This window comes from Myotis myotis, unplaced genomic scaffold (genome assembly GCF_014108235.1).
Source record: "Myotis myotis isolate mMyoMyo1 unplaced genomic scaffold, mMyoMyo1.p scaffold_m19_p_19, whole genome shotgun sequence".
NCBI classification, from domain to species: domain Eukaryota; kingdom Metazoa; phylum Chordata; class Mammalia; order Chiroptera; family Vespertilionidae; genus Myotis; species Myotis myotis.
Genome location: NW_023416323.1, coordinates 29,197,776 through 29,486,133, shown reverse-complemented (window position 1 = coordinate 29,486,133; position 288,358 = coordinate 29,197,776). Strand labels below are relative to the sequence as shown.

General features: G+C 41.8%; 4 protein-coding genes and 2 long non-coding RNA genes across 26 annotated transcripts in view; 2 read left to right on the top strand and 4 right to left on the bottom strand.

The window, feature by feature from the left end:
• NFAT5 (nuclear factor of activated T cells 5) overlaps positions 1-120,902 on the top strand; it is a 121,505-nt gene extending 603 nt beyond the window's left edge. The window contains exons 2-16 of one of the 18 annotated variants that reach the window (XR_004973629.1): positions 1,814-1,867; positions 52,732-52,857; positions 67,337-67,895; positions 74,552-74,744; positions 76,656-76,846; positions 79,953-80,125; positions 96,928-97,062; positions 97,190-97,242; positions 99,945-100,077; positions 100,849-100,932; positions 107,234-107,379; positions 109,078-111,586; positions 112,203-112,446; positions 113,105-117,920; positions 118,358-120,902. Coding sequence is in view for 17 of the 18 variants with exons in the window: in XM_036346125.1 (XP_036202018.1) it covers positions 1,814-1,867; positions 52,732-52,857; positions 67,337-67,895; positions 74,552-74,744; positions 76,656-76,846; positions 79,953-80,125; positions 96,928-97,062; positions 97,190-97,242; positions 99,945-100,077; positions 100,849-100,932; positions 107,234-107,379; positions 109,078-111,586; positions 112,203-112,438 (4,592 nt within the window). In the remaining variant the exon portion in view is untranslated. Of the gene's footprint in view, positions 1-1,813; positions 1,868-49,663; positions 49,683-52,727; positions 52,858-55,130; positions 55,210-55,493; positions 56,217-60,001; positions 61,418-66,825; positions 66,888-67,336; positions 67,896-74,551; positions 74,745-76,655; positions 76,847-79,952; positions 80,126-96,927; positions 97,063-97,189; positions 97,243-99,944; positions 100,078-100,848; positions 100,933-107,233; positions 107,380-109,077; positions 111,587-112,202; positions 112,447-113,104 lie in introns of those variants that run through there. The other 17 variants (XM_036346135.1, XM_036346137.1, XM_036346134.1 and 14 more) reach the window with 17 other exon arrangements.
• Positions 120,903-127,992: 7,090 nt separating this feature from the next.
• On the bottom strand, positions 127,993-138,973 carry NQO1 (NAD(P)H quinone dehydrogenase 1). Its single transcript, XM_036346086.1, has 6 exons — positions 138,583-138,973; positions 134,903-135,067; positions 134,660-134,790; positions 131,122-131,235; positions 129,994-130,095; positions 127,993-129,116 (listed from the first exon to the last, which is right to left on the bottom strand). The coding sequence occupies exons 1-6, from the start codon at positions 138,587-138,589 to the stop codon at positions 128,811-128,813; spliced, it is 825 nt and encodes a 274-aa protein (XP_036201979.1). The 5' UTR covers positions 138,590-138,973; the 3' UTR covers positions 127,993-128,810.
• Positions 138,974-145,311: 6,338 nt separating this feature from the next.
• Positions 145,312-155,756, bottom strand: NOB1 (NIN1 (RPN12) binding protein 1 homolog). 2 transcript variants are annotated; one of them, XM_036346083.1, is made up of 9 exons: positions 155,603-155,756; positions 155,387-155,519; positions 152,793-152,923; positions 150,503-150,574; positions 150,164-150,292; positions 149,873-150,064; positions 149,088-149,185; positions 147,730-147,874; positions 145,312-146,042 (listed from the first exon to the last, which is right to left on the bottom strand). In XM_036346083.1, exons 1-9 carry the CDS (start codon positions 155,663-155,665, stop codon positions 145,773-145,775), a joined length of 1,233 nt encoding a protein of 410 aa, XP_036201976.1. In that variant the 5' UTR covers positions 155,666-155,756; the 3' UTR covers positions 145,312-145,772. The 2 variants fall into 2 exon arrangements, with proteins under 2 accessions (XP_036201976.1, XP_036201977.1); XM_036346084.1 differs by lacking the exon at positions 145,312-146,042 and adding an exon at positions 146,049-146,497.
• A 3,069-nt stretch (positions 155,757-158,825) lies between these two features.
• Positions 158,826-277,992, top strand: WWP2 (WW domain containing E3 ubiquitin protein ligase 2). Of its 3 annotated transcripts, XM_036346082.1 has the most exons (25): positions 158,871-158,939; positions 173,091-173,212; positions 173,589-173,673; positions 178,122-178,269; positions 178,624-178,745; positions 207,340-207,477; positions 209,482-209,578; positions 225,321-225,448; positions 236,009-236,222; positions 249,323-249,412; positions 257,186-257,360; positions 263,673-263,727; positions 267,282-267,363; positions 267,911-268,039; positions 268,393-268,468; positions 268,753-268,824; positions 269,290-269,378; positions 271,225-271,384; positions 272,683-272,816; positions 273,136-273,276; positions 273,849-273,969; positions 274,306-274,410; positions 275,265-275,361; positions 275,575-275,647; positions 276,166-277,992. In XM_036346082.1, the coding sequence occupies exons 2-25, from the start codon at positions 173,174-173,176 to the stop codon at positions 276,263-276,265; spliced, it is 2,670 nt and encodes an 889-aa protein (XP_036201975.1). In that variant the 5' UTR covers positions 158,871-158,939; positions 173,091-173,173; the 3' UTR covers positions 276,266-277,992. The 3 variants fall into 3 exon arrangements, with proteins under 3 accessions (XP_036201974.1, XP_036201973.1, XP_036201975.1); XM_036346081.1 differs by lacking the exon at positions 173,091-173,212 and having other exon boundaries at positions 158,826-158,939; positions 272,737-272,816; XM_036346080.1 differs by lacking the exon at positions 173,091-173,212 and having other exon boundaries at positions 158,826-158,939.
• Positions 204,912-207,420, bottom strand: LOC118674376. The gene is made up of 3 exons (XR_004973624.1): positions 207,272-207,420; positions 206,945-207,055; positions 204,912-205,367 (listed from the first exon to the last, which is right to left on the bottom strand). It is a non-coding gene; the product is annotated as an uncharacterized LOC118674376 (long non-coding RNA).
• On the bottom strand, positions 261,756-272,685 carry LOC118674377. Its single transcript, XR_004973625.1, has 3 exons — positions 272,235-272,685; positions 270,050-271,963; positions 261,756-262,638 (listed from the first exon to the last, which is right to left on the bottom strand). It is a non-coding gene; the product is annotated as an uncharacterized LOC118674377 (long non-coding RNA).
• Positions 277,993-288,358: the final 10,366 nt, after the last annotated feature.

The following is a 288,358-nucleotide window of genomic DNA, read 5'->3' as shown; positions in this document are numbered from 1 at the left end:
CCTCCCCCGCGGAGCCGCCGGCCGCTCCGGGCCCCAAAGCCGTCGGCCCCCCGGTCTCCGCTGCATCGGTCGCTCCGAGCGTCCGTCCCCCGCTGTCCGTCCGGCCCGGCCCCGCTCCTCGAGCGGCCAGCGCCGGCCTCTTCCCCCCCCAACCCCCCCGGTCGGGGCTCACCCCGGCCTGGGCCCCGCGCTGGGGCCGCCGCGATGCGTGGGGCCGCGGCTCCCCTCCCGGCACCATCCTCCCCAGCAAAGTTGCCCCCAGACAGGCGGCGGGGCCTGGGGCCGGCCCGGGCAGGGGCACCATCCTCCTCCCCCTCCAGGTTGTTTGTGCCTCGCCGTCTGGCCCCCTCTCCCTCCGGCCTAGTCCGCTCCCTCCCCTCGCTGGGACGGCCCCCCTCGACCAGGCGTCCTGCCTTTCCTCGTCATCTCGCTGGAAGGGGCCCGGCTTGTCGCTCTCCTCTCTCGCTCCCTGCCTCTGTGGCCTTCTCATGACTGACTTCTCCCCTCCTTTTGCACAAATAGGGGTTCCCTCTCTCTTTCTCTCTCTCTATTAGTTTGATTCCTCTCCCTCCTGTCCCAGAGGTGCCACAGCTCAGGCATAGGCGCTGCTGTCCTTTGAGAATTTTCTATTTCGTTGCTGTTCAAGGGCTCGGTGCGGGGCCGGAAGGGGGGCCATTGGACTGACATTTCCATTTAAAAACTCTTCTGGCTAAAGCCTGAAAGGGGGGGGGGTTCGGGTGTCACAGACAGCGGTTCTCAACCTGTGGGTCGCGACCCCTGAAGATACATCCTGCGTATCAGATATTTACATGACGATTCGTAACAGTAGCAACACTACAGTTACGAAGTAGCAACGAAAATAGTCTTATGGTTGGGGGTCACCACCACATGAGGAGCTGTGGTAAAGGGTCGCGGCATTAGGAAGGTTGAGAACCGCTGAAAGCTATTCATACTGTAGCTGATCTCGGCTGGGGTTAAATTCCTACACTGGGCACCGCAAGAATGTGTTAGAACAGGTTCCCTGTACAGGAGGCATCAAACCAAAATGCTCCCCCTGCTCTCTTCACCCCCTTTGAAACCACTGGGAGGGGGCAAAAGACATAACTGGGTGGTTCACTATGGATTTCACCATATTTAAAAAAAAAAAATTGCGTGCCGTTATGAACCCCCTTCCTGAGAAATCCCGTGTTTCTCCCACTTCAGTCTTGGTCTGGTGTATCCATCTGCTGGTTTCACCCCTTGCAGGGAGCGGGGCCTGAGCTGCGCATTGGGGTGTTTACCGTGTTTAAGTGAAGCGGAGTGAGGTGGGGTGCCCCGGAAGGCACTGGACTCGAGAGACTGACGATTGACTTTGTACACAGAGTCCTACTTAGTAACTGGAACCATTGTCTGTTGCTGCGATGACTTGAGTTGGCGGTTACCATCCTGTAAGATGTTTTGTGGGCAGTGTTACCTGAAGTAGTTTGAAAAGTGTAGCTGAGTGTCAGAAGGTGTTATCAAGAGATGATGATGCTTAGAGGAGGGCACATGTGGTACAATTGGGTACTAAATACAGTCAAGACATTAACACCATTTGTGCAGTAATCATCAGATAATTTTCTATGAAACATGTTTTATGAAAATCTAAGTTTAGCATAGAGACCATTGTAGAGACAATTCAGCCTTCTTTCATAGGCAATAAGTTCACAAATATGGGCTTTAGCTCTTAAAAGTACATGGCAGTTATATAAGAGATGTATGCTATCCTTGGCTTTTTTTTTTTTTTTTAAATCATTCAGCATAAAAAGTACTTAATGCTTTTTGTGTTTTTCAGATTCTCTGAAGTTACACCCATCCCAGAATTTTCATAGAGCTGGACTATTGGAAGGTCAGCACAATGCCTTTTTAAAGCATATTGTGTGAGTATGCAAAGGCTTTCTCTGAAATGGAGTTTAAACGAGAAAGTGTGAAACTTTGCAAACTCATACAATGTAGTTTTCTCTTAAAGAGCCTGATCCTTCTTTTAGAGCAGCTGAATGTTTCAGTGGGTTTTGTTTCTGTGTTTGATGTGATTGTTAGCTGTTGTATCTGCTTTGAGAAGCCTCGAACTCCTCTTTATCCCCCCCAAAATCATTAAAAATTATGTGTTGGGTGATCTACCTTAGAATTCCAGATATTAATAAATAGCTTTTTACAAACAAACTGAATATGAAAAAGCTCAAACAAGATCATGAAACTAAGAGTGACACCAAACACATATTTAGTTTGAAAATTCACAACTTTTATATGCTAAGTATTTCAAAATGATATATTAATTATTTATTACAAAAGCATTGATGTCATTACTATTGCATTATTTTTAAAGATGAGGAAAGCCAAGTAATAGAGATGATGATTAAACTATGCTTAGAAGAAAGGGTTTTAGAACATTCTGGAAACACTAATATACTATGTAGAATAATTAAAACAACTGACCGATTACTTCAGAAAACTTTATTTGGTGTTGTTTTTAGCAATTTAAGACAAAAAAGGTTCTAGTTGTGTTGTGTTTGTAGTTTTTGAAGCGATTTCACATATATTATCTTTGACTCTTATAATCCTAGAATTGGACTTGCAAGGATATTCATTTCCCCATTGTAAAGATGAGTAACCTAAGGCTGAAATTAAGAGACTTGGTGGGGAGGGGGGGAGAGTCATACAGTAGCAGAAACCATGCTTTTTGTATTTTAGTTGGTGCTCTTTACCTAAAGCCAAGCTGCCATTATACAATATATATGTAACCCGTGCCCTTTGTAGCCCACTTAAAAAGGCCTAAATATTTAAGTTTGACTTAAGTGTAGGTGTTTGCTTTCTAAATGGTAGTCTGGTATAATGGAGAAAAATGTGAGTTTTGTAATTGAGCTTAAATTTGAATACCAGATTTGACTATTGATTAGCTCTGTGACCTTGGCAAATAATTTTACCTCTAAAAACTTGAATAGTCTATCCATAAAAATGTACATAATCACTTAAATTTAGTGAGCTAATGTGTACGAAAATGCTTATTGCATATAAAAGATTCTCAAATTATTGATTATACTTATAAGAAGCCCATAGATAAATATTAGTATGAAAATCGAACCTGGGACCCTTCAGTTTGCAGGCGTAGGCTCTATCCACTGAGCTAAACCAGCCAGGGCAATGCTGATCTTTCTTGCTGCTACCTTTTTTTCCTTAAAGATAGGAAATTAATATTTTTTTAAATTGAGTTATGGTTTGATATATAACATTGAATTGGTTTAAGATGTACAATGTAATGATTAGATATTTGTATATGTTGGGAAATGATCACCACAATGTCTAGTTAACTAGGTCGCCATGCATAATCATGCTTCTGCTTTTTCAATTTAATTTGGTGATTGCCTGACAGTGGGAAAGGGAAAGTCTAGCTATTTTTTAAAATATGTTTTTTATTGATTTTTAGGGAGAGAGGAAGGGAGAGGAATAGAGAGATAGAAATATCTATTCTATTTTTGCATTTTCCCTACCTTTAAAGAAGATAGTTTGTACATATTTTTTAAAAAAGATGATTTACAGTTATGGTGTTCAGATTTGAAGGCTAGGATTCTTCTTTGGAGTGCCTAGACAAAAAGTTCAACTACAGAGAAGAAGGTACCATTTCTTACACCTTCTGTATTGAAAAATATTTATTATGGCATGTATTGTTTGTCATATAAAAAAAGATAAAAATTAAACTAAGTGGAAGTATACAAATAAGATTAAGTAAGAGGTCATTCTAGAAATATAGAGATGTAAGATACCATGGTAGAAAATCAGATAAAACAAGAAAAATAAGCAAATTGGAAAAATCAAGTAATAAAAATGGGTTAAAAATTAAAGATGTTTTTAATAGCATGAATTTGATTATATGATGGATCTTAACTGGTTAAAGAAGAACTAAACACCAATATGATACATCCTAGTATGAATTATACATTTAATATTGGAAAATTTAAAAAGAAAATATGAAATATTACAGTGACTTAGGGGAAAATAAACTACTTTTTAAAAATATTTTTACTACCCATTACCTCTTTGATATAGTATAATGCATAATTATGCTTTATAGTTCACAAATGGAAATACTTGTTTTTTTTTAAACATTTTTAAAAAAATATATTTTCAGAGAAGACGGGAGAGGAAGAGAAAGATAAAAACATTAACGATGAGAGGGAACCATTGATTGGCTGCCTCCTGCACGTTGGACCGAGCCTGCAATAGTAGCAGTGTCTTACTGACTTTATGGAATATTTCTGAATTGCCATTAGGCCTGATTTATTTCTTTTCCTTGGGTCTGTGTTAGTAAGGTAGTTAGGCCAATAACTTTTTTACATGTGAATGTATGATGATATCTTATTGGAAAGGATTAAAAAAAATATTTAACATTAAAAATAATCTGTTGGATTCTTTTCTTGTTTAGTATCTATTAATCCATTGATATATACCTAATAAACTAAAAGTATCATTATCGAGATAATTATGAAAATGAAATTCAAACATGTGACAAAAATCATACCTCGTTCATCCGAACATGCAGAATTTTGGATATATGGCTGCAGAACTGGGCTTTTTTCTTTTTCTTTTTAAAATATGATTATATTAATTTTTGGAAAGAAAGGAAGGAAGAGGGAGAGAGATGAACACTGATGTGGCTGCCTTTTGCATGCCCCCTACTGGGTACTGAGCCTACAAGCTGGGCCTGTGCCCTGACTGGGAATTGAATCAGTGACCTCTCTGTGCAGAGGTGCTCAACCAACTGAGCCACACCGGCCAGGACTTTCCCAACTTCTTGCTTCTAGGATCTGTCTCTCTGATTTCCTACTATTTGTTTTTGTGCTTCTTTCTACTAGTAAACTCTGCTTTCATGATTTCTCTTCTATCCTAGAATTCTATTTTTTATTACATTAAGAGGATAGAAATTCATGTTTAATCAGATGGTTCTTGGCCTGCTCTTAATTGATTCTTGACTATACTGTAATTATTCCAGGAGTCCCCTAAAATTTGAAAATGGTAGTACAGAAAAACATTTTTTATTATAATTAATATAATATACAGGGTGGGGCAAAAGTAGGTTTATAATTGTTCATATGGAGAATAATACAATGACAAATAATAATACAATAATAAACTGTTTATTTGCCCCACCTTGTATAAATGCCACTTTTATTAGAAAAAGTTAACTCATCAGGTTGTTTTCTATTAAGAATTAACAGGTAGTTAGAAAAAAGAAAAGATCGAATTGATAGATCAGTTGGGCCCGATTAATGTAGTGACAGAGGATAGTCTTGTTTGCATTAGCACTCAGATAAAAGGCATTCTCCAATAGAAATGTTGCCTATTAAACTTATTGCCTTGTTGTTAAGATTTTATTTCAGGTTACATAAAGGAGATTCATGTCTCTCTTATTTGCTGTTTTAATAAAAATCAAGGTTATAAAAGGTATAATAAAAGGTATAACAAGGGTATAATACACTAATTATAAACCTATACTTGAATGAAAAGGTAGACATTTTCTTTATGGGTTGACTACAGATAATGATTTCTGCTTCCAAATATAAATAAAACCTGGTGTTGTGTTAAAGGATCTATATTTTTGATTATTTGAACTGAAAATGTGATTTTCAGGTACTTTTATTTATAATAACTATTGAAAAATAGACTTTTTTCTCTTCTTTTTTTAAAAATAATTTTTTATTGTTGAAAGTATTATATGTGCCCCCTTTTTTCCCCCATTGACCTCCTCCAGCCCACCCCAGACCCTCACCGCCCCATTGTCTGTGTCCATGGGCCATGCATATATGTATATAAGGTCCTTGGTTGATTACCTCCCACCCACCCACCCTCCCCCGCCTTCCCTCCGAGATTTCACACCCTATTCTATGCTTCCATATCTCTGGATCTACTCCGTTCATCAGTTTATTTTCTTACTTAGATTCCACATATGAGTGAGATCATGCGATACTTGTCTTTCTCTGACTGACTTATTTCACTTTCTTGCTTCTGTTTTTAATATAGTAGTCCCACCTTGTCCATGGTTTCGCTTTCTGGGTTTAGTTACCTGTAGTCAGCCACAGTCTGAAAATATTAAATGGGAAATTATATATGATAATTTATATACAATATATAAATTCTTTACTTAATATATTTTGAAAGAGATCATGTCCACATAACTTTTATTACAATATATTGTTATAATCATTCTATTTTATTTTAGTTATTGTGGTTGATCTCTTATTGTCCCTAACTTATAAATTAAACTTTCTCATAAGTAAGCATGTATAGGAAAAAAACATAGTAATGGATAGGGTTTGTTATTATCTGAGGTCTCAGGCATCCACTTAGGGGTCTTGGAACATAATCCCTCTTGGATAAGGGAGGAATACTGTATTTACTTGATACATCGGTGATGATTATTACTTCTGGCCAGCCACGAACCAGGATTGTGTCTTTCTCATTCAGAAACGTTACAGTTAGTCTTTTAGTACATTTGGTACTTGGTTTTGAAGGTAAGGAAAGAACAGAAAAGTTTCTAATGGTGAGCTAAGTTATTGATTATTCTTATCTTTATAGATTTACCTTTAGTTTAAAAAATCTGCTTAAAGCAACCTTTGTAGGACATGTTAAAAGAAGCAGTGTTAGTAGTTAAAGAGAAGAAAGAGTAATAAATCAGTGTTGTTATAATTGAAAACATTTTTGAGCAGGTATGAGTATCAGCATTTTATAGATGTTTTTCATGTTTTATTTTCAGAAAAATATTATGAGATAGTATTGATATCCCTACTTCATAAATGAGCAAACAGGAGATTTACTTCCCAAGGTCATATAGCTAGTGGAGAAAGCTGGAATTTGAAACCTGACAATTTTATCCTAGAATTTTTAGCTTATCCTGACTTTCTTACATAAAATTTATAATTAGTACTTTAAATAGGATTCTTTAGCTTCTATAAAGTAATGTGAGAAATTCTATAAGCCACAGTAAAAACCAGTGAAGAATATGATGATGACCCTTTGGGAGAATATTTTAACACTCAAAATTAGCAAATCATTGCCTAGCTTGATGGATGTCTTTAAGATTTAACTGAAGCACATCACTGGTTGAACCATCTCTGTCTTGGCTGATGATGGTACTCAGAAATAAAAAATAGGGCAAGGGTAAGCCATAACCTAAGGAGAATTACTTTAGAAATGGAGGATGCCATGGGGCTCTGATTTATTTTTATTTTTTAAAACATTTTTATTGATTTCAGAGAGGAAGAGAGAGAGAGAAGCATCAAATGCCTCCTGCATGCCCTGCACTGACTGGGAATCAAACCATGATCTCCTGGTTCATAGGTCAACGTTCAACCATTGAGCCACGCCAGCTGGGCAGAGCTCTGATTTTTTTTGGTAGTAATTTTATGGAAGCATAATAATCATTTTAACCTATTTCTGCTGGTATATTTCAGCGCTTAAGTTTGAGAAGAAATGAGCAGCAGAAAAAACATTAATAATAGAGCAGCGGTTCTCAACCTTTGGGTTGCCACCCCTTTGGCGGTCGAACGACCCTTTCACAGGGGTCGCCTAAGACCATCGGAAAACACATATATAATTACATATTGTTTTTGTGATTAATCACTATGCTTTAATTATGTTCAATTTGTAACAATGAAAATACATCCTGCATATCAGATATTTACATTACGATTCATCACAGTAGCAAAATTACAGTTATGAAGTAGCAACGAAAATAATTTTATGGTTGGGGGTCACCACAATATGAGGAACTGTATTAAAGGGTCGTGGCATTAGGAAGGTTGAGAACCACAGTAAGAGCCTTAAGAGTTGGTTTTATTTCTTGATATGGTTGGTCTTTGCTTCTGAACTTTCTGGAAATACTGTGTTAGGTATTTAAAAAAAAAGAATTTTAGTTCTAGTTTGACCTTGAGACCTTGTAGAAATTTGTGTAAGCATTCCTTTTCTTTGTCAGAGACATTATCTGTCTTGCTTAACTTAAGAGTTTTGAGGAAGAACAACTGAAATAATGTTAAAGGACTTTGAAAACTATGAAATACTATATGAATAGCAATATTTCGCATAGGCCCTTATTAATTTGCTTTGGTTTTTCTTTTCATTGTCTTCTCTCTTCCTCAGACCCGCACCCCCACCTTTTTTTTTTAATCTTCTCCTATGCATGTCTTGATTTTCTCATGGTATTCTACCTGTTGCTTGTTGGTTTTGCTGTTACTACTTCTGTCTTCTCTTTATCTCCTTTTTTTCAAAACAAACAAACAAACAAACAAACCATCTTTATACAGGTAGAGAATTACACCTATTTTAAGTGATCCTTGAATTTTTAACAAGTACATACATTTGTGTAATTACCATACACAAGGTACAGAACATTTCAGTTACCCCATAAAGCTGCCTCTTGTTTTTTTGTAATCAATTCTGCCCACTCCAGCCCCTCAGGCAAGTACTGATCTGTTTTTCTTATCATAGATTAGTTTTGCCTTTTTAAGAATCCTACATAATAAAAGGGTAATATGCAAATCAACTGAATAGCAGAATGACCAGTCGCTGTGACGTGCACTGACCACCAGGGGGCAGATGCTCAATGCAGGAGCTGCCCCCTGGTGGTCAGTGTGCTCCCACAGGGGGAGCGCCACTCAGCCAGAATCCCTGAGCCAGGCTCACAGCTGGGGAGCGCAGCAGCGGTGGCAGGAGCCTCTCCCTGGGGAGCAGGCCTAACCCATCAGTAAGACATCCCCCTAGGGCTCCCAGACTGCGCGAGGGTGCAGGCAGGGCTGAGAGACACCCCCCCCACCAGTGCACAAATGTTGTGCACTGGGCCTCTAGTTTCATATAAATGGATTTATACAGTGGATACTCTTTATTTTCATTGTTCAAGTACTATAACTTTCAAAAAAGGAAAGCTATTTTATAAAGGACAAAAGGTAACAAGACCTTTTTTAAAAAAAATATATTTATTGGTTTCAGAGAGGAAGAGAGAAGGAGAAAGAGATAGAAACATCAATGATGAGAGAGAATCATTGATCAGCTGCCTCCTTCATGCCCCCTACTGGGAATTGAGCCCGCAACCCAGGCATGTTCCCTTGACCAGAATCGAACCTGGGACCCTTCAGTCCGCAGGCTGACGCTTTATCCACTGAGCCAAGTCGGCTAGGGCACAAGACCTTTTTTATTACCATATATTTTTATATTCTACAATGTAGCCAAATGTCTATTTAAGATTTTTGCCCATTTTTAAATTGAATTATTTGTCTTTTTATTGTTGAGTTGTATGAGTTCTTTATTTATTCTATATACAAGTCCCTTATCAGATATATGACTTGCAGAAATTTTCTCCAAATATGTGGATTGTCCTTTCACTTTCTTGGTATTGTTTTTTTTTTTTTTTAAATTTATCTTTATTGTTGAAAGTATTACAGATGTCCCTTTTGTTTCCCCCATTGATCCCTTCCATCCCGTCTTGGTATTGTCTTGATGCACACTTTTTTAATTTTGTTGAAATCCACGTTTTCTATTTTTGTTGTTGTGTTGCTCATGCTTTGTGTCATATTTAAGAAACCATTGCTTAATCTGAGGTCGTGAAGATTTATATATGTAGGGTGTTTTTTTGGTTTTGTTTTGTTAATCCTCACCCTAGGATATTTTTCCATTAATTTTTACGGAGAGTGGAAGAGAGAGGAAAAGACAGAAACATGGATGTGAGAGAAACACATGATTGGTTGCCTCCTGCACAAGCTCTGACCAGGGACAGGCCAGGGAGGAGCCTGCAACTAAGGTACATGCCCTTGACCAGAATTGAATCTAGGACCCTTTGGTTCACAGGCCAACACTCTATCCATTGAACAAACTGACTAGGGCTGTATGTTTTCTTCAAAAAGTTTTACAGTCTTGGCTCTTACACTTAGGTCTTTGATCATTTTGAATTAATTTTTGTATACGGTGTGACGTAGGGGCTCCAACTTAATTCTTTTGCATGTGGATATCCATTTGCCCTAACACTATTTGTTGAAAATACTTGTTTCCCATTTAATAGTCTTGGTACCCTTGTTGAAAAATCAATTGACCATAGATATATGGGTTTATTTATGGATTCTAAATTCTTTTCCATTCATCTTTATGCTCATCCTTATAGCAGTATCATATGTCTTAATTACTATAACTTTGAAATAAGTTTTAAAATTGGGAAGGATGAGTCCTCTAACTTTGTTCTTCACTTAAAAGATTGTTGTGGCATTGGGGGAGGCTGGGGAGATGTGAGTGGGGGAAAAAGGAGACATATAATACGTTAAACAATAAAGAATTTAAATTAAAAGAAAATATTGTGGCTATTCAGAGTCCCTTGAATTTCCATTTGAATTTAGTATCAGCTTCTCAATTTCTTCAAACAAAAAATGAGCTGTGATTTTTAGTAGGGATTGCATTGACTTGATGTATCAGTTTGAGGAGTATTACCATCTTAATAATACTAAATATTCCTGTCTATGAACATGAGATGTCTTCCTTTTATTTGGGTCTTCTTTAATTTCTTTCAAACATGTTTTATAGTTTTCAGACTATAAATGTTACACTTGTTTTTAAAATATTTATTGTAAAGTATTTTATTCTTTTTAATCATTGTTTTAAGTGGTAATAAAGTTATGGAAATAATTTGAGGATAGGTCTATCAAAACTTAGGAGAGCTTTAATTTTGAAGTCGTAGATTATGCATGTATACAGGAAAAGAGACCCAAATCATGCTAAGGTAATTAACTACAAAATAGCCACAGAATTAAAGCTGCAATTAACCATAAGAAACATTTAGTGAAATCAGTTTTGTTTTAAAAGTTATACTGGATGGGGATTTTCTCAATGGCAGCGACTATACCTTGCATTCTCATAGCATCTGGCACACACGTGCTCGATACCTGAAATGGGCTTAATATTTATTAAGTAAATGAATAAATGAATGACTATCACATCCAAAAAAGAAGGAAGGAATGGTATTGGAGGTCTGAGAGAATTGTGCTCTAGTTACTAGGTGTACCGGTTAATAATGCGAATTTTGTAATCAAAGAAAACACGATAATTTCAAGAGAAACATCAAAAGTGCTTTATTCAAAGTAATGTCCATCACTAGCTACACATTTCCCCATCTTTCAGGTAATTTGTGGATACCGTTCCAATAGAACTTTCCTTGTTTTGAGGCAAATCATTCAGAGACCCAATTTTCCACTTCGTAAGTTTTGAAGTGCTGCTCAGAAAGTGCATGTGCCATCCATAGGAACAAGTTGTAATCTGAAGGAGCAAGGTCTGGTGAATACAGCGGGTGGGTTAATACTTCCCAGGCAAGATCTTTTAATGTGTCTTTAACAGGTTTTGAAGTGTGTGATGGTGCGTCATCATGAAGCAAAATTACTTTGCTGTGTCTTCTGGCCCATTCTGGTCATTTCACGATCAAAGCGTGGTTCAAATTGATTATTTGTTGTCGGTAGCAATCAGTATTAACGGTTTCACCTGGTTTTAGAAGCGCATAATACACCATACCTTCCTGATCCCACCAAACGCAGAGCATTGTTTTCTTTCCGAAGCGATTTGTCCTTACAATCAATGTTGATGGTTGACCTGGATCAACCCATGATTTTGTGCCTTTGGGATTCTCAAAAGAAATCCACTTTTCATCGCCAGTCACAATTCGATGCAAAAAAGACTTCTTTCGTGCCGTGAAGCAACATTTTACTGATGACTTTTCGGTTTTCCAATTTGTCTTTCGTTCATTTGATGTGGCACCCATTTTCTTTCCTTTAAAATCTTTTCCAATGCTTGTAAACAATTGGAAATTGTTTGCTGAGCAATATTTAATCTTTCTGCAAGTTGTTTTTGAGTTTGACACTCATCTTAATCCAATAATGCTTGTAATTGTTGGTCTTTAAACTTTTCGGTTTACCTGGACATTCTTTGTCTTTCACATTGAAATCATTGCTTTTAAAGCATTTAAACCAGCGTTCACAAATATCTTGAGATGGAGCATGTTCACCATAAGCTTCCTGAAGTATTCAGCAGCTTTCTTCAAAATAAAGTTGAAGTATTCAACTTTTCTTCAAAATAAAGTAATGAATTAAAACTTACCACAAATGCTCTTTTTTTGGCACAAAATTCAACATTTTTAAGTGTAAAAATATCTTTGATGTTAACACCTTCAGCAAATTTGACATATGAAGTTTTGAAGCTTGTTGTCAATACAACAAAATAGCATACATATCAAATTGCATATAAACATGTGTAACTCCATCTATTGAAAAAAATCCGTCTTATTTACTGGTACACCTAGCATATACAACCATGTAGAAAGCTTCATTTGATATAATAATTGTATTAAAAGAACTATCGGTGGGAATCTAGGCCTTTAAAGAACTGGAGCTACTTAGTTTGTAAAGATAAAAATCTAAGTAATTAAGATGAGAATGGAGGTGGATTTGTTCACTAATCCATATAATAAAAGCCTAATATGCAAATTGTCCCCTCCACCTGGAGTTCGACCATGGGACGGGGATGACTGCCCATGGCCCCTCCCCCTGGCCAGCCCCTGCTGGCAGCCAGCAGCCGCTAGGGACCCTACCCATGTACAAATTCCATGCACTGGGCCTCTAGAATTCAAATAAGAATGTTCTCTTGAAGCATGAAAGTGGCAGCTTAGGACAAAATATATGACTATGTAATATAGAGAGCAAAAGTTCTCTTAAGAGAACTTATATTACAGACTGGAAAAAAAGAGACTCTAGAATGGTTAGTTAAATTAATAGTAATAATACCACCAAGGGTAATTGAGAAAGCTAGAGATGTGACCTTAGTTTTGTAGCATAAAAAAATGTCTGGCACCTTTATCAGAAAATATAAATTTTCCCAACAGGACTTTTTTTCATCTATATTTGGGAGGATTTTTAGGGAGAGGTGGGTCTTAATTTTAAAAAGGGTTTTCAAAAGTCTGTGCCCCACAGAACAGAATAATCAATTAATAGGTGATTATGAAATTGGACATAGAACTATTTGCTCAATACCATCTCAAGTCTTTTACTAGGATACTTTTCCCAAGATTTTTAGTAGAGTGAAGTGGGGTATATGTGTGGGTATATGTGAGGATCACTCCTGTCAAATCCCAACCCACAACAACTATTAAATTAATCTTGTAATTTTTAACTGTCATATTCTAGGAACAAACTTCACTTTAGAAACATAAGTCAATGGGAAGTAGGACTTAACAGTATTATTTATAGGTAGATTTTTAAATACATATATCTATCTATTTCATGCAGAAACACTACATGAAAATTTTTTAGCTTTTAATTTCTGCACAGTTCTAAGAGTAGTGAGTGTAGCATTTAAAACATTGATTAGGGACTATCAAGCTTGTGTTTTCCACTACTTTTGGAATAATTGTGTTGAGAGTTAATTTTAAACATTTTATTTTTATGCTAGGAATTAATCTTTGAATTGTGTAATTTTAAATTAATTAATTAATTATTTAATTCTCACCCAAGGATATGTTTCTTGATTTTTAGAGAGAGGAAGGGGTCGGGGTTGGGGGGGAGACATTAACGTGAGAGATAAACATCTATGGGTTGCCTCCCATATGTACCTGACGGGGATCCGCAACCTATATATGTGTACTGCATGGGAATTGAACCCGCCATTTGGTGTAGGGACAATGCTCCAACTAACTGAGCCACCAGGCCAGGGCTTGCATGAGGAGATTTTTAAGTCCAGAAGAGTTGGGGGGTGTTTGTTTGGAGTTTTGTTTTTTTGGTATTTTTTTTGTCATTTTACTCCTATGGTTGATACATTTTTTATAATTGAAGAAATATCTTTGAGATATAATTGATATATTAACATGTGTTAGTTTTAGATATATAACATAATGATTTGATATATGTATATATTGGGAATGATTACCACAGTAACTTTAATTAACATCCATCACCACATATACTAGTAGTTACAATATTTTTTCTTGTGACAAGAACTTTAAACATATATTTCCTTGGCAATTTTTAAATATACAATGCAGTATTGATAACTATAGTCACCATGCTGTACATTACAGTCCCAGAACTTATTTCTCTTATAACTGGAAGTTTGTACCATTGATCACCTTCGCCCATTTTGCCCACCCTCTTCTGCCCCAGCCCCCTGCTTCTGGCAACCATCAATCTGTTCTCTGTATTTGTGAGTTCAGTTCTTTACTTTTTGTTTTTTTTAGATTACATATATAAGTGAGATCATACAGTATTTGTCTTTGCCTGATATTTCTTATGTGACACACCCATTTAATAGAAGAATATTTGACCATAAAAAGGAATTAATTACTAATACATGCTACAACATGAATGTGAAAGCATGCTAAGTGAAAGAAGCTGATCATAACTATGTATTGTATGATTCCATTTATATGAAATGTACAGAGTAGGCAAATCTATAGAGGCATAAAGTAGATAAGTGGTTCCTAGGGGTAGGTTGAGGGTTGGGGAGAGGTCATATTTAAGGGGCTTGGTTTTTTCTGAGTGGGGGTGGTGATACAAAAGTTCTAAAATTTATTGTTGTGATTCTTTCACAACTCTGGGAGTATACTAAAGCCAAGTACCATATCAACAGAGTGTATAAATAAAATGTGGTATATACACAAGTATTCCGCCTTAAAAAAGGAATGAAATTCTGATACATCTTAAAACATGGATGAACCTTGAAAACATGCTAAATAAAATAAACCAGACCAAAAAAAAAAAAAGGGGGGGGGTGGAAATATTGTATGATTCCATGAGGTATCTAGAATAGAGATAGAAAGCAGAACAGTGGTCACCAGTGAAAAATGTGAAGAGGGCAATGCGGAGTTATTGTTTAATGGGGCAGAGTTTGTTTTAGATGATGAAGTTCTGGAAATGGAAAATAGTGATGGTTGCACACAACATTGTGAATGAAGCTAATGCCATTGAATTGTATACTTTCAAAAATGGATACAATGGTGAATTTTATGTAATGCATATTTTTACATTTGTTAAAAACAGGCAGAATTAATTTTTTAAATTGGAGATAATTGTGTGGAAAGGAGGCTATTTTCATTTTTCCTTTTAACAGAGTATATTTTAGTTGTTTTAGTCCTTTATGGTTTTCTTCTATTTTTATAAAGTGTGAATTTGTCTTGTTTTCTACATGGGACCCAAAATCTTTTTTTTTTAAATATATTTTATTGATTTTTTACAGCGAGGAAGGGAGAGGGATAGAGAGTTAGAAACATCGATGAGAGAGAAACACCGATCAGCTGCCTCTTGCACACCCCCTACTGGGGATATGCCCACAACCAAGGTACGTACCCTTGACCGGAATCGAACCTGGGACTCTTCAGTCCACAGGCCAACAACGCTCTATCCACTGAGCCAAACCGGTCTGGGTGGGACCCAAAATCTTTAGCTTTAAATGTAAGTGTGATGACTTAAACTCCACTGAGTGTCCAACATCTTGGATAATCAAAACAAATTTTTGTTGAGCCAGACTAGACTACAAATGACTTTGTGAAAAATTCATGAAGTAGTCACATTAACCTCATTTAGATTGGAAAATTTTTTACTGTTAATATGCATGTTGATTCATTTTGTTGATTTCTGGAAAGCAGATGTTTATATGGCATTTAATAGGAGCAAGAGGATTGCAGTTTTCTGATAAATGTCACAGAATTGTGGCAGTGAGCCAGGAAGAAGAAAAGCTGCATTAGTGAAATCAGACACACTTCTGTAGCTATGGAAACTATAAACCTTACTAAGTCTAAAAAATGTATTCTCATTGTATTTGTATTATTAATTAGACATTAGTAGAGATTAATGAGGACCCGGGGTAACTGCTAGACTAACGGTAGGGATAATTGTATTCATCACAAGGCCTGGGTAGTAAAAGGCATTGTTGGATAGTATTTGTTTTGTCTGAACATTAAAATACTTAATTTATTTATCTTTAATTTGATTTATTATGGTCATCAACTACTAGAATGTTTTCTGTATAAAGGATTTTTCCTAGATTATTGCCACAGCTCAAGTTTTAAGTTTATCTGAGAATAAATGAGAGAACATAATTCAATTTTGTAAAAATTAAATTCATGTTGGCTGATACTTACATGTTTATTGGTAAATGCATATTAATTTGTGCACAAGTAAATATTATTAATAAATAATGTCTTAGGTATAAATTGGCACATTGGTAATTTACAATTTTTGTAAAACGACTAGTGATTTTACCAAGTAATAATTTCCTGATATATACCCTGACTGACCTATAAGCTTAATGTTTCTCCTAATTATAGAAACTAACTTACTCCTAAGAATACTTAAGATTAGGTAGGTAATCAGGGTTGCCTGTACTCATTTGGTGGAATTATAATGGCTGTTTGAAGTGGCAAGCTTCAGAAGAGAGATGGTAGCTAATTCTAAAAATAGAAAGGTACCCCAGAGCTGAAAGATAGCCATTAAGTAATTGTTCTCACCATATTTGTTTGCTTATTTGTGTGTAAATCCAAAAGTGCATTTTTTCTTGAATTCTATTGTGTTTTGTTCTGTTAAACCTACACTAGGAAGTATTGCTTCAATTTGCTAGGCCTTTTTAGAAACATCAACTGTCAACAAACATAGAAGGGGGGAAAATGGGGACAGAAAGAGACTTTTCTTGGGGCGATGGGCTCACAGTGCAGTGTGCAGATGATGTTTTGTTGATTGTACACTTGAAACTTGTATGATTTTGTGAGCCAATGTCACCCCAATAAATCCAATTAAAAATTGTACTTTGGAATCTCCCAAATGAAATACATTCAGAAGTGAAATTTAGCAGCCCTTTAGTGTATGAGGAAAATTAAACAGAAAAGTGGATTATGAGAGGTAAGCTCTTTTGGAAAAATCATTTAAGGTTGAACCCTATAATATTGCCAAGAAAAGAGAACCCCATCCACTTGGAAATGCCATATTGGTGAAGTAAGGGGTCTAGGACTTCTTCCATTAAGAACTATTTTATTTTTCACCACTCTACTTCTGGAATAAAGATAGACCAGAGCATTGAAGAATCCTTCTTAGTGTGTGAGACCTTTCCTTTTCCTACTTCTTTTTAGTAGGACTTTGTTCATCTACTTGTCCATTAATTGCATATTGAAGAAATCATGGATTGTAGTAAACATAACTCTTCATAAAGAGACTGGATGGTAGGTCCTTTGAGAAAAGGACCATTTTAGTAATCCAAATGTGGATGTACTATATACTAGGAAAGATGAGCACTCCTCATTTGGATTGCTAAAATCCTTAAAGGTAGATCAAACTTCAACTCAAAAACTCAAAGGATAAAATTTGATAAAAATAAGAGTGAAAAATAGTTTCAACCTTAGCCAGTTTGGCTCCGTAGACAGAGCATCAGCCTGTGGACCAAAGGATCCCGGGTTCGATTCCAGTCAAGGATATGTACCTCTGTTTGGTTGCAGGCTCCTCCCTGGCCCAAATCCTGGTCAGGGCATGTGCAGGAGGCAACCAATCTATGTGTTTCTCTCACATCGATATTTCTCTCTGTCTTTCCGTCTCTCTTCCACTATGTCTAAAAATCAATGGAAATATATCGTAGGGTGAGGATTAAAAAAAAATAAGTTTCATCAGTTAAAACAGCTGAGAATAGACAAAGTAAAAAGCAATATCCCTAATTTGGTATTTAATTAAGGTTGAATAGAAACTTTAGGTTGTGGGGTCTGTACCTCAGCATGATTCAAATCACCCCTTTGAGTTTTTAGGGTAAGGCTTTTGAATTCCAAACCCAGGAAATAAGAGAAGTCTTTTTTTAAAAATCAGGAGCAGGAAGTTATTTTTCATGATATTTTGTTCCTTTGGTTTTCATTATAGCTTCACTGTGTATTCCTGTCTTCCATCATAAGCGACACTGTCACCCCAGGTTATCTAAAGAGCTCCTTACTTTGGCATTTGTAGGACTTCTCAGTACAGTTTTTAATGAATGCTCAGTACCAGGTGCCTAAATACAAGTATTGTGAATGAATCAATAAATTAACAAGTCTTGTTTTAGACAGTTGGGCTATGGTATACAACTGTTTCCTAATAATTTAGATTTGAGCATTTATTAAAAAAAACTAACAAAATTTAGGATTTTTCAGGGAATGGTGTTTTACAATACAGAATAACACTTAAAATCATTAAAATAAAACTTAGTTGCATTGTATTGGTAGAATGAATTTTCTTTTAGTTGTAAATAATTTCGTATATATGGCCATTTCATATTTATTTATTTTTTCTGAAACAGGATCATGTGAATTTTGTAACCTGCTTTTTTCTTAGTATATTTGAATACTCTAGAAATAAATAACTATATATATATATATATATATATATATACATATATATATATACACACACTGTTTATAGCCTTTTTCCTTCATTCAACAATGTTCTGTTTTCTAGGATCCAAGTAGATCTATGTATTTATTTTTAAACAATCTCTTGCCTCTCCATAATGGTATTGAGTTCTTAATTTTAAGCATAAATTTAAGTCATTAATACATTGACTATTAAGATATTTGGGAAGGTGGCCACTTATTCCTTTATTCAATATATTTTGTGCCCAGTGCTTAAAGTATAAAAAGGCTCAGCATTGTTAATAGGGCAGACAGACACAATTTCAACATAATTTGGTAAGTGCTACTTTAAAATAATTGTTTCATGCTAAAAATAAGGCAATAGAAGATAATGATTTCAGTTTTGGGTATGTTGAAATTAAGATGCTTGTGGGATGGTGAGGATCTGCTATGCACCAAGCACTAATCTAGATCCTAGAGATTCAGAAGTATCAAAGTCTCTGCCCTCACCAGTTTATATTCTGATGGTTGGAAACAAACAAATAATTATCAAAAGTCAGAGGGTGAAAATAGCTAATCCATGGAGACAGAAAGTAATTTAGTGGTTGCCAGGGACTCGAGGGATGAGGGGATTGGGGGAATGACTGCTAATGGGTATGGTTTTTTTGGGAGGGTGGTTATAAAAATGTTCTGGAATTAGGTAGTGGTGATGACTGCAAAACTTGGTGAATGTACTCAAACCTCTGAATTGTACAGTTTAAAAGAATGGACTTTATGATATGTGACTTCTATCTCAGTAAAAAAAATTTCAGGAAGTGAAAAAAACAAAGCAGGGTTAGGAAAAGGTAAGAAAGTGATAAGGGATGCTATTTTATATAGGGTAGTGAGAGTGCCTCAAAAAGTAGTGCCTCATTTGTACAGAGACCTGAAGGAATTGTGGGAGTAAGCTATGGAGTTATCTAGGGAAAGAATTTTCCAGATGGAGGAATGTCAGGTAAAGAGAATTTGAGATTGGTAAGTTGTTCCACATGTTCAAGAGACAATAAGGAGGCCAGTGTGGCTAGAGCGGAGTGGGTAAGGAGGACAGTTATCCTATCTAATAAAAGAGAAACATGGTAATTAGTGTACGACTGCTACCCTTCCCATTGGCTAATCAGGGCAATATGCAAATTAACTGCCAGCCAAGATGGCGGCCAGCAGCCAGGCAGCTTGAAACTAACATGAGGCTTGCTTGCTTCAGTGACGGAGGAAACCAACGTTCTCTGCCTGTCTTGCCGGCCTCTGAGCTTGCAGTTTGAAACATAGTTACAAATATAGAAGCTAAACAAAACCCCAGAAACCTGCTTTCAGCGAGCCGGGATCTCAGAGCTGGAGTTGATACAGTGTTTTGATTAGAGAACACAAACAAGCCAGATACCTGCTTTCAGCAGCAGAGGCCTCAGAGCTGGAGTCAGAGCTAAAGCTGGCCCAGAATAAAAACAAAAAGAAAAAAAGAAACAGTTGGGAGCTTCCGTCACCCGCCAGCCTGAAAACAGCCCTCAGCCCCTCACCCAGACTGGCCAGGCACCGCAGTGGGGATCCCCACCCTGAAGGGTGTGTGACCAGCTGCAAACAGCCATCATCCCCTCATCCAGGCTGGCCAGGCACCCCAGTGGGGACCCCCACCCTGATCCAGGACACCCTTCAGGGCAAACCAGCGGCCCCCACCCATGCACGAGGCCTCTATCCTATATAGTAAAAGGGTAATATGCCTCCCGGCACCGGGATCAGTGTGACAGGGGGCAGCGCCCAAACTCCCTGATCGCCCTGCGGCTCTGTGTGTGACAGGGGGCGGGGCCACAACCTCCCTATCCGCCCTGCTCTGTTTGTGACAGGGTGCGGCGCCCCAACCCCCTGATCAGCCCTGCTCTGTGCCTGATGGGGGGAGCTCCCCAACCCCCTGATCGCCCTGCGGCTCTGTGTGTGACATGGTGCGGCGCCCCAACCCCCCCCCCCCCACGGGCCCTGCTCTGTGTGTGACAGGGGGCAGCGCCCCAGCCCCTGATCCGCCCTGCTCTGTGTGTGACAGGGGGCGGTGCCCCAACTCCCCTATCGGCCCTACTCTGTGAGTGACGGGGGGAGCTCCCCAACCCCCTGATTGACCCTGCTCTGTGCGTGACAGGGTACAGAGCCCCAACCCCCCTCATGGGCCCTGCTCTGTGCGTGACAGGGGGCAGCGCCCCAACCCCCTGATTAGCCCTGTTCTGTGCCTGACGGGGTGGCGCCGCAACCTCCCCATTGACCCTGCCTTGAGTGTGACAGGGGGCGGTGCCCCAACCCCCCAATCGGCCCTACCCTGAGCGTGACTGAGGGTGGCATCACAACCTCCCAATCCGCCCTGCTCTGTGCATGACAGGGGGCGGCGCCCCAACTCCCCAGTCGGCCCTGCTCTGAGCCTGACCAGGGGCTGCACCTAGGGATTGGGCCTGCCCTCTGCCACCCGGGAGCAGGCCTAAGCCAGCAAGTCGTTATCTCCCCAGGGGTCCCAGACTGCGAGAGGGCGCAGGCCGGGCTGAGGGACCCCCCCTCCCCAGTGCACAAATTTTTGTGCACCGGGCCTCTAGTCTATATATATAAAAGCCCAGCGACTGGAATGGCAGAACAACTGGAACGACTAGTGGCTATGATGCACAGCCAACCAGCCTGATCCGGGCCCAATCGGCCCCCAACACCCTGATCTGGGGCAGGACCAGCTGGCCAACTGCCCGGGACCCCTCCCTCCTGCCAGCCCAGCCTGATGGGACCCCATTGTGCGGGCCAGCCAGATCCCACCCTTGCACGAATTCGTCTACCGGGCCTCTAGTAGAAGATAAAGTGAGAGAGATATTAGAGTGCTTAAATCATGTAAGGACTTTGGGTTTTACTCTGAGGTGGGAGCTCAGGAGTGATGTCATATTAATTAAGTTTTAAATGGATTATTCGGGTTATAGCATAGATAATAAACTGTAAAAATGAAATAGTAAATCAGTTAAGAGGTATTAGTCCAAGTGAGACAGACCAGGATGGTAGTAGTGAAAGTAGCAAAAAGTGATGGAATTCTGGATATGTTTTGTAGGAAGAACAGGCAGGATATTTTTATGGTTTGAATGTGAAGTATGAAAAATGATACCAAAATCTTTGAATTGAGCAACTGGAAGAATGGAGTTCTCATTTAATGAGATGGCAAAGACTGATGGGTGGACAGGTGAGGGGGAAGTAAATCAAGAGATTGGTTTTGAACATATTAAGGATGAAATGTCTATACAAGTAAATGGAGATATTGAGTGGGTATTCTATAAATCTGGAAGCAGAGGCAAACATTGATTGTCATCAACTTATGAATATCATTGGAGTTATGTTTGAAGTTGAAATGAACAATTAGGAGAGAAGAATGAGAAAGAAGGTTAAGGATTCATTTCCCGAGGGTGAGGGAAACCAAAATATTTAAGGGGCATGCAAAAAGGAGTAGGCTAAAAAGGAGTCAATGGAGGAAGAAAAAAACAAACAAGATAGTGGGAAGAGGAGTTTCCAGAAAGCAGTACCCACTAGTGTCAAGTAGGAGTTTATTGGTAATAGGGAAATTATAATGGAGTAGTGGAACAGGAGCCAAGTAGTAGTTGGTTGGGTAATGTGAATAGAGGAAGTGGAGGCAGCTAGCAAAGGCAACTTCTGTTGTACTAAGTGTGGTTGTGAAGGGAACAGAAGGTGGAAGCTAGAAAGATAGAATGAGAATCTTATGGAGTGAGGGAGTTGAAGATAAAGAACAGGAAATTAAGTTTTGGAGGAGCAAGGAAGAAAAGGGTATCTAGTACACAGGGTTGCTTCTTTTCTTGAGTCTAAAGAGACACAGGTAAGGATAATTTGTATCAGGGAAAGGACGTATGGGAAATTCATACCCTATAGTCTGTGTTCTCTTTGGAGAAATAAACAAGCATTTGTCAAGAATGATAGATAGCCCTAGCTGGCTTGGCTCAGTGGATAGAGCATCAGCCTGCGGACTGAAGGGTCCCAGGTTCAATTCCGGCCAAGGACACATGCCTGGGTTGCGGGCTCGATCCCCAGTAGGGGGTGTGCAGGAGGCAGCCGATCAATGATTCTCGCTCATCATTGATGTTTCTATCCCTCTTTCCTCTTCCCTTCCTCTCTGAAATCAATAAAGAAATATATTTTTAAAAAAAGAATGATAGATATATGGTGGTCATTGTAAGACAATCGTTGTGAGGAATGGGGAGGGAGGTTGAGGAAGAATACCTTTAAAAAAAGGTTCCCTGAGTTCCTTTGAGGAAGATCATGAATTCATAGTGGTACTCATCTGTGTGTTTTTCTTCAACAAACCTTAGAATTGATGCTATGTATGATGCCAGGTAGGTACTGGAAATATTTGGGTGGAATACTTTGTAAAGTATATGTTTGTTTAACCACTGTGTTATACACCTGAAACTAATACCAAATAATATTGAATGTAAACTATAATTGAAAGTAAACAAAAAAAGAGTAGAAGTTATGTTTCAGGAACGTTGAAGGTGAGTGGTTAGGGTCTTTGAGTTGCTGTTCTTTCTTATCCTTAAAAACCTGTTAGGCCTTCCTGACTATCTTCTCTTACTAGTAAAGTTATTCCCACATTCTTCTTTTTTTAAAAAAAATATATTTTTATTGATGTCAGAGAGGAAGAGTGGAGAGAGAAATGATGAGAGAGAACCATCGATTGGCTGCCTTCTGCACACCCCCGATTGGGGATCGAGCCCGGGCATGTGCCCTTGACTGGAATTAAACCTGGGACCCTTCAGTCTGCAGGCTGATGCTGTATCCATTGAGCCAAACTGGCAAGGGCAGTATAGATATTTTTAGAGTCATAAAACCTCAAGGATAGAGGGCAAGATAACAGGAAAATTCTTGAATCAAAAGCAAAGGGCCCAATTAATTTGGAAAAGCTAAATTTTAAACCAGCAGTGACCAAAGCCGATAAGCAACCCTATTTACATCACAGGACCCCTGAAAAAACTCAGAAACTGGCCTCTGGAAGGAGGGTAACTAAAAGGATATATCCTTATAGCACTACCCATCACCCTTGCAGCCTAATTCTGAAGGCCATTTTGTTGTTCAAGAGAGGGTAACAGGGGGGCCTTTGTATTGGAGGACCGTAAACACAATAGGAGAATTTAGTGAACATTTTTATACTTAATTCTGAGAGTCTCCCCACCTCCAGTCCTTTTCTCTCATTTGATATTCAAACTTGTCTCATGGGAGCTTCCAATCAGCTTTTATTTTTAAAAAAATGTAATTTAATTTAAATTTATTTTTATTTTTTAAAAATCTTTATTGTTCAGATTATTACAAATGTTCCTCTCCCCCCCCCCCCCAATAGCTCCCCTCCATCTGGTTTCCACCCCATTTCAGGCCTTCCCCTCCCTCACTGACCTCATCCATAGGTGTAAGCTCTTTGTTCAGTCTCTTCCTGCACCCCCCACAACCCCTTCCCCCCGAGAATTGTCAGTCTGCTCCCTTTCCATGCCCCTGATTCTATTACATTCACCAGTCTGTTCTGTTCATCAGGTTTTTTATTCACTTGATTTTTAGGTTCACTTGCTGATAGATATGTATTTGTTGTCACTTTGTTGTTCATAATTTTTATCTTTACCTTTTCTCCTCCTCCTCCTCCTCCTCCTCCTCCTCCTCCTCCTCCTCCTCCTCCTCCTCCTCCTCCTCCTCCTCCTCCTCTTCTTCCTCTCCTCCTCCTCTTCCTCTTCTTCTTCTTCTTCTTCTTCTTCTTCTTCTTCTTCTTCTTCTTCTTCTTCTTCTTCTTCTTCTTCTTCTTCTTCTTCCTCTTCTTCCTCTTCTTCCTCTTCTTCTTCCTCTTCTTCTTCTTCAATACCCTTTAGCATTTCATATAATACTGGTTTGGTGGTGATGAACTCCTTTAGCTTTTTCTTGTCGGTGAAGCTCTTTATCTGACCTTCAATTCTAAATGATAGCTTTGCTGGGTAGAGTAATCTTGGTTGTAGGTTCTTGCTATTCATCACTTTGTCTATTTCTTGCCGCTCCCTTCTGGCCTGCAGTTTCTGTTGAGAAATCAGCTGACAGTCATATGGGTACTCCCTTGTAGGCAACTGTTTTTCTCTTGCTGCTTTGAAGATTCTCTCTTTGTCTTTTGCCCTTGGCATTGTAATTATGGTGTGTCTTGATGTGGTCCTCTTTGGATTTGGGGTTTTCTGCACTTCCTGGACTTGTAAGTCTATTTCTTTCACCAGGTAGGGGAAGTTTTCTGTCATTATTTCTTCAAATTGGTTTTCAATATCTTGCTCTCTCTCTTCTTCTGGCACCCCCATAATTTGGATGTTGGTACACTTGAAGTTGTCCCAGAGGCTCCTTACACTATCTTCATATTTTTGGATTCTTTTTTCATTTTGCTTTTCCGGTTGGGTGTTTTTTGCTTCTTTGTATTTCAAATCTTTGACTTGATTCTTGCCATCCCCTAGTCTGCTGTTGGATCTCTGCATATTATTCTTTATTTCAGTCAGTGTATGCTTACTTTCTGATTGGTCCTTTTTCATATCCTTGAGGATCTCACTAAATTTCTCGGAGGTTACTAGAAGATTCTTGAGTAACCTTATAACCATGGCTTTGAACTCTATATCCAGTATTTTGCTTTCGTCCATTTCTTTCATTTGTGACTTGTTTCTTTGTCTCTGCATTTTGGCTGTTTCCCTGTGTTTGTTTCTATGTACTGGGTAGCTGCTAAGTCTCCTTGAGTTGATAGAGTGGCCTTGTGTGGTAAGTGTCCTATAGGTCCCAGTGGCTCAGCCTCCCCAGTCACCTGAGGTGGACGCTCTTGGTGCACCCCTTTGTGGGCTGTTTGCACAGTCTTGTTGTAGTTAACCCTTGATTGCTGTTGGTATCACTGGGAGGAATTGACCTCCAGGCCAATTGGCTGTGATGACCAGCTGTGTCTACACTGAAAGATCTGTTGCGCAGGAGACACCCTTATGGGGCAGGACTTGCTTCAGTGGGGCTTTGGTGCTCACTGAGTCTGCCCCTTGAGTGTGTCTTTCATGGATGTGAAGAGTTGTAATCCGGTATGGTCTCACTCTGACCATGGTACACTGGCTCTTGAGTATCCAAGGAGGTGCAAGGTCAGCCAATGTCTGGGGTCACCCAGCAGTAGCTACAGAGATATCTGCAGATTTCTCCTCTTTGTATGGGGTTTGGAAGTGCCCAGACGAGGCACAGCTGTGAAGCAAGGCAGGCTACTGCTGCTGGGCCTTGGGCTTTCTTTTGGAAGCTCTGGGGCTCTCTGACCCAGCTGCAGTTTGACAGGTTTTAGGCGGAGAAAGGACAGGCCATTCATATACAAAAGCCAATGCCCACAGCTTGGCTGGGGCAGGGTTTCTGGGAATCACCAGGGTGGAGCAAACAGCAATGGCTGCCAGTTGGCCCTGCATCGGAGAGGTCTCCGGGTCTCTGTGTCCCGTGCCCCCATGCAGGAACAATGATCGCTGCGAGCACTTCTGAAAGAAAGCCGCCCTCGTGTTCCTGTCCTGGTGCCAGACAGTCCAGTGTTTCCCCGTATGTGTCTGGGTCCCCCCGAGTCTCACCCTGAACTAGAGTTCAGAGCAAGCGGGAGCTTGTATCTCCCTCACGATTAAAAGAGCATCACATCCAGGTGCCAGCACTTTCTGCACCTCCACATCTCTTACCAGTCTCAGTGCACTTTCTTCACTTCTCTAGTTGTGGAACTTCCACTCAGCCAGCTTTCCCGCAGTTCTGGGTGGTAGTTGTTCTGCCTTTTAGTTGTAATTTTGATGTGGTTGTGAGAGGCAGCAAGTATAGGTGTTTAGCTATGCTGCCATCTTGGTTCTCCCCTCCACATTATTCTTTATTACAAATTTCTGTTTGTTTTCTTCATAGCATTCATCCTATGTTGAATTTTTAAAAATTATTGTTTTTCTGTTTCTGTCATTACAGAAACACTCATTAAGAACAGCAACCATTTTTGTCTTAAATAATTTTGTATCTTTGGCTTTTGAATGAATTAGTCATCAGCATAATAATCATAGTGTATGCCTGGAGTATGCTGCACAGTGCATTCTAGGTGTATTGTATATTTTATTGCTAGCACTCACAACTCTCCAAGGTAGATAGATAATACTGTCATGTTATAAATGATACAACCAAGGAAGGCTTAGTGTGGTAAGTAACTAGCCCAAAGTCAAACAGAAAATAAGTGATAGAACTAAAATGAAAGCCCAGTTCTCACTCCCTTTGCTCTTTTATTATGACATGCTACCTACTTCTTATTGTAAACAATAGTGGTATCCTGACACAAGGGTCATTCGCTTTGTATAGTGATTGTAGACATTTCTAAGGAACCTGTGGTTCTCTCCTTACTCCCTTATCCTCCTTCATGCAAAAAGATCACAGTAATATTTGAAATCATCTGCTATATAGTATGTCCTGATTTTGACTATCTGATCAAGCCAAATGAGAATTCCTGTACTTTTGTTTAATAATAATATTGATGCTTTCTAGTACTATAACTTTTATCCCAGTCATAATTCTTCTGTATGATATAGTTGACTCTTTAAATATTATTAGGTATAGAAGAGTTTCTTATCTGCCTCTTAATTCTCTACTTCTAGAGTATGGTCACAGGCCAATAGAAATAATTTAATTCTCTTCTAGAGCACTTTGAAGCCATCTCACTGAAGCCCCTCATTTTTTTACCTCTTCATCCAAAAAATGTGTGTGTTCTCACTTTCTATTTTCTACTTTTCTCATGTCAGTGAAGAAATGCCCAGTCTTTTTCTAAGGCACCCTCAATCTCCTGGACTTGATTCCATGAAATACTTTATCGCACCTAAATATTTTCTAACTCTCTTTTTTCATTATTTTCTTTCATGTTTTTGTTTCCTAATAGCAGTAGTTGTCAAACTGTGTTTAGCTAGGATTTTTTGAAGGTCCCTTTGCATATGATATCATTTAAAAGAAATTATACTTAAAAAGAAACTTAGAAAATTAATTCCTTATAGTCTACTATAATTCTACTAGAGGCCTGGTGCACAAATTCATGCACGTGGGGGGGGGGAGAGGGGGGAGGTCCCTCAGCCCGGCCTGCACCCTCTCCAATCCAGGATCCCTTGGGGGATGTCCAACTGCTTCTCTCAATCTGGTACCACTGGCTCCTACCTGCTCACCTGCCTGCCTGCCTGATTGCCCCTAACCACCTCTGCCTGCCTGCCTGATCGCCCCTAACTGCTCCCCTGCTGGACTGAGCACCCCTAACTGCCTCTGCCTCGCCCCGCACCCCGGACCCGGGCTTCCCTCTCTCTGGCCGGCCGCAGGCACCCAGGACCTGGGCCGGCTTCGCCTGGGCCGGCTGCAGCCACAGGGGACCATGGGCGGGCAGCTTGTCCCTCTCCCGGGCTGCAGGTGCAGCCATTGGGACTACGGGGACCATCGGGCGTGCGGATTGTCCCTCTTCCAGGCCACAGGCGCAGGCGCAGCCACTGGCGCCCGGACCACGGGGCAGGCGGCTTGTCCCTCTCCTGGGCTGCAGCCTGGCTGGTCCCCATTCCTCTCTCATGAGCTCATTTGTGCCTGGCTGGTCCCCATTCCTCTCTCATGAGCTCATTTGTGCCTGGCTGGTCCCCATTTCTCTCTCCCCAGTGTTGAGTGACTGAGCCATTAAGGTGTGATGGCGTGAGGGCGTGACAACCATTTGCATATTAGTTATTTATTATATAGGATGACAGTGCACTAGAACATTATTGTATTACTAGAGGCCCGTTGCAGGAAGATTCCTGCAAGAATAGGGCTTCCTTGGGCCGATCGCGCTGCCAAGCCCCGCCTCCCAGGGCCGCACACAGGGCTCCCGCCGCCCAGGGCTGCAAACGGGAGTCCCGCTTGCCCAGGGCCGCACATGGGGGTCCCGGCTAGCGGCGGGGCTTAGGGGGCACACGGGGGTCCCGGCTGGCGGCAGGGCCGCACACGGGGGCCCAAATGGTGGCTCGCACTGACCTGCCCTGCCTGCAGTATGCAAATTAACCACCATCTTTGTTGGCAGTTAATTTGCATATCGCTCTGATCGGCTGATGGGCATAGCGAGGATACGGTTAATTAGCATCTTTGTCTTTTATTAGATAGGATATTCATTACTATACTAATCTCAAATTCTTCACCCAATTGTCCTTTAACCCTTTTTTTAGCATGCAAGCATTCTCTAGGAAGTTCATTTGTGATTTCACAGTTGCCAAATTTGATGGTGTTTTCTTAATTAAATCTATTCTTATGTTCTCTCTTGGATCTTCAAGTGTTTTTTCATTACTGGATATTTTCCTTATTCTGTCAAGTATACACAATTTCTTCTTCCACACAATAAGATAAAATGATTTTTTAATTGGTCCTGTCTCCTTAGGTATGTTTCCTTCTCTTTGGATGGACTTTGTAAAATAGTGGCCTATATTTCTGCTTACAATGCATTTACTTTCACACTTCTGTTTGGTCTTCAACTTTGTGCCTCTGGCTCTGTCTTCATCACTCCCTTGATATTTCTTTGGCAAAAGTATCAAGAAATACCTTTTGCCGCATCAAATCCATTCTTTCCAGTTTTTCCTTATTTGAACTAAATGAGGCATTTTCACTTTTTGCAGTCCACTCCCAAGACTTATTTTTTTGACACTGTACTCTTCAGGCTTTCCTCTGACTCTTCTCTAGTTTCTTTCCTGGCTTCTTTTCTCATTCTGTCTGACTTTCTGCCTCTTCATTCTTTATACAGTCTTTCAGCAGTCTATGTATTTGCACAGTTCTGTTTTCTTGCTTATTCATGCATTCATTAAGCGAATGCCTTTTTGTGCTAGGCACTGTGCTATGGCTGAGAAGACACAGTGAATGAGATTGACACAGCCACTACCTTCATGATGTGTGTAGTCTAATAGGAAATACAGATAGATAAACTGGCAATTGTAAACAGTGTGTGACAAGTATTCTGGTAGAGGAAATAAATAAGAGGGATAACTAACTAAGAGTGGAGTGGTCAGGAAGTGTTTCTTGGAAAGAAGTAACAATTGAAAGGGGCTGTGGGAAGAAGGTCAGTATGTCAGGTAAAAACCATTAGATTTCCAAAGAAATAAAGGTAAGGGAGTAAATACATGGCTGAAGAAAGTCATTGTCTTGAGAGTGTGGAGGGAAAGAGGAGAATGGAGAGGGATAAGGCTGCAGGGTCATAAAATAGACACACAAAATTCAACAAACACTTAATTAGTGCTCTGTAGTTTAATAGCTCTACTGCCACATAATTATACAATTTAATAGCCTAGTTTGCCCTCTTGGCTGCAATGAAAGATAGTCAAACTAGGTTTTATAAGATATCTGAGTTTATAATAATTGCTTATAGCTATAAACTGGTGTTTGATAGGTTTATACTGGTTATATTACTAGATCTGACTCAAAAGATTCAAAGACTCTTTTATTAATTAGTCAAAACCTTAGCCTCTGCCTCTGGTCTTTAATTATAATCATTATCAATAATGTATAATCTATTCTTATTCTCAAAAGGTTTAATATATATTCCCTTATTCTAACAAGTTTTTCATTTCTTTGAGGGCATAGACTATTGTCTTCTTTAAAAATATATTTTTATTGATTTTAGAGAGAGAAAAACATAAATGTGAGAGAGAAACATCCATCGGCTTCCTCCTACATGTCTACCACTGGGGATTGAGCCCGCAACCTGGACATGTGCCCTGACTAGCAATTGAACCGGCAATCTTTTGGTGCATGAGCCACACCAGCCAGAGCGTGGGCAATTGTGTCTTTAGTTTACATCTTTGTGCCTAGAGTACAAAGGGTACACTTGTATGTGTCTTTGTATATACATTATTTTTGGTAATTTACAAGATTAAGACTCATTTTTTAATCCTCAAAAGACTTGAGTATCTTTTACATAGGGCACATAAAATATTTATTGACTAATTAAGTAACCTGAAAAATCTTCAAATCTATTGAAGGATGTGAAGAAGAACATGTGATAATAGTTCTTCATCCTCTCTGAGCGTAGAACCAATTGACATGGGTTAAAGTTACAATAGCATAACTTCTGTTTTTAGCCAAGATAGAGTAACGGGATAGATTTACCCTCCTGTCTAAAACATTTTAAAAGCCAGATAAAATACATGAAATAATGGTTATCTTTACATTTAACATTAGGCAGTGAAGGACAAAGATACCTGAGGAAAAAAGAAACAAATGAGATGAGCCCTATTAAGTGTCATGTCGTACTCCCTGGCGAACATTTACAGACTGTGATGCAAAAATGTGGAATCCAAGTAGAGCCCAGTGGTCTCCCTGAGTTTTGGAGGTAGAATGAGGCGTGTTGGGAAGCCAAGATAGCGGAAGTTCTTAGGGTCTAAGAGTACAGGGAAAGATAGAAGTGTATACAGAGAACTGTGGAGATCTACTGAGGATCTCCTTTGAGTATTCAGTTGAATGGTGATCATGCATGCAGGAAAACGCAAGACAGGAAAAAAAAACTACCTGAAAGGATTGGAGGAAAGTTTCAGAGGACTGGGTATGATGCCTGTTTGCACCAGCCAGAGTAGAAAACCTTGTGATTCAGGGATATTGGGTAGTGTTAAGAAAGTTCTTGCCTCAGTAATAAGGAAAAATTAACCCCGGATTAAACATGCTTTGGGTTATACCTAAGAAAGCTTTAAAAAGCAAGAACCACAAAGATTAAACTATTTCCAAGTAACGTAACCATATGCCAAAACAAAACTCAAGAATTTTTATAGGGCCCTAACGGGTTTGGCTCAGTGGATAGAGCGTCAGCCTACAGACTGAAAGTTCCCAGGTTCAATTCTGGTCAAGGGCATGTACCTTGATTGCGGGCACATCCCCAGTGGGGGGTGTGCAGGAGGCAGCTGATCGATGTTTCCAACTCTCTATCCCTCTCCCTTCCTCTCTGTAAAAAAATCAAGGAAATATATATTAAAAAAAAGGAATTTTTATAGGAATATGAAAATACCAGCACACAACAAGGTAAAATTCTCAATGTCTGGCATCTAATCAAAAATCATCAGTCATGGAAAGAGGTAGAAAATTATGAGAATTTTCTCACATAATGAGAAAAATCAGTAACTCACAATAAATCTAGTAATGAGTTGTGGTAGTGGTGGTTTTTGTGTGTGTGTGTTTTTTTCGTTTGTATCCATTAGCATTTTTCAGATTATTGCCTCTCTGATACCTCATCTAGGAAATATGAGGCAAAAAGAAAATCCAGGAAACTCACTACTGTATCGTTCCTGGGGTCCCAACACCCCAGCTGGTCTACCTTCTTTTCCCTACCTTCCAGTCTTCTTATGTGTATGTGTTTTTTAAAATGTATGTAATGGCCAAGGTTTTCAGCTGAACTTAGTGTGAGGAATAGGGAAAAGTACACCTCCATTTTTCCAAAAGTGAATGTCTCTGAGCCATATTTTTGGAGTGAAAACAAACATTCCTTGATAGATCAGTTGGCTATTCATGTGACAAGCAATCAACTTTGACTTCAGCTTCTTTATTACAAAACCAATTTCAGATGGATCATAGATATAAATATGAAAGGTAAAGCAAAAAGAATCCTAGAAGAAAGCATGGTAAAATATCTTTGTGTTTGGTGCATGCAAAGATTCCGTTAATGACACAGACATCACTAACCATAAATGAAAAGATTCTTAGATTAAACTTCATTAAACTTAAGAATTCCTGTTTATTACAGATATCATTAAGGGTTAGAAAGGTGAGCCACATATGGAAGAAGACATTTATAATATGTATATTTGACATAGGATTTACATCTGGAATATATAAATGAATCCTGACAAATAATTTTTTGTAAAGAATACAAAAGACTTGAGGAAAGCCTGATGGGCATGGCTCAGTGATTGAGCATTGACCTATGAACCAGGTGGTCACAGTTCGATTCCCGGTCAGAGCACATGTCCGGTTGCGAGCCCCATCCCCAGTATGGGACGTGCAGGAAGCAGCCAATCAATGATTCTCTCTCATCATTGGTGTTTCTAGCTCTCTCTCCCTTTCCCTTCCTCTCTGAAATCAATAAAAATATATTTTAAAAAATAGACTTAAAGAAAACCATATGATCAATCAGTATATGAAAAGTTGCTCAAAATAATTAGTTATCAGGGAAATGCCCATTAAAATAAAAATGTAATATCACTCCACCTCCACCAGATATCTTGTAAAAACATTTATTTATGACTGAGCTGGTGGAGTAGCCAGAACTTTCATACAGATGATGACAGTGTATATTGGTACAGCCATTTGAGAAAACTGCTTAGCAGTATCTACCAAAGTTGAATATACACATACCTTGTGACCCAGCATTTTCATCTCTAGGTATATACAGGAGTGGGCAAAATAAGGTTTACAGTTGTGAGTACACAAAATAGAGTTTATTCTTGTATTATTACTTATTATTGTAATATTTTCCATCCAAAGAATGGCAAACCTACTTTTGCCCACCCCTGTATATCCAAGGGAAGTACATATATGCACATTTCAGAATGTTCATCACAGTATTTGTGTAATAGATAAAAACTGTAAACAATTCAGTCATTTGACAGGATGGATTAATTGTAAAATATTCATACGACAGAATAATATATAGCAGTGAAAAAGAATGAGCTACTGTAAACAACATTGATAAACTGAACAAACATGTTGAATGAAAGATGCTAGGCACAAAAGAGTATATCCTTTATGATTCCTTTAAGGTTCAGAAACAGGTAAAACTATAATCTATTTTGATAGAACTTAAAGTTTGGTTACTTCTAGGGGTGGCACCTGGGAGGAAGCATGAAGAAGGATGCTTAATCAGTTAGCTGGTGGTGATGTGTGTGTTCACTTTTTAAATTCAAGCTCAAGACTTAATATATTTATACTTTACGTTATGCTTTAATAAGTTAAAACACTAAAAAATCTGTTCTGAAATTATGACCTATAAGATTAGTAAAAAATTACCCATTTTCATTTTTAGGTACTTTATAGTCAAAGCACTTTTCACATATATCAATACTGTGTTTATAAATATAAAAATACTTTTGTAAACTCTGAATTATAATATTATCAGATTTATTTTTAGAATAATTTTCAATTTTCTAGAGCTGTTTCTCTAACTTCTTGTTTATGGATCACATCTTGGCACAAAGGATTGCATAAACTACCTTTCATTTGCTATTGTAAAATGACAACTGGAAATCATTATCAGAATTAATAAAAAAAGTGGCCTTGTTGATCATTAAAATGACATCTCATTAATATATTACAATCAAGCTATTCTTTTTTTTACAAGAAGCAAAATATTAAACTTTCATATAACAAACTTTTTTTTTAATTTTAATTTTTTTATTTTTATTGATTTCAGAGAGGAAAGGAGAGGGAGAGAGAGATAGAAACATTAATGATGAGAAAGAATCATTGATCGGCTGCCTCCTGCACATCCCCTACTGGGGATCAAGCCTACACCCCAGGGATGTGCCCTTGGCCGGAATCGAACCTGGGATCCCTCAGTCCGCAGGTCGACGCTGTATCCACTGAGCCAAACCAGCTAGAGCAACATTTTTATAAGAGAACAGCCAGAGGATGATCTGGAGCAGCGGTTCTCAACCTGTGGGTCAGGACCCCTTTGGCGGTCGAACGACCCTTTCGCAGGGGTTGCCTGAGACCATCCTGCATATCAGATATTTACATTACGATTCACAACAGTAGCAAAATTACAGTTATGAAGTAGTAACAAAAATAATTTTATGGTTGGGTCACAACATGATGAACTATATTTAAAGGGCCAGAAGGTTGAGAACCATAAAGTAATAGCTTTTAGCCAGAATCACCTGTGGAGCTTTATAAAAATACTAGAGGCCCGGTGCACAAAAATTTGTGCATTCGGGGGGGAAGGGGAGGTCCCTCAGCCTGGCCTGTGCCCTCTCGCAGTCTGGGACCCCTCGGGAGATAACGACCTGCTGGCTTAGGCCTGCTCCCGGGTGGCAGAGGGCAGGCCCAGTCCCTAGGTGCAGCCCCTGGTCGGGCTCAGAGCAGGGCTGATTGGGGAGTTGGGGCGCCACCCCCGTCATACACAGAGCAGGGCGGATCGGGGAGGTTGCGATGCCACCCTCAGTCACGCTTGGGGTAGGGCCAATTGGGGGATTGAGGCACCGCCCCCTGTCACACTCAAGGCAGGGTCGATGGGGAGGTTGCAGCGCCACCCCCTGTCATGCACAGAGCAGGGCCAGTCAGGGGGTTGGGGCGCTGCCCCTGTCACACACAGAGCAGGGCCCATCAGGGGGGTTGGGGCTCCTTACCCTGTCACGCACAGAGCAGGGTTGATCAGGGCGTTGGGGAGCTCCCCCCTGTCACGCACAGAGCAGGGCCCATCAGGGGGTTGGGGAGCTCCCCCCTGTCACACACAGAGCAGGGCCCATCGGGGTTGAGGAGCTCCCCCCGTCACTCACAGAGTAGGGCCGATAGGGGAGTTGAGGCACCGCCCCCTGTCACACACACAGCAGGGCCGATCAGGGGGTTGGGGCACTGCCCTCTATCACCCACAGAGCAGGGCCGATCAGGGGGTTGGTGCGCTGCCCTCTATCACCCACAGAGCAGGGCCGATCAGGGGGTTGGGGCGCTGCCACTGTCACACTCAGGGCAGGGCCGATGGGGAGGTTATGGCTCTACCCTGTCACACACAGAGCAGGGCCCGTAGGGGGGGAGGTGTTGGGGCACCGCCCTCTATCACCCACAGAGCAGGGCCAATCGGGGTTGGGGCGCCGCCACTCTCACACTCAGGGCAGGGCCGATGGGAAGGTTATGGCTCTACCCTGTCACACACAGAGCCGCAGGGCGATCAGGGGGTTGGGGAGCTCCCCCGTATCAGGCACAGAGCTGGGCTGATCAGGAGGTTGGGGCGCGTTCCCCTGTCACGAACAGAGCAGGGCGGATAGGGAGGCTGTGGCCCAGCCCCCTGTCACACACAGAGCCGCAGGGCGATCAGGGGGTTTGGGTGCTGCTCCCTGTCACACTGATCCCGGTGCTAGGAGGCCTCTCAGCTCCCCTGATCCCGGTGCTGGGAGGCATATTACCCTTTTACTATATAGGATAGAGGCCTGGTGCATGGGTGGGGCCGGCTGGTTTGCACTGAAGGGTGTCCTGGATCAGGGTGGGGGTCCCACTGGGGTGCCTGGCCAGCCTGGGTGAGGGGATGATGGCTGTTTGCAGCTGGCCACACACCCTTCAGGGTGGGGGTCCCTACTGGGGTGCCTGGCCAGTCTGGGTTAGGGGCTGAGGGCTGTTTTCAGGCTGGCAGTTGACGGAAGCTCCCAACCGCTCCTTTTTTTCTTTTTTTTTTTTATTATGGGCCAGCTTTAGCTCTGAGGCTCCAGCTCTTAGGCCTCCGCTGCTGAAAGCAGGTATCTGGTTTGTTTGGGTTCTATAATCGAAACGATGTATAACTTCAGTTCTCAGATCCGGGCCTCGCTGAAAGCAGGTTTCTGGGGTTTTGTTTAGCTTCTATATTTGTTACAATGTTTCAAACTGTAGGCTCAGAGGCCGGCAAGGCAGGCAGGGAACGTTGGTTTCCTCTGTCACTGAAGCAAGCAAGCCTCATGTTAGTTTCAAGCTGCCTGGCTGCTGGCCGCCATCTTGGCTGGCAGTTAATTTGCATATTGCCCTGATTAGCCAATGGGAAGGGTAGCAGTCGTACGCTAATTACCATGTTTCTCTTTTATTAGATAGAATACATTCTATGATTCTGTTTAATGTAAACCCATATTCAGTAGGTCAGTGGTGGAATCCCAGGCATCTTTATTCAAGAAAAAACTACATATGTTAGTCCTTCTTGGTTACCACTTTCTTAAAATTAAGGGGCAGGATAATGAACTTATTCATTTGTTTATTGTCACTTAAGTAGACTGTGGAGAGAGGCTACAGTGTTTGGACAGGTTCAAGCTTCTGACTAATGAGAGGGCACAGTCCTCTCATTGCCACGTGCAAGTCCCAGCTTGGAGGGCAGAGCCCTCCCAGCACAATTATATCCAAAAGCTATAGTTGTAAGCTTGAACCTATAGTCCGAACATGTGGCCCTATGTGTCTGAGTAATACAGTGGGGCCTTGACTTACGAGTGTCCCGACTAACGAGTTTTTCGAGATACGAGCCGTCTCTGCCGATTTTTTGCTTTGAGTTGCGAGCTAAAATTCGGGTTACGAGCCAGCTTCACATACCCCACCGCTAGTTGGCGCAGTGAACATCACAGTGAACGCCACAACATCAGCCCAGCATCACGTGTCTCACTTGTTCACTGTTGATTTGACATATGAGTAATTAAACTCGTAAGTCAAGGCCCCACTGCATGGGCTTGATAGAGTTCAGGTGCATGTAATTGAGTAGGATCGAAACCCAGGAGAATGTTGTAAACATCTTGACCATGCCCTTACTTTGCCTCATGGAACATGGCTATAAAATAAAGGCACGTCTTGTAGTCCGTGGCGCTGTCTCTCCATCTGGGAGCAGTGTCCCACCAGACCCAGCTTTTTTCTCTTGTCTGTCTTTTCTCCATCCTTCACCACCCACTCTCAGGTTCAGCCTTGGCCGTGCTGGCGTGGCACAGTAGACAAATATTTTTGATTTCTGTAAACAATTATGTTATGAGGCTTGCAATTTCTTCTGTTTATTGTTGATAATATCACCTTGTGTAGAGTAGAAAAGACAAAGTGAGCCTTGCTCATTTCCTCAATATTGAAGGAGGGAAAATATCCATGTTACGTGAATATTAAAAGAAGAAATTTTATAGGAAATAACTTTAAAAATCACTGAAAATTAAGATGCTAAAACAGGGGTGGGCAAACTTTTTGACTCGAGGGCCACAATGGATTCTTAAACTGGACTGGAGGGCCAGAACAAAAGCATGGATGGAGTGTTTGTGTGAACTAATATAAATTCAAAGTAAACATCATTACATAAAAGGGTACAGTCTTTTTTTTTTTAGTTTTATTCATTTCAAACTGGCTGGATCTGGCCTGCGGGCCGTAGTTTGCCCACAGCTGTGCTAAAACATAAAAAGTAATTTTTGTTCATTATGAAAATGGTGGTTTAGGTGATAGTGACATAGAAGTTGAAAGGTGGGACATGGGGAAATAGGGTATCTATATATATAGAAGGCTAATATGCTAAATGTCCGACTGTCCGACCAGTCGCTATGACATGCACTGACCACCAGGGGGCAGATGCTCAATGCAGGAGCTGCAGTGACGCACACTGGCCATTTACTGAGAAACGGCACCATGAACCTGTCACCCACAAAGCAACACTCGGCTTACCCCAGTGGGACACAGGCCCCGCCACCACCCCGGAGCCACAGCCCACCAAATCGCAGCTGATGCTGCCAAGATCCCATGGCACAAAATGCAGCCCACAGTCCAGCCCAGCCAGGAAACAGTGGCTGTGGGCACTGGGTAATGATGTTATGTAGTAACACCCAGCTTCCTCTCCCTAGCGACTAGCCTCCTTGGAGTTTCTTCAGCCCAGAAACACGACTTGCTTTATAGCCAGGTGGAAACATTTTACACTTTAACTAAATGTCTGAAGTGTTTTCCCATGCCTCATCTCATTTGATCCTCACAGAAGTCCTGGAGTAGGTAGATAGGAGACTTGGTGGAATCCTATTTTCTTTTCATTAGCTGGAAAATGGAGATTTAGAAAGCTTAGAAACTTGACCTGACTGAAAAGAAGTAAGAAATGGTGGACCGTGAAAATGACTTTGGATTTTCTCACTGCACTTATAGTCAAGCACTGCTGTAGTTAAATATTTTACCCCTTGTTCTCCCTGTGTGATCTACAATAATAATCTGCTTCATGTTGATATTTACTGCTGTGTTGCTGACAATTACCTGAAAGAGAAGTTGGAGTGCTTCACTGGGCTGGAAAAAGTTTAGCTAAATCAGAAAGCAGGTCAAATTAAGCAAGTTTATATACATAAAGCTCTTGCTGGTGCCAATCACACACGTCATTATTGATCGTGAATTTGGTTGACACTTGTATCATAGAGAAAGAGCGAATAGCGATATTAAGATATTTCTTCTAATTAATTTCCTTTCAATTTACATGAATTTGTGCACCGGGCCTCTAGTGTAAGATAAAAAATGCTGTAAAATTATTACACTTTTAGTTGAGGTAGTAGGACATTTTGGTAATGATAACAAGGAAAACAGTGGATTTTTGTTTGTTTTGTTTTCCCTCACTAAGATTATGGGTATAAAAACAAGAATTAATGTTTTAGAGCCCTAGCTAGTTTGGCTCAGTGGATAGAGCATTGGCCTGCAGACTGAAGGGTCCCAGGTTCGATTCCCGTCAAGGGCATGTACCTTGGTTGTGAGTTCCCTGGCCCTGATCAGGAGGCAACCAATTGATGTGTTTCTCACATAGATGTTTCTCTGTCTCTCCCTCTTCCTTCCACTCTCTCTAAAAACCAATGGAAAAATATCCTCGGGTGAGGATTAACAACAACAACATTTTTTTTTAAAGAAATGACTGTTAAGTATATGGTTTTATAATGTAGGTAATTGTTAAGCAATGGAAAAGAGCTCTATCCAGTATTGGTTTTGTAAACATTCAGCTACATTATAAGTGTGTATTCATTACATTAGTGCGTACAATAAAGGTTTAAAGTAAACATACATTGAGAATTTTCTACTGCTTATGTTCCAGAAATGAACTTATTTTAGTGATACTACAATTAAATGTGAGTTCAGTAAGGGTAGGAAACTGTAGAACACTGGAGCCTCCTTCTCTCTTTAGCAAGCAAACAATCAGTCACACTCATTTAAGCCCATTAAATGGAAGGTCCATGACTCAGAATTTTGTCTCTTTTGTTACTAATATATACCCAGAACCTAGCACAGTGCTTGGCATACATTAGGCAGTCAGTATACATTTAAATGACTAAGTACATGAATAAATAAATGAGGATATTTATTGAACTGTGCTTCATTCTATAGCAGGTACAGTGGTATCACCTTACCACTGATACATTATTTATTATTTTTTATATTAATTAGCAGTGTTTCTGAAATAATAGGAAAATTTCCTGAAGCTTAATTCACAGTTTAGAATTATTACCCAGTAGCTTTCCTTAGTGTTTGATAACCTCATCAGCAAACATTGAGTGCCTATCATAAGGTACTGCTAAACTTTAGTTATTCAGAGAAGACATACCGTAGTTTATGCCCTTGAAGAATTTTCAACTACTAATTGAAGAGATAGAAAACAGATGTAAAGATAATGCATAGCAATATGCATAGCAATCAAAGATATAGTACATATGAAAAATGGTTATTTTCAATGAAGTTTCTTTTAAATTTATGTGCATTATTATTCAACTTTAAAACTATGAATAGAAAAATATGGAAAGGAAACAAATATACTAGTGTTTTAATATATATCTTTGGATAGTGAGGTCATGGGGAAATTTAATTTTTATTTCTTGCGTATCTATATTTTTAAAAGCTAGCAATACTTTAAATAATATTTTATCCCAGTTCTAGGACAGATTTTTTTATTTTTTCTTTATTGATTAAGGTATTACATATGTGTCCTCATTCCCCCATCCCCCCAACCCCCTTCCTCCCGCTCATGCCTTCACCCCCCTAGTGCTTGTGTCCATTGGTTATGCTTATATGCATGCATACAAGTCCTTTGGTTGTTCTCTCCCCTTTTCCCCCACCCTTTCAAAACACATTTAAATTCATATTCTATTTGCCATTCTCTCTACACTACCAAAGTATCTGATTTTGTTTGTTTCATTGATTTTAGACAAATAGCAGCAAAAGTGAGAGTGAGCACAATGTAGATCATTTTTTGATGGTCACATACCCAAATATGAAGACTTGAAATAAGCTTGTTTCCCTTGATATGTTCATTTCTTTGGAAATTGCCGGAGTCCAACCCCAGCAGGTCCAGGGGTCCCCAAAGGTGTGGATGGAGTCGGCGAAGAAGGAATGACACGGAGACAGCGTTCAGTTGATCAGCAGCCTAGCCAGGATCTCTAGCCAGGATCTCCAGCCAAGTTCTGGTCAAGGTCTCCAGTGAGGTTCTGGTTAGGATCTCCAGCCAGGTTCTTTGTCCATGTTGTCTTGCTAGGTTCTCCAGCCAGGTTCTCCAGGTTCTCCAGCCAGGTTCTGTAGCCAAGTTCCCTCACTAGGTTCTCCAGCCAGGTTCTGTCCAGGTTCTCCAGCCAGGTTCAGTCACCAGGTTCTAGTCAGGTTCTCTTGCCAATTTCTGTAGTCAGGTTCAGTCCAGGATCTTTTGCCATGTTCTCTCCAGCGAAGTTCTTCTGTCTCTAGAGAACGTTCTGTGTAGGTTCTGTGCCTAGGTTCTGTCTCTCTTTTTTCTGTCTTCTTACATCTGTATTTATACCAGTTGATTCCAATTCTATCAATCTCTATTCCAAAGGTTAGGGCGTTTCTTATCTCCATTCCAGGAAGTAAAGATTATGTAGCTTAAGCATGATTGTTCATAGTTAAAGTGATTAATTACCCGCCTGTCACTTAGTTAGGAGGTTTTATTCCCTCCCTAACTTCAGGGGAAAATCCCTACCTGGGGAAACAACCTTTCTCAGAGACCTTGGTTAAAAAACATAGTGCCAAGAAGGTGAGCAGACATATTAAGAACAGTATGCCATATATGCCAGGTCCCTTGAAACAGCAAGCATGGACCGGCTCCCAGCAGGAAATTGCAATTAAAAAAATAAAACTAGTAGGTACAGAGCTGAATTTTTGGATTATGTAGTAATTAACTATTACATTTTTAGTGAAATGTGCACATGTGCCTCTATGTACTTTTGGAACATTCTCCAACTTATGAAACAGTTGTAAGTATAGTGCAAAGATTTCCTAAATTATCTTAGAAGAAGTTGCTGACATGATGTCCCATCACCTCTGAATACTTTACTATGTATTTCTAACAAACAAGGAAATTATCCAACATAATCACAATATAACCACCAAATTTTAAAAAATAACATCAATACATTTTCCCCCCATCTAATCCTCAGACCCCATTTAGGATTCTTCAGTTGCTCTGGTAATGTCTTGTCTTACCTGATAATAGAGAAACATGTAAATTGACCATCCCTCTGCTACGCTCACCAGCCAATCAGGAGAGTATGCAAATTATCCCAACAAATATGGTGGTTAATTTGAATACATAGGTGCGAAGTGGCTGAGCGAAGACTGAAGGCTCCGGCCGGAGCAGTGAAAGCCTGGGTGTCGGGTGCCGGAGGAAAACCGGTGCTGGCAGCCAGGGGAAGGGAAGGCTTATTGCACAAATCTCTTCATGTAATGGGCCTCTAGTATAGTATAAGGGTCCAGTTTAGAATTACATGTCTATTTAATTGTCATGCTTTATTAGTTTCCTTCAGTCTGAAGGAGTTCCTTGGTCTTTTCTGGACTTTCATGGTTCAGATATTTTTGAAGATTAGAAGTTAGTTACTTTGTGGAATATTTTTTAACATTTGGGATTGTATGCTTCCTCATGATTACATTCAAATGATGCATCTTTGACCAAAATACCACAGAAATAATAATGTATTCTTATTGCATTCTCTTAGATGGCATACGATTTTGATTTGTGTCATTATTGATGATGCTCACTTTGATCACTTGGGTAAGGTGGTATCTGTCAGACTTCTTCCTGATTCTCCTTTGTTATTAGTAAGCATTTTGTGGAGTTGTACTTTGAAACCACATGAATATCTCATTCCTCATCACAATTTTTACCCTTCTTACCCCATTAGGCTTCTAACACTCAGCCCTGGGGCCTCTTCACCCCTTTTGGACTCTGTCTGAACTCTATAGTTCTCACAGCCCTATTGTAAAAGTATTATTATAACATCTTTGAAAATTACAAATAAGCCATAAATGTTTTACTCAGTGATTTATGTCATAGATCTGATTTTGAAAGTCTTTTCCCTTCTAGAACAGTGTTAAGTAATTCTTCAGAAAATAATATAAATTAAGGATGTAGATAATCAGAATGGTTACTTCAGTAGTATACTCAGTTCGGCATTTTATCAGTGTTAATAAGTTACTTAGAAAATAATTGTGAGGTTTTTTTTAAGTGTAAAGTAATACCTACTTGGAAAAATATATGATGTGCCCAGCTGGGCATGGCTCAGTGGCTAAGCGTTGACCTATGAAGTAGGAGGTCAGGGTTCGATTTCTAGTCAGGGCACATACCCAAGTTGCGGGCTGGCTCCCCAGTGGAAGGTGTGCAGGAAGCACAGCCAATTGATGATTCTCTCTCATTGATGTTTCTATCTCTTTATCCCTCTCCCTGTCCTCTCTGAAATAAATAAAAAGATATTTTTAAAAAAGAAATATATGATGTATATATTAAAATGATTGTGGAGCTAAGTTAGTTTTCTTTTTTAAAAAATATAATACTTTATGTTATTGCAAAATAGTGTAGTAGACTAGCATCTTCACATGATGACTTTTTTTATTTCAAATAACATCTTTTCTTATTTTATTTTTTCCATCACCATTTTTAAAATAATATTTTACTTTTGATAGTGACTCATTTCTGACAGTCTCAGAGATACAACATGTTCCTGTAAATAATTATATGTTATAATTATAAACACAAATAGTTGTATAAGTTGCTTTTCTTATTCCCCAAGTTGATACAATTTATGCTGTTGTATATTATTTATAATTATCTTAGGATACTAGATTGTTTTAGGAAAACAATAAAAATATACATTCAGTAAGAAGTGATATGATTAAATAAATACAGTATGTGATAGCTAACAAATGAATTGACTTAAACTTAGAAAATTTTGTTAAAACAGAGCATCACCTACCAGTTATTCTTGGACTTTATAACCTTTTCGAAACCAAATATCCAGTAGACCTGCAGCCAGTACATTTTTCCAGTGGAGATGCCAAGTATGATGACTGTCAAGCCTGAAGTGTTTTTAACAGAGTGAATGCTGCCTCTCTTCAGTGCAGAACTATGTTGGCACAGTGGAGGTGCCAGACATTTTGTTTTAGAATGTCTAATGTGAAACCATAGCCTTTGGATTCACCAGCTTATTTAGAGAGTTAATAAGAGATGGAAGAGTAAGGCAATTAGTTCCCAAACCATTTGCAAAGACTCTTTGAAAGTTTTAAAAAACACACACACACACACACACACACAAAAACACTCTTGTGTTCTAAAGTAGCTTTGCATTTAAAGTAAAAAAAAAAAAAAAAGCTAGATCCCATTTAAAAATTAATATACAAATATTCATAAATGGATTTTTAGTATTATAGTGTTTGCATATTATATCAGGGAGCATTCATTATTTGAATAACACCTGTGCTGAGCATTAATTCACTTTCTGTTAAGATTTTAAGCATTCCCAACACAAAGTATCATCTTTATACCACGATATTTCCATTTAGCTACTTGCTTGACAATTGAACAGAAACATCGTATTTACAGAGCCTCTCTCTGTTTTCATTGTTCATCTCCACATGGAGTTAAGTCTGTAGTACAGGTGTGTACAACTTTTATTTATTTTGTTACCTGAAAGTAAATAAAATAGTCTTCTGAGAAGTCATAAAGTAAATGGGCTCTCTCACAATTTTGGTCTTTACTTTTGAACATTGAATACTGTCAGGTCAACAATGGTGAGTGTGGAGGGGCGGGGGGAATATAATTTACAGAGTTCTTTTTAATATCATTTTATTTAAGCCTTATACTAACTCTGTAAGGTTATGTACCATCCATGTATAACTTTAATTTTTATTGCATTTATTGATTTGATTTGATTTTCCCCCCAAATATTTTTATTGATTTCAGAGAGGAATGGAGAGAGAGAGTCAGAATCAATACTGAGAGAGAATCATTGATTGGCTGCCTCCTGCACAATCCCCACTGGGGATTCAGCCTACAACCCCAGGCCTGTGCTCTGACCAGGAATCAAACCATGATATCTCCTGGTTCATAGGTCGATTATCAACCACTGAGCCATTCTGGCCACGCTAGATTATATATTTTAGTGAAAAGAATATTCCTAAAACTATTGTCAGGCCAACTTATTTCTGCTCCTCTGTCTTATCTCCATATCTCCCCATCAAAGGAAACCACTATTCTAAACTTTATGTTTATCATTACCTTGTTTTATCCCATTTGTTTTTCATTTTTTACTATTATTCGAACCTCAAATTCTTTTTTTTTCATTTTCATTTTTTTTAAATTTTTATTGTTCAGATTATTACAGTTGTTCCTCTTTTTCCCCCCCCATAGATCCCCTCCACCCAGTTCCCACCGCACCTTCTGCCCTTACCCCCCCCCCACTGTCCTCATCCATAGGTGTATGATTTTTGTCCTGTCTCTTCCCGCACCCCCCACACCCCTTACCCCCCCCCCGCTCCGAGAATAGTCAGTCCACTCCCTTTCTATGCCCCTAATTCTATTATATTCACCAGTTTATTCTGTTCATCAGATTATTTATTCACTTGATTTTTAGATTCACTTGTTGATAGATGTGTATTTGTTGTTCATAATTTGTATCTTTACCTTTTTCTTCTTCTTTCTCTTCTTAAAGGATACCTTTCAGCATTTTATGTAATACTGGTTTGGTGGTGATGAACTCCTTTAGCTTTTCCTTATCTGTGAAGCTCTTTATCTGACCTTCAGTTCTGAATGATAGCTTTGCTGGGTAAAGTAATCTTTGTTGTAGGTTCTTGGCATTCATCACTTTGAATATTTCTTGCCACTCCCTTCTGGCCTGCAAAGTTTCTGTTGAGAAATCAGCTGACAGTCGTATGGGTACTGCCTTGTAGGTAACTGACTGTTTTTCTCTTGCTGCTTTTAAGATCCTTTCTTTGTCTTTTGCTCTTGGCATTGTAATTATGATGTGTCTTGGTGTGGTCCTCTTTGGATTCCTTTTGTTTGGGGTTCTCTGCGCTTCCTGGACTTGTAAGTCTATTTCTTTCACCAGGTAGGGGAAGTTTTCTGTCATTATTTCTTCAAATAGGTTTTCAATATCTTGCTCTCTCTCTTCTTCTGGCACCCCTATAATTTGGATGTTGGTTCGCTTGAAGCTGTCCCAGAGGCTCCTTACACTATCTTCGTATTTTTGGATTCTTTTTTCATTTTGCTTTTCTGGTTGGGTGTTTTTTGCTTCTTCGTATTTCAAATCATTGACTTGATTCTTGCAATCCTCTAGTCTGTTGTTGGGAGTCTGTATAATATTCTTTATTTCAGTCAGTGTATGCTTAAGTTCTAGTTGGTCCTTTTTCATAACCTCGAGGGTCTCACTGGATTTCTTGAGGGTCTCACTAAATTTATCGGCGGTTTCTAGAAAATTCTTGAAAAACCTTATAACTGTGGTTTTGAACTCGATATCCAGTCGTTTGCTTTCCTCCATTTCTGTCATTTGCGACCTGTTTCTTTGTCTCCGCATTTTTTATGCTTCCCTGTGTTGATAGGGTGGCTTTCTGTGCTAGGTGTCCTATAGGGCCCAGTGGCTCAGCCTCCCCAAATACCTGAAGTGGACACTCTTGGTGCATCCCTTTGTGGGCTTTGTGCATAGTCTTATTGTAGTTAAGCCTTGATTGTTGTAGGTATCACTGGGAGGAGTTGATCTCCAGGCCAATTGGCTGTACTTGTTTCAGTGGGGCTTTGGTGCTCACTGAGTCTTCCCCCTGAGTGTGTCCCTTATGGATCTGAGGAATTGTAATCTGGATGGTCCCTCTCTGACCACTGGGAACATTGGCTCTTGGATCCCTAAGGAGGTGCTAATTTAGCCTCTGCCTGAGGCTATCCAGCAGGAGCTATGGAGAGATCTGCAGATTCCTCTTCTTTGTTTGGGGTTTGGAGGTGCCCAGATGAGGCCCAGCTGTGAAGCAATGCAAGCTGCTGTGGGGCCTTGGGCCTTCTTTTGGATGTTCTGGGTCTCTCTGACCCAGCTGCAGTTTGTTGGGTAATTTTAGATTGCAGAGGGCCAGGCCATTCATATGCAAAAGCCTCTGCACACAACTTGGGTGGGGCGGGGTCTCAGGGAATCAACAGGGCAGAGCAAACAGCTATGGCTGATCCTCAGCCCTTCCCTAAGAGGCTCCGGGCCTCAGTGTCCTGCGGTAATCGCTGCAAGCACCTCTGAGAGAAAGCCGCCCTCGAGTTCCACCTGCTGCCAGACAGTCCAGTTTCTCCCTGTATGAGTCTGGGTCCCCAGAGACTTGCCCAGAACTGGAGTCCAGGGCTGTCGGGAGCTTGTGTCTCCCTCCTGATTGAAAAAGACAACCGTGTCCTCAGTTGCCAGTCCTTTCCACGTGCACCTCCGTACCTCTGCACTTTACTTCCGCACCTCCTCTGAGTCTTAGTGTGCTTTTCTCTTTCCTTCTAGTTGTAGAATTTCCACTCAGCCAGCCTTCCTGTGGTTCTGGATGATGTCCGTTTTGTCTTTTCGTTGTATTTTTGAAGTGGTTGTGCGAGGCAGCAATTTCTGATGTTTACCTATGCTGCCATCTTGGTTTCCTCTCAAATTCTTTTTTTTTTTTTTTAATATATTTTATTGATTTTTTTACAGAGAGGAAGGGAGAGAGATAGAGAGTCAGAAACATCGATGAGAGAGAAACATCTATCAGCCGCCTCCTGCACATCCCCCACTGGGGATTGCCCGCAACCCAAGTACATGCCCTTGACCGGAATCGAACCTGGGACCTTTCAGTCCACAGGACAATGCTCTATCCACTGAGCCAAACCGGTTTCGGCTCCTCTCAAATTCTTTATTGGTAAAATCTACCTCACAGAATTATCTTGAGATTGACTTAATGAACTTTGCATAAATGCCTGCCACCTGACCCCAAATGCTTAATAAATGGCAGTTGTAATTATATTTATTAATGTTGTTACTTTTATGAGAACATGAAAAGCATGCATTTCTTCCTTCAATTTTTTTGTTGTTTTATCTCCCTGACTCTTCTGGGGGAAAGTGAGGGAACATGCATGGCATGGGGGTTTGAAGTCTTTTTCTCTTTTCCTGGAACTGAACAATATGTAGCATGAAGCAGTAGAGAATGGGAATTGGGTGATCAGCAATTAGGGAACAGAGTTCCCTAATGAGAAGTGGGGGTGGAAATCTGTACTATTAAGTTACCTATTTTTTCCTTCTTTTTCACTGCCTTGTGCCCTCAAAGTTCTGTTAACTTTGAGCTTGATGCAGCATAGTGAGACTCTCACCCCCTCATAACCAGCGTTGACGAATAAAGGACCAAGTTGACCCAGAAATAATAAGTGACATAAATTAATCAATTAGAGCTTACTGATGAGCAAACAAATAAGCCAGCCAGTCAGCCCATTTTTACACTGTTCACCTTCCCACCCAACACTGGTATTAAGTTTGCTTTCAATATCTGAAAATGGTTTCATTCCTCCATTTTTTCCTTCTCCCTAATTGCCCTGGGCTCTGCATTATTGTCCCAACATTAGGCAAATTCTTGTTCTTCTGAGTTATTCCCCCTTTTTGCCTAATTTATTTTATCGTACACTTATGTTAATAACTTATGTAAGAGTTGTTTATTATAGCACACTTGCCTTGATTCTACTATATGCATACTTAAGCAGTTGTATTGGGATTTTGGTCAACTAAAATGCATGATGAACCATTAAGTTAATTGAACATTATTATTGCACAAATTATTAGCAACATTAATAGAAAAAAATATATAAGACAAAAGTTAATCAGTCCTGGCAAACTGATGACAGAGTTCCTTAGAAAACAAAAGTAAAATCATTTCTAAATTTTTAAAAAATTTATTTTATTGTTGAAAGTATTACAGATATCCCCCTTTTCCCCCATTTCACCCCTCTACCCTACTGTCCCCCCTCCCCCAGGCCTTCACCGCACTATTTTCTGTTTCCATGGGTTATGCATGTAAGTTCTTTGGTTGATCTCTCCCCACCCACCCCGCCTTCTCTCTGAGATTCATCAGTCTGTTCCTTGCCTCTGTGTCTCTGGATCTATTTTGTTCATCAGTTTGTTTTGTTCATTAGATTCCACATATGACACTTGTCTTTCTCTGACTGGCTTATTTGCTTAGCATAATACTCTCCAGGCCCCTCCATGCTGTCTCAAAGGGTAAGAGATCCTTCTTTTCTACTGTTGCATAGTATTCCATGATGCAGATGCACCACAGCTTTTTTTACCCACTCATGTACTAATGGACACTTGGGCTGTTTCTAGATCTTAGCTATTGTAAATTGATCTGCTATGAACATATGGGTGCATACATTCTTTCTGACTGGTGTTTTGGGATTCTTAGGATATATTCCTAGAAGTGGGATCACTAGGTCAAATGGCAGTTCCTTTTTTTTTTTTTTTTTTTTTGAGGAAACTCCATACTGTTTTCCATAGTGGCTGTACCTGTCTGCATTCCCACTAGCAGTGTACTAGGGTTCCCTTTTCTCCGCATCCTCTCCAGACATCCTTGCCAGCACTTGTCATTTGTTGATTTGTTGATAGTAGCCATTCTGACAGATATGAGGTGATACCTCATTGTTGTTTTAATTTGCATACTCTGTAATGATCAGTAACTTTGAGCATTTTTTTTTTTATATGTGTCTTGGCCATCTGTATGCTGACTTTGGAGAAGTGTCTATTTAGGTCCTTTGCCCATTCTTTTAAATTGGATTGTTTGTCCTTTTGTTAGGTTGTATGAGTTCCTTATATATTTTGGAAATTAACCCCTTATCAGATGCATCATTGGCAAATATGTCCTCCTCTACAGTGAGCTCCCTTTTCGTATTTTTAAAAATATTTTTATTGATTTCAGGGAGGGAGGGAGGGGGGGGGGGAGAGAGAGAGAGAGAGGGAGAGAGAGAGAGAGAGAGAGAGAGAGAGAGAGAGAGAGAGAAACATCGATGAGAGAGAATCATTGATCGGTTGCCTCCTGCAAGCTCCACACTGGGGATCAAGCCCGCAACCCGGACATGTGCCCTTGACTGGAATCGAACCTGGGACCCTTTAGTGTGCAGGCTGACGCTCTATCCATTGAGCCAAACTGGCTAGAGCCTCCCTTTTCATTTTGTTGTTGGTTTCTTTTGCTGTGCAGAAGCTTTTTATTTTGATGTAGTTCCATTTTCTCCTTAGTTTCCTTTGCCCTAGGAGATGTATTGGCGAACATATTGCTATGAGAGATGTCTGAGATTTTGCTGCCTGTGGTTTCTTCTCGGATTTTTATGGCTTCATGACTTACAGTTAAGTCTTTTATCCATTTTGAATTTATTCTTGTGTATGGTATAAGTTGGTGGCCTAGTTTCATTTTCTTTTGCATGTACCTGTTCAGTTTTCCCAACACCATTTATTGAAGAGACTGTCTTTACTCCATTGTATGCTCTTGCTTCCTTTGTCAAATATTAGTTGAGCATAATGGCTTGGTTGATTTCTGAGTTCTCTGTTCTGTTTCATTGATCTATATGCCTGTTCTTGTGCCAGTACTAGGCTGTTTTGATTACAGTGGCTTAGTAGTATAACTTGATATCTACTATTATCTTGGTTTTCTTTCTCAAGATTGCTGCAACTACTTGGGGTCTTTTTTGATTCCATATACATTTTTGTAGATTTTGTTTTAGATCTGTAAATGGCCAGTGCACGTCACGGCAGCTCCTGCATTGAGTGTCTGCTCCCTGGTGGTCAGTGTGCGTCATTTCTACCAGTCAGATGGACACTTAGCATATTAGCCTTTTATATATATTGAAGATAGAAGATAGATAAGATTATACATACTCCACATCCTTTCCAGCACTTGCCGTTGGGTGAATTGTTGATGGCAACCATTCTGACAGGTATAAGGTGATGCCTATATTTGAAAGATAGAAATAATTTACTTAAGGCTTTTAGCAACATTTTAACAAACTGAAACTTTTCAGTTAGAGCATATTATAGTTAGGCAGATGTCGAATTTGCCAAATGTTTTAAAGATGTAAATTACAAGTTATGTAATAGAGTTTTTCAAAAGAAACTTTTAAATTGATTCTTTCTTTAATCCTTTTGTTTAAAAGAATATGTTTTTATTAATTTGAGAGAGAGAGAGAAAAAAAAAAAAAAGAGAGAGAGAGAGAAAGGGATATCAATTGGTTGCATCCTTTACGTACCCCTACCAGTGATGGAACCTGCAAACTAGGTATGTGCTCTGATCAGGAATAGAACCCTCAGCCTTTTCGGTCTATGGGACGATGCTCCAAACGAGCCACTAGTGAGGGCTAAATAGATTCCTTACTGTAAATGAAGATCATTTAATAGTATAACTTCTAATTTTAGCTTCCTTCACAACATTCTTCCTTATCCCTATCCACATCAAAGTTAACATATATACTTTAATGGTTAACTGGCAGGATCAAAGTATTTATGAATTCAGTAATCAGTTAACGAAAAGTATTGTTTGTTACCAAGGCCAAAATGTCTTATTTGGTTACCTGTGGTATTTTAATCACTGATATAAATAATTAATAAATAACTAATAACCTTCTTTAATTGTTGGAATGTTAGGTTTCATGGAATATTAGATAAGTCCCTTTACCTCTGTGCCTTGGTTCTTTGGAAACTGGGTATATGATTCTAATTGTTTTTTTGAGGTTCTTCCAACATTGATTCTACTATCTTTAGAGGATATGTTGGGATATCTTTCTGTCCCAAAATGATATAATAATAATTATAAAGTAATTTATTAAATAGTAGATATAAATTTAATTTTATTAATAATTATAGTATTATTAAATACATTGTAAAGAAATAATATTCTTGCCTGGCCGGTGTGGCTCAGTTGGTTGAGTATCATCCTATGCACCTAGAGGTCATTGGTTTGATTCCCAGTCAGGGCACATGCCCAGGTTGCTAACTCGATCCCCAGTAGGGGGTGTGCAGGAGGCAGCTTATGGTTCTCTCTCATCGATTTTCCTCTCTCTCCTTCTCCCTTCCCCTCTTTCTTCTCTCACTCTCTAAAATAAATAGAAACAGGGGGCGGGGTGGGTTAGAAGAAGTAAATGGAGGGGGAACGGGGGACAGATATAATAATTTCAATAATAAGGATTAAAAAAATAAAATCAATAAAAACATCTTTAAAAAAAATACGTTTGGCTCAGTGCAAGAACATCGGCCCATGAACTGAAAGGTCGTGGGTTTGATTCCTGGCAAGGGCACATACCTCTGTTGCAGGCTCGATCCCTGGCCCGGAGCATGTGTGGGAGGCAACCAATTGATATGTCTGTCTCACATCGATGTTTCTCTCTTTCTGTGTCTCCCCCTCCCTTCCACTCTCTCTAAAAATCAATGGGAAACTATCCTCAGGTGAGGATTAAAAAAAAAGGAAAAAAAAGAGAATATTCTTTAATCTTGGATATAAAAGCAATCATAATCTAATATAGGCAATATTGCTTTCTGTTTTAAGAGTATTATATATTTATACCTTTCTAAAGTTGGAGATTTCTCAGAGTAAGAATTATTTCCTTGAGCCATGTCATTCATTTTTTTTAGCTTCATTAGGAAAGAAAAATGCATTATGATAGCAAATTAAAATATTTGCTAAAGCCCTAACCAGTTTGGCTCAGTGGATAGAGCATCAGCCTACGGACTGAAGGGTCCCAGGTTCGATTCCGGTCAAGAGCATGTACCTTGGTTGTGGGCACATCCTCAGTAGGGAGTGTGCAGGAGGCAGCTGATCGATGTTTCTCTCTCATTGATGTTTTTAACTCTCTATCCCTCTCCCTTCCTCTCTGTAAAAAATGAATAAAATATATTTTTTAAAAAATATTTGCTAAAAAGTGCTATGTAAAAGAGCAGCACTAGACTAATGGTCTAATTGGAGAAGGCATCTTAAAACCAATATACTATCTAATATAGCTATCTCAATATATGAAAGATGGTAGTTACACTCATTATTATACAAAGAGATATTGGAACATCTTGAGTTATTTGACCTTCTATTCTCTCTAGTTTTATGCAGCTTTAAAATTTCATAACTTTTCTCAAGATCAGCTTTAGCATAAAGGATAAAACCAAGAAGAAAACAGGTGGTAGAACTAATGGAAAAATTATTCTTCTGTTCAATAATATTATATAATAAAAGAAAAATATTTGCTAGTAATTTTTTACAACAGTAATTTTATGGAGTTGTGTGTGTTTGTATGTGTATGTAAATATTAGTATGTAAATAATACAGTTCTCATGTGTAAAAGACATATTTGTGCTTAGTTATTAGGTTGACTTATACTCTTTTCAAAATATTTTCTCCCCCCCTCCCCCCCACAGAATCTGTCTATGATCTTCTCCCAAAGGAGTTACAGTTACCTCCATCTAGAGAAACAACTGTAGCATCAATGAGTCAAACAAGTGGTGGTGAGGCAGGCTCGCCTCCTCCAGCTGTAGTTGCTGCTGGTATGCATTTCATTTTACTTTATTAAAGAAAACTAGGGTATAATCTGGCCAACATGAACAGTGCTGGTAAAGTTTATATAAAAAAGAGTGTGATTTGAGGCTTTCTTTTAGAAGGTTTTAAAATATGTACTTTAAAATTTTTCAATATAATTTTATTGATATAATTATTATTTCTTAAAATTTCACATTGGCACATTTATTAGTGCCATCTCCTAGAATGGACCTTGTGTTCAATTATGGAAATGAGTTTTGTTGACTGCACATAGGTTAAATACCAAGCCATGAATGGAACATTACATTTGTTAAATTATATTTTAAAATTATTTTTTTAATTTGCTTTAAAAAAAGGAAAAAATACTTTACTTTGTATAATTTGAAAAGGACTCAAGCACTCAAGTCTCTTTTCTGTTTGTAACACATTACTGTAACCTGTTCCCTACATTTGAAAACATGTGGCTTTATTTTAAATTCTGTTGAAAGTAATGGAAGATTTGAATGTAATATTTATATAAAGTCATTTTTATATCAATTTAAAATGTGGAAATTAGTGTTTAAAAGTTTATCAAACCTATTTTTACTCAGCTCTCAAATCATACACTTTATAATTATATAATCAGATTATATAAAGCTGGTTCAAATTTTGATCAAATTAGAATTAAAAAAAGACAAGCTAACAGAAAAAAGTCTTGATTAGTCATAAATTAATATGAATGCTTTAAAAAAATTAGATTGCCCAACTGTGTTTTTCTTTTAGTTGGGTTTATAGACTGCTAAGTGTGGTTTGTTTAAAAAAAGGGAAAATATTACAGACTCTGAAGTTTTATCTGTCCTACTCGTTAGAGGTTTCTTGTCTAATATGGTACCTCTCGCCTTTTCAAGTGGTTCTTAAAGTCCATCAGAACATTATTTTCAGTAAATTCTTTTTGTTTCAAAAGAACAGTGAAGCGAAAGGTTGTTATTTAAATGAGGGTATTGGTACTATAGTAGAACTTCAGATATTTTTCTTGTATGTGTTAACTTATGTACCATTAGCCTTGTGTATCAATCTTTCCCCTTAGCTGTACAGTGCAGTTTGCTGCTTTCCTAGTTGAGGGCCGGAAAACATTAAACATGGCAAATTTATCAGCTCTGCTCACTGTTCATGTGTTGCCAGACATTTCTAACAGATACTGTGGATTTAATTGTGAACGTTTTAGTAATGAAATTGGTGAGATGACCTGGTTTCACTTTATATCCACTGGGTTCTAAAATGTCCCTGAATATCTTTTCTGGAATTTAAAGTTTAAACTAGTTTAAAATTTATATAAGACAATGAAATATGAAAAAAGAGTTTTTAATGAAATATTTCACTTTAAGTCCACAGGTAGATATTGACTAACTGATTTCTTTTGTATCTTTTGAGGTTGTTTTTTAAAGATATGTTGAATCTGAATAGAACTAAAAGTCTGTTTCTTCTGTGCTTTTAAACATGAGTTGACAGTAGATCCAGTTCCTTTTAAAAGCTGAAAAAATGTTAATTAGGATTTGGAAAAGAACAACATTGCCTTTTAAACAATATCAAACTGAATTTCAGAAGTTTTATATATAAATATTGAAAGTTCTTGAATTTGGGTCACTAATGGAATGTTGATCTTTTCTTCCCCCCCTGTCCCTCTCTCCACATATTTGAGAAAATCCTTTCCAGATAAATTAGATTGAAAGCTATTAGTTGAAAAATCCTGAAAATAAGAGAATTAACCCAGGAAGTATTCCGAAGTAATACATTTTTATTAGATTGAGAAGTTATTAAGTTTTTAATGATGGTGAAGAGTAAGGACGTAACCTTGACAGTTTTCTTATATTCACACACAGAAAGTTTCTGTGATCTAAAACCAAGTCATTTGTAATTTCTAAAACATAAATTTAGTTTTAGTAACCAACGTAGTCTTATTCTAGGATTCTAATGTCTTATTGGTAGAATAAAGTCTTTGTCATATAACATTATAGATAAGAGAATTTAAATTACAAAATAATTATTGTAGGGAGATTAATTTGTATATATTATTGAACTTGCCTTTTATATTTGACCTAATAATATCCTCAGTGACATAACTGTCAAAGAGAGAGATTTAGAGTAAATTACCAGTTACTCAGTATTTTCTGGCCAAAATACTAAATTTCTTGGGAAAGGCACATTAATTTAGACTTCTGTGAGTTTTACTTTTTAATCTATAGCATTTGCTGTTTAAGTATGAAATGCATAAAAATGATGACTCTTGATGTAGTTAATTCTTCAGAGTTTTGAAGGAGCCGGATTGGCTGCTATCAGTTATGAGGGCCTGGTGGGAACAGACTTCTAGTTCTGCCATAAAGGTTTGTGTTTTGCAAGTTTTAAATCAATTTTGAAATTTAGAGGCTGGGCGTGTAGGTGTTCATGTACATTCTTTATTATTTAATTATTAAAATGTGTTTCTCACATTCACCAAACTAGATATTTTTCCTTTACATATTACTGAAGGAATGAGTAAACATGGTGCTGCTAATCCACAATCCAGAATATTGGATAAAAGTGTCTTTCAAATCTTTTTTTGCCTCTACACTAGTTCTACTTTTACATGCTCCCAACAATAACATCTTTTATCCGGTAAGTCCCAGGGGTTGAGAGTGGGGGAAAGAGGACTTACTTTTCCTCCATAAGTCCTCCCCTCTGCATGGGATCAGGTGTCAAAATTTGGGAGGTGTAGTGGAGAACCACCAGTCTGAAATTTGTACTTCTCACCATTTTTTTAAAGACCTCTGTTTTTGTCCCTCCAAAAAGGTAGTTAAGAGTTTGAAGTTCGATATGTGAATGAATAAAAGTTTTAGAAATGCAGACTTTATGAATATAGTATTATTGTAGATTCTTAGTAGTTAAGAGAGAGGCCATTTTTCTAATACAAAAAAAGTTATCCAAATGAATTGATGCTATTTTTTGGCAAAATTAATCAAGAAGAAATGTAAATTGTGAAAGTATTCTTGTGTGTGTGTGTGTGTGTGTGTGTGTGTGTGTGTGTGTGATTCCTATAGTATAAAGAACTAAAATTAAGTATTTAGGAGAAATAAATCAGTTACACCAGAATTTGGGGTTTTTGAAAAGAGATGTGGCAGGTATTTTTCTTAAATAACAGCTGTATTGAGATATAGTACATATACCAATTAAAAGTATTTTAATCTACTTATATGTTTATAGTTTTTATCCTTAGATTCACTTAATTTGTGTAAAATTCTTTGACAGAAGTTGACAATCAACTTTGATCATCTAGAGAAATTAAATTATTTTCTTGTTCTACACTTTATTTGTCTTCATTTGGGGATATAACATAAAATATGACTTTGCTAAGGTAACTGTTTCTTTAAAAATGTTTTATTTTAATTGAAAATGAATTAATCAAACCACACATTTTATAATTTAATTTATATATCTTAAGAATATCTAGTTAGTAATTCTTTTGTTATTTTCATAAAGTTGTTATTTTACTTTTAATAATTATATATATGTACTCTTTTTACAAGTAATATATTCTCAGTGCACTAATAGTTTGTAGCAGTTTTAACATGTGTAGGTATATACACTCATAAATCATGTACAATACAAATCTCTGTTGAATATTTCCACCAATTGGATCACTGGAGATGTTTAGCATTTTAATTTAAATTAATAACTTAAATGGAGTGATCCATATAATAAACTTTCCTGTTAAAAGAGATTTATTACATGGTGCTTTGAATTCTATGACACAGCAATTAGTAAATCTCAAATACCTAACAGATATTTTCTATACTGAGAGAACTTAATTGAGTGCTATTTACACTGTAAGAGAACATGCTAAAGAACTAAATTAATGTTCGTAATCAAAGAACAGCTATGCTTTAATTCATTTCAGACATCTTAATCACCTAAATTAAAATTTTAGGAATTTCTAAAGTATCCATAACAGCAAAGCTATACAAAATTGAGGTGAAAAAAATATAAGGTGTCATTTTTTAGTTCTTACTGTGTGATAGGAATTATATCATGCAACTTGCATATTATCATATCTCAATCTTTCCAAGCACCTGCTCTTCTTATTGGGTTCTATGTTCTTTTCTCTTTGCCATTGTTCTTTAGAGAATTTAACATTGTGTTCTCTAACTTCAATTAAGGAAACACAAGATCCTGGAAGGCAGTGTGTAGGATATTGAGTTGAAAAAACTATACCCCCTCTGCAAGTTTCAGGATCTATAAAATGGGAATATGCTTTCTAGAAGAGTATTAATTTTTAATAGAAGTGATTCACCACAACAGGATTATATAGCCTTTTGAATTTATTATAATTTAGATTTTCTTGAATAATTTGAGGAGTAAATTACCCTGTGATTTCTCTCCTGGGTTAATAGGTTAGCATATTTCAGAATTTTGGCCATTTATGTAGTATACTATTCCTAAAATTACATCCAAAGCCTATTGACAAGAAAGGTAATCCACCTATGTAACCTATGTATTGATGTTGTGAGCTAAAATCTTAGTTATTCCATATGGCCATTTCTACTTTTTCTAGAAAACTGAACCATTTCCAGAAGAAAGTCAGATCCTAGTTACAAACATGTTGAAACTAGGTTTAAAAATTCTGTCTTTTTACTAAAATTACATAGTAAATCTAAATACATACATTTATACGTATGGAAATATCTATGTATGTGTAAATTTATGCTAACATCTGACTTATTAGGATGAAAAGCATAAGCAAACTTAAGTCATAACAGTTAATTGAGAAACAACTACCAATTCAGGAGACTATCCATATTATAAATTTTAATTAACAAAAAGTACATTTTCCCTTTTTATTCTCAATTTTTAGCAATAACTTATAAAAATTGAGATTTATTCAGTCTCAGAATAAGCACATTTTTATACTACCTGAGTCTATTTTAAAACTGTTCACAGATTCTCAACTATTCAAAGGCAAGTGCATATATAAAATTGACACAATCTCTTATTTTTATGTGTTTTATACAATTTTACATTATTAATGAACAGAAGTGGGCTTATCTTTTATATCACAAATAATATTGATAATATCAGTAGAAAAAGTATTGTCATAACTTGGCGATTTTCAACTTTTTTCATCTCGTTGCAGAAATAAACTAATTACTAAAATTCTGCGGCACACCAAAAATATATTTTTGCCAATCTGACAAAACATAAGTATAATTTTCATTGATTTATAGAGAAATAATAATATTAATAGTAATTACCTACCCTTTTTTGCTCCAAAGTGACTTTTTAAAATATCAGGTGCCTATACTTGTGTATAAGGATTTCTGGTACCAAGAATAAACCAATCAGACACAGCCTTATTATGCAACATGACCAGTAAAATGCAACTCTATTATATGACCTATATATTTATGGTTGAATATAAGACATTAATGGCTATTGTTGTGTTGGCTGTTGTCTTTTTTTTTTTTTTTGCAATCTAAGGGAAAAGAGGTCAGTGCCTGACTAAATAGAAATCACATGTTTTAAAAATTCTTAGGGCACACCGGTTGAAAATCACTGCCATAACTAATTGTTTTGTAACAATTAGTTGTATAAATAATACTAATAAAGTTGTATAAATAACACCCCAGCTGGGACAGGAGTGAAAGGAATATATTAGGATAGGAAACAACAAAAAGTTTTTGTGACTTTTTTTCTCTTAAAGTAAAATCATGCATAGTAAAATTGTTATCATTTGTTAAATATGAACAGAGAGTACATTGGTGTTTAGTTTTAAATATTTCATAATTTAAAAAAACACCTGGTTTGATTAAGGTATTACATGTGTCCTTGTCAGAAAATAAAATAATTAAAAAACAAACAAACAAAAAAACACCTGGTGGCAGTTGATTAACATAGTCAAAATGGCCAGTGCTCTTTAAAAGTAACAAAGGTGTGGCATACCTAAAGTAGATACATGATGACTTTTTCCCCCATAAGCCAAGTATATTTTCATTGGCAGTGTTCTTTAGCCCACTGACGTAAAATTCATTCTTCCCCTATCACTCCTTCATAACAAGGTATTGTCAATGAAATTAAATCAGAAAATGAGTGAGAAAGCACCACAACATGCCTGATCCATATGGCCACATTCTAGTTTGAAAAAACAACAACACATACCCACATATTATAGTTTTAGTTTTATTTGTGTTTTGAACATATGAAATAAAATTAGTGTGAGCAAAGATCTTATTTTTATAATACTAGAGGCCCGGTTCACGAAATTCGTGCAAGAGTAGGTCCCAAGACCTGGCTGGTGGTCAGGGCTGATGGGGGCCTTTCAGCTGCCGGCCAGGGCCTCCCTTTCCCAGTTGCTGGCTGCTGGCCAGGGCCTTCCTTCATTCTGCGCCACCCCCTGGTAGTCAGCGCACGTCACAGCGAGCGATCGGGTCTCCCTGTCAAACTCCCGTGGGGACAATTTGCATTTTAGGCTTTTATATGTAGAAGGTTTTCTTTAACCTTATTTTGCTTCTTTCTTTCCATTCTCACCCAGTCTGTTTTTTTACTTTATTTTGAAGTTTTGCATATCAGTCAAGATATAGCCACACACATGGACATGGGATTTATTTTCTGACTTATTCTTTTACATTGACACTCTCTCAATGGGAACCTTTGTATGTAAAAGGAACATTGATAGAGGATGAGTCATAAAGAAAACAGTTCCCAAAAAGATGATTCTGTAAAGTTGACTAAGAGTCCTTCCTAGAATTCTTTTCCCACTTTTTTTAATCAAATAATAAATTTGATCAGTTATCAAAACTTCTGGTAGAGCATTTTATGACATCTGTTTTGTTTTTTTTTTGCCTACACTATTTTGTCGACAATTGGATCTAATTCACACTGTAATCTAGACTCAGTTGTAAAACCTGATTGGTTAATAAAATTAGAAGATTTTAGTAATATAAATACTGTTTTCTTTTCCCTTTTTGGTCACCTAAAAAAAGAAATGTAAACACATTGAACTAGTGTTGGCAGGAATACCTTTATTATTTATAAACTTTTAAAATGCACTATATGATAAAACATTAAAATGATCTTCAAATAGTATCTCTCAGAACTTTTTCCAGTTTTTATTTGTTTAATGTAGTGATAATCTTTGTTTTGTCTTAAAATAACAATACCTTCCAAGTGGTACAAAGTTGTTCCTTTTTTTTAACTTGTACTTCCTAAGGTCTTTGACAATGTAATAAATTTAGTTATTAGCTAGAATAATTATTTATATAACTTGTATAAATATTGTGATTTATTCAGTTTCTGATTAAATAAGCACATTTCATATTACCTGCCTCTATGGAATAGCATTCTAAAACTGTTCAGAGATTCTTAATCATTCTGTTCAAAGATTCTTAATCATTCTTTTGTTTTTCAGTATTTTGAGGTAGAGGATTCTTTCTAGGCTTTAGTCTTTTCACCCAATGTTAACCAGTGATGTTACTTAAATCACTAGATGATAGAAAACATCTTTCTGTCCCAGTAGGAGGGGATTTAATTCTATAATGTGAACCTAATATATATTTTACATTGTGCTTAGCTACTTTGACAAAAGATATATTTAAAACATTGCTCTAAATGTCAGGACACTTAAAATATTTGTAAGCATTTTTCAGGAAAATGTCTTTAATAAATATTCTGTGAATATATTAATGATACTGACAAAAATAATTATTTTAGGAGAATTCAGGTTAAAAATGGGAGAGTATTTACCAGTATTATATGTCATATTAGAACCCTGACTGGCAGTTTGATGGACTGGGGAAGAAAAAAATGATCTCCAATAAATCAGTAACAAACTTTTCACCTTCAGCAATAGTGCTAATTATTTTTTTAAATAGAGTTTCCAGATTCAGACATGTGATGCACAGAAGCATATCTAATTTAAAAGTGTAAATTGGTAACCTTTTTGAGGAGGAATGAGAAAGTATGTGGAAGTTGACCTGAGGGATGAAAAGATTCTTTTGCTGCTAAAATATAAATACTTATTGTTTGAGTGTATCCTCTAACACTCTTTAAGGGAATTTGGGTGAAGGTACAGAGTAAAAACACCTATGAGAGAACATTCTGGCTTATGGATTAGATTGCATTAGTAAATAGGAGAACAATTTGGTGAATATGAGTAAACAAAAATTCTGGGTAAGAAATTTCACCATTTGCATTTATTTGGATGTGAAAAAATTAATGTTTTTAAACATTTGTTTTAAAACATTGCTTATTGTAGCATGTAAGCTTATGTTGGGTGGAAAAAGTACAAATGGGAAATTGAAATGTTTTAAACATATAAATTAAATAATCGATCCTAAAATTTTTGGTTTTGTTTTTTTGGGGGGTTTTTGGTAAAGTAATCTGGATTGCTTATTTTATATGCTGGGATGCTAGTTGTTTTTTCTATTAATACACTTAACTTGCATTCTAGCTTCGCCATTCAGAGACAGGCATCGTGTGGTGGGTTGTGTGACAGTGTCTGTCAATAGTGAAGACAAATAGTGCCAGAGACACTTAACCCATCCAATCTCACCCAGGGTATAGGTCGGTTTTCAGACTTACTCATAAGTCTGTCTTTCTTTCTTCCTTCCTTTCTTCCTTCCTTCCTTTCTTTTTTTTTGTTTGTTGTTTTTTTTCTTCTAAATAGTGGATTGATACTGATTGAAACGAAAATATTTGGTAAAGTTTTAAACTTTACATTAATACTATAAGGAAAAGAAGAAAAGTAGAAAACGAAGGTTGGCATGTAAGGTGTTGACAAAGCAGGTTTGCAGCCACTTTGTGTGTCCTAGATTTTTCAATTCTTGGCAACATGAATGTTGGCCTTATATTTTTTCCTCTCAATATCTTCTTTTTTGATGTGAAAATATATCCTTGTTATCTGGTGACTTTCATCAAACAAGATAGATTTTAAATCTGAAGGTATTGTTACCAATAAGAAAAATGAAATACTTAAAAACAATAACTAAGGTTGAACAGTCAATGTTTTAGACCAGAAATTGTTTGTAAACATCCTGTGTTGTTTTTTATGATTATTTTCTGAGCAGTCAATAGTTTGCTCCTCTTCTGTTCCACTATTGATTCACTTAACACACTTGTAAATTTTATGGCTTTTGGTTTAATGGCTTTCTTAAGAAACTCGACTGATTTTTGCACTAATTTTGAAAAGCTATAAAATATATGTGCTTATTTAAATGCTAGGGAACACATTTTTATCTTGGGAGCTTAGTTAAATGTAAATTCTTTCATATATTTTAAATCTGTAAAAGATATTTGTTTCTTCTGAGGATTTTAAAGAATGTTTCGAATTTCAAAGCTTTCTAGAAAAGGTTTAGTTCCATATAAAATATCATTTATTTTTTATGATATTTTAAGCATTGAAATGATATGGTAATTAAAATAATTTCTAGTTCAACAAATCTAGAACCAGTAGTTCTTAATTTTAAAATATTGTTTAAAATTAATAAGCACCCTGTCAGTCACTGGTGACTGACACTATACTTTCCGTCCCGAAGACAAAACAGGCTGGGCTCTTAGCATGTTAGGTAAGGAGTATATAAAATCTATGTGGGTTTCTATATGGGGTACTATTTAAAAATCCATTATCATCCTTGTAATCAAATTAATAGTGCTTGCAATCATTTGGGTTATCCATGCAGATATTATCTACCACTCTTTTTATTCCAATTACTTTGAATATTCATAGTAAACCTTAATTATTCCATCTTCTTAAAAGAAGCCATATATTCAACTTAAGTTGACCATCATTACTGGCATTTTACCTAGTAATTGGCTAATCAATAATATAATTATTAAAACATGATAGCTGTGATGCTTTCCTTCATTTATAAATTTCATAGTTAATCTATTCTTTTGAGATTATAAATTTACATTAGTAAATTGTAGATATAGTATATTGGTTTTCCCTTTAGTTTGCTGTGCTGTCTGTGGTCACAGGTAATACTGTGGAAAAATAAAATTCTTCTGGGTTCAAAGATAACTTTTTCATAAAAGAAAAATATGAATAAATATTTATTTACACATTAAGTGAAAGAATAAGTTTAAGAAAAAATTTAAGGAAAACTTCCATCTTTATGAAGGATTGGTAAGGGATTTAAAGAACAAATAAAAGTATAAAGTTATAAATCAAATACATTATAACTACTCTGCTCATTGAAAAATAAAAGCAGTTACTAAAACGTTTTTATGTTGGAGTTTTTGTATTTTAAAATGTAGCAATTAAACAGTCTCTGTATTTCTAATAGATAAAAATAGAGACTCAAAACCAAAAAAAAAAAGTGAGGAAAAGTAGTTAGCATATTTTGTTTATAAAAACTTGTAAATGAAAAAGAATATATAGATGAGGATTGCATTAGCATTTTTATTCTATAGAATGTTAATTAAGTTGTTTCTTGATATCTATAATAATAAAAGCATAGTATGCTAATTAGACCAGATGGCCGAACAGAACAACTGTCTAGATGACCTTCTGGACAACCTTCCGGACAAAGCCGTTGCCACGGCTGTGAGGGCCGAGCCACTTGCATAAATTTTTAGCATTGGGCCTCTAGTATATATATATATTTTTTTAATGTATTTTTATTGATTTTAGAGAGAGAGGAAGGGAGAGGGGAGAGAAACATCCATCAGCTGCCTCCTGAATGCCCACAACCCCAGAAATGTGCTCTGACTAGGAATCCAACTGGTGACCTTTTGGTGCATGGGACAACACTCAGCCACTGAGCCACATCAGCCAGGGCTGTTTCTTAATGCTATGGCTATTTCTTAATGCTATGGTGACCTTAAGTTACATTTATAATATTTCCAGGAATGTTTTTTAGTGCTTTTCTGGGGATGCTGAGAAATGACAAACTAGAGTTTAGAAATCTAGTATGTTCTTGATATTATTTTTATCATTTATTTGTAATAGATAATATTAAGGATTTTTATTCTTAGTAAATTTATAGGTTAGTACACAAGTAGGTAATTTAGCTAATGTATAGTTTCAAGAAAGAAAGTTATTAGAGCACTCTTTATAGAAATAGCAAGTAGTTACCTCTGAACTCTTAAGTTTCTTCTAAACCAGTGGTTCTCAACCTTGGCTTCACATTAGAATCACCTGGGAGTCTTTCTAAAATCCTGATTTCTGGGCCTCATCCTCTGGAAATTCTGTTTCTTTGTTACTAATATTGTGGCCCCACCCCATAACAAAGAAACAGAAGTTCCGGAGGATGAGGGCCAGAAATCAGGATTTTAAAAAGATTCCCAGGTGATTCTAATATGAAACCAAGGTTGAGAACCACTGTTCTAAACCTTTCCCCACTATCAGATAATGCAATTATAGCAATATATATAGTCTAAGTAGTTTTAGTTAGTAAATCTTTTTTTAAATAAACCTGATGTGTCTATTGTGAACATATTGGTACATTTATTTGCCAATTTAACTTTACTATAACTCAGCACCCATATAAAATATTAGCTTCCCATAAATTAATAACAAATAACATGCAAGACACTATGTTAGGTACTGGGAGAGTCTAAGATAAATATATTGCCCATGCTCTCAAAGGGCTCATAGCTCTTATACTCCACCATCTAACTTGGCATTATTAATGCACTTTGGTGATGTCTTGCTAACCAGAATATAGTATCTTTATGTGAAAGATTTTATACACCACTATAATCATCATCAGAGCAACAGTGATAATATGATAAAGAGTTTTATAGTTTTATTTGTTATAGTCTTAAAATAAGTAGAATTTTTATAATTTAGGGTCAAACTGAGGTAGGCTTTAAAAAGTAATGCTATCTATTTTTAAATTAAAGAATGCTTACTACTGTCTCCTGACAGAATTTATGTTTTCAGTTTTATATTTTTGTGCTAATGAATTTTTTTATTTAATAACTATTTCCAGGAAACTGCAGGTAAAATAAAAAAAATTGTGCATTAGGTGTCTAAGAAAAATGTATGGGATATTTTAATTTATTGAGAGTATGAAATCACAGTTTGGCATACCTGTCCCGGAACAGACATTTATGTATGATTATATCAATTTGGTTTTATAACCATGTTTGTTTTGATCAGATTTGCAAGATAAATTCATATAGCATACCAAAGAGCAATGGTGGGTTATATCTTGCAGATTAAACTTGCTTTTGAGTTCATAATTGTTTTTCACCTGTACTTTCCATCTGTCAAGGACAGGGATCCCTGCGATGGTCATATTCTGCATTCTCATGTGCCTGGTACTTAGATTCAAAAAGTGTGGGTTGGGGAAAGCTCCTTATAGAAAGACAGATTCACAGCATTCACGCTGCATGCTTTATGTGATCCACTGCAAATGTTGCATGCTGTATACTTGTATTTCTCTGAAAATGAAGAACATAGGCTCATACACACATAAAAATTTAGTTTCATTTTTGCCAATAGTTGGAACAGATAGAGGAATGTTAGACATAATACCTTTTCTATTTTTTCTAAAATGAATTCTGTTGTATTTTTCAAAAAAACTTGTTATTTAAACCCAAAGTGGCTACAAATCAGCTCCTAAACTGTCACTGACATTAGCATCTAGATTTTGTAGTTTTTACATCTTTTAAAATATTTATTTACTAAGAAAAGATTGCATTAATGCATGATACAAAATTGATAAATTTTTCTTTAAATTGGAATGCAGTTTAAAATGACTGAATTTTCCAATTTCAGCTACTGAATTTGACAAGGATACAAACTGGAAAATGGAACTGGTATCATCTAATTGCTTTAAGTTTTTTGATTTATGATAGTTGGGAATAATCTCCGTGTGGCATTATGTAGATCACATTGTTAATGTTAATATTTATTACTATGCTGTTTAACCTTTAAAGTAATGAATATTATGACTGAATTCAGCTCTTTCGAATGATTTAAGTGTTTTTGTACATGTTTTCATTTTAAAAATAGATCTTTGGCAGGTGGCTTTTGATTATCTAAACATTGGCATTCTTACATTTCACTTGTTATATTATAATTGATATGAATGTTACAATTCCAATAACTGCATATCACAATTTTAAGTTTCATCATTCCATTTTAAAATAGTGGCATACGTGGCTATCAATAAAAATTAACTTTACATTTAAACATATCTTTAATTGTCTGCCATGTTACCTATTTTTTATTGTGTATACAATTATAAACCTTCCCACATATTATACAAGATGAAATGATATTTGAAAGATTTTAGGACTGACAACATCCAACCCTAATATTATTAGTGTGCCTCTGAGGTTATGCTATTAAGGATTTTAAGTAGTATTATTTTCCAATGAGCTCTTCTGCCAGTTGCCACATATTTTGAAAAGATCTACTTAAATCTTTTTTGCTAAGCATAATAGATAAATGGTCTTATTTTAAAAAACCTTTTTTATAGGAACCAATTCTGGTGATCTCCAGAGATTTTTCTTGCTTAATTCTTTGTTGTTAGATTCTGGCCAATGAAACTTGCTATTACTCAGAGTATATTAGGAAATTCCTTTAATGGTTTTAAATCAAGTGGGCCCTTAAAGAGAGAGGAAATGGATAGTGGTAACCAGTTGCTGAGTGTAATCAAGTACTTTATATAAGAAATCCATCCAATAATCTGTCCTTACTCTGCTTTTCATTCCGCCATTTAAGACGGATTTATTTATTTTAGAGATTATGGTTTTGAACTACCACTTCCAACTTTTTAAGACCCTCCCCAGTGGTTAACTTACTTATCTCCTACAACCTGGCATGTTCCAAATCAAACCTTTTTCAGTTTTATTCTTCTAGATTATAGTGACAATAATCATAGTGACAGAGTGACGGTACCAGTTCCATTTTGCCTCCAATTGATTAAATATTTTTCTCTTTATTTTTTATTTTATAATTGATATCTGGAATAATCAGCAGCTCTTTTCTCATTTATTTTCTCATATTTTTATTCCAGGATTTGCCTCTGAAGCAGGGAGTGTCTGCATTAAAAATGACCTGTAGTTCTCTGCTTCATAGGTTAGAGACTTATTTTAATATTTTGTGGCTAAGCACAGTCCCACTTTTCAAATTCTGTAATAAATTATTTAATTGGCATTGAATGTGGACCACAAGCATATATTTTATATTGGGGTTTTCTTTATTATTTTAAATGATTAAAATTCAACCAAACATCCAGCTGAGGCAATAAAAGCTTTATTCTTGCTTTACAGCTTAAAACATTAAATTAGATTTTTTGAAAAATCAATTTAGCACAAGTAAAATAATTCTATTTGGGCATTTTTTTAAAAAATGCATTTCTTAGGCCTTCTATTACTTGAAACATTGATATTCTAAAGCTTAACCAAATTCCAACTATTCATTTTGGGGAAAAACAATCAGTTCACAAATCACATTTTCAATGGGACTGCTAGCCAGCATAGGTGAAAACATGTATAGTGTATTTACTCTTAAATTGTACACTGCAGATGCTTCTTCAGCTCCCTCCTCTTCCTCCATGGGCGGTGCTTGCAGCTCCTTTACCACCTCTTCCAGCCCTACCATTTATTCTACCTCAGTCACCGACAGCAAGGCTATGCAAGTGGAGAGCTGCTCCTCAGCCTTGGGGGTAAGTAACAGAGGGGTAAGTGAAAAGCAGTTAACCAGTAACACAGTCCAGCAGCATCCATCAACACCGAAGAGGCACACAGTCTTGTACATCTCACCACCACCTGAGGACTTGCTGGATAACAGTCGGATGTCCTGCCAGGATGAGGGGTGTGGATTGGAATCTGAGCAGAGCTGCAGTATGTGGATGGAGGATTCCCCCTCCAACTTCAGTAACATGAGCACCAGTTCCTACAATGATAATACTGAGGTACCTCGTAAATCACGAAAACGAAATCCAAAGCAGAGGCCGGGGGTCAAACGACGAGATTGTGAAGAATCTAATATGGATATATTTGATGCCGACAGTGCCAAAGCACCTCATTATGTGCTTTCTCAGCTTACCACGGACAACAAAGGCAACTCAAAAGCAGGAAATGGGTTGGTATTCACATTTTTTTTAAAGTTCTATCACCATTATGCAAAACAACAACAACAAAATCATTCCCCACTTTTCTTAATTGCTTAACTCAAGTATGCATCTGAAGCAAAGATAATAATTTTATCATTGAAATACCTGAAAATTTTAAGTTAAAATTACCAAGTTTCACTAGAGAAAAAATAAAATATCAAAAGATTTTAGCAATAGTTATCTTATTATGAATGTGATTAAGTAGTATAAAATAAAATAATGTTTTGAAATAACTTAAATTTCAAATAGATTTATATTTTAAAAGGATTTAAGGACATTTTTACTCATACAAATAACTAGCATGTAATGGCTCTAGCTGAAACAACTCAACATTCACAAAGGACTTGTTTTTCTTTTCACATTGTCTCCCCATATGATTCAATCTGTTTCCATTTTTGTGAGGGTTTTAGACTTTATTTTTCTTTTATTTCATAAAAATAAGAAAAAACTGATTGATGGCATGATTTTCATCATTTAGATTTATGTATTTATTTTAAGCTTTTTTGTATTACAGTGTGCTGATTTGGGATTTTTAATTTAACTTATTCCATCACCATTTATCCCCTCTGTGCCCTCTTCCACATCCACAATGCTGCCCACACCCCACCACCACAATCACAGTGTTGTCTGTATCCATGAGTTCTCTCTTTTTCTCTTTTTTGCTCAATCTCTCCCCCCCCTTCCCACACAACATCCCCCTCCCACTAGAGCTATCTGGAATTTAATGAACAAATTGAACTACCAAGCAAAATAGAGACAGACTCATACATCGAGAGCAGGCAGACAGCTCTGATTTGGGATTTTTAAAAAATACATCATGAAATTTTTTTCTATGATTCTGGTTTATGTATTTGAAGGATGATAGAATGGAATCATAGTACATGTTTGAGTTTACATTGATTTCTGCCAGTTCACAACACTCTCTAAATATATTTCTGTAACTATATTACAGAATATTCACTGCTAGATAGTACAGAATACTGACTTATTTTTAACTTTTAAATTCCTTTAGTACTTTTATTGTAATATTTAATTGCTAGACTTTTTCATTAGAGTTTCCTACAGTGTGTTCAACATAGTTTGATAAAAATTAACACATTGGATTTTGAGAGATGTTTTTTGGGGAAGCAGGGTATGGTCCTTTAGTTGCTCCAGGATCTATAATTTCAGATTGTCACAAAAGTGATGGAGAAGCTTTTGATTGAGTTACTACTTGATGACATCATTGATATCTTTTAAGTTAAAAATCTAATTGAGTAGTATCAGAGTGTTTTTAATGTATATTATACTTGTCCTTAAATATTCTCTCAGTATATTTTGAAAGTAATACTTACCATTTAAGCAATAGTTATTCTCTGCTACTTGCTTCTCTACTCTTATTTAAAACTTTTTGGTATGATGCAGTTAAGTGAAAAATGCACTTTAACTGTTTTTTATTTTTAGAAAGTCCAGATTAGGAAATTATTTAAAAGAAAACAAGTATACCCTTTCTTAAAATGTTGCCACTAGCAGATTCAAGAATTCTAGAACATATTTGTAGAACTATTACCTATATAATAATGTTCTGAAAACATAGCACAGAACTAAAAGGCTCATGTACATCTATTATTAAATACAGATATGTGTTTATTTGGGTTTCAGTGGAGAGAGTTTTTTTTTTAAGTTCCAGAAGAGAGATTTTTATTTTTATTTATTATAAATAAATGTTAAAGTTTCAAATGAAAACAAAAAAATTTTTGACTTGAAAGTTAGTCAACACACTTGGTTTGTAGTTGCTATTAAAGAGATAACTTAGAACAAGCATGTCAAACTCAAAGGCTAACATGGGCCAAATAAACAGGGTTTAAGTTTACGTGGGCCGCAAAAAAATAAAAGCTTCAGTTTTCATAGAAATGTAGGTTTATTTTGATAGAGACATGCTGAATACAAAGGGCTGAAATAAATGAGTAATCGTTAACATAAAATAATAGAACATTTTAATAAAAATATTTTTTCTTGAATATTAACTTACCAGACACTGAATAATGCACAAATTAATAAGCATAACGCAAATAAACCTATTTTTCTTGTTCTCCAAAAGCGAAATGTTTCCTGTTGCATACACCAAACAAGTCAGTCCAAGACTAATGATGTGGCCATCGGCTGCTAAAATATTAGCTGCTAGTATTACTGGAGAGAAATGGTGCACCTGCGCATAAGGTGCGTAAGGGAAATGAATGCAACACGATTATAGTAATCAGTCATTAGCGAACATTGTAGTTCGTTATTAATAATTATGTATAACAGGTTATTGTAAAAATTAAGTTATGAAATTTTTATTAAAACGTTTCTTACATACCATTATATTGAATGGGCTGCAAAAATATTCATTGTGTAGCCCTAACCGGTTTGGCTCAGTGGATAGAGCGTCGGCCTGCGGACTGAAGGGTCCCAGGTTCGATTCCGGTCAAGGGCATGTACCTTGGTTGCGGGCATATTCCCAGAAGGGGGTGTGCTGGAGGCAGCTGATCGATGTCTCTCTCTCATCGATGTTTCTAAGTCTCTATCCCTCTCCCTTCCTCTCTGTAAAAAAATCAATAAAATATAAAAAAAAAAATTCATTGTGGGCCACATGTGTCCTGAGGGCCACGAGTTTGACATGCTTGACTTAGAACATCCTTTAAGCTGCTAGAAGGGATACTGCCCCATTCATAAGTTGCTTATTAAAGCGAATTAGAACTTGTAAAAAGAAAAAATAAACATGAAAGATATCTTGAGCTATATTTTTTCTGCTTCTGCTTTTGTATGACAGATATATCTTAGAAATGATTTGAGGTTACTCAGGGAAAGTATAACAACATTTGTCAAGACAAAATCATGAAATAATTAATGAAACAGAAACTCATCAAGCAGGAGAAGAAATGTCCAGCTTCTTAGGTAGTGAAAAATATTTAACTCTGGTATATGGAAATGATGGCAGAAGTTTAAATTTTGAATTATTAAGAACTATATCAAGAAAAGGAAAAAACCATATGTAAATATAGAGAAAATTAGGCCTTTGAGGACAATTATTCTTCAAAAGAAAAATGTTAGGAACATGAAATGTACTTAGAAATGTTTTGAGAAATAGGTATAAAGCCTTAAATCTAATATTCCATAAACTTATAATTTATGTAATGCTAAATTACAGAAAATGTACTCTCAAATATGTTCTGTACCACAGTTTATTGATCTTTAAGATGGAAATAGCATTTTTATATGATTAAAATGTTATGTAAGTTATGCCGTGGCCGGTGTTGCCAAGTGGTTAGAAATGTCAGCCTGGCCACTAAAGGGTCTCGGTTGGTTTTGATGCCTATTCACAGACACATACCTGGGTTGCAGGTTTGATCTCAACCTGGCCCTGGTCAGGAGGCGTGTGGGAGGCAACCGATCAGTATGTCTCTCTCACATCAATGTTTCTCTCTCTCTTTCTCCCTCTTTCTCCATCCCTCCCTTCCACTCTCTGTAAAAAAAATCAATGGAAAAAATATCCTCAGATGAGGATTAACCAAAAAATAAAGGTTACATAATAGAGTTTATTAAGAAAACAAAACTATTTAAAAAAATATTACTCGGTATTTAACGATTCCTAGCCATATCATTCTTAAATCCTTCTACTAAATTTCCTGAAACTCAGTAGCCCTATATTTCTTCTAGGTAGTCCTAGAAATTAAGATATGACGTTATCTTGATGTGAAACCTTTTTTGGGCATTTTATAATGAAAATTATTTTTGTGACATAGACAACCAGAAGACTATGTAGAACAAAGGAATTAGAATGTCATTTTAAGACTTCTGAATATGCCAAGAGAGTGGATTTTATTTTCAGATGCCATTTAGAAGTAAAATTCATTCAATAAACTGATACTTTCTTGTTTTTTCTTAAGCCATCTTGCCTTAAAAATTAGTAATTTGAGTGACTAATAATTAGTTGATGTTTTCCATAGTTTTATGTCTAGAAATCTAAATATATATGTATTCTATTTTTACATTTAAACCTAGGGATAGTTTTAAGGGCTTTTTAAAGTATCATTTCATAAATTGTTTAATTACATGTGCTATGTTTCTTTAAACCCTATTGGGTATACTTTGTCAACTCAACAGTCTTCATTCCAGTATGAAATATTTTGTTTTACTGAAATAGTGAAACTCATTATCAACTATTCTCATAAATAGTAGCTTCACTAGCATAAGTGAATATAAAACCATATCTTGCCAAATTAGGTGATATGCTAGATTTTCTTTATATCAAACTAAAGTATGCCCTTTTCTATTATAAAATTAATAGATGTTATTTGAAAACTGCAGAAATAGAAGAAAATAAATAACTTATAGTCTAGTTATTCAATACAGCTATTAGAATTTTGCTGTATTTCCTTTTAGTCCCTTTCAATGCATATTTGGGAGATTTTTTTATATTAGATTCAGTAAGTAAATATTTTTACTTTTAAGATGATTAAAAAACAGATTATCATTATAAAATTTTATAAGTAAGGGATTCCACATTACATTTAGAGCAAATGTTTGCATTTCAACTCAGAACGATGAAAAGAAAAATAGGATTTATTGCCCATTGTTCCAGCTTCAACTTAGTACTTTGTTCATAGGATTTATTCTTCCAGGGCCTTTTAAATGACTTACTCAGGTAATCTTTGACTTACTATGTCAAACTTACTGGCATGCCATAGCCACTTACTATTATAGAAGCTCCTTTTTTCCTCTGCTTTCCTTTCCTTGTCTCTTTCTTCTTCCTATTTGTTTGTAAAAGTTATAAACAAACTTTTTTTTTTCAGCACCTACTCTTTAAGGAATTGTACAAGATTCAGGGAATATGAAAATGATTCAACACTACTTGTCCACAAAACTCTTCTTATCCAGTCAGTCTTATTACATCCCTTTGTATCCCTTCTTTCCTTCATTCTTCTGTCCCTTTCTTAGTCATAGTTTGTACTCTGAATGGAACCAGGGCTGGTTTTGTTATTGATAATTTGAGGCAACAACTTGGTTAGACATGGAGGGGTAAACATTAGAGCCAGTTTACGGCTGCTTAACCACCATGGCTCCTCTATGTTTGAAGTCATAATATTCCTCCTGGGGCCTATTTGTTTTAGGAGGAAATTTTGTCCATAGTCATCTCTTGGCTTCTGTATTGTCAATGTGAGTATAAACTTAGGACTGAGAAGGTCCCATAGAGAAAGTATTATAGGCCCTGACTATTTTTAAAAGTGCATGGATAATTTCAACCTTTTACTTTTTAAAACGTATCTTTATTATTAAAAATATAACAAATGTCCCCCCTTTCCCCCCATTGACCCCCTTCACCTCAACCTATTTTAAAACTAACAATATTGTTTTCTGTTTATTTTTATGACACATTTGCAGTGCTTCAGATTAAATGTGTCTACCTGAAGTCCTAACCACCATTTGAAATATTTTTCTTTGAATCTATATTCCACATAGAAAATGAATGATAAACAAAATAAACATTAGAAATACAATAAAAAAAAATAAGTTAGCTCTGTCAGGTCCGCTCAGTGGTTAGAGCATTGGCCCTCACACCAAAAGGGGGTTTGATTCCTGGTCAATGGCACATGCTTGGGTTGCAAGTTCGATCCCCAGCCCTATTAGGGGTGCAGGTGGGAGGCAACCAGTCATGTGTGTCTCTCACAGCAATGTTCCTCTCCCTCCCTCTCTTTCTCCCTCCCTCTCTCCTTTTCCTCCCTTTCTCCCTCTTTCCTTTCCCTCCCTTCCTCCTCCTTTCCCTTTCTTCCCTCCCTCCCTCTCTCCCTTTCCTCCTTCCTTCCCTTCTACTCTCTCTAAAAATCAGTGGAAAAAATATCCTCAGGTGAAGATTAACAAAAATAATAAATAAAAATACATTAGATTGCTTATCAGTAAAGCCCAGATTATAAAGTTTTTATGCGCTAAGAGCTTTAATAATTTTATCACAAAAAATATGCTCTAAAAAATTATACTTCCGGGAAAGACTGTATAGAGTAAAGTTAATTTCCAATAAAAATTGAATCACTGATTTTTTTTAATTTATAATTTTCTCAGTTTGATATCCTGAGAAAGCTATCCAAAAGAATATTAAAGGTTTTCTTTAAGGCCGATTGTTTGCTTGTTTCTTTTTTGTTGCCCCTACTTTTTTTTTATTTGCTTTGCAAGTCTGATTAGAAAATAATGGTGTAGTTAATCTCATAGCTTTATATAACACTCACATATATATGTAATTTAAAAAATTTATTTTGACTGAAATACAATGTGGAAGGTTATAAGTGACATTAGCTATATTCTTTCCTGCTATTCCTAGTTTATTGCATTCAATCTTCCTTCTTCCTACCATATATATGCATTCTTTGTCTTGCCCTGTCCAAACTTTCTTTTATTTTTGCATCATTAATTAAATTTTATTATGAAATTTTAAAATATACTTTACTATGGAATATATCTTCCCCTAGGCTATATTTTATTTTGTCATTAAGTTAATCAGTTGTTTTTAAAGTTACTGCCTATTCTGTTTCCTCCTTTATCTTACATGACTTTTGTTAAAAAACAACAACACTTTTTGATGCTTTTTCCACGTTGTGCTTTGACTTCTCAGAACATTGGAAAACCAAAAAGGAACTGGAGTAAAAAAAAGCCCTATGTTGAGTGGACAGTATCCTGTTAAAAGTGAGGGAAAGGAGCTGAAGATACTTATACAACCTGAGACCCAGCATAGAGCTCGGTACTTGACTGAAGGTAGCCGTGGCTCAGTCAAGGATAGAACACAGCAAGGCTTTCCTACAGTAAAGGTACTTTTTTATTTAGCATTATATGAAGAATTTTCTCGAGTTTCATTTATTTTGTTTTTAACCAGCAAAAGCTGCCTGAAATAGAAGGATAGGCTTGTTAACTATATATAATAGAATTAAAGTAAAAGTCTGACTAAACCCTAAGATAAATATTGTTACTTTGATGTCATTTGAATTTTAGTTTAAATGGAAGGAAATGATAATGTGTTCTGATAAGAAAAATATCTGGAAATCATGAATTTTCTTCCTCTTATTTTTGATATTAGTAGCAACCATAATAGATTCTTCCAAAGCTTTATATTTAAGAAGAAATTTTAAAGTGAATTCAAATAAATATTTCAGAAATTATTATGAATTTAAAAAAATAAGGGTTTTGAAATGGCTAGTGTAATCAGGACTATTCAACTCAGGAAAGGATCAGTTGATAGGTAACATAAGTCTTCAGTTTAAGAACTAGGATATCAACTGAGTCTTCATCTTTTCAGAACTTAGACTAATGACTAAAGGGGGCTCAAATTTTAGCACCTAGGCTACCTTGTTACAAAGAATATTTCTCTTTGAAGACAAACCAAAAAAATTGGGTAGGGGATGTTTAACAAGTGTTCTAACCCCCTGCAAAATACCAAACCAGTCAATGGTAGATTCTTGATAAATACAGTTTGTGTAAATGTGTTAGTTGAATAATATTTAGTTGGACTCCCTTTCGTTTTATACTTGAATGAAATAATGGTAGAAACTTGGGATCAGGAAACTTATGGTCGGTTAATAGTCACATGTACAATATCATTTCTGCTCCTCTACTACTCACTACATCAAGCATGTTGTCAAACTCAAAGGCTAATATGGGCCAAATAAACAAGGTTTAAGTTTATGTGGGCTGCAAAAAAACAAAAACTTCAATTTTCATAGAAACGTAGGTTTATTTCGATAGAAACATGCTGAATACAGTGGGCTGAAATAAATGAGTAATCGTTAACATAAAATAATAGGACATTTTAATAAAAAATAAGATTTTTTCTTGAACTTTAACTTACCAGACACTGAATAACTGCACAAATTAATAAGCGTAACACAAATAAACCTATTTTTTTTTTTTTTTGTTCGCCGAAAGCGAAATGTTTCCTGTTGCACACACCAAACAAGTCAGTCCAAGACTAAGGACATGGCATTCGGCTGCTAAAATATTCGCTGCTGGTATTAGTGGAGAGAAATGGTGCGCCTGTGCATAAGGCGCGTAAGGGAAATGAATGCAACACGAGTATAATAATCAGTCATTAGCGAACGTTGTAGTTCGTTATTAATAATTATGTATAACAGGTTATTGTAAAAATTAAGTTACAAAATTTTTATTAAAACGTTTTTTTAAATATTTTTATTGATTTCAGAGAGGAAAGGAGAGGGAGAGAGAGATAGAAACATCAATGATGAGAGAGAGTCACTGATCGGCTGCCTCATGCTCACCCCACACGGGGGATCGAGCCTGCAACCCAGGCATGTGCCCTGACCGGGAATCGACCCATCGTGACCTCCTGGTTCATAGGTCGATGCTCAACCACTGAGCCACGCCAGCGGGGCAAAACGTTTTTTACATACCATTATATTGGCTGGGCTGCAAAAATATTCGTTGTGGGCTGCAAATTTGACATGCTTGTACTACATCAATCAATCCTCAGTCCCCTAAACTCAAAACAAGTAACAGGCAAGTGAGAAATTTAAACTTAAGATTTTCTGCAGAAACTTAGTCAACTCTCCTTTATGAAAATATTTTACCTCTGTTTTTCTTGAGGATTTAAATTATGTCTTTATTATAACCCAGTTATAAGTATAAGACTTGGTACTAAATGCTTAATTTTACAATTTGATTATTTGAAAGGCTAATTTGTGTTTATGCTCCATGTTATCTCACTCCAGCTGGAAGGCCATAATGAGCCAGTAGTGTTGCAAGTGTTTGTGGGTAATGACTCTGGTCGAGTGAAACCACATGGATTTTATCAGGCCTGCAGGGTAACTGGACGAAATACAACTCCCTGCAAAGAAGTGGACATTGAAGGCACTACTGTTATAGAAGTTGGCCTTGATCCGAACAACAACATGACACTAGCGTAAGTACTTAGTAAAAAATTTTTTGTTCTCTCTATATATTGTAGGTAAGAACATTTTTTAGTTTCTACAAGATTTTGAGTATTTTATTAAAATGTTTATAAAAATAGATTATTAAAGAATGGTAATGGGTTAAATCAACTGTTACTCTTTGCTAGAGAATTCCTGTTATGAAAGGCAGGGAAATAAAAGCCCGGTGGAATGCTGGCTTTTTGGAAAATAATATGTTTATTTGTTGGGATTAACAATATTAACATTAAAAATAAAAATTACAATTTGGTTTGCTTTCCTAATTTCTGTTTTCTTAATGTTTGTTTTAGAAGCTACTTAACAGAGATCATTTATGGCTCCTTGACCCATCTTTTAATTAGTTAATTTTTAAAAAGAATAGTTAATTGATTTTTAAAGAGAGGGTAAGGGAGAGGGAGAGAGAGAAAAAACACATCAATGTGAGACTGTAACATCAATTAGCTGCCTCCTGCAGGCTCCCTTCCGGAGATTGAGGTCACAGCACTGCATGTGCCCTTGACTGGGAATCAACACGACAACCTCCTGGTGCACAAGACTATGCCCAACCAACTGGGCCACACTGGTGAGGCACACCTTGACCGATCTTGGTGTGCAAAAGCATATTGCTAGTCTAAATTTACCTTCTGTTCTTATTTTTCTATATTATAAAAAAAGTATGTTCTGGGACTCTAGGTATTTTCATTGCCCGAAAAGTATTAGAAGTGTTAGTGATTTAAATGAAAAAATGTTTCCCTTAAACCTTTTGTTAAGGAACTTGAATCCTGAAGTTGAACCATAACAGCAGCAAATATATGGAGTAGACCTATATTGTAATTATTTGTATTGGATAGCTAAAGACTTTCTCTGGTTGGCTTTGTTTCTTTTATTTTTTTATTTTTATTGATTTCAGAGAGGAAGGGAGAGGGAGAGATAGAAACGTCAATGATGAGAGAGAATTATTGATCGGCTGCCTCCTGCACACCTACTACTAGGGACAAAGCCCACAAAGTCATGTGCCCTGACTTGGAATTGAACTGTGACCTCCTGGTTCATAGGTTGATGCTCAACCTCTAAGCTACACTGGCTGGGCTGGCTTTGTTTCATTTTGAAAGCCATTTTGCATAGGTAAGAAGTTAATTGTGGGAAAAATAAAAAAGGCCCTGACCGCTTTGGCTCGGTGGATAGAGCGTCAGCCTGGGGACTGAGGGGTCCCGGGTTCGATTCCGGTCGGGGACATGTACCTTGGTTGCGGGCACATCCCCGGAGGGGGGTGTGCAGGAGGCAGCTGATCGATGTTTCTCTCTCGTCGATGTTTCTGACTCTCTATCCCTCTCCCTTCATCTCTGTAAAAAATCAATAGAATGCCCTGATCGGTTTGGCTCAGTGGATGGAGCGTTGGCCTGCGGACTGAAGGGTCCCGGGTTCGATTCTGGTCAAGGGCATGTGCCTTGGTTGCGGGCACATCCCCAGTACGGGGTGTGCAGGAGGCAGCTGATCGATGTCTCTCTCTCATCGATGTTTCTGGCTCTCTATCCCTCTCCCTTCCTCTCTGTAAAAAATCAATAAAATATATTTTAAAAAAAGAAAAAAAGAAGTTGATTGGAAAAGAAATGTTTGAAAAATATTCAGTAAAGCCTGGCTAGTGGTTTAGTGGTTGAGTGTCTACCCATGAACCAAGAGGTCACTAGATCGATTCCCTGTTTGGCAGGACACATGCCCTGGTTTCAGGCTCTCAATCCCCAATCAGGGGTGTGCAGGAGGCATCCTTTTGATGATGTTTCTCTCTCATTGATGTTTCTTTCTCTCTGTACCTCTCACTTCCTTTCTTTCTAAAAATAACAACTTTTTTTTAAAGAAAGGTTAAAAAAAAGATATTCAGTAACTATTTTTAATATTTTAAAAATTAAAAAGTAAAAGTATATAGTGGAAGAGAGGAAGGGAATAGTTTATATATATAAAAGCCTAATATGTAAATTGTCCCCTCGGGAGTTCTACTGGGAGCCAGGAGTTCGATCACTCACTATGACCTGCGCTGACCACCAAGGGGCGGTGCAGAACAAAGGAAGGCCCCGGCTGGCAGCCAAAAGGCCCTGATCGCCGGCCAGGCCTAGGGAGGGGACCCTACCTGTGCATGAATTTTGTGCACCGGGCCTCTGGTTGATTATAAAAAATAGTACCTGCCCTAGCTGGTTACCTCAGTGGGTAAAGCATTGACCTGCAGATTGAAGGGTCCCAGTTCAATTCCATTCAAGGGCACATGCCCAGGTTTTGGGCTCAATCTGCAGTAGGGGGCGTGCAGGAGGTGACTGATCCATGATTCTCTCATCATTGATGTCTCTCTCTCTCTCCCTTTCTCTCTCTCTCCCCCTTCCTCTCTGTAATCAATAAAAATATCTTAAATAGTTTCTAAACATTGTAAGTTGAGAATACAGAATAATTGAAAATAATAAATTAAAAAAATCATAAAAAGCTAATACGATGCCCCTTAAAAGCCAACTTCCCAGAAATAACCACAGCTGATGCTCTATTCATGAGCCAAACTGGCTAGGGCTAACCTCTATTTTGATACTCATCTTTCCATCCTTTCTGATAAGATTGAAATAATATTGTGCCCACTGTTCTGTAACCTGCTTTTTACTTATTAGCATTTTCCCATAACATTAAATATCCTTTATCATATGTTTTTATGGCTACTTAGTGTCCCATTCTTGTTGGAATAATTACTAATATTTTTAAAAATAAACCCATTTCCTCTATATCTGAATTAACTGCCAAAAGACAGAGGCTAAATTTATTTATTTAAAAAATAACACAGCAAAAGTACCTTTTGTAAATTATTACTTACGTTCAGATTTTAAAATAGTAATTTTACTTTTTTGTTGTTTTTCCTATTACAAATAAAAAGATGACAAGATTAGGAATTAGGAATATTCATGATTTACCCTTCTATACTTTTTGAAATTGGAATCTTATCATTATATTACATATTCAGAAATTAATAATGAAGCAACTTTAAAAGAAAGAAACTTGTTTTATTAAAAATACTGTATCATATGTACAACAGAAAATATCAGTTAATGTGCTTTTTTCTGTTTTTAGGGTGGACTGCGTAGGGATATTGAAATTGAGAAATGCTGATGTTGAAGCCAGAATAGGAATTGCTGGTTCCAAGAAGAAAAGTACTCGTGCCAGATTGGTTTTTCGAGTTAATATCACACGGAAAGATGGCTCCACTTTGACACTGCAGACACCCTCTTCTCCGATTTTATGTAGTAAGTAAGAAAGTAGGAGATATTGCCAGCGCACACAGGCCAGGCAGCGGGACGGGTGGATGCGGGATGGGGGGGGGTGGTTGAGAGGGGGAGGTGTGGAAGAAAGGAGGAGGTATTAAATATATGGAGGTGTTTTTTTTCATTTCTATAATCTTTCAGACAGTCTAAATTTCAGATGTTTCACATACTCAAGCTTTTGATCATGCAAAATTTGAAGCATTAAAAGCTATGGTCAAATTTTCTAGACTAAAGATGGATAATTTTGAATAAAATTCAAAGGATGTGTAGCGTTTTGTAGTTTTCCAATATCGTCCTATACTGATTTAAGACGTACTGTAAGTAGTTTACCAGAAGTAAATTGGAAAGCCAAAGGATTTTCCCAGCATCTTCACTGTGTGATAAATTGCTATGACCCTGTATTTTGAACATAAGAAACAGTAGGTAAAAGATACATGCACCTACCTATGTTCATTGCAGTATTATTTACAAAAGCCAGGAAATGGAATCAACCTGGGTATCCGTCAGCAGATAAATGATATAAAAAAAAGATGTATTTATACACACAATTGAATATTACTCAGTCATAACAAAAAAGAAATCTTAACATTTGTAACAACATGAATGGGCCCAGAGGGCATTATGCTGAATGAAATAAGTCAGACAGATAAACAAATATTGTATGATTTTATTTATATGTAGAATCTAACAAAAACAGAAACAAATGAACAAACAAAACAGAAACAGAAGCTTAGACACAGAGAATAAATGGTTGGTTGCCAGAAGGGGAAGGAGAGTATGGGTGAAAAGGTAAAGGAATAAGAGGTACAAACTTCCAATTATAAAATAAACTAGAGGCCCAGTGCACAGATATGTGTACCTGTGGGGTCCCTCGGCCTGGCCTCTGGGGATCGGGCCAAAACCAGCTCTCCGACATTCCCTGAGGGGTGCCAAATTGCAAGAGGGCACAGGCCAGGCCTGGGGACCCCACTGGTACATGGGCACCGGGCCTCCAACATCCCCCGATGGGTCCAGGGTGTGGGTGAAGCAGATTTGGGGCTGACAATGCCCCAGCAGCAACCTAACACACGGCGGATTCCGTGAGGAATCGGGCTCCCTCCTCTACTGGTTGAAGTGTCTGCCCCCTGATGGTCATTGCATGTCATACCTACCGAGTGAATGGTCAGACGGTCGCTTAGGCTTTTTATATATATTGACTAGAGGCCCGGTGCACAAAAATTTGTGCACTCGGGGGGGGGGGGGCCTCAGCCTGGCCTGTGCCCTCTCACAGTCTGGGACCCCTCGGGAGATAACGACCTGCTGGCTTAGGCCTGCTCCTGGGTGGCAGAGGGCAGGCCCAGTCCCTAGATGCAGCCCCTGGTCAGGCTCAGAGCAGGGCCGATTGGGGAGTTGGGGGGCCGCCCCCTGTTATACTCAAGGCAGGGTTGATGGGGAGGTTGCAGCGCCACCCCCTGTCATGCACAGAGCAGGGCCAATCAGGGGGTTGGGGCGCTGCCCCGTCACGCACAGAGCAGGGCCCATCAGGGGGGTTGGGGCTCCATACCCTGTCACACACAGAGCAGGGCCCATCAGGGGGTTGGGGAGCTCCCCCCTGTCACGCACAGAGCAGGGCCAATCAGGTGGTTGAGGAGCTCCCTCGTCACTCACAGAGTAGGGCCGATAGGGGAGTTGGGGCACCGCCCCCTGTCACACACAGAGCCGCAGGGCGATCAGGGGGTTTGGGCGCCGCCACTGTCACACTCAGGGCAGGGCTGATGGGGAGGTTATGGCTCTACACCATCACACACAGAGCAGGGCCCGTGGGGTGGGGGTAGGGGCGCCGCCACTCTCACACTCAGGGCAGGGCCGATGAGGTTATGGCTCTACCCTGTCACACACAGAGCAGGGCCGATCAGGGGATTGGGGCGCCGCACCCTGCCACACACAGAGCCGCAGGGCGATCAGGGGGTTGGGGTGCTCCCCGATATCAGGCACAGAGCAGGGCTGATCAGGAGGTTGGGGCGCCTTCCCCTGTCACGAACAGAGCAGGATGGATAGGGAGGTTGTGGCCCCGCCCCCTGTCACACACAGAGCCGCAGAGCGATCAGGGGGTTTGGGCGCTGCCCCCTGTCACACTGATCCCGGTGCCAGGAGGCCTCGCGGCTCCGCTGATCCCGGTGCTGGGAGGCATATTACCCTTTTACTATATAGGATAGAGGCCTGGTGCATGGGTGGGTGCCGGCTGGTTTGCCCTGAAGGGTGTCCTGGATCAGGGTGGGGATCCCCACTGGGGTGCCTGGCCAGTCTGGGTGAGGGGCTGAGGACTGTTTTCAGGCTGGCGGGTGACTGAAGCTCCCAACTGCTCCTTTTTTTCTTTTTTGTATTTTTTATTCTGGGCCAGCTTTAGCTCTGAGGCTCCAGCTCTTAGGCCTCCGCTGCTGAAAGCAGGTTTCTGGCCTTTGTTTACCTTCTGTATTTGAAACAATGTTGTGATCCTGCTGGCTGAAGCCTGGTGGGACTAAAGCAGGTTTCTGGGGTTTTGTTTAGCTTCTATATTTTTTACAATGTTTCAAACTGCAAGCTCAGAGGCCAGCAAGGCAGGCGGGGAACGTTGGAGTCCTCCGTCACTGAAGCAAGCAAGCCTCATGTTCGCTTCCAGCTGCCTGGCTGCCGGCCGCCATCTTGGCTGGCAGTTAATTTGCGTATCGCCCTGATTAGCCAGTGGGAAGAGTAGCAGTCGTACGCTAATTACCATGTTTCTCTTTTATTAGATAGGACTGGAGGCCCGGTGCACAAAAATTTGTGCACTCGGGGGGGTAGAGGGGGTCCCTCAGCCCGGCCTGTGCCCTCTCGCAGTCTGGGACCCCTCGGGAGATAACGACCTGCTGGCTTAGGCCCGCTCCCAGGTGGCAGAGGGCAGGCCCAATCCCTAGCTGCAGCCCCTAGTCGGGCTCAGAGCAGGGCCGATTGGGGAGTTGGGGCGCCGCCCCCGTCATGCACAGAGCAGGGCAGATTGGGAGGTTGCGATGCCACCCTTAGTCACGCTCAGGGTAGGGCCGATTGGGGGGTTGGGGCACCGCCCCCTGTCACACTCAAGGCAGGGTCGATGGGGAGGTTGCAGCGCCACCCCCTGTCACGCACAGAGCAGGGCCAATCAGAAGGTTGGGGCGCTGCCCCCTGTCACGCACAGAGCAGGGCCCATCAGGGGGGTTGGGGCTCCTTACCTTGTCACGCACAGAGCAGGGCCGATCTGGGGGTTGGGGAGCTTCCCCCTGTCACGCACAGAGCAGGGCCGATAGGGGAGTTGGGGCACTGCCCCCTGTCACACACAGACCAGGGCCCATCAGGGGGTTGAGGAGCTGTCCCCTCTCACTCACAGAGTAGGGCCAATAGGGGAGTTGGGGCACCGCCCCCTGTCACACACAGAGCAGGGCGGATCAGGGGGTTGGGGCGCCGCCACTGTCACACTCAGGGCAGGGCCGATGGGGAGGTTATGGCTCTACCCCGTCACACACAGAGCAGGGCCCGTTGGGGGGAGGGGGTTGGGGCACCGCCCTCTATCACCCACAGAGCAGGGCCGATTAGGGGGTTGCAGCACTGCCTCTCTCACACTCAGGGCAGGGCCGACGGGGAGGTTATGGCTATACCCTGTCACACACAGAGCAGGGCCGATCGGGGTTGGGGCGCCGCACCCTGTCACACACAGAGCCACAGGCTGATCAGGGAGTTTGGGAACTCCCCCGTATCAGGCACAGAGCTGGTCTGATCAGGAGGTTGGGGCGCCTTCCCCTGAGACAAACAGAGCAGGGCGGATAGGGAGGTTGTGGCCCCGCCCCGTCACACAGAGCCGCAGGGCGATCAGGGGGTTTGGGCGCTGCCCCCGTCACGCTGATCCCGGTGCCGGGAGGCCTCTCAGCTCTGCTGATCCCGGTGCTGGGAAGCATATTACCTTTTTACTATATAGGATAGAGGCCTGGTGCATGGGTGGGGCTGGTTGTTTTGCCCTGAAGGGTGTCCTGGATCAGGGTGGGGGTCCCCACTGGGGTGCCTGGCCAGCCTGGATGGGGGGATGATGGCTGTTTGCAGCTGGTCACACACCCTTCAGGGTGGGGGTCCCCACTGGGGTGCCTGGACAGTCTGGGTGAGGGGCTGAGGGCTGTTTTCAGGCTGGCAGGTGACGGAAGCTCCCAACTGCTCCTTTTTTTCTTTTTTATTCTGGACCAGCTTTAGCTCTGAGGCTCCAGCTCTTAGGCCTCCGCTGCTGAAAGCAGGTATCTGGTTTGTTTGGGTTCTATAATTGAAACGATGTATAACTCCAGCTCTCAGATCCGGGCCTCGCTGAAAGCAGGTTTCTGGGGTTTTGTTTAGCTTCTGTATTTGTTACAGTGTTTAAAACTGTAGGCTCAGAGGCCGGCAAGGCAGGCAGGGAACGTTGGTTTCCTCCGTCACTGAAGAAAGCAAGCCTCATGTTAGTTTCAAGCTGCCTGGCTGCCGGCTGCCATCTTGGCTGACATTTAATTTGCATATCTCGCTGATTAGGCAATGAAAAGGGTAGCGGTCGTATGCCAATTACCATGTTTCTCTTTTATTAGTGTAGATAAGTCACAGGTATGTAATATATAACACAGGGAATATATCTAAGAATATAATTTTGTTCAGTGACTTATTGTGGTGGTCATGTCATAAGGTATGAAAATATCAAATCACTATGTTATATACTGGAGAATAATATAATAATTTATGTGAACTATACTAAAAGAAAAGAAACAGTAAGGTAAGCAGAACTTTATAAATATGCAGCGGTTGGAGTTCTGATTACAAATTAGAGTATTATAGTACAGCATTGGGAAATGAAAAATGAAATTCTTACTTTGCTAAACTTGGCATAGAAAGTAAATGACGTGTGTGTCTAAATTCAATCATGCTGTTGAATGCACCTCATCATATAGTCTGATTTCCCCTTAATGAGTATTATTACAAGTAATAAATAGAAAATTTTTTCCTTTATACACACTCAAGAAGATTTTCATCAAGTGTAATTTTCTTTGGCATTTTTTCTTTGTAATTTATAACTGAATTCAAAAGAATGGACGAGACCCATTCCATTCAGTTAAATTTCCTATTGGGATGTTATGAATATTTTGACCTTGCTTCCCTTTAGGACAGTTACAGAGCCTTTGTTATTTAATTGTAGCTTAGTTTTGTCAAATTATGTATCCTTTATAAATCTTGCATTTCCTTTTAATTTTCTCAGAAATTATTGTACCCACACTTTAGCTTAGCAAACACCCTAATTTTAAAAAGAAAGTACTGAAATATCTTTTTGATCTTAAGACAGCTCAAATGGATTTCTCTTTTTCATTATTATGAAAAATTTGTTTTAATATTAGTGTTTCCTTGGGTGATTTCTGTGTAATGTTCAGTTATAACTAGGCTACTCTTAAAGATCATAGGTTCCATGTTCATTCTACCACATTCAAATAGGGACAGAGTAAATAATCTGTAGATGGTTTATTGAGTTCTAAAGCTTTTCTAAAAGGGGTACTTCAATTTTGAACTTATTATAATTCACAAGACGTCCCAACTTGAATATTATTGGGATGGAGTTCCAATACCATAGCTACTCTCTGAAGGCCAGACCCAGGAGATGCTAGATAATTCAGACCATATGCTTTAGCAGGAACTGGGAGATAGTTGTCAACTTTATTTAATTGTTTGTTCCTTCTTTCATTACTTTGTTCATTTATTTCTTCATTTTTCTATTCATTCATTTGTTAAAGTATAGCTATGGTACGTCCAGCTAAAGGTGGTAGAAAATATGAAAGAAATAGAAAACATGATTTTCTAAAGTTTTTTATCTGTAATTATTATTATCATTTGTTAATTATCACCATTAATGATAATATATGTCCACATTGTCAAAAAAGTATCTTCCTGGGAGGTTATGTCTGAAGTGAAAAATGAAAGCCCTAAGAAGCAGCATACAGGGGAAGGCATATATAGCTAATAATAAAAGTTATCATGTTTTGAATTCTGTGTGCGAGGGATTTTCTTAACCACTTTATAGGCATTATATTATTTAACCCTCACCATCACAGTATATATGGATTCCATTTTACAGGTGATGAAACTGAGACTTAAAGAGATTAAATTACTTCCTCAGCTAGTAAATAGTAAGACCAGGATTCTAAGCTTGTGCTTTTAGCCACTATGTTATATTGCCACCATGATCACTTAAATTGCAGTGCTGAAAAATCAAGTTTGAACAATTCATTTTATTGTAGCCATAGCCTCTGCATGGTTAGGACTATGGTTACAGTATGAAATTAGGTTAGAGACCTGTTTCCTCTACCTAGCAGATTTATGTTTTGTAATTTAGATTTTTTTAAAAAATATATTTTTATTGATTTCAGAGAGGAAGGGAGAGGGAACAGGGGAGAGAGAGAAACATCAACGATAAGAGAGAATCATTGATTGGCTGCCTCCTGCATGCCTCACACTGGGGATTGAGCCCGCAACCTGGGCATGTGCCCTGACCAGGAATCGAACCAGGACTTGAACTGGGACCTCTTGGTTCGTAGATTGATGCTCAACCACTGAGCCACGCTGGCTGGGCTGTAATTTAGATTTTTTAATAACTTTAGAAAATAGGTCAAAATTTGTATTGGGGGATTTTACTTGAATACCTATATTATCCCTTCTATTACATTTTGTAGATATCATTTATTATGAAGTATAGAATATTAATTTTTATCCCTTTAGTTGACTGTTGGGCACATGCCATCAGCTTAGAGAAACTGGATTAGATAAACATAGGCAGTACTTTCTTTTAAAGAAAGGAGTACCTTTTGCAGTGTACTTCCCATATCTGTTTTGGAAGAGGACATGTTAGAATAATAATTTGCAAATAAATTTACATGAAAGCTCTTTAGCTTTCATATTCCTTACTAATGTTGCTATTTTCATAGAATTTCATGCACACTGATTTTTTCTCTAAACATTGTATAACTAGCTTAAAATATTTCTAATGGTAATTTCTATGAAAATCACTTAGATCTAATCATTTAGGCAAGAGTCTAATCCTCTTGATCTGTACACTCCTCCTAATGGGTTAATGATTTGATTTTTTTAAAAATCTATCATCCTATTTAATGAATGTCATCATTCTGTGTTCAAAATGTAATTTTATTTGATCATTAGAAGTTTTCATTAAATATATTACCAAAGGTGTATAGGTTGGTCAGACAATCTTGCTTTTTTGTTTAACTAGCAACAAAATGAAATATTTAAAAATTTTTAGCCCTAACCGGTTTGGCTCAGTGGATAGAGCGTCGGCCTGTGGACTGAAGGGTCCCAGGTTCGATTCCGATCAAGGGCATGTACCTTGGTTGCGGACACAGCCCTGGTGGGGAGTGTGCAGGAGGCAGCTGATTGATGTTTCTCTCTCGTCGATGTTCCTAATTCTCTCTCCCTCTCCCTTCCTCTCTGTAAAAAAATCAATAAAATATATATATTTTAAAAAGAACAATGTTTAAATAAATAAAAATAGATGAAATCATGTAATATGTGGCCTTTTTGTCTGGCTTCTTTCACTTAGCATAATATTTTCAAGGTCCATCAATATTGAATCATATATCAGTTCTTCATTCTTTCTTTACAGTGGAATGATATTCCATTGTTTGAATATACCACATTTTGTTTATTCCTTAAGTTATTGATGGACATTTGTTTTCCCCCCACTTTTTGGCTATTGTAATGCTGCTATGAGCACATGTATACAAATTTTTTTATTTTTTTTTTAATATATTTTATTGATTTTTTACAGAGAGGAAGGGAGAGAGATAGAGAGTTAGAAACATCGATGAGAGAGAAACATCGATAAGCTGCCTCCTGCACATCTCCTACTGGGGATATGCCCGCAACCCAGGTACATGCCCTTGACCGGAATCGAACCTGGGACCTTTCAGTCCACAGGCCGATGCTCTATCCACTGAGCCAAACCGGTTTCGGCACATGTATACAAATTTTTGTGTGGACCTGTGTTTTTCATTCTCTTGGCTATATACCTTGGAGTAAAATTGCTGGACCATATGGTAGACAGTTTCTTGTTTAACAGTTCTCTGAAATCCATCTTATGACTTAGAGAAAACAGGTGTTTTTTTATCATAATTCTTTTATTCATTTTTCTATACTGTTACTGTCTTATCGTTTTTCTGAAAATACTGAAATGAACTAAGTTCTTTGATCAGTTTAAATTTGGTCATTTTGTCTCTGTTCATCAGCCATTTTATTCGACCTGCTTTTTAAAACTGATATATTACTAAATTTTTTCATATTTGCGGGCTCAGACAACAACTTTTGGCAGGCAGTAAAATTGTTCCAGTGAGGTGTGTTTTTTTATTTGTTGTGCTTATTAAGGCTGCAGTTTAGTTCATAGAAACAGTACAGTGTTCTAACAAAATAGTGCCTCATTGTCATTCAGTCATTCATTCAGTATAAATGCAGTGCTTCTCAATCCTGGCTATCTGTTAAAGTCCCTCTTACTTCATTGAAAAAAAAACAAAAACACATGCCACTTAATCTCCAAAAGTAGATCTCTGTATGGTTTTGAGAAAGCTTCATAGTTATCTTAGTGGATAGTTATAATGTGCCCAACTCTAGAAGTAAAGACATGATAGCTTAAGGAGCTTACAGAACTAGCAGGCTAGGGTGAAAACAGACAAGCAAACTCCCTATTATATTATAAAATGATATAAAGGCATGAATAAGGTACAGTGGAAATGTAGAAAAGAAGAATATCTAATCCATACTGCTTAGTGATGGTAAAATGTGTCCTATATCTTCAAGGACAAATAGAGGTATACCCAGCAGAAAGGGGTTTTAGATGAAGTTCATTCTGGGTAGAAGGAGCAGTATATAAATATATTCAATGAAAGAGTATGCTTCTTTTACAGGAATTAAAAATAGTTTGATGTGATTGAAACAAAAAGATATCTATGAAGAAGTGGTAAGATTTGAGGCTAGTAGAGCTAGGCAGATTCTCTTTCATAAAGAGACTTGTGTGTTGAGCTAAAAAATTTGAATTTTACCCTGACTACTTCAGAGAGCCTAAGGTTTGAACTTAGGCTTTGAGGTGGAGTGTATGAGGGGCAAGGAAAAGTAAACATATAAATAATACATATGAAGCAAAGGACCCCAAAATCTTTTTAAAATTAAAAATAAGAATGTCTGTTCTATTAAAGGTTCTGATTTGTGTTTATTTCCATAAATATAATAATTTTGGCCAGTTTGAGCAGTTGGAGTAGAATGAGAGGTGAAAAGGAAATAGGTTAGTAAGAAGGGTTACAATTGGAATGGGAGGTAGAAGGAAACAGGAAGATGAGAGGGAGGTGGAAAAGGAAGAGGGGCCAAAAGGTGGTAGACATGGAAGGGAGGAGAGGAAACAGATTCTTGATACTCCATCTAGAGATACTCAATGGAAGAAAGGCCTAATGCCAGAATTCATGTTGTTCCTTGTGACCTCTTGCTTCTGCTTGTTGGTTTAACAGTGGCCATTGGATTCATTGTCTATTTTTGTTTGTTTTTAAGGGGATGGAAGAATCATCCCCCTTTACATTCTTAACATATTTAGAGTTCTCCAGATAATAACGATATATATGGCTTTTTTTGTTTTGATACAGTGTTTATATTATTTAGTTATACTTTTATCAAATTAAGAATATGAATCTTTATACTTTTTTGGTAGTTACCTGCCGGTAGTAATTTTTTTGTTACAGTTTATATTCAGTATTATTTTGCATTATTTTCAAGTATACAGCATAATGGTCAGACAATCATACACTTCACAAAGTGCTCCTCCCAATATCCTCACCTACAGTACACAAGGGTACCCTTTTCGCCACATCCTCGCCAACACTTGTGTTGTTTGTTGACTTATTAATGATAGGCATTCTGACAGGTGTGAGGTGATATGTCATTGTGGTTTTAATTTACATTTCTCTGATGATTAGTGATATTGAACATCTTTTCATATGTGTATTGGTCATCTGTATGTCCTCTTTGGAGAAGTGTCTGTTTAGGTCCTCTGCATACTTTTTTTTAATTGGATTATGTTTTTTTGTTGTTGTTGTATGAATTCTTTATAAACTTAGGATATTAACCCCTTATCAGACATGTCATTGGCAAATATCTTCTTCTGTTCAGTACGTTGTCTTTTCATTTTGTTGATGATTTCCTTTGCTATGCAAAACTTTTAAAAAATATTTTTTATTGATTTTAGAGAGAGGAAGGGAGAGGAGAAAGAGAAACATTGATAGGCTGACTCTTGCACGGCCCCTAGTGGTGACTGAGCCTACAACCCAGGCATGTACACTAGGTGCATGAAATGATGCTCAACCAACTGAGCCACACCAGCAATGCAAAAACTTTTTAGTTTGATGTAGTCCCATTTAGTTTGTTTCACTTTTCCTTGCCCAAAGACTGTAGTAATTTGTTTAATACAGCAAAATTAATCATAGCTTTCTTTAATAATGTACATTAGATTTTATTTTATGTTTATTATAGTATATCTGACTGAATTAATAAGTTCTACCTCCCTTGTCTGTCTTACAACTTAAAAATACATTGAGTAAACTTTTATTCTCTTCACAGACATGATAATTAAAAAGCTTTACTAATTCTTTTGACAGGTTGAAATATTTGCTTTTTTGTTTTTCAGTATTCAAATATTACTTTTTTCAGCTTTGTTTCTTTTTTTTTAAATTTATTTTATTTTTTTAATTAAATCTTTATTGTTCAGATTATTACATTTGTTCCTCTTTTTTCCCCCCATAACTCCCTTCCTCCCAGTTCCCGCCCCACCCTCTGCCCTCACTCCCCACCCACTGTCCTCATCCATAGGTGCACGATTTTTGTCCAGTCTCTTCCTGCATCTCCCACACCCCTATCCCCCCCAAGAATAGTCAGTCCATTCCCTTTCTATGTCCCTGATTCTATTATGATCACCAGATTATTTGTTCACTTGATTCTTCTTTCTCTTCTTAAAGGATACCTTTCAGCATTTCATATAATCCTGGTTTGGTGGTGATGAACTCCTTTAGCTTTTCCTTATCTGTGAAGCTCTTTATCTGACCTTCAGTTCTGAATGATAGCTTTGCTGGATAAAGTAATCTTGGTTGTAGGTTCTTGGTATTCATCACTTTGAATATTTCTTGCCACTCCCTTCTGGCTTGCATGGTTTCTGTTGAGAAATCAGCTGACAGTCGTATGGGTATTCCCTTGTAGGTAACTGAGTTTCTTTCTCTTGCTGCTTTTAGGATTCTCTCTTTGTCTTTTGCTCTTGGCATTTTAATTATGATGTGTCTTGGTGTGGTCCTCTTTGGATTCCTTTTGTTTGGGGTTCTCTGCGCTTCCTGGACCTGTAAGTCTATTTCTTTCACCAGGTGGGGGAAGTTTTCTGTCATTATTTCTTCAAATAGGTTTTCAATATCTTGCTCTCTCTCATCTTCTGGCACCCCTATAATTCTGATGTTGGTATGCTTGAAGCTGTCCCAGAGGCTCCTTACACTATCTTCGTATTTTTGGATTCTTTTTTCATTTTGCTTTTCCAGTTGGGTGTTTATTTCTTTTTCGCATTCCAAATCTTTGACTTGAGTCTTGCGCTCCTCTGGTCTACTGTTGGGTGTCTGTATAATATTCTTTATTTCAGTCAGTGTATGCTTAATTTCTAGTTGGTTCTTTATCACAACATCGAGGGTCTCATTAGATTTCTTGAGGATCTCACTACATTTATCGGCGGTCTCACCAGTCTTTTCGAGGGCCTTACTAAGTTTATCGGCAGCTTCTAGACAGTTCTTGAGAGACCTTAAAAGTGTGGTTTTGAGCTCTATATCTTCCATTTCTGACATTTGCGTCCTGTTTCTTTGTCTCCGCATTTTTTTATCTTTTCTTGGTGCACCCCCTAGTGGTCTTTGTGCGCAGTCTTGTTGTAGTTAAGCCTTGATTGTTGTCGGCAATATGGGGGGTGATTTGACCTCCAGGCTAACTGGCTATGAGAGTCAGCTGTGTCTGCAGAGGGAGAGCTTCTGTGCTGGATCTCTAGGGCGGTGCTAATCTAGCGTTTGCCTGAGGCTATCCAGCAAATGGCTCTGTGCAGGGCTTGGGCGGGGCGGGTCCCCAGGGATCTACAGGGCGGGCCAGATCGAGCAGTTATGGCTGCTCTCAGTTCCGTCCCTAGCGGCTCTGCCTCTCAGAGTCCCAGCCACCACTGCAAACCTCGGAGAGAAAGCTGCCTTCGAGTTCCGACCGAAGCCAGACAGTCCTGCTTCTCCCGTTTGAGTCTGGGTCCCTAGAGACTCGCCTGGATCTGGAGCTCAGAGTCTGAAACTCCCTCCCGATTGAAAACAACAACCGCGCCTTCCGCCTCCAACCCGCTCCTCGCGCACTCCGCACCTGAGTATTTCACTTCAGCACTGCGCCTCCTCTGAGTCTGGGTATGATATTCTCTTTCCTCCTAGTTGTAGAATTTCCACTCAGCCAGCCTTCCTGTGGTTCTGGATGATGTCCGTTCCGTCTTTTAGGTGTACCCTTGAATTGGTTGTTCGAGGAAGCAATCTCCGGCGTTAACCTATGCCGCCATCTTGGTTTCTCCTTCAGCTTTGTTTCTTGAGACCACAATTTGAAAGCATCTATAAACACACTGTTTTTATAATACCAGAAAGGTGGCTACTTTTTTGTGTTATTATTTTTTAAACATTTTCAAGAGTCAGCTTACTAATTAATTAAAGATAAAACTAAAACAGTTAATGCTTAAATAATCCTGACTTTAGTTCTGTTTAGTATGAAGTCTATCCTGTTAGGTTACCATTAAACTTTTTTTAATAGAAAAGACTTTTTAAGGTCAAAAGTTTATTTATTTATTTATTTATTTTCAAAGAGCCTTTATTTGTCTAGCGCAAAGTATGCACTGTCACAGTCTTCTCTGTTACCTTTTACTAAAATAGTTCAATGTTTTTACCACACTATCAAAAAGTTCTATTTCTTTTTCTCTCCCCTAAGGTCAAAAGTTTAAAGTTAAATTATTTTGAACAGCAACAGACTAGTTCTTATGTAATGTAAACATAAATATATAGGAGATAAATACACATTGTACCTTCACAGGGACCTGTTTTGCTATCTTAGACCTTTAATACATGAAAGGAAAAATTAGACAGGAAAAAAATTTGATAATCATGAGTGAAGTGGAATTTCCACATAGTATTTGAAAATGGGGGGAAAAGTTATAGATTTCCATTCATTTTGTTAATACAATATATTTATATAATTTTGCACCTCTTATTGTTTGCTAGTAAAAATAATATTTACCGTATTTTTAATGTCCCTTAAAAAACAAATATTTAGTTGCAGAGTTACTCCACAAAGTTGTAAATTAGTTCGGTAAATTTTTCATTTAAAAAGGTTATGTAGCACTAGCTGCATATAAAATATAAAAAATATATTTTAAAAAAGGTTATGTAAAAATAGATACAGAGGCAGAGCAGCCTCGAACAGACTGTCAGACTACAGCGGGAAGGCTGGGGAGGGTTGGAGGGGAGGGTAAGCCATCAACCGAAGGACTTGTATGCATGCATATAAGCATAACCAATTGACATAAGACACTGGGGGCGGGGAGGGGAGGCCAGGGAATTGTCAAGGGTGGGGAAAAACGGAGACATATGTAATACTCTTTGTAATACTTTAAGCAATGAAACAATTAAAAAAATAATAAAAAAAAATAAAATGGTAAAAATAAATAAATAAATAAATAAAAATTTTAAAAGGTTATGTAATTGCCAGCTTCTGACCAATAGCTATTTCCATTCTGTTCATACATTAACCCTATAGTTCTAGACAGTGTGTTTGTATATATGTGTATTCACAATTTCTTTAAACTCTCAGACTTTGCTGAAGATGTTATTTGCCATTTAAATACTTAATAAGGATAGGATATTTAATAAGGATAGGATACTTACTTGTTAGTATTAGTGAGTGATACAATCTAAGAAAAAACTAAAAAACTAAATGATAATGCAGTAATAAGCAACCAGAAAACAAAACAAAAAACTCAATGCCTTGCCCTGGCTGGTTTGGCTCAGTGGATCGAGCATCGGCCTGAGGACTGAAGATTCCTGGGTTCGATTCCAGCCAAGAGCACATGCCCAGGTTTCGGGCTCGGTTACCAGTAGGGGGTGTGCAGGAGGCAGCCAATAGGTGATTCTCTTTCATCATTGATGTTTCTATCTCCTTCTCCCTTCCTCTCTGAAATCAATAAAAAATATTTTTTAAAAAACCCTCAGTGCCTTAAAACAACAAAGTTTTACTCCTCCCTCACTTTATGGTATTGGCTGTGTTATGGAATCACTTCCACTCTGGGATCCAGGCTGAAGAAACTGCCCTATCTGGGATATTGCCATTTTATAGTGGAGGAAAAAGGAGATGGTCCAACCATGTGAGGCTCTTCAAACTTTTGCTTGGAACTGGCATATTACTTCAATTCACATTTCATTATTCACACAGTTATGTGGCTAATTCTGGTGTGAGTGAAGTGAGAATTACAGCCTTTCCACTAGGGAAAGAGGAGCAGTGAATGTTTTCATAACAGTTTCCCTCATTACATTCTTGTAAAGATAAAATGAACTATCTACAATAATAAAAATGTAATATGCTAATTAGACTGAACAGCCAAATGACCTTCCAGATGTCCTCCCAAACGAAGCCATGGCAGCGGGGGCCAAGGCAGAGGCGGTTAGGGACGGTTAGACACGCAGGTGAGTGGTTAGGAGTGATCAGGCAGGCAGGCAAGCGGTTAGGAGCCAGCAGTCCTGGATTGTGAGAGGGTGCAGGCCAGGCTGAGAAACACACACACACACACACACCTTGCGCACGAATTCCGTGCACCAGGCCTCTAGTCTATAATAATAAAAGCGTCATATGCTAATTAAACCGGACGTCCTTCCAGACAAAGCCAGGGGCTGCGAGGGCCAAGGCAGCCACTGCGGCAGGGGCCAAGCCCTTTGCACAAATTTTGTGCATTGAGCCTCTAGTTAAATAAAAGTATCTAAGAAGAAGAAACTTAAACTTTTCCTAAAGTATAGTGGAATATCTCATTAATTTAGAAGTTGATGACTTATACAAGGCATATATAAGCTTACTTTGGCAATATAAATGTTGTAAGTGTTTACTAAAACAACAAATAATATAATTTCATTAACCAATGTAACCCCAATAAATTTAATTTTTTAGAAAATAGTGTATCTATGTCAAAGTGCTTAATTTTATGGGGAACAGATTTTGAGCACTTAACATATATTTCCTTACATACACCAGTATCCGAGAAAGTATTCTGGTAGAAGACTAGTCCTTAGGTGTCAATAAGGAGGAATGTTTCTGGAGTTATACTATATGCCGCTTCTTGGATATTTAGTGTACATCAGAATATGAAATTCTTGAAGAAATCCTTTTGTTCATTTAGTTTTGCTTAGCCCAGTATTTATTTCCCTGATTTATTTGACTTTGGAACCTATTTGCTGAGCAATACCTAATAAATTTTCTTAAGGAAATCCTGGCAGGAGGAAGTTGGTAAGCTGATTATAATTTATTCATTAGATCTAGCTCTTCAGTGCTTGTCAACCTCTTTGTTAATTTTAGTAGTGGTTTGTTAGTTTTCGTAATAGAAATCAAGTGCATTTTCTTTTTTAATCTCAGAGTATCCCACCCAGTTCAGGGAAATTCCATGTAGAATTATTCTGAATTGGATGCAGTCTGTGTTCAGGTACTCTGTTGGTATGTATTCTCTGACTCCTGGATCTGGATCCTTAAAGGAGCCCCAGTACCACTCAGAGACACTCATTACCTCAGAAGTCTTATAATGGCATAACATAGCTGACATTTTTAAGATTACAATTGTGGGATAAGCATATTTTTAGGTTGAAGTTTTTAAAAAAATATTAAGACAAAAACATGCCCAAGTTCATGTTTTAAAACTGTTTTATTCCTGTAATGAGAAAACAATGATGACAAATTAAAACCTCATCTTAGACCAGTGGTTCCCAGCGTGGGGCACATGTCCCACAAGGGGGCAATTTGATTTTTAAGGGGGGCAATTTGAGAATGAGTTATTAACAATGAATTTTTGCATTTGTTATGGTTCTAGGGGCCTAAAATACAGTATATAAATATATATTTTGACATATTTATGCATTTTAGTTCTCTATTATGTTTTGAAACTTTATTTGCTATTTTTCATATCACTTCATATTATTATTATTTTTTTAAACAATTTCTTAGTGTTTCTTCCTCAGTACTTCAACTGTCCTTTCGTTCTTTTGTTTTTCTCTTTCATGAATGCCATGTTCTTTGGAAGCGTGTTTAGACCAAATTAATGACCTTTTAGGCTTCCTCCATGTGAACAGGAGTTCACTTTTTGAATAATAGGAATTATATATATGTCACAAGGAGGGGCGGGGGCATCAGGATTTTAAAGATGCTTAGGTGGGGGATGGCCAAAAAAGGTTGGGAACCACTGTCCTACGCATTAACCCATTCTTATACAATCTTGCAAGAGTCATTAAAAATTAATATGGACTTTTCTATTTTTTTTGTTTGTTTGTTTGTTTTGTTCTCTGTTAGGGTAAAAGTAAAGTTTAAGATAAAGGAAGTCAATTTAGAGGTTAACAAATACAACTTCTAGAACTAGAAAATTGAGGGTTGATTTTAGATAAGAAATGTGTTGGTGGTTCTTTTTATGGAATGCTTATGTATACCCACAGCTCAGCCAGCAGGAGTGCCAGAAATCTTAAAGAAAAGTTTGCATAGCTGTTCAGTGAAAGGAGAGGAAGAAGTATTTTTAATTGGCAAGAACTTTCTGAAAGGAACTAAAGTGATTTTCCAAGAAAATGTTTCTGGTAAGTAGACATAATACTACTGATATAGAGATTGTTGCATGTTTCAGTTTGTTATAAAGCTATAGTTATAACTACAAAGTAAAAAAAAATCAAAATTTTAGTAAATCACTGTTTTTGTTTCAATCAGATGAAAACTCTTGGAAGTCAGAAGCTGAAATCGACATGGAATTATTTCATCAGGTATAATTTTAAGACTTAAAAATTTTTATTTTATTGATTTCAGAAAGGATGGAGGGGAGAGAGAGATAGAAGCTTTAACAATGAGAGAGAATCATCCATTAGCTGCCTCCTGCATATTCCATCTCCCTCCCGTGCTCCGGGGAGCCTGCAGCCAGGAATCTTGGTTCAGAGGTCTTGCTCAACCACTGAGCCACGCCCCCTAGACTAATTTAAGACTTTTTATAGTTTGATTGTTTACTCTCTGAGAAATTCGGTTTTGTTCCAAAATTTCCTGAATCAAAAGATTAATTTTTTTCTTTATATGGGATTGATAGAAATCATTTAAAGTTTCTTGAGTTTAACTGAAATAAAACTATGCCACTGATGCTAGAAGTGACAATTCTCTATTTTAAAAAAGTTTAAAAGCATTAGCAAATTGCATTGCTAATAAATGAAACATTTCTTTCTTAATATTTATTTGTTCTGGGGATTTGGATTATCTTAACCTACTATTAGTTAAATCAAAGAAAATTTTTTTATTAAGTGTCTATGTTCCAAGTGTTTTTATGTTTGTTAGTTACCTTTTTGCATTCAGAAGAACAATTTGTTACACCTGTATTAAAGAGTGTGTATTTGTTGGCACTCACTATGTATTTTTAGATAATAAGAAAAAAGAGCTTGAAAACAAGGAGAGAAAAATAACTTAATTAGTATGTAGAGCAAATAGGAGCAAACTCAGGTATTGAGACAACAGAAGAGAACAAATTTATATGCAAATCAGATAGAAGACTAGAAAAACGGTAGTATGTTTAGGTATAGATCATAGAGAACAGAGGAGCAGGAACATTCTAATGTGTAAAATACTCAAAGCCTAAAATATCAAATGCTGATAAAAATAGAAAAGAGCACATGAAAGCTAGCAGAGAGCTAGAAGAGGCAAAAAATTGAAACTTTATATCCAATTTATCAAAAAATATTAAGACGAAAAAGTTTGTAATTCTTTTGTGTTTTAAGAAAAATCTTAGACACAAATTAAATGCTCTGAAATCGAAGCCTTAACCTTGGCCTTGTCACATGTTCTTTTCAACTGAGTCAACCAACTATAGTCTAAGTAAAAAATGTCATCAAATTCACTTCACCCTCAGCTGTCATCATTTGCCTCCTGCATATATTGTCCTCTGTACAAAAGCATAATCACCATCCCTTGATGTTCCTTCCCATTACTATATTGTACCAACGAAGAAGAGAATACGTCCAATATTGTTCACAGTATCTTCCAAGAAGATGTGGCAACCTTGAGTAACTGCTGGTGAAGCATTTATGAACTTTCCTTTTCTTATAAGGATGTTTCTGCCACTATTCTGACAAAAAAATAACTTTGATTTCCAGGGTTAGGGTAGACTGAACCCTACTTGGTTAAATGAGGGTAAATTTGACTTAATTTGGGTAAACTGAAGCCTATTTGACTAAGTGATTAGGAAGCAGTGAACCGCTTTGTAAAGTACACCTCAATTAAGGTTGTACAGAACATATGGTAACTGATACTGTGCTTGGTGGGCATAGTTTTTTCTCAAAATGTACTCATTCTTTTATTCAACAAATATATTTATGTGTTTTTTGTATAAGGTGCTAACAGGATAAATAGAATTAAGACCAAAACATCCTATGTTCTCATGGACCTTCTTGAGGGTGGAGGGAGAAGAAGAAAAAAGCACATTATCACAGTAATTTCAGGTAGTGATAAATAATAATTTAGAAAGAAACAAGATTATGTGTTCAGGACTAAGAGGGGTGCCACTTTTAAAAGGATGGTCAGAGATGGCTTCTCTGAGGAGAAAACATTTGAGTAATACCAAAAATGGGTAAGAAACTAGCCATTTTAAGAGGTGAAGGAAGAATATTCTAGTGGGAAAGAACAGCAGGTTGTAAAGGCTCTGAGCTAAAAGTGGATTTAGTGTGTTAAAAGAATGGACTGAGAAGGTCAGTATGCCTAGAGCAGTGGTCGGCAAACTGCCGCTCGCAAGGCATGCGGCTCTTTGGCCCCTTGAGTGTGGCTATTCCACAAAATACCGACTTCTGCGCATGGGCCACGAAGTTTCAGTCGCACTGTATGTGCGCACCAGCACGTGGTATTTTGTGGAAGAACCACACTCAAGGGGCCAAAGAGCCGCATGTGGCTTGAGAGCCGCGGTTTGCCGACCACTGGCCTAGAGTATAAATGATCTGGGGAAAATGGGGATAAGAGAAAGTTGTCAGGGCAGGAACCTTGTTAGTCATTATAAAACATTTGGATTTTGTCTTGAAAATAGTTTTAAGATTAATATCCTGGCCCTAACGGGGTTGGCTCAGTGGATAGAACATCGGCCTGTGGATTGAAGAGTCCCAGGTTGGATTCCGGTCAAGGGCATGTACCTTGGTTGCGGACACATACCCAGTAGGGAGTGTGCAGGAGGCAGCTGATCGATGTTTCTCTCTCATCGATGTTTCTAACTCTCCATCCATCTCCCTTCCTCTCTGTCAAAAAAATAAATAAATCAATAAAACATATTTTTAAAAAAAGATTAATATCCTGATGTCTATGAACCTGAGCTTTAAAATAATTTTTCTAGTCAGACTTTTGACCTTTATTGCTTATAGGAAATATACTTAATTATAATTTTCATTTCAAATTTTTTATTTAAATATTGCTTCTTTTCTGACTCTTATAATTTTCTTTCAATTAGAATCATCTTATTGTAAAGGTTCCCCCATATCATGACCAACATATAACTTTGCCAGTATCAGTGGGAATATATGTAGTGACCAATGCTGGAAGATCTCATGATGTTCAACCATTTACTTACACTCCAGACCCAGGTATGTCAAAATAAAAAAGTCTGAACTAAAATGAATGATTAATTTCTGGTACTTTGGAAGAATATGAAGACCAGCCAACCAAAATGAAAAAGTGGTAGCCTGGCTGGTGTGGCTCAGTGGTTGAGTGTCCACCTATGAACCAGGAGTCATGGTTGGATTCCCAGTTAGGGCACGTACCCTATTTGTGGGGCTGGATCCCCAGTAGGAAGCGTGTAGGAGACAATCAATCAATGATTCTCTCTCATCATTGATGTTTCTATCTTTCTCTCCTTCTTCCTTTCTCTCTGAAATTAAAAAAAAAAATTTTTTTTTTTAAAAGAGCATGGCTTTTGAAAAAGAAAGAAAAGAAAAGCTAGGAATGCTCTGAAGAGTTATCATACAGCTTACTCTTTAGTAAGAATTAACATTCATTGAGTTTCTCTAGTGTTCAGAAAAATAAAAGTGACAACTTTGGGAAACTGCTAATAATTTAGCCTAGCTGGTTTACAGGATTGCCTTTTGGGAGAGAGAAGAGATACGCTTGTCATGATGAGTGGTAAGAATCACAAATAGAGTTATATGCCTATAACATTTTCTAATCTGTATAATAAAAAATATCAAAGACTGCTGGTGAATAAATATTTTAAACATAATTTTAAGCATTTAGGCAAAATAGATGCTTTAGAAACCAGAGCAGTAAGAGCAATTGAAATGTTAAAAATTTAGAAGATCTGCCCTGGCTGGGTAGCTCAGTTGGGGTTAGAGCATTAATCTTTTTTTTTTTCTTAATAGCAGCAGCTGGTGCTTTGAATGTAAATGTGAAGAAGGAAATATCTAGTCCAGCAAGACCTTGCTCTTTTGAAGAGGCCATGAAAGGTACTAAGTTGATTCTCATATATTTTCTCTAACAAACTTTACTATTTTGTTTTCTCTTATGTACTTGGAACACTTAGCAGGGTCTCATCTATACTGTAAAATAAATATTTGTTTTTTACTGAATGCAGAGATTTGTTTCCCAACTTGATATTTCCCTTCATTCACCATGTAAACTTTTTTTTTTTAACATATTAGAGTGGAGTTTTTTGTTTTTTTCTTTGTTTTCCATTCCCCAATATTAAAAATCTTAAAAGTATATGTAAAGTACAATAATGTATGTAAAAAAATTTCTACTAATAAGATTAGTACTTGACATTGAGACTGAAGAGACCAAAATATGAACTATCTACATTTGAAAAAGTTGCTTTAGGCTCTTTCTTCTGATATTTTTATTTACTCCTTTGCCAGTCCGAAGAGATAACAAAGGTATATCTTCAGGATGTTATGTGATAGATTCTTTTCTCAGATTTCTAATACAGCTATGATACTTAGTGATACTTTTGTGCCATTATAAATGAAGATGTCAATTACATAATGGCCATTGGTTTATTCCTATAATCCTAGCTTTTATTTATATCTTTCTGCCATGAAATTCATGAGTTAAATAAAATTAAATTATAAAATTAAAAATATTTACATTTAAAAGGGAATATTATGCTTAATAAATTTTATCAAATTTGGTAGCTTTGTTTTCTATTGTCAGTAGTAAAATTTAGCTTTCATGTATATAATGTGTTGAGTATAGCTTGCCATTATAAATTCTGATCACAAACACTTTCCCGGAGTAGATTAGTGAGAAATTTTGCACTGATGAGTAAACTGCCAAGATTATCTGATTCAAATACAAGAAAATTTATAAATCTGTGCTATATATAATCATAGCTAATGCACATTGGACATATATTAAGTGCTGAGCAATAATGCCACACTCTTCATTGGCATTATCTCATTTAATCTTCCAAACTCTATGAGGTAGGTAATTTATTATTCTCATTTCATAGATGAGGAAAACAAGGTTTCAGGGAGGTTAAATAATTTGCCCAAGGTCGCTTAGCTAGGATTAAAAAAGATAGGTTAAACTTCAGTATAAAAGTAACACCTCTAAGCAAAAATAATTCAAACCATGTTATTAGATAAATAATACCATAATTAATTAATCATTAAAGAAAGTCTTGCCCTAGCTGGTTTGGCTCAGTGGATAGAGTGTTGGCCTGCAGACTGAAGGGTCCCGGGTTCGATTCCAGTCCAGGGGCACATGCCTGGATTGTGGGCTGGATCACCAGTAAGGGGCATGTAGGAGGCAGCCGATCAATGATTCTCTCTCATCATTGATGTTTCTATCTCTCTCTCCCTCTCTCTTCTTCTTTGAAATCAATAAAAATATATTAAAAAAAAGAAAGTCTTGAACATTTGTGGTCTATCCTTTGCCAACTTTGTGCTCTTCTACAAAAATTCCTTGATGCTTCCTTTCATGGAATATCAGGCAGATAGAACAGTAACCTAATCCAGTGTGAAATTTATCGTACAAGATTATGAATTGAAGGTAGTCAATTGATCCAAATCTTACAAGCCTAAAAAAGGATACAAACATACATGCATGTATTACTCTTTTTCAAAATTCAGACCTCCTTATTTTGACAATTTTATCAACTTAAATCATGATAAAAATAATTTTATGAAGATATAAAATTAAATTGAATACTCAGCTAACTGTTTAAAATTTTCATTTGTTTTTATAAATAAGGTATCATTAATTAGGAAGTACTGATCATTTTAAAAGACAATAGCTTTTAAAACCAGGAATTTTCATTGACAAATGGCTTATTTTTATTCCATGAAATCACAGCTTTAGTATAATGCCACGGTACCATTTCGGAGATTTAATTAAGTATACTTTAATGATGAAAACTGAGCAACATAAATGACTTTTAAATTTGTGTTATGGCATTAATCCTCTAAGAAACAGTCTGACAAATAACCATTAATTACAATAAGATTTAAAACTTGATGCCCAATATGATGTTATGGTCATATATTGAAAGCTTTTGCTCTGAAGTAAGTTTCTAATTCCTTGGAGAGAGTTTGGAAGAGTGGGGAGTAAGGATAACAACTAGTGCCAAAGCATTTGATTCATTTTTCGTTTTAGCCAACTGTGTATATATCCTTAACACAAAGTAATGCATATTAAATAAGATAAAGTATACAGTGTAAACTATTATTAACAGTTTTTTGGGGAATATTTCCACAAAGTTTTCTATATCTATATAGATGTGAGTGTAAATGTTAGCTAAATTGCTCAAAGACTCTGTGATGGAGGTTCAAGACCCAGGGATAAAGTGTTGATGTGCATTCTCTCAGTTTCAGCTTAATAAGGAGTGGTTAATTGGATTAGTGTGAAAAATAGTTGAGAGCATATACTTTTCTCTACTGGTTGGATAGGGAAAGGTTTAGGAGCTTTGAGGAGCCATAGAGATAATCTAGTTCAATCGAATTTTACAGGTGATAAACCAAGGCCTAAAGAAGTTGTGATTTACTCAAGGTCATACAGCTAGTAACTGACAGAGATTACAACTTAGGTTGCCCTCAAAATTCTATATTTTTTCACTCTATTATTCCCTACCCTATAAATCTTGTTGTTGTTATTGTTAAACCTTACCTGAGTATATTTTTCCATTGATTTTTAGAGAGAGTGGAAGGGATGGGGAGAGACAGAGAAACATCTGTGTGAGAGATACATCCACTGATTGTCTCCCACACATGCCCTCACCGGGGCTAGGGATCAAGTCTGCAACCAAGGTTCATGCTCTTGACCAGAATCAAACCCTTCAGTCCACAGGCTGACACACTGTCTACTGAGCCAAACCAGCTAGGGCACTCCCCTTAAATCTTTATTTTAACCATACATATTTGTACTTGACCTTATCATTTTATGCTGCTTGCTGATAACAAACTTTTACTAAGGATTGTTCTAAGTTTCAAAAGTTGTTATTATTTGACATCAATAGAAGAGAGCACTTTAAAAGTTGTTTGGCATAATGTGTCAATACCAATATTCCTTATAAATTCAAATTGCTATTGGGATGGATAAATATGTCTATCTTATTTACCTTCTGCATTTTTTGAATTGGCTTAAAAGTTTTCCCCCAACCCCTAGGTCGTTTGTATTTTACATGTTTGTATTTTTTTTTCTCTCACTAAAATGTAATTTTCACTAGTAGGGCTTTTATCCATCTTATTCATCATCACTAATCCCCAAAACCTTGAACAGTACCTAGAACTTTGTAAAGGGCTCAATAAATACCTAGTGAAAAAGAAGGAAGAAAAGAGCGTGACATCTCTCAAGCCATTTACTATTATTTACAGGTCCATTAAGATACAGTTGTGGGTTCTGGGACAAGAAAATATGTACTTACTTTTCCCTTTTCCTCCCTCCTAAATCTACTAAATACCTTAGAAATAATTGAACAATCATAAAAGGACTTCAAAATATAGAGAGAAGAAAGACTGGCTAGGGACCTCATATTTTGAAGAATGACACCAAGTCCTGTGTTCTCCTTTTATCTCCCATTTATCTGGATTGGGCACTAGAGAGGTCTGCTACTCAGAACTGGCAATGGGCATAGGCAAAAAATAAGTCAGTAAATAAGCATGAAAAGCCTGCTCTCTTTGGCCAGAAGACCAGGAAAGGGAAAGCCCAGCAAAGACTTTTGTTGGGATGACTCCTATTTAGTGACAGCAACTGACCCACCCCCTCCACCTATACCTGCAGTAGCAATACAGAACTTGGGGGGGTCAACCCACCTCATCCTGCATACCTATCAATTAACAGTGGGCCTAGTCTGCCAGGAGGTCAGTCTAACTGCAGTGATGGCAATGGCAGAACCAGGGGCGCAACCCCACCACTACCAGGCAGCAGCACATGCCCCTCCACCCGCATTGGTGGTGCCAGCAGGGCCTTGTGTCTCCCCTGTTCTTCCCCTGACAGCAGACAGAGACCCAGACCTAGCAGCTCCTAGCCCTCCACCTAAGAGCAGAGAAAGATCCAGGCCAAGTGTATCCCAACCCTCCACCCAGTGACAGAAGGCTCTATTTGGTGGCAGAAGGTGAACAGACCCAAACCTCGTCCTAGTGACATGAGCTACCCACACCCTGCAGTCGACCTTCTACCCAGTGGCAGAAGTCAGCCTACCTACATGCTTCCCCAGCACCAGCAGAGATAGAACAGGAAGCCCGTTAGTACCAGGAAGCTAGAACATATACCAGAAGAAATGCTTTTCCTCTTGCAGGTCAAGCATCCCTCATCCCCACCTAGTAACACCAGACAGCCCAGAGAAGCACTTTCCACGCTTGCAGGCAGCACCAACAGGATTCCAGCTGGAATTCATGCAGAGCTAGAACAGAATACTGACCAGAATAGGACTCAGAAAACGAAATTGTCAATGGTCATAGAAAGACTTGTATCTTTTGTGTGGGCATTTTAAAAAGTGTCCTTTTCTTATTTATCTACACCAGTAGACATACCTGCTTGTCAGTGGGCTCCTTTGGAGAAGTAAAAGACTCTTGCTCAACCTATTCCACCTATTCTCACTTTCCAGAAGGGAAATAAAACTAAAATGATAAGGATTTTTCTCTAAATAAATTTTGGGGAAAATTATGTATAGACCTGTTAAGCAGTAACTGTAGGTAGATGCATTTATATGTCAATGGATATTTATAAGCAATGTCTAATTGAACTATAATATAAATTTGTCTTTAGATATTGGAAATTTTTAGACCAAAAATACTATTAATGACAATATGCAACACACTGCATTGTAAAATTAACCAAACAATGAACTAAATTGACTATGATAAAGGTAAAGAAAGATTAATTCATCCATTTCTTCATTCAACAAATATTCATTGATTGCTTACTATACATCATGCAACAAGAACAAAATCTCTGCCTTCATGGAGCTCACATTGTAATAGAATTCAAAAGGAAGAATAGCAGTTGAATGTTATTCAAGACAACACTAATAGTCTTTAAAATTTTCCTATGAGATGGGCCACAAATACTTTTAAATGCCTCACATTTTCTCTCAGTAAAAATTAGATTTTGAGTTTAATTGTAGAAGTATTGGTAGAATCTAGGTGAAAATAGGTCCAGGGAACTCAAGAATAAATGATACATTCCTCAGAATAATAAAGCGTAGAATATCCAAAGTTAAATTTAAGAGCACTTTCCCCTTCCTCAGTATAATCAGTTTCCACAGGAATTATTTCTAGCCATTGGCTATGAGACAAGTTGAAGTAAGATCAGAAAGTTTCAAATATTTCTAAATCAGAATATTTACAAAGGTGGCAATCTTACTCATATATCATTTAAAATTCTTCTTTGTTGCCAAGATTTCTTCTTAATATCAAATTAAGAAATTTAACAGCTATGCATTCTGGGGAATCTATATTTCTCTCCACAGGGTTTCAGAGTAGTGGTAATCTTTTAGATCAGAATTTGGGTATGTGTTCAATTTAGAAGACTGTCATTAGTGATGTCAGTAGGCGTCACTAAGTCCACCAATGGCTGACTCACATAGACAAAAAAAGGAAAGGAAGGAAAGAAGGGAGGGAGGGAGGAAGGAAGAATCAAGGGGGAAAAGTAGATATAATGAAGTGATAAAATGTACCTCATCTGCTATATATTGCTTCTCAGTGTAAATCTCTATTGAAAATGGGAATAAAAAGAAGTGAAAAATACTTGCTGGTTTTGTTTTGGAAATTTAGTTGGTAAACTAAAATAGTCCTTAAATTTCTAAAAAGAAAATATTTTAAGTCCTATCTAAAAGAGAAATGTGTTCATGTGTCAACTTGTCAAATTCAAGTTTTCTAAGACATTAATTTAGAAACGCAAAATTTATTTCGTTACTTGGTGGCCAAGCTTCTCATAAGAAGCTTGAGCGTGGTTCAGTGGTTGATCATCCACCCTGAATTAAGAGGTAACTGGTTCGATTCCTGATCAGGGCATGTGCCTGGGTTGCAGGCTGTGTTCCCAGTAGTGGGCATGCAGGAGGCAGCTGATTGATGTTTCTCATCGATATTTCTATTCTTCTATCACTCTTCCTTCCTCAAGCCAAAGCTGCTTCAAAAAAGGGAGGATACATTTTGATATGCCAGTTTTGTATCTCATGCTACATAACATAAAAAAAAAAATGGACTTTTAAATATGGCTAATAATCATCACACTATATAGAATGAAATAGTTGATGACTTTAGTGATTTTAAGCTTTTCTTTCTTTTTTTGTGTGTGTGTCTGTGTGTGCAGCTATAAAGACTACTGGATGTAATTTAGATAAGGTAAATATTCTTCCTAATGCTCTGATCACTCCACTCATATCAAGCAGTATGATTAAGAGTGAAGATGTTACTCCAATGGAAGTGACAGCAGAAAAAAGATCTCCTATTTTTAAGGTAAGCCAGCCGTATTGACAAGTGTCCCCCATCTTAACCTCAAATATAAAAATTACTTTTTATATTTTAAGTGGTTTGATTTCTTTTCTCCATGTTTATGCTTTTTACTTTTTCTGTTTCTTTCACATTTGTTTTTCTTTAGATGCACTTAATGAATTTTGCTTTTCAGAGTAAGTGCTTTTATACTCCAGTAAAGTAGCCTGCCTTTAAAGTGACTTTCAGTGTCTATTTTTGACAAGCAAGAAGGAATTAATGTGTTAGCTAGACCTATGAGATGGAGGGTGTTAATGAAAGTACTGGTTAGCATTTTTAAAATTAGAGACATTTTTATTTCCTTTTCTTTCCCACTCTTCCTGTAACTCCCTTTCCCTTTTTCATTTGTTTTCCTCCTACAATGTTACCAGTAAACCACAAAATGGGAATAAATATATTTTAAATACATTTTATTGATTTTTTACAGAGAGGAAGGGAGAGGGATAGACAGTTAGAAACATCGATGAGAGAGAAACATCGATCAGCTGCCTCCTGCACACCTCCTACTGGGGATGTGCCTGCAATCAAGGTACATGCCCTTGACTGGAATCGAACCTGGGACCCTACAGTCTGCAGGCCAATGCTCTATCCACTGAGCCAAACTGGTTAGGGCAAAATGGGAATATTTTTTAGCTTGCTATTAATTCATGAACCATAGAATTAATGTTTTAACTGACCTAAGCATATCAATAGCTGATTACTTTACATATTAATTTATATATATATTTGATTTCAGAGAGGAAGGAAGAGGAAGAGAGAGATAGAAACATCAATGATAAGAGAGAATCATTGATCAGCTGCCTCCTGCACACCCCACACTGGGGATTGATTCCGTAACCCAAGCATGTGCCCTGACCGAGAATCAAACCATGACCTCCTGGTTCATAGGTCAATGCTCAGCCACTGAGCCACACTGGCTGGGCAGTTGATTATTCTTTTACTTCCTTATTTGACTGTCTTTGTTTATAATACATACTAGAGGCCCAGTGCACGAATTTGTGCACCAGTGGGGTCCCTCGGACTGCCCTGTGGGATTGGGCCGAAACTGGCTCTCCAACATCCTCCGAGGGGTCCCGGATTGTGAGAGAGTGCAGGCCAGGCCAAGGGACCCCACTGGTGAAGGATCGGGGCCAGGGAGGGACCATGGGAGGGCTCCAGGGTGTGTCTGGCCCGTCTCACTCAGTCCTGACCGGCCAGACCTCAGTAGCAAGTCAACCTACCAGTCAGAGTGTCTGCCCCCTGGTGGTCAGTGCACGTCATAGTGTCTGGTTGACTGATCAACTGTCTGCCCCCTGGTGGTCAGTGCATGTCATAGTGCCTGGTTGACCGGTCAACTGTCTGCCCCCTGGTGGTCAGTGCACATCATAGTGAATGGTTGAGCGGTCTTAGCATATCATTAGCATATTACACTTGTGATTGGTTGAATGGACAATCAGACACGTAGCATATTAGGCTTTTATTATATAGGATTTTAAAAATACTCTTTAGACAATCAGACATGTATCACCAGAAATCATAGTCTTATACCTATTTTCCAAATAATGTCGAGTGGAAAATTGGTCCTGCATATGCATATGTTTTTAGGCTAATACTAATTTTTGAAGTATCACCTGAGCTCATTTAATGGTTATTAATTAATATTATCTGGGAATTTTTATTTTTCAGACTACAAAGACAGTTGGATCAACTCAACAAACATTAGAAAATATCTCTAATATGACAGGAAATGGCTCTTTTTCATCATCATCATCTTCTCACTTACCCTCTGAAAATGAAAAGCAGCAGCAGATTCAGCCCAAGGCATACAATCCAGAAACCCTGACAACTATCCAAACACAGGACATTTCACAGCCTGGTACCTTTCCAACAGTTTCTGCTTCTAGTCAGCTGCCTAACAGTGATGCACTACTGCAGCAGGCCACACAGTTTCAGACAAGAGAAACTCAATCTAGAGAGGTATTACAGTCAGATGGAACTGTGATTAATTTGTCACACCTGACTGAGGCATCACAGCAACAGCAGCAGTCACCACTACAAGAACAAGCACAGACTTTACAGCAGCAGATTTCATCAAGTATGTTCCCATCACCAAGTAGTGTGAGTCAGATACAGAACACCATTCAGCAGTTGCAAGCTGGAAGTTTTAGCGGCAGTACTGCTAGTGGCAGCAGTGGAAATGTTGACTTGGTTTTAGAGGCACAACAAGTTTTAGAGGCACAACAACAGTTATCTTCAGTTTTGTTTTCTTCTCCAGATGGTAATGAGAATGTTCAAGAACAGCTTAGTGCAGACATTTTTCAACAAGTCAGTCAAATTCAAAATAGTGTAAGCCCTGGAATGTTTTCCCCGACAGAGCCAGCAGTCCATACCAGACCAGATAATTTAATAGCTGGAAGAGCTGAAAGTGTTCACTCACAGACCGAAAACACATTATCTAATCAACAGCAGCAGCAACAGCAACAGCAGGTGATGGAATCATCAGCTGCAATGGTGATGGAGATGCAACAGAGTATCTGCCAGGCTCAGATTCAGTCGGAATTATTTCCTTCAACTGCTTCAGCAAATGGAAATCTTCAGCAATCTCCAGTTTACCAGCAGACTCCTCATATGATGAGTGCATTACCTACCAGTGAAGACATGCAAATGCAATGTGAATTGTTTTCTTCTCCTCCTGCAGTTTCTGGAAATGAAACTAATACAACCACCACACAGCAGGTTGCAACCCCTGGCACTACCATGTTTCAAACGTCAAGTTCAGGAGATGGAGAGGAAACAGGCACACAAGCAAAACAGATGCAGAACAGTGTCTTTCAGACCATTGTCCAAATGCAACATAGTGGGGACAGTCAACCTCAAGTTAACCTTTTTTCATCTACAAAAAGTATGATGAGTGTTCAAAATAGTGGTGCCCAGCAACAAGGTAATGGTTTATTCCAGCAAGGTAATGAGATGATGTCACTCCAATCTGGAAATTTTTTGCAGCAGCCTTCTCATTCACAGGCTCAGCTTTTTCATCCTCAAAATCCTATTGCTGATGCTCAGAACCTTTCCCAGGAAACTCAAGGCTCTATTTTTCACAGCCCAAGTCCTATTGTTCACAGTCAGACTTCTACAACCTCCACTGAACAGATGCAGCCTCCAATGTTTCACTCTCAAAGTACCATGGCTGTGCTACAGGGCTCTAATGTTTCTCAAGATCAGCAGTCAGCCAACATATTTATTTCCCAAAGTCCAATGAATAATCTTCAGGCTAATGCAGTAGCCCAGGAAGAACAGATTTCATTTTTTGCAGCTCAGAACTCAATTTCTCCACTTCAGTCAACGTCAAACACTGAGCAGCAAACTGCTTTCCAACAGCAGCCTCCAATGTCACACATTCAGACCCCCATGCTTTCTCAAGAACAGGCACAACCCTCCCAACAAGGTCTGTTTCAGCCTCAGGTATCCCTGGGCTCCCTTCCTCCTAATCCAATGCCTCAAAACCAACAAGGGACAATCTTCCAGGCACAGCACTCAATAGTTGCCATCCAGAGTAATTCCCCATCCCAGGAGCAGCAGCAGCAGCAACAGCAGCAGCAACAGCAGCAGCAACAGCAGCAACAACAACAGAGTATTTTATTCAGTAATCAGAATACCATGGCCACAATGGCATCTCAAAAACCACCACCACCAAACATGATATTCAACCCAAGTCAAAATCCAATGGCTAATCAGGAGCAACAGAACCAGTCAATTTTTCACCAACAAAATAATATGGCCACAATGAATCAAGAGCAACAACAGCCCATGCAATTTCAGAACCAGCCCACAGTTTCCTCACTTCAAAACCCAGGTCCTACCCAGTCTGAATCGTCACAGACTTCCTTGTTCCATAGCTCTCCTCAGATGCAGCTGGTCCAGGGGTCACCCAGTTCTCAAGAGCAGCAAGTAACTCTCTTCCTCTCTCCAGCATCCATGTCTGCATTGCAGACCAGTATAAACCAACAAGAGATGCAACAGTCTCCTCTTTATTCCCCTCAGAACAACATGCCTGGAATTCAAGGAGCCACATCTTCACCTCAACCACAGGCTACTTTATTTCACAACACTACAGGAGGCACAATGAACCAACTACAAAATTCCCCTGGCTCATCTCAGCAGACTTCAGGAATGTTCTTATTTGGCATTCAAAATAGTAAGAAACTCTAATTTCTCATTTCTTAAATGTTATTGGTTTAAATGGTCAAAGTATTATTATTAGAAGGAAGCAAAGCACAGTGGTTTTAAGAACACAGTTTATAGTTTGTCAGAACTGAGTTCAAGTCCCAGTTATACCAGGAATAGACTGTGAGATCTTAGACAAGTTGACTGGCATGAACCTCAGTTTGCACATCTAATAAAATGGTGGTAATATTATATACTTGACAAGGATATTGGGAGGATTAAATGTGGTAGTGTATGTGTTTGCCACTTTAACCTATGAACTTGAAAGGAAAATGAAGAATGACAGAAAATCTCAGCCAATTTAAGTAGTTTCCAAGGAGGTAAAAGCCCATCTTTAATGTTTATGTACCAAGGAAATTATATAAGACTTAAGATGGTAGCTGGACAAAGCTGTGTTTGTATACTGCTAAGAGGAAACCAGAGATGAATATCAGTACTTTTTGGGGGGCTGTCAGGTGCCTCACTTTTAGTTCTATGCTGAGTGAGCACAATAATGACTTACCCCCAACAACTAATTCATATCTTCTTGTGAATCTTAAGAGAAAGTAACTAATCAGATAGCTTCTCTATTTAAAATGTCTCTGCAGACTGTAATCAGCTTTTAACTTCTGGACCAGCTGCATTGCCAGATCAGTTGATGGCCATAAGTCAGCCAGGCCAACCACAAAACGAGGGCCAGCCACCTGTCACAACACTTCTTTCTCAGCAAATGCCAGAGAATTCTCCACTGGCATCCTCTATGAACACCAACCAGAACATTGAAAAGATTGATTTGCTTGTTTCATTGCAAAACCAAGGGAACAACATGACTGGCTCCTTTTAACTGGATATGTAAGTATTGCATTTTGGCTTCTTTTTTTATTGAAAAGCATCAATGAATTTTATTATTCCAAGCAGATTTGGTTAAGTAAATGTGGTGTACTCACCAGGTGGTACTTTATTTTACTCTGAATAAGTTATTCGATATGTGATAGCTTATGGTCATATTGTTAATACTGGGCATTCCACCCTAGCCAGTTTGGCTCAGTGTATAGAGCACCAGCCTGCGGACTGAAGGGTCCCAGGTTTGATTCCAGTCAAGGGCACATATCCAGGTTGTGGGCTCAATCCTCAGTGGGGTGCGTGCAGGAGGCAGCTGGTTGGTGTGATTCTCTCTCATCATTGATGTTTATATCTCTCTCTCCCTTCCTCTCTGGAAGCAATAAAAATATATTTAAAAAAAAAATACTGGCAATTTCTTCTGGCTCTAACCTTCTTTGCCTTGGAATGACAGAAAATCTGATGTATGTATTATATATTAGATATAATAATGTCTCATTTCTCCTTTCCTCAAGGAATAAATATTGAGTCAGAAAACTCTGTGGAAGTATAAATATGATAAAGTATCATCTATGGTACTGTAATATACTTTGGGATCATTCAGGGTAACAGGAACTTTATAAGTGCTTTCCCTCACTAGTGAGTTATATTAAATGTTTTCTTTTTTTAGAAATTCCATGAAGAAAATCCTGATTCCAAGATGTCCTGAGATCTTGTGATTCCATGAGGATTATTGAACTGTTACTTTAAAAACAAAATGAAATATGAAAAACTATGATGGAGTAAATGGATAGATTTTACTCTGGCGGCAGATGAGCACACCTATGCTGCCTGTTGCAGTGACTAGCCACCATCGTTAACATGTTCAGATTTTGTATTCCTAATAGCACTGATGACTGAGAATCTGCTTGAGTTTCAAGCTGACAGATTTAATTGTTGCTATTTTCCTAGGGGCTATTTCTTTAAAAGTACAGTTTAAATTTAAAAGCCGGACTGCTCAGTTATTATTGCTATTAGAAAATAACCCATATTGTCATGTTTACTTTTGTTCTTTGTCATTTTCTTTCCTGCATTGTTTTAGTCAAATAACAGCTTTTGAAAAAGGAAAATTCAAATAATAACTAAGGCTGTGATTTTTCAATATAAAAAGCACAGCTATTGGCCAAAGTGAAGGAATCCTTTTTCAGTTTTTATAGAAAACTGGAGAGATAGCATTCTGACAAGTAAGCTGTATTAAGAGCTTTACACAGAGAAGAGGCTTCTTTATCACAAAGGCAGACAACACACAACTAGGAACAGCTGGAGTGCTATTGATTTTATTTTTCAGATTGTTGTTTAATTCTCTGTATTTCTGATAAGGAGTTCAGCCATAAGTACATAGAAGAATAATTATCTTGCTCTTTAAAAAGTGAAGGGGATAATATTATGGTAAATTATATCTGATATCCTCTTGCAGTAGTTTAAATTGACACAGCAATTTAAATCTGTTTTCTTCTTAACCCAGTCTTGGGCTGGTTGTTCCCTTTTTATATTCATCTATATTATTCCCCTCCTTTTCACTTTATTTTAAAAAATTGGTAATATATTCCTAGCTTTGTGACCCTGTAGCATCTTAAGGAAAAGGCCACTTTGATCTGGGGTAACCCAGCAAGTCCTGCAGCACAGGTGGGAGGTGTAAGGAGAGCTGATTTTCAGGAATGAGGAGAGCTGATTCCTGAGAAACAAAAAACAATGCATTTTTCTCCATGAACGGTGCTGTTCTGAAGTCTTCAAATTTTTCCCTCTAATGGGAAACAGTATAAATTTTAATTTTTAAAAGGCAAAGTAAAATTTCTTGAAGTATAACTTCTCCATGAGCTGCAGTGAGTGTAATTTACTTGTCACCTTAGTGCTTTACAGTTTGAAGTGGTCACTATCTGATGGTTCCCACAAGCCTTAGGCTCTACAGGGTCATGTCATTGACTTAAAATGAAGAATTAACTTGTGTTTCATCTATAGAGAGCAAAATAACACACTCCAGAACTTGTAGTTGTAGCAGTTATACAGTTTTGGGTGTTCTTACCACCCATGGGATGCTTGCTTCTCATTACAACCTGTTGTGTAGACACATGCTTATGCCTTATTTTTCTTTTGGCATGTAGAAAGCTGTTAATACAGTTTAAGGCCAAATTGTGTGTGGCTTCTATATGTAGATAAGATGTTTTGGTATCTTGTCAGTTTCATTTTTTTTTAAGTGTACAAAAAAATAGCCTGTTGATTGTTTGTTGAAGGCTATTTTTCTATTTGGTTTGTTGTTGTTGTTGTTGTTTTCTATCCTATACATTTAGTTAAACTTAGTGGGATTGTGGTCTTGGTTTTGTTTATACAGCCAGATTTTTCCCCTTTTTTTGTGATCTTCCTTGGTTCTTTGAATGTGCTCTTCTTCTAATTTGTTTTTTTTCTTACTCACATATTCTTCCCATCACCCCCAACCTTCCTTTCTCTCTCTGATTGAGAGGCATTGAATTACGTTTTCAGTAGTACAGGCTTCTTGCCGATATGAAGGGAACTTTTCAGAAAGAGACCTACTCTGGGTCATTTAATTTTGAATACAGTTTTCAATCGTTCAAGTTTTGGATGGTTTATATCTAATGTGTGTTTCATTTTTTTGGAAAGCTATATTTTGTATTTAGGAAATGGTATACTATTTTGCTATTTGTACTGAGTGAGTACATTGGCATAAATATAGAAATTTATATATATACATATATATAAACTATTCTTTTTTGCCACACATTTTTGTGGTAAATTTGTGAGTTAGTCTGATGTTCTACCACAACGTGGCATCTGATAACAGTGAGGGGGGGTTTGTTATGTCTTTATTGAGTATTTAAGTATCTTTTGAAACAAATGACCTGTTTATCTGTGGCCATTCCATCAGGCAGTTCTTTGATGTTCCTAGTGGGCTAAAGGCAGCTTACTGTGTGTTTGCTGGATATTTTACTCAGCAAAATGTTAGAGTAAGGAAACCCATCTAGGCAGTTGTGTCAAATGGTGTTTCATGAGAATGAGCCATTCAGTCTTTGCTCACTATATATTTAATATTTTATTATTGTTATTATTATTATTAATTGGCTTTCTGTGTTCTATGCTTTTTTATTTATAAAGACACTAAAAATGTTTGTAATTTTAATAACATTTTCCCCACCTTGTAATATCCAGAGCTACTTTATAAATTCTCTGAACTGAAAGCATTTTCCTCAATATATCTCTTCTCCCCCCATCACTATCGAGAAAAATTACTCAATATAGTTCAGGTTATGAGAAAGACCAGCCACACAATCCAGTGCTTCAGTTTTAAAATGTAAAACTCCAACTGCAGAGGGAACATTGCTCTATGGATGAAGTGGTGGCAAGAAGACTGGCTGTGTGCTGATTTCTGTTGTTTAGCAAGAGGTTTATCATTGTAAAATGCTGATTGCCAATGCCAAGTCACCAGGGACCAATTTTCTGTTTTATAATATCTAAGTTTAGAACAGAACATACACCTGAATGGTTTGATTGGACAGAGGCAGAAAACCCAGTTTTTATTTTCATAAAATTTGTGGTTATTTATACAAGGGCTGTGCTATGCTACCATATTCTTATTCAATAATGATGTTGTGTGTTTTTTTTTAACATTATTAAATGTTCCTTATCCCTAAACGTCAATGTTAGGTACAGCATTCTGAATATACAATTTGGTTACAAAAATATTTATCTTCTTATTGAAGAGTTAGCTTAGTGGTCAGTGGTTGATACTTGTGCTAATAATACAGTTTCCAGATTACTGTTACAAGTTATTTATGGCAGAAGGTCCTAAATAAGTTATGAACCACATTTTAGTCCTTTGTTTTGTTATATTCAATTGTTCTTGCTTTAGCAACTCACATTAATGCTTGGAGCTTATTTCTGTGTCTGTGTTAGTGTTTGTGTGTGTTGTATTCCTTATTGTCATTCCATTATATATCCACACCAACATGGGAGAAGATAATTAGAAGTCATAATTTTGCTTCTGAGCTTTATCATGTTACCTTTGTAGTTAGAGTCATGTTTTTATTTAGCCAATGCAAATCTGTTTTCACCAGTCTCCCTAGAACAGGTTTTTTTTAGAGGACTTTGTTATAGATGCGGTATTAATGAGGGACCTTCCTTCCTTTTTTCCGTTCCTTCCTTTCTTTTTCCTTTCCTCTCCTTCTCCTCCTCCTCTTTTTCCTCTCCTCCCCCTCCTCCCCTTTGTCCTCTCCCTCCCCCCCCCCTCCTCCTTCTCTTCCTTTTTGTAATACTGTATATGCTATAGTTGGGAGTTTCATTATATGTGTATTTCTGGCCCATCAGAACTTCATTTAATCTGCTAAGGGGAAGTAGTGCCCAAGGAAATGAGAAAGTAGTTATAGCTGAGTCCCTCTAGAATTAAGATAATTCCTTTTGACTATTTAAGCCATTCTAGATGCTTGTTTTGGAAAAGTAATATCTGTTTAGACTCAGCACTAATTAAAGAACAGAATTAAATGCTTTAATTAATAAGTCAAAGTCTCAAATTCAATATGACTTAAAAATATTCACCAGAAGTAACTTGAGAATTTTTCATCTTTCTGGTGAAATTTTCTATTCTAATATCTGTTTCCTAGTTGATTTTCTTAATCAGTTGAAAATTATATTAAGACCTGTGAGCTTTACTTAGCTTCATGACCACAGGCTGCATCCCTAACCAAGACAACCATGTGATAGCTGAATGACTTTGGTTATATGCAGGGAGGGACTTAATGAAAGAGAGAGACTGAATAGTTCAGCAGCTTTATTAGAATAATAACTCAGAGAATATACCCTACTAAGTGGTTTAGTAAAATCTAATAACATGTATAAAAAGGTTTTCTCCTCTGCTTATTTGTATCAGTAGAGCTAAATTGTGGAGATAATGTTCATAATGTAGTAAATGTCAAAATAATACCTACAATGTAATCTGTGAATTGTCCCAGGGCTGTAATTACTTCTTTAGTCCCCATTGATTTTCATGCCATTCTAGCCTCACTTATTAATAAAATTATATTTTTATTCTACTTTCTCTTTTGGACATTTTAAAATTAATATTTTATATCTAAATTAAATGAGAGAGTGCCTTTTACCATGATAGTGCCCCTCTTTTTGTAGTTTCTTTTTTCACTATTGCCAAAAATACATACATTATTTTAATAGGTCCCAGTTTGAACTTTTCCACTTAGTCATTCTCTTTTCTTCATTTCTTTCTTTTCTTTTTGAAGATCTACTTGGCTTTATTAAGCAATTCATGAATTGGGCAGCATCCCATCTAGCAACCAGAAGGGCATTATAAAGGGTTGTGCCAAATAGAAGGTTTTTATAGCTCTTTTTCTTAATCATCACAGGAAACAGCTTCATAAGTTTCTAACTCCTTTTTGTATAAGAGTAACAGAAAAGATACATTATCAGAATCATTCCTCTGAGGGAGGGTAAGTAAAAGATAACAGAATTATACTATTTAGGTTTTATATAAATTAACTAAATTTGTCTTCATCTCAGCCAACTAATGATAGATCTTACCTGAATGCTAGTGAAAATTTTACTACCTATGAGACTCCATGCATACAAATGTGTGTGTAGTTAAATTTCAGGAAGTGTTCAAAGCATCTTCTGTGATCTTAATTAGATGAGTGAAAGTAAGTCACAAACACATAGTTTAAATAAAATCTGGTAATGTCAGTTTTTCTAACTAGACAGGGCCAAGTAATTAATTATAGTGCACTTCTTGCTCATCAGAGCCTCAATAATCTACCTATGAAAAATAGTGTTAAAAGAAATGAAGAAGTTATATCTGAGTCTCTCCAGATCTCAGATCTGAATTGAGTATTTCTCTGGTTTTTGTTAATTTTGCCTATGTTCCATCCAGCTCCTTAACACGGTGGTGGTGCCTGAAGAAAGGACCATCAGCAACAGGTCAGGATAGAATTAGCTTTGGGATGAGCTGCTTTCCTCATGTGAGTATTTCCATGGTTGTTAGTGACACTGATGACTGCAAACATTTATGCAATATTCCTAATACCCTATTGATAGTATGCACTTTAATCATTCCAAAGAAGTCAAGGATGCTGTATAGTAATGATTCCTTCTTAATGAATACATCTTAACCATTTAGAATGTTTATGTCCCTTTTTATTTTGGACAGTAAGTTAATATAAGTGTTATGTGAATATTTTCTAAAATGACTATAGTAGGACTTAGACTTTGAAATGTAATTGACTATAAGGGGAAATGATTACACTTCAGGAAATCATTTTAGAAACATTAAAATGATCAGCTTGCTAATCTATATGTTTGAGAGTTAATTAAACCCAGCCCTCTTCCTATATATTTTATGTCCTGTACATAAGAACATTACAGTATATAGTTTTCTACATATATGATATGTATAATCCAGTGGTTCTCAAAATATGTCCTTAGCCTACTAGCTAACATCAGTATCGCCTGAGAACTAGTTAGAAATGCAAATTGTTAAGGCCTATCCCAGGCACACTGAATTAGAAACTCTGGAGTGGGGCTCAGCAGTCTGTGTTTTAACACCCTCCAGGTGATTCTGGTGCATGGGTCAAGTTTGAAAATTACTGGTATAAACTATTTACAATAAGATCTAAAAAGCCGTTTTTCCCTACTCATATAGTTATACTTTGTTCTCTTAGTAAATTCAGCTTGATCTGGTTATTCATAATCCTTTATTGGCAATGATAACTTATTCTCCATACTGCTTATAGTATATTTTATGTATATATACAATTAGTCTAGTTATTGATAATTCAGTTAACTTAGTTGGGCATATTCCTACCACTTACTAAAAAGTTTACATTAAGTGACTGATTTAAAGATATAGGTGCAATGTTTTATATTTCTTTTAATTGTTATGACATTTAAGTAGCTAATATAATTGACAGGTGCTAAATTATTCTGTTTATGCATAAAATGGGTACATTGTGGGCAGTGATAATACAAGCTTTTTTTTCATTGCCTCTTATTTTACCAGCAGACAACAATTTTGGTGTGGCTAGGCCAACTCTCAGAACAAATTTGTCATTCCTATATTTATATTTGTATCTGAGATATTAAACAAGATGGCTGGCCAGATCAACAAAGCACCTTATTTAATTTCTTTCATGAATACATGAAACTTCTTTAAAAGTAGCTTGCTTAGTATGAGAACTGCTGCAGTAGAGTTATAGCTATCCTTGGAATTTATACTTCAGACAACGATTTACTAAAATCTTAAGACAGTAATGCATTATATAATTTGGGCATTTCTCCCTTGTCAATGTATGCACCATGGTAAATATAAACTAACCACCATAAGTTAAGTGATTTATTCATTCATTTTCATCTTCCTGTGTAATTTAATACCTCTGTAATTGTTCTACTCTTCCTCCCGCTGTTTACAAATCAATTAACTCATGAAAGAAAAATGCACATTTCAAAATAAAACTAATTATATACTCTATAAGAATCACCACTGCTTAATACTAGCAGTGGAAATGTAAGTGGCTTACTCTACAAACTATGGTGCTGGCAAATACATAGGCAAACTGTTGGGAGATGCTCTAGCTACATTCCTCCTTTCTTGTTCCCTTTCCTCTCTCTCCCCCACTTGATTGCATAATAGTATTCTGTACCCAAAACACTCTACCATAATTCTGTTTGACTTTAACTTGTAATATCTCTTTTAAAAGCCCATATTTAAGTCTCATATCACCCCTGCTCTTTTTTTCCTCAGAAGTAATTTGCCTGATTTGAATAGCTCATGGGAATCACTTGTTATTTTAGCTAATGAACCTCAGGACAGCACACACACACATACACCCCTCCCCCCACCACCACCAATCTCAGATGTTTGAGAATGGGATTGGAATCAGACTAATGTGTCCAGTAAAGAGCTGTCCACTGAAGTGATTATGACTTTAGGGACTACAAACTGATTCCAATGACATTCAGCTAATTCTTTTCATCTAATGAATGTATCTTCTCACCTTGTTCTCTTATTTCTAATTGATAAGCTCCAAGTAGTTGCTAATTTTTTGACAACTTTTACTTTGTCTTTTAAATAAATATATTACAAGTATTTCATTAACCTATTCTCAAGTGGTTTAGCTACCATTCTGCCATTTAAATTTTATTTGCTTGAGCACACTGATCAACCACTGAACTGCCTTCTTCCATTGTCCTACAATGACTATTTTTGTGTATGTGGCTTTCATAGTTGGGGTTGCAGAGCACTGACACCAGATATTTTCAGTTTGTTCTCTGGGGGAATTTTATTTGCATCTATGTTTCTAGCTATCTGTGATAACTTGTTAAATATTAAAAAGATATTTTGCTTCTATTGAACATTTGTATACTCGCAACTATATTTCTGTAAACAGCTGCAGTCAAAATAAAAGAATTGAAAGTTTTCATTTTGCAGTGGGTAACTGTCTTTTTTTCCTCAAACTTTGTGGATGAATTTGTATCCATAAATGTCATTTTTGAGCAGCAGAATGCCATTTTGCTGAAATTATAAAATCATTAGGAAAAGGTATGAAATATAGAAATATTTTCAAGTAGTTATTTTGTGCCTGTTAGTGTACAAAGTACTTAGTGTGATCAATTTTTTGTTTGTTTTACCGAGTTTAAATGTTTCATGCTTATTAGTAAAATAGAACATACATGTAGCAAATCATGTAGCATGGAGGTGCTTTTGATGAACATTAAGTCTCCCTAGCCCTCAGTCCCACATCCAAAGGCAGTCTCTTTTTATTCTATTGGCAGTTATTTCCACATGTATAAATTAGTGTTTACTAGAATGTAACATATAACATCATATCACTCAAAATGATTTCAGGTGATACATGGAAAACATTTTTTTTAAACATAGTATATGTTTTAATGTACATTAGAAAAAATATGTGTACACCTACTAGACTATAGGGAGATATGAATCAAGTTAAAGAACAATATTAAGACTTGGTCGGTGTGGCGCAATTGGTTGAGCACAGTTCCATGTACCTAGAAGTTGTGCATGACAGTTCAATTCTCAGTCATGTGCCATGACTGAGAATTGAACTGTCATGCACATGGCCAGGTTGCAGACTTGATCCCCAGTAGGGGGTGTGCAGGAGGCAGCCAATTGATGTTTCCCTTCCTTTCAAATCAATAAAAACTTATTTTTAAAAAAACGTATTAAACAGCCAGGCTGGCATGGCTCAGTGGTTGAGCTCTGACCTATGAACCAGGAGGTCACAGTTCGATTCCTGGTCAGGACACATGCCCGAGTTGCAAGCTAGATCCCACAGATTGTGCAGCTGATCCATGATTCTCTCATCACTGATGTTTCTCTCTCTCCCTCTCTCTTCCTCTCTGAAATTAAAAACAACAACAACACTAAATAAAAAAAATTAAAAAAAAACAACAGTGTATGATTTATTCAAGGCCATAGAACTAAAAAAACAACAACACACATTTAAAAAATATATTTGTATATTAAACAAATACTAATACAGATGATACATGGATATTATGAATATGATATAAGAAACTGATATATTAGAAGTACTACTTTAGATAGTGTGTTGATTCTGTGAGAGTGACTGCATTTTTTTTTTTTTTTTTAATTTTAGGGAGGAAGGGAGAGAGAAAGAGAAACATCGATTGGTTGCTTCCTGTATGCACCCTGACTGGGGATTGAACCCGCAGCCTAGGTATGTGCCCTGACCAGGAATCAAACCCACAGCCTTTTTGGTTTAGAGGATGACACTCAACCAACTGAGCTACAGGGCCAGGGCAAAAGTGACTGAATTTTTAACATACCCAAATGTATCTAAATGAGTTGTCACTTTAGGAGGATTAAATTAATTATATATTAAATAAACTACATATATATTTCAACAATGTTGCCAACATTCAAAATAAGTTTTTTTTTTATTATTGATTAAGATATTACATATGTGTCCTTGTCCCCACGTTACCCTCTACCCCCCACCCCCCCCACCCCCGCTCATGCCCTCACCCCCCCGTTGTCCATGTCCATTGATTAGGCCTATATGCTTGCATATAAGTCCTTTGGTTGATCTTTCCCCCTTACCCCCACCCTCCCCTACCTTCCCTCCAAGTCCCGACAGTCCAATCAATCCCTCTCCGTCTCTGGATCAGTCCTTGTTCATCAGCTTATGTTGTTCATTATATTCCACAAATGAGTGAGATCCTGTGGTATTTATCCGCTCTCCAGTTCCATCCATGCTGTGGCAAATGGTAAGAGTTCCTTTTTCTTCTTCCTCTTCTTAAAGAATACCTTTCAGCATTTCATATAATGCTGGTTTGGTGGTGATGAACTCCTTTAGCTTTTTCTTATCCGTGAAGCTCTTTCTCTGACCTTCTATTCTGAATGATAGCTTTGCTGGATAAAGTAATCTTGGTTGCAGGTTCTTGCTATTCATCACTTTGAATATTTCTTGCCAGTCTCTTCTGGCCTGCATGGTTTCTGTTGAGAAATCAGCTGACAGTCGTATGGGTACTCCCTTGTAGGTAACTGACTGTCTTTCTCTTGCTGCTTTTAAGATTCTCTCTTTATCTTTTGCTCTTGGCATTTTAATTATGATGTGTCTTGGTGTGGTCCTCCTTGGATTCCTTTTGTTTGGGGTTCTCTGCGCTTCCTGGACTTGTAAGTCCATTTCTTTCACCAGGTAGGGGAAGTTTTCTGTCATTATTTCTTCAAAAAGGTTTTCAATATCTTGCCCTCTCTCTCCTTCTGGTACCCCTATAATTCTGATGTTGGTATGCTTGAAGTTGTCCCAGAGGTTCCTTACACTATCTTCATATTTTTGGAATCTCTTTTCTTTTTTCTTTTTCGGTTGGGTATTTTTTGTTTCTTTGTATTTCAAATCTTTGACTTGATTCTTGGGATCCTCTTTTCTGCTGCTGGATCTTTGTAAATTATTCTTTATTTCAGTCAGTGTATGCTTAATTTCTAGTTGGTCCTTTTTCATGTCCTCCATGGTCTCACTATACTTATTGAGGGATTCATTAAATTTATCGGCGGTTTCCATAAAATTCTTGAAAAACCTTATAACCGTGGCCTTAAACTCTATATCCAATCGTTTGCTTTCCTCCATTTCTGCCATTTGTGACCTGTTTCTTTGTCTCCGCATTTTGGCAGCTTCCCTGTGTTGATAGAGTGGCCCTGTGCGCCAGGTGTCCTGTAGGGCCCAGTAGCTCAGCCTCCCCAGTTACCTGGGGTGGACTCTCTTGGTGCACTCTTGGTGCCTTGGTTGTTGTAGAATCACTGGGAGGAATTGACCTCCAGGCCAATTGGCTGTGAGAATCAGCTGTGTCTAAAGTGGGAGAACTTCTGTGCTGAAGACACCCTTCTGGGGCAAGACTTGCTTCAGTGGGGCTTTGGTGCTCACTGAGTCTGCTCCCTGAGTGTGTCCCTTATGGATCTGAGGAGTTGCAGTCTGGATGGACCCCCTCTGACCACTGGGTACAGTGGCTCCTGGATCTAAGGAGGTGCTAATTCAGCCTCTGCCTGAGGCCACACAGCAGGAGCCACGAAGAGGCTCAGCTGTGAAGCAATGCAAGCCTCTGCGGGGCCTTGGGCCTTCTCTTGGAAGTTCCAGGTCTGCCTGGTTCGGCTGCAGTTAGGTACATTCACATGCAAAAGCCTCTGCCGCAGCCTGGGTGGGGCGGGGTCTCAGGGAGTCAGAGGGCGGAGAAAGCAGCCATGGCCGATTCTCCGCCCGGAGTCGCGCGTCTCAGTGTTCCGGTAACGGCTGCAAGCACCTCTGAGGGAAAGCCGCCCTCAAGTTCGCTCGCTGCCGGACAGACCAGCCTCTCCCCGTATGAGTCCTGGGTCCCCAGAGACTTCCCGGAACCGGAGTTCAGAGCAGTCAGGAGCTTGTGACTCAAAAAGTCAGCCGCGTCCTCAGGTGCTACCCCCTTTCCTCACGCGCGCGCGCGCCGCCGTACCTCTGCACTTCACCTCCGCAGCGCCTCTGGCTCTCAGCATGCTTTTCTTTCCTTCTAGTTGTGGAATTTACACTCAGCCAGCCTTCCTGTTGTTCTGGATGATGTTTGCTCAGTCCTTTGCGGTAATTTTCAATTGTTGTGTGAGGCGACAATTTCCCGGTGTTTACCTATGCCGCCATCTTAGTTGCTCCTTCCAAAATAAGTTTAAAAGTTGTCTTCTTTTGGCTATTGACTTTGACAGCACTGGAAAGAGAATAAACAAATTAGCTTTAATAACTAAATTTCAAAAATACTTTGGCCCAGCCCTAGCCAGTTTGGCTCAGTGTATGGAGCATCGGCCTGCGGACAGAAAGGTCCCAGGTTTGATTCCAGTCAAGGGCACATGCCTGGGTTGTGGGCTCAGTCCAACGTGCAGGAGGCAGCCAATCAATGATTCCCTCTCATCATTGATGTTTGTACCTGTCTTTTCCTCTCCCTTCCTCTCTGAAATCAATAAAAAAATATACATATATATATATATATATATATATATATATATATATATATATATTAGAAAAACAATACTTTGGTCCAGAAAAATAGCATATGTGGGCAAGAGACTGATCTGAAGATGAGACTGCAGAGGCCACCAGAAAAGCTGATGCAGACCTGGTTTATGTAATTCAAATCACAGTATCCAGAGCAAGGGAAATAACTGTCCTGCTTTACTCCAGGCTGGTAAAAGTACTGCTCTGTCATCTTGTAAGGAGCAAATTCTCAGCAGCCATATAATCAGACCTATAAGAACTGAAACATTATTTATCCTTCTTGTGACACAACAGGAACTCTAGCAGTACAAAAGCAGCTACAGTCAACAGCAACACTAAATGGTCTTGCTCTGAGGAAGAGGTATTGATTGCTTCTCTTGCTCTCTATTTCATGGTACCATTGTCCCTGTTTCTACTGAGGCAGTATAATGTAACTAGAGGCCTGATGCACGAAATTGGTGCAAGAGTAGGCCTTCCTTGCCCTGGCTGCCGGCACCGGCTTCCCTCTGGCACCCCAGACCTGGCTTCCCTCCGGCCACCGGCAGGCACCCGGGACCCAGGCTTCCCTCGAAGCCCTGGCTTCATCCGGAAGGTCGCCCAGAAGGACGTCCAGTCTAATTAGCATATTATGCTTTTATTATTATAGATATTTTAAAGCATAGGCTCTTGAGTTTGCCTTCTTTAGGTGGAATTTTGGTTCCTACACCTATTTAACCTCTCAATTTCTCAATTTCTTATCTATAGTGTGGAAACAAAAATTGGACTCTCTTCAGAGTTTTTTCAAGAATTAAGTAAATGAATCCATGTAAAATTACTTAGTTCCTAGCATACATAAATGCCTAATAAGTGTTACCTTGTGTTAGTATTACTAGACCTGTTATTACTCTGTTCTTCTGTCTCTTGTGCTCTGGATCCCATATCCTTTTGTCTTTTCAAAGACATGTTCCTTTAACTGTCCCCTTTTTCCAACATCAAAACCTTCTCTCTCTCACAGTCGTTCTCACTGGCACATAAATTTTCCTTATCTCTTAGAATATCAAATAAAATAACTTCCTTTAACCACACACACTGTTTCCACTTCCTCTCCTTCTATTCTTGAACCCATTCTAATCAGGCTTCTATCACAACACTCTAAACTGATTCTTGTCAAAACCCCCAGTGGCCTCCACATGGCCATGTCTAAAGGTCAGTCCTCCAGCCTCTGTTACTTGGCTTATCGGCAGTATTCGGCACACTGATCACTTCCTCCTTGAAACTCTCTCTTCACTCGGCTTTCAGGACACCGCGCTTGGCTCTCCTGCTTCACTGACCTCCTGACATTGGAGAGCCCTGGGTGTCACTCATCAGGTCTCTCCTCTATCATAACTCACTTCCTAGGTGACCTCATCCAGTCTCATTGCTTTATATAGTACCCACATGCTGAAGATGCTCAAATGTGGTATCCTTAGCCATAATTTCTCCCTTAACTCGAGGTTCCTATTATCCAACTGCCAGCTTGACAGCTTCACTTGGCTGTCTTAATAGATGTCTCAAATGTAACATGTCTGAAGTCAGATTTTGATACCACCCTTTCCATCCCCACTCTTGCCCCCAATACTCTTTCCAGATTCTTCCTCAGCTTAGATGGAATCTCCATTCTTCCAACTGCTTAGGCCAAAATACCATTAAAGTGTGTTTTTTTTGTTTTTATCTGACCTAAATCCAATCCATCATTAAATCCTGTTATTCCTATCTTTGAAATATATCCAGAATCCAACCACTTGTCAACATATCTATTGCTATCAACTTGGTTCCAAAACACATGTAGATTGTGACAACAGCTTCCCAAAAATTCTCCCCGCATCCATCATTACCCCTCATACTTGATTCTTCACATACCAGCCAGACTGAAACATAAGTCAGATTATGTTACACCTCTGCTCAGAATCCTCCAGGATTTCCTAGCTTTACATTCTTACAATGCTTATACAGCCCTCTGTGATCTGATCCAACTATGTCTGGCCCATCCTTCTCTTCCTTTCTCTGCTTTAGTAACTTCCTTTTTCGCCCTCAAACATACTAAGCATGCTCTGCCTCAGGGTTTGCACTCACATCATTGCTGCCTGCAGTGCTCTTCCTTCAGATACCCATGTCTCATTCTCACTTTACCAGGAGTTGGCTTAAATGGAGCCTTATCAGAGCAGTCTTTCTTGATCACCCTGGATAAAATGGGACTCGTATCCCATCACTAACCCTCTTCTGCTTTTTCTCCCCAGCATTTACCACTTGACATATTTGTTCATCTCTTGTTCTTCACTAGAATGCAAACTCCATGAGAGTAGGCAATTTGCTGCATCCCCAGTACCTAGAAGGGTGCCATGCCCATTGATTGGCTAAACCAAAATAAATTGGGCAAATCAGAATAAATACTTCCCCTTGGCATATGTTTCCTGCATTCTGTTTTTCTTGATTTCTACACCACTCGATTATTTCCTGGATCTCTTTAAATGTGTGTCATTCAGTAGGAAGCAGCCCTATTAGGCAAATTCGCAAGACATGTCACCTTACAAGCTCTGACCCTAATTTAATACTGAATTCTCTCACCTCATCTCCCCCAGTAGATTCCACTTTTGCCTGAATGCCTCTCTCTAACCACTGAAACTAGAGTGTGGGTTTGTTTTGCAGAAATGGATTTTATTTCATTTGGAACTTTTAGAAACGTACACAAAGTGAGGAGAAGGCAAAAGAAAATATTTTCACCAAGCAGAAGCACCAAGCCATCTGTCATTGTGGATATTGTAAAAGGAAAAAATACCCAGTGATCTGGCAACTGATGTTCTCTGGTGCCTGACACCATCATTTCTGTGGCAGGTATGAAGCTAGACCCAGTTTCAGGCCATCTTGCTTTGCATCATTTGTTGTTTTCTTCCCATACACCACAAGAGGGCAGTCTTTCATCACACTCTACTTGAATTATACCAACTCTGTGGCGCTGCACTTAAGAATTTCAAAGTGAAATTAGAATACTGTGCCAAAATTATTCCCCAAAATAAAATTTTATCCCAAAAGTCCTGTGACCAAAATACATCCTTAAATGGAAAGTCATCAGTTTAGCAATGATACAGGAAAAAACTTCCCATGTGATTTTATAGATCACATATACAGCAGTGTTTGTGGAAGTATGTTTTTAAGAATTGGGGCACTGTTTCCTTTTTTGAATTCATTTATTGTGGCAAATTGTAGTACACAGATGTGTTTTATCTCTGCAGACGGTAAAGGAGACTTTTATTAGCTTTTCATTTCAAGATATCTGTGTGTACTGTATACAAACAACAGAAGTTAAAGGAAGAGTAACACTCAGATTAGGCATCCCAGTCACTATGTAGTAATTAAAACCAATGCATATCACAAACAAGTCCCTTAGGTCTGACAGGTTCAGTCATTGCTTTCTCTGGGCAATTCCCTTTTGTTGCAAACCACAGAGAGATAATTAAAAGAAAAATAGATCATTGAAGAGTTAGATGTTTTATAGCCAGATTTAACCCTAAAAATATGTCCCTAAGAGAAGGATTAAGTTGTACACAGGACCTTAAGGAATATTTTCTAGCACCTTTCTACACCTTCCCTGCTTTATATTTTAAATGGCTTCTTGACCCTAATCAGATTTTGCCATGATAGCAATTGTAAAAATCAGTTATGTTTAAAAAAAAAACTATTGAAAAATGTATGAATAGTCTAATCTCTCTTATATTCATTCCTCGTGGAAAAAGAAAGGCACAAATCGTAAAAACTAAAGGAAGCCTAAAGAAGAAACCTAGACTTGGCTACATTTTAGAAGAAAATCAAGCCTTGTGAGTCTTATTCTCTGGCTTTGATCTGGTTGTCAGTCGGAATGGACTTGCCCAAGTGATGGCCCACAGAAAGGCCAAACTTCTTAGCTTTCTGCTCTTCCTGGACCTCCTTTTTCATTAAGAATCCTGCCTGAAAGTTTAGGTCAAAGAAACTACTTGGAACAAAATATAGTGGAGTCTCATCCCAGATATTCTCCAGGCGTTTCTTCCATCCTTCCAGGACCTGAAGTCGGGCATCCGCGGGAATGTGCCCAATGCTGTATGTCAGTTGAGGTTCTAAGACCTGGAAGCCACAGAAATGCAGAGTGCCACTCTGGGAATACACAAAGTACAAAGGTGAGTCACTACAAACCCTGAACAGTTTGTACCATATACAAACCACAAAGGTTTATCTGGGCTTTCCAATAAGACACTGACATGGAGGCGGAGGCACCCTGCAGAAGCAGTTCAGAACTGTATTCTCTCACCTTCTGCTCCCAGACCTAGCTGCCTGTTATCTATTTTAGCCTATTCAGCTGTGCTTTTCTTGATATAAATAAAACCTTGAACCTGTGCCAGCCTAGAATCTTCTGCCAGAACTGTCGGAAGTTCTGTTCCATAAGGGAGAGTTGCAGCTGCTTGGTAGCCGCTCCCTTGCCTGCTGTTCCCTGCCTCTCCATAGAACTAAATGAATCTTAACAAATGGTGCTTATCATCCATTCTCCAATAGTAATATTAATTCTCCAATATTATAGGTGGCCACCTCATTTGCTCTTCTCTCCACCCCTCTTCCTTAGAAGAGATTATCCTGAGCCCAGTGACCACCAAAAAGCATACTTCAGACTTCAGTTTTATTCACTGAACTAAAGCATTTCTTAAATTGGGGTGGAGGGCACGCTAATAGTCTGTGAGACTATTCTTGGAGAAGGATAGGCAGATTGGAGAGATGTCCGTCACCTGGAGAGAATCAGACCATGTGGCTGCACTAGTGCTCGGTTAGGAGAGTGGTGTGTGGACACGTGTACATGGGTTATTCTGTAAGCACAGCAGCCTGGGAAGACAGGTAAGTCTTAAAAGAAAGCTCCCTGTAGTTGTGAATCATTACTATGCTTTCACCTCAGGTCTGTTTTCAGTTGTTATCTTGAGGATCTGGACCCCCATAGAAAGCTCAATTAGGTAATCCCCCTGAAGGTTCACTGAAAATGAGGTACCTGAATTGGCCAGAGAATGATGTTCATGTCCCCGTTGATTCCCTGCAGAGAGTACATGGAGTCGCTGCCACCAGTGGTGATGGACAGCACTGCCTTCTTATTCTGTGAAAGAAAAGACATCACCCTGAGCATCTCCTTGGTGACAGGAAGCTAATGAAACAGCCCCAGGGAGAACACAAACATCCACCCATCTGCTGTTGATGTTACTCCTCTGAGCCACTCAGTATGACTCTGCAGAAGTACCTGCCTGGAAGGCGGTACCACAGACAGACAGACAGACATGTGAGCAGGGGCAAGCCAAGGATTCCATACTCCTGGGTGTGGCAAATCCAGGGAGATTGTCATGTAAATGCAAAACCAGTGTTGACTGCTGGTGCCTAGGAGTTATTTGTTTACTGTTTTAGTCTGTCTCCCTACAGTGCTAGGCATAGATCTAGGCATGTAATCTAGAAGGTCAAATATACTTTCTTATATAGTAGTTGGGTCTCTGAAAAATGAAGACACACTTATTTATTTTCACTATGGAATGTTTCAAACATAAAGAAAATAGTACAATTGACCCTTGAACAATGTAGGGGTTAGGGGTACTTCCCCCCCACACAGTCAAAAATCTACATATTACTTTTGACTGACCAAAAATGTAACTGCTAATAGCCTCCTGTTGACTGGAAGCTTTACCAATGAGAACAGTGGATAAACATATTTTGTATGTCATATGTATTTATTCTTAAAGTAAGCTAGAGAAAAGAAAATGTTATTAAGAAAACATAAGGAAGAGAAAATACATTCACAGTACTTATTGGGGAAAAAATCCGCATATAAGTGGACCTGTGCAGTTCAAACCTGTGTTGTTCAAGGGTCAACCGTATAATGATGCATCTACCACCCAGCTTCAACCCTTGGCAGATTGCCATTCTAGTTTTATCTAATCCCCTTACCTCTCTTTTCCCTGGGGTATTTTAAAACAAATCCTAAACATCATGTCAAAATGTCTGTTAAAACTTAATTATGCATCTCTTCCAAAGGGACCTGGAGACGGAGCGTAGTATCTAATTTTGCTCAAAACTCTGCCTCAAGCCAAATCTCCCCAGCACCCAGCTGTTAGAAAAAGCAGAACCATCCACCTACCCGAAAAGGTCCCTTGTCATACATGGCAGCGTACGTGTAAGCAAACTCCCCGATGAGCACTCGCTCAAACCAGCCTTTCAGGATGGCAGGCACTCCAAACCACTGCAGTGGGAACTGTGGAGGAAATCACAAAGAGGCCAGGTCGGGGCGGCACCAGCACAGAAGAAGGCTCAGGGTCCTCACTGAGGGCGAACCTTTCTTCAGGCCCCATATCATTCCTTCTGGAGGAGACAGTGCATTTAGAGACAAGAATCATCTCTCGTCAGTCAACCTGACACTCCTGTTTCTACCTAAAGGTACAAATGTTGGGTAGGTCTGAAGAAGGCCACATGCAAATGTTTGTTTCTCTGAAATCATGTTTGGCAATGCAGTTTAGACAGCAAGGACTGCAGACCATTGTGTGATACCTAAATCAGTATTTTCTCAGGTGCTTGTCTTAAAGTTTTGGTATCAAAAATATGAAGCAGCCCTAGCTGGTTTGGCTCAGTGGATAGAGCGTCGGCCTGTGGACTAAAGGGTCCCAGGTTCGATTCCAGCCTAGGACACATGCCTGGGTTGCAGGCTCGACAGCCCCCCTCCCCCGCCCAATAGGGGACATGCAGGAGGCAGCCGATCAATGATTCTCTCTCATCATTGATGTTTCTGTCTCCCTGTCCCTCTCCCTTCCTCTCTGAAATCAATAAAAGTATTAAAAAAAATATATGAAGCATGTACCTTGTGCTCACAAATGTAAAATCCTATCAGAATAAACAGAACCACTCAGATTTGCAAACAAATGATCAGTGTGACTAAGGTTTATCAGGGAATTCCCATGAGAAAGTCTTGTTGGGACTTTGGTCCTGATAAAAGCAGAGCAAGAACTATTCTCAGTATTTCTTCTCCTTGACTCATGATTTAAAGGCAATGGCAATGGAACAAGCCCAGACAGAAAAAATCTAGGACATAGAAGGAATTTGTAGGAATTGATAGCTCTCTCTTTGAAGGATTGCTGACCTACAGAAAAGGGGGTAAGGAAATAGAGTTTTAGAACAGAAAGAACACTGGATTGAAAGTGAGTTGTGTTCTCACCCTGAATCTGTCACTAATTTGATGCCTGACCTTTGCCACACAAACCCCAGACCACCTTTAAATTTCATTTGCTGCATCTATAAAAGGTGGGGCTTGAATGATCTCTAGCAGCATTTCCTATTACATTTATGACTCTCCCACTGACAGGGACCAGATCTGCAGCTTTTAGGAAGAACGGATAGGTAGGGTGTCTAGGCAAGTAGATTAGCTTCCCTTGGATGTGCTGCAGTCAGAGTTGAAAATAGACGTGGTTGGTTGCCAAAACCGGTTTGGCTTAGTGGATAGAACGTCAGTCTGTGGCCTGAAAGGTCCCAGGTTTGATTCCGGTTGAGGGCATGTACCTGGGTTGCGGGCACATCCCCAGTGGGAGATGTGCAGGAGGCAGCTGATCGATGTTTCTCTCTCATCAATGTTTCTAACTCTCTATCTCTCTCCCTTTCTCTCTGTAAAAAATCAATAAAATATATTTAAAAAAGAAAAGAAAAAGAGAATAGACGTGGTTGGCTTGCAGGGCTTTAAGAGTTGACTCTCCCTCAAGTTGTTTTTGGAGAAGTGAGTAAACCGAGCAGGGGACTGGCCCTTGGCACCTTGATATGAACTAAAGCACTCCTTCCCAGGACACGTCACTCCCACATTGAAAGACTCATATAGAGCACACTGATTTTTCTAGAACTAGACTTTTCCTGTCATATGTTGGGAAACTGTTAAAATAAATATACAAATCTGCAGTGCTTACATTGCCCTTTAGTATGTTGCTATTTTGCAGTGACAACTTGCACAGTTGTACTGACAGGATAGTAAGGAAAACATATGCGTTGAATAGAAGCTAAATTAAAAGACCACCAAAGTCCTTTCCAATTCTAAAATATAGTGATTCTGAGATGCGGGATTGAAAGCCGCTACTGCTGCTGCCTTGGCTGTACTAGGATAAGAAAGACACAGTAGACAACCTGGACCAAGAAGGCATCCTTTGTGGCTAATGGCTTGTGGCTTTGATTCATGGCAACAGGCCTTGGGTAGAATAAGACTGCAAAGGTAGGATTCTTTGCAGATGACTGAATAATTGCAAAAACCACAGCCAATATCACCCTTCTTATGATGTTTTCACTGTCATATACATTCCATGTTCAAGATCAAGAAGCTAGTTGGAATTGATAGAAACAAAGTCATTGAGTACAATCTGGTATTTTCAAAAAAATATCGCTTACAAGAGGCATATACATTTCCAGTACTGACTGCTAAATGGTGAGGTGGCTTCCAGAAGAAAGCCCATGGTTTACTGCTGAAACACAGTAAGCAGGACGATACGTATCAGCTGGTATCACTCCACAAACTGGCCAGATGCTAACAGAGAGGGAATGCAGACTTCACTGAGAGATCCCATGAAGAATCACTAATTGGTTTATTGCAGCATTATTTACAATAGCCAAGACATGAAAGGAACCTAAGTGTCCATCAATAGACAAGTGGATAAAGAAGATATGGTACATATACACAATGGAATATTACTCGGCCGTAAAGAAGAATGAAATATTACCATTTGCAACAGCATGGATTGACCTAAAGGGTATTATGCTAAGTGAAATAAGACAGACAAAGACAAATACCATGTGATTTCACTTATATGTGAGATCTAAAGAACAAAATTTATGAAAAAATAAAATAGGCTCATAGTTACAGAGAACAGACTGATGGTTGCCAGAGGGGAAGAGGTGAGGGAGCTGGGTGAAAAGGTGAAGGGATTAAGAAGTACCTATTGGCAGTTACAAAATAGTCATGGGGATGTAAAGTACCACATAATAAATACAGTTAATAATCTTGTAATACTAAGTATGGTCCCAGGTGGGTACTAAACTTATGGGGGGAATCACTTCATAAGTTATATGTCTAACCACTATATTGTATACCTGAAACTAATATAATATTGAATGTCAACTGGAATTGAAAAATTTTTTAAATCACTAATTGAAAAAAAGATTAAGACTGACACGTCATCTTCAAAGTTGCATTCATATTTTCAGAGTAACACAGCCCGATTCACAGCATCTATAAATCTGTGTAATGCTGTACATTTGAAGTAATGACTTTTTTTTTTTTTTTTTTTTTTTTTACAGAGAATTCAGTAAAGGGGGTAAGTGACTTTTCTAAGATCACATGGCTAATTAGAAGTCAGGTCTAGGACAATAAGAATTCAAGTGTCCCACTCTGGCCAGTGTGGCTCCATTGGTTGGAGCCTTGTCCCATGCCCCAAAAGGGTTGTGGGTTGATTCCCAGTCTGGACACATACCCAGGTTACGGGTTCAATCCCTGGGCAGGGAGGGTACAGGAGGCAACTGATCAGTATTTTTCTCTTTCTCCCTCCCTCCTCTTCCCCCTTCCTCTCTCTCAAATTTATAAAAACATATCCTCAGGTGAGGATTTAAAAGAAAGAATTCAAGTGTCCCTACACCCTTCTGATGTCCTACCACACCTGAAAAATCACAAGGTCTGCAGCTTCCAGCTTCTTTTGTTCAGCCACAATATCTGGGCTCAGACGGCCTTCTTTATAAGCCAGAACAGACTCGGCAGGATACTTAAAGTTCTCAGGGTCCTTCAGTTTACCTGCAGAGAGGAAAGGGGATGGGAGGATGAAGCCTTGGGGCCAAGGTGGGACCAGAGAACCCATAGACAAGAAGTTCCACAAAGACCTAACTAAAGGGGAAGCGGCTCCTACCTGTAATGTCCTTTCTGGAGATGACGGGATTGAAGTTCATGGCATACAGGTCTGACACAGTGACCCCCCATCCTTTCCTCTTCAGAGCCTCTACAGCAGCTTCCTTCATGGCATAGTTGAAGGATGTCCTCTCTGCGTGAGCCAGTACGATCAATGCTTTTCTGCCTATTTTGACACACCCAAAGCATATGGTAAAAAATAAGTTACCAGCCTATCAGATTGGCAAAACAACTTAGGACAAGCAACATCGAGGGCTATCAAGATTGCAGGAACACTGGCACATTGCCAGCAGGAATATCAACAGCCTCAGCCTTTAAGGAAGTTATTAGGCTGAAGCTCTTAAAATTTTAAAGGCACATAAACCTTTGATCTAGCCATCCAACTTCAAGGAATCTGTTCCCCAGACTGAAAGCATCAGGACACAGGAGCAAGGATGTGTACTGTACCATTCTTTCCATTGGCAAAAATCAGAAATAACCCTATTGTCTATTTTGGGGGGAGCATTTAAATAGATTATGGTACATACATACTACAGAATATTATGCTGTTAACCAGAATGAGCCCTAGCTGGTTTGGCTCAGTGGATAGAGCATCAGCCTGCAGACTGAAGGGTCCCGGGTTCAATTCCAGACAAGGGCACATGCCCAGGTTTCAGGCTTGATCCCCGGTAGGGGGCATGCAGGAGGCAGCCAATCAATGATTCTCATCATTGATGTTCTCTCTCTCTCTCCTTTCCTCTCTGAAATCAAAAATATATTTTAAAAAATAAAAAAGAATTAGTTAACAATATATACAGGGTCCCAGAAAGATATCCAGGATATATTAACTGATAAAATGAAGTGAATGTGAATCCATTTTTATTAAAACACACACACACACACACAAAACTACATATAGGTTGTCCCCCCAAAATGTAACATGCTTTAACAGCTGACACCTGTTAAGTGGAAATGAAATATCTATATATATAAAACCCTAATATGCAAATAGACCAAACAATGGAACTGAACAACCGGACAACTGGTCACTATGACATGCGTTGACAACCAGGGGGCGTGCACGGAACATGGCAGGTGTCGGCAGCAGGTGGAAGAGCACAGAACATGGCTGGCATCAGCCGCGGCGGGATGGTGGAGCAGGTGAGCGGGGACGCCAGACACAGCAGGGTGCCAATAGCTGTCATTGGGGTGAGCCTCTGGTGGTTACTGAAAATTCTTTGCTCCCACATGTGCCGTGGTCCTGCCGGGTGCTTGCACTTGTTGCCGGCGCTGGCCCCGCTTGCATTTGCTATCGGCACCCGAGCCACCACTCACACCCGCTGCTGGTGCTGGAGCCGCTGCTCACACCCACTGCCAGCGCCGACCTCGCTTGCACCCGCTGCCAGCAGTGCCGGTCCCCTGATCACTCAGCACCGTCAGCAGGTGCAAATGGTGGCTGCAGCCCGGATTGTCCCCGAGGACTTCTCCACCTCCCCCTGCTCCTGAGGGGTGATCAGGGCAGCAGATGCAGCTCACTCCCACTGAGGGTGCAGAGCGATTGGGGCCAGCACCAGCAATGCATGGGAGCAGCGGCAGGAGCGGGGCTGCTAGCAGACAGGTGACAGGGGTAGGGGGGGTGGGGAGGAAGTAGGGGGCCTGCAGCAGGAGGGGGAGGGGCCAGGCGGGGGTAGGGAGGATGGGCTGAGACCCTCCCCTGTGCCCACCTCAGCATCACCGCCCACGGTTCCTTTCAAGGTGCACGAATTCATGCACTGGGCCCCTAGTATTTTAATAAACACTGCCTTTATAGTTATCCAAAGTGCGTGTATACATCTTTGGAGACACCCTGTACATGCAGGTAGATTTGCACTATATTGGTATGAGGGGAAAAAGATATGGAATGATCATACGAAACTATTAATAGTTTTCTTAGATAAGTAAGAGATGACAAAGGGGTTGAGAGGAAAGAGGAACTTTTTCTTGGCCACGTGTGTACTAGTGAAGTTGTTAGAATAAGCATGCTTTACTTTTGCAATAACAGCAGGTAACGGCTGCTTATTTTGTGCTGGGCACTGCTCTAAGTGCTTTGCACTCTTTTTTTCAATTGTCACGGTAACCCTCAAAGGAAGATACAATTAGTATCCCCATATTATGGATGAGAAATCTGATGCATACAGAAAAGTAAAGCAAATTATTACCCAAATTTACATAGTACGTGGGGAAGCTGGAATACTTTAGAAGTGTAGAGACATAAATAAATCCATGCTACAATGTGGAGGGAGAGGGGAGGAGTGCCCGGGACAGGGAGTTCACCACCTCTGTTTCTCCTAATCATTGGCACCACTGTCTCATATCTTGCTAATGCTTAAAAGGGGCGACCGTGGGTGGAGCTCAGAGAGAAAGCACCTGCAACTGTTTTTGTCTTGTTTGAAGAAAATGAACTAGAAAAAGCACATTTAAGCCTTCAGCTCTCTACCTGCTTTCATCATGAACCACACCTGGCATAGGCAGCGTCTATGAGGTTAAATTCAGCCAGGTGTGCGCTTCAGGCCTCTGAACGCCAAAAAAGAAGGTCTCCAAGCTTGGTCCTGGCATTTCCAACTCTCTAAACTCTGATTTGGTGGGATATCAGTTTGATGAGGATTTAAATGCTATGAAAGTGATTTACCTGCTTTGGAAGGCCTGGGGAAATGGAAAGAAATTTCTGAAGCTGCCTCCACAAATTTCCACCGCCTTCCTTACCAACTCGTGGACTGAGCACTCCTGGAGAAAGGTGAGTACCTTCAGCGCTGACTCGCCTTTTCTTTGCGATCTACCTTTGCGTTAGTAACATGCGTTTGCTGAACACTGCCTTGCTAGTTTTTATTCCCTTGGCTTACTTGTTATCGATATACACATTGTTTACTTCTTATCAATATTAACTAGCATTTCCTAAGTAGTAAAACATGAAGTTGTTTCCCAGAAAATGAGAAAGGAGATCTATGCCTTGATTTAGCTATAGGCATGCCTATTACCATAAAACAAACCAAGAAAAGGCACAAACAGGAAGGATATAGTTGTAAGAAATACAACTGCCCTGGTTGGGTAGCTCATTTAGTTAGAGCGTCATCCCCATATGCCAAACTTGGATCCTGGTCAGGGCACATACAAGAATCAACCAGTGAATGCATAAATAAGTGGAACAGATCTAAGTTCTCTCTCTCTCTAAAATAAAGTTAAAAAAAAGAATTCACCCAGAGAGAGGTGATAAAACACATAGACAAAGAGCCAATTTGCCTGATAGGAGAAGCAAGGGACAAAGTTCCACTGGGAAGCCGTCCGCTTTAGGGCTGGCCGAGTAGGAAAGGCTTCAGAAGGGGCTGCTGTTGGAACGGAGTCTTGAGGGACAAATTAGATTTTCAACGCCTGTAGTTTCAGATCCATTTCTGCGGGTCTGCAGGCCATTCTGCTGCAGGAGCGGCCACATCTAACGCCGCCGAGGACACCTTGGCGCTGCATCTCCCTGCTCTGGTTCATTCGCAGACCTCGTAGGGGGGGGGGGGGGGATAGAAATAGGAGCCCCCCTCGCCCCCGATGCTGGTCAGGGCTCATCCAGGACCCTAAGGCCTTCACTTCTCCAGTTTTGAGCCCAGAGAGAGAACTCAGGGCCGAGCCCCTCCAACCTCCAGCCGAGGAACGGGGCGGGCGCCGCGGGGCACTCACCAGTCATGGCTCCGGCGGTGCGCTGAGTGGCGGGGCTGGTGGTGGCGGGCTGATGGCTGGGGTAAGGTCTTAGGAGGCTTGTGGGTGCAGCCAGCCGAGCCGAGGCTGCTTTATATCTGGCCTGGCCCAACCCGGGCCACACGGGCCAAGTACCCAGCAAAGGCGGGGCCGGCCACCGGGGCCCTGGGATGCAGGGCGGAGCTCGCGGAGGCTGCGGTTCCAGGAAGGAAAGGGGAGACGGGCCTGGACGGGGGACTTCGGGACCTGGAAGAAGGGTCCCCTGGAGGTCTCCTGGGAGGGAGTGGGAGGTGTGCCCATCTGGCCACAGCCCTGCAACCGCCTTGGGACCCAAGGAGGCAGTTCCTGGTGGCGTCCAGGCTCAGTGGGCGCGCCCTTTGGCCTTCTCTCTGCGCCCAGGGAATCTGCCCCCGTGCTCGGGATGGGGCGTCAAAAGGGAGGTGCGCGCGACCGCGGTCCTTTGGTTTTAGATTTGCTGACTCACTGTGACTTGGGGTTTGGGTATTGAGGGCAAAGGCGTACAAATCTGAGACTGACCGGGATGCTTGCTGCGGAGAAAGCGTTTTCTTCCTTTGCGAGGTCCGGATGCGGCACTTGGAGCTGTGTGTGCCCGCGCCAGTCCCTCCCCCTCATAATTGGGGAACTAATCCCCCCCTTCCCCCAGGAGCTAGTCCAAGGTTGGCGGGGGTGAGAGCAGTCGCAGTGAAGCATTGAAAGGTTCACACAACAGTCAAGTTTAGTGGCTTTTGTGTTACTGAACAGAACAGAGTAAAAAGTTGTATCTGCAAAATTCAAATTATAGTAGGGTCTTCATCCTCCAGGACAGAGAGGAAATATATTGTCACAAGGTGAAGGAAAAAGAAATAGAACTTTAAGGTGTAGCCGTCCGAAAAATTACCAATGATAAATAAGAAATTTCAGCGGGGATGGAGGTGGGGAGTGCGCAAGGTCCTTAGGGAGAGGTACCTGGGGGGAAAAGTTAAGGGAGTGTCAGAAAACTCAGAAATCGGAATAAAGAATCCTTGTAATGTTTTTCAAAAAATGTAATGTTTTTCAAAACCAATTTGCTGGAAAAAGTCGTGCTGGACAAAATATACGAATGTTAAAAAGGCAGGATTAGGTAATAGTGCCAAGTCATGTTGACTCTAAAGCAGCCGTGGGCAAACTACGGCCTGCGGGCCAGATGCGGCCCGTTTGAAATGAATAAAACTAAAAAAAAAAAAAAGACCGTACCCTTTTATGTAATGATGTTTACTTTGAATTTATATTAGTTCACACAAACACTCCATCCATGCTTTTGTTCCGGCCCTCCGGTCCAGTTTAAGAACCCATTGTGGCCCTCGAGTCAAAAAGTTTGCCCACCCCTGCTCTAAAGCAAAAGGAGAAATCAGTTTATTTGATTCTTTATGTTGTTAAAAACTGAGTAAATTTTAAAGATCTTATTGGCTTTACACAACAATTTATGCATCAGTCAACATCCAGGCTGGCAGATGTAAAGGAGTTCACAGGAGCTGTACACAACGCAAGACTTTTTTAGGCAGAAGGGAGCGGGAACAAGGAAGTTAGATGAGGCAAAAACGCCATCTGGTTATTACAAAGTTAGCTTCCTTTGGCAGGGGTCTACCAGGCAGATTGCATAACCAGTGCGGGTCATGCAACTCGATTGACAGGCTTAAGAGTTTAAGATTCCATTTCTGGGAAAGTCCAAACTCTCATTAAGCCTGGATTTGGTGATGTGACGCGCAGCATAAGTGATTCTAGTTTGGGCCTGTGGTCTTGTTTTTAACAATTCCACCCTTTTTATGAGACTCTTGGCCTGAGAGATGTGATAAAAAATGGAAGCCTTTAGCGCTACATCCAGCAGATGCTCTGGAATTCTCTAAGTCTGGTATGTACAGGTGTGGCATTTACAGGTCACAATATGGGGCTCACATTCTCCAAGTCATTCTCTTTGATCCTTTTCTGATGTTCTAGTCTTAGGGAGATCACTTGCTTGGTGGTTAGTGGCTACACATGTATATTTAAAACTTGAGAGAATACAGCACACCAAGGAACTAGTATGATTATTACAAGCGGGTAATGCATTGTCCGTGTCTGGAATGCCCGTTGGAGCTATGGTTCTCGAGACTCAAAGCAACCGAAATTAAATAAGTCACAGACTCCATTGTAGGAGTCACTGTTTTAACACCACCGTGCTTATGCAGTGATCTTCTGTAGTTCAGTCTCAACCTCCCAGGAAGCGTCCGTCCAAGGGCAGCAAGTGATGTTGGCCATTGCTCCGCTAACAGATAAGCAGAGGCTGTCAAGAACAACTTTGGCCACAGAGTCTAGGGGTTTTGTGGGGCAGCTACTGCTTCAGCAGCAGATTCTGCAATATTTTCTTCTTCTTTTTTTTAACGTATTTTTAAAATCATTTTTTTTTAATTTTTCAATTACAGTTGACAGCAATATTTTCAAGAGTTTAGGACAGGCTCCTGATGATAGCCTCATTTGCACTTACTCTTAGCAAGGGATCTGCCAAAGGAAGTGACTTGAATTACAGATGTCTCCTGGTTATTCCCATTGATCGGCCACCTCCTGCACAGCCCACACTGGGGATCGAGCCAGCAACCTGGGCATGTGCCCTGACTGGGAATCCAACCGCAACCTCCTGGTTCATTGGTCGACGCTCAACCACTGAGCAAAAAAGATATGTTTTTATTGATTTTAGAGAGGAAGGGAGAGGGAGAGAGAAAAGTAAACATTGATTGGTTGCCTCCTGTACATACCCTGACTAGAGATTGAACCCACAACCTGGGCATATACCCTGACCAGTCCTCCCCACCTCCCTCCGCCCCCACCACAACCCCTCCACCCCCATCCATGCAGGGGACAATGCTCAACCAACTGAGCCACACGTGCCCAGGCTCCTCACCAACACTCTTTATTGTCTGTCTTATTTATTGTGGCCATCCTGTGTGTGCGAAGTGGTATCTCATCGTTGTTTTGAGTTGCATTTCCTTCATGACTATTCACGCTGAACATCTCTTCAGGTGATTGTTGACCATTTATCTATTTCTTTGGAGAAATATTTATTCAAATCCTTTGCACATTTTAAAATTGGATTATTTGTCTTTTTATTGGGTTGTAAGAATTCTTTGTAGAAGTTCCTTATCAGATATATAGTTTACAAATATTTTCTCCCATTCCTTGGGTTGTCTTTTCACTTTCTCAATGGTGCCTTTGGAATCATATACATTTTAAATTTTTGTGGAGTCTAACTTACCTAACGTAAGGTCATGAAGATACACACACACACACACACACACACACACACATATACATACATACACATACACACACATATATATATATATATATATATATATATATATATAATTTCTTTTAAGAGTTTTATAGTGTTAGCTCTTATATCTAGGTTTTTGATCCACTTTGAAGTAGTTTTTGAGTATGATGTGAGGTAAGGAATAAAATTATTTTACACCAAGTAATTATGTGACTTGTCATGGCTACATCGCTAGTCAATGGTGTACTCCAGAGCCAGCTCCCAGTTGTTACTTGCTATCAGAATTCTTGAGTCTAGCTCCAGGTCAACTGCTAATAATCTCTCTGAGCCTTGGTTGCCCCAACTTTAAAAATCCGGTTTTGGAACACAAACAAACAAACCGGTTTGGGCTGCATTGCCTTAAAGGTCCCTCCAGCTTTTTATTTGCTGTTAAAGATTGTCCATTTTCCATGATCTTATCTGAGCAGGCCTCTGTGCCAAGAGGAGTATGTATGTCCCAGGCATTGTGTGTCAACTGAAAATAGTGCTCAAGGCCTCCCCCTAGTCCCCAGGGAGCAGGCCAGCACCTAGAGCTGTAGGAAGCTCTGCTGACAGCCTTCATTATCTAGAAACAAAGAGCAGGGGTAGGAGAATCCTCAGGAGCGTGTGTCCCCCCCCCCCCCCCCCCCCCCCGCATTCCCGAAAGAACACAAACAGCCTCATTAGTCACCTGCTAAGGGCCTGCGCCCACATGTCTGGTTGCTTTTTTTGCACAAGAAGTCCTCAAAGCTCTCTTGCTTTTCTCTGAGCTGCAGATGACAGAATTACTACAATAGCTCAGAGCCACGCTCCGGCCTGTCTGGGGACCTGGGCATCTGTTGTCTTTTGTGGTTCCCATGGCTACCAGCCAAGGATCCCTGGAGGGACCAGGTCCTTGGGATTAGGGGAGAAACGATTCTTCCACTGTAGACCCCATCCTGTCCTGCCCTCTTGTCTCACTACCACAATCACTACTGCACAAAGCACACGCCCGTGTGAGGACATCCCATGTTCCTGTGTGTCCTGCTTTGTGGGCAGGAGCAGAGCAGCCTTTGGTCTAGAGATAATTGGTTCCCACCCCTGAGTACCTGCCATATGCCTCTGAGTTAAGAAATTTTCCACTCTGCTCAGTGGGAACCTGAGCTATTCCTGGCCTTGTGTGAACGCCGAGTAGTATGTTCTCTGCCTTGTTGGGGGTATTTCTTTCTCCAGCTTCGGGAAGCTCTTGATATGTATGATGTGTGTCTCAAAACTTAGCTGAGGACTCAAGGGATCCCCATGCAGACCTTTAGAGCAAGCTGTCTGCAATGCTCTCTCCTCTCCCATATCCTGTCCTGTGAATCCTAGCCATCCTCGTCTCCCAGCACCGTGGCTTCATAACTCAAGGAGATGCCTGCATTCCACCTTTTCCTTCTGGAAATTCTCTCTAGACACCCAACTGGTGCGATTGTGGCACCCAAGTATGAGTTTAACAAGGATGGTGGGTGAGGGGAAACACAAAGTGTTCAGCCCGTTTTCTATGATCTCTGACTCGTAAATTTGTTGCATAAAAGCACAGATGGGCCAAGTTGAAAACTTGGCCTGGAGACTGAGGCTGCGCGATTTTGAGCAAGACACTTAACCTCTTGTAGCTCAAGACAGCTGGAGATAGCAGTTCTGGTGGCTCGTCACCATGTCCCCTGGATTAAACGGGCTAATGGAGATGAAGTACTTGACATAGAACCTGTAATATGGTTAAGTGCTTGAATTGGTAGCTTTTCACAGCCAAGTACTAGGCAGCTGGTAAAGAGAGTAAGGTAGAGCTCTAGGAGCTGATATGGAGGGATTTCCAGTGGGAAAAATATAGTTTACTACCTTTACTGGGAGAAAAAAGGAAATGTAACAGGCACTTTTATTTGTAAAAGAAAACATAATGCTAAATCAGAAACAAATGAAATTATAGAGGTTAAGGAGAAATAGGAGGGGAGGAAATGGCATCTAGCTCTCAGCATCCTGTTTATGTCTTTATACTAGTGGCCCGGTGCATGGATTTGTGCACATTGAAAGGCATCGGGCTCCCTCCTCTCTGGTTCCAGGGTGCGTCACCCGAGAACCACTGCTGCCAACTCACGGCAGCTCGGCAGTAAACTGGATTTGGGGCTGACAGTGCCCCAGCAACAACATAACCCACGGCCGAAGGTGGAATTGCGCTGCCCCTCGAGGAATGGGGCTTCATCCTCTCTGGTTCTGGGATGCATCACTCGAGAACCGCTGCTGCCAAGTCACTGCAGCTCGACAGCTCCTGCCCCGGGTGGTCAGTGCATGTCATATACACCGGCCAGTTAGTCGAATGGTAGCTTAGCCTTCTATATATAGTTTTGACTTTTGGAAATGTATGTTTTCATATTTTAAAAAATGGGCCCTAGCTGGTTTGGCTCAGTGGATAGAGCATCAGCCTGTGGACTGAAGGGTCCCAGGCTCGAATCTGGTCAAGGGCACATGCCTGGGTTGTGGGCTTGATCTCCAATGGGGGGTGTGTAGGAGGCAGCCAATCAAGCTCTCTCATCATTGGTTTCTCTCCCTCTCTGAAGTCAATAAAAATATTTTTTAAAAAAAGATAGGGCATTGCCCTGGCAAGGTGGCTCAGTTGGTTGGAGTATTGATCCCCAGTTGAGACATGTGCAGGAGGCAACCGATTGATGTTTTTTCTTTCTCTCTTATCAATAAAAATATATCCTTGAGTGAGGATTTGAAAAACAGAAAAATCTTAAATTGAATTTTAAGCAAAAAAATTAACAAGTTAACTATATACCAAATGGGTAAGATTACCGTAAAGGAAAAAACTGAATTTAAGGAACTTTTGAAGATAGCACTGTGTGTATATACTATCAATATAAGAACTAAAAAGAAATCTTGGGACTCAGCAGGTTCATTTTACCAAGTAGTCAGAGTTAACATCACTCAGTGCAATGCACTGAGGACCTAATTATCACTCAGGTGGCATTCCTGCCCACAGTGAAAACCTGAGCCCACTGAGGAAACAATCTGCCAAACCCTGAGGGAGGGGCATTTAAAACCGTCTTGTATTGTTTAAAAACGTGCATTTCACCAAAGACAAGGCTGAGAAACTTTAGAATTGAAGGGAAAAGCCAGGACAGTACTGGGGACAATATAGTAAAATGTGAACTGTTACACATTAGGTAATAATAATGTGTCAAATTTCTGAAACTTGATCATTGTACTTTGGTTACATAAAAGAACGCCCTTTCCTAGGAGACACTTTGTACTGTGTGCATAGAAAGATAAAGAGCAAATGAGAAGAAATGCTAAAGATGGGGAAGTCTCGGTGAAAGGCTCTATGGGAGTTCACAACACTCAGCTTTCCTGAATGACCGAAATGCTTTAAAGTAAAACAAAAAAGAGAGAGAAATGGTAACACTTAGTTTTATTTTAACAAATTTAGTATATTTCTTCCCCAAAAAGATAAATCTAAATGCTTGCTCTTGGTGTATACCTCAAGTGTTAGCCTTCAAATTACTTAAGGAGAAAAATTTGGCTTATTTAATGAAAACGCACAGAAGTTTACAACCACATTTATTAGAAAAATATTATCACTTGGAAGTTCCCTTCTTTGGAGGTCGAAGGTTCGATCCAGGGCACGGTTCTGTTTTCAGCAAACCCCCTCCACATGGCAGGAACACCAGCTCTGGGTGCTCTCGGGCCCAGGCATGGCCCAGTCCAACCGCAGACCCAGCCCACCCTCCACATGAGGAGTCATGAGAAGCAGGCAGGAGCCGGGCCTGTTCTTTCCATCCAGATGCAAGTGGAAATGAGATCCCAGAACTTGGCAGCGGCAGCAGCTGTCCAGCTTGCCTGCGGAACTTGCACTTCACCTTTTCTTCACAAACTTCTTTCTGGAAGCATTGGGATTTAACCGTCTCCTCCCGGCCCCCAAAGTGTTGTCTCGGACCTGCAGGGTAGCTGAGCGGCTGGAGATGTCGTTCTCTGCAAAGGGAGATACCCCAGCCTCATAGTCAGGGGCAAACACATCCGTTTTCTGCCGGGCCTTGCGGGAGAGTCGCAGCTGAGGGAAGCGCTGGTCCTCAGTCAGATGAGGGTTGACGGCATATTTGCCCCCTTTGGGAGCGGGAAGTGAATACTGCAAATAAGAAAGGCCATTAGAAGGACGGTGATCCATTTTCATACAAGTCAGAGCCTGTTAACGTCAGCTTACATGACAGCTCTGGATGCAGGCAGATGACATCAATGTAGTCTCATCCACCGCCTGCTACACGCTAAGCACATGACATGCATCTTCCCACTTGATCCTCCCCTCAACTCACAGATGAGAGGGGCTAGAATGAACTCTGTAGTGTTCAGTTGAAACTGAAGTTATAAATTCAATTTTTAGTACATGTGTATTCATACACACATGTATATATTCACCATCTCTGCCCACCTGGACAGAGATGCCACCCTAGGACAATGAGCACACAAGTGCCAAGATATTTGCTTCTAAGAAAAGCCATTCTTCATAAAGATGACCCAGAGCTGCTCAGAGAAATGGCCGATTCCAGGGCAGGGGCACTATAAGAGTCGGAACATCTTGCTATGCTGGAAAGTGGAAAATGTTCAAATAATTGGGACACAGAAGCCAGGCTGAAGAGCCTCTATAAACAGTGTGAACATCTAAGTAAATATGATGGTGATGGATCACAGCCTGAAGACTAAAAGTCCACAGACCACACTCACATAAATGAATACATTAAGAGGAGAAATTCCTCTTTACAGCAGAATGCCAGCTCATGTAGAAAGAATGACAGAATGAGAAAATCACCACTTGGCAACCATCACTGTGAAAACTGATTCATGTACCTTTAACCACGAGTTGAAGTTGGATGAGAAACAGTATTACACGGCATTAGAGTATCTTTCCGTAAGTTGCTTATCACTAATGATAACGTTACAGGAAATTTGTGGCAAAGTTGGAATATGGCCTCAAAGATTAAAATCTTTGTGAAATCTCAGTGAAGGGTGGGTGGGCACTATTTGTATTATTATTATTATTTTTTTAATATATTTTATTGATTTTTCACAGAGAGGAAGGGAGAGAGATAGAAAGCCAGAAACATCGATGAGAGAGAAACATCGATCAGCTGCCTCCTGCACATCTCCCACTGGGGATGTGCCCGCAACCCAGGTACATGCCCCCGACCGGAATCGAACCTGGGACCCTTCAGTCCGCAGGCCGACGCTCTATCCACTGAGCCAAACCGGTTTCGGCTATTTGTATTATTTTTGCAACTTTTCTATACATCTAAAATGATCTCGAAATACAAAGTAAAAAAATATTTCTGCTCGCGCATTAGAGGCAGTGGCCACTTGGAGAACTCAGTGCCAGGCTGGCTACACTCTCGTGGTCCTTTGTCTCTCAGCCCTTCTCTCTCGATGCCTTAGAACAAACACATGGCTGTGCACTCAGCTGGGCCTCTCTTCTGTGCTGCGCATGCAGACACCTCTTCCCCTCTGGTCCACGGAGCTTCTGGAAATCCTGCCCACCCCAACCACGTGCACAAATCCACCCGCCACCCTGTGAATGACCGCCCTCTTGTGGCCCCACACGCACTTGGCCCTTGTGACTGCCTGGAATTACTGGCTATTTCTCATTAAACTGCCAGCTCCTCAGAAACCTCACCCCCATCGGCACTGATGACAGGCTCTCAGTAGCTATCCTGCAGGAACCACGAGGATTTTCTGTCCTCCGTTCGTTTCGATGCCGGTGCTAAGAGGCCTCGCTTTCCCAGCCCTAGGCCCTGCCGCTGGAGGCTGAGAGACACGCCACTCACCCGGAGGCCTCGCGGGTTCAGCACCTTGGGGTTGCGGGAAAAGTGCATCCGCAGGGTCCCGTCGTCGCTGACAGTCACAGAGACTTTCTTCAGGGTCTTGTTTCCACAGTGTGAACAGAACACTCGGCTCATGTCGGAGGTTGTCCTGGAGACATAAAAGCAGATGCTTCGGACTGGAGCCACAGGCAGCCAACCTTGTCCCCAGAGCACAAGATGAGTCACAGGACTCAAGAGGAGGAGGGAACGATAAGAAATGGGGAGTCTAAACAATCTCTCTGTTCAGACCCCCAAACACTGTACACGTCACAGACCAAGGCCTTCCGGCCTCATGCTGACGACAACCAAACGGCAGCTGCGTTTCTGAGGCGAAGGGAAATGACACACTGAAAAGTGAGCATGTTGCCGCCTTAATAACAAATCCTTGCTGAGCTCTGTCAGGCATTCGTCTACAAGCTTCATATTAAACCAATCCTATGAGGTTGCTACTGTCTTCAATTTACACAGGGGGTAAGGTAAGGTGGCTTTCAAGATGACACAGCTCACAGGGCAGGTAAAAAGCCAGGGAGACCGGCTCCAGGTTCAGTGCTCTTAACATCACCGTGCTTTCTCAGGGGCGGATTATTACAGCTCGAAATACTGTGTCCCCACATGTGGGCCTGGGCATTAAGCCAGGAGGTGGTTCTGGAGGTGCCAATAATGTATTAACGAATCATAGAGGACACCCCATATAGGCTGCTATGGTGGAATAGGTGTGGGTGTTGAGGACAGACCTCAAGGCCTTGCCTCTTTTCTATCCACGAAAGCCCCAACGATGGACCTCCCACTTATGTATTTCAAAGAAAATCTCTGGCATCATTTCATCAGCAAGTATTTCAGTACTTATCACCAAGTAAGGAGGGCTCTTTGCTCCAGAACCCACACCCTAAACCAGGGGTCCTCAAACTACGGCCCGCGGGCCACATGCAAATACAAATATTGTATTTGTTCCCATTTTGTTTTTTTACTTCAAAATAAGATATGTGCAGTGTGCATAGGAATTTGTTCATAGTTTTTTTTTAAACTATAGTCCGGCCCTCCAATGGTCTGAGGGACAGTGAACTGGCCCCCTGTTTAAAAAGTTTGAGGACCCCTGCCCTAAATCCTATGCCACTACAGTAAGGACTAAAAACGCCTCCCTCGATTTCTCAGGTGGGCGGCCACTGGCAGTCTGTCCCAGGGGTTTCATTGCCTGGTGGGATGAGGTATACATATGAATGAGGTACGCAAGGCAAGGCTCTCCTTCAGGAAGTTTGTAGAAGGGACAGGAAGAGCGGAGAGTGTTCAGCAGAGGGCACGGGGTTCGATGATCAGCTACTTACCTGAAACAGCCGTGGCAGCGCAAGATGTAGCTCCGGGCCTCCCGGATCAGCATGCCGTTCACCGCCAGCACGTGCAGCCCCATTTGAAGCAGAACATTCTGCAACCAACAAGTTAAAGCAGCACTGAACTCAGAGCACAACTCAATTTTCTCTTAACGTCTGTATAATGACAGTTGAAGGAACTTCACAAACCTTGGTTGGGCTCCTAAAGGACTTCTGCTAAGGAAAAGCAAGCTTAGGGTGGCTCTCAAGATAAGTAAAGTAGGGCAAGGACCCAGAGTTACCTCAAGAGCTGGGATCTGTGCTCAGCAATGTCTCCTAACAGAGACATTTATTTTGTCAGAGCAAATATACTCATTTCTGACCTGGAAACCCTCTATGCTTTCCCGGAGTACTTAACTGAGCAAAGAACATTGTGTAAAAGAAAAGCACCAACAGATTATGAAAACATTAAAGTTTAATGGCTTAGCCCTGGCTTGTGTGGCTTAGTGGTTGGGTATCGTCCCATGCACCGAACGGTTGCCAGTTCGATTCCCGGTCAGGATACATGCCTGGTTTTCGGGCTCGATCCCCAGTAATTGGCAGGAGGCAGCCAATTGATGTTTTGCTCTCACATCGACATTCTGTCATGTTATGATTCTCTAGCCTCCAAGCAAACTAAAAATTACCGAAGAACACAGGCAAAGTTTCTAGAACCATTAAAACAATAACCCTGTACAGACCCCCAGCCCTCGGAGGGACAGGTATGACACTAAGCCCAGCGCTAACTGATGCCCTCCACCCACCTGCATGGCGAAGTCTGTGGTCACGCAGCCGACCCGCACGTCCTTCGGGACGGCGCACTGTTCAAAATCCCGCTGGATCTGCTTGATGTTGCTGGGGGTTATCCACCCCCCATCGTCGTCACTACCTTCATCTTTCCTTTCTTCAAACCCATTCTCTTCCTCCTCACTTGGAACATCCTCGCCTTCGTCGATCTGAAACATAACAGAATTCATGAACCTCCAGCCACAGGAGCAAAAGGAGAAGCTAGTGTGCTGTCTGTCACCAGGAAAAGGTAGTCATCAGGGCCTTACCAACAGCTCCTGCAGATCACGATCAATATTAGGCAAAGGGTTCCTCCAGAACATGAAGGAACTGAATTCCAGGTCCTCAGGCTCACTGGCTGGGTGTTCATGTTCCACTGCTTCTCGTGGGGGTCTAGGCTAAGGTTAAAATAATAACAATTTTAAGACCTGAACATTGAGAGGGCTACGTATGATATGATATATATGACATACAAGTCAGACCAGACAGGGTGGGACAAACTATAATATTAGTCTAGGTAAATTTGGTTCAGTGTAAACAGTTAAAATTGTGGAGATGTGACTCGTGGCAGAAAGGGCATGATGAGCATGACTTGTCTAAGGAATTACCTTTGAGGGCAGATGGAAACCAGAAATGTGTAGAGGAGTTTCAGGGTGCTGAATCGATGAGCTCACTTTAGCCTTAAAAAGAAAAAAGTGACAGCTCTAAGCAAAGAAATACAGTTTGAAAATTCAATATGGAAGAGTAATTAAAAGAGAAAACAGTATTTTCCCTCGGTTACTGAAGTAAAAGATATTCAGTGTTTAAAAAAACTGGAGGCCTGGCCAGGTAGCTCAGTTGGTTAGAGCATCATCCCAGTGCCCCAAGGTTGTGAGTTTGATCCCAGTCAGAGTACATACAAGAATCAACCAATGAATGAATAAATAAGTGGAACAACAAATCTATGTTTCTCTCTCAAATCAATAAAATTAAAAAAAAAACAAAACCGGAAAATATAAATACATACAGTCACGTGCCGTTTAAAGACAAGGACACATTCTGGAAGATGCGTCATTAGGCAGTTTCCTCATTGTGCTAACATCACGGACGCACCTACATGAACCCGGTGGTGTAGCCTGTTCCACACCGAGGCCATATGGTATACACGCCGTCCGTGTGGTTCGGCGCTGACTGAGATGTCATTATGCGGCACATGACTGAGTAATTACTCCGCGATTCCACCACCAAATGACCGCTTTGGGACGTTTCTTTTTTTGTCCTTATCCATAAAGCTGTAGCGAACACCACCATCCATAAACTCAAAAATAGCGTTGCTTGTTTGTTTGTATATATCTTTTTATATGTCAATGATGTGAGAGGATCACTGATCAGCTGCCTTCTGCCCGATTGGGGATTGAGCCCGCAACTTGGGCATATGCCCTGACCGGGAACCGAACCGTGACCTCCTGGTTCACAGGTTGGCGCTCAATCACTGAGCCACCGCGGCCGGGCAACTCAAAGGTTATCTTTGGTTACATCCTTAGGATAAATGCCTAAGAGTGAACTGCTCTTAGTGAAAAGATAGGCTGTTTTAAAGCTTCTGATACAAAATACGTAAGTCCTGCCCAAAAGGCTGTAGGAAAAGGCAATTTCTAAGATTTAGGAATAGGTGGATGCCAAACAGAAACCCAGGTATGTCACAGAGTCAGTACAACTATTCCATTCAAACCTCTCCCCCACCTTCACCCCCACCCCCCAAAAAGACACCCAAAAAACATTCCAGTGACATGCAGAAGTCTGTAGTTTAGGCATCACTTTTTTTAGACTTTCTGGAGTGAAGGACTCTAAACCTACAGGAAAACAAGCTGAAGACAGTTCTGGCAGGTATAGGAACGCGAGCCCACTGTGGTTTTGATGACTTAAGGCAGAGGAGAGCAAGCAATTCTTTGTCAGCACTATTTGAAATGAATTATTATAAGGTTAATTATCTGGCTCCCCAACTTCTCTGACCTTGAAAGAGCCAATAGGGCCCACGCACAGGTAGATTAGTCCAGCTGTGGGCAAACTACGGCCCGTGGGCCGGATCCGGCCCGTTTGAAATGAACTAAAAAAAAAAAAAAGACCGTACCCTTTTATGTAATGATGTTTACTTTGAATTTATATTAGTTCACACAAACACTCCATCCATGCTTTTGTTCCGGCCCTCCGGTCCAGTTTAAGAACCCATTGTGGCCCTCCAGTCAAAAAGTTTGCCCACCCCTGGATTAGTCTCTTCAACCTGGGCAAGGCGGCCAAGTCCCCAAAAGCACAACAGGAACCCAGAATTCTGGTGTCAGGGTTTAAATCAAAACAAAACAAAACAAAACAAAACAAACAAAAAAAAACAACAACACACAAGCACCTAGTGTTCTTGTTTCTGAAAAATTTCTAGTTTAAAAAAAAGTGAGAATGTCGCTTATTTTCACACTTTCTGCATTTTTCAAATTTAACCAATCTTCCCAAGAACCTACAAATCAAAAGACTTACACACATTTGCTAACTGCAATGTTTGACCCTTATTTGGAACTCGATCCAAACAAATAAGCTATTTTTACATTTTTATAAAATTGGGAAATGTGAATGCTAACTGGTTATTTTGATAAGACTAGGGAGTTATTATTAGAATGTTATAGGTATATAATAAGGATGGTTTTGTGGTTATTTTTTAAGAGACACACCTATCAGTGAAATATGATGTCTAAGTTCAAAAGGGCTGGGCCAGTAGAGAGGAAAACAGATCGTAAGTTGATAACCGTGGAAGCAGAACGGTGGGGACCCGGGGTCCATTCCCTCTACTTTTGTGTATCTGATACACCCCATAATAAAAAAGTCAAGAAAAAAAAACAAAAACCCAAAAAACCAACAGTCCTCCCGATTTACCTTTTCTGGTTCTTGTTTTAAGTGTGACACCCCAACAAATTCTGCCTCCAGCTGGTAGGTAAGTGCCAGCACTTGGATGTCTGTGGCAGAGAGGCTGGGATAGTCTCCAGTTTTCTTTGAAAACTCAGTCACTGTAAACAAAAGAGTCTCAACTTCATTTAGAGGCAAAAAGTCATATGACCGCAGATAAAGATAATGAAAGTCTGAAAAGAACTTAGGATCAATATGTAAAGAAAAACCTCTTTTTTTTTTTTTTAAATATATTTTATTGATTTTTTACAGAGAGAAAGGGAGAGAGATAGAGAGTTAGAAACATCGATGAGAGAGAAACACCGATCAGCTGCCTTCTGCACATCTCCCACTGGGGATATGCCCGCAACCCAGGTACATGCCCTTGACCGGAATCGAACCTGGGACCTTTCAGTCCGCAGGCCGACGCTCTATCCACTGAGCCAAACCGGTTTCGGCTAAAGAAAAACCTCTTAAGACTACCATCCATTTCCTCATCTTTTTTCTAATCATAGCTGACATCTATATTCTCTACCACCAAGATTCATGCCAGTTAGGGTTACTGTGATATCCTTATTGAGTACAGATGAGGAACGGGAGGACAAAGTTAATAGGAAGGCACTCAAAGTTAGCATGATATTTGCAAATGATGAGTTTTTGGTATTATGTCAGAATAGAAGGTCTCTTCTCTCCCAGTTCTAAAATTCTTTGATGTTTAACAATTGAGATTAATAGAATGGATGACCAGATTCCAAAGTGGGATGGAAAGTTAATCCGGCCAATATCTGTTGTAGTCTATGACGGAAAAAAAAAATTATTGGTTGCTTTGTAATACATATTGGACAGTTTTTATGTATTAAAATAACACCCCCCCCCATGTTTACCACATTGTAAATGCCAGCTGCTGTTATTGTTACTCTCCTGAGACATCAACAATAAACATACACAATAACATTTTCTGACATATTAACAGAAAGGGGTCTTGTGCTACACCGCCACATGGGACAGTAACTATACTGCTTACATTTCCTAAAAGCGGATACCAATTAACAGCAGCAATTGCACTGGGCGTTTACTAGTAGTATCTCACACGAGGCACTGTGTTAAAAGCTTTGCATGTCATCCTTCAACCAAATCCTACTACATGCTATTAGTATTTGTTCTGAAAGATGCAGTAACTCCCCCTTAAAGCTTTCACAGTAAGTTGGTGGGAAAAGCTACAGAAGAGTCACAAACGAACAGTGTAGCAAACATTTTCATTATCAGCCCCTAAACCCCACAAACACTTCCAGTCACCTAGGACAGTGGTCGACAAACTCAATAGTCAACAGAGCCCAGCCGAAACCGGTTTGGCTCAGTGGATAGAGCGTCGGCCTGCGGACTGAAAGGTCCCAGGTTCGATTCCGGTCAAGGGCATGTACCTGGGTTGCGGGCACTTCCCCAGTGGGAAATGTGCAGGAGGCAGCTGATCGATGTTTCTCTCTCATCGATGTTTCTAACTCTCTATCTCTCTCCCTTCCTCTCTGTAAAAAATCAATAAAATATATTAAAAAAAAAAAAAAAAACAGAGCCCAATATCAACAGTACAACGATTGAAATTTCTTTTGAGAGCCAAATTTTTTAAACTTAAACTATCTAGGTAGGTACATTGTTATTCACTTAATTAGGGTCCTCCTAAGCTGGCCTTTGCTAAAAACGTCCTCGATCTGATTCAGGTACGTTTGCTGAGGTCGACCCCTTCCAACGCTCCCATCCACACTCGTCTTGTATAATTGTTTCGGGACTTTTCCTGGGCACGGTCACCTTGATCCCTAAGGAGAGATCAATGCTGACGCCCAAGCCAAGTGTAACTGTTTCGTTTTCTTTCAGGACTAATGGAAAGCCAAAGGCCACCCCTTGTTTTTCTGAGTTGAGCCTGGCCTCCATTTCCAAAACAATGACCACTCTGATCTACCGAAAAGACATGGGCAAGAGCCCTGGCCGGTTTGGCTCGGTGGATAGAGTGTCGGCCTGCGGAATGAAGGGTGCCAGGTTCGATTCCGGCCAAGGGCATGTACCTTGGTTGCGGGCACATCCCCAGTGGGGGGTGTGCAGGAGGCAGCTGATCGATGTTTCTCTCTCATCGATGTTTCTAACTCTCTATCCCTCTCCCTTCCTCTCTTTAAAAAAATCAATAAAATATATTAAAAAAAAAAGACATGGGCAAGAGTAAGAAATCCAGGCTCTTTTATTTTTAATCCAAACAAACTCACCGAATGGTTGCCAGGCACTAGCCACTATGCTGAGCGGCAGAGCTCACTTAACGCTCCCAGCAGCCGCGGAGGCGGGCGCTGTTATTGCTCCCATTTTACACACGAGGCGATCGAGGCCGAGACGGTCCGGGTGTCACACCCAGGGCAGAGCCAGTCACTGGCAAGACCCCGCGGACGCAGATCGGGAAGCTTTTCCTCCCACCGCCTCCCGAGAACCTGAGGTTCCTAAACCAGCTGCTGATCAAGGGGCCCCACCCCAACTCGCACCCGAGCCGGCCCCATCCGCACCCCGGACCCGGCTCCGCCATGGGCCGCCGGGGCAGAGGCACTCACCCAGCCGCACGTATTCCGGGAAGGGCTCTTTGAAACGCAGCTCGTAGGGCAGGACGGCGAGTCGCCGGCGCGTGGCCTTGTCCCGAATCTCGGTGACCACGTCCCGGATGGTGTAGATGTTCTTCCCAATGTCCTGCACGGAGACCGGCCCAGCTCATCGCCCCCGCGCGGGCCGCCGGCCCACACCCTGCTCCCCGCCACCCGAGCTCCCCGTACCTGCAGAGCCGCGTCCCGCAGGAATGCCCCGGCGTCCGCCACAACGTGCTCCACCGGCGCCATCTTGGCTAGGCGACCCCGAGCGCGCCTGCGCCCGCCCCTGCGTCCCACTCCGGCCTCGGGAGGCGGGAGGAACGGCCGCAACTGAGCGGCGCCCCCTGGCGGCCACTCCGGCACCAATCGGCTCCGGCTACTTGTGCGCATGCGCACTGCGCCGGCCAGGGGCTGGGGGCGGAGCCGAACCCTGGGGGTGTGAGGGGGAGATACCTGAGGAAATAGGTTTCAGCATCCAGGCCTTAGCGCTTTATTTTTTTAACTTTTATTTTATTTTTATTTTTTTTAAATTAAATCTTTATTGTTCAGATTATTACAGTTGTTCCTCTTTTTTCCTCCCATAGCTCTCCTGCACCCAGTTCCCACCACACCCTCTGCCCTTATCCCCCCCCCCCCCCACTGTCCTCATCCATAGGTGCACGATTTTTGTTCAGTCTCCCCCCCCACCCCCCTGCAAGAATTGTCAGTCCACTCCCTTTCTATGCCCCTGGTTCTATTATATTCACCAGTTTATTCTGTTCATCAGATTTTTTATTCACTTGATTTTTAGATTCACTTGTTGATAGATATGTAATTGTTGTTCATAATTTGTATCTTTACCTTTTTTCTTCTTCTTCCTCTTCTTAAAGAATACCTTTCAGCATTTCATATAATACTGGTTTGGTGGTGATGAACTTCTTTAGCTTTTTCTTATCAGTGAAGCTCGCTATCTGACCTTCAATTCTGAATGAGAGCTTTGCTGGATAAGAACATGTAAAGCCAGTGTGTGTTGTCAGTGTTAAAAAGTCAATACCTACTTTAATGATCACAAGTCCATAAGGTAGGTATTATTTTACAGTCAAGGGATAGCTACTCGAGACAATTCAATACAGCTATCATGGCTAGTAAATGGTTGTAACACTCAGGCAAACCGACTCCGAGCCACTTTCTCAATCATGACGCTACAGCAGTGATTTTCAACCTTTCTCATCTCATGGCACAAACTAATTGCTAAAATTCTGCAGCGCACCCAAAAAATACATGTTTTGCTGATCTGATAACAACAAAAAATAGGTATAATTTTGACTCATTCACACCAGATGGCTAATGCTGTGCTGGCTGTTGTCATTTTTTGATTTGACAATCGAAGGGAAAAGAGGTCAGTGCCCATGACTAAACCGTCAGGTATTGCATGTTTTACAAATTACGGCACGCCTGTTGAACATCGCCGTGCCACTATAGTGACGGATGCGTAAGCATCCCCATCTCATTTTGAATAACTTGGAGCCAGGGGTCTATGTCTTATTTACTTTAATATCCTTGCCCCACTTCCCTAAGCAAGGTGCACTATATACTAGCAAATCACTCATTGCTGAATCGAACTGAGAGGTCCGGGATGATTTCTGAATTCCCTTTCAAACCTGAGATTTCATCATTTCGAGGTCTGGCCTATGACAAATTCATGCTGGTGAATTTTGGCTGAACGTTAATCGAGTTTTCGGTCACCAGTCTTCAGCGATGTTGGGTTATCCCCATGCCTTCTTTGTCAAGTCTTCCCTCCAATCTTACCCCTCAATTATAACTTATGCATCCACTTCCAAAAATCCTTCAGTGCCTGTAGCCATTACCCACATCCTTTTTCCTTCTCCAGACACATATCTCAACTGCTCTTACCACTTAACCTCTTCAACTTCCAGAGCTATTTACTGGCTCCTGCCCTACCTACCCTGCTTAAATTTTCCAATTGAAGGCTTTTTCTAATTTTCCAGTTCATCACGTGTTTTTTTTTTAGTTTTTATTTCTTTTTTAAAAATATTTTTGTTGGTAGCTCAGTTGGTTAAGAGTGTCCTCCCAATATACTAAGGTTGTGGGTTCCATCTCTGGTCAGGGCACATACAAGAAACAACCAATGAATGCACGAATACATGGAACAACAAATCGATGTATCGCTCTTTAAAAATCAATAAATAAATTTTTTAAAAATGAAGAAAATCCATGCAGGGTGTTCAGGGAAAGAAGGGTGATGCCTGGTGTAGCACAGGGGGACTGGGTAGCTGGGGACAGGGTCTCTCAGAGGTGAAGTGAGCCCCGAAACATTTTTTTTAATTTTTAAAATTTTTATTGTCTAAAGTTTTACATATGTCTCTTTCCCGCATCCCCCCATTGACACCCCCCTCCCGCCATTCCCAACCCAGGCAGGCCCCCACCGCCCCAGTGTCTGTGTCCATTAATTATGCTAATATGCATGCACACAAGTCCTTTTTTTTTAAAAAAATATATTTTATTGATTTTTTACAGAGAGGAAGAGAGAGAGACAGAGAGCCAGAAACATCGATGAGAGAGAAACATCGATCAGCCGCCTCCTGCACATCTCCCACTGGGGATATGCCCGCAACCCAGGCACATGCCCCTGACCGGAACCGAACGCGGGACCCTTCAGTCCCCAGGCCGACGCTCTATCCACTGAGCCAAACCAGTCCCCGCCACACAAGTCCTTTGGTTGCTCTCTAACCCCCCTACCTCCCCTGCCATTTGTCTCTGGATCTATTTTTGTTCATCGGTTTATGGAAACACTTCACTCTTGTGGAGCTCCTGTTTTATTTGTGTTGTTGTTTTTTTTAAAGTGAAGAAATCTCAAACATTATTAGGAAAATCTGGTCCCTTTAAAGCAGTTTGCATGAACAACACTTTCAAATACATGTTGGACAATGTATAACTCACTGAGGTCTTCCGAGAGAGAAGGCATTGCTGGCGTGCCAGTGAAAACCCGAGTTACTTTCCAGAACAACCGGAAGATGCAGTCGCTATGAGACCCCGTGCTTAACAGGATGGGGAATGGAACCCGCTACCTTTCAGCGTACTGGGCAGTGTTCCAGCCAAGTGGCCCACACCGGCCAGGACTACAACTATTGATGACTTGATTAAATAGCTACCTCTCACCTGTAACGTGGGGCTGACGATAGATCCAACCCCGGGGTTGGTGGGAGGAGTAAGCGACCGGCATTAGTGAGTCCTCGTCTGATCGCTGGGGAGCGAGCACTCCGGCGAGTGGGAAAAGCTTCGACTTTTAGACGCGCAGAGAAAAAAATAAATAAATACATAAAAAATAAACGCGCAGAGGATAAGAATGCCTCCTCCCGGGCAGAGGATCCCAGGCCCGGCCTCGGTGGTCCCACACCTGCGGCCCGGCCAGCCTCTTCCGGGTCAGGTGACCGCGCGCGGCCACGTGACCCGGCCCGAGTGCGGGCGCTGGAAGGCGGAAGTGAGAGAGGAGCTGGGCGCCGCTTCTGTAGCCGCGCGGCAGGTAGCGTGCGCGGGCGCTGGGGGTGCGCCGTCCGGGGTGCGGGGCAGGCCTGGGGTGGCGGCGGCTCGCGGGGGACAGGGGGGCGGTGCGGTCCGGGCGCCGGGGGGCGGTGGCTTCCTGTGGGAGGGGCCTGGCGCGGCGGTTCCGGCCTCCGAGGAGGGGTGTCCCGGCTCCCGCCCTGGAGGGGTGGGCGCGCCGCGGGCTGCGCGCGGGGGCTGCTCCGAGGGGGGCGCCGAGGCAGCCGGGGGTGCGGCTGCGGGCAGCCAGTCCTTCTGGAAGGGGCATGGCGCTTAGGCGCCAGGGATGGAGAGGTTGGCCTCTGTGCAGGGGTCGGGACCGGGGGAAGGGGCGACTGGGGACTGAACGGGAAGGGGGCGCCCGAGAGTGGGCGTCTGCCGCGGAGGGAAAGAAGGGGAGATGCAGAAGATGCTGCCTGAACCCCAGCTGGGAGCCTCTCCCTTCTCCCTCCTTCGGAAGTGATAGTTACCCGAGACTTTGATTTCGGTCCCATTCAGTTTTTAAACTTCAGGAGGGACCACAGGATCTTCTCTTGCTTTCGTCACACCCACTTAGCCCTGCTTGGGTAGGGAGGGTTTCCACTTCCTGGGAACCTAGCCCTGCAGATCATCTTTCTTTGAGATTTTTCCCCCAGATCCCATCAATTTCTAAGCTGGGGAAAAAAGGAAAAAAAAAAAAAAGAGTGTGTGGGCACTTTTGCTCTGGCCGTACGATGGCTTTTAGCGTAAACTGTGGAGGGCCACCTAGCTCCGCCTGACCTCAGCACCATCGCGACTGCTGAAACCTTGGACAGTGTCTCCTTACCCGGCGTCATGACTTTTCCTCTTCTGTTTAAATTATTCAGCTTCCCTGACCATGTGACTGCTTATCTTGACACAGTGATTAGGTAGGGTGACTGCGAGGTCTGTGTTGTGCTCCTTAGAACCATGGTTTTAGGATCATGATTTTTGAGATTAAATGCCTTGTGAAAAGCTGTTCGTCCTTTTTTCCTTTTTTTTTCTTTGTGTTGACTAAGCTTTGCAGCAGTGGAATGAATTTCATGGATGTGGTATAACTGGAGCGAACGCTCAGGCTGGACAGTCACAGGAGCCGGCATCGTTCTGAACCCAAATGTTACAAGTAGGGGGGAAGAAAAGTACTTCGCTAACGTATTATGAGTTCAAGTTTTTGGAGTATTTGATAAACGTTTACAGATGATTTTTGTAGCAGTCCAGTGAGTTATGTTCGGAAGGTATTATTCTCATTCCACAATGAACAAGCAGAACTAAGAGAGATGACTTGATTTTTCAACAGTTGATTGCTCTTGTTGACCTGCTGGACTGCTAATCCTTCAAGGGCAGTCATGTCTTAGTTGGTTTGTTTGGCTACTAGCCTAGTGTATGGCACGTTGTGGCACTTGGTAAGTGTTTAGTGAATACAATTTCTGAAGGTCACAAAGCAACAAGTGTAGGACAAGGGATTTGAACCCAAGTCCTAGCTCTTCTCTCGTCCGATATGCCAGTTTGTGTTATTGGTCCACAGTGAATACGACAGGCCTGGGGAAAAGGCTTGGCTGGGCTTCTCAGTCTCTTACTTGATGACTACTTTCCCGTTTACAAAGGGCCAATATCAGCATCTCATTTAACTTTCACCACAGTCCCGTGAAGGACAGTGTTGTCCCTGTTCTACCAATAAAGAAACTGAGGCTTAACAAAGTCCTTGCTTTAGAGTCCAGAGCTAGTGAATGACTGAGCAGGGACCCAAGGCCAGGCCTTTTATCCTTAGACCCATACTTTTCCTGTCATAGAAGGACATAAAGTTTTGTTTTAAAGTGTTTTATCAAGTATAAACGTATGCCATTTTAAGAAAAAAAATAGTATATAGACAGCAAAAATTGTGACTGTAGGATGCAATCAAAGTTCGGAACTCTGTACTATACCATAGCTGCCTCTTCCTGGGAAAACATTCTCTCGTCCAATGAATATTTGTAAGTGCCTGCTCTATGCCAGGCATTGTTCTGGAGTTGAGCTGTTCAGGATGGTGGCCACTAGACATGGGGCTGTCTAGCACTGGAGATGTGCTATGAGCATAAAAGACACATCTGATTTTGAAGTTTTAGTATAAAAAAAGGTAATATCTCATTGGTATATTTATATTATAGTAAATATAACATTAATATAATAAATATAATATTAATGCAACGTGAGTACATTCCCTAATTGGTTATTTAAGTTTTTTTTGGGTTAAACACAGTGTAATTGGAATTCAATTCACTTGTTTTCTTTTTTAGTTTTTAAAAATGTGTTTCCTAGAAAGTTAAAAATTATATCGGACAGTGCTGTTCTAAACACTGGGAATATAGTACACAAGGGAGGCAAACATCTCTGCCCTTGTGGATATTACATTTTAGTGGGAAAAGGCACAATAAACAGAACAACCAAGTATATGATGTTACAATAAGGCATGGAAGTGGGCTGTGGAATGTTGGCTGGGGTTGCAATTTTGAGTTTGGGTCCTCAGAGAAGCCTTCCTGAGAAGGTGCCGGCTGAGTGAAGATCTGAAGAAGATGAGGGGGAAAAAGCTGTGTGGCTGAATGGGACATAGTGGTCCAGGCAGAAGGAACAGCAAATTCAACAGTCCTACAGAAGGAGCACCCCCGGCGGGTTTGTGGACCACCCGGGAGGCCCCTGGCTGGAGGGATGTGATGGAGAAGAGATGCTGAGGATGAGGTCAGAGAGGCGGTGAGGGTAAGGGGAGAGATGGGCAGGTGGTGGAGGGCTTTGCAGGCCATGGTAAGGACGTTGGTTTTCACTCCATTGGCACCATTGGAGGGTTTTGAGCCGTGGGAGTGGGCACGATCCATCCTACCTTTTAAGAGGCTCACTCTGGTTGCCATATGAAGAAAAAAGAAAGAGGAGCAAGGCCAGAAGCAGAGAGACATGTTCAGAGGCGATGGCCATGTTCCAGGTGAAGGCTGGGCCAGGTGGTAGTGATGGAGGTGGTGAGGAGAGGTTGGGCCCTGGGTATATATATATATATATATTTTTAATATTTTATTGATTTTTCACAGAGAGGAAGGGAGAGAGATAGAGAGCCAGAAACATCGATTAGAGAGAAACATCAATCAGCTGCCTCCCGCACACCCCCCACTGGGGATGTGCCCGCAACCAAGGTACATGCCCCTGACCGGAATCGAACCTGGGACCTTTCAGTCCGCAGGCCGACGCTCTATCCACTGAGCCAAACCGGTTTCGGCCCCTGGGTATATTTTGAAGTACAGCCAACAGGGTTTGTGGATGTGGGGTGTGAGGAAGAAAGGTCAAGGGTGACTCCACGGTCTGTGGTGTGAATAACCAGAACCGCTGTCGGCAAACTGCGGCTCGCGAGCCACATGTGGCTCTTTGGCCCCTTGAGTGTGGCTCTTCCTAAGCCTCAGGAGTACCCTAATTAAGTTAATAACAGTGTACCTACCTATATAGTTTAAGTTTAAAAAATTTGGCTCTCAAAAGAAATTTCCATCGTTGTACTGTTGATATTTGGCTCTGTTGACTAATGAGTTTGCCGACCACTGAACTAGAAGAATGGAATCATCCTGAACTGCAATGGGGAAGACGGGAGGAGGAACAGGGTTGGGGCTCACTTTTGTTCACGTTGGTCCTGAAACCTCAGTGCCAGTGTTGTGGACAATTAGAGTCTGGAGCTGGGCCTGGGCTGGAGATGCACATGTGGAAGCAGTTAGCACGGGACAGTATTTACAGTTAAGCGCCTGGGCCAAGTCACTTACGGAGCAGTGTGGATACATATCCAAGGAGTGCTTCTTATTGGAAGTCAGATTTTGGAAATAAAAACTGTTTATGCTATTATACCCGTGTAGCAAAGCATTGTATTATATCTCAGGGAACTTGGTTTCCCCTCCTTGTCACTTTTCATGTAGAGATTCTTTTGCAGACTGCAAGGTAACGGGTTTCTGTTTCTCTTGAGGGTGCTGCTCTTCCACGTGTGCTGCCGTGTAGTGCCGCTGGCATCGGTTTGAGTGCCAGGTTCCGGAGTTGGTCTGGCTTTCTGGGTTGGCAACCAATGTACAGATTTCCAAGAAGGATGGGTAATGGGCTTTTAATGTCTAAAATGCTGGTTTTACCTACGGTGCACGGAATGCATGCTGTTTGTCAGGCATCCGATTGTTTCATAGATTTCAAACAAACAGAACCTCCCTGAGGTGAAAGGACCCACATAAAGTCATGCAGCGTAGACATGGCAGAGCTGGGATCTGAATCTCGGTCTTCTGGGTCCAGATCTGATGCTTCCAACGCGAGACATGCAGAAATGGGCGCCAGAATGTAAACTCCCAGGGAATCAAATCAGTGAGCTGCTCTTGAGTGATTTTGAGTCACTTTGGACTGTTATAGACTCTGGAATTTCTGAGGGGTAGGAAGAAAAGGGAAGATCTTGTTTCCCCTTTAGAAGAACCAATGGAATCTTTTTGTTTTTTTGAATATATTTTTATTGATTTCAGAGAGAAAGGGAGAGGGAGAGAGAGATAGAAACATCAATGATGAGAGAGAATCTTTGATCGGCTGCCTCCTGCACGCCCCTCCACCCCCTTGGGGATCAAGCCCGCAATCTGGGCATGTACCCTTGTCCAGAATCAAACCTGGGACCCTTCAGTCCGCAGGCTCTATCCATTGAGCCAAACCAGCTAGGGCTGAATCTTTTTTAGAAGGTTGTAGTCCCCTGCTCCTGCCCCTCCCCCTCTAAGTTTATAAACAAACATTTTGTGATTTAAGTCAAGTGTTCACACCTATTTCTTCGAAAACACCAAATACCAAGACTTGGCAGTCCTGACCTAGGACAGGCCCTCTTCCTCTGTGGCATGCATGCTTTTTGCTTCCTGTTTTGTTGCGAGATCTGCTTTCCAGTCTGTTTTATTATTAGCCTGTATTTCCACTGTGCTCCCCCTCCCTCCTTTCATGAGCTTGGTCCTTTGTACGGATGTCATCTGGCAAAGTTCAGTTCCATTTGATTGTTTTTTCAATACTTTATGGGCCTTTAGAGAGTGGAAGGTCACCAGCTCAATGCTGGATGGAGGAGAGAGGCCAAGAAAGAAGCGTACGTGTTGGGAAAAATGGGAAAAGCATGAGAGTGTGAAGGAAAGGAAGAATCTTTTGAACAGACCTTTGTCTTCCACATCTTTTAGGAAGTGGATGCCGGGCGGATCTATAGCCATAGAGAGGAAGCTCTGCCTGTTCCTATAGCTGGCTAATTACAAATAAAATCTGGATGCTGGTGCGTGGTTTTGCTCTTCCCTGGCTCATCTGCTGCACAGACTCTTGCATTTTGAGGTCGTTGTTCAGTGGTTTCTTGACTCAAAGCTACAGGAATTCCAGAGCCTAGAATTACAGCATCAAGAAGAACTGGTTTAGCTTGTCATTAATACTCAGAGAGCACTTACTGTGTGCTGTCTGCTTTGCCTGAACTCCTTTAATCCCTACCGTAAACTTATAAGGTTCATTATAGGATCTATTATTTAGGTTCATTTCAGAGATGAGGACTTGAGTCTTAGAGAGAGGGTATGTTGCTTGTCCAATATCACTCAAAGGCTAGTGAGCAATTAAACCTATTTGCCTCTAAAAGATTGACTGGTCTGAAAGGTTCTTGCTGAAGTTGGGTAGTAAGAATGATCAGGTATGTAGGATATTGCAAGAGCTATCTGGCGTGTGGTTGCTTTGTCTTGCCAAAAGCTCTTCAAGGATTTAACGGGGGTCTATCTGGGCTCCCAGAGGGCAGAGGCCCCATGGCATTCACCTTTGAATTCCAGAGCCTTGCACAGACTGGTGTCTATGAGCATTTCTTGAAAGACTGACCCTGGCTCAGGAATGGACAGGGTGAACACACAGGGGCCTGGAAAGGCGCAGTCAGAATGCTGGCTGCTTGCCTGCGGAAGGTGCCCGTGGCCATTATAGTCCTCTGGCTTCAAGAATCAACCCATCCCAGCAACCCACATGTTGAGTTGTCCATCGATTGTTGAATGGCTAAACAAAGGTGGTATATCCGTACAATGGAATATTACTCAGACATTAAAAAGGAATGCAGTACTGATACATGCTACAACACGGGTGAACCTTGAAAACATTACGCTCAGTGAAAGAAGCCAGACTCAGAGATCATATGCTCTATGATTCCATTTACTTGAAATGTCCAGAGTAGGCAGATTCATAGATACAGAAGGCAGATTAATGGTTACTAGGGGTTGGGGGCAGAGAGGAATGAAGAGCGACTGCTGCTGGTGTGGGGTTTTCTTTTGGGATGATACAAATGCCCTGGAGCTAGATAATAGTGATGGTTGCACAACTCTGTGAATATACTACAAGCCACTGAATTACATGCTTTAAAAAGGTGAATTTATGGTCTGTGAATTATATTTTAGTAATAATAAAATAAAGACTCAACCAGTCCTGTTTTGAATGCACCCTCCGTGCCTTGTGGAGGTCGAGTTAAGGTTTTAGTGCTGTCAACAGCAGCCATTATTCTCCATCTTCTGGGGCCAGGGCGCTGCGTGTTACTCAGCCTCCTCTGCTGTTCCCAGGTGATTTCTCCCTGTTTTTTTGATCTCAGGTATTTCAAGTATTTTAGCCGAAAAGGACTATGGTATATCTTTGTTGCCTTTTGGATGTCTCTGGAAATCCTGAACCAATAGGTGGGCCCTTGACATGCTTAATTTGGCTAATGACAAGGACTCGGGAATTAACCATCCTAGTTAATAATTTCTTTTCTTTCTTTTTTAAAATATGTTTTTATTGATTTAGAGAGAGAGGAAAAGAGAGAGACATCTATGTGGAGGAGAAACATTAATCAGCTCGAGCTGCAACTCTGGCATGTGCTCTGTCTGACCCAGGAATTGAACCGGCGACCTTTTGGTACACGGGACAACGCTCAACCAACTGAGCCACACTGGCCAGGGCTCTTCTCTTTTTACAAGCCAATAGATTATAGGCAATGGAAGACGGTCTCTCCACACACACCCCCCCCCCCCCCCCCGAGTTTCTTATTTGAAATTAAAGCTGTAAGGACACTCTTTGTTTCCTCTAGGGCCGAGCTGATAAATCCCCAGAGCCTCAGTCCAGGTTGTATTACAGTCTAACTCTGAGGCGGAGGGCAGCTGCCCTATTGGCTGTGCGTCCAGCGGCGCAGGGCCTGAGGCCTGTATCACAGCAGGGAAAAGGAAAAGCCTGGAGGAGGAAGAGCCTAGCCAAGTGGAAAAGGAAAGAGGCAAAAGGAGGAGGAAGATGGTGAAGAGCAGAGAAAGGCTGCCTGTTAATCTAATGTGGTCCTTCTTGCCTCACTCTGCTACTTGTCATTGAAATAGATATATTATCTTCAGATTCTCAAAAAGCTAGTTGTCCTGTTAGTAGTGGCATCAACAAGTTGTTTCCCCTGTGACTGCAGAGTTACTTCTTAAGGAATTTACTGAGGGGCCTGGATCCAGGTGGATATGGGAGTTGGGCGCCCCACGGATGTGTTGCTAATGTGCCGAAGACTTCCAGCTTCAGCCTGATGTCAGTTGAAATTTAAATCTTCTAAAGCCTTTGCTGCTAATTGTATTAGCTTTTCTGTTCCTAATCTGTGGAACAAATCGATACAAACTTGAAATTTATTCTTTCATCGTTCTGGAGGCCAGAAATCAGAAGTCAGGGTGTCAGCAGGGCCATCATCCCTCTGGGCTCTTGGAGAGAATCCTTTGCTTCTTCTAGGGCAGTGGTTCTCAACCTTCCTAATGCCGCGACCCTTTAATATAGTTCCTCATGTGGTGGTGACCCCAACCATAAAATTATTTTCGTTGCTACTTCATAACTGTTATGAATCGTAATGTAAATATCTGATATGCAGGATGTATTTTCATTGTTACAAATTGGACATAATTAAAGCATAGTGATTAATCACAAAAACAATACGTAATTATATATGTGTTTTCCGATGGTCTTAGGCAACCCCTGTGAAAGGGTCATTCGACCCCCAAAGGGGTCGCAACCCACAGGTTGAGAACCGCTGTTCTAGGGGGTCCAGGCATTCCTGGCTTGGAGGTGCATGACTCCAGTCTCTGCCTTAGTCTTCACATGGCTCCTCCCCTGTGTCTCCTGTGAGGGTGATCTCATCCACAACCTTTAACTTAATTGCATCCGCAAAGACCCTATTTCCAAATAAGGTCACATTCACAGGTTTCAGGGGGTTAGCACGTAGACATATTTTTTGGGGGGGTGGGGTGGCACAATTCAACCCAGTACACTAAATGAATGTTTATCAGCTGTTCTTATTAAAATTAAATAAGAACATCATCCTATGACTTGATTTGAAGAGAATCCTTTTTCTTTCTTGAATTTAAATTTTATTTATGCACAAAACAATACATGCACATAGTGAAAAAAGTCAAATAGCATTATAAGAATTATAATGTGACAGCAGTTCCTTGCTTCACCTCTTTTTATTCTTTTTTTTTTTTTTTTTTTTTTTTTTTTTAACCTTTAACTTCCCATTTATTTATATTTTATTGTGTGTGTGTGTGTGGGGGAAGCTCCTTAAAATAAAAATTATAAAAAGTCATTTCTGGTATTACAGAATAAGAAGAAAGATCCAAGATTATTATTCTTGATTCTTAGTGCATGGAATCAATGACCATTAACTCTTAGATCTCTTCTGGTGTTGACTTCTGCATTTCTAATGTTATACATATGCTGTTCTTATACTGTTATTTCTTAGCTTGTCAGTTTTATCTCTTGTCTTTTAACCATTGAAGATGAGGAATTAGCTTTCTTTGCAGCCAGTCTCCACAAGCACACACTTCTATCCCCATCTTCTGATTATTAACCATAGCACAAGTTTAGATTAAATAGTATGTTATTATGATTATAAATATTATTCACAGCTGAGCCACGTCATGTATTCGGATTACATTTCCTTCCTTGTGCTTTTGTTTTTACTAGAGTGACATATTTTCCGATTTTTTTTATTTGCGTAATCTTCTGTTTACCTGTCACATCAGTTCCAGGCATTCTGATGGAGCTGAAATAATGCTTCTTCCGGTGCACTTCGATGCACCATGTAATCTTCCATTTTCTCTCTTTCATCTAGAGATGACAACTTCTTATAAACTGTCTGATCTGGACTGGTTGCTTTCTCTTTTTAAAAAAAATATTTTTTTTTACTGATTTCAGAGAGGAAAGGAGAGGGAGAGATAGAAACATCCATGATGAGAGAGAATCATTTATCAGCTGCCTCCTGCATGCCCCCCACTGGGGATTGAGCTCACAACCTGGGCATGTGCCTTGACCAGGAATCGAACTGTGACCTCTTGGCTCATAGGTCGATGCTCAACCACTGAACCACGCCGGCGGGGCTGGACTGGTTGCTTTCTAAACTATTGCCCCATAATGCCTTGGGACTTCTTTTCACCCCCATTCTAGGAATTCCTTTTGCCTTTCCCATGTGAATACATAGGATCCTGCATCTTTTCATTTACTTCCCCGGAGCACATTTTTTCAGCAGCTTCCTGAGAAAGTTTTTGAAGCAATGTTTTTGAGACTTTGGAAATCTGAAAATGTCATTGTTTTCCGCTCATGCTTGATTGATGTTTTTCTTGGTTATAGAATTCTAGATTGGAAATAATTTTATCTGAAATTTGAAAGCATTGCATTGTCTTCTCGAATTCAGTATTGCTGTTGGGAAATCTGATGACATTCTGACTCCTGTTCTTTGTAAATGTGACTGGACGCTTGTATACTCTTTATCCCCATGTTATCAAGTTTCATGCCATTGTGCCTTAGTGTGCTTCTTTTCCCATTTATTGTTCTGGGCAATTGGGTCCTTTCTGTCTAGAAGTGTATTCCATTTCAGCTTAAATTTTTTTGGTAATATTTCTTTTATGATTTTTCCCCCCCTCTTTTCTATTTCTGGACTTACAATAGTCAGATATTGGACATTTTAAATGAACCCACTGTTTAAAAAAAGCTTTTTCTCTCCTACTTGCCTGCTCTAGGCATTATGAATAATCCTGCTATGAACATTCATGTACAAGTTTTTGTGTGGATACATGTTTTTCAATTCTTTTGGATATATACGTAGAAATGGAATTGCTGGGTCTTATGGTAATTCTATGTTTAACTTTAAAAAATATATGTTTTTATTGATTTCAGAGGAAAGGAGAGGGAAAGAGAGATAGAAACATCAATGATGAGAGAGAATCATAGATCGGCTGCCTCCTGCAAGTTCCACACTGGGGATGGAGCCGGTAACCCAACTGGGAATCGAACTGTGACCTCCTGGTTCATAGGTCAATGCTCAACCACTGAGCCACGTCATCGGCGGGGCTTGTTTTTTGTTTTTTTTAAGTGCTCTCTCTAGATCATTCAGATGTGCGGAAAGAATTGAGATCCACTGTTCCAAGGCATTTCATATTTCATTAAAGTTAATTCTTCCTAACAGGATAAATTCTAATGCATCGCTTATGGCTATCTTTTTCCTGCTCTTTCATTGCCCTCCAGCCACCCTAACCCTGTTTTGTTCCTTATAGTTCCAAGATGTGCTAGCATCTCAGGAGATTTTGCTCTTGCCCTTTTATCTGCCTGAAGTGTTTTTCCACAGATATCCTCAGTTCCCATCTTGTACTTTTTCAATCTTTGCCTCAAAAGCTACCTTCTCACCCTAGCTGGTTTGGCTCAGTGAATAGAACATCGGCCTGCGGACGGAAGGGTCCCCAGTTCGATTCTGGTCAAGGGCACATGCCTGGGTTGCAGGCTTGGTCCCCAGTGGGGGGTGTGCAGGAGGCAGCCGATCAATGATTCTCTCTCATCATTGATGTTTCTCTCTCTCTCTCTCTCTCTCTCTCTCTCTCTCTCTCTCCCTCTCCCTCTCTAAAATCAATTTAAAAATATATTTAAAAATAAAGTGACCTTCTCAATGAAACTCCTTGTCCATAACTTAAAATTTCTATTTCCAACCATCAGCCCAAATTCCTGTCCTCCTTCACTGCTTTGTTTTTCTTCTGCTTCTCACCTGTCTTGTTAGTCCTCTTATTTGTTTTCTATTTGGCAACCCTTCTCAGCACACGCCCTTTCCCTATGTGTCAATCTAGTGTGTAAAGAAGCCAGTGGGTGGAGCTTCATTCATTTCTTCTCCCCTGCTCTTCTTTTCTGTGTGTAGATACAAGTTTCTGACCCATATCACTTTCCATTTCCCGGGAGAACTTTTAAACATTTCTTGCAGAGCAGGTTTTGTTTGAGAAAGTCTTTTTTTGTTGTTGTTTTCTCCTTCGCTTTTGAAGGATAACTTCATTGGATACACAAATTCCAGGTTGGCGTTATTTTTTCTTTCAACACTATAAATATTTCACTGCACTTTCTTCTTGCTTCACAAGAAGGCTGCTGTGATTTGTATCCTTATTTCTCTATAGGTAAAGTGTTTTCTTTCAAGATATTCTCTTTGTCTTTGGTATGTCCAGGTGTAATTTTTTATATATTTTTTAGAAAATTATTTGTTGTTTTGGTATTTATTCTGTTTGATGTTCTCTGAGTTTTCTGGATATGTGGTTTGGTATATGTCATTAATTTTGCAAAGTTCTTGGCCATCGATACTTCACATATTTCTTCTGCTCTGTTTTTTCTTCGTCTGATATTTTAATTATGTGTATTTTGCACCTTTTGAAATTGTCCCAAAATTCTTGGATGTTCTGTTGTTTTTTTAAAGTATTTTTTCCTCTGTATGTTTCAGTTTGGGAATTTCTATTACATATCTTCAAGCTCACTGATTCTTTCCTTAACCATGTCTGGTATACTGATGAGCCAGCCCATCGAAGCATTCTTCATTTATGTTACAGTGGTTTGGATTTCTAGAATTTTCTTTTGAATCTTTCTTATGTTACCCTTCTGTTCATGGGTGTTGTCTACCTTTTTCATTAATGCCCTTAACATATTAATCAGTTATTTTATTTATTTATTTTTTAATCAGTTACTTTAAATTCTCTGTCTGATAATTCCAAAATCTATATCATATCTAAGTCTGGTTTTGATGTTTGTGTTGTCTCTTCACACTGTTTTTTCTTGCCTTTTAGCATAACTTTTATTTTTTTAATTAAAAGCCAGACATGGCGTATTAGGTAATAGGAATGGAGGTTTATGCTAACTCAGATTATTTGAAGTGATTTGGATGCAAACACTTCCCATTGCTATTGCCAGGGGGAAAATTACTTCAGCAGTGTACAGTTTTGCTGGGATAGATGCTGTGTAATGCCTGTTTTTTTTTTCCTTACATGGTTTGGAAAGGTTTTACAGTTCAAGATACCTACCTTGTAACGTCAGATTGGTTTCTTGCTAATTGGATCTGGAAAGACAAACATAGCCCCACAGAACCGCCTAGATTATGATTAGCAAACTGTGGGCTCCATGAAAGACACTGGAGAGGGAACGCAAGGTGGTGTCACTGCTGTTTCTCCTGCTTTCCCAGTTGGCTTCGTTCTGAGCCTTCTTTAGAATTTACCTGGGTGATGTTGTTTTCGGGCCATGAAGGCTATAGATCACGAGGTTTGGTCTTTTCCCCACGTAGGGGGCCACGTGGAGCCTTCAGGTTTTATTCTCCAGGATTCCCTCGAGTTTGGAACAAAGGCTAAAAGCAGCTAAAGCTCAGGGAGAACAAGCGAGTTTAAAAACTGCTCTCAGTCAAGTTGCCTCAGGAAAGAAAGAGTCCCAGTGGATGTGAAGATTTTAAAGATTCTTTTATTTTTAAAGTCTATAAATAATGGATTTCCAGCCTTTCGTACCTTAACCTCAGTTACTAAAAGCCCCCAGGCTTAATGTATAATCATTAATCTTTCCTTCATTACTCAAGATAAGATCCTTTTTCCCCCTTAAAATTATTGTTAAATTATGTAAAAGATCAAACATATGAAATGGTTCAGAGAGTAGATAACAGTCGTAAAAACTACCATCTGGATTTAATGAATATTAACATTTTGCCATATTTGCTTCAGAACTTTTTTCATTAAAAGATAAAATGTTGCAGATACAGTTGAAGTTCCGTTGGTCTCTCCTCACTCCAATTCCCCTGCTCCTTCCTTCGCTTTCCCTGCTCCTCCAACTTCTGTCTAAATCAGCGGTTCTCAACCTGTGGGTCGCGACCCCTTTGGGGGTCGAACGACCCTTTCACAGGGGTCGCCTAAGACCATCGGAAAACACATATATAATTAAATATTGTTTTTGTGATTAATCACTATGCTTTAATTATGTTCAATTTGTAACAATGAAATTGGGGGTCACCACAACATGAGCAACTGTATTAAAGGGTCGCGGCATTAGGAAGGTTGAGAACCACTGGTCTAAATGGTGGGGTTCCTTCCCATCCATGCTTCTATACTTTCATTCCATTTATGCGTGTCCACAAGAATATATGAAATTGTTTTGTGTAAGTTCAAGTGCTATGCAATGGCATCATACTATATTTAGGCTGCCATTTGCTTATTTATTTTTATTTATTTAAAAATATATTTTTATTGATTTCAGAGAGGAAGGGAGAGAGAGTGGGGGATAGAAACATCAATGATGAGAGAGAATCATTGATTGGCTGCCTCCTGCACGCCCCACCCTGGGAATGGATCCTGCAACCTGAGCATGTGCCCTGACCAGAAATTGAACCATGCCCTCCTGGTTCATAGGTCAACACTCAACCACTGAGCCACACCAGCTGGGCCATGAAATACCATTTTTATTAAAAACAAAAACAAAAACAGACCTACTAAAGTTACTAGATTTGAGTACTTGGCAGTATTTTATTGAAAATGAACGAAGTGAGTCTGTCACTTCAAGGAAAACAACTGACAATATCTGTTGCCAATGATAAAATATGAGTTTTTAAGTAAAAATTAGAATTTTGGAACACTTATATCTACCCCAAGAGCTAACATCTTCTCAGTACTTAAAGATTACTGGCGACATTCACAAATGTGATTTTTTTTTTTTATTGCGTAAAGTATTACAAAGGTCTTTGTAATCATATGTGATTTTTTTAAATATTGTACAATGAAATGAACACAGTTTATAATGTATAATGACATTTGGAATATCTGCATAATTCAATGAACCAATATTTTCCAAATGATAGTTTCCAATATTACAGAATTATGTATGAGTAAAGAGATCCATTCAGAGTACAAGATAGACTTCTAGCAAAGATGACATGACACGGACACCTTATGACTAATGACGTGGAATATCTTTTCTTGTGCTTATTGGCCATTGGTATGTATATCTTTGAGAACTGTTTATTTAGATCTTTTGCCCATGAAAAATATTGGATGATGAGGGTTATGTGTTATTCTTAAGCTGCGACTTTCTTTTGGGGGATGTTATATTAGTGCCTCCCTCCTCCAGGCTTTGATATAACAGTGTTCTTCTTAAGCTATGAAGACCTATCGAGGTTGAATAGCCATCATAAGACAGACAGACACAGCACTCTGCTGGGAATAGCCTGGCCACAGATGCTTCAAGGTTTCTGGGTGGTGGTGTTGTGTTTTTTTTTTGCTCTGTCTCTTTAAACTCGGATATTAAAATTGGGTCCAGTTCCTCAGTCTCTTATCAGATAGTCTCTAAACCTACTGCGGTGTTTGTCTTGCAGTTTCCTGGTGATGACATGGCATCTGCCAGCGCCAGCCGGACAGGAGTGGCCCTGCCTTTGGAGAAGTCTCAGCTCACTTTGAAAGGTGAGTGGCGCCGTGTGGAGTGTTTGCTAGTCATTTGAGGTCCAGCCCGGTGTGGGGGGAAGAGGTGGGTTTATACCACACTTGGGTCTGGACAGCCAAAGTCTGTGAAAGGCTTAAGAGTGTTGCCGAAACCGGTTTGGCCCGGTGGGTAGAGCGTCTGCCTGCGGACTGAAGGGTCCCGGGTTCGATTCCGGTCAAGGGCATGTACCTGGGTTGCGGGCACATCCCCAGTAGGAGATGTGCAGGAGATGGCTGATCGATGTTTCTCTCTCATCGATGTTTCCAACTCTCTACCTCTCTCCCCCTTCCTCTCTGTAAAAATTCAATAAAATATAAAAGAAAAAAAGAAAAAAAAAAAGAGTGTAACTGTTCATTCTCATCGGGTTGTCATAGTGTAGCTCGCATTCTTGAAGAAGGACAAAAGGAACTTTTGGCCAAAATGATCTAAAATGGTGATTCCTGCCCTAGCTGGTTTGGCTCAATGGATAAAGCGTCGGCCTGCGGACTGAAGGGTCCCGGGTTCGATTACGGTCACGGCACATGCCTGGGTTGCAGACTCAATCTCCAGTAGGCACGGCCGGAGACAGCCAATCAATGATTCTCTCTCATCATTGATGTTTCTATCTCTCTCTCCCTCTCCCTTCCTCTCTGAAATCAATAAAAATGTATTAAAAGAAGAAAAAAAAAAGAAACAGTAGAAAACAAAGCACAGCAAAGCAAACAACTGTTTGAAACCTATTGAAGACAAAATGCCAGGTTCTATTCTGGTGCCTTCCTAAGAGCTTTTCAAGGGTATAATTTTGGCCATATATGATTTTTGCCTTATTTGTTGACTTTAAAAACGAAATCCTATGTGAAGATGTGATTCCATATAGAAGAGACTGGCATTTACATTTCATCATGGTAAATAAACTTTCTAGATAAACTTGCTTGTATCTCGATGCCTTTATTTTAGCTTGTCTTTTAGAAAGAGAAACATGCAACACATCAACCTGCTGCTTAATTATAAATTAGAGGGAAAAATGTTTCTTTAAGTGGAGAGACCTGGCAGACCCCACATTAACCAAGGGATAACCTCGCCTCCCCAGTAGGGTAGCAGGGTGTGTGCATAAGTATACAATGTAACCTATGTAATATTCTTGACAAAAATGTTCAGTGTGAATGTAATCATGAGGGAAACAATCAGAAAAATGCAGAATTTGGCATATTCTAGATCACAGTCGGTGGAAGTCTTTTAAAGTCATTGTCATGGAAAAAGAAGGGAGAGCATTCCAGCTTTTAAAAGGTTAAGGAGACACCCTGGCTTGTTTGGCTCAGTGGATAGAGCGTCAGCCTGCGGACTGAAGGGTCCCAGGTTCGATTCTGATCAAGGGCATGAACCTTGGTTGCGGGCACATCCCCAGAGGGGTGTGTGTGTGTGTGTGTGTGTGTGTGTGTGTGTGTGTGTGTGTGTAGGAGGCAGCTGATCAATGTTTCTTTCTCATCGATGTTTCTAACTATCCCTCTCCCTTCCTCTCTGTAAAAGGAGATCAATAAAACATATTATAAAAAAAAAAAAAGCTTAAGGAAACAGCAACCAAATGCAGTGTGCTCATCTTGATTGGATCCTGGATTGGGGGAAAACAGCTATAAAAATATATCTGGAACAATTGAGGAAATTTAAATATGGAATGAATATTAGAATTGATAGAGCCGGTAACTCAATTTTTTTAGGTAAAATGATGGTGGTGTGTGGTTAGGTGGGAAGATGTCTTTATACTTAGGAGTTGCATTCTGAAAAGTATTTAGGGCTGATCTCTCATGATATCTACAATTTACTTTCAAATGGTTTACCAGAAAAAACGTGTGTAGATATAGATACACAATTATAGACATAAATATCATATATTCATATCCTGTACAGTCCAATAGGGTAGCCACTATAGCCCCATAGAACTATTTACATTAAAGTAAATTAATTAAATTTACAATTCAAATCCTTAGTCCCACTAGCCATAGTTCAAGTGCTCAATATCCACATTTGTCAGAGGGCAATGCATTGGACAACGCCGAGGTAGAATATTTTCATTATCACAGAGGTTCTCTTGAGTAGCACTGATATAAACACACACATAGAGGGGAATAAAGCAAGTGTGGCAAAATGGTAATTGGTGAAGAGCATGCAATTATTCTATTTTTTCAACCTTTCTATAGATTGGGAACTTCAAAATCACTGCAAAATGTGACTCTAGATTGGAACAGAAAACAATTCCCTTTTGTGCTATAGTGGACTTTGGTAGGACAGTTGGCAAAATTTGAATAAGGTCTGTAGCTAATAGTATTAAGGAATGCTAAATTTGCGCATGTTGATATTTATACTGTGGTTATATTAGAAAATGTCTTTGTTCTTAGAAATACACACTGAAGTATTCAGGAGTAAAGGGGTATAGCATCTACAACTCACTCTCAGAGTTTTAGGGGGAAAAATGTGTATGTGTGTGAGGGAAAGTCAGGGGCGAGAGAGAATAATAAAGCAAATAGATAAAAAGTTAATATTTGGTGACTGGGTAAAAAGTTTATAGGAATTCTTTGTATTGTTCTTGCAATTTTCCTAAAAACTTTGCTGAAATTATGTAAAAATAAAAAAAAGGAAAAGGTAGAAAAACACCTAGGGGGAAAAGCTAGAGGACAAAAAAAGGAAACATCATGGCAGATTTCAAAGAATTGGCCTGGGAGCTGGAAGACTTGAATTTAGGCTTAGCTCTGGCTCTGACTAGCTCTAGGATTTTGGATATATGCTATTTCACCTCCATAGATCTTAGTTGGTCAAATGATTAAATAAAGGGTTTGAACTTGTTGATTTCAAAGAAACGGCCTAGCTCAAAATTATAGGACTCTATAATTAGTCCGTGGTTTTTTTTTTGTTTTTTTTAAGGGCCTACATGCAGAGCTATTCTTGCACCACCAGGTGGCCTCCGTTAGCCTTGATCAATGTGTAAAGTATTTCATTTTTCTACACTGGGCCACATTTCCCAGGACCCCAATCTTTTTTCCCTGGTACCACCCCTTCTTGCTCCTGAATCTTAGCCACAACTTTTGATGTTGTTCTTTGAATTTCTCTCTACTCTCCTTTTGGGCCTGAAGAAGAGAGCTATTGCTAAAAAACAATCCAGACGTGGGTTTGTCCTTTGCCAAATTGTGGCCCCTTACAGGACTGTCAACTCTTGGAAGGGTCTGGGAGGGAGAGGTTTGCTACCTCTTGACAGAGGGGAGCTCAGGCTACAACAGTCTTGCCATCATAGGTAAGGAATGTCAGTCATATGCTCTTCTCTGGGGCATAGGATTGAAGATGTGTTTCATCCTGATGACCTGGAGTTCTCGTGACTAATATATGCTCTCAGAGGAGCTTGCCTGGCCTTGGGCGGATTCTTGCTTAGCTTGTGCTCTCTGAGTCCCTGGCTTGCTGGTGCCAAGTGAACATCAGAAACGCTGCCACATGAAGAGGAAATGCAGACGGTAACAAGCACATGGAAAGAATATTCAGTCTCACTGGTAATTGAAGGAAAGCATTAGAACAAATAAGCAAAGTCTGGTAATGGCACAAAACATGGTGTAGTCAGGCTGCCCAGTTGCACATCCTCGCTCAAAGCTTCCTGGCTCTGTGGCCTGGGGCAATGACCTGGCTTCCTCAAGCCTGTTTCCTCCTGGTGAAATGGGGTGATGACATATTCCCTGCTTCATGGGTTCATTGTGAGGATTCAGGTAGATGATGTGTGCTTAGCATAGTATCTATAAAAAGTATTAAGTTCTTAGCTATTATCTTTATGCTATTTTTTTAAACCTGCGATATTCGCAAAGAATGAAAAAACATTGCACTCAGTGTTATACAGTGTTTGGTGAAATGGACATCTTCCTAGAGTGCTCATGGGCATTTACAGATTTACCCTTTTTAGAAAGAAATTAAGCAGTTTTAGGAACTTTTTAAAAAATGTTCATAGATTTGGAAGGATACTCAGAAATGCAAGCAAATACTGTATATACATTTATGGTAATTTTCCCAGAGCAAAAAATTAGAAGCAATCTATTCATCAGTGAAAGAATATTTAACTAAGTTATGGCATATTCTTGTAATGGGCTTGTGTTACTGCCTTTAAAATGGATTTTGGGAGGAGAAGAATTTTTAAAGAATTGGGGACATAAAAGTTGAAAGTCTAGAAAGTCTGAATTTACCAACATCTTGTTTTTAGCTTAGGAGTGATTTTTGGTTCTTATGCTTCATATTTGTGTGTGTGTGTGTGTGTGTGTGTGTGTGTCCTGACATTTTTAAAAAGTTTTCTTAAAATCAGGAAAAAACCCAAAAATTTATTTTTTGATCGAAACAGCAAAAAAGAGTGACACCATCTGCCACAGGGGGGCAGCTGGGAGCCCTCTGCCTCACATCCTTGACTTTTTCTTTCTTTCCTGTCCAGTGGTGTCAGCAAAGCCCAAGGTGCACAATCGCCAACACCGAATTAACTCATTTGTGGAAGTGGCAGTGGATGGACTGCCCAGTGAGACCAAGAAGACTGGGAAGCGAATCGGGAGCTCCGAGCTTCTCTGGAATGAGATCATCATTTTGTAAGAGAAAGTCCCTTCTCTTTTGAATGCAGTAACGTGGGGGAAAGAGAGAAGGCGCTCCAGGCGGGTTGTGGTGGGAGATCCAGGTGTCCTGTGGAGCCTCTAAGTCTTCTGCCTTTGGTACCCGAGGTGCCTCTCTTTATTAGTAAGTGTTTCCACATCATTGAGCTCACAGAGTGTTCATTATTAGCTAGGTGGTTACAGGGTCAGCTTTGGGGGGTTAGGGGTTATGTGAGCGTCTTCCTGTTGGGGTCCTCCCCACCCTTCCAAGTTGTCAGCAATACCTGTTTTCTTCTAAGGCAATCAGAGTGATTGATCTGCTTGGATGTGATGAATCAACTGTTTGTTTTCCAGGAATGTCACAGCCCAGAGTCATTTAGATTTGAAGGTCTGGAGCTGCCATACCTTAAGAAATGAACTGCTAGGCACCGCCTCTGTCAACCTCTCCAATGTCCTGAAGAACAATGGGGGCAAAAGTACGTATGACGAAGGGGTGGCTGATGTGATTCATTTACGTGTGTGGGGAGAAGCATTTGGAGGCATGGTTTTCTCTTTTCCTGCCCGATAAACCTGGTGATGTCGTTTCCTCCAGGCCCAGGGCCTGCAGTGACTCTGCTCCCATGGATGCTGTCTGTGGGGTTTTAGGAAGGCTGAAGGCTTCTTTCTGCAGAACTTGGCCCCTTTTCCAGCGGCCGTAGTGATGGGATGCAGTGACTTGTCCCCTGGATCCTTCGCAAGGATCAGTAAATTTTCCTCTGCCCCTCTTTCCCCAGTCCAGGAGATGGGACCTGTACAATCAGACTGGCCAGTGCCTCCAGCCTACACATTACTGCCCCATCTGAGTCCTGGAACAGAACAAAAGAACTGCTGTGTGTGTGCGTGCGGGTGCGTGTGCATGTGTGTGCGTGTGTGTGTGATGTTACAAATATGCCCTGTGCTTAGTAGGCACTCAATAAACATCTGTTGGAAGCTCTAGCGTAATTACTCAGGGTGCCTCTGCTGCATGGAAACCTAAACCCTAACATCTATTTATTGTTGTTTGTGGTCAGTGGCATAACCGTGGCTGTGGTACCCGAACCCTCCCTCATAATGCCTCTATTCAGAGCAGTACCATATGTGGCGAGGGAATGCCACAGAAAGAAAGGCTCCTTTTTCTCTTGAAGGCTGCTGTCTAGAAAATATTTTCTGAGAGTGGATTTAGCTTGAGAGAGGTGTGGGGGCGGGGCGTGCTGAGTCCTAGGGAGAGCGCGGCATTGATTCCGGTCCTTTCCTTCCGAGCCTGTCCTTTCTGACCGGCCACTCGGGTGGACTTTGAGGCTCCCTTGGTCTTTTCCTTTCTGCTTGGCACACAGAGATGTGGTGAACCCACCTGGGCTGTGGGAATTGCTTAACATCAGGAGTATGTCTCTATTTTAATTCTGTAGGGAACTCCCTGGTGCTCTGTCTTCTGAGTTGGTCTTTATTTTCCCGAACCTTACGCTGCCTTTTATGATTTGTTCTCAAGTGTATTATATTTTTTGGAGATACAATTGTGGACATTCTCGAATTTGGATCAGCATCCTTTTCTTTCCTTTTTCATTTGTCCAGTCAACATACTTTTGCTTTTGATTATAAACGTAAATGTAGAAAACCTGGGAATTACAGAAAAGCACACAGCCACCCAAAGGAAACAAAATGTTCCTGTAAGCACAGCACTTAGTGATAATTATTAACATTTTGATACATACCCTTCTGAGCTTTTTTCCTGTGTGCAAATATATATTAATACTTAAGACATCAATCAAAATTGAGATAATAAAAGAATAGTATTTTGCAGCATGTATTTCTCTCTTGAAAAGGTATCAAGTATGTTGATTTATTTTTAATTATAAAATATACATAACATCGAATTTACCATCTTAACCATTCTTTTGTTGTTGTTAATCCTCACCTGAGGATATTTTTTTCCATTGCTTTTCAGAGAGAGCGAAATGGAGGGAGGGAGGAGGGGAAGAAGAAGGGAGAGAGAGAAAGAGAGAGAAACATCAATATGAGGGAGACACATGGACTGGTTGCCTCCCATACGTGCCCTGACTAGGGGCAGGGTGCGAACCGCAATCCAGATAGGTGCCCTTGACCAGGAATTGAACCTGTGACCTTTTGGTACACAAGCCAGTGCTGTAACCGCTGAGCAACACCATCCAGGGCTAACCGTTCTTAAATGTAAAGTTCAGTGGCATTAAGTACATTCATATTGTCATGTAGCCATCACTACCATCTATCTCCAGAACTCTTTCTTCTTCCCAAATGCAAACTCTTTACCCATTTAAAACAACAACTCCCCTTTTCCTCCCTTTTCTCCACTCCCTATTATTCTACTTTTGATCTCTATGACATGTCTATTTTAGTTACCTCATATAAATGGAATCATACAGTATTTCCCTTTTTGTGATAGGCTTATTTCACTTAGCATAATGTCCTCCAGGCTTACTCATGTTGTAGCATATATCAGAATCTCCCTTTTAAAGGCCGAGTAATATTCCATTGTATGAATATACCACATTTTGTTTATTCGTCCATCCAAGGACACTTGGATTTCTTCTACCTTTTGCCTATAACGTGGTGCTGTTATGAATATGGGTGCACAAATACCTCTTTAAATCTTTGCTTTCAATTCTTTTGCATACATACTCAGAAGTAGAATTACTGGATAATGTGTTATTTCCATTTTTACTTTTTTGAGGAATCACCATACTGTTTTCCATAGCTGCTGCACCATAAAATATATCAAAATAGCTTTAATTTTTCTTCCAAAATTCAGTTTTTGATGACTGCCTGGTAATAGTCTATCAGATGGCTGTATGAAAAATTGAACATTTGGATAGATTTCAGTGTTTCACAATCACAAATCCTATATAATAAAAGGCTAATATGCAAATTGACCGAATGGTGGAACGACTGTTCGCTATGATGAGCGCTGACCACCAGGGGGCAGACACTTGCCACAGGAAATGCCCCCTGGAGGTCAGTGCACTCCCACAGGGGGAGCACCACTCAGTCAGAAGTCGGGCTGTAGGTGGGCAGTAAGGAGCAAGGGGCCCCGGACTTTAAGAGCCCCAGACTGCAAGAGGGATGGCTGTCCAGGGGGGACCGGGTCTAAGTTGGCAGGCGGACACCCCCTGAGGGGTCCTGGACTGTGAGAGGGGATTCCCTCCCACTAGTGCACGATTTTCTTGCACTGGGCTGCTAGTAATGCTATGATAGACATGAAAGTTTTTAAATCTTTCTGCCCATTGTTTAACATTTACTTGAGATAAATGACTGAAGATTTATTTATTTATTGCCTATTTACTGATTAACATTATGTCACATTTGCTCAATCTCTTTCTTTTTTGGCTGTAGTATTTTCAATAGATGTCTCAGTATTTTATCCTAGATTCTTTAGCATGCATCTCTTAAAAATAGGACATTTTCTTACATAGTTAGCATACCATTATCACACCAATCGTATTAGCCAATCATGAATTCTTTATTATCACCTATTACCCAGTTTATATTTGATTTTATGATTTGTCTCAAAGTGTTGTTTTAAAATTGGTTTGCTTAAATCTGGATTTGGTTTGGGTCCTCTTGTTGCATTAGGTTGTTATTTCTAGGTTGTTGTGAAGTCCTCCCACCTTTTCTCTGATTTATTGAAGGTGATTCAGTGTTTTAAAGTATGCTTATTGCCTTATCCTTTATTCATTTTTATATTGAAGTGTGTAGTTTTCACTGTTAGTTTTAAAAGAGCTCTTTATATGTTTTTATTTTATTTTTAAAATTGATTCTTAGAGAGAGGAAGGAAGAGAGGTTTGTTGTTCCACTTATTTATGCATTCATTGGTTGATTCTTATATGTGCTCTGACTGGGGCTCAAACTCACAACCTTGGCATATTGGGACGACGCTCTAACCAACTGAGCTACCTGGCCAGAGCTGAGTTCTTTATATGTTAAGGCTATTATTCTTTGTCTTATAATTTGTAAACATTTTTCTAGTTTTTCATTTTAATTTTTTAGGTTTTCATTTTCTTTTTCCAAACAGATGTTTTAAAGTTTTTGTAGTTGAATCTGTCACCCTTTGCATTTTCAGCTTTTTCTTTTATGCTTTGAAAGGCTTTTCCCATTCTGAAATCAGGTAAATGGTTACTTCTGTTTTTTTTCTAGTACATTATAATTTTTATTTTTTCATATTTTATCCTTCATCCATCATCCAGACAGATTTATTTTTTGTGCACAGTGTGATTAGGGATCTATTTAAGTTTTCCCAAATAGTTAACTGATAGCTTTATTATTGCTTATTGAATAATCCATCTATTTCCCCTTTGATTTGATTTGGTACCTTCGGCATATATTAAAAACATATGTATACTTGGGCCTGTTTATGGATTTTCCATTTCATTTGTTGTTTTAAAATCATTCTGTCTTAGCTATTGTAACATTATAAATGTTTTAATCTCTGACAGTTCAAGTTTCTCTTCTTTTCAAAATCTTCCTTCTTTACTTTGCATGTATGACATCATCAGATGAACTAAATTATTTTGTCAAGTTCTCCCCTCTTTCTACTTTCTTCCCCTCAAATTCCTTGAGGTTTTATTAGAATCCTATCATTTAAAAAATTCTTTTATGGAGAATTTCCATGCTGATTCTTCGTACCCAGGAACACAGATGTCTCTAAATTCATTCAAATCATTTTGAAGTTATCTTTAGATAGACTCTTTTAATTTTAAAAGTAATTTTGCTATTATTTTTAATGGTATCTTTTCCTATTAGGTCTTCTAACCTGCTGTTTTTAGTATGCATCTATTAGTTTCTGCATTTTCTTTTATATTCTGTCAGTTGCTGAATTCTTAATATAGGTTTAAATAGTTTCTTTTGACTTTTTTGGGAGATATTTATGTGGTTTCTAAGACTGATAATTTTGCTCATCTTATTAGATAATTATACTTCTTTTTCTTGTGAGTTGCTTTGTGTACACTTTCCCGTTTTAGTGGTGATGGAGGGGGTGTATGGCCGTGTCTAATAACCGTGCTTCTAGTGAGACTCCTCTGGGTGTAAGGCTGCGTGTTAGAAACCTGTCTTCTTGGTTCATTAATCATTGTTGTTTTTCCTTTAAAAATCAGGAAAGGGGTTGAATTTTTAGCAAAATATCTTTTAAGCAACCATTGGGATAATTATATGATTTTTCTTCCTTCCATTTATTTTATTAATTTTCTAATAGTAACAATTTTAGAATTTCTAGAAAACACCTAATTGCTCATGCTAGATTATTTCTTGAAAGTTTTGTTAGAATTGCTCGTTACTATTTTATTTGGGGGCTTTCCATCTATATTCATAAATGACGTTTGTCTGTAGTTTTGTACTATTTTTGTCGGCTTTGGAATTGAGGTTAAGCTAATTTTATACGGTAAGTTGAAGTGCTTTCCAACTTTGAGAACAGACTGTATAACATGGGAATTATCTGTTCCATGAGTACAGGAAGGAGCTCACCCATAAAACCAACTGGGTCTGGCAGCTTTCTTTGAAATAATTCTATGATGACTTTTTCAGTATTTTTCCCCATAATGATTTGGTTTGTTCAACTTTTCTGATTCATCTTGCATCAATTTTTTTAAAAATATATATTTTATTGATTTTTTACAGAGAGGAAGGGAGAGGGATAGAGAGTTAGAAACATTGATGAGAGAGAAAAATTGATCAGCTGCCTCCTGCACACCCCTTACTGGGGATGTGCCCACAACCAAGGTACATGCCCTTGATCGGAATCGAACCTGGGACCCTTGAGTCTGCAGGCTGATGCTCTATCCACTGAGCCAAACTGATTAGGGCTACCTTGCATCAATTTTGTTAATTCATATATCCTGAGAAAATTATTTTATGAGATTTTTCAAATTTATTAGTGTAAAGATTTTATTTTTGTTTTGTTTTTAATATATTTTATTGATTTTTTACAGAGAGGAAGGGAGAGGGATAGAGAGTTAGAAATATTGATGAGAGAGAAACATCGATCAGCTGCCTCCTGCACAGCCCCTACTGGGGATGTGCCTGCAACCAAGGTACATGCCCTTGACCAGAATTGAACCTGAGACCCTTCAGTCCGCAGGCCGATGCTCTAACCACTGAGCCAAACCGGTCAGGGCTAATGTAAAGATTTTAAATAGCATTCTCGTTTAAAAAATGCTTTTAATTTTCTCACTTAAAATTTTTGGTATTTGTATTTTCCCCCAATTTTTTTCTTGACTAGCATAAATACTTTTGTTTTAACTTTTGATTTTTAATTGATTTTTTTTTCAGGACAACTTGGATTTATTTATTAGGTGTACCATATTTTCTAATATTAACTTTCATTTTTAGCTTTATTAACTTTTTTTCAACCATTTGCCCTTAGACCTGTTATATATATCTTATTTATTCAATCAGTCAGTCAATAAGTCTTTTATAGCTTTTGAATTGAAAGCTTAGTGCATTTAGTCTTGCTTACTAATGAAAACGTTGTTTTTAGAGTTTAAAGTGAAAGTGAGTTTATTAGTAAAGCAGTGAGACAGAAAGTGGCTACTCCACAGACAGAGTAGCTCCCGTTGAGCAGAATTTGCTTCCTTTATTGAGGTTCACTTAATGGGGGGAGCATATTCATTAAGGGAGAGGAATTCAGGTCCTTCCAGGGAACTGAGTAGGAGATTTCTCAGAGGAGCTTCCCCCGGCCGTGCCGTGCCCTTTTCATTTCTCATCATGGCATGAAGACTGTGTCATTTAGCATGCTAGTATCTTATCATGAGCATATCGTGAGATTAGGGAGCTCCTGTCAGGTGAAATTAGTTGCTTCCTCGAAAACATTGTTCCTTTGCACTTGCCTTTGATGTTGTTTGTGGCGGCGGCTGCAGCTCCTGCCGCTCTTCCCAGCACCAGCCGTAGCCCTTTGAGTGTGTGGCTGGGTTGAGGAGTAAGGTATGTCAGATCCAAATCTAATGGAAAATGTGGATTGTGTTAGGACAGTGGGCTTCATTCTCTTAGAAAAGCAAGTCTTCGAGGGTGACCAGGGCATAGCTGGCATGCATAACATTCCAGCCATGTTTCATCACGGCTGTTTCTGGTGATTACACATCTGTCATGTAGGGAAGTGGTTATGAACATGTAGACTCTAGAGTCAGACTACCAGGGTTCGAATCCTGGTTCCACTAGCTTTGTGACATCTTTCAGTCTCTTAACCTTCTGTTTCCGCTTCTGTAAAATGTTGTTTTGAGCTTAAATGAGCTAACAGCATTGCCTGATACATAGAAGCATATGTAAGCAGTGACAACAGTAGTAGTTATTGTCTCATCTGGTACTTTTCTTCCCACAGACGGGGAGGTTCGAATCCCAGAGATGGGCAACAGAGACACTGTTTGCTGATGTGGGCCCTCCTTGCCTGAATGGGAGGCAGGCGTGAAGTTGTTCAGGAGATAATTCCAAGAGGAACAAATACAAAAGCTTTGGGGGCCTAGGAGCGGGGAGGCTGACATTAATGTGGGACGTTTCAGCACCTTGGTCTTGGGGCCTGTGCCCCTTGGGGAGCTGCTGAGCTGAATGTTTCCGGAGTGGTCTCTACGTATGAATTCAGTTTCATCTGCGAGTGGGTCACAGTATGCGAGGTGACTTTTCTCACCGTGGCCTGCTCTTCCTGAAACCATTTTTCCTGGGAAAGGGCCTGATGACTAGCATTTTTCTGCTCCATGAGACACAATTCCTTCTTTCACTTGCTTTCTTGTTTTCCCCTGGATGGACTTGGAAGTTGACTGGGGAACTCAGCTGGTGTTTTATGACTTCCGTTGGCAGCGGGATGCTATGGTGGAGGGTTTACTCAAGTCTTGCAGTTGTGTAATGGTCAGCCTCGGCCGGCTTTCTGTGGGGACATCGAACTGGCCGTGGATGCCAAAAGGACTTGACCAAAAGCGCTGGTTTGGCCCTTAAGAACAGCTCTAGTCCTCTCTGTGTAGAAGCCAGATTTTGAGGTTGAATACTGATTTTTAAAAACGTGTTTATTAGGGGAATTTTCAGACAATCCCCATCACACGGTATCTGTTTTAATCAGCAGGTTTTGTCTGTACCTGCCCACTGATGACCTTGCTAAACTGACAGCAGGTAGCCCCCAAGGTCAGTTTCCTCTTACAGCTCTCCTCTTCCGCCGCGGGCCTCATGAACACTGCAGACCGTGGCACGACCAGAGTGTCCTGCGTTCAAGGAGGGAAATAGAGCATAACTATCTTTACCAAAATTTACCAAAAAGTCTAGCTTATAAACTTAAGGACTTCAGTCTTAGAGGGGTTTTTTGTGAATTTGACCCCAAAAGCAAGAGAAGTAAAACAAAACTAAAAGAATGCAACCTCATCAAACTCTGCACAGTAAAGGAAACCATCGAAGTGTGGCCTCCAGACCAGCAACATGGTCCCCAGGCCTGGAACCATATCAGAAATGTACACTTTGAGCCCTTATCCCAGACCTGAGGAATCAGAGCTCTGGGTCTGGGTCCGGGTCTGTGTTTTAACAAACCCTCCAGGGGATTCTGGTGCGTGCTCAAGTCTGAGAGCACTGAGCTTCCACTTGGGAAAAAATAAAGTTAGATACCTTCCTTTTACCGACACTTGTGATGGTTTTCCTTATTTAGTTTGTTAAACATGTAACCGTTTTATCAATCTGGAGTTTGTCATGTGGGATAAGGATCTAGTTGTTATTTTTCCCCTAAAAGTCTCACTGTTTTCATTGGAGGGTGTGTCACCATCAGGTTGGACATATCTCTTCCCACTGCTCTTCTTCCAAACTTGGCTCTTGAGCCTTCTGTTTTCCTGACAGACGTTATAGATACAGATGCACATGTACACACACAAAGACATATAAATATCTATTTCTATGTCTCTGTATTAAACACCGTGAGTTCATACTGGAACCTCTAATTCTAATTCACCTCCACAGAGTTCTTCCTACCCTTTCTTCATTCTGTATAAGAACCCTGCTTCTTCTTTTTTAAATTATTTTGATTCTTCTTTTTTAAAAAATATATATTTTATTGATTTTTTTACAGAGAGGAAGGGAGAGGGATAGAGAGTTAAAAACATCGATGAGAGAGAAACATCGATCAGCTGCCTCCTGCACACCCCCTACTGGGGATGTGCCCGCAACCAAGGTACGTGCCCTTGACCAGAATCGAACCTGGGACCCTTCAGTCCTCAGGCCGACGCTCTATCCACTGAGCCAAACCGGTCAGGGCAGAACCCTGCTTCTTAACATCATCCAGATAATTATGCATTTACTCAGTTCTACAGTGCACAGGAGACTGTACCCATACCACTGTGATCAATGAAGTAGACTTCGAAAAGCTCCTTGTTTATGTTTCTCTCCATTTTCTCTGTATGTCTCCTTTCTTTCCCCATGTGTGTCTCCCAGATTTAAAAAAAACAAACAAGGCAAGCAAGCAAACAGCTCCTTATTTATTTAAAAATCTTACAAGCAGAGGGTTGTTTCAGCACTTTATGTTCCAAGAACAGATAGGCCAGTCAGGAGGGGCGCACCGCCTCCTTTGCTCTCTATAAGGATAGCGTGTTCTGGTGGGTGGGCTGTGCACCTCAAGGAGGCGTGGCTGACAGACAGTACGTGCATTTATTTTAAAGTAAACACACCACTGTTTTTCCAGTTTTTCAATTGAAAGGTAAATAAGACTACTGATCCTTGGAACCTGAGTCAGAGGGAGAAGAAGGAAAAATGGAAAAAAAAAAGCTTTACAGTTAAAAATAATTTTAAATTTAAATTTGAAAAATTGTTCACTGTTTCTTCAGCTGAGGAGGAGTTGGGCAAGGGACAAATGTGCAAGGCAGTATGTGATTATCCTGTAAGCTGGCAGGGAGATATTATTTAGGACATAGCTGGAACTTGAAAAGGCCTGGTGGTAGAAATGGCTAAATCAGTCCTGCATAGCCAATTAGTTACCTGTATGAACCTGCTAAACCATAAGACCTAGTTATTTCAGTCTCATGGAATGCTCACAGGAAATTTTTTTGTGATCCACAAATTGAAAATATTAATATTTTTTTCTGATTAAAAGTAAAATATGCTCCTGAAACTGAAAATTTTATTACTATTTTTCTGATTATTATTATTTCATGATTATTGCAGACAAAAAATATTCTGAGTGCTTCATATGTATTAGGCATTGTTTTGTTGAATCCTCATATATATATATATATATATATATATATATATATATGTATATATATATTAAAATTTATTCAATACTCCTTCATACCTATGAGCTAGATTTTATCACCATCTCCTTTGCTGAGGAAATTCTACAGACATTATGTACTTTGCCCAAAATCATATAGTAGGTGGAGGCAGAGTTGGGATTTAACTCAGGCCTTTTGGTCCCAGAGATTTTGCCTGTTACCTCTGCATATACTATCTTCCAATGAAGGAGAAGTTTAAAATCACTTGAAATTATATTTTTCAAAGCTAATCCTGTTAATATTTAGTATGTTATATTTGGTATGTAAGTTGTGTATGTGTGTGTGTAACTATTTTTTTCCGAAAGTAGAAACTCACTATACGTTCTGCTCTGTAACTTGCTTTCTTAACCCAGGCTGCTCCTCCTCAATTAAAATATATAATTTTTTTAAAATATATTTTTATTGATTTCAGAGAGGAAGGGAGAGGGAGAGATAGAAACATCAATGATGAGAGAGAATCATTGATTGGCTGCCTCCTGCACACCCCCTACTGGGGATCGAGCCCACAACACAGGTATGTGCCCTTGACCGGAATCAAACCTGGGACCTTTCAGTTCATAGGCCGACGCTCTATCCACTGAGCCAAACTGGCTAGGGCAAAATATATAATTTTTAATAGCCACAATAGCTTTTTAATGAAAGCACCATAGTTTAGCCAATCCTTTTTTTTACTTATTATTATTTTAAAAAATCTTTTTATTGGTTTCAGAGAGCAAGAGAGAGGGAGAGAGAGATAGAAACATCAATGATGAGAGAGAATCATTGATTGGCTGCCTTCAGAACACCCCCCACTGGGGATCAAGCCCACAACCCAGGCATGTGCCCTGACCGGGAATCGAACCATGAGCTCCTGGTTCATAGGTTGACGCTCAAACACTGAGCCATGCTGGCCGGGCTAACCAATCTTTTATTGTTGGTTATTTCTACTTCTTTAGTAGTATAAGTAAGACTCTTTTTAAAAAATTAAATTTATTGAGGCTACATTGGTTAGTAACATTATATAAGTTTCAGCTGTACAGTTTTATAATATATCATCTGTATATTGCATTGTGTGCTCACCACCCAAATCCTACTCTCTTTCTTTCACCATATATTTGACCCCCTTTATCCTAGTCATTCTCCCTCCACCTCCTTCCCCTCTGGTAACCACCATGCTGTGTCTATAAGTTTATTGTTTGTTCATTTGTTGCTTTCTGTTTTATATTCCACATCTGAGTGAAATCATATGGTTCTAATCCTTTACTGTCTGACTTATTTCACATAGCATGAAACTCTTAAGATCCATCCATGTTGTTGCAAATGGCAGTAATTCATTATTTTTTATAGCTGAATAGGTATATAGGTACCACATCTTTATCTTTTCATTGGTTGAAGGACAATTCAGTTGTTTCCATGTCTTGGCTATTGTGAGTATATCTTTATGAATAAATGTTTTGAAGTTTTTCAAATAGATACCCAGAAGCAGGATTGCTGGGTCATATAGTGGCTCTATTTTTAATTTTTTGAGGAAACTCCATATGATTTTCCATTGCAGCTGCACCAATTTACATTCCCATCACCAGTGTTCGAGGGTTCCCATTTCTCTACATCCTTTCCAGTACTTGCTATTTCTTGTCTTGTTGATAATAGCCATTCTAACAGGGATGAGATGATATCTCATTGTGGTTTTGATTTGCATTTCCTTTATAGCTAGTGTAGTTGAGCACTTTTTAATTTATCTGTTGGCTATTTGTATGTCTTTTTGGGAAGTATAAGGCCCTCTGTTTATTTTATAATTAGATTGCTTTTTTTTTTAATTGTTGAGTTATATGAGTTCTTTATATATTTTGGTTATTAGTCCCTTATCAAAGGTATCATTTACAAATATCTTCTCCCATTAGAATACTAATTCTGTTGGTTGCCTTTATATTTTATTGATGGCTTCCTTTCCTGTGCAGAGTTTGATGTGGTTGCATTCATTTATTTTTGCTTTACTTCTCTTGCTTTTGGGGTCAAATTCACAAAAACCCCTCTGAGACTGAAGTCCTTAAGTTTATAAGCAAGCCTTTTGTTAAATTTTGGTAAAGATAGTTATGCTCTTTTTTCTCTTTTTTTTTCTTTTTATGGTAGTAAAGTTAGGCATGCAATTGCTGGGTCAAAAGGCATGTTTCAGGTTTTTTTATGCCTATGACTGGGTCTGCTGCAAAGACCGGTGTACCTAGTTTCCTTACCCTCAGGGGCACTGGGCATTGCCAACCTGGTCTGTTCAGAGGTGAAAAGTGATTTCTTCCTGTTATTTTAATTTGCATCTTTTTTTGTTTTCTCCTTCTCCTTTTTTTCTTGAGAAACTTCAAAGTAGGTTTTGTCCTCACTGCCCTGATGCAATTGCTTGTACCAAGATCACCAGTCACCTCCATCTTGCTAAATCCAGTGGTCAGTTTTCATCTTCAACTTACTTGCCTTAGAGATTGGTTTCCGGGACACCACCCCCTGCTGGTTTTCTGTCTATCTTCCTGGTCACACTTTTTCAATCTCCTTTGTTGGTTTCCTCCTTGCCAGTCTGGAAATACTAGAATATCCAAGTTGGCTTAGTCCTGTATCTGTTTGTTAATTTATACCCCTTTCTTTCATGGTCTAATCTGGTATTAAGGTAGCTTAATAAGAAGCTAGGAAAATTCCTTGGCAAGTAGAATGAGGAAACTGAGACAGATAGCTATACAGATGGTGGAGCAATTTACAGCCAGCTAATAAATCACAAGCTCTTATCTTCCCTAACTAAGGATCCTTAGGAGCAAGTGGATTCCACATTCCAGATCATGCCTGGGACAGACCTGCCTAGGACCTGGTCTTTTCCTAGTTGAAGGTGAAACTGACCAGAGAATAACCCTGATCCCTATATACATTCATTTTGATGCATCAGCATATCAAAGGACACACCTGGAAAGCTGATGAATTTTAGGTGATTGACACCTCACCTAAATTTCCCGCCTTTAGAAAACAGATGACAACCCTTAAGACAAGGACCCAGTGTGTGCTATCCCTTGAGCATGCCCATGCCTTTCCCCCACTTCTTTCAGCATGTATCTTTGCTTTCTTTTTCCTAAGCTCTAAAGCTTCCCAGGCGACTTGTAACCAGGAGAGCAGTGGGCAGTGGCAGCTCGTCCTGAGCGAACCTTCTGAATCTGTCTCCAAAGGCCCTCCTTTGGCCTCTGTGACTTGTTTTCTGAGTCCACACCGCTGCTGGCTCACGTCTAAAGGGCCCAGACAGCCTCAGTTAGGATTGACTCTTTTCCTTACATTTCCAAAGGGCCACGGCTGCTCCGCCTGGGCTCAATCCTGTTGCTGTGATCTTGTCTCTTCTATCTTAACCCCTTCCTGTGTTTTATTGTCCCCAGCTTTAGTAAACAGACTCTCAAAATCACCTGAACTTGTGTCATGAAATCTTTCCTATGTGAGGTCAAGAGCCCACGTGTTGCAGACCATGCTGGGGCAGACCTACCTTGGTCCTGGTCCCTTTCCCGTGACAGTGTCATGACCTTAAAATTGGTTTGTACACTTATCACTCGCAGCCGGAGTCTCCTCCTGGCCTCTGTCTCAGCAATGGGGATCCTCTTTTGCTCAGACTAAAATCTTGGTGTCCTCCTTGACGTCATTCTTTCTGTTACAATCCACATCCATTCTGTCAGGAAGTCCTGTCCTGTTACCTTCAAGATATGTTCGAGGATCCGATCATTTCTTTTTTTTTTTTTTTTAGTAAATCTTTATTGTTCAGATTATTACATTTGTTCCTCTTTTTTCCCCCCCATAGCTCCCCTCCACCCAGTTCCCACCCCACCCTCTGCCCTTACCCCCCCACTGTCCTCATCCCTAGGTGCACAATTTTTGTCCAGTCTCTTCCCGCATCTCCCACACCCCTTTCCCCACCAAGAATAGTGAGTCCATTCCCTTTCTATGTCCCTGATTCTATTATAATCACCAGTTCATTCTGTTCATCAGATTATTTATTCACTTGATTCTTAGATTCACTTGTTGATACATGCATATTTGTTGTTCATAATTAGTATCTTTACCTTTTTCTTCTTCTTCCTCTTCTTAAAGGATACCTTTCAGCATTTCATATAATACTGGTTTGGTGGTGATGAACTCCTTTAGCTTTTCCTTATCTGTGAAGCTCTTTATCTGACCTTCAATTCTGAATGATAGCTTTGCTGGATAAAGTAATCTTGGTTGTAGGTTCTTGGTATTCATCACTTTGAATATTTCTTGCCACTCCTTTCTGGCCTGTAAAGTTTCTGTTGAGAAATCAACTGACAGTCGTATGGGTATTCCCTTGTAGGTAACTGAGTTTCTTTCTCTTGCTGCTTTTAAGATTCTCTCTTTGTCTTTTGCTCTTGGCATTTTAATGATGATGTGTCTTGGTGTGGTCCTCTTTGGATTCCTTTTGTTTGGGGTTCTCTGCGCTTCCTGGACTTGTAAGTCTATTTCTTTCACCAGGTAGGGGAAGTTTTCTGTCATTATTTCTTCAAATAGGTTTTCAATATCTTGCTCTCTCATCTTCTGGCACCCCTATAATTCTGATGTTGGTACGCTTGAAGCTGTCCCAGAGGCTCCTTACACTATCTTCGTATTTTCGGATTCTTTTTTCATTTTACTTTTCCGGTTGGGTGTTTTTTGGTTCTTCGCATTTCAAATCTTTGCCTTATTTCTTGCGCTCCTCTGGTCTGCTGTTGGGAGTCTGTATAATGTTCGTTATTTCAGTCTGTGTATGCTTAATTTCTAGTTGGTTCTTTATCACAACATCGAGGGTCTCATTAGATTTCTTGAGGGTCTCAATAACTTTATCGGCGGCTTCTAGACAGTTCTTGAGAGACCTTAAAAGTGTGGTTCTGAACTCTATATCCTCCATTGACAGTTTTGTCCTGTTTCTTTCTCTCCGCATTTTTTATGCTTTCTTGGTGCACCCCCTAGTGGTCTTTGTGCACAGTCTTGTTGTAGTTAAGCCTTGATTGTTGTAGCTAATACTAGGGGGATTTGACCTCCAGGCCAACTGGCTGTGAGAATCAGCTGTGTCTGCAGTGGGAAAACTTCTGTCCTCTAGGGAGGTGCTAATCTAGCCTTTGCCTGAGGCTATCTGGCAAATGGCTCTGTGCAGGGCTTGGGCAGGGCGGGTTGCATGGGATCAACAGAGCGGGTGGAGGGAGCAGTTATGGCTGCTCTCAGTCCCGTCCCCAGAGGCTCTGCCTCTCAGAGTCCCAGTAACCGCTGCAAACCTCGGAGAGAAAGCTGCCCTCGCGTTCCGACCGATGCCAGACAGTCCTGCTTCTCCCGTTTGAGTCTTGGTCCCTAGAGACTCGCCCAGAACTGGAGCTCAGAATCTGAGACTCCCTCCCGATTGAAAAGGACAACCGCGCCCTCAGCTACCAGCCCGCTCCGCACGTACCTCCGCACCTTTGTATTTTCCGCACTACGCCTCCTCTGAGTCTCGTATGCTGTTCTCTTTCCTTCTAGTTGAAGAATTTCCCCTCAGCCAGTCTTCCTGTGGCTCTGGGCGATGTCCGTTCCGTCTTTTAGTTGTATTTGTGAAGTGGTTGTTCGAGGCAGCTAACTCTGGTGTTTACCTATGCCGCCATCTTGGTTTTCGCCGATCATTTCTTACCATGATTTCTCCTAGTACCCATTTTCAAGTCACCATCACTTTTCAACTGCTAGGAGGCAATGGCCCCCTAGTTGGTCTCCCTGCTTCTGCCTTTGTCTTGCTATAGTATATTTTTGAACCAGCAGCTAGAACAATCCAAACTGTGAGTCAGAGGTATCATTCCTCCAATGATTTCCCGTTGTACTAGGAGTAAAAATTATGATGTGAGGCCTAAAGGACGCTCCATTATCTTTCTGCCACCTCTCTGTTATCTCATCTCAGCCATTCTCCTTCCCTCTCCAAACCCCTTCTGGCCCACAGGCCTCCTAATTATTTCTCCACCCACTGATGCTCTTGCCTCAGGGCCTTCGCATTGGCCTTACCTTCTTTCTAAAGTCCTCTTCCTCAGGTGTCCTCACGGCTTGCTTCTTTACCCCCTTCTAGTCTACCCAGATGTCACCTCAGTGAGGCCTTCCCTGACCAGACTGTCTTTTTCTAAAAGGGTCCAGTTCAGTGCTTTTTGAAAAATTTAACAAGTTTTGCAACATCACCATGAACTTTCCTATCAACCCAATAAGATTCCTCAGACCCAGTTATAGTTCATTCCCATTCCCACCCCCAGCCTGTGGCAATCACATATCTGCGTTCTGCCTCCGTAGTTTTGCATTTTCTGGTCATTTCATACAAATGGAATCACAACAGTATATGTCCTTTTCCAAACTGTCTTCATTGTGACTCCTCCCTATTCAACTTTTCCTATTTCCTTTCCCTGATTTATATCCTTTTCTCTTCTTCTTTTTTTTTTTTTTTTTTTTTAGCAATATTCTCACATAATACTACATGTTTTATTTATTCATCTCACTTATTATCCTCTACAATGAGAATGTAAGCTGCCTGGGGCAGACATTGTTTGATTTCTGTTCACTTGTGTACATCTCTCTATCCCTATGCCTAAAACACATAGAAAACACTAATATAATATAATATAATTAATATAATGTAGTATAATATAATATAATATAATATAATAGTGGTATATTATGTAAATTATATTGAATTAGATTAGTGAGGTGAACGTATTTTCGTGTGAGTTAGGTTTTTGTGGCTAGTGCTGTGGCTCCCGTCTGAGGCAGAGCTGGGACCAGGGCGGTGCTGGGTGGCCACTCCGGGGAGCCATCGGCCTGAGTCCGTCCTGGCCTCCAAAGGCGAGGCTTTGTTTCATTTTACCCCATCCGGTTGCAGTTACATCAGTGACTACTGTTTTCTTGATTGGCACCAGATGCCAGGCATTGGGATTTAAACCATCCTTAATAGCCTCTGAAAAGCTCTCTGTGTGTTGCTTTCCATCATCCTGCACCTCAGGCAGATATGGCCAAGCCAGAACCTCAAGGAATTCCCGAAGAAGCCAAAGCCACCCCCTCCCCAGCCCCACCGCCCAGCTTCTCAAAGTTACAGCCGGACCCAGTTCGTGGCGTTAGTGTCAGTGGAGAGCTGTTTGAAAGAAAAGGTCCTTTTAGCCACGAGTCTCGAAAGTAAACACACAGGCCCCTGCAACGAATGTGGAAACAGACCTGCTTTCTGTGTCGCCGGCTGAGAGGCAGCCTTGTGAAACCTTCCTGGAAGGGGGAAGAAAAGCTTTCTGTCGGGAACTCCTTTCCCTGTACGTGGCTGCCTCTGTGTAGCCTGGGGTTTACTGCTGCCTCTAGAATATTCCATAAATGTGTCTCGGCTTTGGAAGTTGGTCAACCTCATGGGAACGCATATCTGAGCAGAATGGTTCCACCCCCACAAACAAGAATGTCGGCTAAAGCTGTTCCCCTTTCTAGAGGTATATTATGACATTCTGCATCTTAGTCCATTGTAGGGGGGTCAAGACACCTTTTCCCTCTTTTTCTTTTTAGATGTAAGAATTTTTCAATGTTGGATGAGGGTTTTGTGTGAGAGGAACTTTTTGTCTTCTCTATAGGCCCTTCTTAGGATTGTGAGACCTGCCTGGAGCAGGGGAAGGGTCTGAGATTTATTTACCCTGTGAGCACTGGGCTAGATGCTGACATGCAGCAGAGAACAAGGCTGACAGTCCTGGAGTTTCGGATCTAGAGAGGAAGGCGGACAGAGGTTAAACGGATAACGGGTGCAGACGGTTCCAGTTGTGAAGGATGGGATGGAGGAAAGTGCGGGATGCTCTGGGACTGTGTCTCTGGGACTTTTCCTAGCCCGGGGCGGGGGAATGTCTAGGAAGGCTTGCCAGTTGAAGAGGCAAAATCACCTGGACTCCAGAAGGATGAGAAGGGATTGGCCAGGCCAGCAGGGGAAAAGCATTCCAGGCGGAGGGAACAGCATGCCAGAAGATTTGAGGCAGGAATGAACTGGGTGCATCAGGTTACTAGAGAGACCCCTGGGGCCAGCCATGTCTGGTGAGTGACACCTGCTCAAAATTATGACCAGAAGTGGCAGGGAGGAGGCGTCAAGCAGCCCAATAGAAATAACATGGGCCACGTATGTAATTTTGAATTTTCTAGCAGCCACATTTAAAAAAGTAAAAACAAAACAGATGAAATTAATTTTAGTAATTGATTCTTTAGCCCAATAGATCCAAAATGCTTTCATTTTAATATATAATCAATTTACAGACAATAATTAATGAGATACTTTACATACTTTTTTGTTTTTGTCCTTGTATGAGGTCTTTGGAGACTTGGTGTGTCACTTACACTCATAGTACATCTCAGTTCAGACTGGCCACATGGCTGGTGCTCAGTGGCCACGTGTGGCTTGTGGCCCCCAAAGTGGACCGTGCAGGTCTAGAGGTTGTTACACAAGGAAGGCTTGGAAAACTCTTCTTGCAAACCGGGTTGCTGTTAATGTAGGACTGTACTGTTGTACATTTCTAGAAACTTCTTCCCAGCCCGTCCCACAGAGGTGTCATGCCATCTCCTCGAGGACCCACGCTGTGTCTAATTAGCCGCATAGCACTGGCTTCTCAACGGACAGCTGTTGCAGGCATGAAATGGTGGCCTTGCACAGAGCACACAATAGGTGATAGGAGAATGAGACTGTTGCCTCCACATGAGCTGTTTCCTTCCCGTTGCCAAAAAATAAAAAAATTCAACCTCCCAAATCTGAAACGTTTCATCTGATCTTGGGCGTCTGCCTCGCGCCAGTTATTTGCGAGCGGCTCCCGCCTGATTGCCCCTTCCAGCCTCTCAGGTTCTCCCAGGGGAGGCACTGCGGCTGCTGGAATCGTATTAAGATCAAACCTCATTTATCTCATTTGAATGTTTTACTTTCCCCTTTCCTGTGGTCTTCCAGGATCCTAGGAGTATTTTTCTTAGAGTAAGAGACTTATTCTTGCAGGAGAGTGGTATGTCAGGAGCGAAACCGATCCTGGCCCAAGGTGAGAATGCCACAATTACATGAGCAGGACAGTCAGTGCCACGGTTAGGCACAGAGTAGGGATTTTCCTTAGTGTCAGGCCCGGCCTGGGTGGGGGGATCTGCTTATTACGTACAGGGCAGCAAGGCACACATTTCTCTGAATATGATGTCTGTGTCTTCTCTCCCTCTCAATTAATTAGTGCTTATTTGCACATGTATTAATGAATTCATTCTCTCAGAGGGGGCATATTAAAGAAAAGGCTGAATTCACCTTGAACGTGCCCCTTCCTCCATCCTAAAACCTTCCTCAATGGATAATTGCTTCTGTATGTATTTTAAAAGATTCATGGAACATATTAAGGGAAAAATTAAAGGGCCCAACTCTTGGGTCTAGATGAAGCCGGTTTTGCACACGTAGTTTATATGTACGTATTTGTGCTAGTGTTTGCAAGTACGAGGACTCCCTACAAAGTTGTCCACAGTGAGTTATGTCATAGGGAAGGGATTTGGCATGGGTGTGTGTTTATGGGAAAGGTGTCATATTTTACCTTTCTGTATTGTTTTAATTTCTTGCAATAAGCATGTTGTTATTTTTTAAAAATTAAGTTAATATTTATTGTGATGATAACATATAGCATAAATAGGACACACTTTAAAAATGTTTTATTATGGAAAATTTCAAACATAAATAAAAGTAGAGAGAATAGTGTAATGAACTATCCTGTACCATTACACACTTTTTAAAAAAATATATTTTATTGATTTTTTACAGAGAAGAAGGGAGAGAGATAGAGAGTTAGAAACATCGATGAGAGAGAAACATCGATCAGCTGCATCCTGCACACCCCCTCTTGGGGATGTGCCCACAACCAAGGTACATGCTTTGACCGGAATCGAACCTGGGACCTTTCAGTCCACAGGCCGACGCTCTATCCACTGAGCCAAACCAGTCAGGGCGACCATTACACACTTTTAACAGCGATTGGCACATCTTTAGTCCCCACTTTTTTGGGGCATATTTGAAAGTCCATCTTAGACATCATGTCATTTCACTTGTAAACACTAATGCATACATGTCTAACTGATATGGAAATTAAGAAAAAAAATACACCCACTATGCAGATAATGGAAATTAAAAAGTAAAGCCTTTATTTATTTCATAATCTTACTCTTTAAACACAATGTATTATTTTTCCCTGGTTCATTTATTTCTGTGCCATTTTGCCTGTTTTTACAGGCAGGGTTTTAATAATAGGGTGCATTTTGCAACTTCCTGTTCTCTTTTTTTAACTTAACATTGTAGTATGAATAATTTTCCATGTTCTCCTATACTCATCATATCATTAGTCCAAATCTTAATGTGGCACATTCCACTCATCTGAAATTGTAACTTTTAAAAGCCAAATTTTTAAAAGGGCATTTTTAAAAAAGCAGAATCTTAACTATAAAAATTCTCTTTTAGCTAAGTTCCTACATTTTGCTATTCAAAGACCACTTAAAAGGTTTGTTCATTGAAAGCCTGCCTCTGTCGGGTTTATAAACATGGCTTTGATCCTGTACAGCAGGGAGAGGTGGCTCGAACAAGGGTGCATAGATTGTTACAGGGCCCGTCTAGGAGCAGCTATTAATGCAGTGGTTCTCAACCTTCCTAATGCCGCGACCCTTTAATACAGTTCCTCATGTTGTGGTGACCCCCAATTTCATTGTTACAAATTGAACATAATTAAAGCATAGCGATTAGTCACAAAAACAATATGTAATTATATATGTGTTTTCCGATGGTCTTAGGCGACCCCTGTGAAAGGGTCGTTCAACCCCCAAAGGGGTCGCAACCCACAGGTTGAGAACTGCTGTATTAATGGGTGATGAGGACTTTCTCTCCCCTTGGGGAAGAGGACTTCTATTGACAAGGCAGCAGCAAGTGATGTGAACTGACAGTTTATTCTAAAGATTTAACTTTCTCAGATCTGTATTTATTTCCCCTAAATTACTTAAAATTTTTTGAAAAATATGCTACAGCTTGACAAACTGAGATTTACCAAGACAGATGAGGGCTTTTGTATCCTGTGTTAAAGGGACCCTCGTTCGTTCAAGAGAGACTCTTTGTCTGTGGTACACCTTATTGGGCGGATGACTGTGATGAATAGCCCGTTCTGAGGTGTGCAGCCATGGGCATTTTTCTGTGTAAGTAGAAACGTGTGGAATTGTACGGGCCCTTGGCCATAGATCACTGGAACTCTGAGTCAAGAGAAATAAGGACAGTTATGATTGACCAACGGGGATATGTGTGTGCCCAATCTCTCCTCCCTTTCCTGTGGTAGGAAGGAGCCGCATCTCTCCTCCTGTGAGGCAGGGCAGACTCTCCATCCATGCTGAAGAGCCCACGCTTGCCTGCCGTCTCAGGAATCCTTTCCTTTCATCCTGCTGCCTCTTTGCCCGTTCTTCCCTGTCTTCTTTGCAAGGTCATCTTCATCTGTTTGACTAATAACTGAGAGTTTCCTACCATTCCATCTTCTTCTGTGATTGCATTCCCATCTGTACCTCCTCCTTATGCATAACCACCATGTGCAGGTGACCCACAGATTCGAAACTCTGGCCTATACCTTTCCTCTGAGCTGTAGACCCACATATCTTGCCCACATACATGTCTTGCTGGCTCCTCGTGGATGTCAGAAGCACCTAGAAATCAACGTGTCCAAATGTGAACTCATCACCTCTTTCCCAGAGTTGGTCCTCTCCCAGTGTTCCATATTTCAACATAGAGACCCTCCATTTGTCCAGTTAAGTAAGGTAGAAATCCAGGATTTGTCTTTGATATTTCCACCCCTCTTGCCCACCCCCTGTGCTAATCTATTTTCAGGTTCTCTTACTTCTTACTTTTGCAAGTCTGCTCTCTTCTTTCATCCCTGCTTATACTCCCCTGTTCCTTTCCAGTGGCCTCCTCTCTGCTCTACCTGTGTCTACCCTTACTTTTGTCTGTTCTGCAAACACAAATTAGATCTTGTCACACCTTGATTAAAAACCTTCAAGTATCATGCTGCTGCTCTTCGGGTATAGATAAAAACTCTCCAACGTGGCAGGCCCACAAAGCGTTATATAGTCTGGCCACCATGTAGATCTCTTCTCCCATTTGGATCATATTCCTCTTGAGCCCCACTCTTCACTGTTCAGTGACCTGAAAGCATCCAGCTTATTGTGCCACAGTGCCTTTGCACATGGTATTTCCTCTGCCTGGAATGGTCTTCCTCCTCTCTACCTCCCCTCCCCCAACCTGCTAGCCATCTGCCTGAAATCTCAGGTCCCAGTTGAGTAGTCAGTTTCAGGAAACGTTCCCTGATGCCATGAACAAGTCAGTTAGCCAACTGCCCATGGGACCATAGATCTCTTACATGCACTCTGTTCCATAGTTGTAAGTTTACATTTCCTTGCAAGATGATTTACTTATTTCTCTTTCTCCCACTGACTTGTGAGGTTCCTGAAAGCAGAGATTATGTGTATATCCATTCTTCTTTATAACCCAGCATCAGCACAGTGTCAGGCAGATAGTAGGTGCCCAGAAAATGTTTCTTAAATAAATGAACAAGGAAGAAAGAGAAAAAGTGAAGTTTACAAAACTGGCTTTGTAAAATGAAGCTATCTGCTCTAGAGGAGTTAATACCACCCCCAGTAGACCAAAGTAATTTAGAGATGATTAAGGGTGAACCCCCAGCAACAGCACACAGAAGAGGCCAAGGTAGACTCTTCCTTACCCTCTGTGTTCAGAGGACCCTGCCAGGGCGGGGGACCCTGTGAGTGCTGGGGGCACAAGGGAGTGGGGTGAAGCAGAGTCAACATTGGTCCCCAACAAGCATTCCAGTGTTTACGACCTGATCTAGCTTGGTAGAAAAGACTTTCTCTTGTTAGAATCTGGGTAAGGTTGGAAGCCAAAGAGACATCGTAACAGTAAATCCTGGAAGCCTTTGGCTTCCTTTACTGCAAAGGGAACGTGAAAGAACGTTCTCTTTAAACCTGGAGTAGACTTGAGCCTGTGTGTGTCTGAGTTATGGGGAACCAGGGAATGGAAAAGGGACTGTTTACTCTCTGCCCTTTTGGAATTTCCTCCCTTCGGTTCCTCTGTGCGCCAGTGTTTCACAGCTCTGTGCAGCGCGAACACTGACCTGTTAATGAATGCCCTGCTTATTTTCACTTTCTTTTGATGGGCCTATGGAATTGAGGGTAGAGGGAGGCAGGAAGAAGGAGGTTTGTTTGTTCCACTGAGCGGCTCTGTTAAGGCCAAATCAATCACATCTTCATCAGGCTTCCGAGACTCTTGACCCAAGAATACGGGGTCTCCCTTAAAAGTATCCTACTTTTGTGTCTTGTTTTATTTTTATTTTTTGCAAATTTCCAGGTAAATCTTTGCATTTGTATTTTGAGTTAGGAAGAAAAAATGAATTTTTTTTAAAAAAGGTCTAAGTGTGGACAGTGCATGTACCTTTTGGTGATGTGGGGGCAGGGAGGGACAGCGATGACAAAAGATTCTCAAGTGGGAGGTTCTTTCATTCACTGCGGTGAAACTGTCCAGGCGGGAGCTCTGGGTTTCGTAACTGAACTGCACTGTTACAGTGGCACCGTTTGGCAGCTATGGTTTCCGTAGTTTCTTCTTTTGTTGGAACAAGGCAGGCAGCTTCCATGTCCCATTTATCCATACTAGTTAGTTCCATGTGCAAAAAAAAAACAAACCCAAAAAATCATGAAAAAGTTCAAGTCAAGAAAGGGAAAAAGTAACTCCTAAAAAAATATTACTCATTCTTGTTGTACGTAAAAGCTCTTCCCAATAGGAAATTATTAACCTGAAGCCACTTGCAAATCTGAGGCTTTGAAGTTAGGAAAAATAAGAGTTATTCCCTAAGCATCTTGACTGATATATTTTTTGCTCTTTCGTATTTCAAAACTGTATAAGTTTTGTTGAATTCTTGTAAGTTTTTAAGTTAGTTTATAGTCTCTGTGCCTAGGGTGTGCTGGTTTGAAAGAAAACTATCCCAGAGAATGTCAAGCATAAAAAATAAAAAAAGTGGAAAGAATAGTCCATGGACCCCTACGTGCCTGCCACCCAGCTCCACAGCCCTGAGAGGGATGGGCGTTCCTCTTTCACCTAACTGGGTTATTTTTATGCGAATCCCAGACACGTTTCACCTACAGATATTTTAGTGCGTATCTTTAAAATGTAAGAGCTGTTAGAAACCATAGCTGTAATGCCAATTTCGTAGCTAAAAAACTTTGATGGGAATTATTTCAGTATCATCAAATACTCAGTTTTCACATTTCCCCAGATGTCTTATAGCCCCCCCCCCCCCCCCCCATTGGTCTGTTTGAATCAGAATCCAAATAAGAGCGAACTGTCTCCTAAGGCTCTTTTAGCTGATGAGTTCTCCTTTTTTTTTTTTTTTTTTTTTTTTTTACCCCTTGAAATTTGTTGTTGGAGAAACTGGATGGTTTGTCCTGTAGTTTCTCACATTGGGGGTTTTGCTGAATTGTGGGTTAGCGCGTTCCTCTGTCCCTCTGTGTTTTCTGTAAACTCATAGGTAGATTTAGAGGCTTGATCTGATGTAGAGTTCTCTCCCCCACCGCCCCCCCCTTTTTGATGAGGTGATGTGTGATTCCATCAGGAAGCACCTAGTGTCTGTTTGTCTGTCTCGGTCTGGCAGCTTTTGAAGTGATTTCCTGGCATGGTCCTTGAGATTTTCCAAATTCGTTTCCCTGGGATTCTAATATCCAAGCCCTACCGCTGTGTGTTGACCTCCATAAAGCAGCATCACAAGGTATTGGTTCCCAGTGGGTACTTAGAACAGAACAGAAGGGCACAGTCCCATAACTGAAGAAGTGTGCTTGCTGATTGCTGAAGTTAGCGTGAGCTCAGGACTTTGGCTTTCTCGGTGGAACTGAAGTCTCTTGCCAGCGGAGTATTTTCATTATGTATGTTCCATTTGGTTGTAATTGAATCTGACTTCCTCTGTCCATGCTCTTAAGTTGGCTCTGTTTTTCAGTCCCTGCCTATGATTTGCCCAAAGCTTTGATTCCAAGAGACTGTGGGGCCTGGCTGATGTGCTCTGTGGGGGCCATCAGCCCCCCTAACGTGTGTTAGGAAGGAAGCCAAAGTAGAGTCTCCCTTAGGCACCCTGTTCCCAGAAGACACTGCCATCACCTTGGCCCAAGCCACCATCTGCTCCCACTTGAAATATCGTAATGCCTCCTGCCTGGTCTCGTCTGCTTCAGCCCTTGCTGCTCCTGCAGCCGGTGTGATTGTTATAATGGGAATCATGTTCTTTCCTTGCTCAGAACCCTCCAATGGGCTCTGATCTCACACAGAGTCAACGTCACAGACCTCGCGAGGGCTCCAAGGCCTTCCTTGTGGGGTCTGTTTATCCACTGCCCTCATCTGCTGCTCTCTTCCCTCGTCTCCTCCAGCCACCCCGGCCTCCCTGCCATTCCTCACACCTGCTAGATACGTTCTCACCTGGGGCCTCTGTGCTCCCTTCTCTTTCTGCCTAGAATATTCTCCTTCCAGATACCTACATGGTTTCCCCAACCTCATCCTTCTCTAAGTCTTTGCTCAATTGTCACCTTCCCAGCGAGACTTCTTCACCACCCCAAACCCTCCTCCCACCTCTGGCACTCTCCATCCCTTGCCTCGTTTCATTTTTTCCTACTACATTTGTAACTTCTTCACAGATTATGCAATTTACTTAAAAAAACACACACAACAAAACACCACCAAAAACCATTGCTCATTGCCTGTTCCTCCTAACTAGAAACAAACAGCCCAGAGCACAGATCCTTTGTTTGTTCCTGTTGAATCTCTGTGACTAGAATAGCAGGTGCTCTGTACAGATATGTGAACTGCGGGGCCACAGATAGAGCAGGGCCTGCCCAGGCTGAGAGTAGCTGGTGAGCTTCCTAGACCTGATTCTAGTGATGGAAATCGACCTGTTACGCTGATTTGTTTAATTGGTTTCTTGATTTTTGAGCAGTGCCTCAAAAGGCAGTAGTGGGAAGACATGCTTGAAGAGAAAGGCCCTTTGTAGAGCTGTCCGCGTGGCTGTAGTGAAACCTGAGGGCCCCGAGGCGACGTGGCTAACGCTGCTATTTATAGTTAAGATTCCAGTATATGTTTTCCAGCCACACTTGCCCCTTTCAGCCTCCCCTGTACGCTCCAGTCTGTCACTCAATTAGCTAATGGCTCCTTTAGTCCCATTATGCATTGTAGGGTTCCCCTGGCTCAGCTACTTTTAAAGAAAGAGAATAATGGGGTGTTCTGTTCTCAGAGGTTTAATTTTTTAATAGCCTTGCCAATTAAGTGAAAACCTTTTCCCAACTTTTTATTATGAAATTTTCAAACATGCAGAAGAATGGAAAGAGTAACACAATGAGCACCCAGATGCCCTCCACTGAGACCCAACCCTTTTTAACAGTTTGCCCCATTTGTTTAACCAATACGTGCGAGCCCGTGGGAATGTGCATTTTTCCCCCTGAACCATTTGAAGGTAACTTGCAGATATCATAGCACTTTAGTCTTAAAAACTTCAGCCTGTTCTCCTATAAAACCATTTAAGACTAAGTGCAGATATCATTCTAATCTTCTCTTGAGTCTCACAGGAATAAGAACATTTATATGTAAAACCATGGTGCCATTCTTAAACCTAAGGAAATTAACGGTAATTTCAGACATTATTTAATATCCAGTCTCGTGCAGATTTCCCCCGGAATATTTTTTTTTCAAGCCAAGGGTTAGTCAGAATTCACGCGCATTGCATTCGGGTTGTTTCTTTCAATCTAGAAGAATCTCTTTGCCACACCACATTTCTAAAAAAAAAAGAAAGAAACATGCTTAACAACACTGACTTTTTGAAGACTCCTGGACAGTTACTGTGTAGATGTCCCATATTCTGGATGTCTGATGGCTTCCTCATGGCATCACTGAATTTGCACAGGGTAGGTCTCAGTTCTTTCTCCCTACGCCTAGACTTTTGAAGGAACTTGTTTTCACATTACACGTGTTATTTTATGGAAATATTTGAGTAAGCCCCTCCGTGAAACTGACTGAAAATAGCAATGGACTCAACAAGAGACCGTTACAGGAAGAGAGGTTAAAGGAAGGGAGAAAACTTGAAAACCTGCAGGGTAACTGATTTCTACTTTATTATACTAGATCCTTGAATTGATCCAGACTTTGTTTTTGCTAAGTTCTTAAAGAACTGTGTCTATTCCTTAGAGAAATCTGGGGCAGGCTTTTTCATTGGGGGAGGTTGTTTCTAGGAAGTGCTCCTGGAGGTACTTATTTATACACTAGAGGCCCGATGCACGAAATTCGTGCAAGGGGCTCGGCCCTCGCAGCAGCAGCAGTAGCGGCGGCAGCTTGCCTCAGCCCTCGCAGCCCTGGCTTCATCCAGAAGGTTGTCCGGAAGGTCGTGTGGCTGTCCAGTCTAATTAGCATATTACGCTATTATTATTATAGATACCCTGCCTTGTTCTAGAAAACCAGTGAGGTAGCTTATAATAATACAGTAGCAACTAAGAGATAAAATTAAGTGGTGGATGGTGGGTGGGCAGGGAGGTTGGAGTATGTGGCATTTTCCTGGTCTGGCTTTGTAAGATGTGGGGGAGGCACAGAAGGACTGCACAGCCTTTGGAAATCCTCAAACACGCTGCTGTCTCCCGGTGATTATTGAACGGCCCTGACCTGGAGGTTACAGTTCCTGAGCAGGAACTGGACGGTGTGGCCAAGCTTGGTGGTGGGGGTCGGGATTGTGTGTGTACCAGTTTCCAGCCCACCTAGGGTTTGGGGCTCCTGCCTCCTGCCAGTTTGTTCTGTTTTCCTGCTGTGGTTTCCCAGCTTGTCTTGTTTGCCCACAGGGCTGACTACCTAGTGCTCTGGGCACTGTGAATGTGAGCTGCCTTCCCACCTCGGTGACAGAGCCAGGTGTGAGTGGTCTCCCCTTCCCGGATTAACCCCGGGTCATATGACTATGGGGCTGACTTGCTTGTATTGAACTTTTATTATTTAAAAATGTTTTCCTTAGCCGAAACCGGTTTGGCTCAGTGGATAGAGCGTTGGCCTGCGGACTGAAAGGTCCCAGGTTCGATTCCGGTCAAGGGCATGTACCTGGGTTGCGGGCACATCCCCAGGAGGAGATGTGCAGGAGGCAGCTGATCGATGTTTCTCTCTCATCGATGTTTCTAACTCTCTATCTCTCTCCCTTCCTCTCTGTAAAAAATCAATAAAATATATTAAAAAAAAAATGTTTTCCTTATTTCAAGGTGAAACATTTTCAGAGTTGAAAATAAACAACAACACTTTTAATGCAAATAAGAAAAGAATAAGCCCCTGAAATTGTTCATCTAGAGATGACTCCTGAGATGTTCCCTCAGGGTCTTCTTACCTGTGTCTTTTCTTTTTGCCACTGTTCTCTATATGAGTAGAGGGATACTGCTTGGAGGAACTACTTTCTTCCTCTGTACGCCTTCAGTATCTCTAGTTTTTCCTTATGGTCCTGCAAGTATAACCAAACAAGTAATGTAGAAATTCTGTAGTTAACCTAATAACCTAACATGTTTAGAAAAGGAAGAGTACAGCCTTCCCCACCAGCCTCATACAACAGTGACAATTAGGCATGTTCCTTTCCGTTCTGTTTCCCATGCCACAGACAGATTTGAAGCTGCGGCAAAATGTTGCCAGGGGAGCCAGAGTAGGCGAAGTGGGAGCTTACAACTTCCAGAATCTTAACTCCGGGTGCATTTGCTTTCTCCCATCCGCGTTGCCTTTTGTGTCCAACAGTGGAGAACACACAGCTGACCCTGAACCTGCAGACGGAGAACAAAGGCGGTGTTGTCTCGGGCGGTGAGCTGACAATTTTCCTGGACGGGCCGACTGTTGATCTGGGAAGCGTGCCTAATGGCAGTGCCGTGACAGACGGTGAGTGCTGCCCTGCTCCCCAGGGGTGGGGCGGGGGGGTAGGGAGGTGCCCAGAGTTTGGTTCTCTTCCAGGTCCCTGGTTTGGGTACGGCTCAGCCAGCCCTGGCCCATAGCTAGCCCTGATTCCTTTCAGCGTCCATAAGCATGATCAAAATCGTGACATGATTTTACAAGGACAGCTTTCTGACAAAGGAACAAAATAAGTGTCATCTTTTAAGTGTGGTGTTTGGTTTGAGAGCAGAGAAAAACCTCCTTTCATCCCACAGGGGCTTTGGACAATAAAAGGTCTTTATTACATGTTACTTGGGCCCATTTTTCCTCACCCCCATGCAGTTAACCTTCCCGGTGAGCTTTGAGGGTGTCTTTTATGAGATGCTATTGCTGGGAAAGGGGACTCTGTGTCTTAGAGATTCACACTAGCAAAATACTGACAGGGGCAGGGAATTTGAAGAGTGTTTCCCGCTCTGCCCTGAATGTGGGCCGTTTGTTTGTTTTTAATCCAATCTGAAATTAGTCACCTTGGATCTAGCAGGAAATTATTTCATGAAGTCAGAAATAATGGGTTGGATTTCTCCATAATTTTTCTTGTCAAATGTGATGTAACTAAGGGACTTTCCAGGCCCCAAACAGGCTTTCTATAGCTTCAAGGGGGTGGAATTGGAATTCTCATTCAAGGGCACCTGGGGAATGGTTGGGCCTTGACTTGAGAATCCTCCCTGAGCTGGACCGAATGGTGCTTGTGTGCTTTTGGTGCATGGAGGAAAACAGCACATGTGTAGGTAATTGAGCACCTGGTATGTGCTAGACCTTGGACCAGGTGCTAGCTCGATGGCAGGGGCAAAATTCACTTGGTGTCTCCTCCCAGGAGCTTATAATTTACTCGGTAGGGGCAGGGGATGCTAAACATCAAACGAGTAAATGCACAAATAACTGTGTAACTATAATTGTGACAACAGCTATGAAGGAAAGATAGTGGGAAGTATGAAATCTCCTACTTTAGGGGATCTCATCTAAATTGGGGGCGGGGGCACGGAAAGTTCCTCTGGGGAAGCTGAGGCCTCTGGAGTATGAGGAGTTCTGACAGGCCAAGGTGGGGGTGTGGATGAAGGGGTGGCCGAGTCAGAGGTGGAAGGGTCCCATGTGCAGAGGCTCCGAAGTGCGAGTGAGCTTGGCCTGTGTGGGAACAGAGGTGGCCAGGGTGGCTGGACTGTGGGGAGCAAGGAGAGTGGTGAGAGGTGAAGCCGCAGAGGCAGGTCAGCTCAGATCACACAGCCTTGAAGGCCTGGGGTTCAAATCCTTTTGAACCCCATCCTACGGAATGGTTTTTAGCAGAATAGTATCATGATTTGATTTTTAATTGAATTTGATTTGGCTTTTGAAAAGCTCTCTGGTTGCCAGGCCGGCGTGGCTCAGTGATTGAGCGTTGACCTATGAACCAGGAGGTCACAGTTCAAGTCCCAGTCAGGGGACATGCCCAGATTGCGGGCTCAATCCCCAGTGTGGGGCGTACAGGAGGCTGCCGATCAATGATTCTCTCTCCACCTTGATGTTTTTCTATCTGTTGCTTCCTCTCCCTTTCTAAAATCAATTTAAAAATATATTTAAAAAAAAAAAGAAAAGTCCTTTGGTTGTGACATGGAGAAATGCCCCAATTCCTTGCCCCCACTTTGCATGGTCAGCATCTGTTCTCTGTCTCACGTGGATGGCCGAAGTTCATGTGCTGTGTAAGGCAACATGCTTATAAGTGCCTTAGACATTCTTGAAGGTCTTGGAGAAGAAGAGCTGTTTCCCAGGTTTGAGCCCCTCTGTTTCGTGGCCCTGATCAGATCTCACCCACTGCCCCTGTTCCTTCTCGTGCTGGCGGCTGCAGCTTGCTCGCCTCTCTGAGTCCCACGTGGTGGGTAACTGTCACACACAGGGGAGCTCTGTGCTGTAGCCACATCTCAAGCACGGGTTGAGCTTCTCAACGTTTCTGTCTTTTCTTGTGATGGATCCCCTTTCTAGGATCACAGCCACCTTCGAGAGAATCCAGCGGGACCGCTGTCACTGCCGAGGGCCGGCACCAGTCCCCCAGCACCAACTGCTTTGGAGGGAGATCCCGGTAAGACCCCTGTGGATGAGGAGGAGCCCGGAGGATGGGTAGGGCCATTGAAAACACGCTGCCAAGTGGCAAGGAATGATTTATGTTAGGAACTGGTGGACATTTCCAGAGAGCTTATAACTGACCCCATGTGTTAAGGAGGCCCAGAGGGGAGGACAAAACTGAGGGTTCTCGGAAGGGTCAGGGGTCGCTTGTCGAAGGTTGGAACTGGCTAATGGTTATTTGGATAAGAGGAACTGGCGAACAGTACTTGACTGCTTTTTATACATCGGGTGCAGTGGCCACAGTTACGCTTCCAAGATCCACACAGAAATGCTTAGGGCAATGCTGCTTTGTAATGTGACGTTTTCTGTTTCTCTTCTGGGGGGTTGGTTAAGACCTCCCGTCCTTCGAGTCTGAGTTATATTTTACTTGTTATACATATCACGATGACTTAAATTTTATTTACCTACATTCCCATCTTACACCTGGGTTAATGCAGACTCATTTTCACGATAACTGAGTTCCCAGGCAGAAGAATAGTTTTAAGTGTATTAGGGCGATGGAGAGGGGCTGTTTCTTACAATGTACAAAATCCCCAGACATTTTAAGGAGAAGAATCACAGTAAATCCTTGTGAATCGGTGGAGAGAAGGCAAGTAACTGGCAAAAATCTTCCCAAACAAGTCCCAGGGTGTGGGGGAAATGCTTGGAGAAACCTTATGATTTCAGCCAATACCCACAGAGGCTGGAAGGATTCCTCCGAGGACAGCCATCAGCCTCTCTGGACTTGGTTGTTTTGAGCCTGGCAGGTGTCAGAAGCCAGAGAGGGTTGGGTGTTTGGGCTTTTGTCTATAGCGTCATTAGAAGCCAGAGTATGTTTCCCTGTCTGCTTTTCTCCAAGCACCTGCAGTGGCATCCCCCACGCTCTAAAGACCAGTTGCCTCTTTCTGTGACTCACTAGGTGACTTACAGGTTGGATAAATAGTCAAGTCTCATAGCATTAAGGACCAACAGTATAACTGGCAAACCTGGGTCCACCAAGGAGTGATGGGCACCCAGAACTAGAGAAAACAGAGGAGTCGGTGCCGAGTATTGGCCGAGAGAACACCTCAGCATTTCAGCCTCAGAGTGATGGCTTCTTAGCTTTGGCACCGGTCACCACCACTCTGGCCTTGCAGCTGACTTGGACATTTTGTGTCAAACAACTGATACACTTATTTGGAGCTGGAAGGCAGCGTCCAGCTCTTAACAAGTTTGGACTTAAGTTCTTGCCCTATGTATTGTTCTCTGAAGTTCTCCAGTTGTGAGACCCTGAAATTCATACGCTGTATCCCGCCAGCCCTTCTTTGTTGTTGTTTGTGTGGAGGATTGTTGACTGTTAAAACAGCAGGCAGACTTCAACAGACAGCCAGATGCATTTTTGCAATGACATGTGGTAGACAGTCAATGCTAGTTCATTATTGGTGGGCAGAGCGCCTTCCAGCTATTATAAGCCGCATGGGAGTCCTCCTCCATCTGCTTCACCACTGCAGCCTCAGCCATCTATTCTGTGTCCACATGGAACCTGCTCCCATTCAGCAGCAAGCACTTTGAAAGAATCACCCGAAGGCAGTATCCTCTGTGTCCCTAAGAACCCCTTTCCCCATGGCTGCTGGTCAGTGTGCACACACAGGGGGTAGGTAGCAGGGCAGTTGACTGGATGAGAGTCCTCCCAGTACAACTTGCTGTGGGGTATTGGACAGGTCACTAAACCTCTTGGTGCATCAGTTTTTTCAGGTGTAAAAGGGGAATATTACGTGTCTCATGGGGTTATTGCAGGAATGAACTGAGATGAGGTGTGTCAGTCTGAGGGCCTTGCGCACTGGGAGTGTTCAGTGATAGTGGTGGGGTTTCTTTGCTCTGGAGACTGTTGCACCCCTCTCCCCCTCCCCCCAACCCAGGAAGTGAGGCATTGCTGATGCATTCACATCAGTTAAGAGGGTGATGAATCAAACCTTCAGGGTTCAAGGGCAATCCTCTGCTGTCTTTGGTTTGCCAGGGCAGAGAGAATGATGGGCTTCTGTCTGCTGCCTCCCAGACTAAATATTTAGCTTTCACTGTCTGAAGGATAGGTTTTTCTTGGACTTGGGTGCCATTCACCATGATCAAAGGTGCTCTGATGTGCCATGAAGGTGAAGATTGCAATGTCAAAGCAGTGTTTTCCTCTCTTCTTCCCCCCCTGCCTTATTAAGCCATGGAACTGGAACTGAGTGAGGGCTTTACCTTCAGGGTTCATCTACCCAAGTTCATCTAGCAAAGGCACCTTTGCTTGCCGACCAAGGCCTCGAAGCTCCATCTCTCAGTGAGATCTTGCCCAGTCTTTAAGAATAATCGAATGAGCCCTAGCCAGTTTTACTCAGTGGTTAGAGCGTCGGCCCAAGGACTAAAGGGTCCCAGGGGGTTTGATTCCTGTCAAAGGCAGGTACTTCAGTTGCAGGCTCCATCCCTGACCCTAGTTGGGGCACGTGCAGGAGGCAACCAATCGACGTGTCCTCACATCAATGTTTCTCTCACTCTCTGTCTCTCCCCCTCCCTTCCACTCAATGGAAAAAATATCCTCGGGTGAGGATTAGCAACAACAACAAAAAGAATAACCGAGTGAAACAGCGCCAGTTATTGTATCACTTGGTCTGCCACATGGAAGCCGCGTGGTTTAACCACCAGGAATTCACCGGGCATGCATTTATTTGCAGGCAGACCGCATTAGTACATAGTCAGGGGGTCTGTCTGATTAAAGAAAGAGTTAACAGCATGGGCTGCTGTGTAGTCCTATAATGAATTACTGTCCCGAGGTAAAGATGGGTGCAAGATCGTTGCATTAAAATGGTCGAAACTCAGAAACATAACATTGAGCAAGAGAAGTAGGTCATAGAAACCAAATATACAGTATGATGTAAATTTATATAAAATTAGAAAAGACAAAGTTGAATCATATGTTTTTTAATGAATACCTTCATAGGTAGTAAACCTATAAAAAATTGAAGGGAATAAGCCCTGACCGGTTTGGCTCAGGGAATAGAGCATCACTCAAGGGCCCCAGGTTTGATTCTGGTCAAGGGCATGTACCCTAGTTGCAGGCACGTCCCCAGTAGGGAGTGTGCAGGAGGCAGCTAATCGATGTTTCTCTCTCATCGATGTTTCTAACTCTCTATCCCTCTCCCTTCCTCTCTGTAAAAAATCAATAAAATATATTAAAAATAAAAATTGGAGGGGATAATGAACCTTGAATTCAGGAGAATGGTCATCATTGGGGAGGTGGGGGTGAGTATAATGAGGAAAAAGCACACAGAAACTTAGAGGAGCTGGGAATGTTAATTCTCAGCCTGGGTGGTGGGTCCCCAAGTGTTCATCTTACTGTTCTTTACTGGAATGTGTATTTACTGTATTCTTTTGTTTACATGGTATATTCCACAGCAGAAAAGTTAAAAAGTGTCACATACCCACCTCAGAGAGCTGAACGACGATGGAGAAATTGTTTGCTATTGAGGCAGACAGATTTCAGAACCTAGGATTTCTGCAGGCTCAGTAATGACCACTTGTTTCTGTTTTGCCCCGTTTCTGTGTGTAGCAGTGTAGCTGATGATTCTGAGTTGGTGCTCCACATTGGCCTTGCATTCCTGTCACCTAAAAAGCTCAGGCCTGAGACTTTCGTTTGGGAGGTGGGGGAATGGGTTCCAGAGGAAAGCTGGTCACTGCCAGATAATGTGTCAGAACAGCACTAATCTTGGTGGTCTGGGAGGGCTGCTCTAACACCGTTTGGTTGATTGGAGTGGGGTGCTGATGTGGCATGCCGAGGATTCTGTCTGTTGGTGTGCCATCCTCAGCCTGTGTCCTCAGCCCGTGTTCCTGTTCCAGCAGCGGAGAGTGCTATCACGGAGCCCCCTGGGAGAGTGTGTGCTAGTTGGCACGGGGAGTACCCACCACACCCTTTAATAATTCCCCAGTACTTATTTTATTTTGCTGGAATGAGGGCTGGCTTTGGGAACCATGCCTAAGTCAATTCAGGTTTTGAAGATTGAATAATGGTGCCCGGTATGGTGCACACATTGCACAGGGTTTGCCTGGAGCGCTTTCCACCTTCTTCGTGATGCACACGTTTTATGTGAGACAGGCACGTAAAATTGTGAGTGCTAGAGAAGCTCAGAGAGGAGAAATGAGAGGAAAAAACCGGGGAGAGAAAGGGGTGGGAGTTTGCAGAGAGGTGGTTGTCCATGGTCCGTTGTTAGGGACTTGTGGAGGCAGCTAACGCATGAACTAGAGAAGCTGGGAGTAGGACAGTGAGGGCGAACCTTTTGAGCTCGGCGTGTCAGCATTTTGAAAAACCCTAACTTAACTCTGGTGCTGTGTCACATACAGAAATTTTTTGTTATTTGCAACCATAGTAAAACAAAGACTTATATTTTTGATAATTATTTTATATATTTAAATGCCATTTAACAAAGAAAAATCAACCAAAAAAAAATGAGTTCGCGTGTCACCTCTGACACGTGTGTCATAGGTTCGCCATCACTGGAATAGGGTGTATGTGGAGGCAAAAAGAACCCAGCAGAGGGGATCCATGCTGGTGCTGCCAGCTGGGTTCGGAGTTACTTTTAGGTTAGAAGTGATTGTGAAATTCCAGTCTGAAGAGTGGAAAGCCAGGATGTCAGAGTCCCGCTGTCGTTTGCTGATTCTTCGCCACCTGTCATTTTCCCTTCTCCCTAGTTATTGTGTGAAATCAGGAAGTGAAGGTGAAATCAACTAACGGATGGAAGCCATAGGCCTGTCTCCTAGTGATGCTGCTCCTCTAAGCTCAGCCTTAAGATTTCTCCCGGCTTGAATAACTAGCTCTTCAGTCTAGAATCCCTGTCGATTTTCCAAAGTCATACAGGGAAATGGTACAAAAAGTGGAAGAATGCATTGAATTTGCTTTTAGATTCACTCAGTTTTTCATTAATAGGTCTGAAAACTACAGAAGTGAGAAGAAATCAGTGGCGAGGGGCAGAGGGGAGAGAGTGGGGCAGGAGTTTCCAGAGAGTTTACTGTCCATTGTCCGTGGTTTGTGCAGGGCCTTAAGGTCTAGTTGAGCTTCTTGGTGAAGAAGCTGTAGGTAGGGACTTTATGACTAATTTTCTTGTATGCATTTCAGTTATTTTGCATAGGAGTATATGTGAATGTGCATGAATGTGTGTGCATGTGTGATTAGTGAAGGACTGGAGGCCTTAAATTTGTCTATGTCCATCATCAGTTGTGAGTGTTGGCCAGTGTTGATCAGAATCTGTGTTTTAACAAGCTCGTCCAACCCAAACCAGTGATTTTGTTACATGTAAAAATTTAAAACTTCTTAGGAGTTTTCATGCACCCTCCTCCCCCCTTTTCCTTTTTGTCTTGCTTTGATGAAAACATATCACATTTATTGACTCCCTTTCCTTGGCATTAGTGACTTCTGAAGATTTAAAAGAGGTGTAATCTCGGAGACTTATAGAACCCCAAGGTCTCTGGTGAGCTCTAAATAGCTCCTCAGCTGTGTCTGCAGACAGCCTAGCCCAGAAAGGAAAGAAAAATAAACTCAGCCAGGCATGATTCTGCTGGGAACACTGCTGGGAGTCCTGGGAGGCCCAAGGGGTATTGGGAAGCAAAGCTAACCGTGAAGGAGGGAAGGGAACTGAGCCTCCGGGCACTGGGCCATTCTCTCAGTGATTGTTGGTCACCAATGACTCCTTCAGTTAAGATGACTCAAGGCTACTTGATTTGGAAGTGCCGTTATTTGGAGATGTCAGCATGAAGCTCAATCAAACACCTTTTACAGTTTCCATTGGGCCTTCCACTCAGCAGCTTTTACTTAAAGTGGCTCTTATAGCCTCTTAAGATTGCTGGGAAAGGGAAAGGAATAAGGAAAGGAAAAGTGTAAATCATTTGTTCATTCAGTGATAACTAAGGCACAGTCCCTGCTCACAGGAGCTTACAGCACTCTCTTCCGAGCAGTTGGTTTATATGGAATAGGATTGAGACTGTGGATAAGAGCCCTACTGCATTCTCAAAGCAGCTTTTGAAAAGTAATCATGGAGATTAATTAACTAAGTTTTTACTAATTGAAATACACATTATACATTAATAGAGGCCCAATGCACAAAATTCATGCAAGGGACTCAGCCCCGCCGCCACGGCAACTGCCTCTGCCTCAGCCACCCTGCCAAGGTTTTGTCCGGAAGGTCGTCCGGAAGGATGTCCGGTCTAACTAGCATATTATGCCTTTATTATTATAGATTATACATTTGTTTATTCAGGTCTGTTTATTTCATAGGTATTTATTGGTCATTTCTTCTCTATGAACCAAGAGAGGTGTGGTGTGCACCAGAAAGCTGGTGAGGACCTTTTTATGAACTCCAAGGAAGTAAGGCAGAAATCTGCGGTTAAGGCAATATTCATTCCACAAACATGAATGCCAGGTTCTGAGCCAGGCAGTGGTGAGAAAAAGATAAAAATGGTCCCTGACATCAAGGACTGTGGCATCTAGTATGAGACCGATACATAGAGGGCAATATCTTCTAGCAGGAGGCAGCTGATCTATGTTTTGCTCTCACACATTGACGTTTCTCTCTCTCTCCCTCTGCCTTCCTTTCTCTCTCTCTCTAAAAATCAACAAAAAAACTCTCTCTCAAAAAAAAGAGTACCAAGACATGTTTGGGGGCATTGGAAGTGCTCGATTTCTTTATTGTGGTGATGGTAACATGATTATGTACATTTGTTAAAACTCATTAAACTGCACCCTTCAAAAGGGTGATTTTATTATATGTAAATTGTACCTGAATTTTACCAATTATTCTTGAAAATCTGTTTGGACATTAGCATAGTTATCCCACCTCTCTTTTGTTTTGTATTTTCTTGGCATATTTCCCCCCCATCCATTTAGTTTTAACCTTTTTGGTACTTATATTTTAGATGGTGTTGCTTACAAAGGCATTTAACTGGATAAAAATATATCCTATATAATAAAAGGGTAATATGCAAATTGACCCTAACAGCAGAACAACCAGGAACGACTGGTTGCTATGATGCCGCTCAGTGCAGGAGCTGCCCCCCAGTGGTCATTGTGCTCCCACAGGGTGAACTTCTCTCAGCCGCAAGCTGGGCTGACGGCTGCAAGCGCAGCGGTGGTGGCGGGAGCCTCTCCGCCTCCTCAGCAGCACTAAGGATGTCTGACTGCGGCTTAGGCCCGCTCCCAACGGTGAGTGGGCCTAAGCCGTCAGTCAGACATCCCCCGAGGGCTCCCGGGCTGCCAGAGAGATGTCTGACCACCAGCTTAGGCCCAATCCCCCTGGGGAGCAGGCCTAAGGCAGCAAGTGGACATCCTCCAAGGGGTCCTGGACTGACAGAGGGCACAGGCCGGGCTGAAGGACCCCGCCCCCCCAGAGTGCATGAATTTTTGTGCACTGGGCCTCTAGTGTATATATATTGATTTCAGAGAGGAAGGGAGAGGGAGAGAGAGATAGAAACATCAATGAGAGACAGTCATTGATTGGCTGCCTCCTGCACGCCCCACACTGGGATTGAGCCTGCAACCCAGGCATGTGCCCTGACTGGGAATCCAACTGCAACCTTCTGGTTCATAGGTTGATGCTCAACCACTGAGCCACGCCGGCTGGGCTTAACTGGATTTTTAAGAAACCAATATGATAAGTTCTATCTTTACACTGTCACTGTTAGCCATTTATGTTTCTTGTGATTTTTGCTTCTTTTGGTTGTTGTTTTGTTAATCCTCACCCGAGAATATTTTCCCATTGTTTCTTGTGATTTTTTTACATCTTTGGAGTTGTTTTCATGCTCTTGCCTTTTCATTCCTGTCTTGTGTTCTTTGTTTCACATCTCTAGACTAAATTTTTATATTAAGTCTGTGTTTGGCCTGCCTTCTCTCTGTCTTGATGACTTGAAAGTTTCTTTGGCTCGCTGAATATTTGATAATGGAGTGTAAAATTCTGCATCTAATGGTGTAAAGAGAACAAGAATTGTCCACAAGAAAAACCTTGTCTGAAGGTTTTCTGTTTGGCTTTCCTCTGAATTTTATAGCACGTCTGTGTGCTAGGTCTACTTTGTGAGCTTACAATATGGTCTTTGTTGGTACAATTTTTTAAAAGACAAAATGACAAAAATGTTAAATGATATTAGTAAAAACCTAGAGTAGGATATGGTGTGAATAATTGTTATTTTGTGAAGGAGAAGGGGAGATTTGGACCAGGTTGGTTTTGTTCTTTAGTTGTGTGTGTTTTTAATTTTACCTTAAAATTTTTGCCTTTAAAAAAAGTTTTAAAAAAGCTTTATTTTAAATTAAATTATACCATTTTGTTTACACTTAGAAAAGAATAAGGAATTGAGGAGTTACTTCTGCCTTTTTCCATTTCCTTTTTTTTTTTTTTTTTTGCAAGGGTACAGGGGTAGTGGTGCTGAATCGTCAAACATGATGTCAAAGGTGCCTTGCCTTATTCATCTTTGTGTCCCCGGTAGGGCCAGATTAGTTCCTTGCTGCACGTAGCAGCCGTTCAATAAATATTTGTTGAGGTGAAAGAGTCTTGTGTTTCTGCTCCTGGTTTGCCAGAATGTTAGGGTGGGTCTTGCTACTGGTTTACATTCCTTGGCACCCCTACTCTTGAGAAGCAGTGGTTTCAGGGGCACAGGATGTAGGAAGACTTTTTATCTGGACTGCCTTGTGCCTTCCAAGGCTTAGCCTAACTGCCAAGAACATGGTGGGTTCCCACTGCCTGCTCAGTCTCTCCTGTTTCATCTGTTTTTTTCCTTCATGATTGATATTTCCATATGGCACTCTTTTCATAGACTACTGGAGGCCCAGTGCAGAAAATTCATGCACTGGGGTGGGAGGGAATCCCCCAGCCTGGCCTACGCCCTCTTGCAGTTGGACATCCCTCTTGCAATCTGGGATCCCTCACTCCTTACCGCCTATCTGCTTACTCCTTACTGCTCAGCTCGCTGCTCCTTAGTGGCAGGCTCCTTACTGCTTGGCTCGTTGCTCCTTAGCACTGCTGCAGAGGCAGGAGAGGCTCCTGCCACCACCACTGTGCTCACCAGCTGTGAGCCTGGCTTCTGGCTGAGCAGCCGCTACCCCTATGGGAGCGCACTGATCACCAGAGGGCAGCTCCTGCATTGAGTGTCTGCCCCTGGTAGTCAGTGCCCATCATAGCCACTGGTCGTTCTGCCGTAATGATCGTTTAGGCTTTTATTATATAGATTCTTTTCAAATCTGTGCAACTTTTAAGGTAAACATTGGAATTAGAGATAAGTTGCCATGTAGCTACATCTTGTTTGGAAAAAGAATGTGTAAAGTTCATGTACCTGAACTCTACCAGAAAAGAATGTTACCCTCTAAGAACTGTAATATCTCACTCATGGTTAGTTGTTCCAATTCCCAAATGATTGTTGAATCTTAAAAATGTGTCTCATAAAGGACATTTGGGTCACAGAAATGTCCCTGTGAGATGAGCACCGATTATCTAGGGCAGTGCCATAACTGTATAGTAAGGCCCTCTAACTAGAGTGAGGTAGGGTGATTAGCAAGAATTTAGGCTGAGGCTATTACCTAATATATACTTGAGAGTTAATATCTTCTGTGGAAATGGACATTTATTTGTATTGAAAAGATATATTAGTTTTCTATTGTTGTGTAACAAACCATAGCAAACTTAGGGCTTAAAACAACACCATTTATAAGTTCATAGTTCTATAGGTCAGATGTCTGGCACTGTATGGCCAGCTGGATTGTCTACTCATGGTCTCACAAGGCCAAAATCAAGGTGATGGCAGGGCTGCATGCCTATCTGGAAACTCTAAGGAAGAATTTGCTTCAAAGCTCATTTAGGTCATTGGCTGAATTCAGTTACCTGTGGTTGTGGGACTGAGGTCCCATGTCTGACTGGCTGTCATTCAGGGCCTCTATCAGCTCTTTAAGGCCACCCATATTTTATTTCATGCGTACCCCCAATCTTCAAGCCAGCAAGAGTGTGTCAAATCTCCCTCACACTTCAAATTTGTCTGATTTTCTCTTCTGCCCAACACATCTGACATCTGTTGGAGAAGGCACTCTGCTTGTAAGAGATCACGCAATTAGATTAGTCTTGCCTGGATGATCTCCTTTCTTGAAGTCAACTCTGCCGTATAAACTTAACATAAGCAAGTGTGTGGCATTTTATCATTTTCACTAGGGCTATCCTTCCATTTATTAATGTGACTTTTAATTTATCTTTATTTTGTGCTCAAGTTTAATTTTTCATAGACTAGATGCTTACTAGTATATAATACCATAATGAATGTAAATAGTAAAAGTAACTTTAACTCTAGATTCCAAAACAGAATTTGAGCATTCTTTACAGTTACGCCCAGCATGCAGCCTGGAATTATATTAGATGAGTGCAATTTTTAAAAAATCTAAATTCTTTATTGTTTAAAGTATTACATATGTCTCCTTTCCCCCACATTGACCTCTCCCAGCCACTCCCACCCCCCAGCACATGCCCTCATCCCCCTACTGTCTGTATCCATTGGTTTTGCTTATATGCATGCATACAAGTCCTTTGGTTGATCTCTTCTCCTCCCTTCCTACCCTCCCCTACCTTCCCTCTGAGGTTTGACAGTCTGTCCGATGCTTCTGTGTCTCTGGATCTAATGAGTGAGATCATGTTAGGTGAGTGCAATTTTATTGTATATTCTTTCTTAAGATGAAAATTTTAGTCCCATAAAGCTGCCACCTTTGATAAAATTGCTCTGTACTCCAGGTTGGGCAGAAGTCAATCATTTGTCTTTCTGTAATGGAGAACGGACTTGGCAGCAGTTTTATTTTTACCTTTCCTGTCATTTCTGAGGCTGGCAGCTAGAGGTAGGGTGTGGAATGGAGCCGTAAATTACCCTTGGAATAACTAGAATGGTCCCATTTTAACTCAAAATTGCGCCTTTCCCTTTTCATCTCTCCTTTTTATCCCCCCCTCCCTATTTTTTTTTCCTTCTAATCCACATTTGAATGAGGAGGCAGAATTGAGGAGGGTGTACTTGAGAGTAGGTTTGCTTATTGATGCCTCTCTGAATGGTGGAAACCGTTTCTTTTCCCATCACCGCTTCCCATTTCTTCACCATGCTTCTATTTTAAGTGCCTGTTTTTTACTGGTTCTGTCTTGCTGGAAACTGGCCCAGCCTCCCTCAGTTTTGTTTCCATGCTGCTATTAAAAGACAATGCCCAGTTACGAGGTCTCGGTGGAGGATGGGAACCTCCCTCTTGGGTCTAGTCATCCAGCATCCAGGCAAGTACCCTGCTTTGGAATGTGAGAAGAGCTTTAAGTTTATTAGGCAATTTTAACGTATGCATCTTTTTTTTTTTTTAAGTGGAGGAAAACCCACTGTTACTTGTTATACCGTGAAACTTCTCTTTTGCTGAGCTCGAAGACGAACATGGCTGAATTGAGGTCAAAGAAACTCCCTTTTCTATCCTGGGCCTCATTTCCCAAGATAGAAAAATGTGCTTGTCACCGGGTGTCTGGTCAACCATGAATTCTTTTTTTTTTTTTTTTTTTACCCAATGGGTGAATTTTTATTTTATTTTATTTTTTTTATTGATTTCAGAGAGGAAGGGAGAGGAAGAGAGAGATAGAAACATAAATGATGAGAATCATTGATCGGCTGCCTCCTGCATACTCCCTACTGGGGATGTGCCCTTGACCGGAATTGAACCTGAGACCCTTCAGTCTATAGGCTGACGCTCTATCCACTGAGCCAAATCAGCTAGGGCCAGCCATGAATTCTTGACGTTTGGGAGAGATGCATCCCCAGTATTTGAAGAATCCTTATATTTATTAAGTGTTTCTAGAGTCACCACCAAATTTTGAATTTCACTTTTTAACTTAGCCAAAATTTTTGTGTCTGTCTTGTAAGCCATCACTTTTTTGGGCTCTTCATTTTCACTTACATCACCAATGGTAGGGCTGGCTTCCTTTTTAAGAAATAAACAAAGAAAATTTGTTTGTTGAATTACTCCTCATAAAGTATTGCATATGTGACAGTGGTCAACAAAGCTGCACTGGGATGACAATCCCAGGTTGTCATCCAGATTCACTGGCTAGCAGGTGGCCCCCTCCCACACCCCAGCATAGAAGGGTGTGATGCAAATTTGTGTCAGAGCAAAATTATAAATCACTGCATTTCCACTAAGACGTAAGCTCCTTGAGGTCAGGGACTGTTTCTGTTTTGTTGCTAGACCTAGATTAGGGCCTAGTGCTCCGAAAATGATGATAGAATGGAATCCAATGGACTTTATAAAGGACAACACAAGATGTCCCAGTTATCCAAGGCTGTTGCTGTCAGGGTCAGCTGAGGACTGAGGCCAACACTGTGAATGTCAAAACTTGCATGTCAAGGGACAGCCCAGAGCCCGGTCGGTCCTGGGGACCTTACCTGCATCAGATCCACTTTCAGGAGCTTGGAGAGAGACTCCTAGGGCCTTGGCCTTGATTGGCGTTCCTTAAGGAGGCCTCCGTTTCCGGGGGAGGAACTTAAGGGAAGATACACCAGCATTGAGAAGGGCATGCTGCAAAGAGAGCTGAATGTCTGTAACCAGGTGACTTGAAACCATTTGTGGGGTGTCGCTGATCCATCTTCTCCTGACTGCCCTAGGGTGGCATAACTTCCTCCCTCCCCCCCTGCCCCCAAACGGTAGAGATTAGGCCAAGGCTGAAGTCACTGACAGAGCTGAAGCCAGGCTGTCTGTGGTGGAGCCCAGCTCATCCCCACCCCATCGCCCCGCTTTTGTCCTGATACTATTTTGGCTTATGGTGTGCGGTTTCAGCATTTGGGCCAGCTTTTAATCATGACCCAATCCCAACGTTTAAGGGCTGAGTGAGTCCTCCAACAGAGGAAACTGCTGAAGAGAAGATTTTCTTCAAACATTGAGGCCTACTCTTCCTTCTGAGAGTCTCATTTTAAAGGTACTTCAAGAGGAAAAAGTGGAAGCTCCAGATTTAGGGCAAAGGAAGATGTGTGTGTGTGTGTGTGTGTGTGTGTGTGTGTGTGTGTGTGTGTGTGTATGTGTTTGGTGAGGGGAGCAGGGGTGGTGGTGGGCCACAGGCAGGGAGGCGGCAGCTCTCATGCAAAGTGGTCCCAGCTGCCCCTGGTTTATGGGCTAATCCCGGCTCTGCTCCAGCCTGTCATTCAGGGTAAGCTGCTATCATTAGTGGTTAAACATTTCTGAAAGTATTCTCTCTCGACTCTGACCGCATGCCCCTTCGGGGAAGGGAGGGAGGAGCCAGGAGAGTAATGGAACCCACTCTGTTGTCATGCCGAGCTGCTCTACCGAGGGACAAGGGGCCTGGCAACTGGACGTAATCATGGGCTTGTCAGAGCCTGTGTGTGTGTGATGGGACTGATGTTGCATTTTTCCATGCTGCCCACATGGCATGCTGCTCCTTGAGGGACACAGCCCTCCGCTGTGGGCTGGGAGGACCAACTAGAGAGGCTTTTTTGTCCTTTTAAGGGGATTATTGGCTGAAATAAACCTTCCATTAACCAGCTTTATCTCTCTCAAGCTCTCTGCCCTCAGCACATATACACACATTCACCAGTGGCTAAAGCCTGAATTTCCCTTTGGAACTTGTCTGCACCCATTCTGCTTTCGATGAGGAGTTGTGGTAAAATGCTCAATACGAACATTTCTTCCCATGAAGTGGGGACTTTGAAATATTTTTCTTGACTGAGGTGTGGTTGACAGTTTTTGATTTATGAAATTAGCTCAGGGAAAAATAAGATGGAAAAAGAGAGTCCAAATTAAATCTTTATTTCCATAGCTCAGTTGTGCCCTCTCTACCCATTTTTAACTGCCACGCAGTCTTTAGGTAAGAAGGACTCCAGGGTTGGCTAGGCTTCTTGGTGTTTTCCTTGGTTGTGTGGGCCCAAGAAAAACCTTTTTTTTCTTTTTTAAAAATTGTGTTTTCTTCCTTGTTCAAAAGTATACAACAAGCTCAATGAAGAAAGCTAGAAAATTTTAGAAAAACACAAAAGGAAAAGCTAAAGGCATCTATATTTTCAACACCCAAAGATAATCAGTTAACATATTGGCTTATGCCCATCTTATTGGAAAAATTCATTTCTTGTGCTACAGAAGTTAGTCAGTTGAGACAATTCTAGGAACCTTCTAGTTCAGTGGTTCTCAACCTTCCTAATGCTGCGACCCTTTAGTACAGTTCCTCATGTTGTGGTGACCCCCAATTTCATTGTTACAAATTGAACATAATTAAAGCATAGTGATTAATCACAAAACAATATGTAATTATATATGTGTTTTCCGATGGTCTTAGGCGACCCCTGTGAAAGGGTTGTTCGACCCCCAAGGGGTCGCTACCCACAGGTTGAGAACCGCTGTTCTAGTTAGTTGTGCTGCAGGCTCGTTCCACCCAACAGGGCTGGAGTCTGACCAGCAGAGATGTTTGATGGGTACCGCACCTCCCTGTGTGAGGAGCTTTCTGTTAGAGCTCTTCATCTCACCATTGGCTAAGTGACTAGTGAAAGAACCACCAGGCAGGGATTCAGCTAAATTCCAGACCTCCCACCCCAGGCGGCAACCAAAGAGCATGGGCTGTTGATCTTCAAGGACCTGAATATGAGTGTTTTCTCAGTTGCTAACTTTCTACTGGACTTTTCTGTCTGTTTTCTTATCTGCAAAATGGGCATTATAATAGTAAGCTACTTCTCAGGTTGCCATGTTAAATGAGATAATGTTTGTAAAGTGTGCAGCACACCATAGGTACCTGGAATATAAGGTTGCAGCTCAATGCATAGTATATACTTCCATAGTCATCGTTAGTACTTTTATTGTTGACAGTGTTCTCTCTACCCCATGTTACGTGGACTAGATTGTTCTCTGGACTTTGGTTCCTCTGCCTGGAGAGGGTGGTCTTTTCCTCACTGGATACTATTTAAATCATCTCACTGTTGTAAAGTATCATATAATGACTAAGTAATAGCATAATCTCCTTTGATAAAACTGCCAAACTGAAGGGCAAGGAGACTTAGCCATTTTCACCAAGTGAATGAAGTCAAGTTACGACAGGCATGTGAGAACACATACTGCCTGCTGCCTTGTGTTCTCTGAAGGTGTCAGACAGGTTCTCTGTTAGATCCCCCATTTTCTTTGCGATGCAGATCCCTTTCTGCATTGTATCTTTTACTTGGATGGACTGTAGAGTCATCTTTTCTAGATAAAACACGTCAACATATGCATTGGCTAAGCTGTCTAATGTCCCTTGACTTCTGTTCCGAAAGGAAGCGTCTTTTTAACTAAAGAGAAAATGGATTTGGATAAGTTTTGGGCTCTGCCTAACAGGAAAAGTGTGTCATCCGTACCCTGTCCAGTGGTCTAGTGATTCTTGTTTATTTCTTACATTCGAGCCCAATGAAAATAATGTGATGGTCACAGGAAATTTTGCCAGTTATTTCAGATGTGGGAGCAATTCACTCTGGATTTGTTTACTTCAAGTGGAAAAGTTTACCCAAAGTTGCCTCTGGGCTTTTACCAAGAAGGAGGCTTACCTGGGTCTCTCTGTTTGAAGCCAGCATCTGTTGAGTCAAAGACTACAGGGGCTATTGAAGGTCTTACTTCCAATAAATAGCGAGAGAGGGAATAAGGTGACTTAGGTGGGATACCTTCTTTTTTCCCCACAGTAACTTACATCTGTCTGCTTTATACTTTGAACCCCCAGGACGCACAGACATTCAAGTGGTTCAGCCAGAACAACCACAGCAACCGACGAGCGAAGTCCTGGTACTAACAGCCGGCACCGCCAGCCCGTCAAGAACCCAAGCCACAGTGGCTTGGCCAATGGCACAGGTGAGTGACAGCCCAGAATGCCAGCCCGGACTGAATCAGTGGCCTCTAACCTGTTCTCACGTGGAGTCGGGGTTCTGTCTATGTCAAAATGTGGGGTGGATGAGAGAAGACTCCAATACTAAGATGAATTCGAATCCATCAGTCTTTCCATTGACCCGTCTTCCTTTATCTCTGGCATACTCTGTATAGGTAAGGTTAGTCTCCATAGGACTCTTCTAAAATATTTCTTTGCACAGAAATAAAAAATATTGATTTTTGTATTCATTTCTTTTCAACATTGGATTTCATTGGGAGAGGATATCTTACTTCTACATGACACCTTTTTTTCTGTCCTTCATTTAAGGAAATGGTCAGACTTAGGGAGAAAGGAAACTGAGTATTGTTGCTAGGAGCTGAGTTAGAGAAAATTGCAGCACTGTTGATGGTTGGGAGGCTGACCAGGGCAAAGCCACACTGCTCCTGGGGGGAGGGGGGGAAGGGTTCTGTGGCTGTTTCAGTGAGCGTTTGTGCCACTTGCGAATAGACAGCCCTTCCACATCCACATAGACCGTCTCTGCACTTAGCTCGCTCTGCTTCCTTGTAAGTGGGAAGGGAAGGGCCTATTTCAAAACAGTTCACTTTTTGTCATGCTTTCCTTCTGTCTCATCAGGTCAGTGTTGGATTGAAATGGAAAAAGGCAAACAAAACACAACCCTTCATTTTTCTAAGCATCTTGAAAATTGTCAGATTTTTAGTGACTGCTGGTCATTTGGTAATTTGTCTTAACTTGGGGCAGCTGGGAAGGGACATGTGGCTGTTGCTTCCATAAACTATAGGTGTTTAAATTGGTAAGTGACACCTGCAATAATTTTGTAGGTGCTTGTGATGACATGAAGGACAGGAGGTCCGGAGCAGCATAGCTTCTCCACATGAGTGTTGTCATGGCCCTTTGTGTGACAGGCTTGAGTAGGAGAAATCGGCTTGGGTTACTTTTTCGTGACTCGGTTCTCTGGCAGCACCGTTTGAGGGCTGCTGTGCCCCTCTGATGGCTCATGGTGCTCAGTTATACGGTTGCCTGCCATGGACTGTGGGTGGAGTGGCCTGTGTCCTGCACAGCTCACTGCATGTGTGGGGGCCTGACTTTCTCTCTGGAGTTGGGGACCTGCCTGAAGGAATTGAGTTAACTAGCTCACCCTGAGCCCTGAGGACAAGGATGAGCTGGAGGCGCTGGCTCAGCCTGCCTGGTGCTCCCATGCCAACCCCATGTCCGAGTACTGGAACCATTCAGTCATAGTGTGGATGTTGCCACCTGTGCGAAGGGGATGGCGAGGTGGTGGCCGGGGGCCGTGTTGCAGAAAATTGTGTGCATCTCTGTGAGCGCCAGTATGCATGCTTCCCTTAGAAAAATGAGGCGCTGGTGGGAGTGGGCCAGGGAAACCGGCTCCTTGGAACCAGTTGTTTCCTGGAGGCCTTGGCTGTGATTCCAACCACTTTGTTCTTCAGGGGGTACTGGTTTCCCTTAGCCACCTCTGCTTTTCCTATGAAAACTCTTGGTGAATTGGCTTTATGTGGTGATGGTCTTTGAGTCACTCTTGATGTTTAAACAGATCTGTATTTCTCTTGACATTTATTTTTAGGTACCTTTGCATATTGCCCTTATCTCCAGGAATATTATGTTTCAGCAGACGAGGCAGGTGCCAGCCATGTCCCCAGAAAGCCAAAGATCCGTAACCCCTTGGAAATGTTTCATGGCGGTGCATCTGAATTCCCAAACTGTTCCCAGAACCCATCTGCGGAGGACAGTTGCTGCATTTAAGGGATTTCTGCCTGTTCAAAGACGAAGGTCTTGGCTTCTGTCTCCTCTCCTCTCTCCTTTCTGCTGTGATGACAGCTCACCTTTGCCTCCCAGCCAGCCTTGACTTTGTAGGCTCTTTCATGTCTGTCCAAGGGGTACAGAAAGACCTCACCTTCCCTCTGGGGAGCAGGCAGAAGCCCCCCTCTTTGGCAGCACAAGAGCAGAAGGGTTTCTGAGGATATGAATGCTCCATCCATCAACACGTTGCTCTTAGAACTGAGAGGAGCAGTTCCAAAGTGGTGGTGGTCGGGAGCCGTGCCGCCAGGAAATGTTTCCACAGACATCCGAGGTTTATTTAGCAAGCCCTTTTGGCTGTGCCCTGCAGTTATGCATGAAAAAGACATTTGGGGCAAAAATGGAGCTGAGTTCCAGGTGGTATTTTTGTGTTGTCACAACTGTAAAGTAACCATTTTTTTATAAAATGAAAGTGAGTGGCAGCCTGTCTGTATAAATATAATATTCCTAAGTTTTAAAAGTGGTGGAATTGAGAAATAGACTAATGGTATAGCACTTCATTGAGACTCCTGTGAAGTGATTTATTTTTTCTTCTTTTATTGAAAACTTTATTCAAAAAAATGACATCTCTCACTCCTCTCTTCAATGTGATTTCCATGCACATAGGTGTGGGGGTCACACGGGCTGCGCTCAGATTCTGATCCCTCATGTGTGGTATGTGCATAGAGCCCAGGGACTTTCAGGGCCTTAGTTTTCTCATTAATAAAATTAGGACAAAATTCATATATCTCATAGGGTTGTTATAGAAACTACATAAAATATGTAGAGTGTCTGGTATGGTGCCTGGGAATGCAGTAAGCTGTCCATCAACATTAGTTTTTATCTTCGTAAATAATTTCATATGGTTATAATTATGCAGCATGGATAGGTTTCACTTTGTTATTTTTTTATACATGCTTCTATGTATTTGTGGTCTCTTCGTTGACCCCTTTTTAGTGACCTCCTACTATTTCACAGTTAATACACCATAGTTCCTTTAACCATTCCTCAATCCTAGTGTATTTCCCCATTGTAAAACCAAATCCTGATGTAGACATCTTTGCACACAGCTTTGTTTCTTCTTGAATGAAGTTCTTGAATCAAAGGATATGAATTTTTAAAATGAGATTAATGTATATTATCAGATTGCCTTCTGAAAGGTTTGAAGCAATCATATATCACAGGGCAGTGTAAAATTTTCCTCAAGTGGTATGCGAGGTTTATTTTTTCCTACTATCTTGTACTAAACACTGGTTTATCTATTTGCTAAGAAGTATTAAGTGCTCCCTCATTGTTTAACCTTCTTGCATTTCTTGTTATTAGTTGCTTGGCTGTTTCTTTTCTATTTGTGTGACTTTTTCATAGTGTTTGATTATCCTTTGGAGATTTGGAAGTTTATTTATATATCCTTGGTTCAAGTTTCTTTTTACAAATTGTGATAAAATATGTGTAACATAAAATTTACCATTTAAACCATTTTTGAATGTACAACTCAGTGGCACAAAGTACATTCACAGTGTTGTACAACTACATCACTATTTATTTCCAGAACTTTTCCATCATTCCAAACTGAAACTCTGTACCCTTTAAACACTAACATTCTCCTCTCCTCCCACCCGCAGCCCCAGCCCACCTCTATTCCACTTTATGTCTCTATGAATTTGCTTATTTTAGGTGCCCCATGTTATAAATGGAATGATTTGTCCTTTTGTCTATGTCCTTTTGTGTATTTCACTTAGCATAATGTTTTCAAGATTCACCCATGTTGTAGCATGTATCAGAATTGTTCCATTTTATTTATCCATTCACCTGTTGATGGACATTTGGATGGTGTCCACCTCTTGGCTATTGTGAGCAGTGCTGCTGTGACATGGGTGTACATAACCTGCTTGAGTCCAGGCTTTCAGTTCTTTTGGCTGCACACCTATGAACAGAGATGATGGGCCATATGGTAATTCCTTGTTTAACTTTTTGAGGAGCCCTCAAACTGTTTTCCAGAGCAGCTGTACCGTTTTACATCCCACCAGTGATGAATGAGGGTTCCGGTGTTTTACCTCCCCAATACTTGTTTCCCCCTCATTTTTTGATAATAGCCATCCTAATGGGTGTAAAGTATGTAGGTACAAGTTTTTTGTTAGGTTTATGGTGATAAGTTTCCCCTGTATCATTGCTTTGTCTTTTATCTCATTTTTTGTGGCTTTTGTAGAAAAAGTTAAAAATTTAAAAAATCATTATGTATGAGTGTTTTTAATATTTTCAATTTTACTTTTTGCCTCAGAAGTTAAAAGATTCTCTATTGTCTATAGAGGGAATAAATACTTTATTCTGTTTTACTTTTTTTTCATGCTGTTATGTTAAAAAAGAACTATCCCACTGGAATTTATAGTGGTGTATCTGTATCTATACATATATAAGCATAATGAGGACTGGGTTAAATTAATTTTTCTCTATATCAGGGTCCTATTTTCCTATAAACATTAATTAAATGGTTTTCTTTTCTCATTGTGGTTTTTCTTAGTGTTTATCACTTACCACATTTTATATGCAGTGAGAATTCATTTCTGGACTCTTTACACATTCCATTTACTTTATTTCCAGTTTGGAGCCAGTGTCATGTGATTTTGATTATTGACGTGTTATAGTATGTTTTTCTAATGTCTGGAAGGGCTAGTTTTGCCTTGTTATTTTTTCTCCATGATATTCTTTGACAGTAATACATTTTCAAAACAAATTCAGACTTTGAATTCTTAGAAGCGTGGTGGAATAGAAATGGGAATGGCATGAATCTATATATTGGCCAGGAAGGATTAAATGTTCCCATTAGGTAACATGGAATGGTGTTGTTCATTCTTAAGTTTTTCTTCTTTTTTTTCCATCGAATTGTTTTGGTTGAGTCTAGTTTTGGTTGCTCTTGTGAAGAGCTGAGTGATCAGTTATATTGGAGGTGCATTTCTTATATTCACGGGTGAGAAATATTGACTGCTTTATTGTGGAGTATGTGTTACAAGCTGATCTTCAATTTAAAAAGCTTTCATTGTTGGCAAGCGCCTTCCTCTTGCCCAAGTTGGGGGCCTGAAAAGACTGTGCTACATCACACGCACCTAAAGATTTTGGAACACACAGTGAGTTGGCAGCGTGTCTAGGATTAAGAAAAAGAACTTCCAATTCCTGATCTCTTTTTGACTAACTGTGACTAGCATAATAGAGTCTTAGCGCTGAATGAATATTTGATTCATGAAGTTAGAATATTTAACCAACACCACAGAGGGAACCTTGTGAAATACCCATCATTGCACAAACCGGAGGCCTTGCAACTGCTATTTTACCTACTTACCCCATTTACCCTCTCATCTTGGTACCCAGCTTTCCTTCCTATACAAGAAAGTCATCTAAGTCATTTCATTTCTCTTTCCCCACCCCTTCCATTGTTTTTACTTCATGGTGTTCTGGGTTTGAGTTCTGGTTCAGCTACTTGCTGACTGCATGGCACCACTCTGAATGGCACCTCTGTGAGCCTCAGTTTTGTCTTCAGTAAAATGGGAATAACAACATCTTTTTCATGAGGCTATTAGGAGGATAAATGGACTGGATCTTGGAATAGTAAAAGGACATTAGTGGAAAGGCTGACAAAATCCAAATAAAGTCTGGAGTTTAGTTAATAGTAATGTACTGATGTTAATTTTTTAGCTTTGACAAATGTGCTGTGGTTAAATAAGGTAGTAATTAGGGGAAACTGGGTGAAGGGCATACTATCTTTGTAGCTTTTCTCTAAATCTAAAAATTATTAGAAAATTAAAGACTTTAAAAAAGAACCTCCTTTATAAATAGTAATGTTATACAAATGTGAGATGGTTTTATTTCAGATATCATTTGCTAGATTATTAGGTTTATTGAACGAGTATTTATTGAGCAAATATCCATTGAATGCCATTTTGATAAGAACTATGGGCAATGTAAAGAAGCGGAAAAGTAGGCGTCTACCTGATAATCTGTTTCAGGACTAGAAGCAGAAAAGACACCATCAACCAAGGGCCAACCAACACAGCAGGTGTCACAGGGGCTGGTGGCTTAGCTGAGACCACAGGTGCGGGGGTCCTGCAAAGGGGATCAGTTTGGGTTGAAGTGGTGGGGAGGGCATTCAGGGAGGAGGGCTGAGCTGAGCAAAGATGTGTAAGCAAGAACATAGGAAGTACAGAGTGGAAGTCATAAAAAACAAAGGAAAATGAATTTGCCTGCATTCTCAAGAAGGGTACCGTCTTTTGGGAAACATAAGTTGTATACATCCACATACATCCAGCAATTAGGATTAATAAGGGAGTATTGGCTATATTGAATAGAGCTAAAATGTAAAATACAGTGATTCTCTAAGGCCTGATGAAATTGTTAAGTTCGTGTCTTTGACGATCCACGTCATGGCTTGTTAGGTGACTCTAGGCCACTAATTTAATTGTCTGAACTTTAGTTTTTTCTGACTATAAGCTGTGATGGGGTAGATTTACCTCTGAGGTTCTTTCAAGCTCTCATGTTCTAAGAGCAGGATAGTATAAACACGGACACAGCAAGTTTGTCAGTGCTAGAATGTCTGACTTTCCTGTTCTATTTAGAAGTCTAAACTCGAGGTGCAGCACAAAACTCTTAAACAGATGAGCTACTCCAGTGAGTGAAAGGCAGACTTATCTACATTTGCAGCTGCATGAACAGCAGTGTTGATTGGAGGGTCTTTCCCATGGGCTGTCATGGGGCTCTGCTTTTGTTCTTTTCCTGGTCAGTAGTTTCATCGTCGTTATTTTAATAGGCAGTATATGTAGGTTATCAACAGTTTAAAAGTATAAAAGCTTAAACTGTGTAAAGAAAGTCTCCTTCCTGTTCTAGTCCTCCAGCCGTTCCCTCTCCAGAAGCAGTCACCGTTGTGATTCTTTCCAAGATACTTTTTGAATATACAAGCATATACATATATCTTTTTCAATAATATATATGCTGTCTGCACTTTCCCACTTAATCATTATCCGAGAAGTTTTTCCATAGAACTCCAAGCCAACTTGAGCTTTGCCCCTTCCCTCTTCTGCTAACCACAGCCAAAGATGGGGACAATTTTAGTTTCAGTAAGAACAGTAATCACAGCGGATTGAAACATTTTAAATATGTTTAAATCCAAGAACTCATAGTGATTTTTTTTTTAATTCTTTTTTTGTTTTTTTTTACAATTTATTTCTAAAATTTTTATTTTTCATTTACAGTTTGCATTCAGTATTGTTTTTGTATTAGCTTCAGGTGTACAGCCTACTGGCTAGACAATCATATACTCTACAGAGTGTTCCCCTCAATGTTTCCAGTCAAAATGTCATTGTTCATTTTTGGAGGATGTGAGGAAATCAGTTCATTATTCTGAAAACTGGCTAAATAAAAGGAAAGACTCAAGCATTTTTTTCCTGCCTTTTCTTTACAATCTGAACCTCAAGAAAGCCAAATAGTTGATAAGGCAAACTTTCTCTCTATAGGGATGGCAGAATTAGTATATTAGTGTTTTGCAGTCTATATTAATGGAGTTAGGCAATTATCATCAGTGGCTGCTGACATTGCAACAGAGAGACAACCAGACATCATGGGTCTCCTGTACACAAACATTGAACGTGCATAGAAGCAAAGAGTGCTCGAATGAACTCATCACCCAGCTTCAGCTATTAATTATTCATGACAATTTTAATTTTATCTGCCACCTCTCTTCATCACACCTACCCTCATTTTCCCCCACCCTTTAATGATTGCATTTACATTTTTTGTATTGCTCAACTGTGCTCCATAGAGGTTCTAGCAATTTCTACTCCTACCAGCAGTATGTTAAAGTGCATTTAAAAAATATATATTTTTATTGATTTCAGAGAGGGAGGGAGAGTCATAAACATCAATGATGAGAGAGAATCACTGATCGGCTGCCTCCTGCATGCCCCCTACTGGGAATCAAGCACGCAACCCAGGCATGTGCCCTTGGCCAGAATCGAACTTGGGACCCTTCACTCCGCAGGCTGATGCTCTATCCACTGAGCCAAACCAGCTAGGGCAAAAATGCATTTTTTTTTATACTCTGATAAGTGTGTGGTTAAATACTTTTACTCTTGTCAATCTGAGGTTAAAAAATGGTATTTCATTATAGTCTTAAATTACATTTCTTGTCTCATAATTGAGATTCACCATCTTTTCAGATGTTTAAGGGTAATTTGTATTTCCTTAACTGTGAAGTGTCTCTGATTTGTAGAGGTTCTTTTCATATCAAAGAAATTAGCCATTGGTGTATAATTTGAATTGATAATAATATTTCCTAGTTGTTATTTTTCTTTTGCTTTTAATTTTGCTTATGGTGTTTTTTTCCCCATTTAGATTTTTAAAACATTTTAATCATCAGTCTTTTGTGACTTCTATCTTTTGTGTAATATTTTAAAAATCATTTTCACTGTGAGATTATAAAAATATTCCCCTCTGTTGTTTTTTTTAGTTTCTCTGTAGTTTCATTTTTGTGTGTCAAAATCTCTGATCCATCTGGAATTTATTTTGATGTAAGAAGTAGATAGGACTGAAACTCAGTTTTTGTTCAGTATACCCAGTTGTCACAGCACTGTTTATTGAATAGCCTGTCTTTTCTGCCGTAATTTAAAATGCCACGGTTGACATATACTAAATTCCAATGGGTATTTAATTGTGTCTGAACTCTCTTATTTATTTAATTGACATCTGCCTATTCATATATCAGTGCTACATTGTTTTAAATGTTGTAGCTTTATAAAATGTGTTAATACTTTAGAGAACGACCCCTCACCCCGTCACATATACACATAAAACTTAGTCTTTAGAATTTTTATTGCTATTCTTCTGCATTTAGTTGTCGTTATAATTTTAGAACGAATTTATTTAGTTCTTAGAAATATCATGATGGTTTTTTGATTGGAAATGAGTAAAATGTATAGATTTGCATAAAGAGAATTGCCATCTGTTGTGTTTTACTAACTTAGCTGAGATGGAACAGAAACATAAATTCTTGCATTTATGTTGGGGAAACATCAGTTGCACAAGATGTAGTTATTTATTAGACAACTAATTCAGTCTGTGTGCCAGACCATATTTCATTTCCTAGGGAGAAAGCAAATAGATTAATCGTAGTTGGTTCCTAGGCTCTCATCCATTTGTCAAGGCCTAGCTTGGCATCACATCATGCAAACAAATTTTTGTTTCAGCTGACCTCCAGTCTCATGTCAGCCAATAGGGTTATGTGGTTGCTTCAGCGTTATTACAACCTTGCGTGGCATTAGAGGATGTCGAGAGAGGGCAAGTGGGATGTAATGAGTGAGTGGTTCAGCCTCTGGAAGCAGAGAGTGGGGGTGCCCTGTGGCCTTGGCAGGTTATTTAATCTCTTTGGGCCTCAGTTTCCTCAACTGTAATGCGAGGGGATGTTAATTGTACCCGACTCATGGGATTGTGGGTGAGGCTTAACTGAGAGAATTCAAAATGCTTTTGCACACTCCCTATAAATGTTACCTAATAGCACTTATACTGGAAATCTGACTCCACTGGCCTGATGGTATCTGATTTATTATGTTCGGGTCCCGATATCATCACTTAGGAGAGGCAGTAGAAAAAGGTCTCCACAAGAGGGAAGCCAGGTGGTAAGAAGAGGGAGGCCTAGAAACATTAAAGGGATAGTAGCCTTTCTACTGGAAAAGAGAAGGTGATTGAGAAGCAGTGTCGGGTACATATTTGGGGTTTGGGGTTTGGGGACTGAAACCAGCTAATGAACTTCAGCTTAACTGAGAAAAAACTTTCCGGCAGGGACATGTTCAGCCACGGAAAGACTGCTGTGAGCCGCCCGTCAGGAGAAATGTTTGAGAAGAGGCTGGGTAGCCATTTGTTAAAGAAACTGCAAAAAGAATTTCTGAGTTAGGAAAAGGAGGCTAAACAACAAACAACTAAGGCATTTTCCTACAAAATTCTAGTATAAATGCACACAGGTGCAATCTCACATGTAGAAAATTCTCTGCGTATGGCTTACTCATGTTCAAAGAGTTACGATTCTTCAAAACCTTTTTGATCCTGTTTGAGTGAGAGTGCCCTGGGGTCCTGTGAGCATGGGTGACCATCAGAGAAAGGAAGACGTGGAGAAATAAGGAGACTCGGGAGCAGCTTGGGCCACTGTCTCCTTGTCTCTCGTTACCTTGGAGACAAGTCCTATATCTTAGGAGCCCCATCCTTTTTATCTAGAATAGTAATCCTTGCTCCCTACTTAGAGTGTGACTCTTTAAAAGAGCAAGCACGTTATTATAAGTTTTCCGCCTCTTAGTGTGTGTGGAGCTTTTTGAAGGAAGGCAGACAAATGACAAGTTTAAACAAAGGCATATGACCCTATAAACTCGGCCTTACTCCATGTAGCACCAGTACACTTTCCCGTTATCTTTATTTTTCCTGCTATTCTTTTATTTCAGTAAGTGTAACCATGGCATGTTAGAAAAATTTAATAAACTTCTATAACAGGTAGTGTTTAATAGCCTATTTATTTCAGACCCATCTCCCTCTTTTCTTCTGGCAGGCCATTACTGACTTGCCTTAATTTCCTAAGTTATGATCTGTAAAAATTTTTGATGTCACTGGATACATGCATGGTCACATTGTGTTAATTAAGGGAAAAACCTCGTCAATGGGAACACAAGTCTTAGTTGATCTCTAAAATATGATTTCTGTATTTTTAGTGAACGATGAACCTGCTGCAGTCACTGATCCCGAAGAACCTTCTGTTGTTGGTGTGACATCCCCACCTGCTGCTGCAGCATCGAGTGTTACCCCGAACCCCACTGCAGGGTCTCTCCCTGCTCCGGCCACGCCAGCTGAAGGAGAGGAGCCCAGCACGTCGGGCACACAGCAGGTCCTCCCGGCTGTCCCGGCCCCCGATGCTCTGCCTGCTGGGTGAGTAACCTTCTGTCCCTCAGCAGCACTTTCCAATCCTCCAAAGACTGAGGCCCCTTCACCAGGGCAGAAACAACAAGGTTATTTAGTACCTCGTGGCTAGGAGTCTCTGGGAGGCTGCTGTGCTGAGGACCGAGGGAGGTGTGGAAGAACTGCTTATTCTACGTAAATCTTAAAGAGAATCTAAATCAACTGGGGCAGAATCAATGCTACCTTATACTGTGACTGGAAATGAACAGCTTGATCCCAAGAATGTGGCTTTTATAGAACAAGAAGTTTATTTTGCCTTTCAAAATCACTGAGGGGTGTTCGCCTGCATCCTGCCTAGAAAACAGCGTTTCTCTTAACTTCTATCTTAACGGCCTGTGGAGGACGTTAGGCTCTGAATATTACTGGATGTCATTCCCGTAACTGGTGCCGATATTAACATGGGTTACTAGTTTCCTTGCCATCCTTTAGTTCAGAATTAAATCTGATGGTAAACACCCTGAATGCTAAGAAGGTGGCCCCAGTAAGCCAAAAGGAAGTTCAAGTTTAGTTACATAGTGAGTGGAGATAAAAGCAGAGACTCAAAGTCAAATAGATCTGGGTTTGAATCCCCACTTGACCCTATTTGACCTTGTCTGAGTGGCTTACTGTCGTGGTGAGGTGGAGATAATAATCATGGGTATCTCTCTAGGAAGTTAAGAGACTGAAATAAGACGGCGTGAGGGAAGCACTCACCCACTGGTGGGCATTGCACCTGGTGAATATTTTTGAAGTGGTTGTGAAAGAACCATGAATAGTTTTGAACTGGGAAACGAAGGCTTATCTTAGGGCTACCAGTCATAGCAGGGCCAGTCTGTCTGTGGTCCCCCTGTCCATCCTGGTTATCAATTTGGCTTTGTAGACACCCATGTCCATGTCGCCATAGTCACCGTGGTCTGGCTGCTGCTGCTGCTGCTGCTGCTGGTGCTGCTGGTGGGTCCTCTGAGCCCTGTAACTCACAAGGAAAAGGGAAAGGGGTGGGTCCCTTGCTTGGTGCATAATATGGTGTGTTGTTTTTAAGCTACTTTAGAAAACCCAGTTGTTAAAACGACAATCCTAAATCTGCAGCATATGCGATTTTTTACCACGTACATATTGTATCCTTACTATTTGGCGCACTGCCTAACTCATATTTCATCATAAAGTGTGCTGAGCAAATGAAAAGTATTGCAAATAGCTCTTAATACCTCAAGCCTGGAGTGAATTGGGGGTATTGAGAAGTGGCTCTGAAAAGTTTTTTGGTGAAGCTTTTGATTTCATGAAAAGATTAATAACCAATTGCTGTGTCCAATTCCTCCCTACTGAGATTTCTTTTCTCTTTTGTATGTGGTAAGGACTACTCCAAAGACCTTCATTTGGTTTATAATTTCAAATCTGTGTATAATTTGGGGGAAACAGAGCAGAATCATTTTGGCGGAAAGGAGAGAAAATGGCGCCGCCTGTGTCCCCTGTGAGCTGTTTGTTTTCTTTCCGCTGAGCAAATGCCTGGAAGGCCGGCTTCACTCCTGTGTCAGTCACAGGCAATTAGGGCTAATGGCTCAACGTGTCTTTATGTAGGGCGTGTGTGAGGGTTACTGTTCTCTGGGATTGGGCTCTTCCTGTTTCCAGGCAGCTGGAAAACTCCAGGCTCTGAAAACGCTCTTTATTCTAAGTTTGGCGGATGGAGTGGCCCAGGGAAGCGATTCTCCTCCCTTACCCTGCCAGAGCCTGCTGCACTTCTCTGAGGTCGGCTTTGGACGGCATCTTAGAGTGTTTAGAACATGACGAGGCCTGTGTGAGAGTCTGGGGAGGCTGTTGCCTACTTTTAACACGTGTGCCGGTCCACAGAAGGGTGTTGGGACCCAGTTTTCCATCCTGAGGTGCCCATCCCTGAGACATGGGGGAGCCTGGATCCTGAGCTGCCTCACTGGAGGCTGCCATCAGCACTGCTGCGTGCTCGGCAGTGAGCATGGCAGGCTTTCTGTTCTCTGCTTCGTACAAGCCAGAGACCCTTGCAATTCGGAGACCTGCCGGCCCCACCAGGGAATATCGCTCTGTTTACAAGTTTAGGAAATCCAGACGAGATGGACTGTTCCTTTATTCCTGGTATCATGGCTTCAGGAGTCAGAGGACCGATAGAGATTTAACCTTTTTAAATACAACTCTGAGCCTGACGTTTCACCACCTAGAATGCTGCATTGGCTTCCTATTGTCCTAAAGTGGCGATATTCAAAACTGTTTTCATAGTTTTATTTTTTAATTTAATTAATCTATTAATTTTACTGGTTTTAGAGAGACAGGAAGGGAGAGAGAGAAAAACATCAATTTGCTGTTCTGCTTACTAGTACGTACGCATTCATTGGTTGATTCTTGCATGTGCCCTGATCAGGGATCTAACCCCCAATGTTGGTGTATCTGAACGACACTCTAACCAACTGAGCTACTTGGCCAGGGAAGAATTTTTAAAACATGCAATACCTGACTATTTAGTCAGGGGCACTGACCTCTTTTCTCTTAGATTGTCATTAAAAAATGACAACAGCCAACACAACAATAGCTATCTAGTGTGAATGAATCAAAATTATACTTATTTTCTGTTCTGTCAGATTGGCAAAAACATTTTTTGGGTGTGCCGCAGAATTTTAGTAATTAGTTTATGTGTGCCATGAGATGGAAAGGGCTGAAAATTGCTGTCTTGAGGGATACATTCTCTAATCCTTAATAAGGCCTAAAAAGCCCAGCACATAGGCCCCACCCAGCCCTGAAGCCTCCCCTGGAAGACCTCTGCTTTGCTCTCCAAGCTTCAGCCATAACTGACAAATGTTCCGCTCTTTCTCTGCATTTGGGACTCTCTGCCATGCTGGTTGCTGTTTCCAAAACCTTCTTCACTACTTTGTCCATTAATTCCTTTCCATTTTCAGGCCTCAGCACCATCTTCAGAACTAACCCTTCCTCTGGAAGTTCTCCCTCGACCTCTGGTAGACAAGGTCAAACCGCCCTGAGTACTGTAACTCTGCTCACACGTGTAATTGCTTGTTTCGCGTCCCTCTGCCCTGCTGGGCTGTAAACGCCATGATGTCCAGGAGCCCGGCACAAAGTAGGTCCCCAGGACGTATTTGTAATGAGTAAATTTCAACGTTTTCTGCTTCTTCGATACCTCAAATAAATAGCAACTAGGACAGGAGTATTGCATTTTTCCCCCAAGAACAAGAGCTCAAGGCATCCATCATTCACTGGGTTGACTGGCTTTGGGTTTACCTGTGCGTCTCTCACAGGGTCAGGATGTTCTTCCCTGTCACTAGGGGTCCTCGTACACTGAGAAGTCCTGGGGAGTGTCTCCTCTCTACTAAAGCATTCCTGACTCACACTAGAGCGCCTTTTCAAGGTACCCAGACTTTGTCTCGTTCCAACTTTATCTTCTCAACTTCAGTCTCCCTTACTGAGCGATCGAGCAAGAGATCCCTAGGGCTTATTTTTCCAGTTGCTGCATTGCCTTTCTGAAACTTGCAGCAGATAAGACTGATTATAGCCCTAGCTGGTTTGGCCCAGTGTATAGAAAGTTGGCCTGCGGACTGAAGGGTCCTAGGTTCGATTCTGGTCAAGGGTACATGCCTAGGTTGCGGGCTTGATCCCCCCTGAGGGGCATGCAGAAGGCAGCCAATCATTGATTCTATCTCATCATTGATGTTTCTATCTCTTTCCCTCTCCTTCTTCTCTGAAATCAATAATAAAAAAAAATATCTATCTATCTATCTATCTATCTATCTATCTATCTATCTATCTATCTATCATCTATCTAAAAGCCTAAGTGACCATTCGACCAGTCACTATGACACACGCTGACCACCAGGGGGCAGACACTCAATGCAGGAGCTGCCCTCTGGTGGTCAGTGCGCTCCCACAATGGGAGCGCCACTCAGCTGACTGGGCGCCCCTGGATCATGGCTGGTGAGCGCAGCTGCAGCAGCTGGAGCCTCTCCAACGACACTCCCCCTGCGCACCCCTACCCCATCCGTACTGGGATCAGGACCAGCATCAGGAATGACTGGGCACCAGCCGAGGCTGCTTCTTGGTCATGGGGGTGCAGAGACCGCAGCAGAGCAGCAGTGAGCCTGCCAGCGGTGGCAGGCGCAGCAGGGCCGGGATGAGGGAGTGGTGCAGCGCCCAGCCCGGCCTTGGGCTCCTCTCCGGCCACCGGCCACTTCAGCCACTGCTACATCCCCGGGAGGATGTTGGACTGCGGTTTCGGCCCGATCCCCACAGGCCATGCCGAGGGTCCGCACTGGTGCATGAATCCGTGCACCTGGCCTCTGGTATATATATATATATATAAAAGACTGGTTATAAGGAGATAACACATGTCTGTATGTTTGGGTTTTTTTTTTTTTAATTCTCACCCGAGGATATGTTTTTATTGATGAGAGAGAGAGAGAGAGAGACAATGTGAGAGAGAAATATTGATCAGTTGTGCACCCCGACCAGAGATAGAACCGCAACCTAGCTAGTATGTGCCCTGACTGGGAATGGAACCCAAAACCTTTTGGTGCATGGATGATGCTCCAACCTACTGAGCCACCTGGCCAGTGCCATGTCTGTGTGTTTTAAGGACTGAAGTCTACTGAAAGCTGGGCTGCATAAGTCCAAATAGAACACCGCATTAGCCTTTTCTCCCTGTCTCCAAACACTCCTGCTTTCTGTACTTTTAAATTTAATTAGCAGGAGAGAAGCCAACTGGAAGGGTCTCTTTGTTTTCAGCTTGCACATGTCCAGTAATGGAGGGGTGCCAGGAAGGCTCGGGAGACATATGGTGAGATAGTGGTCCAGGCAGCGGGCAACGGGGAGTGAGGCCACTTTGATCAGTGGGCCCTGCATCTGGTTTTTATCAGCACTGAGTCCACTTTGGGGACTGAATGCTCATTAACAGACCCTGTGTACACGGCTTAGATAAACTCTAAGTGCGTCCCAGGCTTTGCGCTCGCACAGGGCCTCGCACACAGAGGCACATTATTTCACCCTGGCAGCCCGTGCTCTGCTGTGGTTTCTTACATAAGGGAGGCCGTTGTGTTTGGACTGCCGACTTACCTCAGCACTGCCGGTTCACACCATCCCGTTCTCCCACAGTCACTGGCTGCCCCGTCCGTTTCCTGCCTCAGAGTGGAGTTAACTGAGGAGGGGTGTTTTCTTGATCTTTTTGATGTGCCATCTCCCCTGCCACCGCACCCAGTTGTGGAGATCCAGAGGTCCTTTTCCCCAGTGGTCCTTGAGACACTATCAGGAATCACAACCTCGTAAGCGTTCTTCGATGTGTTGTTTGTAGAGACACTTGAAGAGAGATGGGAATTTGAAGCTTCTCTGCTAAGTTAGAAACCAGCCAATGCCATTGATTTTCATTCCAAACTCAAATTTGGCACTAGCCAAAAATTCTTGCCCAAGGAGTTTAGACAGTGCTGTTCAGACTCTCCGTGAAGAACCAGTCCTTTTTTTCTGGCTTTTTGTTGTTTTATTTATTTTTTCAATCTGTTACAAATCCTTACTTTTGTTCTCTATTCAGTGAGACAAATCGACTAGTCACATGTTTCGATGTGACAGTATCAAATCAAGTTGATGAGAAAGTTTCTAAATGCTTAGAAACTTCTGCATTTTTCTGGTGGCTAAATGGTAACCATTTGGGCCATGCACCACACTTTGCGTAGCACCATTTAAAAGGACTATACTGGGAGACTCTGTGCCTTTTGCAGAATATGGTTTAGTTTTTTTACTTATAAGCTTAGGTAATGACCAATAGTATATGTTCCTGACTTCCTCATCATCATCTCACAGCAAAACCTTATTTCCAAAGATTCTACTGTTGTCAGGGCTGGCCCAGGAGATGTTCTCACCCTCCTATACGTATGTATTCATGTGTGTTAATGGTGATTGTGTCCATCTTTGTATCCCTAGCACCTGGCGTAGTGCTTGGTTTCTAGAGAGATGGAGTTGGAAGTGTTAGTTGAATGACATGATTTCATTCTCAGTAGCCCTTAAAACTTTTTTTCTGGAGGGGGACAGGGAATAGAAGAAGAAAGAATAAGGAGAACAACAACAAACAAACACCCAGGTTTAATCATTGGTGCTGTTCATGTACCTTGTGTATATTTTTTCCTGACCATTGATAACAGCTAGTATGTGTTAAGCGTTTCCAGTGTGTTGGAGAATGCTAAGTTTCACATGTGGGTTACCTCATGCAGTCTTCACAGCACTCTGAATGGTAGCCACTTTTGTCCTTATTTTGCAGATCAGAGAACCTTAAGCCATTTGCCCGAGACCACATATACATAACACACACATTTACACACATCTACCAAAATTTGGTAATCTTATGGTATGTGCCTTTACATTTTATTTGTTTATTGTAAAATATCTTAAGCATGCAGGTAAGAATGGACAGCACTTCAGATTTAATGAAAAACAGTATATTTATGTAATTTAAAAATAATTTTGATTATCTTATTTTTTTAAGAGTGACTATTTCCCTACATTGCCAGATATGCAAAATCTTGTAATTGCAAAATGTTAAAAAAAAATTTAAACTTTTTATTGAATTTATTGGGGTGACATTGGTTAATAATATTATACTAGAGGCCCAGTGCACGAAATCTGTGCACTCGGCAGGGGGGAGAGAGGGGAGGTGGTCCCTCAGCCCAGCCTGCGCCCTCTCACAGTCCGGGAGCCCTCGGGGGATGTCCAACTGACAGCTTTCTCCACGCGGGGAGTGAGCCTAAGCCAGCAGTCAGACATCATTAGCACTGCTGTGGAGGCGGGAGAGGCTCCCACCACCGCCTCTGCACTCACCAGCCATGAGCCCGGCTTCTGGCTAAGCAGCGCTCCCCGTGAGAGTGCACTGACCACCAGGGGACAGTTCCTGTGTCAAGCGTCTGCCCCCTGGTGATCAGTGTGCGTCAAAGCGACTGGTCGTTCCAACATTCAGTTGATTTGCATATTAGCCTTTTATTATATAGGACTAGAGGCCTGTTGCACGAAGAGATTTGTGCAATAGGCCTTCCTTTCTCCTGGCTGCTGGCACTGGCTTGCCTCCAGCACCTGGGGCCCAGGCCTTTGCTCTGGACAAGTTCTGGCTGGAGCCAGCCCTGGAAACATCAGGCTTCGCTGCTCCGCCGGCCTCAGGGCCATGAGGCCTCGCTGTTCCGCCGGCCCCAGAAACATCAGGCCTGGCTGCTCCACCGCTTGGAGCCTATGTATGCAAATTAACCGCCAACTTTGTTGGCGGTTAATTTGCATATCGTGCTGATTAGCCAATGGGAGGTGTAGCAAAGGTACAGTCAATTACCATGTTTGTCTATTATTAGATAGGATAGGTTTCAAGTGTACATCATCTGTATATTGTATTGTGTGTTCACCACCCCAAGTCAAGTCTCTTTCCATCACCATTTACCCCCTATTCCCTCTTCTACTTCCCCTCACCCCCCTTTCCCTCTGATGATCACCATATTGGTTGTCTGTGTCTATGAGGTTTCTCTGTTGTTGTTGTTTTGCTTAGTCCCTCTACCTTTTTCACCCAGTCCCGAAAGCTCCCGCCCTTCCTCTGACAACTGCCAGTTTGTTCTCTATTGGTCTGTTTCTGTTTTGTTAGTTTATTTTGATCATTAAATTCCACATGTGAGTGAAATCATATGGTACTTGTGTTTCTCTGATGGGCTTATTTCTAACTGCATAATGTTCTCCAGGTCCATCCATGCTGTTGCAAAGGGCAAGATTTCCTTCTTTTTTATAGCTGAGTAGTATTCCTTTACATAAATATACCAACACTTTTTTATCCACCCTCTACTGATGGGCACTTGAACTGCACTGCAGTGAACACAGGGGTGCATATATTCTTTTGAATTAGTATTTCGAGTTTCTTAGGATATATTCCCAGAAGTGGAATTGCTGGGTCATAAAATAATATTTTTATATGTACTATCTCCAGGAATTTTCTTGCCTCTCTGTGAAAGTATGTGTTTTAATGTTGCCAACTTCCATTGAAGAGCTTTGGAGACTTTTCCAAGGCAAAAGGGGGAGGGGTGGTTGAAGAAGAGGAAGAAGCAAAATAGAATTAATTCAGAGCCTCGGCAGCTACTACTGTTGCCATCCTGTGCTTAAAGGGCATAAAGTGCTAGTTGTTGATAGTTTAAAAAACAGGTTAGTGTGCTAAGATTTAAAGGAAAGCTCAGTATTTCAAGAAAGGTTCTCGGCGGAAGGACAGAGTTTAACACATTTCCTACGCAGTTTGCAAAGGACCTACTGAAGCAATGAAAACAGCGAGCAGGAAATGTGTTCTATTGCACAGAGATTTCTGACTCATAAAACAGTCTGAAATGTCCTTACAGAGGAAATAAATCTCGTGGTTCACCCAGGAAGTGACCAGAGCTTGGGGAATAGGATTTGGTTCAGAGTCATGTATTATAGGGGCATAAAGTAAGAAAATATGAATCCCATTAGTTCGTGCCTGTGGGAAATTGAGCTTCTACATAGGAGGCTTTAAGAATACTTGGGGACCCAAAAATTCAGTGCCCAGAATAGCAGCTCAACAAAGAATTCCTTTTGTTTTCTTTTCTTGAATAAAGAATTTTAAGCGGGTGGGGGTGGGGGTGGGGGGGAAGAACACTTGGATACTCTCAGTGCATTTCCTGAAGTTTGGCTTTCGTGTAAGTAACCAGCCAGGCATCTTTTGAGGGTGCAAAGGGGTTTTGGCTTTTGGTTTTGACTTTATTTTCTAACAGAGAATATTTTTTGAATGAGAGTCAAGTTTACTAATGCCCTGTAAGCAAATTAATAAATACTGTAAGTTAACAATGCTCTTAGGAAGATGGGCGATTTTTTTTCAAATTATAAGAGAAAGTGTATTTAGAAAGTTACAGGTGTAGTAGCAGGGTCCTTGGAGCTTAGAGAGAAAGGCAGAGGTACCACACGTGGGGGAAGAGGACGGGGAAGGGAAAGGCACCTGAGGACTCCCTAGAGCAGCGGTCGCCAACCTGTGGTCCACAGACCACTGGTGGTCCGTGAGGTCTGAAAGATTGGCGACCACAGCCCTAGAGAAATAGCTGCCCACAGATAGAATTTCTGATATGTAAACTTGTAAGGGCCATTTAAAGAGAATGTCTCGAATACTGACCTGCAACCCTCACCCAGCTTTTATCCTTTCCCAACTTAATCCTACACTTGGTGAAACATTCTGTTCAAACATAGCGGAATCTGATCAAGAAGTATATTGGTCAGGATTGTTGAATATACACTGTAATGGCAGGTCATTGAGAATTAATTTCTTGAACACCTTTTAGGAAACCTTCCACAAGGAAATGTGGTTCAGGTGACCAGATAGTTTCCTTTCAGGAAAACATAGGAGAGAAGTGATTGCAAGTCATCCCAATAATGGGATTGAGATCTTGAGCCTTTACCCTTTTATTTCTTATTTATTTATTTTTTAAAATATATTTTTATTGATTTCAGAGAGGAAAGGAGAGGGTGAGAGAGATAGAAACATCAATGATGAGAGAGAATCATTGATGGCTACCTCCTGTGTGCCCCCACTGGAGATGGAGCCCACAGCCAGGGCATGTGTCCTGACCGGGAATCGAACCTTGACCTCCTGGTTCATAGGTCGATGCTCAACCACTGAGCCACACCAGCCTGGCAGCCTTTACCCTTTTAATGCTGCTGCTGCTGAGGGAATTGGGGCATGTACATGGAAGATACACAGCTGAATAAAGGGCAGGTAGAATCCACAGGAGCAAAGATAATTGAGGTTTAAAAAAGTATCTAAGATTAATTGAAACTGGAGACTACTTTTAGGTACTTTCGGGTACAAAGACCCTGCGTAGTCTGTGGTCCAACTGAATGTTACTCATTGAAGGCCAAGGAGCAATGTGTTGGGAAGGAACCTGAATCACACTTGATGCTTTGAACACTATTTCTGACAGCATCAAAGAAAACTATTCAGTGGGAGAGGATATGACCCATGTGACCAGGATGCAGTATTGAGACCCATGGGTAGGTTGATTGAAAAGCCTTTTAATCTCAGTGGGAAGAAGATGCTTAGAAGGGAGAGAAACCTAACCCCTGACAGGGATGTGCTGATGAAAGGTCGCTGCTAGTATCACTTTCTTGGCATGGGAGACCAAACCAAGACAGTCGGAAGGCTTGATCTATGTGGGTCACAGTTACTGGGGAGAAATGAGAATCAGGAGGCTCATTTGATTGACAACAGAATTAACCGACTGTGCCGCATGAATGAAAGGAAGAGATTCATATGAATTCTGAGGAGCCGTGCAGATAAGGGAGGAGTTGAGAGTTCTCTAAGAAAAGCAGCTAGGCCAGGTCATAGATCAGGGAGGACCCACGTGGACATTTAATCTGAGCAGGAGTCCAGTTTTAAAAGGAAAAACGTAGCTATCAAAAAGGTAATGGAAGAAAGGCCTTATTTCTCTGGTAACTATTTTTCTAGCTAAACCAGTTGAGAGGGTTCATAGAAGGACACCGAGATTTGCTGGACAATAACAGCCCCTGAAAGAGAGACTTTGATTTGTAGGATCAGCTGGGATCAAAGATGGGACGGACAGATCTAGTCTAGGCTTGGAAAGAGCTGCTGTAAATCATGAATATAAGCGAAGAGGATTCACACCGATTTTCTTTCTGGCAGTGTGTGGGAACTCTGCTGTGCCAATTAAGGGCATTGACTTCATTGGATTTCAAGTAGTATGCCATCTTCAAATTAAGGTACTAGCCAAAGTACAATAAAACCAAAGTTTTCTCCTTGCCTCAAGTGAAATATAAAAGAAGTCAAAAGTAGAGCCTACTTATTAGATGAAAGTTGTCACAAAAGAATTGTTGGAATAAAGAAAGAGTCTTCTAGTGCCTTTTATCTGCAATTGCTACGATAAGTATCGTGTCTTTACAAAAGGGGTAGCCCCATGCTTGCTTTGGCAGCACATGCACTGAGAGGGGTAGCCCCATCCACATATTATAGACAGTTTTCCAAATAGTAACCACAAAATGAGGGAACTAATTTTGTTGGTGCTTTTGTGCCACAAAATTGCCAGGGAAGGGAAAGAGGTAGCTAATGTCTTAAGGAATTCAGAGGAGTTCTCAGCTACGTAAGTTTATCAGGAGCAAACATTATGAAAGGGTGTTTCCTGCTGTTGCCTCAAGGAGCTTCCCTATTTCAGTATTTACCCTTAAGCCAAGTATCTTCCTCAAGACTTTCCTCATTTCCAAACTCAGATGCACAAAGAGGGTATCAGATTTGCTCCTCGATTATAGAACAGGCGTGAGGAGTTTGGAGAGTTGGCGTGAAGCCCGTGTGCTACCAGCCTGCCTTTCCTACCCAAAGGTTTTAGATCTTCACAGATGGGACACCAGCCTCTTGAGCTGGCCATGTTTGTCAGTGGCACACACAAAAATAGCAACCTAACAGTGATGGTAGCACAGTTTTACACATGTTAAATGGTTGAGATACATAACATGACAATAAATATGACACGTTTTCCATGAGAAGACCTGAAATTTGCTGTGGAAGCCGGTGTGGGAAGGGTTGGAGTTTGTGGGTGTTGTCCCGAAGTTGTGCAAGGAGTATTATCTGAAATCAGGTGGGAGTTGTAACGCCAGATGGGTGTGGTATATAAGGTGGTAAACTGAAGTAACTGGTAGGTGTGTGGGTTTTGTATTCCTATGTGACTGGGTTTAGCTGGGGGAAGTCTTCTGTGTTCACCTCATGTTTCACAAGGGCAAAATCAAAACACAAAATTTGCATTATGCTCAAATTGTTCCATCATATATCAATCATATTGGAATAGATCTGCATTTTCAAAACAAGTGTTTCAGCAGAACTGACTGTATCAGCTTCTTGGAAAAGGTCGCCTTCTCCCTAAAGAGAGGTAAGAAAAGTCAGTGTAAACCATAAAAACTAACGGGGCCATTAATATCTTTTAGAAAGTGGTAATCATTTTATAAATGTAAATTTTTGCATTCTTTATATATTAGTTACTGTATCCTGGGTAAGCAGAGTTACCATCAGCTTGTTGAGTGTCGGAATAATTGGTAGTGTGGGAATGGGTGGCCCTTGGCTGTACTTTGTCATGATTTTGCTTGTGGATTATCTCTTTATTTCATCTGCTACCTTGTCGTTCCTCTATTAGCACAGATGAGCCACCTCCGCACCCCAATCTCATATTCACTGACACACAGACTTATGGGTAGAGCAGTCAATAAATAACAGTATGCAGTATTTCTTTGAGTCACCCAGATCTCTCTTAAAGATTCTCTGTAGCCCTAGCTGGTTTGGCTCAGTGGATAGAGCGCCGGCCTGAGGACTAAAGGGTCTCGGGTTTGATTCCATTCAAGGGCACATGCCCAGGTTTTGGACTCGATCCCCAGTAGGAGGAGTGCAGGAGGCAGCCTCTCAATGATTCTCTCATCATTGATGTTTCTATCTCTCTCTCCCTCTTCTTCCTCTCTGAAAAAAAAATTTAAAAAAAATATATATATGTATATATGATTCTCTGTAAATGAATCCTGTATTCTAAAAAGAAATGTGATCGTGAATATATATGATGCTAGGAGAACAATGGTAATCATATAAATTGTGGCTTCAAGAGGTGATATAGGCTTAAAAGGCTATGGAGTTATCCATAGATAAACTCTAGGAGAGGTCTGTGAACCCCAGAAAGTGTATACAGAGTTTTGTTGGTGAGTGCATTTTGGGAGGAAAGAGTCTTTCATCGCATTCCTAAATGGACCTTTGATCTCAAAGTGGTCAAGAAAGACTGATTTAGAAAACGCCATGGAATGTAGTTCATATGGGTGCTTGAGGGGCATTTAGAGCGATTGATGGTGTGTCCTGGTACTATGTGTCCGCAGAGGGAGCTGTTCTGGTTTTCTCAGGAAGCACCCCAGGGACTGCAGTGGGTGCATGGGGCTGGTTTGACCACTGGTTGATCTTGCATGTCATCCTTGATGTTTCCTCTCAAATTAGCCACATCAGTGGTGAAGGACTCCCTTTCACACAAGGATTTATACCTTTCTACTGTGCATCTCATGCTTCCCTTGACTTTATTTTTCAGATGGGAACAGCGAGAGTTGCCCAACGGCCGTGTCTATTATGTTGACCACAATACCAAGACCACCACCTGGGAACGTCCTCTTCCTCCAGGGTAAGGCCTGGGCCAACAAGCCCTGAGACTCTAGGGCTGGCACCAAGAGTCACCCAGTGGCTTCTCCACCACTAACTGCTGTTGCCTCCTCTTTATTTTCCCCACTTTCTTCTACGTTCTCTCTCTTTTTTCCCTCCTTCCACGGTCTTCCCCTTCTATATTCTTTCCCCTCTCCTCTCATGCATTATATTGGCCATGACCGATGGCCCTGGGCTTTAGTAAGTGGTATTCAGAGCTACTGTGGCCGTTGGGTCCCGGAGGAAGGAGGGCTGAGGAGGTCCCCTGGGCCATTGCTATCTCCATGCCCTCAGTCATTTCACCTACAGAAATATCCTATTAGGGCCAGGTTTTCAATTTGTTTCTGCAGAGGGAGCAACGTTCAGGGTTCCTTGATTGCTTTTCCTACTCACTTACCTTAATTCTGACCTTACAACATACTGGGATTTTTAGAGCATCTCTGAGAAAATTGGGCATGGGGAGGCCAAGCTAGAAAGAGCAGCGGTGCACCTCACAGCTCCCTGTGCCCAGCCAGCCCCTGAAGACAGTGTGCTTCTTGTTCAGCTGGGCTTTGTGAGAACGTGGCTTAAGTTCTCCAAAACCAGAGGATGAGTGAGGCTTCCAAGTGAGAGAAGACTATCCAAGTTCAAGGAGAAGAGGTTTGGTTCCCTCTCTGCCAGGGACAGAAAGTTCTTTCCACATGCGTCTCCCGGTCCTGAGACCTTTCACAAGGGAATGTATTCTGCACTCAGGAAAGCCTCACCTCCCAGTAAAGCAGCCATGAAGGGCTCCTGCATAAAACATGAGCACTTCTCCCTCATCAGCTTGTGAGGGAGAGGGTGCCAGAGGTGCAGAGCCCCCATGTGTCTTATTTGGTTCAGCTGTCAGGCGTTGGCCAGGTAAATACCACTCGCCTTCTGGTCCTACAAATTTCCATGGACTAGCATCTCTCAGTTTGTGTTCCGGTAGAATGCTTATATTTTCCTAACCCTTCTGGAAATGAAATTCATAATCCGTCATTCTTAGTCTTCGCTGTGTTTTCTTTTTTTTTTTTTTTGGTGTAATATGTGTGTGTGTGTGTGTGTGTGTGTGTGTGTGTGTGTGTGTGTATTTTTTTAAATATATTTTATTGATTTTTTACAGAGAGGAAGGGAGAGGGATAGAGAGTTAGAAACATCGATCAGCTGCCTCCTGCACACGCCCCACTGGGGATGTCCCCGCAACCAAGGCACACGCCCCTGACCGGAACCGAACCTGGGACCCCTGCATCTGCAGGCCGACGCTCTATCCACTGAGCCAAACCGGTTAGGGCTTGGTGTAATATATTTTTAATGATTTCAGAGAGGAAGGGAGAGGGAGAGAGATAGACACATCAATGTTGAGAGAGAGTTATTGATTGGCTGCCTCCTGCATGCCTCCTGCTGGGGATGGAGCCCTCAACTCAGGCATGTGCCCTTGACTGGAATCGAACCCAGAACCGTTCAGTCCGCAGGCTGACACTCTTTCCACTGAGCCAAACCAGCTAGGGCTGTTTTCTACTTTGACTTTAAGTCCAGTGAAGTTACTGAAGTGAAACGTTGACTTCTTTGGAAAAAAAATTAAACATTTTATTATGGAAATTATATTATTATGGAAATTTTCAAATATACACAAAGCAGAGAGAATCCCTACATATTCAACACTTAGCTTCAATAATTATCAACTGATTGCCAATCTTGCTTCATCTATACCAGGGGTTGGCAAACTGTGGGCCTGTGACAAAATCCAGCCCTCCATTTGTTTTTGCAAACAAAGTTTTATTGGAACACAGCACACTCATTTGTTTACTTACCACCTATGGCTGCTTTTATGCTTAACAGCAGAGTTGAGTAATTGTGACAGAGACTGTATAGCTCGCAAAGCCTAAGATACAGTATTTACTTTGTATCGAAAGTACTTGCCATCTCCTTACCCATCTGTAATCCTTACCCATCCTTCCTCCACCCCGTCCAGGATTATTTTGAAGCAAATCCCAGACGTCATATAATTTTATCTATATTTTGTATATGTTTCTAAAAAGAGTTCTCTCATTTAAAATAAAACTACCATATTGTTAACAATATTTCCTTGCTATCATCGGTCAGTAGTCATATTTCTCCAACTGTGTTCACAAATTAATCATTGCCTTTTATCAGGATGCGTGGCACACTTGTTCTTTGTGTATTTAACAGCACATCTGTTTAAAAGCAGTGGTAACTCTGTAAGTATGCTGGTAGCCGCCTCTTAACCTCTCTAGTCTATAGTTATATAGGCCTTCACCTGGTGAACTTTTGGATGGAATCTAAATGAAGCTATTTAATGGTATCATCTAAGGATGGCTGAGGTTTTACTCTTCTTTAAGGATTGAGGTGGGATACTAGATCCAGCTTTCTTATTTTCAGGATAGTTTTAATGTTTTATTGGGAGCTGGCTCAGCTCTACGCCCCACATAGCCTATTATTTCTTCCTGAGTTTTAGGCCCAGACCTTTGAGTCCCTGGCACTTACTTTCGCTATGTAACAGGGAACCCAGAGAGAACAGAATGCTTAAGCTTTCATTGCTAGTGAATGGGAGAAGTTCCACCCCAGGGAATCATTACCATGGTGAGAGCAATCTCAAAACTACAGATTGTCTCAGCAGACCTGGTCACCGAGGAGTGAGACTGAGACAAAGGACTCACTTTATCACGGCCATCCCTTTCTCTCAGACCCATGGGACACTTGTATGATGATGAGTAATTCTATCCAGCACCTGGTAACTAAGGATGCATGTGATAATTTGCTCTTTAGTCACTCTTGGGCGGTACTCAGCCCAGAGGTGAAGAGGGGTCATCATAGAGCATGGCGCTGGGGAGGCCTCACAGATGGAGGTGGATCCAGGTTGGTTTTGCAGGAAAGGCTGGAAGTGGACTTAAATAAGAAGAAGGCAGTCTGGGTTGGGGGAACAGTGAGTGTAAAAGGTGTGGTTAAGGAATGATGCTTCGAACAGTTTTATTGCAGTGGAAGGTTTGTGTAAAACAAAGATGCTCAAAGGATGTCCAAGGCTCATAGGTTTGGTGGAGATGGCCCCTGGAACCGAAGAAGGGGAGGTGACTCGGCCTCCAGCCACTGCTCTGTGACTGTGATTCTGCATAAGGTTTCATTGGAAATCAAGGGTGAGATTGTGCTGCTTGGGTGTTTGAAATTCACCAGTGCAGAAGACTTCTACTTAAACATGGGGATTGAATGTGTGTTTATTTCTGTTCCTTCCTGAAAACTCACAAAAATGGCAATAAAGGTATAAACCGTCAATGATAAAGGAATGGAAGAGGGGAAACAGCATATGGGAGATATTAATCAGAATTTAGTTGCTGATAGATAAGTGGCAGAGCTGAGAAAGCTGAAACCCAAGCCTACAGTGTGGGCTGTCCACCAGGAAGTCAGCTGATGTGCTCCATGGAGCCCTGGAAAGCCTCAGCTATGGAAGACGTGTGTGTGTGTGTGTGTGTGTGTGTGTGTGTGTGTGTGTGTGCGCGCGCGCGCGCGTGTTTGCAAGTGCAGGGAAAAGGTTCCTAGGTTGTAAAGATCCATCCCAAGATACATCCTGTTGGAATTTCAGAATGCCAAGAGAAATCTCAAAAGCTTCCAGAGCAAAGAGTACCTATCAAAGAGCAGGAATTAAGAATGCCATCCTTCTCAACAACAACTATGGAGTATGATCCTCAAAATTCTGGTGAAAAATTATTTCTGTCTAGAAATCAAGTTTCAGCCATTTTTACACTGAAGTGTGAGAGTTGAAATAAAGGCATCTTCAGACAGGCAGAATTTCAGAAATTTAATTTTGCTGCACCCTTTCTCAGAAGCTACTCGTGATTTATTCCACCAGATAAGAGGAAACCAAGAAAGAAGCTATGAGATGCAGGCCACAGGAGACTCAATTAGGAGGCCAAAAGAGGTTCCCAAGAGAAAGGTGAAGGAAGATGACCTAGGACAATAACGGAGAGCAGGCCTGGAGGACGACTGCCCACCTTGCACAAAGGGCTCCGGGAGAGATGTGGCTAAGAGTTAAATGACCCCGAGAGGCCACCAGCCCTGTCAGAATCGGGGGGTGAATTAGTGACAGGTTCTTTTAAATCAGGCAGCATAAAACAACGCAGTTCTTAATTCCAGAGGGAGAAAAAGTTGTATAAGTAAGGAAATATGTTTATAGTATTCTACAAAGTCATAGTACAAACTCTGAATATTGCTTTAGTGATTTTTCTATTTGGAAGGAGGATGCAAAAGAGGGCTTTGTGTGTATTGTGGGGGTGGTGGGTGGAATACAATAACTAAATCCTCAAATTTATAGTGGAAAGTCCATAAGTAATGTCTAGATGGCAGAAGGCCAGAAATCATGGAATAAGTTCGTTGTTTGGAAGTGTGTATGTAAGCAGTAGAAGAAGCAGATGTAAGTAGTAGAAGGAGTAGTTAGGAGTTGAACGTAGTTGCTTTTGAGGAGCAGGAGTCAGCAATGGGGAGAGGTAGGACAGGAGACATGGGTTTTTTATGTGCCCCCTATAGTACTTTTTGTGTTTTTAAACTCTCTCTCTCTCTCTCTCTCTCTCTCTCTCTCTCTCTCTCTATCTATCTATCTATATATATATAGTTTCTTTGATTAAAAAATAAAATGAGCCTGGCCAGTGTGGCTCAGCGGTTGAGTATCAGCCCATGAACCAGGAGGTCACAGTTTGATTCCCGGACAGGGCACATGCCTGGTAGTGTGCTTGATCCCCAGTAGGGGCTGTGCAGGAGCCGATCAGTGACTGTCATCATTGACGTTTCTTTCTCTTCCTCTCCTTTCCTCTCTCTGAAATCAATAAAAAATATATTTTAAAAATAAAATGAAAATCACTAGTTGAAAGGATTTATGATAAAGGAGGGCAGTGGAGTCAGCTGAAATTTTGAGCAGGAGCATGACACACGAGGTCAGTCTGGTATGGTTATCTGGATGGCAGTTTATAGGCTGGGTTGGAGTGGGGAGATCAGTTCAGGGATAGTTAGATACAGAAATGCAAGTCAAGGGTAGAGAGACAACAGAATAAAAAGCTCTGGGTCTGAGTGCTTTATTGACAGTCAGCAGAGAAGGAAGAGTCAGGGAAGATGGTGTAGTTTTACTCTGGGAGGACTGACCTGAAGAAGACAGGGAAAGACCTGTTTTCACCAAGTTCCTTTCTCTCAGGTTTCGGGAGAGAGCCTTGGTGTTTAGTTGAATCCAAAGTGACATCAGGTGGTGAAGGCAGGACAGTATAGTGCAGTGGTTCTCAACCTTCCTAATGCCTCGACCCTTTAATACAGTTCCTCATGTTGTGGTGACCCCCAACCATAAAATTATTTTCGTTGCTACGTCATAACTGTAATTTTGCTACTGTAAACAATATGTCATTATATATGTGTTTTCCGATGGTCTTAGGCAACCCCTGTGAAAGGGTCGTTCGACCCCCAAAGGGGTCGCGACCCACAGGTTGAGAACCACTGATATAGTGGGTGCAAGCTAGACAGAATCTGGGAACTAGCCATGAGGCTGGGAGCTGCTTGGGGGTAGCCATATCTAGGGAGGATTTGAGCTTAAAACAATCAGTGAAGAGATTGCACCAAAAGTCATCTCAGTGTAGCCCTGAATGTTGGGAAGATACCAACCTGAAGCATGATAGTCGTTTGAGTAAGATAAGAATTCAGAGAGGATGAAATGTGAAGGTAATCAGGGAACAAAGTCCAACAGTTTAGAATCATGCAACACAATCTATATTGGGTTCTCTTTGCAGTGGACTAGTCCTATTTTCTTCAGTGATGTCTCTTAGCTTTTTTTTTTTTTTTAATATATTTTATTGATCTTAGAGAGGAAGGGAGAGGGAGAGATAGAAACATCAATGATGAGAGAGAATCATTAATCGGCTGCCTCCTACATGCCCCCCACTGGGGACCGAGCCCGCAGCCCAGGCATGTGCCCTGGCCGGAATCAAACCTGGGACCCTTCAGTCCGCAGGCCAACGCTCTACCCATTGAGCCAAACCAGCTAGGGAATGACTCTTAGCTTTTAATTTTTTTTAAATATTTCTTATCTTTAACCACTTTCCTTTCCACCCCTCCTTCATACTTAGAATGGAAAATTTCAAGCATACATCAAATTTGAGAGAATAATACAGTGAGTCTTTTGTAACCCTCACCTGGTTCTGACAATTAATAACATTTTATTTCATCTGACCTCTTAGGAGAGGGGCCAATGAATTTTAAAGCAAATCCCAGACATCATATCTTGTGATCCATGAACATATCACATATGTCTCTAACAGATGGGGTGTTTTCTAAAATAACCAAAATACCATTATCTCACCCAACAAAATTAACACTATTTCCTTCTTTCATGTCATACCCAGTTTGCATGTCATTTTTCCTAGTTGTCTTGAAAGTGTTTTTATACTTGATTTGTTTGAATCAGATCCAGATTTAAGATCAAAACATTGCTTTTGGCTGATAGGTCTCATAAGTCTCTTTTAACCTATAAGTTCTCCTACCCCCCCCCCCCCCTTTTTCCCCAGACCATTTATTTGTTGAAGATCATGGGCATTTGTCTTGTATAGTTTCTCATATTCTGGATGTGGCTAATTGTGACCTTCTGGTGTTGTGTAACATGCTTCTGTGTCCCTTATCTTTCCTGTAAACTTGTAGTTAGATATGGAGGCTTGATTAGGTTCAAATTCACCTTTAAAACTGAAGTGTAATTTACATACAATAAGATCCACAGATCTCAGATGTGCTGTTTGCAGAGTTTTGACAAATGCATGCGCTTGTGTAGCCCACACCCCACCAAAATATAAAACATTTCCATCACCCCATGCAGATATGTCCCTCTCTTACTTGCTTTTGCTCACCTTGCCCTTGTGTATGTGGAAATGCAATGGAACCTGTCAAGCATGGCTGAGGTTTTTACCATCTAGTCTAGCTCTGCCTTGTCCATGGGAGTTTTAGGACCAACTTTGGAAAGGTTGTTTACTCACCAAAGATAATGTGGAGAGTCTTGCTGCCATTTGCACCAACCTTCCCATGACCATGCGACATGTTTTCACTGGCACCTTATATCAGGGTAATTTCAGAAGCCAATAAAAAAAAAACACGTGGGATCCAAATAGGCTTCAATAATGAAGAGAGTTTATTGGCTCATATAACAAAAGTCTAGATGTAGGTCCTGGTTTCAAGGGAAGCCTGAACTAGTAGCTCAACAATATCACCAAAGAGCTAGATTTCCCCCCACCTTCCTGCTCTGCCACCCACTGGGTCACCTTCACATTGTTGGGTTCAAGATGGCAGCCAGTAGCTCCCAGACTGCATGCTTTCTCCGTCATATCCTGCAAGGAGGAGAGACTGCTTTTTCCAGAATTCCTAGCAAAACTATCAAGATTCACCGACTGACCGGCCTTTGTCCACTTTTGGTTTAGTCAATAGTTCAACTCCTGGGTTGGGAGTAGGGTCATCTTCCCTATAAATGGGAATCAGGAGCTAGTGGTAAGGAGGGATTGGTTGCTAAGGATGCAACCACAGATTTTCTCTATAATCATCTAAGCCTCAGAAGCTCTGTGATTGGGGCCTGCCTGACTGTGCTTCCCCGCAAGCAGCCAAGCTCCTGTGCCAGACACCACCCTCCACCCTCCCTTGGCCCTTTCTTGTCAGCCATCTGAGATTTTGCTAGGATTTGAAGGTGGGGGTGGGGTGGGCACTGTATTCACGCTGAGTTTCACGTTTCCAGCTGGGAGAAACGCACAGACCCCCGAGGCAGATTTTACTATGTGGATCACAACACTCGGACCACCACCTGGCAGCGCCCCACAGCCGAGTATGTGCGCAACTATGAGCAGTGGCAGTCACAGCGGAATCAGCTCCAGGGCGCCATGCAGCACTTCAGCCAAAGATTCCTCTACCAGGTGAGAGGGCAGAAATTGCAGCTTCGCCTAGTCTCCACCGACCTGTTGGGTGAGCAGGGAAAATGTCAGTGCCCTGACCCTGGGATTTTACTCATCACAGTGAAATTCCTCAAACTCCAGTGTTTCTAACTTAGTAACTCAATGCTCAGCGTCTGTGTCTAAGGCAGCGGTTCGCAACCTGTGGGTCGCGACCCCTGAAAAATACATCCTGCATATCAGATATTTACATTACGATTCATAACATTAGCAAAATTACAGTTATGAAGTAGCAACGAAAATAATTTTATGGTTGGGGGTCATCACAACATGAGGAACTGTATTAAAGGGTCGCGGCATCAGGAAGGTTGAGAACCACTGGACTCAATGTGTCTGAAGCTGAATTCACCATTTCTTTCAACGTTGGATTCTCTTCTGGCCCTCCCATCCAAGTCCATTCACCCAGACTTAGAGCCTGGTCAGTGGTGACTTCTCCTATATCTCACCCTTTCAAATCAAAGCAACCACCCAAATCCTTCTTTTCTCATTGCTACTGTGTTTCTTTAGATCTTTATTATCGGACAGATACTAAAGGATGGAAGGGCCTTTAAAGTTCATCTAGATCAGGGGTTGGCAAGCTCTAGCCTGTGGGCCAGACTGGCCCTCACCTGATTTTGTTAATAAAGCTTTATTGGCACATAAGCACACCCTGTACTTGAGGTATTGATTATGGCTACTTCTAAGCTGTAATAGCAGAGTTAAGTAGTCACAACAGGGAGTATGTAGCCCATACAGCCTAAGATATTTACTGTCTGACCCTTTACAGAAAAAGTTTATTGACCCCCTAGGCTAGATCAACCTCCTGCTATCTAATTCCGGATTTTCCTCTGCCTCTTCCAACTGAATGGTTAGGGCAGCTTCTGAATTGTTCTCTCTGCTGCCATTCTCTCTCCTTTAATTCATACTGCCTGTTCCCACCAGAGTATCACTGTCATTTCATCACTGTTAAAAAAAAAATCACTGTAGAGGGTTTAAGGAAGGGGGGAGAGTGTTGCTTTACATTTATTACTGTCATTTTTAAAAAAATTTATTGATTTTTTACAGCGAAGAAGGGAGAAGGATAGAGTTAGAAACATCAATGAGAGAGAAATATCTATCAGCTGCCTCTTGCACACTCCCTACTGGGGATGTGCCCGCAACCAAGGTACATGCCCTTGACCGGAATCAAACCTGGGACCCTTGAGTCCGCAGGCCGACACTCTATCCATTGAGCCAAACCGGTTAGGGCAATTACTGTCATTTTTTATCACTGGCTCAAAAACTTTTGTGGTCATTACCTACAGAATAGCATTTAAATGTTCTACTCCAGAATTCAGAGTGGTCCCAGATGAACTGTCTATGGTTTCCAGTACTGTGAACCCTCTTAGCCCCACCTTCCTGAGTCTCCACTCCATTAGAGCTTCCACCAGTAACATGGTGGCTGGAGGGATCCCAGACACACGGCCTTTTGGGGAGGAAGGGGTAGGATTCCCAAGTTGGAACTCTGCATTCTCTCAGAGCACCTTGAACATGGAGCTTGGGATCTGTGTAGAACCCTCATAGGATGTGGTGGATTGGAGGTTGGAAACTTTGTGAGCTGGTCCACAACATTTAATCCCTGTCACAAGATAGAGCAGCTGAAATGCCCTGGTGGTCTACCAGGTGCAGTACTGCCTGAGTCCTTATGCCAGGCCTCCCACTCTATAACCCCTTTCAATCATGCCTGGCATCCGGTTCTGGCATGTTTCAAAATGGGATGGGATCTGGTCATCCTCTGCGTTTCAGAAATTGTTCTCATGAGCTGGGCCCCAAAGACCTTACCTGCCATTTGCGTGGGTGGTCCTTTGACTTCACAACAAGGACACATTTTAGGAGTCTCACATGGTTCTGTCTTCCTGCTTATCCAACTTCTCAAGTTAAAAAAGAATCCATTAAAGGGATCTTTTTTCTTCTCTAACAAGTACCAAGTAGGTCCTGTAGGTTGACCAAGATGCTTGGTATGTGAAAGGGAAGATCCCCGAGTTCACGTATGCTTGGTCTTTTGTTCCGCTTACCTGCCTCTCATTTTAGCAGCATCATTCTGGGGCTGCAGAGGAAGAACTTTGACTTGGAGGGTCTCCGAGAAGTAAAAATTAAGCACTAAAATTTTTCCCCTTCTTTTTAAGTACTCTAATACAGTTTTCTCAGCTTGGTTGGGGATTTAGGAGGGCTCTGGATGGCGGCGATGGTTCCCTTTTCTCCCTGAAACAAGACCCATATTTTTTGGTTCAGCTTTCAATGTCTCTCTGTTGATTTCCCTCCCCCTTGGGTTCAATTTGCCCCTCTTGTTTGCTGTGGTGCCATGTCCTGGTTACAAGTAAGAAGAGTCGCTTTCATGGAGTTATTTTGGGGTTTGGCCTTGGCCCAGGATTTGACGTGGTAGACTTAAGAGCTGATACTATACCAGCGGCCTCCCCTCCTCCTCTTTCTCCTGCGGGGCTGAAAGTGAGACCCGTTCTTTACTGCCCTGCAGAGCACAAAATACAGTTCAAGATGGAAATCTAGGGAAGCCCAGATTGCAGACTCCCGCAGTTCCTTCCTGCCATCTGCCTCAACGCACATCTTTTTCGGTCTCTGTTGTTCCCTTATTTCTGACATGTTTTCCTGTCCTTACGGCCTGGTGCCTTTGTAGCTCATGATCATCATGCACATACTTGTGTTCGATGTGCACTTTCACTTTGCCCTGTTTTGGGTTCTCACGGCAGTCCACTGAGGATGCCCGGCCCGATCGTGCGCATTGTGTATTGTGACACGACCCGTCTCACATCTACTACTATTTCTGCGACACCTCTTCCTTTGCTCCCGCTTTGGTCCTCTCCTAATAATCTAGTGTCGGCGGGACAGAAGCAAATCATTCTGTGGCTCCGAATATGAGGATGCCAAAACCTGGCTCTCACTGTGCAGAGGCCCCGTGGCTTGGGTTCTCAAGCACCTGGGTTTTGTTCTGCACCCACTGAGTGCACCCTTTACAAAAAAAGGAGCCTGCCTTCCACACTGTAACCTTTATGCCCTTCCCAGAGCCTTCTTGCCCTTGGTTTTATTTGCTAGACATTCTTTATTTCTGAGTTTGTATCTTAAAATATTACCGGAACTTGGTGCTTATTCCCCGAGAGACTTGAACTCACATGAGCTGTCTGGCTCATGGCCTGTCCCTCGGATCTCCCAACCAGCGGACGCTTCCCAGGAAAATTGTTCAACAGCGTTCCTTTCTGTTCCTAGTGATAAAGGAAACTGTCTTGTCTCTTTGAGTCCTAGGATCTCTCTTCTGGCTATATAATCCCTCCCGGCCCCTTTCTCTGTGCTTTTCTGCTGTGAGCCACCCACCTGCGATAGTGCATTCTGGGAAGTGTGGTGGAAGAGAAGGGCAGGTGGTCGGCTCCCAGTGCCTCCATTTCACGTGTTCCTGTTTATTAGTTTCTGGTCTCTATCTCCCTCCCTCCTGCTTCCTCTTCTCTCTTCTGACAGGCGTTGGAGGTGAGAGTAGGAGGATGCTGAAGACATTTTTTAAAAATCACTTTAACAAAAGAGAGCCACCATTGTATGAAGTTTGTGACATTAAAAAGTCAAGGATTAAGAAAAGGGCTGATAATTTCTTTTTATTCTCCTCCCTGTGTTTTGTATGCTAGTCAGTGTTCATTTTGATGAATAATAGAAACCTGCTTGGTTAAGCTTAAGCAAAAAAAAATTTATCAAGTGGGAATCCACAGAACGATGAAGAACCTAACTCTGGCAGAAAACCAGGGGTAGGCAGGGCAAAGCGATGATCTGCCTAGGACATCGCTCATCTGTCTGCGGCCAAACACTCGGTGCTTCAATGGGCTGTGGTCTCTACTGAAGCAGTGAGGCATCTCCAACAGCCCCCATGCTTTCTTTCCGGTCCCTGCAAATTTGGGTGGGAGCACCTGATTGGCTGTTCTTAAGTCATGTGCCTACACTCTAGATGCTGTGTTATTTGCTAGCTGATAAATATTTTATGTATATATATTTTTTAATTGATTTTTTTACGAGAGGACGGGAGAGAGATAGTTAGAAACATCGATGAGAGAGACTTCGGTCAGCTGCCTTCTACACGTCCCCTACTGGGGATGTGCCTGCAACCAAGGTACATGCCCTTGACCGGAATCGAACCTGGGACCCTTCAGTCCACAGGCCTACGCTCTATCCCAGGGGTCCTCAAACTACGCCCGTGGGCCACATGCGGCCCGCCAAAAACATTTATCCGGCCTGCCGGGTGTTTTTGCCGCCGCTGCCTGTTGCTTAGCAGCCGACTAGTTTTTCTTTTAAACTATAGTCCGGCCCTCCAACGGTCTGAGGGACAGTGAACTGGCCCCCTGTTTAAAAAGTTTGAGGACCCCTGCTCTATCCACTGAGCCAAACCAGTTAGGGGGATGATAAATATTTTTTGTTTGTAGTTCAATGCAGGTCACAGAGACTGTCAGTAAAGACATTTGGTCTGTTGATTTATACAGTTAAGCAAAAGATGCCTGTAAGTCCACTGAAACCCATTTGGTACCCATCGGAGCCCCTCATTGCTTGTGGATTGTCCACCCATTCCAAGAAAAGACCTGAAGCAGCAAACATTTTGCACCAAATGCTTCTTTTAAATTCTTAAAATGACCTTTGCTGTAGTTCTTTCCTTCTTCAAGGTCATTGCCGCAGCTCAGTACTTACCCCACGACATTGTATTTGGCTTCATTGTCTGAAATGCATGGGTGTTTCAAACAAACGTGGAGGAACTTGAGATGCTGCACCCTTCCCCCAGCAAAATGACCGCTGTGAATCTGGGAGATCTTTTTCAGTAACCATCAGACCAACCTGCATTGTGGTGGAGATACTGCGCACGTCCTCCACGGTACGCCGATGGTAACGTGCCCTTCATGGAGGACAGCCCGCTCCCCACACCCTGGTGCAGTTTCATTCTGCTGGGTTGGAGGCCCGCTGCTGAAAGGGGGCTCTGTCCCGTCAAGGAACGTATGGTTTCCAGACTTAAGCGTCTTTGTTGGAACTCACTTTGGAAGAGTTGCTTGTGCTGCCACCTTGGAAAGAAAGTTTCTCTGTCCTTTCAGCTGGGGGTGGAGGGTGGCCGTGAAAGGGGGTTCGTTGGCAGTTGAGCCTCACCAATGTTTTCTCAAGACGAGACTGAGCTCCATTCATCCTCATGCCTGTGTGTGGCTCCAAAGGGGCCAGCCAGGCAGCTCCCAGTCTGCACGGAGAACTTGATCCCCTAATGTAATGATTAAATTTTAGTAAGTGAAATAAAAATGTTTCAGAAAAGAGAGAGAGAGAGAGGGAGGAAGAAAGAAAGCGCAGAACAATACTTGTTTTATTTAACTATGAGGAGATTCTGACAGCACCCCCTTCCCCGCAGGATATGAGAACTCTTGGTCCGCTGCAGCCCCGCCCCAGGGACCTTGCAGCAGAGTTTGGCTGGGGGTGGGGGGCTCTAAGGTAAACAGCGACCCTGAAGCCCTGGAGTCAGCTCCCCCTTCTTTCTCCTGTCTCCCCTTCTCTCTTGCCACCTCGCCCCCAGCCCCACCTCCCCAGACAGGCACACACAGAACACTGTGCAACTTCAGGTTCAGGCCGGAGGAGAATAAAGGTGCTTTGTGAAGGGAAGCAAAACATTCCTGGGGGAGGTGAGGGGCCTGGGGCATGAATGTGCCCTCAGTCTGGGCCGATGCTGCACACCCTGCTCCCTCTTCCAGCGCACCCAGGAGGGAGGTGCAGGGAGGAGGGCCCAGCCCCCAGCCAGGAAGCTCTGGGCGTGGGCAGGGCTTGTGGGAATGATTTCATTGGAAAGGCCTGCGATATTTTTTCCCCTCCCGTGTGTGGTTCTTGGAGAAATTTGGAGGTGGTGGTGATTTCAGTTGCCTTGGCCGCGCAGAGCAGGAGCTGAGCAGAGGCACTGGGCCGGCTGAGCTCGCCAGCAGCCCGGCTCTGGGCCCTTCGGCCATGCCTGGGGCCAGCCCGCTGCCTCCGGGGCCCTGGCCCGCCTTCATCTGCGCACCTCTTCCTCCCCCTCACTCTACCCTCGCCAAAACCTATCTGGGTCCTCAGTGTGCAGGGTTCTTTTTCAGTTTTTCTTTTTTGAAAAAGACTTTTGAGGGGAGCGGATGTCACCTAAAGCCCCACGATCTCCTCCACAAAGAGCGCAAATGTGGAAACGAGTTGTTGGCGTTTTTAGGTTTATCTTTCAATTTATTTTTAACCAGCGGCGTTTTTTTAACCTCTGTGTTCTGCTGTGTTTCTTGTGTTTAGTCTTCGAGTGGTTCAACCGACCATGACCCACTGGGCCCCCTCCCTCCCGGCTGGGGTAAGTACCGAGTCCCACGTCTGTCCCTCAGCCTCCCTTAGCGGGTGCTGCTCCATGCTCTGTGCTCTCCCTGTGAGTCCTCCTCTCTCCCCTCCCTCGGTTTCCCAGTTCACTTCTTTCCAGCACGCTCTGTGGGGATGCCCAGCCAGAGAAATTGCAGGCCATGGAGCGAGAAGGCTGGGAAAGTAATGGAGCCCCCCTGCCCGGTAGCATTCCCCCACCATAGCGGAAGGAGGGGGACGGCTACGAAAGAAGTCCCCCGAGCGGCTGTGGTACTTTTGGGCTTTGGTCCTGACTTTCAAGGTGTTGACCCAACAACCCATCCTGTCACTAAGACATTTTGACGTGGCTGATTCCCAGATGCATTTATTTCAGGCCCGTGGCCATGTGATTGAAAGGAGCTACCTTACCAAACCTTCCTTTGCAGCTGAGATGTTGGAGGACTAAGAGCATCTAGCTCAGCCTCATTTAGGGAGAAGTGGGACTCGGGAACATTCGGGGCATGTGCCCTGGGTCAGGGCAGCTGAAGAGATGTGGACCTAACGCTGAGATGCTCCGACCCCTGAGCTAATGGAAGCCAGCTTTTTGGGGGAACACAACTGTGAAAGGGGCCGCAGGGAAGCCAGCTGAGCGCTGGGCAGCAACTCTATTGAAGTACACTGTTGCTAGCTAACGGCATCAGGCTGGCTTCTCCTTGTCATTGACAGCTGCCTCTTACCTAAGTCTTCGGTGTGATTTCCAGTAATGAGTTAGATGGACATCTATGACTTGAGAGAAATTACAGACGTCATGGCTTTTCTGGGATGGAGTGGTCATGCAAAGAGGGGTCATCAGAGACGGCGAGACTGGGTGCTTTCCGTCGCTCTCTGAGCTGGGTCAGGATTTTTTTCAGCAGGCAAGAGCTCCTGGGAGCTAAAGAGGACCGACCGTGTAGCAGGAATTGGCCTGTGCTGGGTTTAATTGATTGATTAGGCCGGCAGAAGACAGTAAGTGCCGGTTTGGTGGTGTTCACAGATGGTATTAAGTTGGGCGGGGGCATGCTCCCCAGCGAAGATAGAGAGGCTGACAATGACAGGATGCGCATCTGAGCCTCTTGGTGCAGACACAACTACTCCCTGGTAGTAATTTACGAGGTTGCATCAACCCCATGGGACCTGCAGGGTATCACTTAGTGAATTACCGCAGCATTCCAGAGCACTGGAGGGACCTCCTCGTCCTCCTAGTGGGATATGCCAGTGAGGGAGGCCTCCACACAGTTGATTTTCTGCTAGAGAATCCACCTTGCTCCCTGAGCCGATGAAAGGCCATTGCTGTCTCAGAGACTGGCAGCAAGTCAAAGGCGAGGGCGTCCGCACAGGACCCCTGTCTAGATAGGGGAAAACTCAACAGATGAAACAAGAATCTGTAATGCTGTTTGGCAGCCAGTAGACCCTGTGACCTGGAGCTGGGGGCTCAGAGTTGCACCTTTCTCCATAGAGTCAAGTAATGTATTTCTGTACCAGTTTTGCTAAATGATGGTCACCACTAAGGGTGGCTGTAAGGACTTGTAAACAGTTCCCAGAAGCCACGTGTGACATGGGACTCGGAGCCACGCTTGGAGTCAGTGCTGTTTACAAATGATGAGGAAACCCCGACAAAACTAAAGGGTATGCGACTGAGAAAAAAGAACATCTGGCCGAGGGCCAGGGGCCTTCCTAATCAAATCCTTCGGGCTTTGTGTTGGCTTCTCCAGGGCTGGTGCAGGCATCGCCCCAGGGAGAGCGGAGATTGAACAGAAAGAGCAGCAAAACTAAACGAGAATTGCCTTTAGCACGAGCCTGCTGCCAGGTCTGCTGTGTCCTCCTGCTCTTAGTTCTGCGTCCCTTCCTGCTCCTCCATGACAGACCCCGTGGTCCTTCCTGAGCGTCGGCTCAGGGGTCGGGGCATCTCAGCGTTAGGTCCACCTCTCCTCAGCTGCCCAGATCCCTGGGCACGAGCCCTAATGTTCCCGAGTCCATTTCTCCCTAAATGAGGCTGAGCTAGATGCTCTCGGGACTCTCCCAGCCCCAAAGTATGAAATTGTTTGCAGCAAAGCAGTTCCGAGGCACCACACGAGGCCCCCGTGCAGGGAGCAGTGCCAGAGGCAAGGGCACAGGCCTCAGACCTGTGGGCAGATCCCGCAGCCTGGTGGTGAGCGCTGACTGAGGCCCCGGCAGAGCAGATGTGGAGGGTCCAGTTGAGAGCAGAAGCCTCTGGCTGGGAGCCCTTCCCTCCCGCAGGTCCCTCTCGGGAAGCCTGTGTTCAGTGGGACAGCCCCACAGCGCTTCTGAGGTGGGGGGAGCTCTGTAGCAATTCTGGGCCCCTTCTCTTGACTCCTTTTGTATGTGTGTGTGTGTGTGTTTTTTTTTTATCGATTAATGGATACCAGGTAAGATAGACAGAGACCAAAATCTTGGGTTAGTAATGGGAATGTTGCAGCCTGACACTTGAGGGGAGGGGATGGGGTCCCCCCAGTTCTGCTTCTTTTCGATTTTAGTTTCCCTGTTAGGTTCTGGAACTGATTGTGTTTATTTTTTTAATTTTTCCCTGTCATCGTAAGTGAGAGAGGGCCATTAGCGTCATTTGTTCTCAAGACAGAAACAGATTGGAAGCCTCAGAAACTTCCTGGGGAAGGTGACCTGTCTTGGGTTCAGAGCCTTGCCCTGAGTTTTGCCTTCCAGCCACTCAGAGCTGATAGGGTGTCCCTTTTAACCTTTTCCAGGGCCCGGAATCCCCACTAGACTCAGGTCTGCTCCTGAAGCCCAGATTCCCTCCCTAGAGGACCCCAGAGCCATCCTCCGTGCACAGGCAAAGAGCAAGAGAGTAAGGATTGTCCAGAGGAGAGAGAGAAAATGTCTGAGCTCTCCCAAATGCTGGACGCATGCCCTTAGGTGTGAGCGCTAGATGGGCGTTGTAAGTGCCGCAGCCCCTGCATTTATTTGCACATATGCAACATAGAGGTTTTGCTGGGACATGAGAGTTTTAGAACAAAACTTTGCCTCTGAGGAGAAAAAAGACCAAGAGAGGGTATGTGGAGTGCTGATCAGAGAGGTGTGAGGGAAATGCAACCCCCACAGGTGCCTGGGTCCCTGCATCTGGTGGGCAGAGCGGTGGCAGGACCAGAGACCAGCTGTCAGGGACTTGGGGGCGGGGGGGCATCGGTGAGGGCCTCCACTTTGCACACAGCTGGATGCAATTAGGCCTCTGTTTTCAGCTGGGCTGCTCCCCCTCCGTGTTGCCACACTGCCCCCCGCCCTCCAACCAACCAACCAACCAACCGAAGACAGTGCTTGATCCTGAGCTGGAAATGTGACTGTCCCTCCACCACTCCCCACTAGGGAAAGATTCTCTTTGTCCTTTTTGCCAGTGACAGATGTGTGTGAGCTGGGCTTTTATTGGATAAACTTCTCTAACAGGGCGGGAACAGCGGCGGCAAGTCAGACCCCAGCACCTGGAAAGGGGCACCCAGACGGGGAGAGAACAGGGCTCAAGATGTCCCAATCTGACTGTCCTCCTTTCTTTCTTCTCCCTGGCAGAGAAGAGACAGGACAACGGACGGGTGTATTACGTGAACCATAACACGCGCACCACCCAGTGGGAGGACCCTCGGACCCAGGGGTAAGGGCTCGGGCTGGGAGGGGGCCCTGTGCAGCTCTAGCACTGGCTGATGGCCTTGGACTGCATTTGTCCTCTATGGCCAATGTTCTGGGACCTTCAGCCACACACAAGTGCCTGGAGACCCTCATGATACAGTGTCAGCCGAATGAGAGCCTAAAGGGGCTCCTTAAATTGATTTTCCTGGTAGCTGTGTTGACTGTGCACGCTGCTGATAACATGACTTCACCCTGTGCTCCCCCCACCCAAGCTGGTCTGGGACTGGGGCAGTTGGTGCCTCAGGATTGCTGGTGGCCACTCAGGCTATGGCCATGGCCATGGCCACTGAGGGCTGGTTCTTGGGCCTTGGGGCAGTAAACGACCTCTCTGTTCTTCACAACTGTCCTCATGACTTGGGTGGTACCAGGTACCGTTCCTCAAGGAAAAGCTTTGCAGAACCTGGGTGAAAGCAGAGAGAAAGGAGTACTTTGGGGACCCCAGCCTCCTAAGCATTGAGGCCCAGAAGGTGAGGCCAGCCCTAACCCCCCTCTTCCTCTTCCCGTGTTGGCAGGATGATCCAGGAGCCAGCTCTGCCCCCAGGGTGGGAGATGAAGTACACCAACGAGGGGGTGCGCTACTTCGTGGACCACAATACCCGTACCACCACCTTTAAGGATCCTCGCCCAGGGTTTGAGTCAGGGTAAGGACTTGCCACAGGCGACAGCAGTATCCATGTTCAGCTGCTCTCACTGCCCTCTAGTGACCAATTTCCATGTCACATCAGCAGGGCTGGGGAAGGAGGGGGCCACCCCAGTTATTCAGAGTAACACCAGTGGTTTCCTCTCTCTCTCAAAGCAAAAATCTGTCGTTATATCTAGGTTTTTTGTTTGTTTTACTTCTCAAATCTGCCAAAGATTTTAAAGGCAGTCACTTCCTCTCTTTTATGCCTTAATTTACTCATCTTTAAAATAGCACCAGCTGTCCTTAGGGCTAACAGATACATTGGTAATTTTTGAGAAATCACAGATTCCAGAACTTCTTTGCTCTTCCCAGGGCGAAGCAAGGTTCCCCTGGTGCCTATGACCGAAGTTTCCGATGGAAGTATCACCAGTTCCGTTTCCTCTGCCATGTGAGTTCTGGTGCTGGGCCGTCCCTGCAGGGTGGGGTGGTGGACTTGTTTCAGCTCGATTTCCGAGCCCAGCAGCAGTCTGGTGAGCTGGGGGCAGGCCACTGATCTGACCCCGACCGAGCCGTTGTTTGACATTGTCTCCAGGAAGCCAGCTCCCATTCCTAGGGACCAGGCTCTCCTCTCCTGGCCCAGGGAGACAGGGAAACCTCCTCATACAGACAGGAGACCAGACTGAATAATTACCTCCTGAGGCCTGATTCAAGGTTTGTCTTTTCTCCTTTCAGTCAAATGCCCTCCCCAGCCACGTGAAGATCAGCGTTTCCAGGCAGACACTTTTTGAGGATTCTTTCCAACAGGTTAGAAAATAATTATGGTATCTATCTAAGTCCAGAGGCAGGTGAAAGGCCCCCTCCCAGCACCCCGTCTTCTATCACGTGGCCTATTAAACCCACACAGGCCGAAACCGGTTTGGCTCAGTGGATAGAGCGTCGGCCTGCGGACTGAGGGGTCCCAGGTTCGATTCCGGTCGGGGGCATGTACCTGGGTTGCGGGCACGTCCCCAGTGGGAGATGTGCAGGAGGCAGCTGGTCGATGTTTCTCTCTCATCGATGTTTCTGACTCTCTATCCCTCTCCCTTCCTCTCTGTAAAAAATCAATAAAATATATTTTTAAAAAAATAAAATAAATAAATAAATAAATAAACCCACACAGTAGAGTATCCAAGGCCTGGGCCTCGGTGAGTGCTGTCTGTCCCCTGCCCACTGCCCCCAGTTGCCTTGAAGGGAGAGTGGCAGGGTGGCCATGATGCTCTGTCTCCCCAGATCATGAACATGAAACCCTACGACCTGCGCCGCCGGCTCTACATCATCATGCGTGGCGAGGAGGGCCTGGACTACGGGGGCATTGCCAGGTGAGTCGGTGCCCCGGGAAGGCTGCGCTGCACCCCACTTCCCCAGGGTACTGGGCCTGTGGCCGGAAAGCTGCCTCCTCCTTGCTCAGATTGGTTGCCAGTGCCCTTACACTTCTTCAGGAGTGGGCACGGGTATGGCCAGTTCAAATGCTGGAACTGGGTCCCAGGGTTCCCTGCTGGGCTGGGTACTAACCTTTAGTTACTGGGTCATGGGGGCCCCAGAAGGAGGGCTCAGGGCAATGGCTCCTTTACCAACCCATCTGTCATTATTGCTGTGCTTGAACGCCATCTGCTTGCACCGGTGGGCAGCAGCTAAATATCAGTGCCATGTGGTCGTCCATTAAAATCACCCCTGGACTTCTCCTACTTTTAAGGCCGCTGGGGCAGGTTAAGTGGGGGCATCTTGGTACATAGCCGGCATGGATAAGCTGTGTCACAATCCAAAGGGCCTTGACCAGCATTCAGCTGCATGTCACCCACACAGGATCAGTACAGTTCAAACGGCCGACACAACCCCCAAAAGAGCCCAAAGCATTGTTTCGCCCTCACCATAGCCCACCTACAAAAGTTAGCAGGCTCTCTAGCAAAAAGTTGCCTTGGACGATGGGGCTGAAGGGCCCCGGCAGAGAGGAGGAGTATCTTAGCCTGTGGTGACTGCTCGGCTCACTCACCTATCTCGGAGTGGGACATCTCGCTTGGTGTTGGGCTAACTTGCTGCTGGTCCTCTGTTCGTTGGTGGCTTTGCCCTCTGTGTTGGCCCCCGTGGATCGATGGCTGTCTTTCCCGTGGTGACCGTGGTGACCTCCTCTCCAGGCTCTGCTTGGTGGGCTTCTGGTGTGGCTCCCGCCCTGTGTGTGTCCGTCTCTCTGTGTCCTGCCAGTGGTTTTACCCTATGGTAGGTTACGTCATGCTGTTCTACCACAGGGTAGAACCACGGACAGGATACCGGGGCACCCTCTGCATCGAAGGACTCCTCGTCTGCCTGGCCACAAACAGCCCAGCAGCCAGGGACTGGCCTCGTTGGGTTGTCCCCCTGTGGGTTTAGCTGAAGCCCAGAAGGACTCTGAATTCTGGTTTGAGGCTTGTACCTAGAGTGCAAAGAGATGCTAAGGCCTGGGTGTTGGTTCAGATGAACATGCAGAAGGACAAGCAAAGTCTGGTAATGGGGCCTGGGGGAGGAGCGGGCAGAGTGCAAGGAAAGCAAGAGACCTGCAGTGGGAGTGAGGTTTATAGTCTGCAGGCAGCATGGATCACAGTTCATGCATCAGGAGGTGGGAATGCATTATCATGTGCTCATGTTACGCCACCTGCTCAGGTTGGGTGGAAGCGGGGTGGCTGCTATTCATACAGCATCGCTGCAAGATTTAGAAAAAGATGCCTTATTTCAAGACACTTCCATGTTGGAAAATGGTGGCGATATTCTGGCTTTTACAGAAAGAAACAGCTTGGCTGCAGGAAAGTTGTTGCAATAAATGTGCAAGTCTATGATATTTTGCCATAGTACTCTTGTGTAGGGCACAGCCTGCACAGCTGTGCATGGTGCCCCCAGGGTGCCAGGGGCCCTTTGCCATTAAGATGTAAAGTCCTGGATGCCCACCCGGAGCCGACACACTCACGTTTTCCTGAGCGTCACCCTCAAGCGTGGCTGTCGTCCTCGCTCACCCTGGGTCTGACCCCACCCTGTCCACTGACCTGCTGTTACTTCAGGTTAGCCAGCTGCTGGCTCGCCTGCCCAGGACCCGTGTCTCCAGAGCAGCTGAGGAGGACGGCAGAGGAGCGGTGTGCCTCCAGCCCGCGTGCAGGGGAGGATCCGCTAGTCCTGTTTCTCTCTCTCTCTCTCTCACAGAGAGTGGTTTTTCCTCCTGTCCCATGAGGTGCTCAACCCCATGTATTGCTTATTCGAATACGCCGGGAAGAACAATTACTGCCTGCAGATCAACCCCGCCTCCTCCATCAACCCCGACCACCTCACCTACTTCCGCTTCATCGGCAGGTTCATCGCCATGGTAAGGTTCATTGCCACGAGACCTCCAGGGAGGGGGGCAGCCGAGGAGCCAGACCCTACACACCACTAGCAGCGCCACTGTCATCCTCACGGAACTAACTAAACATGCAAAAAGCCAGAGAGAGTTCGGGACTAGTTCGGACTTCTCTCAGTGCCCACCCGGGGGCGTCGAGAGGGTTTCTCCATGGTGACCTGTGGAGGACTCATCGAGCGAAAGCCAGGGCCCTGGGTCGTCACGGGCTTCACAGGTGCTCTTCTGAGGGTGTTGGGGGTGACGGGCTGAGCACACATAATTGCCCACCTGCCGCCCACCTCTGGGGGTGCCAGCACCTGCCACCAGCCCAGGGTGGGAGCATTGGGGACTGTCCTGCTGAGACACTGGCCTGTGTCAGGGGATATGGAATCTGCACTGGCTTAGAACAGACCCTAGTAGACTGGGTGGTGCCCGATGGAGGAGGGAGCTGGCAGGAGCTGGCAGGGTAGGGAAGGGGTGGCACGCTTTATCTGTACTTACCTAGAAATAGGAACATACCGTGAACAGGGCAGGGGGTCATGTCACGTGCATCCGGTTGAATGTCTCCTGAGGGTGGAGAAGCAGGACTGAGGAGGGGAACCCACGGGAGCCCACTGCCATATTTGGTAGTTGCTGTTTCACTGCTAACTTTCCTTTACTTCGCCCTGTTCCCCTCTCGGGAGGGCCCAAGAGCCGGTGACTAAATATGTCCCTTCCTCTGGTCTGGAAGTTTTTGGCCAAGGTGTTGGGCTCAGGAAGTGGGCACATTTTTCCCAGGTCCAGAGATTTGCTTGGCCCAGCAGCCGCCAGGCCAGTAAAACCCTAGACTATTACTCACCACTGGCCCGCCAGCTCTCGCCGTCAGCGGCGTCTGCATTATTTTTGGCTGCTGGTGCTGCCCAGCTCTGAGCGTCGGCGAGTCAGGGCTGCCACCGGGAGCTGTGCTGAGCGAGTCTTCTCTGTGAGTGTGGGCACATCTTTGCTAGAGCCAGGAGCCGGCAGGCAGGTGTGCCAGGCAGGCAGCAGGCCCAAGGTGGGTTCCTGAGCAGGTGGCTCTGCTCCGTCCCTGTGGTCCGCAGGTCAGAGAAGAGTCTGTCCCCAGGTCCCCGTCAGGACACAGGACAGAGTGCTGCCTATTTCCCAGACCCTCCCTTGGGGCCTGGGGTAGCTGGATGCATGGTGCTCTCCGGGCAGAGGGCAGCGGACGGTGCCCGGGCTCTGATGCAGAGCACCCTGGAGCCTGCCTGCAGGAACGCAAACCTCCGCTGTGCGTCCTCCCTCCCCAGGCTCTGTACCACGGAAAGTTCATTGACACGGGCTTCACCCTCCCTTTCTACAAGCGGATGCTCAACAAGAGACCGACCCTGAAGGACCTGGAGTCCATCGACCCCGAATTCTACAACTCCATCATCTGGATCAAGTGAGCCCCTCGCTCACCTCGTGTTGGGGGGAGAGGGATCTCTGGTTGGGAGTAGGTACCCACGGCCTTTATTTTCTCTGCCATAGTGGCCTCTGGGCCTCACCCAGGCTGCCTGGGTGTTGGTGGAGACGCTCAGCTTCTAGGTGCCCATGAGGCAGCTCCGCAATTCTCTCCTTGCGTCAGGAGAGGCCCGTGCTGCTGTCCCCGGTCCTGGGACACGTCCTCGTTTCCCAGGGGCACTAAAGTGAGTGGTAGAACGGGATCGAGGGAAGACCCTTCTGAGAGAGACGTCTTCCCTCTTGTGCTCTCGTGCCCCCAGAGAGAACAACCTAGAGGAGTGTGGCCTCGAGCTGTACTTCATCCAGGACATGGAGATTTTGGGCAAGGTGACGACCCACGAACTGAAGGAAGGTGGCGAGAGCATCCGAGTGACGGAGGAGAACAAGGAGGAGTACATCATGTGAGTCTCAAGTGCTGGGAGACAGAGTGGGGGTGTGGGAGCAGAGGCACAGCAGCCCGCGCATGGCCCATAGGTCTCCAGGGGTCACAGAAACCCCCATTTTGCATGGCCTTCAGATGGCAGCCCGTGGATGGTCACATGCTGACCAGAGCTGGGGGAGCCAGAGCCCAGAGCCCTGTGGCAGCTCCTCCTTGCTCTCTGGTTTCCCACATGGTGGACTTAGGGCTGCAGGGCTGACTCTCTTCGACGAGTCCTAAAACGCAGACATCTTTCTTTTCTTTCTGGTCCTGTGTGCTCAAACCCACCATCTCACATGCATGTGTGCATGCGTTCACCTGTGCGTGTTCTCCAGGTCTCAGTCTAGTCTGTTAACATCCATACATCTGAGGCTCAGGCGGCGGCAGGAGGAGGAGGTGCTGGTGGTGATTTCAGACTCAGTATCTCCGGGCTGCTGGGAGGGTTAAGAGGTTCTGCTCTGGGGCAGCAGCAGCCGGGGCTCGCAGCCCAGAAGTGGGAAGTTGAGTCTCAGCAGATTCCTCTCGGGCTCCACCAACAGGCTGTCTTTGTTTCAGGCTGCTGACCGACTGGCGTTTCACCCGGGGCGTGGAGGAGCAGACCAAAGCCTTCCTAGACGGCTTCAACGAGGTGGCCCCCTTGGAGTGGCTGCGCTACTTTGATGAGAAAGAGCTGGAGGTGAGAACTACGGTTGTTGGGACCCTGAGCCCCTGCCTCTGGGGCGATCCTGCCCTTGGATAGCCTCACTGTGTACCCACAGAAATGCCCCGTAGAACCCCTACTGCCCAGGACTGAAGCAACAAGCTCCCTCCTCCATCGGGCACCACCCAGTCTACTAACTTTGATTTGGGTCCTCACACCCACCCTTCCCTAGGCCCTGGTGTGAGGGGGTCCATGTGCAAGATTTGTGCTGTCCATATGATTAAAACTGCCAGCAGAAGTAGTTGGCAGTGCCTGGGGCGGTTCCACCTGGTGGCGGGAGGGCCGGCGCTGCTGACGCCCTTTCCCTCGCAGCTGATGCTGTGCGGAATGCAGGAGATAGACATGAACGACTGGCAGAAGAACACCATCTACCGGCACTACACCAAGAACAGCAAGCAGATCCAGTGGTTCTGGCAGGTGGGTCCTGCCTGGTCATCGCAGCCCCCAAGGGACACGAGACCCGACTAGAACTCAAGCCCAAGGACTCTGCTGTGTTATCACCTCCCCGACCTTTGGCACTCTCCTCATCTCCCCCAGCAACTTGCAAAAGGAGATGAGAAACCGAGTCTCAGGACAGATGGAGCTGTTGCAGCTGGGTGGTGGCCAGTGCATTGGGCAGGAGTGTCGGTGGTCAGCTGGGGTAGCTCTAAAGGCCAGTGTGTGGTAGGTGGGCCCGCAGGCAGGGGAACGCTCCCATAGGTCACGTGGTTTCCTTCCAGCCACGTGGGATGGGAAAGCATTCAGAGAAACTCCTGTATGTAAGGAGTTGTGTGTGGGTGGTGGTGTCATTCTGAAGTATAGCAAATACACAGAAAGAGAATAACTGTTTTGGTTGAGGTGAAATTTGACATACCATAAAACTTACCATGTTAAGCATTTTAAAGTGTATAGTGCAGTGGCTTTTGTGCAACCATCATGATTAGCTAATTCCAGAACAGTTCATCCTCCTTCCCCCCAACCCTACCCCCCCAAAAAAACACCAACCTGTACCCATTTTTAAGTAGTCACTCCCATTTTTTGTATATCTTAAAAAGTAGAACTTGGAGAAGAGAATACCAAGGTGTTCTGAGACAGCCATGCCCCGTGGACTGACGGGGATGTTCTATAAAGACAGCCTCTTAGAGGGAGCAGCTTAGGGGTTTCCCAGGTGGGTGGCTGTACCCCCGGCCGTCCGGGCTTTGTGTGCTCGGCCTTAAAGAGGAGAGTTACAGAGTCGGGTGAGGTGCTGGGCCACGGGAGTCACTTGACTGCTTCGACTTTCGGAGTTGCAGGTGGTGAAGGAGATGGACAACGAGAAGAGTATCCGGCTGCTGCAGTTTGTTACAGGGACCTGCCGCCTGCCTGTCGGGGGATTTGCCGAACTCATTGGTGCGTCTCCCCTTGCCCTGCTGGCACCCCTGGGTGGGGGTGAGGATGGCTCAGGGAGGGTAGAACCTAGTGACTTCCTGGAAGCAAGTCCGTGGGAGGGGCAAGAGCTGTGGCCTCTGCCTCCCGGGCTGAGGCATCTGTGGGCGGAGCCAGAGGGTCCTGTCTTAGGGAGGGACGGCCCTGTTATAGGAGATGTGTTTCTTTGGATAACAGGTAGCAACGGACCACAGAAGTTTTGCATCGACAAGGTTGGCAAGGAAACCTGGCTGCCCCGAAGCCATACCTGGTGAGCCTGCTGGTTCTACTGGGATGTGGCTGGAACCTCACAGACCCTATGCGCCCCTGAGGGCAGCCCAATAGACAGAGCAAACTTTGGGGCCTTGAGTCCAGCAACGTTTGCATGTCTGTGGCTGTCGGATTGGAGGGAGGGGCTGTGATATGCCAGCCGCCTTTGTCTGGGCCTCTGATCTTTCAGGAGTTGTGGCAGCAGACATACCCCCTGGCCGTCATATTGGGTATTAGATATCGAAGCACTTACATTCCAGCAGGCAAAGAGCTGCTGCCCCAAGTGCCCTCTTGCCTACTCCCCATTTCCCCAGCTGCCTGGTCTCTCTCCTAACCCCTCTGTGGTCCAAGAACCTGAAGCATTAAGGCCCCAAGAGCAGGGTCCTTGACATCCCTGTTTCCGCATCTCACCAGCTGGTGGGGGTGGTGGTAGAGCCACAGTTGCCTCAACGCTCTTGACCCTCCTCGGCCAGCAGCCCTGAGCTTCCTGTGCTGACGTTTCCACCCCTTTCTCAACAGTTTCAACCGTCTGGATCTCCCACCATACAAGAGCTATGAACAACTGAAGGAGAAGCTGCTGTACGCCATTGAGGAGACGGAGGGCTTTGGACAGGAGTAACTGAGGCTGCCCCCTCCCCTGCGCCCTGCACACATGTAGTCACGAGTCCTCCCTGCCTGAGAGGCTGCCGGCCGCAGCCCCGGGAGGCCCCGCAGATGGTGGCCCTGCGCGGGACCACACTGTCATCGGGCTGGTGGCAGCAGAGCCTGACCTCAAGAGGCCTTGCCCACCCCTCCCTCCTTCCCGCTGGTGGCAGTCTGGAATAAAGCCCCTTAGTCACCTTAGCCCAACACCTGTTGCAGCCTGGAGGGCTGACCCTCTGCGAAGCTCACTGAGCCTCCTTCTCCCCTTCGGCCAGCCCTAGGTGTGCGTGAGTGTGCAAGCCGGGGCGCCCGTGCCGAAGGGCTGCAGCACAAGCTGAGGGCCTCATGGGCTAGTTAGGTGAGAAGGAGGCTGGCCCCTCGGGGTCCCTGTCAGGGTCTTTGCCAGTAAAAGAGGTTCTGTTTTAAATAGAACTTTTCTAATGATGTGTACAAAACGAAGGTCTGAGAGTGAGGAGCTCTTCCCACAATTCCCCAGAGCTCTGGATGGAGGCTGCCTTGCTTCCTTCCCCGCAGGCTTAGCCATGGAGGCCGAGCAGCAAGGCAGGCCCGTCTCCACTCAGGGCTGGCCAGTTTCCTCCTCCCAGCTAGCCGAGGCTTGTGCCAGCTGCGTGGATGTTGCTGGGATGGAAACAGCAAACTCGGACTTTCTTTCCCTTTCCCTGAACTTGAAGCATTTTGTGTGTAGGGTTGCTTCGTGTTTGTTGCTGGTGTGCTGCTGTCACTCTCTGCCAGGGAGCTGGTGCACAAGTGTTGCTGGGACCTTGAGGGACCCAGCACCGTGGGTCCAAGGATTTCCCAGACAGCTGCTCCTCTTAGGAACCAGCTTAGCAGTTCTGTGAGCTCAGGCAGCTCGACCTCACAGCGGCCTCTCCCCGAGCCTTGACAGAGAGGGAAGGGGTGGTGCCCCGAGTGCCACCAACCTCGCCGCCTTTGATAGAGAAAAACGCCCTTTGCCAGATGTAGTCACCCAGGCTGTGGGCCTCCAGGTGGGTCGCTTCGTCCCCTGTTGAGAATGAAGGGCATCCCCGCCAGCCAAGAGCCTCGAAGTGAGGCTTTGTCTGCACACAGGAGACGATGCTCTTGGAAGCGGCTGAAGGGCCTGAGCTGCTGCACACTTCTGACTTGATTTCTGGAGCCCCACTGGGCTCCGTCTTGGGCATTCTGGGTATTGATACCTTCAAGGACACGCTCCTCCGGGATGCTGGAGCCGTGATGGTCATGAACTTCCCGATCCAGCCCCTGGGTTCTAGCGCCGAGCACCAGCTGCAGACTAGCTCTAGCTTCCTGGGACCCCAGGCAGGCCCCCAGACCGGCCAGGGCCTTCAGAGGATAGTTTCATCTCCCCAGATCCGTGTCCCTTCCCCTGGCCCTGCAGGGACAGCCGTGTCTGCTGTGCTGGCTGTACTGGTTTGAATGGCTCCTGGAGTCACTTGCTGTGCTTCCCGCAGCGACTCGCCACGTCAAGGCGGGATGCGAGCTGCCGTGCGGAGTTTGGAAGCCTCAGGCTCCTGTGTATTCAGAGTGTGTTCATGTGCATGTGTGTGTACATACATGTGTGTACATATAACATGGGTCTACAGAATATCATTTGGTAGCTCTGGGTTGGCCGTCTGATTGTTTTGTAATGCCCAGCGCCTTGCCTCGGAATTGCCAGTTTCTTGTGCAATAAACAGTCAGCAGCTGTGGGTGGTGTTGGCGTGTTGTCTCCAAAATCACGGTCTCAGATGAGAGGCCTCTGGGCCCCACAGACCCTCCAGGTCCGGACGGGGCAGCAGTTCCATGACCTAGCTGGTTTTGAGAAACGTGTGTCATTAACCAAGACAGCCACACTCCTGGTGGGTGGCTGAGTCCTGGTCCAGGGGTCACTGGCTTCAGCCCTCGGTCAGTTGCTTCACGGCACCCTTTCGGCATCCTCGGCCTCCCCCCGACAGGCCTGGGTTTCTCTGAGCAGTTGTGGTGGGGTCAGCACACCCACCAGGTGAGGCTGCAGGTTGGACAGGCTTTGGAAACCTGGGGATAGCGTTCTGGGCAGTTACTTATTCCAGAAACATTTCTTGGTGTTTCTTCAGTTTCATGATGATAGCGGGAGTCCCTGATCTTCACTTCCTGGTCATACAAGGGCCTGCCACCTACTTTTTTGAGTATTTAAGAGTTCAGATGGGACTGATTCCAGGCTGATGGGTCTCTGCATTCAACACAGAGATGACTGTCGTGGGTGGAGCCTGGCCCTGATGGTGCTGCTTCTCAAGGGAGGCAGAGATGGTCGGACGGGCTCCTTCCTGGAGTCATCAGCTGAATTCACTGCCCTCCCACCCATCTCCGACAGGGCAGTACTAGACTTTGAGAAAAATATTGACAAAAGCCCACATGTTATACAGACGAAATTGTTCTCCTCACTCTTATCCCCAGAGGTAACTGCTGTTCTGTTTGCGGTGGTCCTTCTAGACTATTTTATGTGCATATGCCAATCATAGATATATATCGTTGTCAAATAGACTGAAATTGAGCTCTTATATGTTGAACAACTCGCTTGCCTCATGCAATGAGCTGTCAGGGACACCTTTTCACGCCCGTCCACATATCTCTAAGTGATTCTTCGCTGCGTGATATTCCGCATTACGGTGTTTCTGTAAAACCCCGTCTGTCCCAACAGACATTGCGGTTGTGCCCAAGCTTCTGTGAGTGCCCTTGGGCAGGTCTTGTGCACTGAGGCTGCTCTTCCTGGAGGGGGCAGTGGTCCTGGAAGTTGGACTGTTCATGATATGCCTTCATTTTTACTTAAAAACTTATTAAAGTTTTAAAATGTAAAGATAGGAAAGGCCTACAGTGAAAGAAAGCCTATCTCCCCCGTCCCTCCCCTACACACACACTTTTATTCTGTTGTTACTCAGCCACTCAGATCACCTTCTAGAGGCAACCATTGCTGCTGGTTTCTTCTGGGCCCTTCCAGACATACTTGTAAAATCCCAGCAGATTCTACCCAGTTGTCCTTCAAAAAGGTCGTGTTTTGCCCTAGCCGGTTTGGCTCAGTGGATGGAGCGTCGGCCTGCGGACTGAAAGGTCCCAGGTTCAATTCCCATCAAGGGCATGTACCTTGGTTGTGGGCACATCCCCAGTGGGGGGTGTGCAGGAGGCAGCTGATCGATTTTTTCTCATCGATATTTCTAACTCTCTATTTCTCTCCCTTCCTCTCTGTAAAAAATAAATAATAATAATAATTAAAAAGGTCGTGTTTAACCAGCCTCAGCAATGGCCGGACCCCTGTCACCCCACTGGGTGAACAGAATCCCCATCTGTCCTCCCAGTTCTCTGCTCCCTTTTCCATCTTCTAACTCTGGGCATCTGTCCTTTCACACGATCAGTGTTTTGGGTTTTTGTTTGTTTGTTTGTTTTTAACATTTACTGTGGAGCCATAATGAAATCTGCATTTTTTTGAAGGCTTATTGGAAAAGCAACAAGAACATTTATAGTACTGTGATTATATAAACACTGTCTACCCCAGAACTGATTAGTATCAAGTCGGACAACTATTTCTTTCTCATAAGCTTTCAACCCAGAGGTTCGAATGACCTTTTGCTTTTATTACGTCCTCAATTTTTTTCTGACTCTGAAGTATTTCAAGTGAAACTAGTTGGCAGGGAGTTCCCCTACCCCTATACACTGGAGTAAGTTCCTGATGTAATCAGCCAAAATGAAGAGCAGTTATGTCTCCTTTGCCACCCAAGGTCCCTAATGGGTCTCCCAGGTACCAGTGAAACTTTACATAAGGTGGGGTCTCCCTGGGTCTGGAAAGCTCAGTTCTAGCTTCCCTACTGCCCTTCAATATTAGGGCCCTTCACTCTTCTAGAAAAACTCACCCCATTGCTCCATGTGCTTCCATTTCGCAGTGGTTCTCAACCTTCTGGCCCTTTAAATACAGTTCCTCATATTGTGACCCAACCATAAAATTATTTTCGTTGCTACTTCATAACTGTAATGTTGCTACCGTTATGAATCGTAATGTAAATATCTGATATGCAGGATGGTCTTAGGCGACCCCTGTGAAAGGGTCGTTCGACCCCCAAAGGGGTCGCGACCCACAGGTTGAGAACCGCTGATTTAGAGGAATGCTTACAAATAAGCTCTCCTGGTTCCTGAGCCAAAGTCAGCATCAACAAGGCCCCAACCTCATCCTGGGGAAGAAAATTGAGCCAGCGCCCAAAGTTATTTCCTTAGCTCATTTCCCTACGGCCTACCTCTTTTTATTTCAATTATTCTTTCCTCAGTCTACCTCTTGAATCCCGTTGCCCCCAGCCGAGCTCACTTTCCTGTAGTCCGTGCTGCACGAATCGGGCACCACTCAGCTGACTCAGGTCGGAGTATGTGACTTTTCATTGGCCATTTTCTATTATTTGTAGCCTCTGAACATCAACACGGACTTAGGGCCTAACTCCAAATCAGCTGGTCCCAGCGGCATTCATCTTTGTTTTCTTTGTGATGCTTGTTACAATTTTGACCCCTTCCATTCGATTCTGTTTGTTACCCCCGGATATATCTGATGGTCTACAGGATATCCTAATCCCAACGGAAGTTCCAGTGCCCCCATCACAGCATCAACTCCTCCCCTAGGAGCCCTATCTCTTTTTGGGATAAAATAGTATTAGAAACCAAGATCGGTTCCATCAAGACGGCACCGTGATTTCATGATTCGGTCAACCTCTCTGCTCCAAACACACAATAAAGACACACAAAATATAAAAAGGAAAGCAAAAAGGCTGGTTTTAAATCAGGATAAATAATTCCATGGGTCAGAAACAGAACAAAATGCAAAACATTGAGCAAGACTGAAGCTGAGGCTGGGAGTTCAGCTGCTGTGGGGTCAGCCGTTCCATGTTCCCGCATAGACGGGCACGGGCACCAGCCCACGGCTCCCTCCCGTCTCCTGGAAGCAGGCCAACCGGCAAACAAAACCAAACTGTTCCTGCTGCTCACCTGGTTGTGGCTTTGAGAAGCATGGAGACTTGAGGCAGAAACTCAAGCCAACCCGCCCCAGAGGTTCTGGCCTGGATCTGTGCTTGTCCTAGGTCACCCCAGGCCAGGCTCCCACCTGCCACTCACCCGTCAGGCTCTAGAATGGATGCCCATCAGGACAGGAGGAGGCAGCTGCAAAACACTAGGCAGATGGAGAAGGAGAGAAAGAACAATGCCTCCCTCAAAATGTTTGTCTCCATATTTCAGAGAAAGATACCCACGGATCTCTTGCCTGCTGGTGTTTGCCGTAAGGGGGTTAGGTAGCAATTGGCCTCTTCACCGGGGCTCTCAATGTCACTGTTCAGGGGTCTTTTCTCTGGAGTGACCAGTTTTTCCAGAGGTGGATCCTCTGCTCCCGCCCGAGGGGAAGGCCCTACCTGAGACAGGTACACCTGCCTGTAGGCCTCCTGGGAATAAGCAGCAGGAGGGGGCCGAGGTGCTCGGATCCCCAGCCACTGAACTGGCCTTTTCTCTCTGCTTTCAGCCCTTCCCTTCTGCTCTGACTTGGGTCCCCACGCCTACAGCTCCCTTGACCTCTGTGCCCTGAAGCTGGGAGAGGGGAGGCGGCCAGGCTATGAGGGGCTTGGGAGGGACCTGGGTGTCCAAACCTTTTGTATGGACACTTCACGACCCCAGTTTTCAGGTCTCCTCCTGCCGGAGTCTCTCTGGGGACTTGCTCATTTCTGTTTGGTCAGTTACACTCCTCCACCTGCTTCCCACCTTTGGAAACTTTGTCGTGTCCTGGTTGATCACTGAGTCCTGGAGATGGTTAATCTACCATCCCAGTTAACTCCTGCGTTGACAGGTCTGCATGGGGGCAGAGGAGGGGCAGCTTGTAGCGGGCAGTCTGCGCACAGAGGTCCCAAAGGGGGCTTGACTTCACTCCGTCACATTGATTTTCAGCTAGTCTGCTAGCTGTAAACCCCATGTGTTGACCCCATGACACTAACTCTGGCCTCCCGTAAACCTGAGCTTGTCCCAGGTCCTGCAGGCCTCACCAGAACCCTCCTTGATGACCCTCCTTCCAGTGAATTCTTGGCCGTGGCTCCTGCTACTGTCCATTTCTCCCCACCCTCCTCTTTCCAGAATGTGTTGAAGTCCCTCATCCACCCCTCAGACACTACCTCTCAAATGAGCCAAATGGCCCCGGGCAAACTGGGATTTTTTTTTACATTTAGGGACTATCATTTTAATGGGGTCTTGGGAGGGAGAAAAAATAAATTCTACATGTAAGAATTGAATTTCAGCCATTCTGCCATGATTAAGCCCCTTGCTCCTCACCCCTCTAAGACTGGGCTTCTCACTCAAGGTTTGCTTTGCTTTGTTTTGCTATCTCCAAAGCCAATGGTGCCAGTAGATAGTCCTGTTTATAAGTAAGAGGGATGTTTTACTTCTGCGTTTTCTACTAACATTGTTTTTATTCTAAGAAATTAATTAGGCACTGAGATTAAAAAAGAAAACACTGCAGCCTCTTATGGTGAGTTACCCTGGTGAATTCTTGTTCCTGTCTGTGAGAGGCAGACTTCTCCTGCCCCCCTCCCCAGGACCCCCTCATGGTAGTCACACCCTCCCGGTGTAACCCCCTCCCCTTGAGTGGGGCTGGGCTAGCGATTTGCTTCCAACCATGGAATGTGGCAAAGGTGATGGGCTGTCACTTCTGTGATTAAATTACAAAGCCTTGCGATCTACTACTTGCTCGCTAACCACTGCCTTCTCACTTGTGCGTTTTGATGAAGCAAGCTGCCCTGTTAGAGGGGCCCATGTGGCAAGGGACTGAGGGCAGCATCCTGTCAACAGCCAGTGAGCAACTGAGGCCCTCAGTCCAGCAGCCCTATGAGGAATCGAGTCCTGCCAACCACCACCTGCGCTTGGAACAGCTGACACCTTGATTGCCACCTGTGGACATCCCTGAGGGGAGGAGGCAGTGAGGCGGTGCGGGGCTCCTGACCTACCCAAACTGTGAGGTAATACTGTGTGTTAAGCTGCCGAAGTTTATGGTGATTTGTTACGCAGCAATAGATAGCTAATACACTATCCTAGATCAGATTAGATGTCCGTGGACTAGCATCTCTTCCACGCTCTGAGTTCTGAATGTGGTCATGATTTTTAATGAACGAAAGGGCCACAGCATGAAGATTATCTATAGATCAAAACATCATTCTAACCAGGAATATAGGCAGAAAAGTACTAGTATCACTCTTGTTTCTTTTCTTGGGGAAAGAAAATTTGGGAAGTGGGAGGAATTTCAGTCCTTGCCCCTCAGCCCACAGCCTGACATCATTTGCTTGGCTCCACTAATGGTCTCGGAGGCCTTGGGTCTGGCCCAGCCTGGGACTGGCACTCTGCCTTGAGATGTCATTAGTACTTAACTGGGCCTCCAGCCAAACCCAGTTGGCAAGAGTCCTGTCCAGTCTCTCAAGGACAATTTTGGGTCCGTTTCCTTAATTACAGGGTGAGCAGCAGAGTAGGTGGTGCCATTACAGCAGTAAATTAGCTCGAAGGACAGCCTTTGCAGCTCCAGGACTCTGGCTGAGGTTGGCTCAAGGGGCACAGTTCCCGTCTCAATAGCAGCCTCCCTCAGGAGCATCTGGGCTCTGGTGGGCCCTGGGTTTGGAAGCATTATTTCTTCCATTTCATCCTTCGACTTTTGGATTTTATAGTCATGTTGTTTGGCAACTCCTTGTCATTGGTTCCCCTTGGTAAAAATAGGGGGCATATGGGGTAGGGATAGCTTATGCTTCACACTTTGACTCATCCCATCCCTTCTGTCCAACAGGGGTACCCACCCAGGGGGATCAGTTGTCTGCCACTGGGTAATGGAAGCCCCTGGATAATTATTTTTTCTAGCTTTGTTGAGATATAATTGACATATATTGTTGTGTAAGTTTAAGGTGTACAACATGAAAATTTGATACATGTGTAATATTGAGAAATGATTGCTACAATAGTATTAGTTAACACATCATCACCTCACAAAATTGCCATCTTATTGTTGCTGAGAACATTGAAGGCTGTGTTGTGGTGAGAACACGTACGAACTACTCCCCCAGCAACTTTCAAGTATATGATACAGCATTGTTAACTGTAGTCACCATGCTGTACCCTGGATAAATATGACAAGAAGACTGTGGGAAAGTAGAATAGGGTGAATGCATCTACTTTATTTTATTTTAGTTTAGTTTAGTTCAGAATGTGGTTAAATGAGTCAGGCCACAGTTCTCTATTTTTGCTGTTAAATGAGAATGTAAATATTAATTCTTACATTTTTAGAACATCCTTTTTTTGTCTTTCCAATTTCACTTTTATTCTTTTTTTTTTCCATTTAAGCATGCTTCAATGTATTTATAATGAATGAGAGTACAAATAAACCTCCCAGAACATTCCTGGGACTACAGAATTATATTAGTAATGCTCTTAATGTATTTGACATAGGGTCTGATAATTCCATTAAGGGACCCCTAGTTCCTCTGATACTCACACAGGGATTAGAAGTAAGTGAATTGGGGAAACATCCCTAAAACTAGGATTTTTTAAAAAATATATTTTTATTGATTCCAGAGAGGAAGAGAGAGAGGGGGGGTGGCGGGGGGGAGAGGGAGAGAGAAACATCAATGACGAGAGAGAATCATTGATTGGCTGCCTCCTGCATGCCCCATACTGGGAACCGAGCCCACAACCCGGGCATGTGCCCTGACCGGAAATCGCACCATGACCTCCTGGGTTCATAGGTCAATGTTCAACCACTAAGCCATGCCGGCCGGGCTAGGATTAGTTATTTTTAAATTCAATGGTAGAATCATGGTACAATTCACAGTTCCTTTTCTTCAGGAATGTTCAATCTTTTTTGAGAAGAAATTTATGTATTCATGATAAATTAGAAAACAATTTGGAAGCAACCCATAAAATTTATAGAGAGCTTCAGCCGGTATGTATCATTCTTTTTTTGAAAATTTTAAATTAAATTTATTGTGGAAACATTGGTTAATAAGATTATTTAGGATTCAAGTGTACATTTATATGATACATGATCTGAATATTTGCATTGTGTGCCCACCACTCAAAGTCATATCATCTTGTTACCATATAATTTCTTTTGCATGTGGCTTTCCAATTTTCCTAGCTCCATTTATTAAAAAGGCTTTCTTTTTTCTATTGTGTGTTTTTGACTTCTTTGTCAAAAATTATTTGCTCATATACATATGCTTTTATTTTTGGGCTCTCAATTCTGTTTCATTGTTCTCTGTGTCTGTTTTTCTGCCAATCCCATGCCGTATTGGTTATCATTGCTCTGTGGTATAATTTGAAGTCAGGTAGTGTGATACCTTCAGCATGTTCTTTTTTCTCAGGATTGCTTTGGCTATTTGGGGTCTTTAGTGGTTCAATGCAAATCTGATGATTTTTTGTTCTATTTCTTTAAAAAATGACATTGGAATTTTGATGGTGATTGCATTAGATCTGTGTATTATTTGAGTGATATAGAATTTTAACTGTCAATTCTTGCAATCCATGAACACGGAATGTCTTTCTCCTTCATTGCGTCTTTTTCAGCCTCTTTTAATAATGCTTCACATCCTTTCTGAAGTTTATTCCTAGGTATTTTATTCTTTTTGTTGCAATTGCAAAAGGAATTTTTTTCATTTTTCTCTCTCTGAAATTTCATTTAGTATATGGGAATGCAGTGGATTTTTTTACATTAATTTTTTTTTTTAAAAAAATTCTTTATTGTTGAAAGTATTACATAGGTACTCCCCTCCCCCCCATTAACCTCTCCAGCCCTCCCCCATGCTCTTTTCTAGCATGCAGTTTTCATGCATATGTGTCTATTACACTCCACAAAATGTCTTCCTTCTCTGCAGCTTAGCACCCATGTGCAACCTCTGCTCCCCCCTGGCCCTCACCACCCCATTGTCCGTGTCCATAGGTCATGCATATATGCATACAAGCTCATTGGTTGCTCTCTTCCCACCCACCCTCCCCTGCCTTCCCTCTGAGGTTCAACAGTCTGTTCATGCTTCTATGATTCTGGGTCTATTTTTGATCATCAGTTTATTTTGTTCATTAGATTACACATATGAGTGAGATCACGTGATACTTGTCTTTCTCTGGCTGGCTTATTTTGCTCAGCATAATACTCTCCAGGTCCTTCCATGCTGTGGCAAATGGGAAGAGTTCTTCCTTTTTTATTGCCATATAGTATCCATTGTTAAATGTACCATAGTTTTTTTATCCACTCATCTGCTGATGGACACGTGTAGATTGATTTTTATATCCTGAAACTTTTAGGAAAGGATGAGATCTAATGGAAAATATGTATGTAAATGAAAACACATGCACATACAAAATAATGCTGCATATTCTGCCAGGATCAATCCATATCTAAGAACAATGATTAAACCCACTTAAGGGTCTACCAATTGTGTAAATATGTGTGTGAGGAGGTTACAATGGTAGTGGAAATCAGGGTAAAGGTAAAAACAATAACAAGAGAGGGGCTCTAAAAGTGATGCTGCTGCTAGTGAGTCATGAAATGAGGTTCAAGCAACTCTCTCCATCTGAGGTTCATCTTCCAACTTAGTGTCTCTGGTGTGAGAATAGAATATGAAGGAGAGGGCAGGTGAGAAGGTAAGCAAGAATTGCAGGTAGGAAATCCTTGCAACAGAACAGAAGAGATATATGGATGCTTGAACGTAGGTGGGGCAGTGGGAATGCAGAGATGGTCCACATGGTAGGACAAAGAGGTGGCTGAAGGCAGAGGCTGAAGGTGAGCCTGTGACCAGTATGACTCCTAAGGTGAGTGGGTAGGATATGGAATAAAGAGGAGGAACAGGTATGGGAATTAGAGTTATCAACTAGATCGTGGATTTTAAAAAATGTCCGTGGATAGGTTGAGTAAGATGAAGGTTCAAAGGAAAATGTGAGGGGGGTGGGGGAGGACAAGAGGATCCAAGAGAAGCAGGGATGAGTGCCAAGACAGAAGCCTTTCAGAGGTCAAGTCAGGCAAGGTTAGGGCTGAGAAGGGTCAACTGGAAGCCACTGGTGACTTTGATGAGCGCTGTTAGTGGAGTGATGGGGGGTGGGGGTGGGGAGCCAGAATGCATAAGATTAAAGAAATGTCTGAAAGATAAAGAAGAGAAGGCAGCAAACACGGGTGGCTATTTGATGAAATTAACGGGGGAAAGGACAGAAAAAGAGCTACAGTGGAGGATGGAGAATGCGGGGCTGTGAGATGGGAGAGAACCGAGTCTTCATATGCTGAGAGGTCAGAGATGGGGATGAAGCCAGGCTGAAAATGAGGAAAGAGATACTACGTAGATGAACTATAGCTCCTAGTTGGTTATTTTGGTTAAAAGATGAACTAAATTATGTTATTATTGCTCAGACGTTAGCTGTAGCATAGAGCTGGCGGTCACACGTGGGTGTTAAGCTGCAGAGAAGGAAGACATTTTGTGGAGTGTAATAGACATGTATGCATGGAAAGAGATCTTGAGCTGGGAAGGACTTCTTGAATATGATCTACAAAGTGGTAACCGTAAGGCAAAGGATTGATAGATTTGTCTGCGTCAAAATAAAGATTCTCTAACTTTCATGTGTGCAGGAGGGCATCTTAAAAACACAGATTCCCAGAGATTGTAATGCAGTAATTTACACGGACATAAATTAAATCTAAGAAGGTAACACTAAACATGCGTCATGTCCTAATTGTTTTACCACATTTTACTATTATGTGTGTTCCTGAGGTCTTTTTATCTATTGTATCCATATTTAGGTAATACTGTGCAGTGCTGTGCATCTCTTCCCAACTCACGTTGGTGTATTGAAATCAGCCCTGGTGATTTACACCAGGGAAATTGGCAAAGGCTACAAATTAACCCTTTCCCCTCTTTTTTTTTTTTTTTTTTTTCGAGAAGTGAGTGTTACTAGCACACCACTGAAAACTGTCTTTAAAGAGATCAGTAGTGGTATCAGCAGTGAGGAAAATTAAAGCATGAGTTATTGAAGGGCAGAGAAAACCTTGTATATAATTGTCCAAACAGTAGGG

What these genes read in the sequence shown, in the direction of transcription:
- NOB1 (XM_036346083.1), bottom strand. Translation starts at nt 155,665, where the DNA reads ATGGCGCCGGTGGAGCACGTTGTGGCGGACGCCGGGGCATTCCTGCGG. An exon ending in CCACAGACTTCGCCATGCAG is followed by an intron (nt 149,186 to 149,872) that starts GTGGGTGGAGGG and finishes TGTTGGTTGCAG; the next exon opens with AATGTTCTGCTTCAAATGGG. An exon ending in CGCTGCCACGGCTGTTTCAG is followed by an intron (nt 147,875 to 149,087) that starts GTAAGTAGCTGA and finishes TTATGTCTCCAG; the next exon opens with GACAACCTCCGACATGAGCC.
- WWP2 (XM_036346082.1), top strand. Translation starts at nt 173,174, where the DNA reads ATGACGTGGAATATCTTTTCTTGTGCTTATTGGCCATTG. An exon ending in TGGCTTGGCCAATGGCACAG is followed by an intron (nt 225,449 to 236,008) that starts GTGAGTGACAGC and finishes CTGTATTTTTAG; the next exon opens with TGAACGATGAACCTGCTGCA. An exon ending in CCCCCTCCCTCCCGGCTGGG is followed by an intron (nt 263,728 to 267,281) that starts GTAAGTACCGAG and finishes TCTCCCTGGCAG; the next exon opens with AGAAGAGACAGGACAACGGA.
- NQO1 (XM_036346086.1), bottom strand. An exon ending in CTCCAGAAAGGACATTACAG is followed by an intron (nt 134,791 to 134,902) that starts GTAGGAGCCGCT and finishes TCCTCTCTGCAG; the next exon opens with GTAAACTGAAGGACCCTGAG. An exon ending in TCATTCTCTGGCCAATTCAG is followed by an intron (nt 129,117 to 129,993) that starts GTACCTCATTTT and finishes GTGTATTCCCAG; the next exon opens with AGTGGCACTCTGCATTTCTG.